The sequence below is a fragment of the Lepidochelys kempii genome, chromosome 12 (assembly GCF_965140265.1).
Source record: "Lepidochelys kempii isolate rLepKem1 chromosome 12, rLepKem1.hap2, whole genome shotgun sequence".
Lineage (NCBI taxonomy): Eukaryota > Metazoa > Chordata > Testudines > Cheloniidae > Lepidochelys > Lepidochelys kempii.
Window position 1 is genome coordinate 11,350,949 of NC_133267.1, and position 275,015 is coordinate 11,625,963.

General features: G+C 41.0%; 3 protein-coding genes across 3 annotated transcripts; all 3 read right to left on the reverse strand.

Annotated features, from left to right (window-relative positions):
* Nucleotides 1-48,867: 48,867 nt before the first annotated feature.
* On the reverse strand, nt 48,868-156,869 carry SLC6A2 (solute carrier family 6 member 2). Its single transcript, XM_073307584.1, has 14 exons — nt 156,175-156,869; nt 129,222-129,353; nt 124,062-124,299; nt 108,739-108,877; nt 107,222-107,356; nt 102,800-102,903; nt 96,913-97,037; nt 94,695-94,807; nt 89,721-89,849; nt 80,093-80,192; nt 67,565-67,665; nt 58,282-58,449; nt 51,931-52,002; nt 48,868-50,322 (listed from the first exon to the last, which is right to left on the reverse strand). Exons 1-14 carry the CDS (start codon nt 156,479-156,481, stop codon nt 50,299-50,301), a joined length of 1,887 nt encoding a protein of 628 aa, XP_073163685.1. The 5' UTR covers nt 156,482-156,869; the 3' UTR covers nt 48,868-50,298.
* A 27,872-nt stretch (nt 156,870-184,741) lies between these two features.
* LPCAT2 (lysophosphatidylcholine acyltransferase 2) lies at nt 184,742-233,945 on the reverse strand. The gene is made up of 14 exons (XM_073307585.1): nt 233,776-233,945; nt 227,607-227,746; nt 226,290-226,507; nt 224,143-224,255; nt 220,791-220,851; nt 219,267-219,325; nt 210,956-210,990; nt 205,001-205,055; nt 200,843-200,925; nt 200,117-200,269; nt 198,211-198,364; nt 189,794-189,892; nt 187,663-187,804; nt 184,742-186,475 (listed from the first exon to the last, which is right to left on the reverse strand). The coding sequence occupies exons 1-14, from the start codon at nt 233,881-233,883 to the stop codon at nt 186,234-186,236; spliced, it is 1,662 nt and encodes a 553-aa protein (XP_073163686.1). The 5' UTR covers nt 233,884-233,945; the 3' UTR covers nt 184,742-186,233.
* Nucleotides 194,623-196,850, reverse strand: CAPNS2 (calpain small subunit 2). Its single transcript, XM_073308460.1, has one exon. The coding sequence runs from the start codon at nt 195,966-195,968 to the stop codon at nt 195,225-195,227; it is 744 nt and encodes a 247-aa protein (XP_073164561.1). The 5' UTR covers nt 195,969-196,850; the 3' UTR covers nt 194,623-195,224.
* Nucleotides 233,946-275,015: the final 41,070 nt, after the last annotated feature.

Genomic DNA, 275,015 nt, shown 5'->3' on the forward strand with positions numbered 1-275,015 from the left:
AGGTATCAGTTTTGACTTGATGTTCATCAGGAAAGGCGTCTTAGCTCGGGAGGGAGAGAGAGAACAAGAGACCCCCCCCACCCCTCTCAGCAGAGCCAATAGCCTAGTGGTTAGGGCACTCACTTGGTATGTGGGAGACTCGGGTTCCAGTCCAGGCTTTGAATCTGGGTGTCCCACACCCCAGAGGAGTGTGCCTTTACCACCTGGTTGTTGCGGTAGGGTCTTTCTCTCTTTTTTTGCAGAATGCTTTAACAAGTCTCAGTTTTGTCCCAGTGTGGAATGGGAAAAATTCTGAAATCCTGAACACTTTTCTGGGATGGGAAAACAGTTTCCTACCCAGCTCTACTCATGGATTGCACCCTTTCAAGGGACAAATGCTGTGCTTCCACTCCTCTTAGGGTAGAATCCCACAATTCTCCCACTCCCAGACCAGATTCCTGGGCGATAGCACTCCTTGTTACCAACTGTGATTCCTCAGCAAGAGACTTTCTTTTGGAAGCTATGATCAACAGGGTAAATATAGTGACTCAGAACAGTTTTAGAATAAAGTGTTATTTATTCAGCCATAGGAACATCACATTCAGAAAGAAAAAGGTTAAGGTAACAAAGAGTCTGCCTGCATATTGTGGTACCTAAAGCTTAATATTCTCTCAAAACTTAGGCAGGCCCACCTTACCTCAGGTACCTTCCCTTCTGGGAATTGCATTTCAGTCTGCTTCCCTGTAGGCACTGCCTCTGTGTCTCCTGTCTTCCCTGAGCTTCTGGGAGTGTGTCTTTTTAAAACCAGACAGGTGCCTTTGTTCTGTGTCAACAAGTTGGGGCCTCCCACCCCTTACCAAACTCATCTGGTGAACACACCAGGAGGTAGAGGTAGACCATCAAAGAGAACAGTACAGTCATTGTCTTGTAAGTGTTGGTAGATGGTTGGCTATTGTACTCATTTCCTGGGAACATGATCTGTTTGACTTCTGCAGGAATTAATCTCTGTGTCACCATATGGCAAGACTATACCATAATCAAACAAACAGAGGTACACATAATAGTCATAAAGTTTCATGCAAAGTTATATGGATTAGGTGTCTGCACAGCTTTGGGGTTCTGAATTGTATGAAACTTTTCTCTATCCTTATCCTCTTTTACAAATAAATAATATCAGCTATTGATGACTTATACTCAACCTACTCATCAGCCAGCCTGTTGCAGGGTTTCTTATGCATCACAAGAGAGGGCAGTCTTAAGGAGGACTTCGAAGCATACAGATTGGCAGCTTGAGCACTCATGTTGGCAGTAAAATGGATGATATTTTCCACTATTCAATCAGCTTTATATTTTGTGCATGTAGATATTTCAAAGCAGATTATCAATATAGTGATTGACCAAGCTGAGAATTTCCTGAAGATCTTCTGGACAGCTTCCACTAGGCAGATTTGGGTATGCTCACACAGCTGTGTTTGAGTACACTTCTGAGTTGAAAAACTGATTTTTTTGTTTTCACCACAAAAAAAGCTATGTGAGTCTTACAGCTGTGGAAGTTTTAGAAAATAATGAAACCCATCCATAGGGATTGCACTAAATATGTTCTCTGGTTTTGAATTTACAGTCTACCAGCCATGCCTAACATAAGCAATTTCTCTTGCAATGAACATATTTCACCCTGGTTGAAATCATCCAAACCACAACAAATAATAGAAAATCATGCACTCAACATATTCAACTCATAACAACTAAAAAGATGGAATATGCTATTCTCTGTGGGTTTTGGAGAAAGCCAGTGGAAAACTTTCACTGCAAGTTCCCCTTGCTTTGTGCAGATTTTCTGGCAAGAAGCGGAGTATAGTACTCTTCTAGAATGTAACTTATTGTAATGTTCTACATCAAAGCCTTCTGTTGTATTTCATATTTATAATGTACTTTAAAAAACCTAGTTTGAGTAAATATTCTATTCGTGAGATTCCTCTTAAGATTTTGTATTGTACCCTGAAGCTTCTAATAATTATAAATCAGAAACAGAATGTACTATGGAAACTCTGCAAGATAGGAACTTTTAGTATGTATGAGTATATTTGCACATGCCCACTGTGGATAACTGTAGTTATTCTCAGCAGAAGTTGTGTTTTGGGATTGTTGTTATACAGTCTGAAAATATTCAAATTAGATTAGATGCAAGTTTTTGAGAATGGTAGTTTTTAGATCACGAATCAGACAGATTAATGTTTTCCCAATTAGATTAGAGTTGAAATGGTCTGAATAAGTTTTTGCTACCAGACGGCAAACCAAAAAATCCTTTCTTCTCCTGAATTGGATTAAAACTGTTATAGTCATAGCAATTATGCTGGGGTTTGTAACCAGTTTGCTGCTTTTATGATTTAAACAAATTTTAAGGAATTTTGTGAGTTTGACCTTTTGTATCATTATATAGCAACAGGTTGGAAGAAAACCAGCAAGATAAGGAAATATTGAAATGTCAGACTCTCCCATGCATATTATCATAGACTATAAACACAGATTATATTCAAACTGCAGAAGATTTTTAAAATATTTGATGCATTTGCCATTATTGTATCGCTATTTCCCTATTTTTCTAATAAGTATTTACTTAAAATCAGTTTTGTTCACTGGGATTATTGGTATTTATTGGTCTACATGTTTTACTCCACCAGACTCTTTTCTAACAAGGTAACATCTGGTTTTGTACAAACAGAGTTAATTCCTAAACAGAGTACTCCAAAAATAGCCTCATAGAAGGAATATACAAATGGTTTCTGGAAAATAAACGTATGACTGCATTTGGCACTATTACAGATATTAGCCATACCATGACTTACAATGGAAACTCATCAATTACATCAGATACAGAGAGATTTAAATTATTATCATGGACACCTAACTATTGAGAATGGGTCTAGACCTGGTCCCAAATGAGTCAAAGACAAAACCCTAATTGACTTCAGTAGTAGCAAGGTCCCTAAGGCCCCATGCCTATTCTCATTGGCTTCAGTGGTAGACATTCATAGCTATATGACCCTATGTCCATATATGCACCAGCATAATATGCGCATCCAGTGCAATAGAAATCCATTTTATGTCAGAATTTCATTTAGGCCCAGAAGGATCCTGTAGGGGGACTGTTTCTGTGGTTTTTCTTAGGACCTTCTTGCTCACTGTTATTGTTTTCATACTATGCATGTGTGGAATGCCTGGACATGCTGCTATTAATGTCCATGCTCCTTTCCAATTATCTTGAATCACTTTTGATGTTGCTCCAGATATCTGTATAACAATCTCTTTTGTTCTGGTAGAATCCCCTCTTTCCCTCATCACTGTGTACGGTACTACTTGTGTATTTCCATGGAGTGATACTTTTCCCTCTTGTTACATGCATTAGGCCAGGTTAGTTACAAAGATTGTAAGAGCTATGCAGCTCATTGCAACTCTTCTATTACACTATGGATTTGATGTTTGCCCCCCAAATTCTTCATTCTATTAAAGCTTTCTATAGATATTTTTGGATCATTGAATAGATTACAAAATAAAGGAGCTCCCAGAATGAGTCAAATGTGCAGAATCAGATTTGCGGACAGAGCACATCAAACATTACTTCATTTGCGCAGGGTGGGAATGGAATCTCTGGGGACAGAGAATGTGTTGGAGAATGGGGAATCTTCAAAACGTTTTGTGGTTAGGTTTATTCTGGAGAAACACCTCCAAGTTCGGATGCTCATCTCACTGCTCTCCAGACCTCTTGGGTTTGCAAAATTGGGCTGGAAATTTTGCAAAGCCTGGGCTTTCTTTGGACAGTTCTTCTACTTGATATTTCAGGTTAAGGTAGAAATGGGAGGAAGAGTGACCCTGTTCTAGATAGTAGGTAGATACTTTATGTATCCTGAGTGCTACAGGGACTAGAAGCAACTGGAAGCTGAGGAAAAGTTAAAAGACTGTATATGAATATGTGAGTGTGAAGGGAGGGAGGGAGGGAGTTGCCCAGGTGGTTTTCAGACTACCTGAAAGAATCAGTTTGGGATCAGTTTGGGTTTCAGGTAAAAAACTGAGACAATTTTTGTTTTATTTATACGATCCCTTGACAGCTGTCAAAAACATGTCCCTGGAACTCCATTGATATAAACACCCCATGAAGGGAATGAAGCAATGCAGAACTTATATCAGAGGACCAGCACCCTAGGTACCATAGAACAACAGGCTAGATTCTGTGGGTGCTATTCATGCCGCAAGATTTGCAGTCTTGTGGCCCTGAAGGATTGAGCTGCAGTACACCATCTCTCAGTTTCTGTCTGTGTATAGTGAAATAACTGTTACTGTACCTCTCAATAGAAATGTGTGAAAAAACTTCTTGAGGCTGTAAAAACTGTTAAAAAACATGTTTCATTACAAATGGTTAGTATTTGTCTCAAAGATCTTTGTTTTTTGCAGATAAAAGATAAAAACTGCCCTTTAGTACAACTATTAACCTGTTTTCCTTTTGTCTACTGTAAAAAGCTATTTTTGTTGTTGAAAATGGTTTAGAGAAACATGTATTAATAAAAAGTAATTTAAATAATTTACAAAAACAAGTGAAGTAAAAACCTTCTCTCCCAATCGTGCAAAAATCATGAAATAACACCATGTGATTGCAGTGACAACTACGAGCCACAACAAAATTACATTTTTCATCTCTCAAACTAACAAGATAAGCTCTTTTTAATATACCTTCGCTCCACTTCAAGGGATTTTTTCTTCTCTCAAGAATGTTGAGAAATTGAACTTGGACCTGTTCAGGAAACTTACTTTATTCTCCCAGCAAAAAAGTTTTGATGACAATGAAAATCCTTCATTGTTATAAAAAATGTTTATTGAAAAGCCCGAGGCCAAACTCCCTTCATTGTCCGGCAAACAAAAAGTGAAATATTTGGCTAGCTTTGTCTTTTTAAAGAAAAATCTGAACTTTTTTATTGAAAATGGATTTTTAAAAATAAAAATGGATTTTTTTTTAGAAAAAGCCATTTTTTGACAAAAAAGAAATTATGATGAAAATTTTTTGACCAGCTCTATAATTGACACCAATAAAAACAAAAGTTAATTTTCAAATAAGAAAATAACGTATGGCCTTATTGTTGGTGTAGCTATAGAATCTGCCTGTGGGTCTGCAATATTCCTGGAAATTACACTGATTTTAATGATAGACGAGAGGAAGAGGAATAAAGCACTAGGTATCTTTCGGTCACTGTTAGAAATCATCTAGATTTGACCAGTTGTGGGATCTGCCTCAGAAACAAACAAATGAAATAAGTATCTGATCCAAAGACCATTGAAGTAAATGGATAAACTGAAGTACCTGGCTTGGGTCCTAGATGAATTGCTAAAAAGAAGTTTTAAACCCTACTTCTTACAAGTAACACAGCTGCAAGAGGTGTTTTTGTTTTGTCTTGCTTTTTTGTGTGTAAGTGTTACCAAGGGACTTTTTCAAATGTCTTTGGAAGAGAACAGAATACAGGGTGAACTGAACTCTTTTTGACCTGACTTGTCCTGCTACCCTATTCTTATTCTTATGAATGTCAGACCATATGTTTCTCCAATATGTCTCAATAAACAGAGAGAATGGGAGCAGAATTTGTTGATCACAGTTACAATTAGGTAACTAATAAATAGCTTAGTTTAGTGTACGGTGACTTTTCTGTGCTACCTCTTTCTTAATGACAGTAGACTCATGTACTTAAAAGATAATGTCATTCTGGGCTTCAGGAAGCATTGAAGAGCCAGTGGAATATGTGAACTACTGAACTGACATATTGTGAGGACAAAAGCCATCACATCAGTGAATAGAAAACAGCTTATTCTGTTCCTAGATAACAAAGAATACTGCACTATACATGCCTGGCAGGAACATTCATATTTCAGATTTGATTTTTAAATAAATAGGTTAAAAAGCAAAGAACAAAACAGTTCAAGGAATTCAGGGTCAATTCAGTAGGACATTTAATTATTTGTTCCATAACATCTTTAACAAGGAAAAAAGAACAAAATTGCCTGAGAGGATGGCTTTGTTGTTTAAGCATAAATTCCTCGACTTCCTTTAAACTTAATTCCAAACTTTAGCGAGGTTGATTGAGCTTTCGACCTTCTGAAGTAGATGCATTGACTTCTAATTGGTTTATTGTCCCTTGTAGGTCTTTTGGATGAGACATTAGAAACCCAAATCCAGGCTGCTCTTTTTACGTATTGAGGAGCCAGTGTGTTATAATGTCTATGGCTACCCATTTTTCTCCCCACACTGGGGAGAAGGGAGGTAGCCAGTACATTAGTTTCTTTGCCATATGATTCCTGCACCTGTATAGTTCTTTTCCCCCCTCATAGCTTTTGGATATTTTGCATGCCCGTCGCTTTAATTGGAGAAACTATCAACCCATGCAAGAAAATCCAGAAGGTAGGGAATGATTTTATATCCTTAACTTTACCACATGGAACGCTCTATCAGGCATGGGCATGAGGCTAAACCCTAGATCTGAAGTCAAAGTTCCCAAACATAGGGATTTGTAGTGCAGATCCATATCTGAGCTTTACTAGATTTTGGAGTATTTTAAGATTTAGCCTGTTACAGTGAGAGATGTTGACCTTAACACTGCATTCATGCCATCTTTTTTGCTTTTTGGTTTGTAAAGGAGCACTCATTTCTAGAACCCTCTGGGTGGTAGGGTGCAGTATTTCAGTTTTTTTCTTGACCCTGGTGTCCCTTGCAGGCTGCTGGCTGATCATGGGGAGAGGTCTTCAGTGGCTTGGTCCTCCAGCCAAATCACAATGTCCTAATGAACCCCTTCCAGGGTATTTAAGAGTCCAACAAATAAACAGTCTGTCTGCCCTCTCTAGGGTCTTCACTCTGGCTCTAGGCCCTTTAAATTCAGCCCTTAATTCGGGCTCCCAAATAAGAACTGTCCTCCTCTTGGGGTTAATGCCACTTTACCTGGGGAACCTGGGTCTGCCCACTACCCCGGGTTCCAGCCTATGGACCCGCTATACAGGAGCTACACACTGTTCACTTCAATCCTTTGCTGCCTTTCCCTGGGCCTCATCCTGCTGGACCCTTTTATCTCCAGCCCTATCTCATGTTCTTCTCTCTCCACAATCCCAGCTATGTAAGTTCAGGTAGCCATAAGCTCTTTCTGACCGTTAGGCTCCTTCAGCCATAGAGGAGCGCCTTTCTTCACTTCTTTGGTCCCAGCCAGGAACTCACCAAATAGGGCCCTGCAGCTCCTTTTAGCTGGCCCAAAAGGACCCCGATTGTCTGTTGCTAGCCCCCCCCAGCCCTGGGAGGACCAGGTTTCTGTAGTTTCTAAAATGGCTTCTCCAAGGTGGCTTCTCTAGCCAGGTCTGGAGGACCCACCTTAACTGCCCTGTTCCTCCCATATCACTGCTTCCTGGGGCAGGGTGTAGCAGGACCGCAGGGCCTTCTGTGGGGATCAGCAAAGGGCAGGTACATCCCGTCAAATAGTTCCTTGGCTATTATATGGGAGGGGGAAAAAAAAGGTGCAAAGAGAAACCCAGAAATAATTGGTTTGGGGAGCTTACAGTCTTTGCCAGTGTTACAATGGGTTTGGCGAGTATAAGTACATGTGATAAACTGCATAAAGAGTGTGAGCAGATGCCTGCACCTGCCAGCTGTGAGACCATGTATTTTTATGCATGCCCATGAAGAAAGAGATCTGAAAATTTACTTATCACCACTTGAGAGTTAGATCAATAGTTTTAAAAGAATACTAATAATGAAAAGTCACTAGTATTTTTTACAACTAGCAGTGATGAACTTTATTCACACTGCTACGTTACTCATGAATTGTTGCATATTTGAACAATTGCAACCCCTTGGGAAAATATTAACAATTTCTGAAAACTTCATGAATTTGATCACGAATGCATGTTCATACTAATATTCACATCACAAGTGAATTATTTTTATTTGTTTTTTATTCACCAGTGAAACTGCCCTCAGAATCTCCAGTGAAGTCTCATGATTTCTGCTCCAACTCCTTGTCCTTTCTGCTGCCTTTGATGCTGGTGATCCCTCCCACTTCCTTAATAGTCTTTTCCCAACACTGTCCACACCTAGTTCCCCTTTCTCCTCCCTGACCGCTCCTTTGACATTTCCTTCTTTGTGGCAGTCCCTCAGGGCTCTGTTCTTGGTCTTCTTTTTTCCATCGGTATTTTCTCGCTGAATGACATTCCCCATTTTCTTGGGTTAACCTATCATCTCTATGCTGATGACTCTCAGGTCTACCTGCCTGTGTGTGTGTTAATCTCTCATCTCTCACTGTCTGTCTGACCTTTTGTATTGGATAATCTCACTGCATCTGAAATCTCAGCATGGCTAAAACTAAACTCCTCAACTCCTCTCTACTATTCTCTTCTCATTTGCTGTGAGCAACATCACCCTGTCACCCAAACACACACCATTCGGGTTGTCTCTGACTCCGCCTTCTCCTTTCTATTCTGCATCCAGGCTGTGACCGAATTCTGTCACTTTTTACTTTGCAAGATCTCCAAAATCCAGTCAGTCCTCCTTCTCCATCCTGGTGGCTAAGTCACTGGTTCACATTCTCATGGTTACAGACTAGCTATACTTCTTGACCCTTTCTCTTTTCTTTTTGAGTGCACCCACTCAGATGTTAGAGTTCTTGACCTTATCTTTTCAGGAATGTAACCCCATGATTCCTCCACTCTTAGACTGGGCTACAGCCCCCTCTGTACCAGTAGTGATTACTCAGCAGGCCTGACAGGGTTTGACACTTGCAAAGTCTTCCCTTTCGAACCCTGTGACCTGTGGTTAATATAGTGACTAGACAACTTTCCTAAAGAAAAGTATTGTTTAATCTTAACAGTAGGAATACAGCACAGCAAAGGGAAATAGGATTTTAAAATAGTAAAATAATCTATATGTATATCCATCTTCCCTATGTTTTACCATTAGAGCTGGTCAGAAATGTTTTTAATGAAAAATGCCATTTTTGTTGAAATCAATGTTTCAAAAAATGTTGATTCTCATAAAATTTCATTTTAAACAGTGAAACAGAGTGTTTTGGTAATGTCAAAAGTCATGTTTTGACATTTTTGGAATAGAAAGTTCATTTTTCACTTCAAGATGACTTTCAGAATAAAATTAATTGCATATGAAGAGCTATCTTTACAAGTTTTAGCTGTTCATAATCAGAACAAAAGTTTTTGATTTCATTGAAACAAAATTTTTCTAGGTTTCAGAGTAACAGCCGTGTTAGTCTGTATTCGCAAAAAGAAAAGGAGTACTTGTGGCACCTTAAAGACTAACCAATTTATTTGAGCATAAGCTTTCGTGAGCTACAGCTCACTTCATCGGATGCATACTGTGGAAACTGTATGAAGTGAGCTGTAGCTCCCGAAAGCTTATGCTCAAATAAATTGGTTAGTCTCTAAGGTGCCACAAGTACTCCTTTTCTTTTTGAAAATTTTTCTATTGACTCAAAATGAATTTTGTTTCACAGGACATTTTGAAAGTTTTTTTGTTTTTGTTTAGCCCGGCTATTAAACTAAGCAAATATATGCACACAGTAAACATTCCAGTAACCCATTATAGCCATTCAATAACTATCCTAATAACCCAGGTAATTTATATCATTCATAATGTTTTATAAACCAACCTCACACATCCTTCACACATAGCCTGGTCGTCTTCCTTTGATTGTCTTTTAGGTATTTTTGATACCAATCTTACCCGTGCTCCAGTTTATCCAAAATGCTGTTTCTAAAATCATCTTGGTTTTTTTTTGCTTTTTACTTTGACCATGTTGCATCATATGCACCTCAAATCGTTTCATTGGCTTTCATTTGCAGAGTGTTTCAAGTTCATACTTCTTGTCCTTGCTTTCATACTTTCTTGTCCTTTGCTCAGAACATGCACCCCCTGTCTGTATGTCTGACTTGGTCTCCTTTAGAAGTTCTCCAAAGATTGGAAGCCTGGCTGCAGCAGAATTAAAATTCACCATTAAAATTAGATCAATTAGATCACTATAAGGTTTAGTTAATCTCAAAGTTTGAAAACAGAAGTCTTAAAGGGTTGTCAGTGCCTCATTAGCAGAACACAAAAGCCATTAGTGTTCTCAAACTCTCATGACAAAATTTGTAATTAGGATACAGTAAAGCTCAAAAATCAATCAGGAACTAAAAATGTGACATGATCCTTTTCCTTTCTCACCACAGGCTCAACATTCTAACCTTGTGATTCTCATGGTATGTGTTCAGGAAATAGTTTAAATGGGTATACGTTTAGTTTGCAGTGGTTTTAGCAGGTCGCCCCACCTGCTTTGGGCTATGATTCAAGATGGTATTTCTATTCAGGACAGCATGCATATGCTTAACTTTCATTAATGTCAAGGGATTTATGCAAGTGCTTAGATACTTTCCTGAATTAGCTTTAGCTAATTAGCTACTCAACAGGTTCTCTATTTTATCCTCATAAAATACTTGGAGGAAATAGATAAATCTTTATAATTAAGCCAGATGCACTTAAAATACCCAGTTCAGTGAAGTACTCATGGAACTTCATGAAAATACCCAACTGATTAACTGACTCTTCTTGGTATATGAAATGCTGCACAGATTGAGTGTTTTATTGTGTGTGTTGGGGGTGGAGGGAAGGATAGGATGGGATGGAGGAATCATCTAATTCCTAGAACTGTCCTAAATATTCTCTCTTCTGCATTCACCATCTATGAAAATTTTGGGGGAGCTGGGAGATCTGTGACTAGCAGCCTATGTCCTCATGGCTGGTAGAGACAGAAGTGGGAAGTGGGGTTTGGTCCTTTAAAGAGTGGATTCTCAGAGCCCTCCTGCAAGAGTAGGCCAGATTCTCCTAAACTTGTGGTTGCTGGATGCCAGTCCATAGACAGTTAAACCAATTAACATCCAGCTTCAAATCTTCTCTTTATGGGTAAGTTGACTGAGAAGGTTTGAGGGACCAGCTTTGTTGGCATAAGCATCTGATTTCCTTGACTCTTGTCAGCCTGAGTTTGAGGCAAGGTGTCATACAGATCTCTAATAGTTAAGTTTCCTTAACCAACAGCTGACTTCTGAGAATATTTAATGGCCATTACGATGCCTTTTGATCTATTGGCAATCATGTTTGGAATTTTTTTTAACCTGTAAGTGTACAGAACAAAGAAGGGTATGTATTTCAGCTATATTTTATTGTTAGGATCTTCATCTTTCATCCCATTGTCTTAGAATGCCTTCTGCAAGAGGTATCTTTCATTGTCCTCCAAATAAAAAAACCCACCACTTGGAAAGGGGTGACGCACCTAGACTAGGAAACAGAGAATAAGTACAGTGGTTACACTTAAAAAGTCATATTATTGTAGCCTTCAGACACTTCCCATCAGAATCAAGGCCTTATCATGCTTGATGCTGTACATAGAGTGGAAGACAATCCTTTGCAATCTATTTAGCAGGCAGGATGTTGATAACTAGATAATGATACCATGGTATCAATAAGTTTAAGAAATGTTGTGAAAATGGAGGAACTCTTTTCTATTCATCTAAGGTAAAAGAAGTAGGTGTTTAAGGAGACCACTATAGGAAACTGCAACTGCCACTGGGAAAAGAAACCTACTTGGCAATAAAATAAAATGCTGTGGGCACTGAGATCAATCTCTGCAAATTAGAAGCTTCAGTCGCTCAAGCAGAGAGGTTTCATAAGCAGATAAACAGTGAGTAATGGGTAATTTATCTTATGAGGATGGTCAGCAGTACACAGAGAATTTTGCCTGTGGTGCTAAGCTGCTGCAGGCCTATGTAAAGGTAATGCCAACATGTGTTTCGTTTTGCCTTTTTTATTACTAAAACTTCCCTGACATTCACCTTCTTTGAAGGCAAAGAAGCTGCATAATAAAATCAACATTTACATTGCACCCATGATGCATGGTTAGGGGGGAAACGGTGGCTGCTAGTTGGAATAGCTAAGAGAAATAGCTGACTTTTCAGAAACAAGTGTTAGCGTCTAGTACAATAATGCTATTATGTATTATTTTATAACGCTAGTGGGCTGAATATCTTTAATAATTACAATAACAACTACCACTGGAAAGCAGAAGGGTGTACATATTGCTTTAATCTCTCTGGACTAGTGCCTAATGTGCGTTTGCATCACTTTTCACATTAGTATATCCTCAGCACTGAGCCTAAGAGTAGTATTTATAGTAAATATGCAGATGAAATATTTATCCATGATAAATAGTATTATGAGTCTTTTTATATTGCAAAATAAGCTTCCTTTTGCAGTAGCAACATGTTAAATTCACTCGTTATTAAGCATCTAGCACACTTTTGTCAGTATGAAAAGTTGTGGCTTGGTAGAATGAGATTCCATTCTCAGTACTAGTATAAATGACTGTGGAATTATAGCTATATTGGTATGTTTAGAATACCATTAAATAGGATCCTAATGGATGTTCTGCCTAGAGGTAAAAGTTGGGCTGAAGGGGTAGTAGCACATTTGAAAGTGATCTTTCATGAGGCTCCTGTCTGACAACTTTAATCTGACCAGTGTCAGTAGTAGGCATGTGGGATAGAAGAGATTTAAGGGGTGTGTGTGCAAAGCTGTATGTGTGAGTAGAAAACCTGAGAAGATCAGGGCAGATCCAGCACCATGAATTTTGTCCCATATAGTTAGGCCCCCTCAAGATAAATGGAACGTTCTTCTCAACCTGAATAAACGCTGAACAAGAAGCTAATGGTGTCTGTACAAAAGGGATTCAGACTGAACAGCACTCCTTAGGGAGGGGAACCCTGTCGTGGAAGAGCACAAGAACCAATCACTCCCCTTAGCTATTGTTAGAAGGCAGAAGGAGAGTTAGTTGCAACTTTTCCAACACACAATTAAAGCACCATTTAATTTGAGTTACAGTATAAATTTCTGTGTGTGGACAGGAGTTGAGTTAGGAGTTCACACTCAAGTTATAATGTGCATTAACTGTGCGATGAAGAGACACCCTAAATCAGCTGTGCAAAATTCTTGTGCCATTGAGTTAAGTGAATGTGAAATTTTGATGGTACTAGACAAAGACATCAAGGGATAGGACTGATGAAGAGAGAGACACTTTTGTGGCCCTTCTAGCCACTTTTAACCCAATTTCTGGGGTGAAAGCTACACTGGAAGCTAGTCAATACTTCAAATTTAGGGTCATTTATTTTTTAAAAGAAAGGGAGCTGAAGATGTCTGGTGGACCAGAAACTGAGACTGAAAGGGCAACTGGGCTTTTCAGAGGGAAGTGGTCTAAAGAGTCCAGGAAAACCTGCAAAAAATAGAGAGAGATTTAGAAAAAAATGAACAATCAATTTATTCTGAATAGCAGGCTGAAGATATTTATAACCTGCTTCCTAATATTTTCTCTTACTATTTTACTAAGACAGGGGAAGGAGGTATTGTGTAACTCCCCCCCCCATTAAAAAAATAGAATAAAATGTAAACTTAAACCATTGTCTGATAGCAATGAGCCCCAACAGCCTGTGCACTAGTAGGCTACAGGCACATGTTTCAGATGGTCAAAGGCACTATGTATCTTGACGCAAGCATCCATAACCCCCACACCCCCCCATAGCTTATTGTTTATTTTTACTAGGTTAGCACATATACATTCTTTGCTAATTAAAGCAAATCTTCAGTCTGGGGTGGGGTGTTTGGGGAACAAATCTCTGTTGCCCCATCCCAACAACCTTTAGTATGTAATGTTTGGGGAAGTGAGATATAAGTGACCACCAGACAATGTCATCTATGCTATTATTGATTTATTTGATTTATAATAGTGTCCATGATGTGCTTTCTGGACAATCCTTGCTCTGAAGAGCTCACACACTATGGGTGGAGAAACAAATAGACACAGGTTATGGGAAAGAGAATAACAGCAATCAATTTACATACAAGTCAGCTCAGTTCACTGTAAGCAGTATGGCAGACGTGGATCTTTGAGGAGGGACTTAAATGTCATCTGGGTCAGGTCTATGTGGATGAACTCAGGGAGACATTACACACTGATTTTATTATCTTGGTCCCCTTAATTCCTGCAATCCCCTTAATTAAATTATGATTGCCAGTTAGCCCAGTGCTAAAGAAAACATAAAGAGGGAGAAGGGGATATCCTGGTTCATTGGTTCCGTTTCAGGTTGAAGTTTGAGCATTTCTGGTCCTTCACTCCTGTGGATGCTATAGGGTTAGAATACAGTTTCATCCTGTTTTGTAGACATGTTTGTCCATTCAAACTGAAAAGGATCCATAGGATGTTTGCTGAGAATCCAGGCTCCTTCAGGGGTCGAACAAAAATATTTATAAAATTGTCTTTTCATTTGGAAAATAATTTATAATCGAATTTGGAATTTTTCTAATGCACGTGCTGCAGCACAGCTTTAAAAAGAATTTGTTGCAGCCACAAGTGCATGGTGCATGGTTTCCAGCAACGGTGATCTCAAAATTGGTTAATAGACTGCTAGTGAATAGGTCGATGAAAAGCCATTTATTCGTGGGATCTATAACATGAGCAATTATGAACAGCCAACAAACATGGTCAGAGCAGAGATTTTTTAGCAGCAGCAGCAACAGTGTATTCACTCTCTAAAATGAGTACTTAGGTGTAACATGCTTTTTGTAGTAAAAGTATGATTTGTTATGTTCAATGCAGGGTCATGCTTACCCATACACAAAGCACGCAGCTGTGTAGGGCACCTCTTAACCTTCTATTCATTAATCTAAATAGAGATTGAGCTTCTTCAGTCTATCACTGCAAGGCAGGTTTTCTAATCGTTTAATCATTCTCATGGCTCTTCTCTGAACCCACTCCAATTTATCAACATGGAACACTTGAACATTTTAATTGAACACTTTTCTGCATTGCTGGAAATCCAAACTCACTAGCACTGCATTAGAACACGAGGAACAAAAAATGAACCATAAAAACAGACAATGAAACTGATGGGTCTAGTTTTACATTCCAAGCTGAATGAACGACAAAAAGTACAGCTGAGCAAACACTGCAAAAAACTGTTCATGAATATTCACTTGAACCCAAATGTCAGATTCACTTGGCTGTATTTCCAAGCTTTCATGTTCACATTTGTTAATATTATAGCAAACACAGTCACCAGCAGAAATATCTGCAGAACCACTGAGTTTTAAGTGAATATTTGAGGAATGTGAATGCTCACATTTTGAGATTAAAATTCATATTGTAAACTTGATTCTGAGAGTTGCTCTCATGCACTCAACAGAAGCAAAGAAAATTAACCAAGAATTTCAAGTATTGACTTGCCAGCGGTGTGTGAACAATTTGTGAACAGGAATGAAAAGAACAGAAATTAATTGAATAAAATATTGACAAAATAATGACTTTGTCCAGCTCTAGGGAAAGAAATGACAAAAATGATTAAAAGAAACGTGGATTATAAAAATTTACTTCAGTTTTAATATGTTAATAACATTAAAAGTTTTTTAAATGTTTTTGTTTAGATACTGTACCTTTTAAATTGGGTTTCTTGTCCTTTCTCCATGGCTCAGTCAGTAATGTGAAGTCAAATACTGGCACCCACTGAAAATGTACACAACATCAAATATCTTGTTTAGAACTGATTTTTTTCCATTCAGTTAAGAAACTAAGTATTTATTTAAATAAAAATCAATTCTCAAGATATATATGTGGCCTGAAGCAACAATGGATTTTATAACTCTTTCTAAGCCAAGACATTAAACAGATATATGAATTTATAGATGACTAAACTACCCGTCTTCCAGTAACTCATAAGGCAAAATTCTCAGAGGCAGCTGCAAATTCTCTTTCCTTTCAGGATTTGGTGGTCCTTTATGCTAACCTACTGTATTCCTGAGCAATGCAAATCATTTTATCATATATTGTGCGCATTCATTCAAAAAGCAAAGAGTCAGTTTTTCTCTCTAATCTGTTTTACCCTTATGTAAAATATCAATGCACACCTATGACAGCTTCTAGCATTAAAAATGATATATGCAGTAATTAATCTGAATTTGATTTTTAATATCAAAATGATCGACAGGGATTAGCTTGTCTTTGACCTTAAATAGTTTTTTGACTTTAATTGTCATTTACCGTCGTCTTAAACGAATGGAAATATAAAGCTGAGACGGCATTTGTATGGGTAGAAATATGCTTTCCTTGAAATCAGTCCTGGGTAGAGATGGACATGGGGAGCAAAAGATTCATCACTAGCCTCTATATTTCAGGTATGTGTGTTTTTGACTGAGTCTATTGTTCGCAGTCTCATGCTGCGTGTCTTCCACCCTCTCCAGTCAGATATACTTCTCATGGAGATTGTGTGGGCTGGTGGCATAGGTTTAACAGAGGATGTGAGGACATTGTTGGAGCACTAGTTCTTCAGACGGAGACACTTGAGTGAAATTGGAGTAAGTCATAATTAAAAATATGGTTGGGTTGGTTTTGGTGGTCTCATCCAGTTCCAGATCATGCATAAGATAAAGTTGTCACCCAGCTTGGTACAATGCAGAGTGATTAATGGAAGTAAGATTAGGAGGAGCCCAGCCCTGGAATGGCAAGGGTAGTGTTGGTTGTCAGGGCTAAAGTTCTTTCATGAGCTTAATTTCTGGAGCCAATAATATTGTAATCTTGTTTTCATGTTCATCTAATTGACTCTCACATTTTTAAAGTCAAATAAGTCATCAGGTTTAAAATGCCTAGTGATAGGAAGACTTGGCAAAATATGATGCCGGTATGGTAGTCAGAGAGGAGATAGATAGGCAGCTGCTTGTCTACTAATGTCTGTCTTCTATGAAAGATTGACTAGCCCATGAGTAGGCCCACATGATGTCTTCCAAACAGATGGGCATAAGTATAAACACCCTAGAAGATACAGAGCATAGGCATAAAAAGTTGACAGCCTTTAATACAATTAGTTCTAAACATTTTGGATAGATATCTGAAGCTTTAGAAGTTTCTCCTCTTGTTAAAAAAACCTCTGACTGCACCCACACCGTCTCCTCCCCATCACTGTCCCGCCCCATGAGCTGCTGAAAGACTGTGTGTTGTAGTTTTTCATGTTTGTCTCTGGTGCATGGCAATTGTGTGTTCAAATGAAAAAACTGCACCGACTGTATCTTCTCGGGTGTTTATACTTACGCCCATCTGTTTGGAAGACATCAAGTGGGCCTACTCATGGGATAGTCAATCTTTCATAGAAGCTAGACATTAGCAGACAAGCAGCTGTCTATCTCTTCCATACAGTGCATTTTTTGTGTGATTACTTGATCAGTCTGCTTAGCCATTTCCCCCATTATAAGGTTCTCTAGTGGACCGATCTCTGATTTTTGATGGGTAAATACTGTCACAAAAATTTCCAACATAAGGTATAATATTAAAACAAATTTGCTTTGACTTGATTGAGGCCCCTTTTGTGCTTGCTTTCTATTCATGTCCTGGGGAATGATTGTAATGGCAGGATAGTTTTCAGGAGCTGCAACTCTAAAGTGAATGGTGGAGAACATTCACAGAAAGCAAATTTTGAATTCATCACTATCTCCCATTGAACGCTCTGGCTCATCTAATCAGAGAACAGAACTATACCATATGACTTTTGTGTCCAATCAAAACAGCTGCAAATTTTAAATATTGAATTGTCTCCATAAACTGCAGAAATTATTTAGTGAAATAGCTTAAAATAAATTTGGGAAAATCACAATCTACACTTATTGGACGTATTCACATTGGAAAACCAGGTGCTACTTTGCTATGAGTTTTTTAAGATATCTTAGCTCTGTCTGTTGTTACTTAACAGATACACTTTAATACAGTTCAGTCTTTTATGCAGTCATGCAACAGGAACATGTGTATGTTGTGATAAGAAGCACGTCTAAGATGTACTAAATTATAGTGTCCAATACTATATCATTACCTGCTGTGATAATAAACTCTCCAGTTTGAAAACTTACAGTAGATCAGCTCTTATCAGTGCTATATCATAGTTAGATTTAGACATCAACATGTTGTTAAATACTCCTCTCAAGAGGACACCAGTGTTTATGTGAAATTCTCTTTTCTTAATTATTACTTCTATAGGAAATAACTGAACATAAAAATCTGTAAAACACACCCTGAGATCTTTGAAGAACATTCTAGTTGACTTCTCAACAGCATATTTTCTCTATTGTGTACCCTTAGTTCTTTACTACTAGTCCACCTCTGCATGAAAATAAGATCTTTCCTCCCTGGAGTTCATCTACTTTTCTTGGTTCTCTCTTACTATAAGTCATTATTTCTGTGTATGACACAAATATCTCCATGACAACTTCAGGTGAAGGACCTCAGAGGAATTGTTAGTGGGTTGCAAATTTTCTGTTGCTGTGCTTTGCCTACTCTTGCCACTATGGCTTTATTGTCAATTGCAGTAGCAAGAAAAATAGATGAATAAAGAGGTGATTAAAGGTAAGAGCCTTGGGATTTTGGATGCTGCAAGTTGGAGGGGCTGCAGTACAGCTGTGAGTCAGTCAGCAGGTGCTGTGGCAAATACCTGATTGATTCTGGTGTAAAAGTTCCTCAGTCATCTCACATCATGTGACTATGTGACATCAGGGTAGGGTGGGCAGGCAGTGAGTGGCAATAAATGACTCATTCATCCAGCATACGCTACTAGAAGGATTTTTTGGTGTATGTTTGGGGGTAGGGACAGCAAAGGTGTGGTGTGTCCAGGCATAATAGAGAGCACAAACCTGTACTCCTTATTCTTATGGGTAATATTTATTCATGCAAGAAGTCCCATTGACTTCAATTGACTCCTTCTGTGAGTAGGTGCTGAAGATCAAGCCCATTGTCTTTATCCACCCCTGCATGGGAAGGGGAGAAAACAATATTTAAGATTGGTTCTAAGTCTAGTTAATCTCATCACAATGTGAAATGGGCTCAGGATAAAGGAAAACTTTACCCTGGGATGGATCAAGTAAACAGTCCAAGCTCACAGCACTCTGATGGGAACACAGTTATGCTTACACAGCATGACAAACAAATTCAGTGCCTCATGGATTTGCTCTTCTAAAATAAGTTAAAAGCAGCCCAATGATGAATGTGTGAATGTGTCATTCTGCAATGCTTCTATAGTGTGGCCACAGGATGCCATGATGAGGTTGCTGTTTCATGCAAATTCCGCTTCTCCACTGTTTTAGCTTGTCAGGTCAGAGTTTGACTACCGTCATGGATCTGTCAGTGAAAAGAGCTGTAAATGATGGGTCCTTAAAAGGAGGAGCTGACCTGAAACCTCTTTCTTTGGAAATCATAAATTCACAGCATGAAAGTGGGAAATTTCCCTTTCTGGTCTTCAGGGCCCAGATAATAAAAAGCCAGAGCATCAAGCAGTTCTGTACTCTGATTGACCTCAACCTTGTCATGGTGGAGAGGCTTGCATGGGCTAAAGACCCTCAGAGCTACATCATCTGGAGCTTTTATGCTCCTGGTAGGGTCCCCCTTGGTAAGCCGGCCTAAGGTGAGGCTCCTGACTAGCCGTGGTCCAAACTTCACAAGACCCCAGTGGTGGAGCAGGCTCATATAGAGGACCTTCCTAATACACTGTGGCTGTAAAGGCGGGTGAGGACTGCAGCAGTAGGGAGGTCCCTGGTTGTCTTGGATCTTCTTGCAACTGGGTCAGAGTTTTCCTCCTGTGAAGTCTCGTGTGGTCACTGCCTGTGCACCAGAATGTCCAGACCCTTATGGACTCTCAGCACGGTGAATGCCCAGAAAGGAGAACTGCCAAAATTACCAGAGAACTGGCAAGACTCAACATTGACATTGCAGCTCTTAGTGAGACCCGCTGGGTCGGTGAGGGCCAATTAAAAGAGAATGGAGGTGCCTACACCTTCTTTTGGAAAGGAAAGCCACTGAAGAGAGACGCAGTCACGGAATTGGCTTTGCCATCAAAAATAAGATTGCCAGTCAGCTTTTGGAGCTTCCCAAGGGGATCAACGAGCATCTCATGACTCTTTGGCTCAAGCTCCGCAACAACCAATATGCCATGGTCATCAGCGCATAGAGCCCAACGCTCGATGATGAGGAAGACAATAAGGAGCAGTTTTATGGAACTCTCAGTGCAGTCCTCACAGCCACACCTAAGGCAGAGAAACTCATTCTCCTGGGAGATTTCAGTGCCAGAGTCGGACGGGACTCTCAACTCTGGAGAGGCACAATTGGCAAAAAAGGGGTGGGAAATGTAAACCCAATGGTATTCTCCTCCTCAGAAAATGTGTGGAGCATGACCTGCTCATCACAAATACCATCTTTAGGCTGAGTAACAAATTTAAGATCACCTGGAAACATCCTCTGTCCAAACACTGGCACCTCCTTGACTATGTTATAGTCAGAGCCCAAGATTACTCCAATGTCCATATAACTCGAGCCATGAGAGGTACAGATGAATGTTGGACAGACCACTGATTAGTAGGATCAATCCTGTACCTGAAGCTTGCTCCACCACACCACAAACACCCAAAGACTAACCAAAAGGGGTACAATGTCAAAGCAGTTCAAGACCAAGGCAGTGTGAGATGTTCCAGCAACACCTGTCTGAGAAACTCTCTAACTTGCCTGATAACATCATTGACATTCAAGAGCACTGGGATCAACTTAAAAATACCATTCACAGTGCATGTGCTGAAACGCTAGGATATTCCACTCATTGACACCATTTGATTTGATTTGATGAAAATAATGAGGAAAATCCTAGCATTAATTCAACAGAAAAGAACTGCATTCTGCAACTGGCAAAATGATTCCTCTAATCAACAAAAACATGAGGTCTGTCACCTGCTCAAAGGTGAAGTCCAAAGGAGGCTACATGACATCAAAAATAAGTGGTGGTAAGAGAAGGCCTCTGAGATCCAGGGTTTCATAGACCAGGATGACATGAGAAGCTTCTTTCAAGAAACAAAAGCTATATATGGGCCAAGCTCCAAAGGCCCAGCCCCCTTATATTCTCAGGATGGCTCCACCATTCTTAAGGACAATGCGGCCATTAAACAATGCAGGAAGGAGCTCTTTGAGAGCATACTAAACCGCGAATCCATGGTCTCTGAAGACACCATAGAGTCTATTCCACAATGCTCAGCAACTGAACACCTTGCTGATCCCCCATCTTCTGAGGAAGTCTGGCATGCCATCACCCAGACAAAAAATCACAAGGCACCAGGCCCAGATGGCATCCCAGCTGAGGTTTCTAAAGTTGGTGGAACAATGCTCCAGCACAAACTTTGCCAACTTCTCGACAAAATCTGGACCTGCAAAGAAATTTCACCTAACTTTAAGAACACCAACATTGTTACAATATTCAAGAAATGGGATGAATGTTTGTGCGGGAACTACAGAGGTATTGCCCTCCTCTCCATTGCAGGGAAGATCTTGCCCAGATCCTACTAAACCACCTTCTCCCCCTTGCCGAGGAACTCCTCCCTGAATCACAGTTTGGCTTCGGGCCATCCTGAGGCACAACTGACACGATCTTTGTGGCAGGAGAAGTGCAGAGAGCAACACCAGGAACTGTTCATGGCATTCATCAATCTAATCAAGGTCTTTGACTCTGTCAATCTTGATGTCCCATGGAAGGTGCTGTGTAGGTGTGGCTGTCCACAGAAATTCATTTCCATCATCAGACTACTCCATGATGGGATGACTACCACCATTCTGTTTAACAGCTCAGAGACCGAATCATTCGCACCAGTGTCAACAGGGCTGTCTCATTGCTCCAACACTCTTCTCCACTTACCTTGCCGTGATCCTGATTCTCATCCACGACTGCCTTCCTGATGGAATCGGGATTGAGTATCATATGGATGGTCAACTCCTCAATCTCCAATGTCTCCAAACAAAATCTAAGATGATAAGAACTGGCACCACTGGCCTTCAGTATGCAGATGACTGCGTCATTCTCGCACACACAGAGGCCGACCTTTTTGCAGATACCATTCTGGGTATCTCTCTCAACATCAGAAAAAACAATGTACTCTACCAGCCCTCACCTGTCCAAATTACTCTTTGTACTCCACAAATCACCATCAGAGAAGAACCCGTGGAGAACCCCTGGAGAAAGTGGACCATTTTCCATACCTTGGCAGCTACCGCTCCCAAACAGCCAGCACTGATACAGAAATTGAATTCAGGATCCACAGTGCAAGCACATCCTTTTGAAGACTACTCAAATGAGTCTTCAGTGATAGGGACCTACAAACAGGTACCAAGATCTTGCTTTACAAGACTATGGGTGTGAGACCTGGGTAACCTACAGACGACATCTCAAGTGGCTGGAGTGGTTCCAGCAACGCTGTCTCAGGAAGATTCTCAGGATCAGCTGGGAAGACCAACACACTAACATCAGCATTCTCTCTGCAGCCAACATCAGCAGTATGGCAGTGCAGGTCATAAAATACCAACTCCACTGGGCTGGCCACTGTGTACGTATGCCTGACACTTGTCCTCCAAAACAAGTACTCTTCTCTCTGTTAAGGCAAGGAAGAAGGGCTCGCAGAGGGCAGTGGAAGCGCTTCAAAGACATACTGAAAGTACAGCTTAAAAAGGGAGGCATCAATCCAACAAACTGGGAGGACTCGGTGCGGGACAGAACACAGTGGTGCCACACCATACACCAAGCCACAGCTCACTTTGAGGAGAACAGATGTGCTCATGAGACAGAGAAGCGACAAAGGAGGAAAGAAAGGGCACAACACTCCAGCCAACAACTATGTCTCCTCCAAGATTACACCTGCCACTTCTGTGGGAAAATTAGCAGGGCACGAATTGGGCTCCTCAGCCGCTTAAAAATCTACCAATGAATCCCTTGGCAGACATCATCCTCGCATCGAGGGATAGCAGAAGAAGACTCAAATCAATGGAAGCTGTGTTTGTGTATCTGTGAAGATTATCTGACCCAGAGCCATAATGAATGGAACCCTGGCTCTGCCCACCCCTGCAAGGTGCACTTCAAGTACAGCCGCTAAACTTTCGAAACCTATGGTTTTCTCTTCTTCACCAATTCTACAAATTAGTGATTTATTTTGAGGAGAGGGGAAATTTGTAGTGTCATTAAGTCCCTCTCCTACCCTGTGTGAGAATTTTCCCTATGGCAGGTTCAGTGTATTGTCCAGGTTAGTTTTAAATGTCCTAAGTGGAATTTGGATCTATTTGTCCATAGTTCCATCCAAGTCTATGTGATAATCATAATACTTACCTTTTCTTATAGCACTTTTTACGCCTAGATTTCAAAATGCTTTACAAAGAAGGTCAGTATTGCTATCCCTGCTTTTGTAATTGTATTTAAACACAAATCAATCAAGTGTGTCTGGAAAGATTTGTTGTATGTGGCTTATTTCTCCTGCTTCTGTTCTGTTTTGTTTCTTTTATCCTCTTTTCTTTCAATATTTTGCTGGGGATAGAAATTAGATGATGCGACTGTCGTTCTTAGGTTGACTCATATTTCCGTATTTGAAAACTACTCTTATTTTTTCAGTTAGTCTCCTCCTTTCTCTGGCTTCCAAATAATTGTCAGTATCTGTGATAGTGTGTGGCTTGTCTTTCCCACTGCCTCGACATCCAAATTCTCTCTCTCTCTCACCAGACTTTAGAGTTCAACAGAAAATTTACGCTCCTGGATCTGACTACTTAATATGGGGATTATCGTCCAGTTCTTGTACAGGAATCCTCCAATCCCCTGAGCTTGTATCGCAGACTTCTTCGCATCCTGTCAGTCAGTTCCTGATTTATTAAGCCTTCCCCTCTAGCTTCTGCATGCAGAGGTTTTCTGGAAGTGCCTGTTTCCCCATCAGCACAGGAAGAACTGCTGGTCCATTTCCAGATGATGGTTACAAGAGAAGCTTCTAGCTTCCTTTGTTACTGGGAACTGAGTGCGGCTTGTCTGCCAGCAGGCTGCACTCTCTGTTTCCCAAGTCCCATGATTTGGGGAAAAAGTTGGCACTGATCAGAGGTAGGTCTTGAGACCCATAAAATCACAAACTCACTGTGTAACAGTATTATTCCCATAGTGCTTTAGCGTGTGTATAATCTCAATTGATTGATTTAGCGCTGGTTGGAAAATGGTAAATATCTTTTGCAAAAAAATTACTTTTCTCGATTTTATTTACAATTTTTAAAAAATGTGATTTTTTTGATGAAATAAAGAGAAAAAACAAAACACTTTTCAGGTTTTGAACCAAAAATATAAATGTTTTGGATTTTGGTGGTTCCGCTTTTGGTATTTTTTATTCTCCCTTACTTTACTTCTTTTGCCCTTCGTTTGTATTTCTTTTTCTATTTTTTTTAAATTAAAAGGGGGGAGGACAAAAAAAGAAATATTTTTGATTTTTATTAATTGAGAAATAGGAAAACTTTTAAAAAAACTGAGAGAATTTTGATTTTTGTAACTGTCCATTCTTCAATTTAAAAAAAAAGTTTCAAATGAAAAATTTCCGCCAGCTCTGAACTGATTTGCATATATTCAAGTTTTCCAAATATTTCTTCATCTCTTCTGAGAAATATAGATATTTTTAAGGTCAGGCTTGACAAAGCCCTGGCTAGGATGATTTAGTTGGGGTTGGTCCTGCTTTGAGCAGGGGGTTGGACTGAATGACCTCCTGAGGTCCCTTCCAACCCTGATATTCTATGATAGGTGGTGTGAAATGTAGTCATTTTGTTTTTTAATGAGAGAAATTTTGAAGTCATCAGTGTGTACATTAGTCTCTAAGGATGGAACATGTCTTATTTTTAGGCTAAGTTTTATTAAATATTATATGCTTCAAGTCTTTAGACAGATTGCCTGGCAATGTATGAATATTACCAATTCAGGTATATTTATTGTTAGAAGAAAAGCATGTAAAACTTCTAGTGTTTAAGCGAGAAGGAAATGAAATGTGCTAAGAAAAAGAAGAGTTAGATTATACTCACCAAGGGAAAACAATCACATTCTTTGTGCGTCTGAAAATAAATATATATTTAATGTAATACTTTTTATTTAGGTGTAGCATCAGCCACGTACATTTCTGCTACATCTCATCACATTCTGTTTGTACATCTGCCCACAGCTGGTGTCTTCCAACTTTAGTTAAAAGCAGATGAGCAGATTCATCCCAAATTCATCACTAGTGTTTTGGTGGTGGTATATATCAACTTTATGCAGCTCCAGAATGTGTCAATTTGTTCTGAATCTGCAAATGGAAGATATGATGATTGTCCCCTTTAGCCATTCTTTTTCATGCATATTTATTCTATGATATTGTTCCTGTTGTGGGACCCAAGTTTAATCCAGATTTTGAGTGCTGTCTGAGATTGCTGCTTTAGTATAATGCTCTTTTTTTTTTTTGTGAGACTGAAAGGTCAGTTCCCTGCCTTGTGTCACTGTAACCTTGCCACGATCCTTGAACATACTGTCCATCAGGATTCTAATGCACAATGTAATCTGATGTATTCCAGAGATGCCTACAGCCAGAAGGACGATGCACATATCAGCTTTAACTGAAAGTGAGTTTGTAATGTTCAGATACGGTGTTCCATTAGCTTTTCAAGTAGTATAAGAACAAAATAAATGGACACTTTCTGCTGTTGCCAAACCAAAGAATTAATGTCATCGCAATTTGAGAGCACAAAGATGAGTTTTTGGAAAAACATGTAAGCAATACGGTTATTGTATCTGAGATAAGCTAGGAAATTGGCAAGCAGGTTCAGAAAAAAAATGAGGCAAACACATCCCCAAATCTTTGTCCATTTACAGACCCAAATTCAACCGAATCTGTTGTTTTAAGGTTCCAAAATGTTACGGTAAGGATGGTGGGTATGCAGGTGTATGTGGAAGTTCCATTCCGTTTTGCACATCTTTTCATTTGCCACTAGGATCATAACAGAACGTGTCAGTGCCCATTGAGTGTATGTTACAGATCCCCCTCCTGCAGGGTCAGCATCTACATTAGCCATCAACATTAACATTTCTTGAATGTGGTTTTTGTAGGGGTAATGGCTTACTGCATGTTCATCTTCTCCATAGCATTGTGTTTAATTTCTATAATCCATCTGTACATCTCTTTTTATTGGTATCAGGATTAGGATAAGTACACAAGTGTTTGCATGACATTCAGCCCAGTAAAAATAGATTCAATAAAAGCTGTGTCTAGCTATAGTTATGGAATACTTGTTTTCCTGTGGAGAGATGTGCTTGGCTGAGTGCTCTTTGCTAGCTGTCATTTATAGAAAGAGGAAGACTATTACTACATCTCCCCAAAGAAAGGTGGCAGCTTCACTAAAAGATTCTTAACAACCCTCCTTCTGTGATGGAATATGGTACAAATTAATTCCACACAGTCATGGCAGACACCTTGCCGCATTGGGTTCTACATTGAGGCCTGCTGCCTCTATCAAACAGTGACTGCAATAATGCATTGATCAGCTGCTGGTGTGTCTGGTTGTTCTTGGTGTTCCATTTGTAATAATGGCAGAAATTCACTGAATTCTTAAACTCCTTAACTAACGTGACAGTTGTAAATTATATCCTGCTCAGAGGAGGCTACTTTAAATGCATACTCCTGTCAGGAGGACTCGGAGCCTGAGCTAAACCCCACTGAAGTTAACAGAATCTTTCCATTGGCTTTAATGGGCTTTGAATCAGGCCCTTAGACAGACTTGTGCCTTTCTAATTCTTACAATGCTTCTAGCTTTTGCATTCCCATCTGATATGTAGATTTTTATCAATAATATCTTCATTCATCACCTTGGATTCCTTTCCATTATTTGTGGCCTGTTACTAGTTTTTGTTGTTGTTGTTGTGCATCTTATTAACAACAGGAGATAAACTGCTCTGTGTCTCCTTTTACCTTGTGGGATGATGAGCAGTTACTTATTGCCTAGTAATTGACGTCAGGGTGGAGGCTTGCTTATACTATCTCAGCACTTCTGGTTCTAGTGCATAGAAAAGTGCAGGAAAATGAAAAATAAAAAAATGAAATACAAAAGTTGCCAATCTCTATCAAATGGAAGAAGAAAATGCAGAAAAGAAAGGAATTTTCACTTGTTTTGTCAAGAGCTGAATATAAGTTGATAGCAGAGTGCAAAGTCCCGTAAAGGAAGAGTTGTGACTGTCTGGCCAGTATTCTCTTGGTCCTTATTATATGGTGTGGTGTGGTGGCTCAGTTATTAGGATCCTACTCTGGGACTTTGAAGACATGGATCCATTCTTTGCTCCATCGTTGGGCAAGTCACTCAGTCTCTCTGTGCCTCATCGGTAAAATTAAGATAATACCACTAATATAGATGAGAGAAAGGTTTATCTCCCACAAATATGCATATGCACACACACACACGAGTGTGCACACAAACATTTTCTATCTACCCGCACAGGCCAGTCTAGGTTCCCACTAGATGAAAGCAGCAAGTAGTCTACACCACCAGACAGTTGGTAAAAAAATTAAAAGAATAAACTAAACTGCTGCGTAGTGCACCCCAGCCCTTAGACAACAGTGCTTCCGTATGATCAGAAGTAATGTTTATGGTAGCCAACAAGCATGCTGTGAGAGCTGGGATGGGTAATTTCTCTGCACGAAGGGCTTCCCAGAGCAATTTGGGGGCCTTTAAAAACAACAACAACAACAACAAAACCACCCCCAAAATAACTCCATCTGGCTGCGGAGATGAAATATACAAAGATATAACATGGAAGGAGATTTCCAAACTTTTATACCACATGCTAAATATATCATTGTAGTATGAGTAAAGCTGTATGTTTGTCACAGCCCTGATTTCATCAACCAAGTCATAGCATAGGTTCATTTGGCACAAAAAATGTTTGCCTTTTCTCACCTTGAGCTGTCCTCCACCTAGTGAGATTTGTCCATGATTGCCTACACATTTTGCTTTGTTTTTGGTGGTGTGCTATGTTCACCTGCTTATAAACTGTTGAGGACTGCAGTTTAAAGCATTTCCATCACATAGAAGAAGCGTAATAAATATTGAAGTATTATTTGGCATGACTTTTCCTTTTTTATTTTTTAAACTAAAATTGCAATTTGCATTTTCCGCCATCATTAATTATTTAATACAACCAACATTAATTATTATTTTAAAATATATTTGCTTCCTGCTACACCACTAGGACATTTCTCAATATGATTAAAAACATGTATTTGTTGAGTATGTATGTAATAGTACTGCCTGGGCGTCATAATAAAAAGTGAGGGCCCCGTTTTGCAAGGTGTTACAGACATGTAACAAAAAATACAGCCCCTGCCCTGTAGACCTCACATTTTAGGACCCCATTCCTGTAAATTCTTTGGCTTTGATAGAGCTACTAATGAACATAAAATTGAGCATGTGCATAAGTGTTTGCAGGAGTGGGGTTTAGTTGTTCAACCAGATGCAATGGGTGGACAAAATGGATGAAGGGGTGAACCCGGGTTGGGAAGCTGAGGTAACAATAAAAGAAACGGCTTTTCAGAAGAAAAGCCCCAGCTTGCCACCAGGCTACCCGGTTCTAAATAATAGCGGTTAATAGGTGTGGTTATAGGGGTACATTTCATGGAGGATTTAAAGACAAGACGTAGTTGTTACAAATATTGATAGGGACTATAGACAGAGATTTTGAAATTGGTCATGTTTCTAAGGAAAAATGAGTGTTGAAGAGCTAAAGCTTTTTGGCATAATATTGGTTGTTTAACCCAGATATTTGTTTATTATTATTGACTGGAGATGGCAATATAATTGTAAACATAGGATTAACAGGTCATTGTATGTTTAATATTAAAAATCTGTATTTTTGGAGGTCTTCACTGTTACAACATCTTCAATAATGTGGCCCAAACTAAATCCAAGGGATCTGCTAGCTGCAAGAACTCCCTATAGATCGTTCAGTTTCAAGAATAGCGGCAGTCCTATAGCAGGAACTATTATCTGCTCTGCGTGTAGCTTAAAGATATATATATAGGCAAGAACTTTGCTAATTCACAGGACTGGCTGGGAAACTCGTTGTGAATGGCTGAATTTTCTGAACTAGCAAGTAAATGAATGACTATAAACCTAATAATAATACCGAGCTCTTATATACAATTAATTTATCACAAATTGCACTTTGTTCATTTATTTTGCCAGTCATAATTTGAATTATTGATACTATATAATACAGTACGTTAATACATATTTTGTATATTTTATATAAAAATAGAATCTAAGTAATATATGTTTTAATCTAAAAAACAACAATGAGGAGTCCTTGTGGCACCTTAGAGACTAACAAATTTATTTGGGCATAAGCTTTCATGGGCTAAAACTCACTTCATCAGATGCATGGAGTGAAAAATACAATAGGCAGTATATATATTACAGCACCTGAAAAGATGGGAGTTGCCTTACCGAGGGGGTGGGGGGAAGGGTGGTCAGTGCTAACGAGGCCAATTCAATCAAAGTGGAAGTGGCCTATTCTCAAGAGTTGGCAAGAAGGGGTGAATATCAACAGAGGGAAAATTACTTTTTGTAGGGCTAACAAGGCCAATTCAATCAGGGTGGATGTCGCCCATTCCCAACAGTTGACAAGAAGGTGTGAGTGTCAACAGAGGGAAAATTACTTTTTGTAGTGACTGAGCCACTCCCAGTCTTTATTCAAGCCTAATTTGATGGTGTCCAGTTTGCAAATTAATTCCAGTTCTGCAGTTTCTCACTGAAGTCTGTTTTTGAAGTTTTTTTGTGTGGAAGAATGGCCACTTTTAAGGCTGTTATTGAGAGTCCAGGGAGATTGAAGTGCTCTCCTACTGGTTTTTGAATGTTACAATTCTTGGTGTCTGATTTGTGTCCATTTATTCTTTTGTGTAGAGATGGTCCAGTTTGGCCAATGTACATGGCAGAGGGGCATTGCTGGCACATGATGGCATATATCACATTGGTGATTGAGCCCCTGATGGTGTGGCTGATGTGGTTAGGTCCTATGATGGTGTTCCTTGAATAGATATACAGACAGAGTTGGCAATGGGGTTTGTGGCAGGGATTGGTATAAATCTAAGTAATTATACGTATAGCATCTGCTATTAATTATTTGCTGAGAGGTCAGGAAAGGCTGCTAATTTTCTATACAGATTATAACCTCTATAATTCAACAAAGTGAGGATTAGCAAATGATAGATTTTCTGAAAAGATAGCACCAGAACAATACCTCTGATGTCAGTGGCAAAAATTTGGGTGACAGTTATTTTTCACATGGATGGAAAGGTCTCAGACTTTTATCTTTTCAATGCAGGTTTCAGCCAGTTGTAGAAACGTTTTTGTATCTTCCGTGCAAGGGAAGAATAGTATGTTAGGGCTTTTTAAATACTATGTTAATATTATCAAGCTGATTGCAGTGTTGCCAACTCTTGAGATTTTGTTACAGATGTAGTAATATTTGGCATTTTTCTTAAACCCCAGTCAAATGATTACCTGAGCGTCTCTGCCATCTTTATTAAATGAAAGTTTCTAGCCTTCTTGGTTATGGAGAAAAAATTGAAAACATGAACCTGAAAGGCTCAGACAGCAGAAGGCAAATAAAAAAAACCCCAAACTTAAAATCATTAATCTGGAACAGCTTGATTTTACATGATTCTGGTTGTGGATGTTGATCTATTGTTTATCTATTTCATTCTAATGTGCTTGTTACAAAACTGTACTGAGGATCACAATCCAAACTGTATAAACCATCCATTGCTGTCAAAGGTAGAAAGAGAATGGCACTGGCAAAAAATCAGGTATCCATCAGGATTTGTTTATAGTAGAAACTGAGGATTGCATAAATAAGAGTTGTAACTCGATCACTAAATCCAATTACATGCAGCTTTCCACCATTCTTGTTGGCTGTAAACTTTATACAAACTGAGAATAGGCTGTGGACTTTCATGATAAGTAACAAGTTCACATACTTGTATGTGAGATTATGTGAAAATCAGGGAGGCAGAGTGTGACAATTATGGCCGAATGGCATTGGGCCTTGAATAATAAAAGGAGATGATACAGGAGATGACCCTCAAATCATATACTATCCTACTATACCACTTGATCTCAGCATATATCCACAGCACACAGTGAGAATGCTGAGAGAGACTGCTGTAGAAGTTTGTGTTATATAAGGTTAAGGAGTTCTTGCATCCAAATCTTTCTTGTTTGTTTACAAGTGTGAGAGTTTTTCTTAGTGCAATACAGCTACTAGAAACAAATTGCCTGGTCACGCTTTTCTATTGCCCCAAGGGAATGACACTGAAATCACCTTTAAAATCTCCTTTACTGTTTCTATGTGCCTGTATGCTCTCTAATTCACTTTAATGTAGACCAACATTCTCCAGATTTTAGCTCTCGGCAGGACAGATAACCTGTTCTGTTTCTATTACCACAGTGTACCAAGAAGCTTAATTTTGTGAAAACTATAGAAAAAGACCATTTTCAGGGTACATTTTGTACCTATTGTGCCTTTTAATGCAATTAACACCATATATTGTTACCACTATTGAGTCCTCAACTTGGAAAGGACACGCCATTTTAATTTAATTAATTAATTTTAGATTTAGCTTCTCTAACAGAAGAGGCCCAACATAATTGGCCAAAAGCTGAGAAGAAATCATTACTTCTATTACACTTTTAGGAGGACGCACAAACTAGACTTTCTCCAGTCAAAGACCTCTACGGGACCACTTTAGTAGTAGTAGTTGTTAATAATGCTGATTTTAGAGGCTTGAAAACAATTTACAGAAGTTTGATGCAAAAATTAACATGGCAAACAGACAACATTTAAGACAATAATGAGAAGTGTGGCCTGAAAACAGATCGACAAAGTGAAATAAGGAATGTCAGTAACTGATACCTGCAACTCTGCTACCTGTCTAGCTGAAAAAACACTGAAGAAAGGCGTATTTTTCTTGTCTAGGCAGAGCAGTACTTGATGCCACTGTATTTGATTTAAAGGGTATAATCTCTATGGCTCTGAGCATTTTAATCAAATTCAAAAGAGGGAAAGCAACTTCTCGGAAAGGGGTCAGCTTTTGAATTGCCAGATTTAACACACCGCAGAGGACAAAATATTCTTCCCTTCTTCTTGTAAGCATAAATTCTGGGCTCACTTACATTGCTGCCACCTCACTGATGGGGAGAAGCTCAGCGGGCGGATTGATAGCAGAATTTGGACCTGTAAACTAAAACAACCCTATCATCAAACAGTTTAGACCAGTTATGCTTCTAGAAGTAGACAGACATTCAGGAAAGGGTAAAAATAAGATTATTTTTTGGTCTTTGTTTTGTTGCTGAACAAGTCAACTCCCTAGTGATGGTTCCCTTCCTTAAAACATCTGGAATGTTTCTACTGCGGAAAGAAACAAAATGATCAGTTGTAAAGGCATCCAACACTTGACATGCTCTCTTTGCTAGTGGTTAAGATAATTCCCTCATCTGCAGACTGAAAAAGATGATTCACTTTTTCACTTGATCTCAGCAATGCAAACTAACTGCACCGGGTATAGCAGAGGGTTCATTCCCCCTGCAGACTCTGTACTGCTTCAGCATGTAGTGGAAACAAAAGAGGAGGGGTTGAAGGTTTGGGAGTAGGGTGAGGTTTGGGAAATGAAGCTCCAATTCAGCAAAGCACTTACGCATGTGATTAAGTTCCTAGGGATTTAAACAAATGCTTATTTTAAAGCTAAGCTAGTACTTAAGTGCTCTGTTGAAGCAGGGCCTGGATCAGCAAAGTATGTAATGTAATGGGTAATCATTCCATTTAGTGAGGAATACAAATTAATGGAATGTGATTTGCCTGTGTTTATATTAACTTATGTAAAACAAACTCAGTTCATTATTTTTAACTTTTCCTTTAACACCTTCATTCATCATCCAAGTTTACACAAGATCGTAGACAGCGTATAGAATAACTTACTCCAGTGTTCAGAGTATATACCCAGCAGCTTATGTTCTCTATAATTATTGCCACATTATTTCTCACCTTCTTGACAGGGCACGTTAAACATCTCAAAAACCCAGTGCATTCTCTCATCACTGGCAGTTTACATTGTGGGCTGTGATCCTCATCTTGCAGAATAAACGCACACAGCCAGGAGAGTCAGATAGCTATTACTACCCCACGTCAGTGCATTGATTGTCAAGGTCAATGTATGTTTTACAGGAGAAATGCCAACAATGAATATAGCACAATTTTGACTGAGTTGTATTGTTATTCCCTAATCTTGGGAAAATGCAATTTCTCTCCTACCCACTGCCCTCATCATGGTTAATTTCCATTTGACTCCAAAAGCTTGCCTTTTCCGAGGCCTCATTATCAGTTTTGAACATGGGTGATGTTGAGTTATGAAGAATTTCATAACACAGCGGTCCGCTGACAACACAGTGAGCGAACGCAGGATGGGCTGATACACTGCTGAGAGTTTTAATTCACAAAACAAGCTTATGTTAAAATAAGCCTCTAGCTTACAGGATTTGTGGTGATTCATTTATGATAACAAAAATACATTTTATTTGAAAAAAAAGTGCTGTTAAAATATAGGACTCAACCCTTTAAAGTTTCTGGCTTGCTGTACTTTTTCAGTCATACAGTACTGGAGACCAAATAAGTTTTTATTGAGGATATTTTAGCCTTCTAATTGTTTGTGCATCACGCTCTATTTTGGCCTTCAAACATCCCTACATTGCAGATGTGTACTGTTATGTGTAACTTTTCTAACACTTTAGTACACTGTGACATCTCAAATATCTAAAGCAACATTATAGTACATCCAGAGTGAATAACTTGCTAAAATCAGTTAAAAGACCTCCCCCAAAATCTACATTTCTGCATAAAAATGCTTTCAAAACTAAGATTTTACAAACTGACCCTAGATATTGTATTTACTTTATTATTTGAGATTTTGGTCTTATACAAACTCCCCACAAAACCACATCCATCCAGAGCTCTAGACATCCTTCCCTTTCACATCTGCTTATAAAAACAAGAACATAAGAGATGCAATGTTAAAAATAGTCCAAACCCACTGCACTTCTTTTTGCACTTCATTTGATCACCATTTATGTGATAAATTCTGTTTCTTGACCACCTCTCCTAAATACACATAGATTTTGAAAACAAAATGAATATTCAGCCCACTTGAAGATCCAGCCTTCAACCAACATTTCATGAATTGGGCTGGACAGGACTGGACTATCTGTTGGTGATTTAGATTGTAACTTTCTCGGAGAAGGAACTGCTTTGTACAGCACCAAGCACAATACATTCATTCTCAATCAATAGGCATCTGGAAGGGGGCAACTTTTTGACCCAGTACACCAAGAAGTGGTTAAACTAACTTCACCTTTGCAAAATCCTTAAGGAATGTGGTATCTTTGCTGCTTTTCCCTAATGATTTCACCCAACCTTGAACTTTTGTAGTAGCAATGTATGCTGTGTCTATCTAGCTGTAGTATCAGGGGGTAGCTGTGTTAGTCTGTATCCACAAAAACAACAAGAAGTCCAGTGGCACCTTAAAGACTAACAGATTTATTTGAGCATAAGCTTTCGTGGGTAAAAACCTCATTTCTCCATGTATCTGAAGAAGTGAGGTTTTTACCCACAAAAGCTTATGCTCAAATAAATCTGTTAGTCTTTAAGGTGTCATCAGACTCCTTGTTGTTTTTATCTAGCTCTATTTATTTGTTACTCTATTCCTGAGCATTCACCATAACAACATGAAAGGTGTAAGTGACAGCAGACTGAGAGTGTTGTGTAATGTGTCACATGCTAAATATATATACACACCACTGCACTCTCCTGAAGTCTATTTGTGTACAGCAGTACACTTTAATTGAGTGTAATATGTTGTTGCAAGGGTTGGAGATGTGAGAACCCATAATACAGAGCTCTAATTCTAATGTCTTCTCTGCATGGACCATTACTTCCTCCAGTCAAAATGGCCTCTCCTTTGTATCGGGATGGAACAATGAACATTAAGAGCTGTGGGAGTCTGATGACGCTTTTGCAAATCACTTGGCAGTTCAACATGGATATTTCACTAAACATCTCATAACTTCTGGACTGAGCCCTTTGACTATACTTACTGATTCAACAGAATCCACAGCATGCTGCTGCAAATATTTATCATGTACACTAATCCACACAGCCAGTTATAGTAGCCAAAGCCATGGATAGAAACAAAGGGGAGAAAATTGGAAAAACTGTAGTGTCAAAGTTAAAGCAATACAAGGATTAACAGGGTTTTCTCTTCTGAAAAATATAATTAACATTTTTTCTGTACAATATGATTACTCCCTGTTTGTATCCTTTCTTGAGCACTAATATTGGAATCCTGTATACTTCTAATTAATTATATCTTATTAAAATACACGAGGTCTCAGTTTAAGCTTCTTGCTTTACATGCCTCAGAGCAAATCTGTGAATGGAGCGATAGAATTGTTAGCTACTCCAGATAGCTAAGTGCTGGTGTCCTGTCCCACTGCACCTGAGGTAGCTCAGAGAGGCAACCTGCCCCTCAGCAGGCTGGTCCTTTAGATTCCTGGATGAGTAGGGGGAGCCATTTATGGGGTGCAATTTGTTCTTCCTGGGCAAGACCAGACTGCAGACTTATGTCTCCACTTCCTGTCTGACCTCGTGGGGGTTCCATATGAAGCTGGTTGGAACATTTTCAACTAAATTAAATTTCATTTAAATATGCTCTTTTGCCAAGACATACATGTTTTGATTAAGTTTTCACTGGAAAAGTGCTTTGTGGTCCAGGGTGCTCTCGTCACTTCTGACCAAAGAGAGAGAGAGAGAGCAAGAAAAAAACCTCTCCCATGTGCTAATAGCCTAGAGGTCAGGTGATTGGCCTGATTCAGAGTGATCTGGGATGAAAAACTGCCCCTCTTAAGGTAGAGCAGCACCTTGAACCTTGTTCTCCTCAACTGACACCCTGGCCCCACAAACTACCAGGTTTTGATTTGAAAATAGACATTACGACGCAATTTCATTCTTTTTGTGAAAATGTTCAAAAGGTTTTGTTTTCATTCCAATGCAGAACACAACACTCAAAAATTGCCACAAAACTGAATTGTCTTCCTTCAGCCTGCTTTACTTCTACACACTCTGGGGGTGTAAACATGAAGTCAGTGCCTTCCTCAATTCACGGGGTCTTCAGTTCTGTGTGGCCTTTACAGAGGCTAGGAGGGAAAGCTCCTTGTACCTTCCTTCCCATGGCACACCACAATCCGTAGTTATGGCATTCTCGATGGGCATTATGTATTTGAAGATATACCGGGGCCTGATCCCGAAGACTGTATTTTTGTGTGTCTAACCCCCATTTAGCTTCATGGGACAGTAATTACATAGCATGCAGCTCAGGATGGTATGGAAATGTTTAATTGCAAACTAAGGTCTCTGCTTTGGCTTTGAGAATAAGGTCCATGCTGCGGGGGAGGCAAATACGTGCAGATGCAACATCATTCTGCCTCCAGAAAACAAGGCAGCTAGAATGTTCCGGGGGGCTTGAGGGCCTGGGGGGAGCATGTTTAAAAGCAGCAACAATACTTATCTCTTTTAAGTGTAGCTTGTGCCTCCGACAACCAACCCCCAGCTGCCATGGAGTGAGCAGTGGCCAGGCCCCATTTTCAGTGTGAAGTGGCCCTGACTTCCCTTGGGCTATTTATCTCTGTTTCCAACCTGAGGCAGGAGTCGCATGAGCATTATATTCTTGATGAACACATCTGATAGTTTGATTTAAGAGAAGAACAGTTTTTATGGACAATATTTATATTGTAGAAATAATTCTACCCCATCATTTTAAACTTTCTGGGTAGGTAGATATTTTGTATCCCCCCTATTGAGACATTACGCTGCTGATAGGCTTGTTTGCCTTTTTGATCTAAGTTGCACTTGAGAGGGGATGTCCTCTGCTATGTTCCTTCAATAGCACAGTTGGTCAAAAAGAGTTGTGAAACATTTCAGAGCATTCAAACTGGACCTATTGTGAGTAGGTTTTAAATTATTTTATAAATTAAAAAATAAACTTTTCAATGATACATTTGATGGTTTCAGCTGTAGGCAAAATAATCAAATTATCCCCTTTTTTTAAACTAAGTGACAGCAATTAAGGCGAAAAGCAAAAGTAACTAAGCTTTTCTTCCTGGGTAATCCATAGATTAAGGTTGTGTTTTTGTTTTAATTGTGACTATAGTTAAGGCATATTTTATAAGCAGAATATAAATGACAGCAAGTAGTTTAAAAGGTTAACCACGTGTACTTTGGGAAATTGCAGTTCTTGTGTCTTGCATTTTGAGAGATTTTTAAATTGATTTTTACTTAATGTGTATTTAGTATGACAGTTTACAGAATTACTTGGATTACACTCACTCTAAGAATTAAACAACCACTTTACTCTTGCTAATCCATTTGATTAGCTGAACAGTAAAGGAATGTGGGATATAACTGAGCAAAGATAAGAATTGTTTGCAATTTCTACCTTTCGCCTGCTATTTTTAACTGGCTACCAGCCTGGAGGATCAGCCGGAGACAATGTTTGATAATAGTGGCTAGTTTGCATATTTTTAGTGTTTCCGTACCCCACTCACATCAAGGCATAGTTTCCACCTGTGTGGAGATCATTTCAGGATTATCCATTCTGAACAATTTGGACATCTTAACTCCGTTCACACTGCATGCAATATTACCATGACTAAATTGTTGATACAGAAGATACTCTTTATTGTTTATTGTCTGTTTTTGTATGTGCATATTTGTCAGATGTTTATTCATTTAAATAATACTTTGTACACAATATTGAAATAATCTATTACATTTATGGTGCACATCTTAAAACAGTTCTTATTTACATTGATCACAGAAGGACAGAAGAATGAGGACAAATACTTTACATTCACCAACTTTATCAACATTTTTAACATAGTTAACCAGCGCACCTATCACACGTACATCCATATTTATAAGAAATGTAGTTGTTTCTGGTTACACACGTATGTAGCTATGTCCTTGTTTTTTTGAAAAATGAAATTGAAATGTTATTTCTTTCCAGACATCGAAAGGTGTTAATGTATGATTTACAGAAATGAAATGGTTGGAAAAGGTATCTGCAGATCGTACAAACTCATGGAAGTAGATGTGAAAGTTTAGTGGCATTATTCAAACATTTGAGGCCGCTGGGATACTTTGGAGAAGGTTCAATTACTGGTAAATTGTCAACTCCTATGACATCTTTTTTGGCAATTAAATAGTATTTCTTGATTTGAATATGGATCTATATTAGACACTAGTTTATTTTATTTAAAGTACAGTTCTCCGTAACAAAACAAAATTACAGGCAAAAATATGCTCTCACTGGTTCTTCAGAATATAGACTACAAATGCATGACTTCCTTTTATGAAATTAAGGCAGTTTTGGAGAATATTGTTCTACAGTGCACGTTAGCTGTAGCAAACGATGCTTTATTCTCCTTTATCACATTTACATTTATAATTAAAAGGCCAACATACTGTAGAACTAGACTGGCTGATTACATAGACCAGGGGTGGCCAGCCTGAACCGGGGAAGGAGCCAGAATTTACCAATGTACATTGCCAAAGAGCCACAGTAATACGTCAGCAGCCCCCCATCAGCTTCTCCCCCACTGGCAGCCCTGCCGATCAGCGCCTCCCCCTCCCTCCTCACACCTCCCGATCAGTTGTTTCGTGGTGTGCAGGAGGCTCTGGGGGGAAGGGGGTGGAGCGAGGGCACTGTCAGCTCAGGAGAGGGGGGTGGGAAGGGGTGGAGTGGGGGCAGGGCCTGCGGCAGAGCCAGGGATTGAGCAGTGAGCACCCCCCCCCCCCCCCCCCGGCACATTGGAAAGTTGGCGTCTGTAGCTCCAGCCCCGGAGTCGGTGCCTATACAAGGAGCCGCATGTTAACTTCTGAAGAGCCGCATCTGGCTCCGGAGCCACAGGTTGGCCACCCCTGACATAGACTTATAATGGAGAAACAGGTCCTACATGAAAACACAAAAGCTCAATTTCTCGCCTTACAATACACATTTACATTTTGTTAAAAATTAAAAAAAACAGGTAAAAATATTAAAATATTCATATACAGAGGTACCCTTATTTTAGATAAATTCTAATCACTGCTATAAAAAGGCATTACAAATTAAGTAAAACATTTGTGTAAACCAAGTACATGCTCACTATAAAGCTTTCATTTGTAAGGCAAACCTTGATAAGTTACTTTTAAAATGCAGTATTTGGAAAAACTCCCCTTAGTAAATAATATTTCCCCTAAGTGCACAAATGTTAAGCTCTCACAAATAGGCTCATAGAGAGGGTGCAACATAATAAATGATAAATGGAGGTCATCTGCAAATTTAACACTGTCTTGGCAGTGATCAAGAAACAACATGACACATTTAAACAGAGACAACTTAATGCTTAGTGATTTTCTGAGTTCACTGCATTTTTGCATGTTACCCTGTTAAAGAAATCTAGCAATCAAAGAACCATTTAAAGTTGCAGTAAAAGAGGAAAAGTAAGCACCTTTTTACAAAAGAAAACAAATATACAAGTGGCACAGTCTTGCAATCAGTACTTAAGCAAGAGGTCAGCTGATCTCAATGTCAAAGCTGATGCTAATAGAAATTTTACCTATGTGAAGACTGTAGGGTAGGACTGAAAGACTTTAAAAATGTTTCACATAGGGGCCGATCCAAAATCTACTGAAGTACACAGGAATGCCTCCAATGAATTCATTGGGCTTTGAATCAGTCCTATTAAAATTACCTAGATCAGACACAGCATTTTTCTTCAGTAGATCTCAAAGCACTTTACAAAGGAGGTCAGTATAATTGAAAACATTCATTGTTTTACACTACATTTGGTCATTTAGTTCTCCTGAATTTCTCTGTCTGCTTCTCCCCTCTACATCAATTTCTTCAAATAATGATTGCTATGTGACTAAATAAGTTTGCTTTTGGTACTGGGGGTGGGGGAGTGGGGAACAAACAAACAAAAAAAATCCCCCTATTTTAAGTTGTCACTTAACTAAAACACATGGAAAATTCTTATGCAGGCTGACATTTTATTTACCTGTAGCTTAGTTCTCTCCAGTAGCCCAAATGATAAATGTCTGATGGACATAGTTAAAGAATTCCAATGGAGAGCATCCAGAGGTGGTCTTCTGATTCTGATAGCATGCCCACATCCTCAGGGGATGAACAATGCAACTATGCAGAGTATCATCGAACCGAGGACATGGCCCTATGTTTACATGAACTTGCCACTCTTAGAAGTTTCAGTGTGCTTTGGTGAATAATTTGAAAATGACCTGAGTGCATAAAACCTACAGCTTCGGTCCCTAATGATCATACTCCACATGTTTGTACTGAAGATGCCTTTTCCTGCAGAAACTCCTAGGCATCAAAAGATGTACTCTGGGCTGTATAGTTATCCACCTTTGAAATGTTTTCTGGAGTGAATGAAATCTGGGGCAGAGGCTTAAAGATAAGCAGAGGGCATTCACATTTTTGGTCCTGCAAAAGGAACCACATCATCTTGACATGTACATGATCTGCAACAAGCAGTAAGTAGCATGCACGAGAGTGTAGCATGCAAGAACTGGTTCATTTCAGATCATGGTAACATAAGAAGTTACTAAAAAACTGCTACAGATTCTCTGTGTTGCTGCTTATCAACACAGTTAGTTACTGCTACTCCACCTCTTGTTGGTGTCACTATGTGATACTGTGTGATGAGGGGACTAAAGGGCACATTCTAGTCCATCAGATGCTAAGATGAGAAAAATCCATGTCAATATCCAAAAGTTGGATTCCTGGTGTAGAAGAGAGGTCCCATCTTAGTGGCACTGAAAAACACCAGAGTGGACAGGATACTTGCAGATACAAGTATCCTGTTAGCTTCTTTGTCTCACCCAAAATTCGACTGATGTCTCCAATACTGCTGCCAAATGGCACTGCCCAGTTTTAAAGTAGAGCTACACCACTTCTTTCATATAGTTCAGACAAACTTTTCACATCAGCAGAATTGATAAAGTGCCCTCTCTTTGCTAGTGTGACACAGAATGTCTCTCTTCTGGAATATTTTGTCAGAAAATAGATATTAGAATATTCCTCCTCACCAGTGATGTCCTTGGAAGTGAAAATGAATAATTTCTTTCAATTCTTATTCAATTTTTTCCCTTGTATTTGCCATAGTAATTTTTTTCTGTTCAAGAAAATGAGTTTTGCTAGAAAATACTGACACTGAAATTATAGATAATATTCTTATGTCTAATACATTGAAAAGTTGCTCAGTAATAATCTACCTTTATTAATGTTGACATCCACAAGTTTCCTGAATCACATCAACTTGGTTTTAGTGCCAACGTAAAAAGCAAGTTGACAGCTTCTGTTCACAAAAGTTTGGAGGTTTAGATGAAGGAAGTGCCTGTTCTTGCTTCTCCTTTTATCCGGATATTTTACCTTTTTCCCCGTTCACTTTCAGATCAATATACTGAACCAATTGTGATACAAAGATCAAAAGTCCTAGGTGGTCTACCCCAGTCGTGTGACCTTCTTGCATTGTGAGTGGGAGAACCAGGTTCAGAAACATTTTTTGTCTAAATAATAATAATTTAAAAAAAACAGCTATACATGGGGTTAGGTCCCTCTCAGAATAGGCCTTTCAGGGCACTGCAGAAACATGCTAATTGCATTTTTCATCAAAGCTAAAGAACATGTGCACACATGGTTGGTCTTATTGACTAACATTATCCCTACCGCAGCAAAACCTTGCCTCCCAAGAATATTGGTTAGGAAAAAACAAACCAGAACAACAACTCATTGTAGTGCAGTGCAAAGCGCTGGGTTCCAACACCTAGATTGGAATTAAAAAATGTGACTGCAAAAATATATCGAGGACTCAATTCTATAACACAGAAATCCCCGCCCCCTCACATGGACTTTTTTAGATTCCTTCCAGGTAGAAGCTTTTCATTAGAATATGCTCATTTGCCAAACGAAGAGGAATAAAGTGTGGGGGGGGGAAGGGTCAAAGGACTAACTGAGGCTATGTCTACACTATCACGGTAAGTCGATCTACGCTACGCAACTCCAGCTACATACCTTAGGTTGAGTTACCACTGGGTCTACACCACGGGGGGTCACCGGGAGAAAATCTCCCTTCGATTTACCTTATCGGGGGTAGAGTACACGGGTCAACTGGAGAACGATCTGCAGTTGATTTGGCAGGTCTTTATTAGACCTGCTAAATCGACCACTGGTGGATCGATCTCAGAGCGTCGATCTCCACTGTAGTGTAGACCTGCTTTGAGTTTAACTCTAGGGGTTTTTTTATTTGCCATAAATTAAATGCCAGAGAACCAGATTCTGCAACCACTTTGCACTGCTCTGCTGTTATAATCTGGTGCAGCCAATGCTTGGATACTCATCAATGCTTTGAGCAGGGGGTTGGACTAGATGACCTCCTGAGGTCTCTTCCAACCCTAATCTAGGATTCTATGATCTCAGTCTAAGGGTGATCCTTTGACACAGAGCTCAGGAAAGTACGAGCTTTTATACCATTCCTAGGCACCCTTTTTATTGCCAGTGTGGCAGAGAAAAGAGGGCAATGGCCTGGATGCCCAAGCACTGCACTGATCCTCTGCTTCAGATTCAGCTCCTTGGGGCTGTTAGCCACTGTTATTTAGAACAGCCCTTGTGCTGTTGATGAAGCCCTTAATGCAGAGGGGCGAGCCCTGCAGAGGCAGCTCCAGGAGATGTAGGTCATTTTTACCCCCCGTCTTCTGAACAGTGTGTGTTCAAACAGCAATAACTTCATTCTACAGTCCCCAGTAGCTTGACTTCTAACTGAATAGCTGTCATAGGTTATAGTATGAGTAATGCTAATCAATACAGCGTGCAAAGACTTTTTCCTTTGGATGAAAATCTTCAAGGATTTTTATTATAAAATCTGCCTCTTCCTGTGTTGTGGCCAAGAGTCTAAAACAAAATCAATGATTTTGGGGGCCCAGTTTGAGACACTTTATCAGGTCCTAACTTAATTTTAAAATGTCTCAACCCAAATGAGACGGCAAAAAATCACTAGTCATGTCAGAAATTCTTGGTCTATGTTTCTGAGTTGATTCACTAAATCTATTCCCTGTGTTTAAGGAAATGTTTGATAAGACTTCAAGATATACAATAAGCCAACATTCAAAACACCCAGCAAAAACAAATGTAGTTTTTGTGCCTGTCTTAAATGCATTCCATCTGAACCCAAATTAATGTTAAATGAACAACTTTTTTGGATTATGAAAACTGTTTGAAAAATGGAATTTTTTTCTACGTGCCATTTTTCTTATTAGGTTGTGGAAAAAATAAACTAAACTCACCTCTAAACAATAATGTAAGAAGGGAAATGTATATACTAGATGTTTGAATGTGGCTGTTTTATTGATGTTTCATCTTACTGCGGAAAAAGGTCAACAACAGGAAGCTTCCTCTGGGAAAATTACATACAACATGCATCACACGGGCAATTGCCGCACACGTACAATAAACGGCCAAGTGTTTCTCCCCCTTTACTTTATATTTATCCTAGATTTCCTGCATAATTGCTCACTATGGTAAAATACCTTTCAAGTGTTGCCAATGTGTATGCCCCAGGACATGACAGAAGGCAAGCTAGAGCGCTGCAGTGGTTCAAACAGAGGCCAAGCATTAAATCACACTGGTACTTTTTGGATTACTGACTTTAACGGCTCACTATATTTCCATTAGAAATCTAGGTTTCAACCATGGAGTGGTGGAAAACTGCAGATATTTGGAAACCTCACAGCACTACTGCTGAGCTACAGTAAAAGAACATGAAGGAAAAGCAAGTTCTCTTCTTACCTGCTAGTTGGTTTTCTGTAGCTTGGTGAGACAGTGTGGATCATGGCTAGGTCGTAAATTTCAGTTAGAGCTGGGCAAATAATGAATTTTTTTGGTTGCTGGCAATTCCAAAAAATTGGAAAAAAAGAGTTTAGAGTCAAATGAAATGTTTAATTTCAACAAAGAGAAATGTTTCCTATTGATTTTGATCATTTTCAACCATTTTTTATTGTTTTTAAATAAAATTAAAAAATTTTGAAATGAAATGTAGTTTGGAACCAAAAAATTGAAATATTTTGTATCAAACAAGTCAGACTGAATTTCAGAATATTTCAGGGAAACAGTGATGAATTTGAAAAATGTTTGGGGGTTCATCAAATTTCTGACTTTCTCAGAAAAAAAGTTTTGTATGAAAAATGTTGCCCAGCTCTAATTTTAGTGACAGTCAGGCTGGGAAGGACTACCTAGGCGCAGGAGACATGACACTGAGCCCCTTTCCTTGCTGGCCCCGAAACAAGACTTCCTGAAACAAGCCATAGAGCACACAAAAAAATAGGTGTGATTTTAACTTGGATTAGCTAACACATGTTAGGTAACTTGCGTTAAAATAGCAACAAAGACACAGCAAATTGGCTTGTAACTCATTTTAGCCGCTTGAGTTAAAGATGATATGGGAGGATGGGGTTGAAAAGTTGAGCTGCAGTACCTTCGCTGCTATTTTAACCTTTGTTAGCTGATGCAGTTAAGCTAACCTGACTTAAGAACTCACCTTTTTTGCAGAGTAGACATACAGTGACTTCCAAAGCTGTCAAATAAACCTGCTTAGCCCTACACTATGCTCCCTACAATAGTCACTTCACCCTGTCCCTCAGACCAAGGTGAGTGTCCGCACTGGCTCACCAATCTACAGAACTAGCAAGCACATCACAAGCACGTTTTTAGGGAGAGAGAACGCTGTGTCTGGGAGTGCAAACGAGCAGGGCCTTGTCCAACACTTTCCTCTATCAGAAAATGGGTTACCAGGCCATCTCTTACTCTATTAGGGACTTTGTGTGTGTGTTGGGGGGGTATCTTCAGAGTTTGGGATCTGTGGGGGAAGATATGGGGGGGTCGGGGGGCTTCTAAAGAAAGTGAAGTGACAGAGATTTGAGCTTGGAGCCATATGCCTCTTCTGAGGGAGTCTGTTTCTAGGAGGTAGGAGGGGGAGGAATTTTTATTCTTCTGCAGGGGTTGCAAAGAGGTCCCTGGAATTACTGAGCTGTGACAAGGGATAGCGTAAGAGGGGCGTTCGCTTTGCTAATCCTGAGATTTATGAGACTCTGCCTCTCCCTAAGTAAACATGTAGTGGAGTTGGATGGACTCTTTCTCTCCAGTGTCTCCTTACCAGAAATGGGTCTTAGGGACCACTCTAAGGCATGGGGAGGGTCTGCTCTCTCAAGCAGGCATCTGTGTGTGGGGACGGAAATAGTGAGTTACTGCTTGGCTGGAGGTGTCAGACACACAGGTTCTGCTATGATGGGAGCCATTTAGCTGAGCCATCTCACAGAGGTTGTGAGCCTGCTTTGCCTGAGCAATCTTTCATAAAGGCTGTGGTTGAAGCCTAAAGAAGCTGACTCTGTGTGAGGCATTTGCTACTTTCCCCAGTGAGACACAGGAACACACTGAGGAGATGGTACCTGAAAGGAGCAGGATATGGCACCAAATCTCTCTAATTCCTGACTGATGCTGCTTTGATGGACATATTGTCCATATTGCCTTACAAAGTACAGAGTGAGTCTTTAGCACATTGTTCACACAATCAGGCATGGCTTCCTTGAAAGTATTTTAATTACTCAGCAGGCCCTGAGGTCGCATCTAATAGCAACATACTTTTCTGTCATCCAGGGGATGTGATAAAGTGACTCATCTTGCGCCCTCATTTAATGGAGAATCAGGGACAACATTTTACATCTCTGGGGCAGAGGAAATGCCTCGTAATAATTGTGAGAGACTTCTTCTGGCTGACACTCTGAAATAAGGACCAATCATGCAAGCTTTACTATCCTGAGTTGTCCCATTAACAACAGAATTCCTCTGTCTCTCAGCTCCACCTATTATTCCTTGTCTTATACTTAGGCCTGGTCAATACTAAAAAGTTAGGTCAACCCAGTTATGTCACTCGGAGGTGTGAAAAATCCACCCCCCCCGTGCAACACAGTTAAACTGACCCAACCCCCGGTGTAGACAGTGCTAGGACCTAGCGACTGCCTCCAGGAGGTAGAGTACCTATGCCGAGGGGAGAACCCTCATGTCAGCATAGGGAATGTCTACACTGATGCAGTTGTGCCACGGTAACATTTCAAGTGTAGACGAGCCCATAGATTGTAAGCTCTTTGGACAGGGACCATTTTCTTGTTCTGTGTTTGTACAGTGCCGAGCAGTGCTACCTCAATACAAATCAATAATAATGTAACGAGTAATCACCCTAGCCTTGGGCATAGCCACCAGTGGAAACTACTCACAGTAGTAAGAACCCCGTGAGTATTTGCAGGATCAGGCCCCTTACATGCTGGTTGGAGGAAGCGCCAACGTCCCTTAGGGCTAGTCTACACTGGCAGCATTTTCACGTGGCTTGTGTAGTCACAGCAGAGCGCTGAGAGTGAGCTCTCCCAGCGCCCTAAAAAAACCACCCAGCGCTGGGGAACTGTTTACGCTGGCACTTTACAGCGCTGAAACTCACTGCGCTCAGGGGGGTGTTTTTTCACACACCCCGAGCGAGGGAAGGAGGAGGATCCTGGGAACTACAGGCCAGTCAGCCTCACCTCAGTCCCCGGAAAAATCATGGAGCAGGTCCTCAAAGAATCAATCCTGAAGCACTTACATGAGAGGAAAGTGATCAGGAACAGTCAGCATGGATTCACCAAGGGAAGGTCATGCCTGACTAATCTAATCGCCTTCTATGATGAGATTACTGGTTCTGTGGATGAAGGGAAAGCAGTGGATGTATTGTTTCTTGACTTTAGCAAAGCTTTTGACACGATCTCCCACAGTATTCTTGTCAGCAAGTTAAAGAAGTATGGGCTGGATGAATGCACTATAAGGTGGGTAGAAAGTTGGCTAGATTGTCAGGCTCAACGGGGTAGTGATCAATGGCTCCATGTCTAGTTGGCAGCCGGTGTCAAGTGGAGTGCCCCAGGGGTCGGTCCTGGGGCCGGTTTTGTTCAATATCTTCATAAATGATCTGGAGGATGGTGTGGATTGCACTCTCAGCAAATTTGCGGATGATACTAAACTGGGAGGAATGGTTGATACGCTGGAGGGCAGGGATAGGATACAGAGGGACTAGACAAATTGGAGGATTGGGCCAAAAGAAATGTGATGAGGTTCAATAAGGATAAGTGCAGGGTCCTGCACTTAGGACGGAAGAACCCAATGCACAGCTACAGACTAGGGACCCAAAGGCTAGGCAGCAGTTCTGCGGAAAAGGACCTAGGGGTGACAGTGGACGAGAAGCTGGATATGAGTCAGCAGTGTGCCCTTGTTGCCAAGAAGGCCAATGGCATTTTGGGATGTATAAGTAGGGGCATAGTGAGCAGATCGAGGGACGTGATCGTTCCCCTCTATTCGACATTGGTGAGGCCTCATCTGGAGTACTGTGTCCAGTTTTGGGCCCCACACTACAAGAAGGATGTGGATAAATTGGAGAGAGTCCAGCGAAGGGCAACAAAAATGATTAGGGGTCTGGAACACATGACTTATGAGGAGAGGCTGAGGGAACTGGGATTGTTTAGTCTGCAGAAGAGAAGAATGAGAGGGGATTTGATAGCTGCTTTCAACTACCTGAGAGGTGGTTCCAAAGAGGATGGTTCTAGACTATTCTCAGTGGTAGAAGAGGACAGGACAAGGAGTAATGGTCTCAAGTTGCAGTGGGGGAGGTTTAGGTTGGATATTAGGAAAAACTTCTTCACTAGGAGGGTGGTGAAACACTGAAATGCATTACCTAGGGAGGTGGTAGAATCTCCTTCCTTAGAAGTTTTTAAGGTCAGGCTTGACAAAGCCCTGGCTGGGATGATTTAATTGGGGATTGGTCCTGCTTTGAGCAGGGGGTTGGACTAGATGACCTCCTGAGGTCCCTTCCAACCCTGATATTCTATGATTCTATGATTCTAAGTTGCAGCGCTGTAAATTGCCAGTGCAGACAAGCCCTTAGATAGAAGAAGGGAAACCACACAGGCTTCAGAATGGCATGCTGGTGTGAGAGCATTCTATCTGCAGCCATTTCACTGTACATTGACAGATTTTCACAAATAAACTTTGCTGTAGGTTGTTAGCCTGCATGTTTACTATTTATGGGCAGATCTAAAGGAATATGACGTGATGACACATGATGACTGGCACATTTAGCAGTCCCCTAGTATTTCTCAATTTGATAGCCATAACCGTTCTGAGAAGCTTTTGGGTGACCTCAGAACAGTGATTGTGCAAGCTATACCATTCTCAAAATAAGATTTATATCTACAAAATAAGGACCCCAGCATAATTTTAAGCAGCAACGTTGATTAGAGTGACTATATAATGACCATTTAAAAAAGAATCCTAAACTTATTTTCCTCTTTATAGAAGATGTTGTTTGGACTCTTAGGTAATTACAGTACTTTAATTTTAACATTTTAAACTCCTTGATTTTTGTAAATAAATTACAATAGCTGTCCTACCAGGTTACTGTCCATTAGCCTGGGTAAAAAGCTGACAATGCCCTTTGGGATTAAAACACTGTGTTTTGAAGAAGAAAAAAAGAAGACAATGACAATATTCTGTCACTTAGACACTGAAAATAGAAGAGAAGCTATTTTTAAGAACTGTTAAATATTTCTGGCTTTTCAATCACGCCTTGGGCATAAAGGATAAAGTAAAAAAGAGAAGTAGATATATTTCAATTCTATTAGAAACATTGGGGGTTGGAAGGAAGTCAATGGTTGTTAAATGGAAAAGGACAAAATCAATAGGGAAAACTTTTATTTTCAGACTTCAGATGGTGGTATAAAAAATTAAGAATTAAAAAAAATATAAATAACCATTAAAATAGGAAACACTACATATATTTAAAAAATCATTAAGAAACTGAATTGAACATATAAAGGCAAAGAAATTCAGCATTAAGGCTCTAACTCCAGACTAGATTCAACTGAGAACCTGCTGTCTCTAAAATTTAGAATAGTTCTTGTAGTAAGTAATTCACAGTTACTGCAACCTAGTGATCACTGGGAAGATATGACTTTAAAACAGTGACCATACAGAACAGCACCCAATCACACTAAGATTGCTCTGTATTTTCTAGCTGGCATAAAGCTGCTTGAAATACACAAGGGAGGGAGTAGGCCTAGATAATTGAATTATGCCTAGAAGACCCCTCCATCCAAGATGTTGTACACAACTCTTAAAACGCTCCGGCAGTTGAACCTAGAGGACATTTATAATAATAGTGCACTTGCACAAAGCCAACATTTGATATTTTGGTGCCACTGGATAGAGTGGCTTATTCTAAAAATCATTGTCTCTGTTCCTATATATTTATATATACTGTACATTCTTTGTCACACAATATAACAGAATGTAGAAGGAAAATCTGACTACTTGTAAATATTTTTGGTGCTTAACTCAACATCTGTAGAATATGGATCATGTGATAGATAAAGCCATTTTAATAGCTGACAAAAAGGAATATGTTTGCATTGTTAAGTACAGCGTATTGTTAAACTACTTTCTGTACTCAATAGCCACAACAATAGGAATTTAATTCCATCCCTGTTACTTTTCGGTGTGTATAGTTCAACTGCACAGAAATGGCACAGACATATACAGCAAAGACAACCTTCTTCACCAAGAGAAGAGACTAATAACAAACCACTGAAAGTGAAGCACTGAGTCTTCACTTCAGAAGGATGCAAAATTATATCCCAAAGGATAGTATTGAAAGAAAGCAAATGACATGAATGTGCACTTAAAGTCACTCTTGTCTCATAATTGAGATGCATCCATCTCTGTGTATATAGTTGGTCTCTAAACAATGAGGTGGCAGAAATTTTTAAAGGAATTACGTTTTTTATTTATTTCTCCAAGACAAGAGTTTCTTTAATTAATGCTGATTTTCTGCTCCCTCCTCCACTTCTATCTCTATCAAAGCTCACAAATTTGGTCACTTATGGATTTTATGGCACTGAAAGATATAAGGAAATGGAAAACCAGTCTGTAAGTTCATTTGAAACCAAGTAATAGAAAGGAGGCATTGAAAACAGAGAGCAGAAGCTGTCTTCCCTCAAAAGATCAGTAGATGAGCTCTGAGCCAGCCTGGTCCAAGCATAATCAAGAGAGCTTTGAACTTGACTTTTCGTTTATTCCCAGTTTAGTTTAATGTATTGGCTTTTTCCTCAACCTGTCAGTTGTCATATTGATAGCCAGTGTTGAAGCTGAAAGGAAACAGAAGCCATTATTTATTTGATAATATATTATTGATTTAAATTATAGTGATGAGAGTAAGTATGAAATAAGGGAGATGACAAATCTTGAATTACAGAAAAGCAGGAAAAATTTACTACCAGTATTATTTTCAAAAGGAATCCCAGTTTCTATTAACAACCAGTTTATCTGATACAGCGATCATTTAATAATCTGACCGTTTTAAAATGCACAACAATTGGACATTAGGGAAACCTAACTAAGATACTAGTTGCATCATAAGATAGGCACACTGCTTAATGTTTTGTTAAGATGCTTAAATGAGATTAACGTCCAAAAATCATGATGGTTTTCTGCTACTGATGCTGGCTATTTGGAAACAGTAACTGAAGTCAATACACAGGCTTCAGTGATTGACACAGCATCCAAGAACTCCATTGGCAGAGCCTCGCTCCTGCTTTTTTCAAATTATGCCTTTCTACTTTTTGTATATTTTCCCAACCTCCATAATTTAAATCCAAAACTGCTGAAAAGAGGTGTTCTACCATTATGTATTTGGGTTCACGTGTTCAGAGTGGTGCAGAAATGTGTGCGTATAACCCATGTCTGCATGTTCATGTGCAGTAATTACAGCGAAAAGATGGAAACACACATTTGAAAACTTGAGCCATAATCACTTACATCTGAGGCATTAAAATAGAGGGGAAGCTATCTATACTATATCCCTCTAAAATATATAGAAAGAATTCTCCTTCATATATAGCGAGGGTTTTGCCTATTCAATTTCTTGCTTTTGTTTCCAACTAAATACAAAGAGCCAAATTTTCACATTATTTTTCATGACCAACGTCTGAATCAGCAATGCAAGTTTTGAGCTATTGTGCATAATTCTGAGTTACTTTTAACCATGAAGGCAAAAAATGATACAGTATGAATGTTGATAGTGCAGAATGGGCTATTTGTATCCTTTCTCACTTGTAGGAAAGCATTTTTCAACAGTCTCATTTTATTTGCTAAGTCGAAGGCATATTTGACATGGTTGCTTGAAGACCATCCATGCAAAACAAGGAACATGTTCAACCTGTAAGCATATGGGGGAAACCTATTACATCTCAGTATCGGGTCATCTCAGCATGACCATTTTGTAAATGTGTTCTTGTCACAGGATATTTGCTTGTCTCTTTGTCATGACTGGTGGCACATATTTGGAGTTAGAGGTAGAAACCATCAATCCAGATCCCTATGAAATAACTTCTGTGAGGGAAGAAGCATCTCATAATGCTTTATTTTTTTAAAAACTGCACGATAGTCTGGGATCAATCCTTGCCAAGATGTCCTTTGATGAGATCTCACCATGATCACATATGAACAAAAATGCTTGGAACTAGATCTGCTGTGGGATAACCTCATGGACTCTGTAGGGTCATATTGTTAAAATGGTAAAAGATAGGTACCAAAAGTCCTACAAGGCCAATGCCCATGGCATTTTCCCACCCATAAAGCAACATACTGGCAAAAAAGCAGAAAGGAAATAAACCCACTTTCATTTGCCAATCAAGCTTGCTAAGGGTGCAAAGGATAAGGGAGCGGGCAGGGAGGTAGGGAAAAGGAATACACACCTTAAACTGCCTCACGTTCCCTTGTGCCACAAGATGGTGTTCGTTCTCAGGTGTGATGCAGTAAGCTAGTCTCTAAACAAGAGTGGAGGCACACAGGAAAGAAAGATAGCCATGTTAGATCTGCAGATAGGGGATGCTACCCCTGGGTTTACAGGGAAATAGTGTGAGTTTTATACAAATCAGTGACTTAATTTTTCATATCATTGAGCCCAGAGAGGACCTAATCATTGAGAGACCAATGTGTATTATAATTTATAAGCTTCTTGATGGTAGTCCTAATCCTACAGCAACAGCAGAATGTTTATGCTAAATTTTAGCTGGTCCCTGCCAGCATGGGAAAAGGGTCCCAGGAGCTACTCGGCATCACAGCCCTTGAACTCCCTGAATGCAAGGATTGCTGGAGGCTAGTAACAATGCAAACAGGTGAAGAAAGGTGCATGGAAGGGTACCCCTCCATATTATCCACAAAGCCTAGGTTGTAGTGTCATTTGGGAGCATACACAAACGTTGCTCTGGTATGCACTTCTATGGGCATTGTGCATGTCTCCAGGAGCATGCACTATTGTAGGTTCCCTCTATTGCAGCCCTTTTAGTTTTGGGTATTGCTAAGGTTCAAGCTTTGTGAGCAAACCTGAGCTTGCCCTATAGTTTTGTGTCATCAGATTGTGCAAGCACGTGAAACTCAGTGGGTTAGAGTGAGGTTTTGTGTGTCGCTTGAAAGGGATTTGCAAACCCAAGAGAACTGAACAAAATAAAGGGTTTGCACAAACCCCAGTGAAATGAAAGCCAAAGGTTTTGCAGAACACTTATTGCACAGGGCTGGATTGTAACCCTACAAACCAACAGGAGTAAAAGGCAGTGCAGGAATCAGATTGTAACTCAGAGGGCCTCAGTCAGGTTCCTGGCTCCTTGTTTGCAGTGGTTCTGCTAATTAACCTGGTGTGTTGGGGGGTGGAGTCAAATCTTCATCTGCTCCCTGCCCACTCTCATCCATCTGAGCAGGAGAAGGAATAGCCGACCAGCAGTGGTTGCTGTCTTCTCCATGCTTGTACTGTAGGTAGCCTGCACAGTGGTATAAGAAGGATCCTACTCCTTCTTACTCCCCCATGCATGCAAGAAGGCTCACAGTTGAGCCCAGGACATTGTATCTCTTACCTTTCTCTTGTCCTAACATATAGGAGACTATTTGAATTTGAAGCTCAGAAATAAAAGATTGAACTATATAATAATATGCCTGGCTACCTGACAACTCTATTTGTACAACAATTTAAAAGAGAATTAAATTCTACCTGAACTAAAGGGCCAGATCCAAAACCTTTTGAAGTCAATTGTCACCTTTCCATTGGCATCAGCAGACTTTGCATCAGACCCACAGTGCATTTTCTGCACTTGTTCCACACACAGATCTTCTGCTGAGGTCAATAGAACATCTGCGTGCAAAACACATGAAAAATATGAAGTGTTCAGGTCATGTGCTGGGGAGAAAAAAGGAAAAACTGTTGCAGTCGTTGGCTATCATCAATTGTTTCTAAGAAACCATAAAATGCTTCTTCATGGCAGTCTGAATTTTGACAAACCAAGAGGCATCTTTTCAGATTATGGACAGATACTATGATTGGAATCCAACTGTTTGCAATAAACCAGATGGTATTCAAACTGTGCTTGCCTGAGTTTTAAAATACTGGACTATAAGGAAGATAAAACAATCGACATTACATTTCAATGTCTTCGGAGTACGTTTGGTATTTTTAAAGGGCTGAAAACAGATCTAAAGGTGGCTTCACTTTCTAAGCCCTATTTGTGGATTCCTTTGGAGCATGGATAAGAATTTCCAGTGACAGTGATGAGAAAATTAATATGATCAGTGAATATTAAACTTGTGTCATTTTGAAATGGTAATTTGAGGCAAGTACAGAGCAGTGAAATTGTAACGAAAAATAATTAGATGTATTTTTTTCACCATAGAAACCAGGTTCCTCTTAAGCAGAACAATAACACATTAGATTAACATTACACACAATAACAGTATGTTAAAAGAACATTTTTAAGGTAGCATAGTCAAGCACTCAGAAGTTAGGAAATTAGGTCAGAATTAGGGTTACCTATGGAACTTTTCTTCAGCCCCTTTCTGTGTATGCATTTGATAGTCTTTCCTTACATGACCACATACTAGTTTTGCCACAGGATGCCTGCCTCAGTCAGTGTACAGGACGGATGATGCTCAATTCATGAGCAGCTATTCAATATCCTGTTTTCTCCTCATTATTCAGTGTGTTGCCTCATGCCTTATTTACTGCATGCTAGTCAAACCCTGCTCTGAAGATAGAACTATTAATTTCCATGTGGGCTTTTCTGTGGTGCTCATCATTACCATATTGGAGCGGAAGACAAACTTTAATTTATTTTTCAGCATCTCTGTTAAATGAGGAGGTGTTAGCCTCATTTGACAGATGGGGAACTGAGGCACAGAGTTAAAAGTATCCACTAATATTGAGTGCCCAGTTTGAGGTGCCTGGGATCGAATTTTTCAGAGCACTTAGCATTGTGTAGCACTTTGCGGTATATCTTCAAAGCAGTGCTCCCCTTGGCTTCAGTTGCTTCTCTGAGTGCTCAACACTTCTGCATATCAGACCCCAGGCACCAGGAAAATAAGGAACACGCAATTAGTGACCTCCTGGAACAGTTTGTTTTAAGTGACTGAGCCAGCATGACACAGGAACTTAGTGGCAGAGGCAGGGGTAGAATCCAATTCCCCAGGACAACATTCAACTGCCTTAACCACGAGACCTTCTTTTCTCTTCTTGCAGTCCCCTGCCTCATTTTACTACTAGGGCTAAATGGGAAAGTGGAATTCCACTTCATAAAAACTTTCAAGAGTTCAATATTTGTTTTTATTCTACATCCAAATAACACAGGGAACTTTCACAAAAATGTGTGTGTGTGTTTGTGTGTGTGTGAGAAAGAGCGAGAGAGGGAAAGATCCTCCCCACCCCAGAATAGCCAAGATTTTAGCTATTAGCTATAGGATTTAGTTAATCTAATGTGTTATTGTTCTGCTTAAGAGGAATACTTACTAGGATACTCACCTGTGATGTGGAAGACCGAGGTCAAGTCCCTACTCCAAATCAGGCAGACCAACAACATGCATGTCCCACATCCCAGCTTTCATCAAAAAATTCCCATTCAGCACTGTCCCCTACACACCTTTCAACTTCTGTAACAAATGTAACAAGGGCCCTACAGATATCCTCTCCAGAACAGGTCCATCCTGGGAAGTTAATGAGGCAGGGGTCACGTGGAAAAAATATGTGATCATGTGATTTAAGACTGTAATGCATGTGCAAAAGAGGACAGGGCCGGATTAATGCAGTGGCTATAGGAGCTGCAGCCCAGGGCCTCGGGCTAAGGATGTGGCCCACTGCTTCTTTTCATCCAGCCCATGGCAAATCTCTGTACTGTGGGCTGGACACAGGTCCTCGAGCCGCCTGCAACCCCTAGGCAAAGGGCATTCAGTGAATCTCTGCATGCTGCCCCCCTCCCCAGTGCCAGTTCCACAGCTCCAATTGGCCGGGTACTGCAGCCAATGGGAGCTGCGAGGGTGGTGCCTGTGGGCAGGGGCAGAGTGCCCTGTGCAGAGCAGCCTGGCCCCTCTGCGTAGGGGCTGGATATGTTGGCCACCTAGCGGGGCAGAGCAGAGTAGCACCAGGGCCGGCAGGGATCCTGCCTTAGCCCTGTTGCGCTGCCAACCAGGAGCTGCCCGAGGTAAGCACCTCCCAGCTGGAGCCTGCAACCCACACCCCCTCCTGCACCCCAATCCTCTGCCCCCGCCCTGAGCCCACTCCAAACCCACAGGGGCCCCACAAAATCTAATAGCCCCGGGCCCACAGGAGAGTTAATCCAGCCCTGAAAGAGGGCCAAATTAGGATTTCAAAGGCAATCTTAATTCTGGCATTTCTAACTTCTGAATGCTTGACTTTGCAACTCTGATATTCTTTTAATGTAGTTTGCCTGTAATTTCCTATAACATATAAAATGATATAGGTCCTAAAAATACCTATAAAACAAAAACCAACATCCATCATATGATCTGATATATTTACACCTACAAGGTACATCAACAGGGTTGGAACATTTAGACCCAACACACAGACCTCTGCTACTTGAACTAATGGAGTAACTGATAGCAGTAGTAGCTTGTCATCCTCTTTGTTGAACAACACTGGAGGGGGATGAGACAATTTGCCAGTGGGTTTCGCAGACATTTACTGACAGCAAAGGAATGGTGAGACATGGGAATCTTGGGTTCCGTTCAAGGCTGCAGAGGGGAGTTTGTCTAGTGGGCACAGCCTCTTCTGCGCATTTCCCCCAAAGCTTGAATTCCTTTTGTCCCATCCCCTCCAACCTGTCCCTGTCTCCTCATCTCATTGCCCAGCAAATCCTAGTCTCACCCCTCTGGACTCCCCATACCAATCCCCTTGCCCAGCAATTCCCAGTGCTACCCCAAACACACACTTGCCAACATTAGACAATGGCTCCTTGGTCTAGGGTATGATTCTTGCTTTGGGTGTGAAAGGGCCCGGGGTTCAAATCCCGGACAAACCCGCTGCAAAGGGGGGCGTGAGCCTTTCTATTGGGGGAGGTTTTAGGTCGGATATTAGGAAAAACTTTTTCACTAGGAGGGTGGTGAAGCACTGGAATGGGTTACCTAGGTAGGTGGTGGAATCTCCTTCCTGAGAGGTTTTTAAGGTCAGGCTTGACAGAGCCCTCGCTGGGATGATTTAGTTGGGGATTGGTTCTGCTTTGAGCAGGGGGTTGGACTAGATGACCTCCTGAGGTCCCTTCCAATTCTGATAGTCTATGATTCTATGTTTCCAATCCCCATATAATCTATTCCAATCTGCCTCCCAGGCTCCTCATCCAATCTCAGTGTCCCCCAGCCCCCACTCATTGTCCACTCTTTACCCACCTACTGGCTCTGGTATCTCCCCATTTCCCTCCCTAGCCACTCCCAATCTCCATCCCAACCTAACTCCCATTCCCAGTTTCCCTTCTCTACTCCCCCCCCTCAATCTTGCACTACCCTCTTGTCCTTTTCCCAATCTACTCCCCTTTCCTCTTTCACAGGTCTTACTCTCGCCCCTCTGCATTCAAATCAGGCAGCTGCCTGGGCCCAGCATGGGGAAGTCATTGAGAGTCCAGGAGAGACGGTCTCCCTGCTTTCAGTTCAGGTGCCTGGCGGAGCCTGCAGGAGCCCAGAGCTGCAATTGCAGGGAACAATATGCTCAATCCCAGGTTGGAGCATCCCAATGTGGACTGAATCTTTGGGGAATCTAGCTGCAAAAATCTAACAACTTGTCTACTTGAAAGTTAATTTGGATAAAGATATTAAAGCTTAATTGCTATTCCTGAATAGCTGCCCCTCAATAACTCTGTGTAGACAAGCCTTCAGAAGTCTTTACTAAGCACATGTGAACGACAATTTTTCAAAGCTTATCACTTGCCCACATTTCAGCTGATTTTCATAGGGATAGCCAAAGGCACATTCCTGACACAAAGTCTACCCCCTACCAAATTCCAAGTCCCTGCTCTAAAGCATGGGGGCTCTCGGGCGATTCAAATTTCCCCCAGAATTTTTTAATAAGAACGTATTTTTCACAACTTCATTTTTGGTAATGACTCCTCTATTTTGGCTGACATTTTCCAAGATTATTCAGCCTGAGGTAGGCACCCAGCATGAAAACATTATAAGCAACTGAAAACAGGGTCTATTAATGGGAAGTGTCAAGCAACCTTCAAACCAGATGATGTCACCAGCTCCATCTATAATTACCCACCCTCCAACTTTTTTGTAATATCAACTATATCAACAATAAACATTTGGAACCATATTTTCAGATGAAAGGCCTAATCTCTTTTAATCACCTCATGAAGTGCCCAGATTTTCAGAGATGCACAGCACTCCTGTTGTGAATCATGGGCCAAATTGATGGCTAGGGAAAGCAACTGGAATGGGTCCACTCTTTATTCTGGATGCTGTATTTGAAGGCATCCATTTATATATGTTGCTACAGTTGAGAAAAATCTATTAATTCAACTTCAAAATGTGCATAAATCAAAAAAATATGCTTTTATGAACTATAATGGGGCATTCTGGCAGACTAATTTCTGTCTAGAAACTGGAATAGGGTGTATTAAATCCAGCTTGTAATTCCAACCAGTTAGAAAGCTGGATCTGAAAGGTCACATAACGAGGAATGTGTCTAGGGAGCTAGAGAAGCAAACTGTTAGCTCAAATCCAGTACATTCATTTCATCATAACATTTCATGACATTTTATTAGCACTCCACTTACTTCTTTAAAGGTCCCACGCACGTTCAGAAATTTATAGATAATGTAGGCAGGCACAAGGATCATTGAAGACAATGCTATTCCCCAGCCAATGCGATTTGCCCAGAAAGGGAAGGTATAGTCATCATAGGTCAGAGGTTTGAAGTTTATAATACTGACTATCACCACAAACTAAGGAAGGAAAAATAGAAAGCACCACAATTTTAGTCCTTTGGAAAAACTCCAAGTGGAAAACAAGCCTCATCTGTTAGATCAGGCAGGATGCCCAGTGCAAAGGGGATACTTAGACCCGTGCAATAGGCCCTACCTTCAGCCTATTTACAATGTGTCCCTTTTAGATGACAGTGTGGAACCTTTTAGGGCACTCACGAATGATATTAATGGTCAGAAAAATCCCAAAATTCCAGCCAGGCTATTTGTATCTGCCCTGTGTACTAGTGAATATCACCGGCAGATGACACACTGCTGTGGAAGGGGTATTTCGTCCCCTACTTCTGAAGCAGATGGGGAATCTGACTTGTTATTCTGTAGTTTACACTAGAGTTAGAGATGGGGAAGTTCTCAAGGCTGAAGTCCTGGGTCCAGGACAGGACTACAGGCCGAGATTTTAAAAGGGTCCCTGAGGACTCCTCAAGATCCCTCTTTGTCCTTTTCCCCAGGGTACTAGTAATGCTTCATAAGGATGGAACTGTCCCAATATACCTTTCTCTGCTAGACTGAAGAGCCTGTTATTAAATATTTGTTCCCCTCATAGATACTTACAGACTGTAGTCAAGTCACCCCTTAAGCTTCTCTTTGTTAAGATAAATAGATTAAGCTCTTTTAGTCTATCAGTATAAGGCAAGTTTCCTCATCATTCCTGTGGCTCTTCTCCGAACCCTCTCTAATTTATCAACATCTTTCTTAAAATTGTGGGCATCAGAACTGGGCATGCTATTCCAACAGTAGTTGCACCACTGTCAAATATAGAGGTAAATAACCTTTCTGCTCCTACTTGAGATTCCTCTGTTTGTTCATCCAAGGATTGCATTAGCTCTTTTGGCCACAGTGTCGCATTGGGAGCTCTCGTACACCATGAGCCACAAATCTTTTTCGGATAGAATCCTCTATGCTATAAGTATGACCTACATTCTTTATTTCTAGATGTATACCTTTACTCATATTGAAATGCATATTGTTTGTTTTCAAGCAGTTTACCAAGTAATCCAGATCCCTCTGACTCAGTGACCTGTCCTCTTCATTATTTACCACTTCCCCCATTTTTTGTGTCATCTGCAAACTTTATCTGTGATTATTTTATGTTTTCTGACCGGACATTGAGAAAAATGTTAAACAACGCTGGGCCAAGAGCTAATCCCTGTGGGAACCCACTGGAAACACAACCACTCAGTAGTTCCCCATTTACAATTACATTGTGAGACCTATCAGTTAGCCAGTTTTTAATCCATCTACTGTGTGCCATGTTCAGTTCATATCATTAGAAAGGTTTCTCAAGTGTGTGTGTGTCCACCTGTCCCCAGAATAGCCATTAGCCCAGTGGTTACAGCATGGATGTGGGAACCCAGATTCAAGTCTCTGCTCCAAACCAGGCAGAGCAGGAATTTGAGCCTCTCACATCACGTGTGTGAGTGCTCTCACCACCAGGCCATTTGGTATTATTGACTAGACTCAGATTGGACTCTGTGTGTGTTGGTTTTATTTTGTGACAAAAATGGAAAGGTTTCTAGTTTCATCCTGATGCGGATATGGAGTGGGACAGTTTTTGAAAATATTTGTGGGTCAGGAAAACCATTGCTTGCATGCTCAAGGAAAAAAGCCTTGGTGGGTAAAAAAGCTCTTCTGACTAAAGATTTTTGGGACAGCTTAGCCAGATGTCCCACTCTCTCAATGTACAGCAGCACTTTCTATCCCACTTAAACAAATAAGATGCTTGAGGGTATTTTTTTTTTGTAGGTGCTGCTCTATGTTGAACATGAGCTACTGAAAACTGGAAAACTCAGCCACTCTTATGCCCATCAAAATGTATCTTCCTTGGATTGTGTGTCCTATTGAAAGAAGTTAGATTTGTAGTACAATGCAGGCTAGAAACATTTTGAATCACTTATTGATTCAGTATAATATGTTTAAGTTTTGTTAGAGATATTGTAGTACAATACTAATAGAATCAGTCACCAGAAATATCTTTAAATGTTGTATTTGTCAGAAGATAGATTGGATGACTATCAGTATGTGTATATCATCTCAATGTGCAAAGTACATTGGTAATTTCTTTTTGTCCCCTGGGCTATTCCACCTTGGGCCGTGCAACCACTTCCGATTAAAATGTCCAGAGACTGGGGGTTTCTCTACACGTGAAGGGCTACAGAAGCACTTCAGTGTAGACACTACCTATGCTAACGGGAGGGGTTCTCCCATCACCATAGGAAATCCAACTCCCCAAGAGTTGGTAGCTAGGTCAACAGAAGAATTCTTCCGTCACCTTAATGCTGTCTACACGGGGACTTAGGTCGGTTTAACTATGCCATCCAGGGGTGTGGATTTTTCACACTCCTACACAACGTAGTTAAGCCAAAGTAATTTTCTAGTGTAGACCAGGTCTCGAAAGTCAAAGGCTACTGAGATAGCTTTTTCAAATCAGCAAGAATGCCAGCAATGCTATCTACTCACAAATGTTGGTTCATCTCGTGATTTTTTTTTTTTTTGGCTGGCATTCAATAGCTGTGAGAAATGTGGGCATAATGCTTCAACAAGACACTTCCTAATGCGAAGATAGATATGTGGATATCTAAAACTCCTAAGATAAATGTTTGATATAGTATTCTATGGAAATACCCGTTTATATTTAGGAACATAGGAATTGCTATACTAAATTAGAAGAGGGAGCTTTCTAATCCATTATCCTGGACAGTGGTCAGTACCAGATGCTTTTGAGGAAAGTGAATAACCTCTACACTAGGCAATTATGGGATAACCTTCCCCCAGGTAAAATTTTCTCTTAAAAACCATTTGTTAGAGGCCGGTTTATGTTGTGAAGCATGCAGGTTTAATCCCTTCCAAAATTATTTTCAAATTAAACATGTAACTATTATAACTCATTATTTTTGGTATCCTTTTTTGACCAATTGTTTTTTGAATCCTGCAAAGTTCTTAGCCTTGTTGATCTCATGTGGCAATGAGTTCCACAGGGTAAGTTGTGTTAAAAACTATCAGCTTTGTATTTGTCATCTTATTCTTTCATTATAAGGCTAACAGAAGTCCTTGATCAACCTTCTCTGTGCCATTCATTATACTGTATAATTTATGCCTCCTCTTATTAATATCCTGTAAATTAAACAATCCCACTCTTTTCTCATTGTCTCTGAGCCCCCTCTAATTCTGCTACATCTTTTCAATTCAGATTTTCCCTCTGGTTTAAAACAAAACAAAAAAAAAAAAAAAGAAAGAAAGAAAAAAGCATTTCCATTGCTTTATTTTCAGAATTTATAATGGATACAAAATATAGATTTAAAAATTGTATGGACTATGTTTTTCCCCTAATAAATCATGTTTACAGTGTCCATATAACCTTTTAAGACACCTGAAAAAAACCAGACTATTAGAATCAAGCTACTCAATGTTCTCTAAAATGGTGTACTCTCCCCACAGGTATTAGAAAGTATCTATCTATAGTAGTTACACTCAGTCAATGATTGACAATATTGGACCTTAATTCTGGAAGTCTTCTAGGACTGTATGCATGGCTAGAGGATGCAGCATCCACTGATCCAGAAAGGTGCCTATTTTCATTTTTACAGTAGATATTAAAGCATATACTTCAGAGAGATTAGCAATTCTTTTTTAATTCGCTTTCCAATTATCTCCTGCCTCCACTGAAGTGGGTAGTTATCTAACCCTGACCATGCAGTTCATCACCAAGTAATTGAGAGAACAATTGGTAACATATTTATATCAGAATGAGCTTATTTGGAAAGACAGTGTCCATTATGATGCAGCCCACATCCTACACACAGACATCTGTGAGCAATTGTGTGATTGAAAATAGAGCCAAGGTTATATCCCAAATACCCAAATTGACATGAAGCCTGGTAGCCAGGAAAACACCATAAGAACATCTTTCATTTACTTCCCTAGAGCTAGGTTCATGCTGTAAAATTGAATCCAGAACTTGGCTTTCCGTTCTCAAAAGTTGGGTTGGAGGGAGTGTGGTACACAAGAAAGCTAGATCCAGCATTTTCATTCAAACTATTGTAGATTGGGATCTGAATCCAAACATTTGTGTGGATTTGGTTGCAGGATCTATCCCTGAGGGTCACAACTGATACTAAGTTTATATTTATAACTAGCATTTAGAGGGCTGCTAAAGGGTTTATTAAATGGTTAATCAATCATTAGAATTTAACAGGTCAACAGGTTGTTTATATAATAATGATTTATAACCATCTCTATATACCTTCTACTGATGTGGTTATAATTATCTTCAACATACAGTCTTCATGTCTGTAACATATTTATAACATCTTTTGATAATTTATTAACCTTCTATAGAACACCTACAAATGGAACATTAATATAAAGTACGACTGACTGACTTCAGTGTATGCTTCATTGGCTCATTACTGATTGGATGCTACCAGATGCTAGGTATGCTATTAAAATGTTTTCCTTTTTAAAAATGTATCTGTGTATCCCATCATAAATATGTCTTGATAAGAATGTCTTGTGTCATTAACAGTTTGATAGCTAATTTTGATCTTTGAGACAATATCGGATCCAGATTTGATGTAGCTATATGGCAGATCACTACTGCTTTAAATTTGAAATTGAAGGCATAAACTTTAATGCAACGGAAAATATCCTAGGTCACAGTGATGTCAAAATCTCCATATATTCACCATGACCTTTTGATCTACAAATAAACTGGAGTGAATGTATAAATACCCAATATAAAACTGCAGTCTTTAGTTTCGACTCTAACCTTTACATAAAACTACCAAATGCTACCTTCACATTTCAGGGAGAAAAAATCCTCAAATGTAATGAAACATCTGTTTATTTTCCTTAATACACGTCAGAAGGCTTACAAGCTATATTTAATGTGTCTCTTTCCTCTCTATGTCACACAGCTAACCATTTGGAGTAATTGCACCCTCCATATTCTAGTACATTAGTCCACATTTGTGATCTTCATACCCTCCAAATAAAAAATACACTAATAACTGAATTATGTTCTATAGTACATATATAACAAATAGTTGTAAAAATTTTATATGTAGTCACAGTCTTGTGCATATTGTTGTGATTTTACTATTCAAAAACAAAGCACATACATAAATGGTAACGCCTCAAGAAGTTATGTGCTTAGTTGACACACATTTGTTTAATGATGGCTGAGTGAAATTTAGAACTGAATAACCCCTTCCTTCCCCCAAATATTTTGATTTGCCTAAAACATTAGGTATAAACATCACCACTCCATATTGAGTTATTTATTTTACATTTTGGGGCTGGCCCTGAATTGGCAGCATGTTATTTGTGTTGAGATTAAGTCGATTGGAAGACAGCATTTGTACATTTTGCTCTGAATGTTACAAACATGATAGTTTCAGTGGTATAATCATTAAATAGTTTCCCTTTGCACTGTGTGTATTATACTTTTGAACTTCATCAATGAAGTATCAATAGGAAACATATTGGATACTGCTTTTACCAGTTATGTTTCACATTTTGCACCAAGCATTTGCCTATCAAAAGCTAAACTCAGTTATAGTCAGGGGTGTTACTCATCAAAAGATAAACACCGAAGCCCCAATAGCTATGAGAAAAACATTTCTCCCCTTGGACAAGTTATTGCAAAATTGTATTTCAGGGATTTTACATCTTCCATTGAAGCATCTGATATTGACTGTGGTTAGAAAGAGAATATTGGACTAGATGCTAGATGGACCCTGGTTTGATCCGGTATGGCAATTCCTATGTTTGGTTCCTTATGGAGGGCAATCTGCAATTCTGTATAACTGGCAACATCTGGAATCATGTACCTGATTACCCTATAGATTTCTTTGTGGGGAGGAAAAAGTTGTTCTTTTGGTTATTTTTTAAACCAATATGTTTGACATCTGCTGGGCATCAGTGAAGTCATAATGAGACATATTTATCCTTGAAGTGGAAGCACAGAACCACAGCCAGTGATGGGCAGAGGATCCAGAATACACAAAGTAGATTGGATTCAGTTTCCATCTATAATCATATAATTCCTTCCAGACAGTACATGCAGGATTTTCTTTAATATCCAGTAACTGAGTATAGTTAGCGTTAGCTTTTTTTTGTTTTGTTTTGGTAACATCTCTGACCTCTTTGGTAACATTAGTTTCAATCAGACTGATTAAGAGTAGCAATTTCACCTTTAAATGAAAGATATTGTGGTTAAAAAACAGGGAATGGGAGTCAGGAGATTTTGGTTCTCTTTCCGGTTTTATCACAGACATTCTCTGAGATCCAGGGGATGTGATATAAACACTCTCTGCCTCCTTGTCTCTATCCGGATAACAAAGATAATATGTACTTGTGTCAAGGGTATTGTGGGAGCCTTATATAGTTATGTGTAAAGAACATTGAGATCTTTGAATGGAAAGTGATGCATAATATGTACAAAGTATTATCTCAGCTAATGGTTTTATCAAAATTGGACAAAACTGGTGACATTTCTTCTATGAAGTTTCTCTCTCTGGTTTTCACTAGTCATTTTGTGTAGTTTTTAGGTCCTCAGAATTGAACTTCCCTGAAACTGCAAATGCCCAAAACATAATACAGATCGGTTTGCATTTAACACTTACAAATTTGAAGCTGTCATTTTACATATTCAAAATTTTGTACAAAAGTACTAGGACAACTACCATCTTGGGCTTACAGAGAGGAGACAGGAAGGGGAAAAAGCCCCCATGGATACTCTTACCCTCATATCAAACATGCTTCCAGAGGCACAACTGGTCAAAAGGAGGAGGAAATGTACCATGGTGTGATGAAAGCAGACCAAGTGCAACACATGCCAAGGCCCCAGACCTTACTGAACACTAACAAATGCATAGTTGGAAACCAGCCTTGCTTACCTGTGTGTTAGCATCATCAGAATAGATATTAGATGTTAAGTTGATAAGAATGTGTTTAGTGTTTAGACTTTATATAATGCTTGTAGGACGCTGCATTACTGATCTCACTTATAACCTCTATAGCCCGTGGTATAAAGTTATATTGAGTGTTTGCATTGTAAACCTCTGTAATTGTGTAACTCACCGAACAGGAAAAGAAGCTTTAATTAAGGGAAAGTGCTCATCCTGAATACAATCAGATGGCCCACTGAAGGCAAATGAGGCATTGTGTAGCATCAAAGGACAGAGGCTGTGTTGACTGCATTCCTAACTCCCTCCAGGAAGGAGAGACCTACGCATGAACTCAACCCACCAGTTTTGGACTCTGGAGTAGAGGGGATAAAAACCCCCTGACAAGGGGAAACTGAGGCTATGTCTACACCACATCATTGGCAGCAGCACAGCTGCATCAATGCAGCTGCGCAGGTCTAGCACTTCCGGTGAAGACGCTCTAGGCCGATCGGTGAAGAGCTTTCCCACGGCTTAGTAACTCCTGCCTCCATGAGAGGTGGTAGCTCTCCTGCTGACATAGTGCTGTCTATGCCGGCGCTTAGGTTGGTATAACTTATGTCGCTCAGGGGTGTGGATTATTCACACCCCTGAGTGACAAAGTATACCACAGTAATTTGTAGTTTACACACAGCCTGAATCTCTTTTATGCTGTCTGGATTCTGAGGGACAAGGATTCTTAAATATAAGTATTGAGATCCCCATGCTTGGTGTGGGGTAGCCTTGAAAGACACTGGTCAAAAGTGATTTGGCAGGTTACTACAGCTTGGTCACTTTTTGAATCACAAACTGAAACTCATTTATGTATACATGCTTGCTTGCATTAACCTGTAAATAAGTGGGAACAGGTAGGAGCCCATATCCTGTTGCAGTAGAATTTCTGACTCTAGAGGACCAAGGAGTTGAGGACTTGAACAACCAGGAACTTTAGTTGTACTGTACAAGAGGATGATCTGCCTGCAATACAGCCATGGGCTGATATTCTGTGTCAGATAATGCAGGTAGCTGGGTAGTCTATGCCTTTACTTCATCTCCAGTGGAGTTCTCTTCAGAAGGACAGGTCCTGACACTTTAGATTTCTCTTCCTTCCCTCCCCCTTCCATTCATGTTCCCAAGAAGGAAGTCAGTCCAAAAGGGGTGTGCTTTTAAAATGGAATTCATGGCAACTGAAATGAGGGAAGTGAATTTGAAGCTGGGGGCATAATGACTGTTTTTGGTAAGACAGAACATAAACTTGACCTATAACCCAACAAGACACCAAGGATTCATCAGCCTTATAGTCTGTACAGTGATCAGAGGAGAATAAAATGAGAAATATGTAAACCTCAGCATTAATATAAACACTTACCACCACACACACACACACAGTTCTCCAAGCCAACTTCAATAGAGCCAATAGATCTACACACAGATCTGATGATGGAGATACCTCAAAAGATTAAAATGTTTAGTTGAACCTCTTGAGGACCCTTCCAGGCCAAATGGCCTTTAAATCCCATACAGTTAACCTCTACCTCCTACCTGGTGTTCACTTTCTGCAAAAAAGAATTTGAGGACTGTACTGCTCCTTCCTTCAACACACACACACACACGCACACTGTCTTCGGATAGGGAGAGCATTCCCACCATCAGAGGGTTTGGTGGGTTACCAAGCAGAGCCACTATCTCCAGTTTGGGGAACTGCATTAGGTGGTCTTGACCACTACCCATTGTTTTCCCTGTCTGACAAATTTCACCCAAAATGTAGCCTCTCCAAATGTGAAAACGAGTCAAAATGGCTTCTGCTATCCTGGCTGACAACATTGGGGATAACAGCGAGTAACAGAGCCAGCCTTAGGGTCCAGTAATCAGGGCAGTTGCTCTGGACACCTGGTTCTGAGGGTGCCAAATTAACATCCAGGATGTGTGTCTGCATCCAAATTGGGTGGGCAGAGTATTTGTTTTGTTCTCCTCAGCTGTTTGGAGAGCACTGGAAATCAAAACTGCCCTGGGCAACAAAACATGTAGCATAGGCCCTGATGAGTAATGTTATGAATTTGCTTAATATCTTGCTTTTAGTATGAATAAGCTGGTAGGAAGCATCCTCATAGTGTTCTTTCCAGGACAAAATAAATAAATAAATCACCCCTTACCAATAAAAAAGCAGGGCTAACAAATTTCCAACACAGTCGCCAGTAGAGGCCCGGTTTGAAGCCCATCATTTGTTGGATGTCTTCACTGAATCTGTCCACACCTGCAAGTTAAGCACAAACAGAAGATACACAGACTTCAAGTTGGCAAAAATGATTAGACGGTGGCAAAAAACCAAACAAATTTGTTATTTGTAGTCTCAGAAAAATATACATGAGTTACTTCCAAACCAGAAATTGCGTAAGGATGAAGGACCCCATTTTAGCTAACAGGAATTTTGCAATGGAGTTCAAAGGGACCAGGGTTTCTCCCTAATTGCCCATTCACATGATATTCTAACTGTAAATCACATGACTGCTGAGAAAGACATGTTGAGCTTCATTTTCAGTTAAGCCACAATGCATTTCAAACATTAAAGTGGCAAAATGAATACAGATGCTTTTTTATTATGCCTATAGGCTATTGTACTTGTAGTCAAATTACACAACTCACTCATAGTCATGTAAAAAAACCCACAAAGAAGGCACTGATTGTAAAGTAAATCCACATATTTGTAAGTCTTCAGAGGAGCTACCAGTTTTTCAGCGCAGTGTGAAGAAATACACATTCCCTTTGTAATGCATGCCATTTCATCTTTCGGTAACCTTCTCTAGAATCTGCCTAGTTGCTTATCTTTCAGTTTAGAATAAGAATATGAGCCACCATACTGGGTCACACCGTGGTCCATCTTGCCCAATATCCTGTCTCCATGCTAGAGCTTCAGGGGGATTGTACAGACCATGGCAATTATGGAGTGATCCACTCCTGTCTTCCACTTCCAGCTTCTGATAGAGGTTTAGGGTAGAGACCTACACGGGACAAGTGTAGAGACCTGCAGTTCCACAGGACCCACTGCCATAATAGCAAGTGTGAGTGGGAGCAGGATTAAGGAATAGCCCCATGCAGGGCTCTAGTTTAGGGTTTCCCCAAGCCTGGTGGTGGTTCCTTCATAACTCGGCTAATAGCCATTGCTGGACCTATCACCTATGAATTTATCCAGTTCTTTTTTTAAACCAGTTATACTTTTGGCCATCACAACATTCCATGGCAATGAGTTCCACAGCTTAGTTGTGCATTATATGAAAAAATACTTCCTCTTGTTTGTATGAAACCTGCTGCCTATTAATTTTATCAGGTGACCCCTGGTTGTTGTAGTGTGAGAAAGGGTAAATAACACTTCTCTGTTCACACCATTCATGATTTTAGACCTCTATCATATCCCTCCTTGGTCATCTCTTTTCTAAGCTACCCAGCCCTAAACTCATAGATAGACTCATAGATACTAAGGTCAGAAGGGACCATTATGATCATCTAGTCTGACCTCCTGCACAACTCAGGCCACAGAATCTCACCCACCCACTCCTGCAATAAACCTTTCACCTATGCCTGAGCTATTGAAGTCCTCAAATCATGGTTTAAAGACTTCAAGGTGCAGAGAATCCTCCAGCAAGTGACCCGTGTCCCATGCTACAGAGGAAGGTGAAAAACCGAAGCCTTTCCATACCCTTGATAATCTTTGTTGCCCTTCTCTGAACCTTCTCCAGTTCCACTGTACATTTTTTGAGATGGGGCAACCAGAACTGTCCATAATATTCAAAGTGGGGACATATCATAGAGTTATATAGTGGCATTATGATATTTTCTGACTTATTTTCTATCTATTTCCTACTAGCCCTAATATGCCGTTAGCCTTTTTGACTGCTGCTGCGCATTAAGCTGACATTTTCCTATAATTATCCACGGTGATCCCAAGATCTCTTTCCTGGGTGATAACAGCTAATTTAGAGCCCATCCTTGCATATGTATAGTTGGGATTATTTTCTCCACTGTGCATTATTTTGCACATATCAATGTTGAATTTCATCTTCCCTTTTGTTGCCCAGTCACCCAGTTTTGTGAGATCCTTGTGTAACGCTTCGCTGTCTGCTTTGAACTTAAATAGCTTGAATAATTTTGTAGCATCTGCAAACTTCACTGTTCACCCCCTTTTCCAGGTTATTAATGAGTATAATGACATAACAAGAAGGCTACAATGCCCTGGTTTAGATTTCCCAAAGCATTGCAGGAAACTACTCAATAATACCAAAACTATTATCTCGGTACACGTTGTCAATATCTCCTAATTTAACACTGCTGACAGAGAAGATACCTTAGAAAATAAATGACATGTTCACATGTGTAAAAAAGTAAAAAGCAGCAATTATAGGAAAAGTTTGGGAGTTTTGATTGTTGAAATCATTGGGCAGCCAGGGACAGAGGGTTTGCTTGATGAGACTGCAACATCAGACTCTAAATAATTGTAATCAAACTTGCTGTGTTAAATGAATGACATAGAACATGTGTTTATAAACACGGCAGACTCACCTGGATCACTTGATCAGCATTTATAAATTCGTATTAGCAGTTGCAAATACATGAGCCTATTACTTTCGTCATGAGCCAAACCTTATATAACCAAACACTACTTAAAAACTGTAGCTGAAAGTTAGCTACATCCAATGGTTGTTACTGTGCTCTGTGGAAAGAGGCATCCATGAAAATGAGAAGCAGAACAGACTTCTATGCAATTGACATTGGCTAGAGAAGAGTAGCAGACAGTCTCTCTCAAATTAACCAAACTATCATTTAAGCACTTAGGTGTTCCTCTAAACCATCTAGATAGCTAAGGTTCTCAATACCTTATTTGTTTCTTCTTCTTCTTTGTGTGTGTGTGTGGTACGTGTGAGAGGTGTCATGTATACAGCACTAAAAGCTAGAACCCTCTGGGTGACCAGACACAGTATACACAGTGGCAGTACAAGTTTCTTCCTACTGTCCTATCAGTGAACTGGAGGAAGCTCCTGGGCCTGTCCACTTAAGGTCTTTCTAAGGCACCCATCAAAAAGTGTTATTTGGGCTAGGACTTCAAGATCAGAATATAGTTCAGCTTCCATTGTGACTCAGTCTTTGGAATCTCTGTTGAAATAGCATCATGGTTGCCAATTAGTGCCAGCATGAAACTGGTGTGAGAGGAGAATCAGGCCCTTAAAGGAGAATCAGGCCCATATCTCATCAGGAACATAAAGCCAAGGATGAAATATGATTATTTTCATGTATTTCCTTTTAGATGATACACCTAAATTCTCATGTATATATATTTAATATATAGACATAAGCAGCAGTGGAAGACATAAAAATAAAAACTTCTGGAGCCACCCAACCTACCTGGGCAAGCACCCATCCTTTACCTCACTGACACCATCCTCTACTTGTCCCTTTCTCAGAAGCCTGAGAAAATAAACATTTTTGTAGCATTTTCTTTAAATTCAGGGTGTCAGGCTCCATGGGACCAAAGATGGACATTTGTTCCAGAGATGAGAACCTCTCGTAGGAAACATCCTATCTCCAGCCACAGCTCATTTAACTCAAGGTCTGTTAGCGTGAGTACCTCCGCACATATCATATTCTGTGGCAATGCATGAGGAAAAGGATATGGTTTTTTTCAGATAGGCAGGCCTTAAACCCTATAGAGCTCCATAGGGCTTCTAAACCATATTTCACCCCTGAACAAGTTGGGAGCCAATGGGTAGGCATGAGGTCCTTCCTGTGAAAGTCTCCAGTAGGCTACCGTAGTCTGCAGTAGCTGAAGGTTCTGAGAGTCTACAGGGGTAGTCCCATGTAAAATGTATTGCAACTAGTCTCAAACTGATAAAGACATGTCTAATTGTAGAAAGCTCAGTATACGGAAGAAAAAATTATAAAAATCATGCTAACTCATATTCATTGGATCTTTCTTGAACTTCATTCCTGACTGAAAATACTTACATTCCACCCATAGTATTTTATTAGAACAGAAATTTATGTATTAACTGGCAGTTTTAATTTGTGATGCAAAATAATTGTAAAATGTCCACCTTCCATAAGGTTAGAATGCAAATTTCTCCCCCCGCCCCCCCAACCTCCAGCTTTGTATCTGTTGCTGAAATCCTTGAATTGAATTTCTCCTGGTAGCCTTTCCCAATAGGACATATCACTTTGCAAAAGTTTAATCTGTGCCAAGACTATTTTCCCACATCAGTTTATAATTACATGACCACTACTGCTGTGATAGCTTGGAAAAAATTTCCTGGTCAGAACCACCATAAAATAAACACATAAATAAAAAAAGATTCCTTGCTTGTAAGCCTAGAGACAACACAAATAAAGTAATTAGAGAAATCTTCAAGAGAAAAAATGGCTCTTGGCTTCAGTGCTCAATACTTCTCTTTGACCGGTGTCACACGCTCATGTAGATGTACTGAACTTCCAAGTATTAATACACTGGAGAAGGATGTTGCAGCTTGCAGGTTTGTTTTTCATCCCAAAACTAATGGGCAAAGAGCCACAAGTTTGAAGGCTTTTTCTCATAGGAACTTGTTTACGAGAGTTGAAAGGTGTCACCACAGTACTAATGCCTATTCTTAGGGAACAATTCAAATGGAACCAGTTGACTTGCATAACTTCGCTTCAGTAACCACATTTAACTAATTCTTTCCCCCCAGCATAGCATTTTGTAACTAAAGTCTTTTCGATCATGGGATATATGACTTGCAACTCTGCAAATAAAGGCACTTTGTTCCCACATCCCCCTCTTTGCAGTTTCAATATAGCAGTACAGCTCTGCTCCATCACTGTCAATATGAAGAACATACCAAATCCTTGATATTCTTAACCTACAATTCTTCACCTATAGAAGGATTTTTTTCCTATGATCTGTTTCTGTGTAGCTACAGGATTCAGCCCACCTGCTTGCACTGTTTCTCATATTTTATTAAACTTGTTTAACTCTGATATGCTGGCTTTAAAATTTTGTAGGAGCTGATTCTCATTTACATCAGTGTCTCTTTACATGGTCAGAACAGCAACTGAGAATCAGGCTTATAGTCCATCAGACAATACTGCTGTTTAGTGCTTTAGAAATGTGCAATTTAAAGGCCTCAATTCAGCAACATACTTGAGCATCTGCTTAACTTTAAGCTCAGGAGTAATCCATTCCTTTTCAGCAAAACACTCTAGCCACTTTACTGTAGTTACAATGCATACTTCTTTATTCTTTTATTTCTATTCACACTCTGACAATCTCAAACTAACTCTGCAAACCTGTGCTGACTATCATCTCTGTAAAGTTTACTTTTATTTTTAACATTTTAAATGGTTATATATAAAATCTTCTCCCCCATTTTAATCATGTGACTTTAACATTTGACTTTCCTAATTCTGCCCAGTTCAGTTAGATAAAGTATTCTTCCCAACTTCCTATCCTAAATTCTTTGAATCTTGATTTGTACGGTTGATCAGTGGCTGCATGCCACCAAAGCAGCTGTCTGTTACTATGGGTGATTTATACACGCTCAACAACCTTTTGCAACCCTAAAAACAGAGCATGTAGGTTCTATAAATATAAATTAGTAACCTTTATTAAGTGCTTCTGAAATCTTTTAAAGTAAAAAGAGTCATATACTTTAAATGTAAGAGGTGATGATACATGCTTCAGTTAGTTGCCTTGTCCTTTAAGATCAAACCCTGCTCTCTCATCATTTGAGTCCTCTAAAAGTAGCTTTCAAATGACATGCTTCATTTTTGTTTTCAAATAATAGCTCTGAAAAGGGGCCTCCATAGCAGACGTGTATATATATCTATATATATTGCTCACTTTCTTCACATTTCTTGAAAGCCACTTTCCCAGTTTCATTTGTGCTTCTATAACGTGGCACATGGGGGAAAAAAAACCCCTACATATTGGTGGCTCTTGCAATCATGAGAAGGATTTGATATCATAAACCCAACATTTGATTGAATCACCAGTTGAGAGAATCTATATCACTTTTAATACATGACTGCCAGGGTGATCTCTGTTTCTCATTGGGAAAGTAGTTATGATGCGCTTAAGTTTTATGACCAAATACCCTAAATAAATACATTTGTGCTAAAGAGAATTTCACTGCAATCTCTGAAATACATAAACAGCAAAGCTGTTTTATCAATGTGTCCACACTAATGTTTTGTTTCAGAGTAGCAGCTGTGTTAGTCTGTATGCGCAAAAAGAAAAGGAGGACTTGTGGCACCTTAGAGACTAACAAATTTATTTGAGCATAAGCTTTCGTGAGCTACAGCTCACTTCAAATAAATTTGTTCATCTCTAAGGTGCCACAAGTCCTCCTTTTCTTTTTACTAATGTTTTGTTACTTCACTTATGACAGTTGGCATGGTTCTTGCATAAATAATTGTTCTGGACATAGCCATCAAATTTATAGGTGTAAAAGAACAGCTTAATAAAAATATGGCAAATAGATCCCAGTTGTAACTGAAAATTATCCTTTAACACAGCAATATTCTTTCATCTCAACTGCATAAAGACTACTGTATTTAGTCAGGGTGAAATTTCATACACTGCAGATGCCCCTGCACAATTGTCTGCTGTGTGATTTGCTTATGGCGTCATTATGGATTTAAGGAGTAAATCATCCCTGTGCTGAGGGCTAGCATGAGGCCCAGAGACCACTCAAATCCTACATAAACCACAGTGGAGCCCACTGGCCCTGGAGAGAAACTGTTTTCTCTTATCTGAAAGAAGTAGGTGTCCAAAAAGTAACATGATGATCAGTTCTCAGTATCTGGAATCCTAAAGTTTTATATATATATAAAGAAGTAACATCTCCCCAATGTATTCATGAATTCCAAATTTCTGTTCATTCCAACCACATTTGCACCATTTGTGTTTGCTTTTTCATGACTATTTCTGTGACTGTTTTTGTTCGCATGAATGTTTGTAGAGGTATTACATTCATGCTTGTACTGGTATCTATGCATGGGTGCCAGAGATGGGGAAGGAGAGTCACTGTCCCCCACCACTTTTTAAACAAGGGGGGCATGCCCTCCCCCCCACTTTTGAGAATCTGAACTCAGCAGGGGCCCAGCTGAGGTTCCCACCCTCCTAGTCTCTGACTGGAGCTGGGTGGTGTAATGGCAGATTCCATTCACTGCTGGCATGATGGAGGGGTGGCTGGGCCAAATTTGAGTGAGTGATAGTGTGACCTGGCACACAGAATTACAACGCCACTCAAGTTTGGCCCGTTTTGATTGCTTCTCCTCCCTCTTTTGCAATCTGTTCAGCGGCACTCCTGTATCGACGTGTGAATGGATGTGTGCATGAACAAAAGCATAATGTCGAAAGTCAGTTCCTGGCTAATATTTGTCTCCCCATCATCCAAATGGATCCACCCATTTAACTCAAACATTCCGAACAAACCCACCCATGGGTTGAGCCCAAGTATGGAAAGTTTCAGTCCAAATGGATTTTTTTTTTTAAGAAGATTCTGAGCAACTGAAAATGCGAGGCAGGAATGGAAATAGGAATTCATTTTTCACAAATGTTAAGCTTATTCCTTCATAGAAACATGCCATGACAGGGATTGTGACTTGTAAAGCCTATGTGGAACTTTTCCTGGCAGTGGTGCTAATTAACAGATTTTAATTTGGGGTGGGAGGGGTTTTTCTGAGAATGTGTATCAAGCAAAGCATACCTTATGTAAACACAAGGAAAACTGAATGCCAACTAAAGTATTGTTACTTGCTTAAACAAACCAATTCCCACTCCCCCGTAAAAAAATCTTTGGAACAAAAGCTTCACAGTTAATGGACATAAGTATTACGTGAACTAAATATTTCCACATTTTTGGTCTGTGCCAAAATGTCAAGTTTGCCTTCGGGCTAAGCTAATGTTCCTGCTGGGTCGCTAAGGGAACTGGGGTCTATCAGAAAACAAAAGGTGGTCAAGACCATGCCAGATTAAATCAGTCAACGATTTAAATAGCACCTGGGGCTGCAATAAATTGTTCTTTATAGAGCAGCAGCTTTTATTGTGTCAGTAAAAACATTTATCAGCTGCTTGAGACAAACTAATAGCTATTTTCCCAATTATAGGGGGGGGGGGGGGCAGGGAAAGAGATGATGAGCAAAGAGAGAAGTTCTACCAAGTAAGTGAATTCTGACTGAGCTCAGATCATAGAATCATAGAGTATCCGGGTTGGAAGGGACCTCAGGAGATGATTTACTTTGTGGACTTCATCCAAGCCTAGCTATTGTGAAGCACAATAAATCCCATTTTAATAATGGAAGATAACTCTTCATCACTAAAGAAACAATGCTATTTTTATGCCTCAGCTGCCAAACTAGAGTAGGAGCATCCCTCTCTTTGACACATTTACCTCTCTTAAAAAGCAGTTTCCTCTAAAATCTAGTGCCTTTAATTGTTTTATAAGAAAGCAGCATTAAAACCTGTGAGATTTACACTACCTCTGATGGACAGAATTACCATTGCAAAGATTGTGTGTTTGACGTTCTTTGCTTTCCTTAGATGCAGCAATTGTGGACGTCACCCCTTCAGATCACTTGCTTGCCAAAAATTTCCATTTGGGAGTTTAACTAGAAAAATAAAGTGATGTGTGCAGGTGGGATGAGATGACGGCCGAGGGAGGCAAATGGGAGTAGAGCAAGGGTACCTGAGAACTTTATAAAGCACACAATGACAGTTATAAAGCACTATCTCTAAAAAGAAAATAAGATGACTGTCAGGAAAAGAAGAATAATTTCACCAGTAATCAGGACAGCTAGCTCAGTATATACTTGGATGAGTCACAAAGTCTCTAGGGGAAAATATATGCTTGAATGCTGGCCGGCTATGTCCTTGAACTCTGATTATGGTGAGGAGAGAAGAGGTGGCTGGATAGAAAAGAAAGAGTGAGAGGTTGATTAATGTTTTTGACTTTTTAATGGCAACTATCTTAAGGTACGATAGATGAATTGATGCTGTCAAAACAGGACTATTTGCCATGAGTAAGAACTATTTACCCAAGTACAACTTTATATTACGGGACCCTTAGGACATTCAATATATTCCTAAAGTGTGTGGTGGAGCAAAGAGATAGGCTTACTATTAATATTGCATTGCTCAGATGATTATCGTTTGAGTGGTCTACTGAATTGCCAAAATATTTAGAATGCCTTTGACAGAACTGGGGGGGGGAAGTCTTCCTGGATGGTGTCCTCAATAACTGGGACACAACTGGCTTGAAAGCAGAACAGAAATTAAAAATAAGCAAAGTAACCCCAAAGTCACCAAAGGAGGAGCCTGGATGGTGCATTGTATTTTGAAAGAGGAAAAGTGGAATTGTTGCATGTACCTTGTATCTGAACTCAATACAGAGCTGCTTTTGCTTACAGAATAGTAATTTGGAAGCATGTTTTCAACATTTATGCTGTCTGAAAAGTCAGCCAGAAACATGACAGATGGGGTTACAAAAAACATGGCAAATTTAGTTGTATTCAGAGTTGGGGCATTAGTTATTTGCAGGAGAATTTTGAAAAACCCACACCACCACCACCACACCAGGTGATTTGGGAATAGGTGATTGGGAATAAAAATAGGCCATTACACTGTATTATGATTTACACTGCCTGATGTATATTTGTGAAAATGTACATTAGCAGATCATTTAAGGAAAAAAATATGCCAGAGGTTTATAATATAATATAGTTTCCCACACTCATTTCAAGTTACATTATGGAATCCCCAGGGAGAATCCAGAATTTCTTTGAACATTTGGCTATTCAGAGAAGGAGGTTATTATAATTTCATCAGCTTTGACAGGGACAAGTTCAAGAAATGCTATAGTCCCTCCCAAGAGAAGTAGAGTATCATTTCCATTACATATGTAGAGTACAATATGGCTAATACAGACCAAATTCTGCCCAAAGTGTTCAGCATGATTCAGTGACCAATGGAGCTTTAAAGTGCCCTCCATTTCTCAGCTGGTGTTCTTCCTTGCATTGGACAAACATTGAGTTTCAGTTTTGTTTTTTTTTAAAAAAGAAACAAATATCTGGAGCCTTAAAATTCCACCTGTTCTGTAAGAAGTTAACAGCCCCCAACATTTAGTCCTTTGGGTTGAAAGGACATGAGAAGCTTCAGGGACAATGGCTAGTGAGAGTTAAAAAACCCATTGAGCATCACATGCTGAACAGAAGAAATATAGGCCTGATTCTTCCAGCTTCACTCACATTTATTATCTTACTATCCCATTGCTATCCAATAATTGGCAGAACTGAGCCCTGGGTACATAGTATCCTATTAATCCAAGTAACAAACAGTTTCACTTCCATTCTTCAGGAATAAAAAAAGTCTCCTCTGTCATTGCTGAATTGTACAGGATCATTATGTTGCATATATAAACACAATCATGTTAATATACAGTAATAAGTGCCATTTATTGTTGATACACAGTGGAGCTATCTAGCTGCCTCACAAACAAGAGGCAATCAAAACTCTTAATTTTAGCAATAGAAAAGCCTGCCAACAATATAAAAAGGAGTTCAGACCCTTTTTAAGACAGATAATTCCTTGTGTCTTCTCAAATCAGAACGAAACACAGTCTAAAGGTCTAAGGCAAAAATACTGACACTCTGCACCTGAAACCAAAAGGTGGCAAGCACCACCTGAGGAGTTTAAGCTGGAAGAAGCTTTTATCCATCTGAAACCCAGTCCGCTATAGGCAGGAATACATTTTCCAAAGCAAAATATATAAGAAAAAAAAATCAGTTTACGTAATGTAAATTCTCTACATAAGCATGATTTGATACAACTGATCACAGGTATACAGCAAAGCAGTGAACGAGGTGGAAGGGTTGTACATTTAGAAATAGTAGATGCTACAATTCAATTAGCAGTCAGGGTTATCTTAGATTTCAAGTGGCTTTCCAACAGTTTCATCGCTAACACTCCTGTTTCTTGGCAGACATACACGACACAGGACATTTTCTACAAGATTACACCAGTTTTAAAATTCCTGTCATTTAAGTACTGAGTCTATCCCGATTTAGTGTCCCATTATATTAATAAACTAAATACACTTGCTGTTCCTCTCGCTAAGGTCACCTAAATGCATTTATATTGGTTTGGAGGAAAATGAGCAGTGGCTGGCTGCCAACGTTGGGTTATTTTTGCACTGGGAAAGCAAAAATAAATTTCACTGTTTCTTCTTCCTTATGTAACTGTCCTGTATTTTTAATGCTCCATTCTGTGTTTATAGTACTTGAGGGAACAGAAAATACAAATGTCCAAATTCTGCTTTTCAGATATTGTTTGTGCAACTGCCAAGGAGATAAATGGAAGCCATGTGCATGCATTTGAGAGCAGAATTGGACCCATACTTTGTGTAAGCATTATTCTCCTTTAGGGTTCACTGGCATACCATTGCATTGGGGTTGGTGCAAAGCCACTCCGGCATGAAGGGAGTTCCAGTGGCCGTCAGAATATCTCCTGAAGCCTGGCCTGCAAGGGAGTTTGCTGTGCACCCCCGGGATAATAGGAACAGAGTTGTCCCTAAACTCTCACTGTGCCTTGCCCTTATGGAAGTCTCCTTATACCCCTCCAAACCCCCCAGTATGCATCCCTTTTGGGGGACATGCAATCAGGTGTTAGGTGCCCCGTTATCATTGACTTTTAATAGGAGTTGGGCACCTAACTTCCTTTTGCACCTTTGAAAAATCTCCTCAGAATTACCAAAGTGTGTCAATTGGGAAAGATTGCTGTTTGGATTTATGGAACGGTCTCACACAGACCTTAGTGTCTATGGAGAGCTCCCAAGCCTGGCTCATCATATCCTTGTTAATATACATAATTATGGTGACACCATCCTTTGGGCTGATGCATACAGAGGGAGATTTTTAAAGGCGCAAAGGACAGTTAGGTGCCTAACTGCCATTAGAAACTAAACTGCTACACAATACCTCATGTTAATATATATGTCCTATTTCTAGTGTTCACCAGTTCATTGATGGATATGCTCATACACTAGGCATCATACGTTGACAGATATAACAAAACAAAATTCAGTGCTACAGGAGTATTTCATCATCCACTATATTACTAAAGCAGACAAGAACTGCGCAGTAAGAAATGAATACAAGCCTATAGGGTCAAGCCACCATGTGTCCATTGTGTAGGTCATGGAGAGACCACAAAGATTCCACGGTCCCTGTGGGTAGCAGACAGGTTCTGTGGGAGGTAGGGACAGTGTCCATGGCTCCGCAACTAAGTTAATCCACTAGCCTGAAATTTTGCATGGTTTAGAGGCATGATTGCAATCCAAAGGGTGTATTAACAGCTGTAACACCTTGGGAAGAGTGGGAGGATTCTCCCTCTCCAGTGATCCTCTGCCCAAGACAGTTTATTTTGGCTTTGTGCAAGGCTCCAAAATTTGGCCCATAGAACATATATATTCGTGTCACTATTTGTAAATCAGATGAAGATCACTGCATTGAAACTACTGCTCTTCTGATTTCTCCTATACAATATACTTCCATTATTACTTACAGCTGTGGGCCACTGTATCATGGGGACAGCAAACATTTTACAAGACTTTTTGTCATCACAAAAAAAAGAAAAGAAAAGAAAAGAAAAGAAAAGCACTTACCATAAAACCAGGAAACTCCAATTGCCTCCATTAAAACAGCAAACAGGATTGAAGTTCCAGCTGCAAATGTATCCAGTAGTGTGAGGATGTAAATTCCTCCCTGTGGCATAAAAAAATCCAACAAGTATCATAGATTCATAGATTCCAAGGCCAGAAGGGACCACTGTGCTCATGTAGTCTGAGTTCCTACATAACATGGGCCAGAGAATGTCCCCAAAATTATTCCTGGAGCAGATCTTTTACAAAAACATCCAATCCTGATTTAAAAATGGTCAGTGAGGGAGAATGCACCATGAGCCTTGGTAAACTGTTCCAATGGTTAATTATTCTCAACATTAAAAACATATGCCTTATTTCCGGTCTGAATTTGTTTATCTTGAATTTCCAGCCATTGGATTATGGTATACCTTTCTCTGCTAGATTGAAGAACCCATTATTAAATATTTGTTCCCCATGTAGAGATGTATAGACTAATCAAGTCAGCCCTTAAGCTTCTCTTTGTTAAACTGAATAGATTAAGGTCATTGAGTCTATCACTAGAAGGCAGGTTTTCTAATCCTTTAATCATTCTTGTGGCTCTTCTCTGAACCCTCCCAATTTATCAACATCCTTCATGAATTCCCCTGTTGATGCATTGTAGGGCTCCATTAGCCCTTTTGGCCACAGCATCACACTGGCAGTTCATGTTCCCCCAAATATCCACCACGACCCTCAATTCTTTTTCAGAGTCACTGCTTCCGAAGATGGAGTTTCTCCATCCTGTAAGTATGGCCTACATTCTTTGTTTCTAGCTGTACACATTTAGATGTAGCTGTATTAAAACTGTATAAGTGACCTGCCCTTTTCATTATTCACCACGCCCCCAATTTTTATGTCATCTGCAAACTTTATCAAGGATGATTTTGTATTTTCTTCCAGGTAATTGAAAAAATGTTAACTAGTGTAGGGCCAAGAACACATCCCTGTGGGACCCCCATTTGAAACACACTCGACGATGAGTCCTCATTTATAAGGCCTATTATTATCTGGGACATCCCTATTAGCCTTTTAAATATTGGCACATTTTCTTTCTTCCAGTCTTCTGGAACTTTCCCCGTGATCCAAGACATTGAAAATCAACATTAACTGTCTAGTGAGTTCCTCAGCCAGCTCTTTTAAAACTCTTGGATGAATGTCATCTGGACTTGCTGATTTAAAAATGTTTAACTGTAATAGTTGCTGTTTAACATCCTCCTGAGATACTACTGGAATGGAAAGAGTGTTATCATCATCCGCTTCCCCCCCCAAAATACAGAATAGATATAGATATTGAACACTTCTGCCTTTCTGCATTATTACTGATAATTCTACCATTTCCATATAGTAATGGGCCAATACAATTGTCAGGATTGTTCTTCCTAGTATCCTTGTCGTTAACTCTGATGGTCATATATTTCTCTTTGTGTTCCTTTTCTTCCTTTATCAGTTTCTATAGTTCCTAGCTTCTGATTTATATTCATAATTATCAGCTTCCCCTTTCTTCCATTATTATATATTTTTATTTTTTATATTTACCATCACTTCCCCTCTAAACCATGTCAATTTTTTAAAGCAATACAGCCTTCCTTGATTATGAGATTGTGACTTTTTGGGCATCTAGTTAAGTGTTCTTAAACAATCCCCAATTATGATTCAGATTTTTCTGATTAAATTCTTCCTCCCAGTTGATCTGGCTCATAATTGTTTTCCGCTTTGTGAAACTGGCCCTCTTAAAGCACCAAATATATATATTACTGGTCTGCTTCATATTGTAAATATGATCAAGTCATGATCACTTGTTCCTAAGCTACAATTAAGTTTTAATTCTTTGATCAGTTCCTCTTTATCTGTCAAGATTCGATCTAATATAGAATTCCGCCATGTTGGATGCAACAGCTTTTCATTTAGCAAATGGTCGTCTATAATATTTAGAAATTCCAAGGATATTTTAATACTGGCAGCATGAGACCTCGAGAATGTGTCACTCAAATTGAAATACCCCACGGTCACGCAGTTTTTCCCCCCTACACATTATGGTTAGAGCGTAAGGAGCTGGTCATCCCGTTCCCTAGTGTGATTTGCTGGTGTGTAGCAAATGCCAACTAATACTCCATCTTGTGCTTTATACATTAGGACACTGATTCATAAGCATTCAAGATCATTTTCCTTGGAGTTATGAGTGACTCAGAAACTGATAATGCCATTTTTGACGTAGAGCGCCACTTCCCTTTTGCCCACTCAATCCTTCCTAAATAGGTTATAACCACTGCTTTTAATATTCCAGTCTTACACATCATCCCACCAGGTTTCAGTTATACCAACTAGATTGCTTATTTATGAGCATAAATTCAATTTAAATTCAATCTTGTTTGTTATCCTGGTTCTGAGCACTGGTGTATAGGCAATTAAAGAATTTTTTCTCTTCATATCCTCTGCTTCCTTCATTAACTTTGTTTTCAACATCTTGATTCTGTGCTAAATGAGCGCTCATATTTTCCCTGTTTTTACTCTCCCCTTTCGTTATTAGTTTAATGACCTCCTGTCTACTCTAGCCAGACTACCCCTGAGGAGATTGGACAGCCTCCACCAGTAGAAGGGGAACGAAACTATACTGCCCCCTCTCCCTGTAGAAGGTCAACCAATGTACCACAAAACCAAAATCTCCCACCCTCCACCACTTAGCTCACTAGTGGTTCACTTCCAGAATCTTCTGCCTTCTGTCTTCCTTGTTTGTGGGACAGGAAGGATCTCAGAGAAGATTGTTTCGAGTTTATTCTTCTTCAGGACACTTGCGAGTTCCCTGAAGTCATCTATTATCTGGGAGATGTCCAATGATGCCATGTCATTAGTGCCGAAGTGAATCGTCATGAATGGATCCTTGCCCATTGACTTCAGAAGCCTATCCAATCTTGAGTGAGGTCTTCTGTCTTGGCTCCAGGAAGACAGCACACTGTCCTGTTATCCATCTGTCCCTTGCAGAATGATCTTTTGGTTCTTTTGAGTACAAAATGTCCAACAAGGATCATCAGTCTTTCTTGGACAGTTGGAGAACTCTTTGTGGATATGCTTGATTTTCATACTGGTTGTCCTGTACATCTTTCCATTCCCTAGGACCAGCTGGATCTTGAGAGGAATCTTCTATAGTTTCCATACTGGAGGACCTGGTATTGATTGGAAACTTCTAACTGTGTGGAATTCCTCCTGGTCGTCATCTCTCTGGTGGCCTCAGCCTATTCATCCTCATCTGTCTCCAGCTGTGAGAATGCTGATATGATCTCTTGCCTCTGGTGGTTATGAACTGCCAGGCCTCCTCTCTGATTTCCTGTTTCCCTGACTTTTTGGTGGTCAGCTCCTTTCCTCCTTGAACCTGGGGGTACGGATGCTTCCCAGACCTGTCTAGGAACTCCTCTGCTTCTCAGTAGCATCTCTATTTACCCTTCCAGTTCAAGAATGTTTTCCTCCAGCACAGCCACCAACTTGCACTTCATGCACAGGGAATGCGCTTCTTGTTTCGGCAGGAAAGAAAACATGGCAAATCTGCTGTGGGTCACCACCACTGTTCCATCACTGGTCATCTTAAAATCAGACGTAGAGCTGAACCTGGAAGGAAAGCCTCTCACATGCCCTCTCTCAACTCTGTCCAAAACGCTCCTGTTAGCTGCCTCTGTTCGTGGCCTTTGAATTTGCCAAGCAAGTGATTTTTTATACCAGATCTCCCTGTTTAGCTCAGTTCAGCTTCGCCCCCACCACCAGGGCGTGATTAACTCCTCAGGTTTCAGAGTAACAGCCGTGTTAGTCTGTATTTGCAAAAAGAAAAGGAGTACTTGTGGCACCTTATGCATCTGATGAAGTGAGCTGTAGCTCACGAAAGCTTATGCTCAAATAAATTGGTTAGTCGCTAAGGTGCCACAAGTACTCCTTTTCTATTAACTCCTCAGAGACTTCAAATAGCAGGGCTCATCAGAGCTCTTAAAGAAACAGTTACAATTCTTTTACTTTCAAAGTTTATCCTCCAGGTACCAGAGGTCTGATACGTAGAAATATAATAGTCTCAGTATGTTTAACCAAGGAGTGGAAAGCTTGGGCATCCCTTGGTCTGCATGGGAAATGGTGGGTTTGAATGAACAACCCTTGTAAATGGGCTTAGCCTTCACCCACAAAATGGGACCTAAAAATGGATGGAATTCTTAGCTCCTCTGGAGTGGGAGTTGAGGTCTCTCAGTGCATTGCAGAACTTCTCAGCAACCTGCAGGATTGAGCCTAAACTACAGCTAGCATAGAGTTACTTCTCAAAGGCATTGGTGTGTTACAGTCATGGCTGCTACCACTCCACTTCTTCCCATAGCCAGGTTTGAGGTCCAGTGGATCTGCAGTCTTGGATCCAATGTTCTATTCCTGTGCTCCTGTAGAGTGGCCCACTGCATACAAATGGCTGTGAAGTCTCCATTGCCTGCTCCCCTGTACAGTAGGAGAGCCCTGGCTATGCTGTGGTTTGAGTCTTTTTCTGTGGCTGAAGTGTGGTGACAGGATTTCACCCTACATAAATATCCCCTCTCCTCTGAAATATACATCCCCTAAAATGCATTGATTTGGAACTGTAAGTTGCATTTACGAGATTCTTGCAAAATTGTTTTTCAGACACTCTGAGCTGGATTTGACTTTGTTTTATTTGATTGGTGTTTGAGTAAACTATTAAATGTCTAATTTTATTAAATGTCTAATTTTATTTAGTGTAGAGTGAAGAGAATGGGGGGGGGTTGTTGGCAGATGGAGCTCCCTATCATTTTGAAATGAAGCAAAGCAGAATATTTTAAGACATTGTTACCATTTCATCCTAGCAAACAGCGGAGAGAACTTCCAGCCATGGTAGATTCTAACAATCTTATTTATAAACAAACCCACTATGAATATGCCTGCTTCTTGTGTAGATTTTGTTTTATAGTATCTTTAACAATTTTAAAAAGGGGATAAATACCATTCGTTTTGTAGATTTGATGATGATTTTACTCTGTTTAATCAACAAAGACATAGTTTAGCTTTTCTCTTGTTATAGCATACAGAGACTTTCTACCAGAGGTGTCACTATTTACAGTAACCAATGGAGACAGCTGTCGAGGCTTTTCTGAGTTATAAACTCTGGAGATCTGGCCAAAGTTTGGATTAACATGGGGCACCTAACAAACTGAATGGCAAATATTTTAGCAAGAAGCAAAAGACTGTTTATTGAATGGTGTTTTAGGTGAGAAAATCTGCTCCACACCTGTTCATTATTTGAATGCCTTTATTTTAGAAATCCAGCAAGGTGGCTGATGAAAGGTGTGTGTATGAAAAACAGACTGCTTCAAAAATAGATCCCAAAGATTTTCAAGGGGAAATTCAACTGATTATTTTATCTCTATGGTTCATAGATTCATAGATTCATAGATATTTAGGCCAGAAGGGACCATTATGATCATCTAGTCTGACCTCCTGCACAATGCAGGCCACAGAATTTCACCCACCACTCCTAAAAAAGACCTCACACCTATATCTGTGCTATTGAAGTCCTCAAATTGTAGTTTGAAGACCTCAAGGAGCAGAGAATCCTCCAGCAAGTGACCCGTGCCCCATGCTACAGAGGAAGGCGAAAAACCTCCAGGGCCTTCCAATCTGCCCTGGAGGAAAATTCCTTCCCGACCCCAAATATGGCGATCAGCTAAACCCTGAGCATATGGGCAAGATTCATCAGCCAGATACTACAGAAAATTCTTTCCCGGGTAACTTGGATCTTACCCCATCTAAAAACCCATCACAGGCCATTGGGCCTATTTACCATGAATATTTAATTACCAAAACCATGTTATCCCATCATACCATCTCCTCCATAAACTTATCGAGTTTAATCTTAAAGCAAGATAGATCTTTTGCCCCCACTACTTCCCTCGGAAGGCTATTCCAAAACTTCACTCCTCTGATGGTTAGAAACCTTCGTCTAATTTCTAATCTAAATTTCCTAGTGGCCAGTTTATATCCATTTGTTCTTGTGTCCACATTGGTACTGAGTTTAAATAATTCCTCTCCCTCTCTGGTATTTATCCCTCTGATATATTTATAGAGAGCAATCATATCTCCCCTCAACCTTCTTTTAGTTAGGCTAAACAAGCCAAGCTCCCTGAGTCTCCTTTCATAAGACAAGTTTTCCATTCCTCGGATCATCCTAGTAGCCCTTCTCTGTACCTGTTCCAGTTTGAATTCATCCTTCTTAAACATGGGAGACCAGAACTGCACACAGTATTCCAGGTGAGGTCTCACCAGTGCCTTATATAACGGTACTAAAACCTCCTTATCCCTACTGGAAATACCTCTCCTGATGCATCCCAAGACAACATTAGCTTTTTTCACAGCCATATCACATTGGCAGCTCATAGTCATCCTATGATCAACCAATACTCCAAGGTCCTTTTCCTCCTCCGTTACTTCTAGTTGATGCGTCCCTATCTTATAACTAAAATTCTTGTTATTAATCCCTAAATGCATGACCTTACACTTCTCACTATTAAATTTCATCCTATTCCTATTACTCCAGTTTACAAGGTCATCCAGATCCTCCTGTAGGGTATCCCTGTCCTTCTCTAAATTAGCAATACCTCCCAGCTTTGTATCATCTGCAAACTTTATTAGCACACTCCCACTTTTTGTGCCCAGGTCAGTAATAAAAAGATTAAATAAGATTGGTCCCAAAACTGATCCTTGAGGAACTCCACTGGTAACCTCCCTCCAACTTGACAGTTCACCTTTCAGTAGGACCCGTTGTAGTCTCCCCTTTAACCAATTCCCTATCCACCTTTCAATTTTCCTATTGATGCCCATCTTATCCAATTTAACTAATAATTCCCCATGTGGCACAGTATCAAACGCCTTACTAAAATCTAAGTAAATTAGATCCACTGCGTTTCCTTTATCTAAAAAATCTGTTACTCTCTCAAAGAAGGAGATCAGGTTGGTTTGGCACGATCTACCTTTTGTAAAACCATGTTGTATTTTGTCCCATTTACCATTGACTTCAATGTCCTTAACTACCTTCTCCTTCAAAATTTTTTCCAAGACCTTGCATACTACAGATGTCAAACTAACAGGCCTATAATTACTTGGATCACTTTTTTTCCCTTTCTTAAAAATAGGAACTATGTTAGCAATTCTCCAATCATACGGTACAACCCCTGAGTTTACAGATTCATTAAAAATTCTTGCTAATGGGCTTGCAATTTCTTGTGCCAATTCTTTTAATATTCTTGGATGAAGATTATCTGGGCCCCCCGATTTAGTCCCATTAAGCTAAATTGGTCTCACAGGGGTTTTAATTTCTACTTTGTACACATGTGACATCAACTTTTTCTGTTACATGAACTTATGTCTTGGTACCTGTCAAGGCAATTCAGTGCAGTCTAGTTTGTTTGAGAATTTAATCCCACAGAGGTGCCATAATTTGAAAGACACTGAACTAGATTCTCATGTGGTCTGAACTGACATCGTGCTGTTGAAGTAAATGGAGTTACACCAATTTAGACCAGCTAAAGATCTGACCCATTGTGTTTCTTCAAACCCATTGTCCAAGCCTATTGTTAACCCAGATGAAACCTTGAACAAGGAAGTAGTATGTCCAGCTGCATTAGATGACAGAGAAAGCTGAAAAATGTAAAAAGAGTCAATATGTATTATTAGTATAAATTATCTGTATTATTAATGTAAGACTTACTTTTAGTCTTTGAAAACCCTTTCTAGTTAATGAAACACTGTAATGAAAAAACTACCAGGAAAATGCATTGTGTTAAACTTTAAAACTTCTGTATTATTCACTAATTGGTACCATTTTAATAACTTTCTGCTAACTTGTTGATCTGTGAGTCAGTGGAATGCTGATAGACAGGGATGTGGTCATAGTATCCCAGCACTGGTGCGTTCATTATGGCTACCTCAGGTATAATGCATATGGTAGCATTATGGGGTGCATGATCAGCAGTGGCCCTCACCTTCCTGGTACTAGTTGGCATACAGAGAAGAGCAAGGCCAGCCCAGAACAGACATATCCTCTCTGGTGTATTGTGCTGCCAGGACTTGCAGTGCCTCGCTCCTTTGCCTGTAGACAGCAAAAACAGCCACGGTATGACTGCCACCTGTGCAGAGGGTTCCCTGCACCCTTTCCCCACCTCCAGCGCGTCTATGCAGCCATTATTTTTCTGCTTTCTATTTGTAATGTAGGGAGCAGGTTGCATTATACCCCCGATATTCAAAAATAGGAAGGTTCCTTCACTGAAATGCATCCAACCCAAATGTATCCAACCCAACTATGATCTGCTACGCTGCCAAGCTATTATCGTGTTCTGGGAAGGGTGATAGGATTATTGTACTGAAGTGTAGTTTTACAAGAAGTAAATGCTTCTTATTGATTAATTATCTTGTTCTGTTGTGAAGAGAGAGTTTTCAGATGCTTACGGGTGTGATCCCCAAAACGCTTTCCCCTACACACAAGAGTAAGCAGTGACCATAATCCCATTTCAGATGATCAAGCTGGGGTAGAAGTAAGCATGATGCATGAGAATAAAGGTTTGTGAGATCAATTGATAGATAATAGCCTTGTAAAAAACAGGAGGGGAAAGGCATTGTTTATAGAAGAATTAATATAATATTCAGACAATAATGTTGGTTTCAGAGTAACAGCCGTGTTAGTCTGTATTCGCAAAAAGAAAAGGAGTACTTGTGGCACCTTAGAGACTAACCAATTTATTTGAGCATGAGCTTTCGTGAGCTACAGCTCACTTCATCAGATGCATGCCGTGGAAACTGCAGCAGACTTTATATATACACAGAGAATATGAAAAAATACCTCCTCCCACCCCACTGTCCAGCTGGTAATAGCTTATCTAAAGTGATCATCAGGTGGGCCATTTCCAGCACAAATCCAGGTTTTCTCACCCTCCACCCCCCCACACAAATTCACTCTCCTGCTGGTGATAGCCCATCCAAAGTGACAACTCTTTACACAATGTGCATGATAATAAAGTTGGGCCATTTCCTGCACAAATCCAGGTTCTCTCACCCCCTCACCCCCCTCCCAAAAACCACACACACAAACTCACTATCCTGCTGGTAATAGCTCATCCAAAGTGACCATTCTCCCTACAATGTGCATAATTAAGTTGTCACTTTGGATGGGCTATCACCAGCAGGAGAGTGAATTTGTGGGGGGAGGGGGGGTGGAGGGTGAGAAAACCTGGATTTGTGCTGGAAATGGCCCACCTGATGATCACTTTAGATAAGCTATTACCAGCTGGACAATGGGGTGGGAGGAGGTATTTTTTCATATTCTCTGTGTATATATAAAGTCTGCTGCAGTTTCCACGGCATGCATCTGATGAAGTGAGCTGTAGCTCACGAAAGCTCATGCTCAAATAAATTGGTTAGTCTCTAAGGTGCCACAAGTACTCCTTTTCTTTTTACAATAATGTTGGTTATAATTAAACTTCCCAGGTACACAAAGAGATAAATCCCAGCCTACAGTAATTCTGTCTCTTTTATAGGAATAGTTGCATTGTTAAGTTAACTTGCTAATGGAAACCCTTGCAGTACTTACATTGGTGATACAAAAAAGAGCCACCAGGAAAGTGCCAAAGGAGACGCCAAATGTGAAAAGCTTTCTGTGCCGCTTCAGTATTTGGAAATCATCTGCTAACCCAGTGATGACGGCTTCCATTCCACCCATCTAAGGAAAAGGATTACAGCAATCTAAGTTAGGCAATAATGACAGAGACATTTTACCCACAAACAAACAGAAGGGTATAAATAAGTTTGAGATTCATCTCTATTTCCTTTTGTGATTTCTAGCATTGATTGAGTTTCTTCTCTTTAGTTAAAAGGTGTTATGCCTTCTGTAAAATGTGCATATGATTTCACTCTGGACTATTCTTCCTTGTTCTTGTTCATACTTGCATATAGTTGAAGTGTTAGAAATCAGAATAAATAGGTCTCAATTTCCCTCACCTGGTGGCTGCTATTTTTATTGATAAGGAACAGTAAAATGGAGATTGGAGCTAAACAATGTGGCAAATCAAACAACATTGTTACCTCTGTATATTGGGGATAGAGAGACAACCCTTAATGCTGAGAATTTTATAGTAACAAAAATTCTTGATGATACCATAGAAGAATATTAGTTTGCCCTCTGGACATAACCACTATATGCTAGCCATTTTTTGCTGTTGGGAGAAATTGACTATGGTAGCTGAAATGTTTTCCAAGCTTTCATTGATCCTCCTGTAGAATACAGGTTCCTGATCATGAGCTTTATGTCCTGTGCTGTAATGCAAGCATTTTGGGTTTTTTTTTTGTAGGGTTAGATCAGAATGACTCCAAGTCTCCTCCTCAGAGCCAGCCGTCAGTGTTTTGCTGCCCAGGTCAGAAAGGATTTTTGGCACTCCACACAGCTGAGCAATAAATAAATAAATAAATAAATAACCAAGCAGTGGTTTCCCCCTCCCTCCCATGCCTGTCCTGCTGTTGCTTTGGTGATCCTGGAAGCTCGTGCCCAGGGCAACCACCTGATTGCCAACTCCCTAAGGCCAACCCTGCTCCTGCTAGGGATGAACAAGCCATCTTAATTTGTTTAAGAATCAGTTAAGTAGTTGGGAAGACTCAATATAGGATATTTCCTGCAAATGGAAGAAACATGTGGCAAATACTTGGGGATTGGGGGAGAGGGGGCAGCAGATTGGAGACAACAACATCTCTGTTTCAAATCAATTGCTGAGAATAATCTCTGTAGTATCTGAATGATTCACTTCTGAAACCAGAGGACTGCAGAGGGAAGGGCAAACATTCTTTTAGCAAATCTGATACTCGAGTAAAATGTCAAAGCAGAGTGTGGGGTTTTATCCATGTGACTTCTGTAAGCATCAACATGAATCATACAGTTAAATCTCAGTGCACTGCTTAAATATGGGTTCATATTTTTTGTGGTCACAAAGATTTACTACACTGCTACTTTGAGAGACTCAGAGAAGTTAGAAGTGGAAAAGTAGCCTTCAGATTCTCTACTCCATTTTATCAGTTCAGGACTGCTTCCTAATCTAGTGCTTTGTTCATCCCCATTGTTAATATCCTATGTAGAGATGGTTGCATGCTGAAAAAAACATTACAGACATTCACTCTAATTCCTAATCCCATTAGTTTGCTGTCCACTAACACATTCATAAGGAAGTTTCTCTTTCCATAAACATTTGGGGGCGTTCCAGAAAACTGTCTCCATATGTCAATAAGGGGTTTTGTGCACGAACAAGGGTGTTGATGCATTATTCCTCTATTTTTTTTCTAGTTTGTTTTCTAATCAGGGATAAGCAACAGTATCACGTGTCCTAGGTGACCGAGCTCACAGCACGTAGAGTGGGTAATCAAGGGAAACAGTCTGCAAACAACCCCACAGTTGCTTGCATAAAACCAGTAAATAATTATGAGCAGCAGCTGCTTGATATGGCATTGATGTAGCTGTGGTGGTGCACAGAATGGAATTCATCTTGAACGGTCCCCTGGAAGACTTCTCTTTCAGCAAGAGTCAGTATGGGCATGGGGGTGGGGTGCCTATCCCACACAAGGCCTGACTAGAGAGAAAGGGACAATTAGCCCTGTGACAGGCTGCGCCTGGAGGAGAGTCAGGGCTGATAAGCTTTTAACTGATGATGAAGCCCAGCTGAGCAAGGAGAAGGCTAAGCTGCTATAAAACCAGGAAGTAGAGAGCAAGATGGAGGCTGCAATACAGAAGGCCTGCAGTCACTTTTTGGGCTTACAGAGGGAAAGGAGCAAACCAGGGGGAGAATAGAAGCCCTGAGACCCTGGCCCTGAAGGAAGGGCGTGCACAGAGAAGGGTGGAGAAGGAGCCTGATAGAGGCGAAGCAGGAAGCAGCCCAGGGAAACAGCAGCAAGGTTTAGGATATTGAAGACCTTAGCTTGGGAAGTGGCACAGGCTGGACAACGGAGCAGAAGACTGCCTGGGAAAGTCATCCAATGGGACTTGGATACCCTGGAAGGACAAAATGATAGTGACCTGGCTGGAGGGCTCAGCCATGAAGGGGGAGCACCCTGAGTGATGAAGAGGAAGTGACTCCAGAAAAAGAGTGTGAGATCATGGGGCAAGAAACTGAAGGAGGGGGCATCAGAATGGGTGTGAGCTCATCCCCAGATGGGCCACAAGGACACTACACAGCAGTGAGCAGAGCACCTCATGACAGGGAGGATTTAGGATTCTTAAATCCCTCAAAATTGCATCTTCCAACCTCCTTCATTCACAGTTGGCCTTGTGTTCTGCTTCCTTCAGCCTCAACTCTACAAAACTTCTGTAAAACCATACCTTCTTCTGTACATGACCCCACAATTGCAGTGTCATCTTGTTCTCAACTTGTGCGAGACTGCAACTGGCCAGGATCATCTAAGTATCTCCTTGTCTGTGACAAAAATCAAACCAATGGATGTTAAGAATCCACTGTAACTTCTGACTCTGAAAACTGTTTAGATTCCTCTCCTCAGCTGTTTTTAATGGCCATGTTTTGTGCTCCATAAAGCAGGGTAATGAAAGCAAAGCTCTGCATGTCTCTATAAAATGAATTACTTGCGGATGGTGCACGTAGATGGCAATGACATTGAATGGGGGTAAATACTTTTCTATGTCTGGCTAGTTGATTGATTGACACAGGCGGTTCTATAACCGGAGGAGTCACGCTGGATTGGTCTTCCCCCCGTGGCATGTCAGTGTCTTCAAAGGCCTTTGACTGGGTGATGGGATGTCACTAAGATAGAAGTGTTCAATGTAGTCGTGTTGACAACTCCCCCTCTCTTCCCCTGCGAGAAAATAATTCTGAACAGCAAATAAATAGGCAAACATCAAAGCCTGACCAAGAACAGAAAATGCTAGACTTTCCACAGTTTATCCACTTTGAGTAATTTGATCCCCTTCCACTGAAAAATTATTATTCTACAATTTAAGGTGCTGACCCTTCAAACATTTACACATGTGCTTTACCATGGTAGAGTTAAACAAATCCCTAAATGTTTGCATGATTGGGCCTAGTAGCGCTCAACCTATAATATACAACCTAGATTTTACTTTTCTTAATTTTGACTCATAACTACTGGTTATTCTTGCCACCCTAATCTACTCTTCTCCTTCCTTCATGTTTGTTTATGGTACAAATAGGTCCAGACTGGAACCCCAGATCTGACTTTGCTTCAAGTTTTTAGAATAAGGTTCCAGAGTCTCAATTTTACAACTTGATCTAATCACTAGCAAGCCTGAAGTGAAATCCAGAATTCAAAGAGCTGGGAAGAGTTCACAGCTGGAGCTGAACTTCACAGCTCTGACCCCTTCTAGAATATGTCCTTCAAATACTTGCAGATGACTATCAAAGCTCCTTTGTGTGATCTCTTCTCCCCCCCCGACCCTGCACCCCCAGCTTTGTTCCCTCTCTTGTCTCTGTTTTTCCTTCCCTTTCTATTTCTGAAAATGAGTGAACTTTCTTCTTGGCAATTCTTATTTTGGAATAGTAAAAATTTCCTCATGAACATGACTAGACTGTTCACAGTTCTGTTCTTCAAAGATGCTATTTACTTTTCCCAGAAGAAAATTAACTTTTATGTTAAGTAGAAAAGGAAGTCTTGATTCCTCTTTGGCAAGAATACGGTGGTAGAAGTGCTGTTAGGGTACTTAGAATATTTCATCTTGGGTTGAAGTTTCTCTTATCTTTTTTTATCCCAGGACAATATACTTTCACTTTGTAGAAAGCACAAATACTCCCCCTTCATGTTGAATGAAGTTCAGTCCTAAATCTAAAACTGAATTTAACTGTAAAATGAGGCAGCCCATCTTAGTGCTCATTTTTTACCATTCCTAAATATCTATTATCTGTCAACATACAGATGACATTGTTGCCTTTTGCCAAGACACCTAACAAACACAAAATAATAGTGTAAATGAAATTGATTTTTAAAAAATGATCACAATGAGACTATTGTTATAAGGAAACTATCTTACATACAGTTCCATATTATAGGAAATCAAAGATATAATTAGATTCTATCCTCAGCCTTTGTGTCATGAGTATCACTTAGGATGTCGTGGGAAATAACAAATACAAATCTCTAATACAAAATAGTACAGAACCATAGACAGGCAATTTAGCATCTTGTTCCCGTGCTTTTTCCAAGTTCATTTTTAGGCTCTGAGTATGCTGCTGTAGAAATGAATGGTAAAATTCTCATTCGAGTCAGTGATGCAGTGTGCTTAAAGTGTAATAACTTTGAGCCCAACCCAGAATCATGGAAACACAGTTTGCTGGTTCATAAATTAGATGGCCCTTCACAAGCCTTTTGCACACTGTGAATCTATGATTAAATAAACTGCTGAGTGCAATGCTACTTGGTGTATTGGCCTTACCTATGAAAACAGATACATTGAGAGCAGAGCATGTGGCTTCTGAAACCTAGTGGAATCAGACTGGTGCCTCCGTACTTATTACCAGAGAATGTTATTAAAAGAAAAATGATAGGCATGGAAGATACGCACAGAACTGTCAATGCCCAGTGTGAGAAGCATTATGAAGAACACCACTGCCCAAAATGTTGATCCTGAAAGGGTTGAAATGGCTTCTGGATAAAGGATGAAAACTAATCCAGCTCCTGAAAAGCAAGAGGAAAGAAAAACTCATTTCTGCATGGAGGCTTTTGTTAAATTTTTAAAGCTATAAAAAGGTTCATGAAAATAAGATTTGACCTACCTAGATTCTTATATTGGTGTCCCTCACCATAGTATCTGAACAACTCAGACTCTGGCTGAGTCAATGAAGTCCTCACATCATGGTTTAAAGATTTAAAGTTACAGAGAATCCAAAATTTATACTAGTTTAAACCTGCAAGTGACCCATATCCCATCCTGCAGAGGAAGGTGAAAACCCCCCAGAGTCTCTGCCAATCTGTTCCAGGGGAAAATTTCTTCTCGATTTCAAATATGGTGATCAGTTAGATCTTGAGCATGTGTCCAGGACCTACCAGCCAGACACCTGGGAAAGAATTCTCTAATAACTCAGAGCCCTCTCCATCTATTGTCCTATCACTAGCTGTTGGAGATTTTTGCTGCTAGCAGTCGCAGATAGACTACATGCCATTGTAGGCAGGCTCATCATACCATCTCCTCCATAAATTTATCAAGCTCAGTCTTGAAGCCAGTTAGATTTTTGAAGCCATTCTCAGGCCCAGATGCACAAAGGTACTTAGGTGTTGCAACTACAGAGTCAGTCTCACAATCTATCTGGCCCAATTAATTTTTTTAATGCAAAGTGGAATTTTTTCAACAAGAGAGACTGAGAGACACATCGGAATATCCCAGAGTGCAGTGACTACAGCACTCACCTGAGAGGTCAAGAACCTCTCAAACGCCTTCAAATCCCTTGCCCTGATGAAGAATAGGGAGGAATTGAATCAGGGTCTCCCATATCCCAGGTGAATACCTTAACCCTTGGCTAAATGTTATAAGGAAGGCCACCACTTCCCACTCACTCCACAACATTTTATGTGGAGTTGGGGGTCCCTAGCCTCTGTTTGCTAGAAGCTGGGAATGAGTGACAGGGGGATGGATCACTGGATGATTACCTGCTCTGTTCATTCCCTCTGAGGCACCTGGCACTGGCCACTGTCAGAAGACAGGATACAGGGCTAGATGGACCCTTCGTCTGACCCAGTAGGGCCGTTCTTATGTTCTAGATCGGGCCCTGCAGGTGAGCTGGCAGGGAAATGCCTATCTGTATCTGGTTTGAGGGTTGCACTGAGGCTTAGGTATCAGGCAGGTACCTGGACACCTGACTGGGTCAGCAGTGCTAATACCCAGAGGCAGAAACTTAGGCACCAAGGGAACTTTTACAGTCAAAGTTCAGGCATGGAGCGAATTTAGGGGTTGGTTATACGGATCACAGGAGTGTCTACACCTGGAATTTAGAAGCCTTAGTCTCTTTGTGGATCTAGGCCTCAAATCGTAACCATGAACCTGATATTCTTACCTATTTATTTCCATTCCTTGGCTCTGTGTAGGAGAGGGCCATATTTGAACGTTGTTGAGGCAGGAACCTTTGGAACTAGCCAGTAGTCTCAGTAGATTATGTATGTGTTCAGTACAGACCTGCCCCTTTAACGTGTTGCGTGCTTCCAGCCAGGGGCCAAGCACCCTCAACTCCCTGGAGCTTGGACCACTCAACGCCTTGCAGCGACTACAATTCAACAACATGCTTACACCTGTGCCTGCCTTGGAGCGCTTGAGTGGCCCCATTCAGGTCACAGCTCACGTACCCAGAGTTGGCATGTGCCATGGCATGAGCAGGCAGACACATGAGAGCTCTGTCCCAGCTACTGCATCAAAACCAGTGGTGTAGCCGGGGATAGCACAGGCAGGAGCTCAGGCTACCGGCCTGAGTACAAACCCGCCCAGTCCCCAGAGTACGTTCTTGGGCAGCTAGCCCAAACCACCACCTGTGCTCGATCCAGCTACATGGCTATTTTGGGAGTGTTAGCTCAAGCAAAGCTAGGGTGTCTGCCAATTCACAGTGGGAAGCATGCTCCCAATTGCAGTGTAGACGTACCCTAAGTGGCTTGCTGAATCAGGGCCACAGCTGAGTCCCTTGTAGGTGGGCTTCTTTGTCTTGTTTAATTTGAAATGAACATAAACAAATTTGCAGGGCAGCACTGGAGCAGGTGGTTAATTTTTCAGTAAATCTGGAGTAAAATGAACTTCCTACCTTCAGTGGCTACATCTTCAATTTTTACTTTGTGCTCATGAGCCATGTAGCCCAGTATGGAGAAAATGGCAAATCCTGAGATGAAGCTTGTGACACAGTTGATTGTGCTAGTCAGCAAAGCATCCCTAATATGAGAGAGAGAGAGAGAGAAGAACGATCTAGTGAAAAGCACTTTAGGAAGTAGGTAGGAATTGTGTTATTATGGCAATAAAATTCTGGTGGAAAAGAGAAACATGCCAATTAAGTAATCATCCTGATGATCAAAGGCTCATACGAGCACATTGTGCTGCGAAAGACTCACTGTTATTTCCTAAATTGTTTTGAAATTAATCTGTGTTCAAAAATGTAAAAAAACTATAATAAATTGTAAGATGGTCTTAGCTGGCAACAATAATGGAACAGGGAAGTAACCAGAAGTGAACAAAAGGCTACACGGGGAAATGAATACTAGCAAATACCAATCGATACCTATAAACAATTGTGAATGTTTTCAGACAACATCAGGTATGCATTTTAGTGAACTTTGATGCCATTTTCAAGGTATTGCATAGAATCTGTTCATCAATCCTTCCGGTTAAGCAGGCATTTCAGATAAGGTGCATGGAAAGACCTCATCCGGCTCCCATTGAAATCAATAGCAAAACTCCCATGAACATCAATGAGATTGGAATCTGACCCAACCATCATCATTGTATAATATAAAGAGGTAACCATCAGTTTAGTCATGAATCTGACAAAAATGCTGATAACTTTATTATTAATCTGCTATTGTTTTAGATCAATGACAGGACCCACAAAGGAAAATCCAGATTCAGCCCTGGGAGTTACCACAGAATCATAGAATATCAGGGTTGGAAGAGATCCCAGGAGGTCATCTAGTCCAACCCCCTGCTCAAAGCAGAACGAACACCAACTAAATCATCCCAGCCAGGGCTTTGTCAAGCCCAACCTTAAAAACTTCTAAGGAAGGAGATTTCACCACCTCCCTAGGTAACGCATTCCAGTGTTATGTACATTTATGTCAAAATTAAATCTGGCCACAGTTGTCAACATTAATTTGGAATGTCAGCCCCATCCTAATACACGTATTACAACTGGTCACCTGGTTCTGAACTTCAACTTTTAATTGAACATTTTTTGTTGAAATTCCAAATGTTTACAAAAAGAGGACATTGCTCCTCCCCACCCTCCATTTTGCACTAGCTCTAGCATTTATTTGTGGTGCGTACATTAATGCAAAGAAAGTGATCATAATTTGTTAGGTATTTAATGAGTCAGAGGCTGAGAATGTTTCCCCCTTTCCTCCCCATTGTTAAAGATCAGTAACAGCAAGATTTTATAAACCTCATTGTCTTTTGCAAGGCTGTCATCTTCATAATGACACCTGCAAATATACCTCACGGGCTGTTCGCTGTAAACTGCTCTGTTCAAATTTTCTCTAGCAAATCTGTCCTTCATACATTTTTTTTTAAAGTTTAGCCAGCTCTTCCATGTAAACTTATGGTAATACATTCCCCCAGAGCACAGGAGAAAGTTCCACCTCAGCATGATAATTCCCCAGAACTATGAATGTTTGATGTTTAGTGGCATCGGGGAGCCAGCTGCAGCAGGATCAGTCTCCTAGCAACACACTGGGCATAGCTGACCCTAGCAGGAGCTGCTTTGCCTCATTGACTGTACTTCCTGACAGGTGGGGATGGCGGAGCTAAGCTACACCTTGACCCAGTAGTGGCCAGAGCTTGCCGGCTGCTCACCGCATTGCACACTGCAGCTGTGCTGAACCCTGCTTCCTGTGCCTTTTCTTTCTCCCATCCAGCCTATGCCTGCCCATGTCCAGCCTCCTCTTGTGCCCACTTCAGTTCCTAGCCTTCCCCATCCTTGACGCCTTTGGCTCTGACCCCCAGCTCAGCTCCCCGACCGTGTCTCCAGCTAGCCCATTGGCTCTGGCATCCGTCTTCTGATCCCTGTGTCTGACCCTCAGCTTTGCTCCCATCTACACCCATGGTTGTCCTTTGGCATTGATCCTTGACTCTGTGCTAAGCCCCAGACCAGGCAACCCCTATGACTCCGACTGTTAGGCCCAACCACCCACATCCTGTTCATGATCCTGACAAGTGGCATAAAGACAAGCCTTATGCAAAATGTAAGTAATATGATTAATTGGCTTTAGTCATGTCATGAACTCCATTCCACAGAGGATTGTTCAATACTTTCAGCCTTAAGTATGCAATACCCAGGCTTCACAGGCCCCTAGTTAAAATCAAATGAACCACAACAGGATTGTCAAAATAGATCTGTTTTACAAGTAGATATAATGAGTTCCATACAGTCTGCTGTTGGAGAAGACCTTTAAAATTGAGGTCCTGTCTCCAGTGTGTGGACACCAGTCATACACCATAGTGCTTTTGTTAATGATAGAGTTTGCCTTAGCCAGAGTTTCCACATCTGTCACATTTAATTACCTCACTGCACCCAGATTTGACTGTATTTCTGTAGAGCAGTGTGTACATAAGAGGAAGGACTAACTCAGGCCTATATACTTGTAAAATTTTCTTTGGACTCCTTCAGGAGAAAATTTGCCAAGTATCTGCAGGGGTGAAAGTAACTTAAGAGACTTACCGGTACACAGGGCCGGGATCTTGAGCAAGGTGTGTGTATGTGTGCAGGGGGTTGGGGGTCACTCGGGCGGAAGGGGCAGGGCCTTGGGTGGAAGGGGTGGGGCCTTTAAATCCCCGGGCCCTTTAAATCACCGCCGGAGCCTGAGGGCTCCTGGCCACTACCACTATCCCGGGGCTCTGGTGGTGATTTAAAGGGCCCGGGACTCTGGCTGTGGTAGTGGCAGCCGGAAGCCCCGGGCCCTTTTAATTTTTCGGCCTGGGGAACCTGCCCCCTGCCAGTATGGTTGGCTGTGTATCGGCTCTTACCAATATGCCGGACCGGACCGGCTTACCTTCACCTCTGAATATCTGTGAAATATTATGGCCAAGGTCATCATTACCATTTCCCTCAATTCCAGAACATTCACATGTAAGTAGCTTTTTCCATTTGCATCATCAACCACATACTTTACCCCATTTTTAAGCTGACAGATTTACGTGCAAAATATAGAAGTTGACAAAATGTTGTGTTGCAATGCTTCAGCACTTCAGACTCTCTGGCTCTGATTTGCCACTGTGTTGCCCCAGTTTTACACCTGCGTAACTATTGATTTCAGTGGAGTTCCACTGGCGTAAAACAACTGGAGTAATATAGTGGTGAATCATGCCCTTTATTTGGAAATACAATGCTAATTTAAATGTGTTTTGTTCCACTTCAGTAAAGCGTTGCCAATATAATAAAGATGTCACTGACATACTCCACAGTATTTTACCAAAGAATGGATTCATTTAAGTGTCAATTGTCTTTGAATGGAAGCTGGTTTATAGGATTAAAGATAAAACATAATATTTTAGAAACACTGCAGATCGCTCTACAATACAGCCAGAGTGATTCTGGTAAACTACATAAGACAAGTGTAATAAGCTCAGCACAGTTTAATGTAATTTGAGGTATTGCCTCAAGGCATTTATTTTAAGTTCCAGAGTGTATTTCATGGCAAATTTACTCAGGGTACAGAATAAAACAATTATGTAGGAAACATCTTAAAGCCAGGCTTCCTAGAAATCTGTAAGATTAATGTTAACCTAATTGTAGAATGCAATGATTGCCACTTTGGAGAATAGCTATTATTAGAGGTGTCATTTTTACTACAGCATTACCCACATTAATGTCACCTAACATGAAAACCCACTTGTGAATCTAAAGTTACAGTGGGCTTGGTCCAAAGCTCACTGAAATCAATTGGAATCTCTCCGTGGACTTCAAAGGACTTTGGATCAAGCCCTGTGTTCAGAGAATTGAACAAATTTAACAGACCGTTCCAGCAAACTAAAATCTCTATAGTCTTTTGTGCTTTTTATGGACTGCTATAGGCGTGTTTGTTAAAGGCATGGTAGGTGCCCATTTTCCTCTTTATGGTAATATATCCAGTACTACTATATTCCAGCAAATTTTAGGAAAACGATATATTGCTAAACTAGGCTTACCATTCAAGTGTCACAGTGTGTCTGTGCAAGTCCTTTTGGTGAGACCCGTGACTAGGCTACTGGCCCAGGCAGGGAATAAGGGCGCCCTTATACCCCTTCATGGGCTTCATGCTACTACACGCCTAGAGCAGGGAGGAGTGGCGTGGCACTGTGATTGAGAGGTCTGTCTCAAACTCCTGCAACTACTTCTGGGATGGTGCAGCTTATGCACCACTCAGGGCTGTTTCTACAGTCACCACCAAGCCCTTTGCTTCCTAGCTTTTACTCACAGATGTTTTCAAAAGGAGCTACTGTAGGTAACTGTTAGCACCCAGCCCAGGACTATCTAACATGCAGCGATGTTCTCTGATGCTTTCTATTATGGGTATGTTCAGGCACTCCAGTTTATTCCTCTGGTGAGGCTATCTTACAGGAACTCCATTTTTGTTGTCTTTTTGCATTACAAATATTCTGGATTAAAATCCATATTTTTGAATAAAATCCTAAACTGGATTTACAAGCAATGCATTATTAAACCCGAAAGACATTTTGTGGTTTACTTGTCATTCTTTGTGCTTTTTGCACTTCTCTTAGGTTGGGCATTTCAAAGAGACTAGTCAGTCTGGCCCACAAATGCTGACCCACACACACAAACACTAGGCAAATGAAATGCCCCAGAATGTGAGTCCTTTAAAGCCAAACTAGCCACAATAATGGAGACCTTGGGGAAACACTTTAATTAAAATTTGTACAAAAAAAGTATCCCTTTGATCGGTAAAAAAACCCTTCAAAATTCAAAGTTTTTCAGCTAGTTCCATTCTTTAGGTCTTTTTGATAAAGCAGCATAGTAGACACACACAGAACAATTAAAACACACATTCAAATGATTGACATTAAAATGTAAAGTAACAGTGTCTGTCTCTTACTATTTCTCTGTACAGTGCCTCCCACAATGGGACCTCCAGCCCTGGTTGGGACCCCTATGCACAATGGCCCTGATTCAGCAAAGCACGTATGTACATGTTGAACTTGAACTATGTGTTTTGCTGAATCAAGGCCTACTGAAAAAAAAATCACAAATAGGTAATCTGGAAACATAAAATCCCTTTAGGATTTGACTCTAAACTCCTCGTTTCTGTTAAACTTGAACAAACGAGGAAACATCCTCCTGCTTCTCTGGGGTTGTGGACCAATCAGATTTCAATGAATATTCTCTCTTGTCTCTAGTGCTACTTGTGAAAGACAAATATAATTGCAGTTTACACAGCTTTCTAAAATTAATCCTATACTGTTGGACAGGAGAGCCAATAACTTTGCAGGTTCTTATTGCTGAACTTTCAGCAAAGAAGTACTTTGGGTGTGTTTGGGTCACGTTTTGGGTTGGTTCTTATGTCCAAATCAGAATGCCAGTCAATAATAAAATCACAATTAAATGAATGAAGTACACTAGTGCATATTAGGTTGTAATTATCAGTTCCACTGGCTAAGTAAATAACAATACATAATAGAACATACCTGTTACCTGTATAACGTACTATTATATAAAACAGATATATTTTATTATATTATAGGTATATTATATAGGATACCATTATATATATAATCAGAAGTAAAAAAACTCCAAAGCTAACATGAAAATAGAGTTCTTGAATTGTGAAATACGTATCAAGAAATAAATACATAAAAAATTAGATTACATTCCAAATTTCTCAGATATTTTATTGGAACCTTGGTATCAGAGTGCAAGTAAAGTGAGTCTGAAATCAGAGCTTTTTAAAGTCAATTGTCATTATCAGGTAGTAATGAGAAATAGACTCTCTTACCTATAACAGTTGTTGTCAAACTTATTATAACTAGCAAATGCAATTAAAACTCCAAACCCAGCTCCTAAAGAGTAAAATATCTGAGTGGCTGCGTCAATCCATACCTGCATAAAGAGATGAAAATTATTAGATGTGTTAGCTTAGTTTAAAAGAGAAAAGTTGAGTGACATGACAGAACTGTATGGTTAGAACTAGCTTTGGATATCTATTGAAATAATATCTCATCATACTCCATGACTACAGAACCATAAATATTTCCCAGCCCGTCAAGAACCAAGGCATGGGACTGGACTATTGGGACTGGACTGGACTAAGTCAAGGACTGGACTATTTCAACAAAGAGGCAAACTCTAAAGCAATAGCAAAACCTAAGTGTGTGCAGAGTGGTATTATAGGAGTGCTGGTAGCTTATTGAACTTCCACAGGGTACAGAAATGATTAATTGATTTTTTTGCTGCGTTGTGGCAATACACTTCCCACTAGCGCTGGGTTAATTTGGATTGCACAGTCAGAAATAAAAATAGTCAACAGGTTAGGAGTTATGGAATGTTTTCCTTTCCCACAGGAGAGTTTATTGCATGGGACCATTATTACAGTTTATATGATGCTTTCTTCCATCAGAGGTCGAAGTCTGATTGACATGCTTTGAATAGGACGTCTAAGAGATATTCCTTCTCAAGTCTCACTCATTTAAAGGGCCAAGAACTATTGCTATGATAGTCATTAAGTTCCACCACTTCATCTGCTCAGACTGTATAGAGCCCATTCCAGAGCCAATGCCTGGATTTTAAACTAGGATCCTGAAAATACAGGCAGAGGAGGTCAGATGAACTGTTTTATGAAGGTTTTCAAATGTCTCTTCCCTCAAGTATCACATTGAGAAGTCAAAAGCTCACGGCTTGATCCCAAGAGGTTCTGAAGCTAAGAGGAGCTGAGAGTCCTCAGCACCTCACAGACTCAGAATGTTTGGATTTAGCCGAATCTGCCAAATATAGCCCGAGGCTAAAACACCTGTGGGTGTGTGTTGAGCAAAAGAACTCTAGGATGTATTGCTATCAGCTGCTGGTGCTGCTAACACTCCACATCCCACTTGTTGGAAAAGTTGCGCAAAGTCTCAACACAAGGAATTTTTTAAAATAAACTATACTTGGGAATGCCATACTGACACCACAAGGTACTTGTATTGCTTTTTGATAGGTCACTGGCTCTTTGCCACTTTGTGTCCTGCCACTGGATTTGTAGCTGCTTATGCTAGTTCTGTATTTTTGGCCCAATTCAAAAGCACTTAAGTCTCACTGGCTTTAAGATGACTTTAGCACATGCTGTATAGGGATGGATTTAAGCATGGGCTTAGAGTTAAGCACGTGCTTCTGTGCCTTGCTAAATCTGAACCTTGGATTGAAATAATCCTCTGTGTTAACCCAATTAGCTGCTGTGCAGATCGAGATAAGGAGTAAGCAGCAGAAGACAGAAGTCATTAAAAAGTCAAGGTTCCATGCAAAATATTCCTTGTAATAACAAACAGGATGCAACACAGAGACAATGGGGCTGGGCTCTTCTACAATTTACGCTGATGTTATTCTACTAATTTCAATAGAGTTACTTCTGACTCACACCGTGATCCAGTTTAACTGTATCCTATAGTATTTGAATTTGTATGTACCATTACAAAAAATTCTGGGAGGTTGTAGTCAGTCTTTCACTCCAAGCTTCCTTCCTGTTTATATTACTATAACTTTTGTTCCTACACTACTTCTTCCATGTATGGACTTGCAATATTACTGCACAATACAGAGAGGAAGGGGAAATACTAAGTGAATCCCCAGACATGATGTAATTTTCAGGAAACTTCTTATGATGTCCAAAGGAGCAAATACCTCCTTCCTGGCCTAGAATTCCTGATGACTCTGGTTTTATTAATCACTCACTGCTGTTCCTTTTGTGGAACAGAAGTACTGCTGCCATTTACAAAGATTTTTAAATTAATCACTTGATTTTTGTGCCGTGGAGCCAACAGTATCAAGCTTTGTGCTGCTGGACTTGTCAGCAAGGAATGTATGTAGGCCCTGTTCCCTTCAGATCTCTTCAAAACAACATTTCTATCTGTATTCTTAATGGGTCTGATCTGGCACAGTGCTTGTTTTACTGGCAATGGAAGCCTCTCATGAGTTGCTGAACACCTTGCAGCAGTGAGCCCTATAAACTCTTGGCATGAGGGGACCTTATGCCTTTTACATTAGGACTTTTGATCCTAGAGCAGAGCAGATTGTAGAACAATGCAATTTATCTGTGACTTTTATTTGCTGCTGTTCTTCACTGGGGAAAAAATATTCATAAATCAAAGGCTCTTGCCGAAACACACTGAACTGGTACTCAGGCAGCTGTCAAATCTCCCAAAGGCCCAATAACAAGGATTAAGCACACAAACACGTCAATAGAGCCAGCAGGGGCCCCAGCTTCCTCGACAGGGGGTTGCAGAAAGAATAACTCAACAGGCAACTTGGCTTTCCTCTTTCTTGTAAGTGGTCTTCCATCTTTCATCATCCTGTAGGCATTCTCTGTCGGTCTCTCTCTCTCTCTCTCTCTCTCTTATATAAGTAATCTGGAAAACTTGGTGTCAAACAAATATCTTTGTGGCTAGCCAGGTAGCAGCTGTGTAAACTTAAAGCCCAAAAGAGCAATACACAAATATATTCTACAAATGCAGAACACAATTTGAGGACCAGATCCTGAGCTGGTGTGAAGTCAGCATAGCCCCATTTACTTCCAGCTGAGGATCTGGCTCTGAATATTTATTGTTTTCCAAACATCACTTAAAATACTAAGGAAAATGAAATAACTCATGTCCCTTCCCCTGTATTGAGCTACACAGACACACCCCCATTACTGCATATTACACATTTCTGGTATGATGGGAGTGACATTGCTTTGGTGACAGACATGACTCAAGCTGTAATATTTGATCTGGATTTGAAGCACCCCAAAGTGAGTGGGTTCAGATTTGAAGATGTGCTGTGCTATACTGCAACCTACTGTCAATGAAGAGACCTGAACATTGGCTGTTGCATACAGCGGATAAAATTAACATTACCAAAAAAAAAATAAATAAAAAGGGAGGGAAGGGACTGTTTTGATTACAACACATGAAGTAGTCCTGGATTTTGGTACTCAAGCTTCGTATTAACTTTGTCTAGTTTTTCTAACTCTGATGGGCCTCTCTTTAGGTGTTTTCATGCCAGTTTGTTTCTTCTTGCGTTTTTCCAGTTTTCTATTTTGTATCTATTTGAAAAGCACTTAACATTTTCAAGCTGGTCTGTACCAAGGGGATGCCATTGCTTAAGGACTCGTTCTTTTTTCTCCCTAAGTAAAAACAAACAAATAAAAAAAACCCAGCCCTGGGATAAAATCTGTTTGTGATCACTAAATTACTTCCCTCTGGGGCTTTGGAAAGGCTGGTAATTTCATAACGAATTTGAGTGAGTTGACTTGCAGATCTTTTTAATACAATAGGCTGAGGGCAGAAGTTATTCTAATATACAGTAGGTTGAATGTTCTCAGGGCGCTAAGGCCTATAGGGCTATATTGGCTACAAACTGAAAGTATGTGGCCACATTTGCTTTGGCTGACTTACAATGTCAGGCAAAGCTATCGACATATGTACTTTAAGTTTCTAATTCCTTACTACTGAAAGTCTCAGTCATTATAAAGTACAATAAAATGGCTTGCACTGGAATGGCCCTGACAAGTCAGGTATTCATTACCAAACCTCAAATCAGATACTCAACCAAAATTTCAAGTGCCTATTCAAACTGGGAAACATAATCCAAAATGATTTTTTCTCCAAGAAAATCTTCATTTTCAATTAAAAGCTATTTTCTGTAGTCATTAGTTTTCAATGGAAAAATGTCAATCCGCTCTGCTCATTATTCTCTACTAGCAACTGCTGAACATAAAGGGCCAGAAAATAACCAGATCTTACCAACTATTTCCCCAGCATGCAGGAGCTCTCCGCTGGCACAGAGCTGATGCAGCCTGCCTTTGCAGTACCCCGTGGCCACACAGGAAGCGCGTCATCATAGGTAAGGTTTGTGGTCAAAACATGTACAGTTTCTTAGGGACAGGAAGGAGGAATAAGATGAAGCAGCCCCTAGGCTATTCTACTAGTACCAGTGCCCAGAATTGTGCAGATTCATCCTGATACGGCTCCCTGATGCTTTCCTCACTATCAGAGAGTCAGAAACTCTGCACAGTACAGAAACTAGAGGAACGTTCATGTGCCAACAAACATAAATACATCATTTGAGAAACTAACACTAACAATTTAATAACAGCTTCCATTTCTATTAACTCGGACAATAGATAGGAGGGTCTGCAAGGGCTATTATTTCATTATAGGAAGCGAAGATGGAAGAGAGAACTTACCGTAGCTTCTTTTAACCTTCTGAAATCTATGTGAAGGTAAGCATTTATTCCATTGTATGCACCAGGCAATGTGATTCCATGGATTAACAATACAAATAATACAACGTAAGGCAAAGTGGCTGTTATCCACACAACCTGCAGGGGACAAACAGACACCAAATGTTAAATAACCTACTGTTACACAAACTGGAAGTTTTATAAACATGTTGGAGAATCCAGTTGTCCCTTTGTTGCATCTGTTCTCTGGAGGATGTCTTGATTGTTTATCATAAGGGGCACTGTCCTAGCAAAAAAGAACTGTTAGTTACCAGTCATACAGACTAGGAAAATTGCCACAAGTAAAGATAGGTAGTATGTTAAAGTATGAGATGGGTTTGGCAAGTGAGATTATATGTCAGCAGTGCAATGACTATATTATTAATGGTTGTATTAAACTTCTGAGCAAGTTCAGTATGAATTATTTCCAGAAGCATAAGTAGACATGAGCAGATATTTGCTGTAAAAACCATAGAAATATACAAAGCAACTCAGACAGCAAGAATTCTCAGATGTCTTCCACGGCTAGGACTTCTGATTGAGATTGATTCATTCACCATACATTGCCAAGAAATGTTCCATTTTTTCTAATCAACTAAGTAAAATATCAACATGAAAATGAGGAAATGCTGACATTTACGGAAAATATATGGCATAAATGGAGGGTTATAATTGAACTGTTTGTACAATTATACTGTTGTAATTGAAAAGCCAAATAAAGAAAGGCTGTGCATTGAAAGACTAACGAAAGGCTGGGCATTCGACCACATGATTGAAATTAAACCACGGTATGTGAACATTAACTGATTAAAACTGTTGAGGTGGTAGCTAATTTATCAAAATCAAAAATATTCTGAGGTTTGGAAGCTAAAAACTCCTTTTCAGCAAGTTAATAAAGTTGCATCAAGGTCTAATGTCTTAATTCTAAAATATCCAAATGATGTGTCAGTAAATATCCAGGTGGTTTTACTTCAGCTCTTGAGGTACTTCAAAGAATAGTTGCCGAAACCTTTGGAAGTGATAAAGTGTTTAAGTTAGAACGCATGTTTATTTAATAAAAGCAAGGGCCCTTAAACAATACAATGAAAGCTTTAAGCAAGTTTTGCAGAGAACAAGAGACAATCTTTAACCTTTATCCAACTCCAACAGAAGTCAAAGGGAAGACTCACCCATTGACTTTAATGGGCTTTATATCAAGCCTCTAATACTGAACTTAAAGTTAAAAAGCTAACAGAATTTTGCAATGCTGGACACCACTGGAGCAAAGATGATGTAATTGTTGACTCAGATAAAACAGGAGCTGTATCTGAAATGTCCACTCCACTTTGTAGAACAGATAGACAAAGATCTAAAGCTTTGGTCCTAGTGACACTCTTGGGTACAATGATTTACAGGCCCTATTCCCCTTCCCCCCCCCCCAAAGTCACTTTCTAAAAAGGACAAACAACAATATTGAGATACAAGAGCAATATTAGCTCTACCTTTCCTGAAGTCTTCACTCCTTTCCACAGACTAAAGAAAAGAATTATTACTACCACCAAGAGGCATAGAGAGAGCTGCCATCGGGGCGAGCCAAGGTCATGGATTCCACTGCTTTCATGCAGATGCAGTACACCTCGTCTAGACATAAGAGGGGAAGAGAGACAAAAACAAAACAAAAAAACCATCAGGTCACTTCTCATCCTGTGGGCTGCAAGTAGACATGAAAGCTTAATGACAATATATCAGTGGCTTCTCTGCTTAGATTCATAGATACTAAGGTCAGAAGGGACCATTATGATCATCTAGTCTGACCTCCTGCACAACGCAGGCCACAGAATCTCACCCACCCACTCCTGCGATAAACCTCTCACCTATGTCTGAGCTATCGAAGTCCTCAAATCGTGGTTTACAGACTTCAAGGTGCAGAGAATCCTCCAGCAAGTGACCCATGCCCCATGCTACAGAGGAAGGCGAAAATCCACCAGGGCCGCTTCCAATGTGCCCTGGAGGAAAATTCCTTCACGACCCCAAATATGGCGGTCAGCTAAACCCTGAGCATATGGGCATATGCTTGATATAGTTTTTAATAGAGCTGGTCAACATTTTGCATATTTCAATGGACAAAAAAGTTAATATTTTTTCTATTTTGATTAAACCACAGAAAATAAAATGAATGTGTGGACACCCCCTTATTCTCCAGCAGTACAGCTGTTTGAAATATTTCAGATTTTGAAAATGATGAAAAAATATCAATTTTCATATGTATGTGTATATGGTATATGCACCAATACTCTTCCCTCATTTTTGACCAGTTCTAGATTTTACTTAGGCCAATGTCAACTAGAAATCTGGGTCACCACAGCATCAGGAAATGGGAGGTTAAATAATATAACTGTTTTGCTTTGCTAGCTCATCACATCTAATAAAGATGAGTTGCCATAATCTTTTGGCTGGATCTTCAATTTCTGTCTTAATTGGATGAAAAATGCGTTTAAAAATATCATGCCACAGTAAGTAGCTGCTCTGTTTTTATTACATCGTAGGGCCAATAACAGGTAAGGAATGAAAGTACATGGATCAGTGTGTATGTGATGCCCATTGAAGAGTCTTCTCTTTTTTAGAAATTAAAAGGTGAGCTTTAGTTTATATTTTAAGAACAATGAGTGCTAAGACCTGCAGAAACATTAACAAAAATATACAGATAGACTCCTTATGATGCTTAACAAAAAAAAATTCTTCAACCAAATTTATGGACATAAATAGGTTGGGCTTCTTTAGAATAAACCCACAAAGTCTCATTTAAACCTTTTCTCAAAATGTGAATGGAACCCACCTCAAATCTTAATATTCAGAAAAGTTAAACCTGATTCTGCATGCCTTGTTGAACTCACTGAACATTCATTTCCCCCAAATATTCTTTTGAATTTTTAAATGAGTATGCTTCAGTGGTGATCGTTTTCCATGAAAGATCTCACAAATGATCTCACTGTTAGAAACATTTGCCAAAAGATCAATTTCAAATGTGGGTTTGTAAGTAGTTGCACTGGAAGCTTGATTCCAAGAGATCTGTTCCTTTCATCTGGAAAAAGAATCATAACATGGGGGAAGTTTTTGTTTGTTTGTTTCTTAAACCTCAGCAATTTAATGCTAAGGCAGCTGGGGACCAGCTGGACTGAGGGAGTCCCCCTAACCATTATCCCTGTACCAGCTGCAGGGATGAGGACGGTGGCTTCACAACAGCTTTGAGGATTCCCTAACACATGAGATTCTCCAGGGTCGAAGCATCTGGGTGGAGGGCCACTTGGCATTGGCAGAGTAATGCAAAATGACCAGAGTCCATTCCTAGACTGGGACCACCTTCTCCACCAACTGAAGAACAATTCCATATCTCCTCCAACATTGTGAAGAAGTGCTTTTAAGCCTGTCATTTAATGTGTTCTGAGGTAACATAAGCCCTACAGACCTATTTAAAATATCATCAGCTTGAGTGGACATAAACTGGAATATTTATTTTCAAGTCAGACCTGTCGTCACCTGTCTCTCTTCTCAAATCCTTAGTTGATTCACAACTAGTCCAGAAACCTGTCAAAACACAGTATTAATGGAATCAACCTATTTATTTGTTTTTGCTTTTTTGCCACCAACCTCTTTAAGCAGATCTAAATCTAAAAGTACCCAATGGAGGATGGAGAGTGAAACTTGCTGACAGAGGTACTACTTCCGTTTTATAATAAAGTTCTCTAACTCCATTAACAAAACAAGGAAATTGTCAGGTTAGTGACAGCCACAGAGAAAGACAGCAAAGGAAGGCGAAAGTCAGAAGATGTAGTAAAATAATCAGTGATCGTAAGGAAAATCAGTAAACAAAATATTAAGAAAAAGTGATGAAAGATGAAAAACGGAAGTGCGGAAAAACATTACCATATTATTTTTACCTGTGGGGTGGGGTTGGGGGGAGAGAAGAACAATTAGAAAGTAGATAAGGGACTCATTACATTAGGCTGAGCAAGACACAAGAAGTGTTGATAAATCGTTTAGTACGACTTTTAGGCTTTGTAATATTGCAGCCTGACCCCAGAACACAGGGCCGGTGGCATTCAGCTGGAACAGCATTGAAACAATGCTGAGGAACCTCCAGAGAGATAGGAAAACAAGAATTGCTGTAGTGGTGCATCTCGTCCAGTTTCTTGTCAAGGGTGGGTGTAAATGCAAAAGGCCTAATTCTTGTAATTTACATGAAGGCTACTTTACATGACTCTGGCAATGTAAAGGGGACTTAAAGTGGCCATGAATTACAACTGCACCACCTTTGAGGCCCTTTGCATTGTCAGGGCTGTAAACTACCATATAACCAGGCCCGAAGAGTCTTCCTGCCTATCTGTGGAGGTGGGAGAGGCAGGGCTGTGTGGGGTTTCAGACTAGAGGATATTACTGTCAGGGACTTTGCTGTCTCTCTCAGGGAGATTTTATGTTTGCCCTTTTATTGTTATTTTGGAAGCAGTACGTGTTTGGCTCTTTGTGTCTGGAAAGCAGTTCTCCCCACGGGCAGACTCCTCCTACCTGCCCTGCTCCCTTCAGCCTGCTCTTCCTGGACAGATTTCACTCCCCTATTTCCTCCTGGATGGACTACTGTTTCCCCTTCCTCACCTGTATCCTTGAATTTCCACCCATGTGAGGCAGTTCATCTCAACTGAAACCAGAAGACAACTGGCCATCAGTAGTGAGCTATTTATTACACCCTTGCCTTCTGTTCTGCCTCCATAATACATCAAAGTCCTCTCTGATTGATTCTGGATACCAAGGAGCCAAGATAAGGTCCTGCATTTACAATCAGAGCTTTCATTAAACTGAAGAGGCAGGGTAGCCTTAGAGATAGAACACTGGACTGGGACTCAAGAGATGTGTATTCTATTCCTAGCTCTGCTATGGGGTAACCCTGAACAAGTTGCTGCTCCCTGTGTGTCATTTTCCCCATCTGTAAAGGGATAGTGATATTATCGCTGTTGTGAAGTGCTTTGAGATCAATGGATGAAAAGTGCAATATAATAGTTAGGTATTTTTATTAGGTCATCTCTGACCTGAGCCCATCATATCCCCTTTGTGAGCTATTTTGAAAAGTGTTCTTTTAGAACCATTGAAGTATTAAAGCATAACAAGGAAACCTAACTCAATAGAAAGAACACTATATTGTCCATTTAAATATTTTTAAGCCATAGCCTGGGAAAAAAACAAAAACAATAGCTTTCAGAATGGTATTGCCCTTTGTACAACCAAATCCTATGGAGAAACTCCTCAGTAGCTTATTTGTGTGACTAATTCTTACTGAGAGATTCACAGCACTGTACATTGCAAGTATCAGAGATTATTGCACAAGCAGGTGGACTTGAGTATATTAAAATAGAGGCTGTGGTTCCAGTCCATGTCCAATGATAATTCCAAGTTCAATTAAAAGGCTTGTTTTGCCATTGTGATGCAGTTTACAGACCCCACACAGAGACTAAGGGAGTGAAGGAGCTGTACTGGGCCAAAAGGGCCCCACCCTTCAACAGCTGTGGAACATGTTCCAAATAGATGAGCTGGTCAGAAGGGGCCTCTGAAGCAGGGGGAGAGAATGGCTGAAGGGAGGAAGCCAGTTTACAGCCCTGGGAACAGAACAATCTACAGGAGAAGGGTCTGGACTGTGGGTAAGATCTCAATTGGGAGGGTAAAGGCCTGAGCCTTTTCCCTCCCCCACTCCCTGCTGAGAGAGACTAAATGAACATGGGGAAGAGATCTGGGGAATGCTTATTTGGCCAGCTGAGCTGCTGACACTGATTGGGAACTCCCTGCTGGAGCAGGAGAGGGCAGCAGCCACACACCAAACTGCAGATAGAGAGGGGGAAGTAGGGAACAGCCCAGGGGATGCTGATAAGGTGCACCAGGAAGAGGTGACTGAGACATTCCACACCTCTCCCCTTTGGGCCCTGGTCTGTAACAGGAGGGAGAGGTAGGGCCCAGGTCCCCCTAACTTCACACCCCCCTCTTCCATCCGACCAGGAGAACCCTGGAGCACTGGGCAATGAAGATCACACACAGCTTGACCACTAGACCCGCTGACCACCAGGCAAATTAATCTAAGGACTTTGGGGGTGGAAGGACTGTTGAGCCATGGCCTGCCAGTCTCTGAGCAAAACCAGCTACAGCCATCCTCAATTTTTTAGTTGAAAGAGGTATTGGTTTACATTCGTGTTGGACCAATAGAAGGAATTTCACATACACAATATACAGAAAGGCAGGTTTCAATGGCAAAGTATATCTGCCCTCAGAGGGATTTGTTGATGAATTGATATTTTGGCAAATACATCATACAATCTGACAGTCATTCATTTTGACACGCTTGTATTAAAAACAGAAGTATGTTTCTTGTCCTTATGTTAGAACATATAAACTTCTGGATATTAACTGATGTAGTGATGTTTTTGACAAATGCATTTGTTGTCAAAAGCCTCAATGTTGGTTTTTTTGTTTTTTTTTTTATCTTAAATCTTACAGGAGAAAACTTTTGACATCTAAATCTTCTGAGGACAAGTAATTTTAGGGTATGTGGGTTATGGTATAGGCACCTATAGAGATGTCTATTGGAGTTGCAAGTGCCCAGTTCCTCCAAAATTCAGACATTAAAGATTTATCAAGTTAGCCTCCCAAAATTTGTGGCACTTAAAATTAGAGGCCGCTTTTGAAAATTTGGGCTTAATTTACTTTCCCAGGATCACAGAGCAATAGAAACGCCTATAGAGAGACAGAACCTAAACCAAGAGTTCTGAGATCTAGTCCCTACTCTGATCTAGACTAATTATCACTTTAATTTTTAAGTTTAGACAGCCATCCTGGTCAGAAGATGCTAGAGGGACTTACACTATATACTGTATGTCAGTGGTTCTCAACCTATTTACCATTGTGGGCCACATATGAAGCTCTGTGTGTGTTATGTGGGCCACATCCACGCAATAGATGTACTACTTGTAGGGCCCTCAGGATGTCACATGGGCTGCACATGTGTGCTGATTGAGCTGAGGTGGCCCAAGGCTGCAGGATGAGAGTGACTGCTGTGTGTAAACTACAGAAACTAAAATTACTGCTCTCTGCTAATTACATTTATAATGCAATTTGAAATGTGTTCATTGTGCTCATTCCTGCAATTGGAAGAATCACATACGTGTATCCATCAAGTTGTGGTCATAATTTTAAATAATTATTGGTGCTGGTTTCCTTAAATGTGTAATGTACAGTGTATACTACAAAGTACGTACAAAGAGACAGGCAATTTATCAGTGGCTCTGGCTGGTATATTATGAACTGCTGGTTGATCTAAAAGAAATGGTATTAGATTTTGATGAATGTTAATCCTGAGCTGATAAATGGCCGCTTTGGGATTTAACTCTTCACAGAGAGAGAATATTAATCCCAACCCACTGAAGTCTTTGCTCTACTTAATGTTGCCATTTAATTATTAATACTGGCCTCCCTTGTTATGTGTACAAGGCTTAGGCACATTAAAGTTTACACTGCACTTTGAAGCAGCTGCTTGTTAAAGCTGATTTTTGCACCAACTCTCTTGAGGTTTGCAAATAAAAATAGAACACTTTGGTTTAACCCCTTGGATGCTCTAATGAATAGCAGAAACACAAAGTGAGACATATTAGCCTAAGTAAGAAGCAAAGCAACAAGGGCATTTCAAGAAAATTCATGTCCTCTGAAGTATGTATCATTTGTGGTTGCCAATGGAGTATTCCTTGACTAACAGTTTTGTAAACTCTTACCATGCAGGTCTGTTAACCAAAGTCCCAATTCTGCAATGAGCTCACTAAATACTTGCACCTATGCTTGCATGGAGACACTCTGATTTCAATGGGGCAGCATGCAAGTACAAGGGTTTGGCAGTATGGAGCTCATTGCAGGAGCAGGGTCCAAGTGCCCTTGACTGCTGCATGATAAGGACATGAACACACAAATCCTCCTTTCATGGCTAAAGTTTACTATAATACTAAGCTGTGGAAAGTCCACATAGAGAGGCTCTGCCTCAGGTTGTCAAGATTTCAAATCTAGGGAAACTCAACAGGAGCTGACTTCAGCTCTTGTAATCCTTTATAGGGCAAGAGGCAGTTGCTCAGATAGCTGGATACTCTCACCAAACCACACGGCTTTATTCATGAAAAGTAACACTTTGAATTGCTCCTAGAAGTTAATGGAAAATGAGTGTATTGCATGCAGGACAGGTGTAATCTATTGATGTTGACTCTGCAATATACCATTGCTTGGAGCCCCTCTGGAAACTTAAACTAGCATAGATGTTACTAAGTCCCCTAGTTTCAGGTTTTGCTATAAAATCTAAATTCAGATCAGGTTTGCTAAGGTTTATGAACCCCTCAAATAGGGCTGGTCAAGTATGACAATTTCCTAAGAATATGCAAGCACATTTAAATGATCTCGTTTGCTTTGTACTCACATTTCATTTGTGTTCCCCTTTCTATGAGTAGGCCTCAAACAAATTTTACTGATGTGAATTCTTGTGGGAAACAAATATCCCAGCTGTACATGAGAGTATTTGTGGGAACGTGATTTTAAATTTGCACACAAGTATTTGTACCAGAAAGGCTTTCACACTCATCCAATCAGAGAAAAGAATCAATAGCATGGGACTTTGACTTATTTGACTGTCTCAAAATGTCTAACATGTTAAAATAGAAAATATACAATATTCTCAGAGAACTGTTAACCATCAGTTCATGGGGTTATAAACAATTTGCTAAAATATTTCTTGAATGCTTCTGAATAGCTAATAAACCTGAGGTAATTTGCTTATGGCTCTTCCAGTGGCAGAAGACAGCAAGATTCACTGGATAAATTATTCAATATGGGGCCTGATCCAAAACCCACTGAAGTCAATGGGAGTCTTTTCATTGCCTTCAGTGGATTTGGAACAGGTCTATGGGACAGACACACAAAGCTAGAACCAAGCTCAGTATTTGCATGAGTCCTTCTGAAGAGAAACTCCCCAGTTTTACCCAGCCCTAACCTTTGTCAGAAACATCTGGAAATCCCTCCTTTTCAATGACCATTCCAAAGAGGTGATTAAGTTAGGGATCCAGAAAAATTATTATGGACGTCTTGCTTTCCTAATCAAACCTTCAGATTTGTATTTTGGATCTGGCTGCAGCGTGAGCTCAGGAGAAAACTCTGAGAGGCTCAAAGCTGAACAATGCTGTACACACTTATGAACTAGATCTTGTTGCCTGCTAAACTCGAATATAATTGAAAGTTGCTGACAACTCCTGACCCTTTTCAGCCTAGCATGAGCTAGGATTTTTCTTCTTATGGAACATAACCAACAGAATATCAGACTGTCCCTTTCCATTCATTTTTGGCAATGCTTAAAGAGGTGCTAGGACTCAAGCCATTTTTTAATTTCATAATTGATGCGGCAAGCCCAGAGGCACCGGGGCTCTGACCTGCCTGGCCCAGAGGCGCCGGGCATCAGCTATGGCACAAATTAAGCCCTGGATTTTGGCCTCTGATGTCATGTTATTTGTGACCAGAATTGCTGACACTTGCTCCTGAAACAATTTTAAACAGATACTTAAGTCTGTTCTGTTATACTGAATGGAAGGCTATTAACAGGATTGTGTTAGTCAGCATTCAACAAAGTAAGCCAACACACTTTAAAACAGTGTATGCTCAAGAAGGGGAACTCACTGGCAAGAAATTGAGGGCAAGAATTCAGCAGGATTAAAAAAAGGGTTAGACATTATAAAAGTAAGTGTGTGTGTGTGTGTATACACACACACACAATCCCTGCAGGTACTTAAGAGGATACAAAAATTAAGGGATAAACCCTCATACTTAAGGGGATTACCTAAATTACTGATTTATGGTGGGTAGGAAAAAATTCTCTCCTATAGAGAGTTTATTCCATAACTGTCTACACTGGGGTTTGCTACAGCTTTCTCTGAAGCACCTTCCTCTGGCCTCTGGCAAGAGACAGGATACTGGACTATGTGGCCCACTGGTCTGATCTCTTATGGTATTTCCTATTAGGAACTACTGTCCAAACCAGTAACCGCGCAGTTGGCCAAATAAAGTTAAGTCACTTCAATTTTGATTTTGTGATTACATTCTCACATGCAGAGTTAATGTGCTGCAGAAAACTGTTACTTCACGCATCATAAATTTACGTTCGTAAGTATAATAAATGTGGACTCCGTTGATTCAAGCTTGTTTGAACTTCCATGTGGTTGCTTGCATAGCCTTTTTACAATTCATTACTCATATCTGGCCAGCCTTGCATACATTTAGTAGCAAAACTTCTGTGAATTTCTTCCACTGAATAGGGCATGAAAATTTGCTTGTAAAACATGTGTTATTATTACACAAGAGAAAAGGATTACAGTCCTGAGAAAATAGCTGTAACTCATTGCATTGCTGACAGTTTGGTAACAAAACCTTCCAAGGAGCAAGAAGGGAGAGAACAAAGATACAGTATGTCTATATTCAGATAAAATGTTTGAATAAGTAAGATAGGTTTGGGAACAATTTTTTTTTCAAGTGAGGCATTTTCTTAAAGTTGCTACTTATGACTTATTTTAACAAAGTTAAAGCAGATGGAAGGCAGTTTGCATTCTCCAGGGTGAATTCTAAACCAGAGGAAAAGGAAATAATTAAAGTAATACATGTCTCCAAAGTAATGTGGAGCTGATGTTTTATTTCTAGCTGGATTTTTCTTGACTTATTATTCCCAGCAAAAGAGCATAAGCTGTGAGCCCTACCACTCCACTATTGGCATGTCATAGGAAGAATAAAAGAAGCAGATTACATAACATTTATCTTGCCTGATTTTAAATGTATAAATAAATTTATGATTTATTTCGACCATCTCTAATGAGGTACTACAGAAGACCCATTCCCATGGTCCGTGTTCAGGCAAAGTTCCCATTGACGTCAATGGGAATTTTGCCCGTTTGGAGGCTGGAGGATTGGAACTAGAATTTATCTAATGAAACATGGTATTAAGCAGACATAAATGGAGAGTTCAACCAAAATTATCTACTAACTTGTATTGCTGGGAAATGACAGCTTATGTTTCTGTGCAAACCAATTAACTGTGTGAGCTTCCCCCCACTAAACTAGATTCTCAGGAGATGCAGATCAGCTCCAGTTAAGTCAATGGTGCCTCACGGCTCTGAAACTTGCCCCAGTTAAAATAGGACCGCCCCTCTTCCTCTTGAGCCATTCTACAATCTCAGGGGTGCTGGAGTACAGCTCTCTGACCTCAGCTCCTGGAACGCCCCTATGCTGGGAGGAGCCAAGAGCAGAAGAGCTCTGCCAGTCGTATGACTGCAGGGATTCCCCTACTCCAGATCTCCAGCTAGTTGTTTAAGCCAGTTTTGTTGCTAAGCATACATGCAACACAAGCATGTAGGGGCAAAATTAGAAAGGCCAAGGAAAGATTAAACTAACTAGAGGCAGAAAAGGTAACAAGAAAACATTTTACAAATACATTAGAAGCAAGAGGAAGACCAAGCCCAGGGTCAGCCCATTACTCAATGAAGGGGGAAAGACAATAACAGAAAATGTTGAAATGGTGGAACTGCTAAATGCATTTTTTTGTTATACCAAAAAATTTAGTAGCAATCCGTGTCCGACACAGTGAAAATGAGGTAGGATCTGAGGCTAAAATAGGGAAAGAACAAATTAAAGATTTGACAAGTTAGATATCTTTGTCACCAGGGCCTGATAAAATGCATCCTAGAATACTCAACAAGCTGACTGGGGAGATATTTGAGCCATTAGTCATTATCTTAAAACACTCCTGGAAGACAGGAGAGATTCCAGAGGACAGGAAGAAGGCAAATATAGTGCCAATCTATAAAAAGGGGGATAAGGACAACCTGGGGAATTACATACTACTCAGTTTAACTTTGTTACCCACAAAGATAATGGAGCTAATAATCAAGCAATCAATTTGCAAACACCTAGAAAATGATAAGTAGTGGTCAACATGGATTTGTCAAGAACAAATCATGTTAAACCAACCTAATAGCTTTCTTTGTCAAGGTAACAAGCCTTGTGGATGGGGGAAAAGGGTAGATGTGGTATATCTTGACTTTAATAAGGCTTTTGATACTGTCTTGCATGACCTCCTCATCAACAAACTAGGGAAATGTAACCTAGATGGAGCTACCATAAGATGAATGCATATCTGCTTGGAAAACCGTTCCCAGAGAGTAGTTATCAATGGTTCAGGGTCAAGCTGGAAAGGCATATCTAGTGGGGTCCTGCAGAGATCAGTCCTGGGTCTGGTTCTGTTCAATATCATCATCAATCATTTAGATAATGGCATAGAGAGTATACTTATAAAGCTGAGAAGGGTTGCAAGTGCTTTGGAGGGTAGGATTAAAATTCAAAATGATCTGGAGAAATGGCCTGAAGTAAATAGAATGAAATTCAGTAAGGACAAATGTGAAGCATTCTACTTAGGAAGAAACAATCTACTGCACACATACAAAATGGGAAATGACTACCTAGGAAGACATACTGCGGAAAGGGATTTGGGGTCATAGTGGATCACAAGCTAAATATGAGTCAACAGTGTAACACTGCTGAAAAAAAAAAAGCGAACATCATTCTGGGATGTATTAGCAGGAGTGTTGTAAGCACCACATAAGAAGTAATTCTTCCACTCTACTCTGCGCTGATAAGGCCTCAACTGAAATATTGTGTCCACTTCTGGGTGCCACTTTTCAGGAAAGATGTGGAAAAATTGCAGAAAGTCCAGAGAAGAACAACAAACTTTATTAAATGTCTGGAAAATAGGACCTATGAGGAAAGATTGAAAGAATTGAGTTTGTTTAGTCTGGAGAGGAGAAGACTGAGGGGGGCAAATGATAGTTTTCAAGTACATAAAAGGTTTTTACAAGGAGGAGGGTGAAAAATTGTTGCTCTTAACCTCCGAGGATAGGACTAGAAGCAATGGGCTTAAATTGCAGCAAGGGAGGTTTAGGTTGGACATTAGGAAAAAATTCCTAACTGTCAGGATAGATAAGCACTGGAACAAATTGCTTAGGGAGTTTGTGGAATCTCCATCACTGGAGGTTTTCAAGAGCAGATTAGCCAAACACCTGTCAGGCATGGTTTAGTTACTATGTAGCCCTGCCATGAGTGTAGGGGACTGGACTGGATGACCTACTGAGGTCCCTTCCAGTCCTACACTTCTATGATTCTAAGGAGCAGTGGCACAAAGGAGGGTAGAGCTCACATCCAGATTTGTCCCTATGTATGTGCCACCACAGCAGCCTCATTAGAGCCCACTTCAAAAATATGGAGGCTGGATAGGAGCTGTAGCTTTGTTCGCTTATGCTCTGATCACAGAGTGGATTTTTTCCTTCTTTTCTATTTTCCCCAGTGAGAGCTCAATGTTTCTCCAGATGACAAGCCAAAACACAAAAGAGAAGTTGAAACCTCCCACAGCAAAACTATTGCCCTAAATAACTGTTCTTACCATTATGCATATCATACAGTGGCCAACACAACAAACCTTAAACCAATAAAAGTGGTTAGAAACCTTTGCAATTCCACAGATTAAACAGACATGCTCTACCCTGACTCCACCCATCAGAAACCAGTTAGCCAACCCAAGAAAATAATATTTCTAACGCAAAGCAATAGAGTAACTGTGTGAAAAGAGCTATGCATTGCAACAATCTATCTCATTAGGAAGTGCAGTTGTCCTGCAGCAAAGATTTGTTTAGGAAAGAGTAATGAAGACAATCCTCCAGGAATAAGTGGGTGAAATTCCTGTACAAATCTCAAATTCAGTAGTGATTCAAGCAGTGGGGCAAGATGGTTAAAAAATTAATATAAATTCACTAATCAGCCATGCAATACATGTGCAAGATTAGTGTAAGTGACATACTAAGGGGCAGAAGAGGTTTATGTCAGGAAAAGAAAACAGGTCTTATTTTAACCAGAACCTCCTTCTTAATGTGATTTCCTGCTACACTCTTACTTTCAGGTCCCTCAGTGTCAGTTACACACATTTTTTGGAAACCCACCAAAAGCCATAGCAGTGTCAATTAACATTACTTTATCACTTACACCCATTTGCTGACCATGTCACATGTAACATGGAACTGACACACTATGGATTTGGTTCTCCATTCTGTAAACACTTCATGGGTGTGAGTTAGAACCACTGAAAGAGACACCTTTATTAAAAGGTTGAATCCAATTCTGGAGCTTGGATCTGAACACCTCTAAACTTTGAGTAACCTCAGATCCCAAACTGAGCTTTATAAGCTAACCAAAACCCTGGATCTGAGCACATCATACACTTTGTGATTCTTCTCCCACATTTTACAGATGGGCAATCAGAGGTCATAGACAGGTTAAGTTATTAGCCTTGTTACTCTTCCCATTTTTGCCATATAATCTATTTCTTAGTAAATACAGGTGTTGGGATTTCAAAAATGCCCAAGTTTTAGGACTATGAATCCCAGGGCAAGCCAAATGCCATTTATGTTCCTAATTCACTTAGGCTTTTTTAAAATCCCACCAGAGATGTATGTTACTTGGCAGAGCTGAGAATACAGATCTCTTGACTTTTAGTCTTGTGTTTTAGCAGAGTCACAAGTTGAGTTGTGTTTCACAGAGCAGTAAAAGTTTACTCAGGCTTAAAGGTGTCAGATATCACACCACCTAGAAGAATGGTGAGTGTCTTATTCAGAGAGAACCACAACAATTCCTAACTCTAAGTAAGATGTGATGGCAAAATGGATATAACCCAAAGGTTACTAGACAATTGGTGAGCAATATAGAAATAGACAGAACAAGTAAGATGACATGGGAGCTGGGATTGTTTAGCCTGCAGAAGAGAAGAATGAGGGGGGATTTGATAGCTGCTTTCAACTACCTGAAAGGGGGTTCCAAAGAGGATGGCTCTAGACTGTTCTCAATGGTAGCAGATGACAGAACGAGGAGTAATGGTCTCAAGTTGCAGTGGGGGAGGTTTAGATTGGATATTAGGAAAAACTTTTTCACTAAGAGGGTGGTGAAACACTGGAATGCGTTACCTAGGGAGGTGGTAGAATCTCCTTCCTTAGAGGTTTTTAAGGTCAGGCTTGACAAAGCCCTGGCTGGGATGATTTAACTGGGAATTGGTCCTGCTTTGAGCAGGGGGTTGGACTAGATGACCTTCTGGGGTCCCTTCCAACCCTGATATTCTATGAATCTATGACTATGATGATTGTTGTAACAAATCTGAGGGCCAGATTTTTAAAGCTAATTAAATGCCCAGCTCCCATGGAAATCAGTTAGGCACCTAAATACCTTTTAAAAATCTGACTCCAAGAATACACACAAGTTTTAAGAGAAAACTTTTCTAAAATGACATTAACATTAAAATTTGAAGTTGTGTAATTACCACTTGGAAGTGTTCCCAGATTGTTCAGATCTCTTCTTCTTTCACCCCAATAGCATAGTCTCCAGTGTAGAATTTACTGCATCTTTTTGCTGTAATTAACCCCGATACTAAGAGAAGTGGTTTTTTTCTGTCGGGAAGAGGCCAATTTCCTGGCTGACATTACTCAGCATTGTATCAAGTTCCTATACCATCACAGCCACTCAGTAGACCCTTGCAAAGCACAGAGTTTAGCAAACCTGTATCTTCTCCCAATGGTTGTACTGTATGCCACGCCCAACTTTTCAAATTTACAAACATTAAAGAGGAAAAACGAGTCATTAATGTGTCAGTGCAGTAACCATGGACCCACAAGATCCCAACTGTAGCCCAGCCATGTATGCCACGCTGAACAGGTTAGGCTGCTTGTGGGGGGAATGATGACTGTTCCCAGTGTTGAGAACATGGTCAGTGCTCACTAGATAAATATACATTGCCAGGGTTACAATTACAAAACAGAAATACTAATTAATAATCTGAATCAATTTAGTAGTGGATGAGATTAGTCTGGTGTCCAGCCAGTGCTCCCCTTTCACTAACCCAATCACATCTTTCCCTGGAAGAGGAGAAGGGTCCAGAACCCAATAAGTCATAGTAAGACTTACAAAACAAGAATGTCTGAGACAATAGAGTGTATCTTCATCATTCAATTGTATTCCCAATTGCAATGGGTCCTGTTACCACTACGCACCCGAAGAGGACTTTTAGTTTGAAGTGTCTCAAAGCCTATGTGACTGATTCTGCCCCTGTTACCATCAACAGCAGAACTCAGTCTCACTTAAATGGGAATAGGATCAAGCCTTGTGTTTTGCAACTGCTACCCTCTCCTCCCTGCACTGTGCTTCATCCCATTTCACCGAGCTGGTGAAGCAGAAAAGGAAAAGGAGATCTCCTCAGAGATATCTGGCAAGCAGAGAAGCTAAATTTGTTGGGTAAATGATTAGTTTCAAACTATTCAGACAGCTTTATTCTGTATGTATTATTCCTTTGCCTAACACAAGTGTCATCTTGGTGTAGAATGAAAAAAAGCTGCATGTGGGTGGGGGGGCAGGGCAGAGATTTTGTGCTTTGTCTCTGACTCCACAGCACTTAGTGGCATCACTTAGCTGAACTGGGGAAACTGAGGCACAGAAGGAATGTGTGACTTGCTTAAAGTCACACAGCAGGTCAGTGGTACTACCAGGTGTATAACTCAGGTCTCCTGACTCCTAGTCTAAGGACCTGTCCCCTAGGCCATGCTCCTCACCGGAGAGAAGCTTTTAGAGACATGTGAACAAACACCTCAACTAAACTGGAAATTTGAAGCAACAGCAAAGGCGACTCGACACTTACTCATAAAATTCAGCAGCAGGAGTGAGTTTGTACTTGGAGTACTTGGTGCCATTGCCAAGCACCGAGGCGTTGAAGAGTTTGGGATCTGTACAGTTTAGGCTATTCCAGCTGTTGCCGCAGTTTGTCCAGGGAAGCTCAAATGTGAATGATGAAAACAGATAATACAGAGACCAAGCTATGATAACGTTGTAGTAGAAACCCACGTAAAGAGCTATGAGTATCACGGCATAGCCTACACCTAAAGACAAAGGAAAACTAGATTATACATTGCATTTCACATACAACAATATACTCCAACCGTATTGTCTGAAAGCAGAACCATGCTTTTTTTTTTTTTTTTAAATTAGATAAGGGCAGCTCCTAAACACAAGCTTGTTTTTGCCTAGTATTTTGTAAGAACTTAGCAAAGGGTTATAAATATAGTGGCTGGTCACAAAAACTGACCATTTAAAATAATAATTCCATGAAACGGACCTGGTGTTTAATAAAGCTTGTTGTGTTTGCTGGAAACTGGAAATTTTGCTATTAAAGGACACGACTCTGCTCTGATCCAGCGCTGCTAGAGTCCGTGTTCTGTATTCATAGGGGAAAACTCACCCAGTGCAGAGGGCCATAAGCCCTGTGTTAATAGGGCCATTCGCTTCACCTGAGTAAAGTTCAGGTTCAGGGTAATCCACCTCCCTCCCCGTAAAGTTAAGGCCAGAGCATGGGGCTGCAGTGAAGTACCCCTACAGCTGCTGTTCCCATCTGTGGGCTTCAATAGTGGCTGCTGCCCATCCCAACCTGCAAACAGCCTTGTGACTACAGACTGATTTCCTCTCCTGGCGTATTCCCATTGCCATTCTCTGCGCTGGTTTACATGAATCTAACATGAAAACTCATTCCGGATTATGCAAGGTGTGTGGAGACTGTGGAACCCCCAATGAGGGATTTAAGTGGGTCCCGGGCATTTGGCTGACCCTTCAAACCACGGTGAATTTCAACCTTTGGGCCAAATTTTACCCTGACTTTCAACCCCATACTGTATTACCTCAATGGATCTGCAGAGTGTAACTAAGGGCAGAACTTAACCCTAAATCCTTAAATAGTATGCAGGGCCTTGTACGGACCCTCCAGCCTGGGGTGAACTCAACCCTGCACATTCCCTATTGGCCCTTCTAGATCTGAGTTTCTTTGGAATATCGTGAGGTGTGTCTGGAGTTTCAGTGTAGGCTTTCTTCAGTGAGCATTTGTTCTCACCATGAAAACAGACCCTTGTAAGCAATTAGTCACTGTCACATATTCTGAGGGGGTACTCTGGTACTAACAACAGGTCAGAGTGGAGGTTCGTTCTCAGAATTGTGACAAGAAGCTTGCTATGCTTCAGCCAGTGCCATCAGTTTCTTTCTTATATGGGCAGCAGTGTTTGCCGAATGCTACATTTAAGCCATTTGGATTATCTCTAAAGAGACAAAGACTATCCAGTCTTCTACAGGCAGCATCACTGTGGTCTCTCAATACCTAAGTGTAAGCCTTCATTTATAGTTTTAATCAGTCCAGAAACAGGATACTAATAATGGCATGAGAGTCTTGCTGATAATCACATGCCACCAGGTTTTTATGCACCTTGACAAATCAAGGAAGACACAGATTGCTGTAGATAGAGTACCAGAGACTTGGGGAAATGGTCTGTGAAACTGCTACAATAATATTGTTCCATTACGTAATCGAAAGAGGTTTTCAGTTCATGTAAGGAGTAGCTGCCAAATCCCTAGGAGCCAACAGTCTAAAGAGTAAATTGTGTCAAGCATGGTCTGTGTTTGTCAGGAGAAAGTTAACTAATGTTTTACATAGGAATCATGTTTACATAGGAGTTTGTTTATCTCTGACTTCTAGCAAAAGGTGGTAAAAACAAACTTGAAACTGTCTTAAAAATCATGGGGTTTGGATGGCTTCTGCATGTTGGCAGTGAAACTGTATTGAAAAATGATAGTAAAGAAAGCAGTGGAAACCACCCTAGATGATGTATGTTAGAATGTACATACCCACCTCAAAGACTGTATACTGCATAGAAATGGGGGGGGATTTTGTTTTTAAAACCACCTCACACATATATGCTGTTTCCTCAATTCTAGAGAGAAAATGGTTGCAATTTAATGTGAAAATTCAAAGGAACTAGACCAAACCTATCCCCGGGGTCACTCCACTGACAACAATAGGATAACTCCAGGTATGAATTTGCTCCATTGTTTCTGGATCTAGCCTTTTATTTATTTAACTTTGTCCCACCCAGACTGCTCATATAAACCCTATAAAGTCTTGTGATGCAAATGGGCTGTGCTGTAAAGGTTACAAGATACATTTTTGATCCCTTGCCTTATGGGAGTGCTTCATTAAGATTAGAGTCTTAGGTTTCATAGCTAAAATTAGCACTATAGTGCTTTTTCATTTAGATAAACTATTATAAATTTGAGGGTAGACCATGCACATTTCATTTCAGTAACAGATTTGAGTTAACCCAGAGATATATCCAAAGAACTGGTGTATTTAACAAAGTACTGAAATATATTTATGCATCTTATTAGAAGCTGTGATTGAAACTTTACTAACAGTATCCCTTTGCTGGGATTTAAAATATAACCATATTTCTTATTCTTTTAGAATCCAATATTCTATGTGCCTTGTATTATACTATTCAGAAATACAAACATTTAGCAATGGACTCTAATGCACACTTAGGCAGATTTGACAGTCTCAGCTTAAAAAACAGCTGGATTGTTAACAAGCCTCTACATGAAATCCTAAACATGAAATAAACCTTGAGTTTCCTTTCTCATCTTCTTGTCATGCCTGAAGTCAATGGAAAGACTCTCATTGACTTGAATGGTTTATGGATCAGACTTTGTGAGATCCTCCAAGCCAAATGTTACAGTCCTGACAAGTAAAATTCCCATTGCCATTAAAAAAAATTAGCTAACATCAGTCAGAATAAAAGAACAGGAGTACTTGTAGCACCTTAGAGACTAACAAATTTATTAGAGCATAAGCTTTCGTGGGCTACCAGCCCACTTCATCAGATGCACAGAACGGAACATATAGTAAGAAGAAATATATATACATACAAACTGGGAGAGGCTAATTAGTTAAGATGAGCTATTATCGCAGGAGAAAAAAAACTTTTGTAGTGATAATCAAGTTGGCCCATTTAGATAGTTGACAAGAAGGTGTGAGGATACTTAACTTAAGGAAATAGATTCAATATGTGTAATGACCCAGCCACTCCCAATCTCTATTCAAACCCAAGTTAATGGTATCTAGTTTGCATATTAATTCAAGCTCAGCAATTTCTCGTTGGAGTCTGTTTTTGAAGCTTTTCTGTTGCAAAATTGCCACCCTTAAATCTGTTACTGAGTGGCCAGAGAGGTTGAAGTGTTCTCCTACCGGTTTTTGAATGTTATGATTCCCGATGTTAGATTTGTGTCCATTTATTCTTTTGCGTAGAGACTGTTCAGTTTGGCCAATGTACATGATAACAGCTCATCTTAACTAATTAGCTTCTCACAGTTTGTATGGTAACTTCCAACTTATCTGTGTGTGTGTGTATATATATATATATATCTATCTATCTTACTATATGTTCCATTCTATGCATCCAATGAAGTGGGCTGTAGCCCATGAAAGTTTATGCTCAAATAAATTTGTTAGTCTCTAAGGTGCCACAAGTCCTCCTGTTCTTTCTGCAGATACAGACTAACACGGCAGCTACTCTGAAACCTATTAGTGAGAATATTTTTTGACTAGGGATGTCATGATTCTGGGGGTGGGAGGAATATCGCTCATGGGTTTAGTAACAGGATAACAACAGAAATGGGCAAAACTAAGCAGTTATATTTTGAAAGGTTTCATGCCTACTTTTAATTAGGTGTCCATCTATGCTTGTCTATTCATCTCGAACTTCACTATGAGTTTTGGGTGCGATTGAGAGCATGATCTCAAAGCAGAATGCAGTAAAACTGCACTTTTCTCTTGGTTTTGAGTTCTAACCCCCACAAAAAGGAAAACGCTACAAGAGTTCAACACAACAATAAAAGCCTAAAATTATCTGAAGATAGCCCATGGTCAAGCTCCAGTTCAGCCAAGAGGAGATTGCCACTGTGAAGCTCATTACCGTTCACCGATAGTTTTACATTGTCTGGACTTCATGCTCCTAAGAAAACCAAGAAGCCTGGTGAGCACACATGTTGTGGGTTTGGGTTAGTTTTCAGTCATTTCACACAATTCTGAATTGCAGAATCTTTCACCTAGAAGGCTACATGGACCCAATCGGGTACAGGATGGTAGCAATCCAAAATCATTGCTAGTTGGCACTTTCTTGATGGGGCCTCATAAAGTATTAATATTTTACACAAAGCATATCATATCTTACATCCTGAAGGATATCACAAGCACTGAGCTCTATATCTCAATACCCACACAAATATCTACACACCCACACAAGATACCACTGGGAACGCAACCACCTGTTCGATGGAGAAAATGTAAGCACCTAGTACTCAGCGTGCAATGCAACAGTAGGGGGATTAGAGACCTTTAGGCCCAGACCCTCAAAGCTATTTAGGCACCTAACACCAATGGGAGTTAGGGACCTAGATACCTTTGAGGATCTGGGCCATAGTCAGTGCCCTTGGAGTTTTAATCCCCCAGCAAAACAAGTAACATTTTGGCTTTCAATGCCTCAAAAAGAAAACCCTAGAGAATAAACTGAATGGAAAACCTAATTTATCTATGTAAGAATTGTGACAGGCTCACTGGACCCTTCTGGGATTTGAATCTGTGATTCCAAAGAGTTTAACATGTGAGGTTTACATCACAAGAAACAACAACCACAACAAATGGCTTTAATTGGCACCCTTGATGGAGTTTTGACAAAGAGACCAAAAACTGCAATGAACAAGGAGTCTGAACTAGACTCTCCTCCCCCGCCCCTTAAAAGATTCCCCTGCTTTTTCCCGTGTTGGGCTTGTTCTGTGATCACAAGAGGACCTTAGATTACAGGCTTATCAAATAGGCCATCAACTTTCTTGCTATCTAAGAAAGAAAGTAGACCCTTTCTATTTTTGTTATCAGACTTGTTTAAAACCCTCACATTCTCCTCAAACCAAGTGGAGAACTGGCACATACCTTTGAAAACTGGACAGATTTTCCACACCGTAGCAGCCCCTTCCCGGTTGTACTGTCCCAGTGCTAACTCCATGTAGAACAAGGGCATTCCAGCAATGATTAGGAAGAGGATGTAGGGGATAAGAAAGGCACCTGGAAAAACAGAATTACAAGCAGCCATTGAAATCTAGGCTTTTGTGATGATGTATTATTACTATATTACTTTTATTCTGGGTATTTCCATAGAGCCTAGGAGCCCTAGTCATGGCCCAGGACCCCTTGTGCTAGGGGCTGTACAAACACAGAACAGAAAGACAATCCCTGCCCCAAAGAGTTTATAATCTAAATATAAAAGCGTCTATATCAGCAAAACAAACACAGGGTGGGAGAAGGGGTAGGCCACACAAGCAGAGTGAAAAATGTGATAGCAGCAAGTGTCATGTTCAGGAATGTCTGTACAGCGCAAAAAAAAAACAAAAAACAAGCCACCCAACTGCATCTTTCAGAGCCCAGGTCAACTGACTTGGGCTTGTGAGGTTCATGCTGCAGAGCTGAAAATAGCAGTATAGCCATTCAGGCTCAGACGGGAGCTTGGACTCAGAGACTCGGCAAGGGGGAAAAAGACACAGAGCCTGGGCTCCAGCCTGAGTGGGAATGTCTACGCTGCTCTGTAATTTTAGCTCTGTAGCATGAGCCCAAGTCAGCAGAGTCTCAGACTCGCTGCTGTAGGTATTTTTGCCGTGTAGCTAATTGTGGAACTAAGGGTATAGTTTGTCTGTCTGTCTTTGGGGTAGATTTAGTTAGGAGGGGGTCCGCTAAATGGAATGAAAAGGGAAGTGAAAGGAATGGGTGGAGGGGGAGGAGAAGATGATCAGGTGAAGAGTGAAGTTGAACTGAAGTGATTTATTATGAGGAGGGAGGGTTGGCATAAACAGCCCGTCAGCACAGACCATTCGACAGTTTTGATTGAATGTCCTTTGGTCCCTGCATTTTGCTTTCCTCTCTACCATTAAAGTGTTTCTAGTTCTTTTACCTTTGCAGTGACAGAGCAAACTGTCTCTGGGAATCAGGAAGGACAAGATCATGCTTTCTAACAAGTTTGCTTGCTCACTTCATTTGTTTGTTTGGGTCCCAAAGACCAGACCCCTGAGAAAAGCATTTAGCATGGAATATATATTCCTCTAGTATTACAAAACTCCAGTAGTCTGGTTTCAGAGGTTAAAAAGCCAGTGAGCAGGCCCTGCGAAATTTATCCTTAATGGGATAACAAACTCAGGCATGGTGCAAAGCCAACTTTCACCAATAAAAGAAAAGGGAAGCCTTTCTGTCAGGCTCTCTTTACCTGAGCATGCTGGCAAAGGGCAGAATTTGGTTCCCTTTATAATGTAGGTTTTTGCACCTCTTGGTAGGTGTGTTATAGGTCAGCAATAGGTTACTAGGTGCTATATAAAGGATCCTATAAGAATATCCTTGGGAGGTCATACAGGTAGGGGACTAGAGAAGCTGTCTTGCTTGAAAAAAGTAACAGTATAAGGAGTGTGTGAATTATTGTGGCTGCTGGCATAATAAACATCCTCCTTTTAAGAAATGGCTCCTCTGCGGTGGTGGTCAGAGTCTCCTAACTGCTTGTTGATGCTTTGTCACTATGCACGATGTCTGTAGGCCATAATTGTCTCGCTTTAATTTGTAAGCAGACTATCACTCCATTACATTGTAACATGACAAACCGTAGGGCACGCCCCATGTTGCATCTTCATGGGGTGCCTAACCGGACTTGATTTCATGGGGTGCCTAACCGGACTTGATTTTGGACAGTGGTCCACAACTTTTCAGCACACACAGATCCTTAAGAAATGGCAAATCCTGCTGCGTCAGCGCTCTCTCATAAAAATGGTCTTAAGCCACTTGAATGTTAAAAGATGGGGGGTTTTTGCCAAGAAAAACGTAAATAATTTAATATAGAATTGATCTGAACATTTCTTAGCTAGATCACACCATGATATCTAAACCACAGAAGCTAAAAAGACTCCCAGAGGAATGGACATCCTCACGTGACGCCATAAAGCACTTATAGCATGTGTCATGTTTAATAATGCATTCCGTCCTGGTGTTCCGCAGACCATGGACTTGCCAGGTTATCAAAATGTGGTTTTCATTTTTATTGCATAACTAGGTCCAGAAAACTTTAATTCTTTTATAATTTGTGAAAATAAAATATAGCAGGATTGTTGTACTAACTAGGTTGCAGACAGAGTAAATACATATCCAGAATGACTTCTCTCCCTAAGAAAACAAATGTTCTCCAATCAGTATGAGGCTAATTTATACACCTAAGTTTAATTAGGGTTACAATTGTAATTAGGGAGATACCTGTTTAAATGACCCATATAATCAAAGAATAAATAAACTGTCCAAATTACATTTGTGGCGGTTTAGGCAATACAGGGGGGAAAAAAATTTGGGAATAAAAGGAAGGTGTAAACCTGGTTCTGTGCATCATGCTCTGCTGTACTGGTTTGTGCATTTGAAAACTCTGTTCCCTTGAAGGCAAAATGTTAAATCTCCACTTTGTTTCTAAAAATAAAAACCTAGACTCAGATTTGTTTAATCTATCCCTATAATGTAGCTTAAAGTGTTGGAGCAACTGTCCAAAACATGAAAATAAGTAGAACTGATTGAATACTTAAAAAAAACAAAAACGAAACAAAAAAACCCTGCAAATACTCCATCATAGAGAAAAAGCCTGCACGGCTGTGTTCTAACCCTACCTTTGGTGTTTGTTTTCCACAAATATTTTAACAAAATAACTAGCAGGAGTGTTCAGAAAATGAATTTCAAGTGAATACTGAAGAACATGAATGGAAAAGCAAACAAATTGTTTAGTCACAGCAGACATCAAATTCAAAGGATTATGCAGCTCATCCAATCAAGGAAAGGAAATCTGCTATGCAATCAAGAGGACAGTGTTTGAAAACTGAAATCTTGCAATGAAACACCTAGAGACCAAGAAATATTCACAGAATAAATAAATTTAAACATACTTTGCAGACAAATCATGAATAGGGAAGAGCAGATATACATTACATCTCTCATCATGTTTTTGTTCTGTGTTTGTACAGTGCCTAGCACAATGGGGTCCTGTTCAATGACTGAGGTCCTACATGTCACCGTAAGAAAGATAATATAATAATTCAGTACTGATCATATGTACTTTTTTAGTAGTGATGCTATTGTGAGCTGTTACATTTTAATAAGAATTTGGGGAGGCATTCTTAAATATATTTAAGCGCCCAACTCCCACTGATTTCTAATAACTCGAACTGCAATAGGTGTTGAAACACAGTCAAGTATAGGATACATTGTTCTCATGATGGCCAATATCTAACTAATTACATTAGGTGTTATACTTTCAGAGATCTTGTCTGTCTTGGGCAGTATTACAATGAGTAAAACTGACTCACAAACCTAGCATGTTGCAGAGAGGCACTTCTTGTAGGAGTTTGCACAAAGAGCTACTTGATTAACTTTAATGTCAAGAGACAGTAGAAAACACAACACTACATATTGAGCAGGGATGTTTTTGTTTGAAGCAATTAATAAAAAGGCTGTGTAATGCACATAAATATTAAATCATAGTTAAAAATATGTGTTTTCCAAGTGTGACTAATATGTTGATTGAACTCTGAAGTGTTTCGTACTTAAATGATACTTAAACAAACAAGCACATTAGGCTGCAAGTGAACCCAGGTTTAATGAGGTTCTTCTGGAAAGATTCACTATTTGTTATGTTTCAGAGTAGCAGCCGTGTTAGTCTGTATTCGCAAAAAGAAAAGGAGTACTTGTGGCACCTTAGAGACTAACCAATTTATTTGAGCATGAGCTTTCGTGAGCTACAGCTCAGTTCGTCGGATGCATACTGCGGAAAATACAGAAGATGTTTGTTTTTATACACACAAATCATGAAAAAATGGGTGTTTATCACTACAAAAGGTTCTCTCTCCCCCCACCCCACTCGCCTGCTGGTAATAGCTTATGTAAAGTGATCACTCTCCTTACAACGTGTTTGATAATCAAGGTGGGCCATTTGTGTCATTTTCAACAAGAGGCTGTTACGTGATATAGAAGTATCTCACACCAGAGAGTTCCCTTTCATGTAAATATATTTATAATGGTGGTAGGTGAAATTTTCAAAGTCTGGATCAACAACCAAATGCTGATCCTTATTTGAAAGGTATCTGTCTCCAAAAATGATCTGGAAATCTCAGGAGACTTCTGGTGCAGCCAGCTTCAGAAAACAGCAAAAGTTTGACCTTTCTGGCATTGTTCTGACATTTCTTCTTCCACTCCTAGCCAAAGCCCAGAAGCACGCAGGTGCACAAATAATGAAAAATAACAGGGGAAAAAGAACAGGAGTACTTGTGGCACCTTAGAGACTAACCAATTTATTTGAGCATAAGCTTTCGTGAGCTACAGCTCACTTCATCGGATGCATTCAGAGCTGTAGCTCACGAAGCTTATGCTCAAATAAATTTGGTTAGTCTTTAAGGTGCCACAAGTCCTCCATTTCTTTCTGCGGATACAGACTAACACGGCTGCTACTTTGAAACCTGTCATTATGCAAGGGGAAAAGAAATTAACCAAGCTCTGTTTGATCTCCAAAAAGCTTGCTTCAGGTATGGTTTGAGTTTATGGAGAAGGTTTTGTATGTCGTCCCTAATATATTCAACAGGACTGCTTCCTAGTTTTAAACTGGACCCTATATTCATTTCATGGACTCTTCAAAAGAGAATATGATTGTATCCATGCTGCGTCAGCCTGACTGTGGCAAAAGCCAGTCTCACTGAGCATAAATTTTATTGCCCTTGCCCTCTACCCCCTTGACTAGGAGCTACTGATGGGAGAAGGCAGTGGACAAAATTGCTTGTGAAAGGTGTGTATGTTGTGGCTCCGTGACACAGGCCAGGAAAAGCTCCACCACAGAGCAGTGTAACATGGGTAGGAGCTGTGGTTGGGAAGGGAGAGTAGAGCTGAGATTCCACCTCTTCAGATTTTATCACCATATTGGAAGGGAGTTGGGTGGCTAACTGCAAAAACCTTATGAGTGCATGGTTCCTGGGGACACAGAGACTAGTGCAGAAGACCTGGACCACTGCATAAATGCCTCATCTCATCTCCATATGACATTTCCCTTTAGATCTCAGAGTATCTGAGGATGAAAGAAAACCATGCTGCCACAACTCGCTCTACATGAGATCAAACCTTGCACCTCTTTCCACCCACACCAGAACTATCTGAAGGAACCTACAAGCTGAAACCTCACATAAATGGTTTCCTAACCAGTCGTAGGTTTCCTGTAGGCTGGTCAGAATATGGCCCAGAGTTTACAATCACAGTTAGAATCCCTGAGCCCAGTGACAAAAACATCTTGTTACAACAACGTTTATAGTAGTGAAATCTACCAAAAGAGTTTTCAACAATATCCATTTTGCTTCAATATTCAAAATATTTTTGAAATGGCCTTTTTTGGAGCGTAGAGAAGAGAATTGCAACAAATATCTTTCAATCAGGCCTAAAAGAAAGATTTATCTCCATTTTAGAGATCAGAGAAGGAAAATTCTAAGTTGATGAGGATCAAAACAAGGTGCCACCTATTTTGAATGAATGTATTAATAGATATAACAGACAGGCTGGGCAAACTTACCTAAAACAATTTGCCTTGGTGCATTCGTGACTCTTTTGAATTTGCTTTCCATGAATAGTCCAGTGAACAAGTTTACGGGCAGCAAACTGTGAACAATCATTGTCGGGCATTTGCAGTGAAGAGTGTTTCAAGTATTCAGCTAGAAACTTGATTCTAAAAATGATGGTGTTTCAGGCAGGAAACTGAAAAACAAACTCATCTCTGTGCCCAATCAAAATTGCTTGGTTTTTTTCAAACTGTTAAAGAATACGGAAAGTAGTATCAATAGGTCATAAGCAATAAGAGAATGAAATATATATGCTTGGACAATTAAGAAAATGTGTGGCCATGTAATCTGTTCAGACAGTTGTGAATTGAAGAGGGTCAGATGCAATTAGCAAATAGCTTTTTATTGTGTTATCTTTCTTAAGCTGTTCTCCAAGAGCCTGACTTAGCTCCTGGGGCCCTGTTGTACCAGGCACCGTACAAACACAATTTTCAAAGGCAATCCTAAGGAGCTTGATATCTAGGTTAGAAAAAGACAACCACAGACAGAGAAAACAGGGTCAACAGTAATACAAGAATGTCCTAGCACAGCAAACAAGTTCTGGCTCACCACCTGACTAACTACGATCAGCTGGTGTGCATAGCCCTAGAGAGAGAATCTGAAAGTGGATAAGCTTGTGCCTAGCTGGATTTTGTCAGAGTTTTCGTGACCATGGGACATTATGGGAGACAGCATAAAGGTGTTGGAAGGAGTAGCTGACTCGTAGGTGGGGAAGATTGGGAATATTGATAGAGCAAAGGCAGCATTTGATGTGTGGAGCAAGTGGAGCTATATCGTGAAGGTGCTTGTGCCTGGAAAAGGGAGTGCTCCAATCTGGCTAGTCCTTGAGAGGGAGGTGGGTCTCAGCCCCACCTGTAACAGTCAGCTCTCCAGGTGCAGAAAATGAAGAGTCATGTGACCTCAGCAGGTGTCTGGAATAGATAAGGGAGAGGCCTGGATAGATAGTGTGGGGAAATTTCTGTAAAGAGTTAGAAAGGGCCCTACAGGAGCTTATGAGATACTAGGGAAGAAAGAGGTACAAGGATTTATTGGCCTTTCTAGGAGCCTGTGAGATAATTGGGGAGAGAAAACTGTAGTAAGTTAGTAGGCCCTGGGGGCAGATCCTGAGGCACCAGGGGAAGTAAATATTGTACCTACATAGGCTTGGGAGTGACCTGCTAAGCCAAAGAAGGCTCCAGTCAGGAAGGCCTGGGAGTGTCTTAAGGAAGAGTGGGGAAGGATGATATGTAAGCCTTAAAGAACATGAACTTCTGATTTCTACCCTCAGGACCTGATTTTGGAACTGTTTGATAGTAAGCCAGAGCAAGTAAGGGTGTTATTGGCTATGAGAAAGCCTTTGTGATGTCAGTGAGGAGCCCTGTAGAGAGGAAGACTGAGGCAGGGGTGTTGCAAGGACACCCCATGCCCTGAAGGGGTGTTCTGGAGGTAGTGACCCTATTACAGGGAGACAAATATAAAGAGGAGGAGGCTTGATCTAAGTCACAAGCCAAGAAGATGCTTTAACAGCTTTTTGAATGGTGGTGATGATGTGAAGCACAGATAAAGTAGGTTACAGTACTGAAGACTAACACTGTATTGTAAATAGTTTGTCCACATCTAACAAAAAATCAGTGTTATACCTTGCAAATTTCAGCAACTCCTTTGTAATATTTCATACCATAACACCTTCCAAGAATGCTAGTAGGTTTTTCTCAGAAGCTTATTCTTTTACTCTACGAAGAATGAAATTATATGGTAATGAGTAATGTATAGCATCTCTTACGAAGCCCTCTTACTACAACCCCCTCTAATCCTGCTTGATTTTATCAGTGAGTCAATTTATGCCCTCATTTTCAGTTTTGGGTCAACACTTCTGATATCGTTGGGCTCCTTTCACCCAAATGAAAGGGGGGGGAATAAACAGGCTGAAGTGTTTTAGTGCAATTCACTGGCTGACCTCCTTCAAAGTCTAAATACACTGTTGCTAATCTTCCACTGCCATGTTACTTATGGCTGTGTATTTTTAAACACTGATCACTGCGTAGTAACAGAAAGGGTTACCACATCTCCGCCAGACAAACTCAGTTATCTCCTCTGCTTTCTGTTGTAAGTGTAATGAGCTAAAGAGACCCATTAGAAGCTATTTTGAACATATTAAAGAGAGTTAAATATATCCAGCCACTCAGAGCAGCATGATTCATTCATAAGTAATAGCTAAGTCATTGAGTAAGGTCCTATTTACATAAATTAATGAAAAGATCACCTTTTACAATGGTGTATAATTTAAAGATAATCACAGGAACAGCCAAAAGGGCAGCAAAGGCCCATTTGGTTCAGCAAGAATTTTAAAGAGCAATCAAAGCAGAAAGCATGAGTTTGAGAAAACATAGGCATTCCAGGAAGAGGATCAAGAGCCAGTGGAGATGACAGTGTGGTAATGGGAGCAGTGCTGGTAGCTGAAGCTTCAGAGGGATCTTCAAGTATAACTGCATGTATGTTATACACCAGTGATCTCAGTTGGGGAGGGAGGGGTGTCATAAAAGCACAAATAACATCAGTGTCAGAAGACAGGCAGCAATATCTTGGTTACCTCCTCTGTCTTTCCATTGGAGGAAAATGGAGAGCTGTCCAGAAATGGGAAATTCTCTCAGGTAGAGGAGGGCTCAATGTAGTAATTAGATCACCATGGAGATGGTTTGTGGAAAGATGGAAGAGCCTTAAAATGAGGAACTAGCTCCAGATAAAATATATAGATGAGTCTAGGAGGGAAAGAGGGGAGAGGCTTCACTGGTATCTAACTTATATTTATGGAAGATCTTGGAGGACAGCTTAGACTTCATAATGCTAGGAAGTGAAAGTAACTCATAAAACTATTCTCTTTAAATGACTGAGCATAGTTGTTGACTAACAGCATTGTACAAATTCTGTTTTCCATAGCATGCCAACATGAAAAATAGTGCCTGGTACAGCCACCTTCCTCACAACATACAGCAATTCCCATACTTGAACAGACCAATTGTCTAGCTTGTCTGGTATTCTATTCTGTGCAGATTCTTATACTATACTCATTACCATATAGTATATTAGCACCTTCCAGTAGTGCATTGTGTCATACGATGACACATCTGTCACATCCTGCTAGTGCCCTACCCACCTTCCTCTTGAACATCAGGTGTAGGCCACTACCAGCTCCATGGCACTTGCCCCAATGGAGCATTGCTCTGTTTCAGTATGGTGATTTCTCTAATTTGTAAGGCACACACTAGAAGAAAACCTCAGTTGTAGCACTTCTGTATAGAAAGAGTCCTGTTCGACTCTCTGCCCCTGCTACTTGTTTAGGGGCATGGCCAGGTGTTTAAGGCCTTTCCCCTCCTCAGATCTATACTTGATTGTACAAGGCCAAAATATTGTTTGTCAGGGCTGCAGAGATCATATTATACCAGCTCATAGCTGCATCACTGTCACAATAACATAACCCCCTTAGTTATAGTCACCTAGATTGTGGGTTGATGTCAATTCTAACAATTACATTCAAGAATGAAATTAGCCCATAGTCTTTATTGACTTGAAAGTCGAGCTGCCACCATTTGTGCCCACATTTTTCCATTGGCACTGTGACTCTTTGCAAGTGACCTGGCCAGTTTAGCCAGGTCACAAATACCAAAAAGGTCAAGTGTAGCAAAGGCTGCCTGCGGAACATTTAGCTCTATCCCTTAGGGAAATCTCTCTTCCATCACTCATGTTCAATTAGCACTCGAGGTGGGGAGGCTGAAGGAAGTTCACAGCACTAAAAACTCAGCTCAGAGTGTGACTGCTAGGCTTCTGAAAACATCTAGTTACCAATGAACATGCTTAAGAGAGTTATTAGTACAGTTTTCCCCATTCTATCACCTTACTGCATTAGCATAGGTGCCCCTATAAAGGGAACATGATGCGTATCCTTGCAATCACCTGAGGTACAGCAAAGTATCTAAGAGAGAAGTTCATCTGTAAATGAATGAAGCCAATGAAGCCCCAGACACAAGCTGCAGGATCATCTTGGAAAGTCAGCAGGCAAACACTTGTCAACCTGTACATTAGGAAATCTGCGTCAAGGACAACAAATTCAAGGCTTCCCCCCGCCCTGAGTGGATAAGAAACATTTGTGGGTGATTAGAACAGAAAAGAGCTGTTTTTTCAGTCCATGGACCCATGTAACTGGGTGTAAAAAATTAGAAATCAAAATCTTATATATTAGTATACTAGGTTTCCATTGAAAGATGATGGACTGAGCAGTCATTTTCTGTGGTGTTCCTTAGGAAGCTATGTACATGACAGGAGATGCAGAGGAGTCCCTGCTTGCTGCAAGGGGGAGCTAAGGAAACGGCCATTTTGTTTCCATTCATATGCAGAATATTAGTCACAGTTCTCTCATTTGCTCTCAGAGGGACTGTATTTGTTCGTCTCAATCCAGAGTAATCAAGACAATGTTTTCACCATTCAGATTCATAGGCTCGAAGGGACCATTAGATCATGTAGTATATATATTCCTATATATCATAGACCATAGAATTTCACCCAGTTACACATGTACTGAGGCCAATAACTTGTGTTTGGCTAAAGAATATCTTACAGAAAGGCATCTAGAAGACATCAAGCAATGGCAAATCCACAAAGTCCCTTGATAGTTTGTTCCAATGGTTACTCACCCTCACTGTCAGAAGTGTGTGCCTTATTTCTATTTTGAATTTGTCTGGCTATAACTTCCAGCATTTGGTTCTTGTTTTTCTGCCTTTTTCTGCTAAATGTAAGAGCCTTTTAGTACCTGCTATTCTCTCCTTATGAATGTACTTTTACACTAATCTAGTCACCTCTCAATATTCTTTTTCATAAGCTATAGAAGATTGAGCAAACTAAGCTACTGTACTGTAGACTGTCAGCTTTCCTCTTCTCTACTGAAATGCTCTATTTACTCAGTGGGCTTTGTGTACTAATTTCAGAGGGCATAATGAGGAAGGATGTGGCTGTGACTCGTGGGCCATTTTAGGAGCTGCACAGTTGCCATGGGGAAGACTCTGCAAGCATCTGAAAATTTGGTAGGAGGTGCCCGAAGTGCAGTAGTCAATGCTGCTTGACTGCCCTAAGTAGTGTTTTAGCTTTTTAAGAAGTGTGACTTTTGGTCAGAATATTACACAAATATTTCCGGAAAACCAAAGCATCATGCTATACACACACCAGAGAGAGCACGATGGTTTTAGTGTTTAGAACAATGTTGTACAGAGAATACATTTGCCATTAGGTCAAGGATGAGCGTTTTTGAAAAAACTATCTGCTCTTGTTGAGGTAGCTAGGAGGTTAACCCTTGACGTCAATGGGAGTCAAGTTAGACCAGCATTGGATACTTTTGAAAATCTTTTGGTTCCCTATGAAAAATCAACGTGACAGGTAAATTACAAGTAGTACAAATGGAATGAGCTTCTGCCCTCTATTGCCTCTCTCTTGTGGGGAAAGATTAAACTGATGCTTCAAATGTCATTTGTTTGGCCAGAATGGAGTGTCAACGTTGCATTTCTGGGATGGCTTCTGCTGGAACATGCAAACTTAAACATGGTTCCTGGATGCATAGGGCAAGATACTGCAAACCCGAGGGTGCTGTGAGAGTGGGGAAGAGCCACAATGCAGCTGGATGCCTGCGGGGTGAATTCTGCCAGAGTTAGTGAGAGCTGGTGTTGAGGGGGCTCCTGTGTAGTTCAGCTTGCATCTAGCCAGCTCTGGGAGCTGCTTTGGGGGTTTCCACCCCTGCTCAGCCCTTTAGAACACGGTTAGCATCCATGAGGGCACTAGGATGGAGCAGGGATTGACAGCCTATGTACCACAGACCATTAAATTTCAGTTACCTCTGTATTGAGCCCCCTTAACTTGTGTTTGGCTAAAGCTTCCCATTCAGTAAGGCATTCAGTAAGGCATCTTGATTTGAAGACATCAAGAGATGGAGAATCTGCTTCTTCCCTTGATAGTTTATTCCATGGTTAATCACCCTTGCTGTTAAAAACGTGTCTTATTTCTAATTTGAATTTGTCTGGCTTCAGCTTCCAGCCACTGGTTCTTATGCCTTTCTCTGCAAGATCAAGAGCCCTTCAGTACCTGGTATTTTCTCCCCATGATACACTGTAATCAAGTCACCTCTGCCTCCTTTTGATAAGCTAAACAAATTGAGCTATTTAAGTCTGTCACTATAAGACTTTTCCCTTTTTTTTTTAAGCCCATAAATCATTTTTCTGGTTATTTTGCTGCACACTCTTCAGTTTTAAAACATCCTTTAAAAAATGTGATCAGAACTGAACACAAAACTGTACACAGAGGAAAAATCACCTCCCTGCTTCTTCTCACTACTCCTCTGTTTATACAACAAAGGATATTAGCCCTTTTTGCCACAGCATCACACTGGGAGCGCATGTTGTTGCTTGTCACTACAATCCCTAAATCTTTTTCAGAGTCACTGTGTTCCAAATGGTCTGCATTCCTTGTTCCTAGGTGTGAAACTCTGGATTTCAAAAGGCATTTTGTTGGAATGGGCCTAGCTTCCCAAGTGATCCAGATTGCTCTGTACTCCTGCTCTCTCTGAATCATTATTTACTTCTCCGCCAATCGGTGTGTCAGCCGCAAAATATATCAGCAGTGAGTTTTGATATATTTCCACATGATTGATAAAAATCTTGGGCCCTGTTTGCACATGAGCTTGATGCTCCTGTGCCAGGCACTCAGATTCTGTCTGTATTCTGAGAGACTGTATTTTTAATACTGTGCCATTCTGCAAGCTTAAAGGAGTAATGTAGTTTCTTTTTCTCAGGGCAACTTCACATGGAGGCAGCCACATTTAAAGACTACTTCTCCCCCCCGCCAGGTTTTCTTTAGTTATTTGACAAAACAAAAAACTACCCCAAATGCAAGCACTCTCTGGGGAGCATGCAGTACCCATTTTTAGGCAGCATGAGATTCATAACTGTACCAAAGTGAAGCAAAGTGCTCAACACATCTTAAATCAGCTCTAGACAAGTGTCAGGCAGCTTTCAAGATGATTAATGTACAAACCAATGGGAGGTAAATGATTCTTCTCTAGCAGAGTTTTAGAGCAAGTATAAACATCATGAGGTACACTTAAAACTTGTCCTACTGTTCAGTGATTAATCCTATCTTAAGTTCAATTTTTGGACTGAATGACCAAACCAAAACACCCCCTGTCCTTCCAGGTTTTACTCGAGGTCTATTTGTAATATCTTAGTACAGAAAATATTATCTTGCACTCCTTGCACTGCAGAATCCTGCAAATTTCTGCTATCAGCCAATATATAACAGAATATATTCTGTCTCAGTAGTGAATGATAGTTATAATTTCCTACCTGTAAGAATCCCAGTAAATCAAAGTGCTGTTTTGCTCTGTCATTTTAAGTAGAGTCTTCAGTACCAATGGTTTTGCGGATGCCAGTATGGGCAACTGATGAAACACACTCTTGAACAAATATTGTGCATATTTTTTTGCCATTAAAAACATCTGCCGTTTAATTATAATTTTTTGTTATAGAGCTAAGAACCCATAAAAGGTACAGTTATGTACCTCGTACAACTGGATTTAAGTAAAAAGTATGCTCGCTAACTGTAATCAATACCTTACTAAAGTGAGGCTAACTAGGACAGGGTACAATATTTTAATTAATTTGTTTGTAAACTCTCTCTGGCTGCAGTGATTTACATAAGGGATTATTCTGGCACCCAATTTACCACTGCAGTAACAGCTGCTGTTGCCCAAACTGCCTTGGAAAATACAAAAACGTTCTCTCATTTATTTTAAAAGATTTCAGGCACTATCAGCTCAGATCACTATATATGATTTTAAAATTACTGAATCAGAGTAGCTTCCAGCTGTGGATTCTTTATCCGACTACCCTTCAAGTAGAGCTGTTTGGGAAACTAGAAAATTCCACAAGAATATGGCTAATTTTTATTGAAAGCACTCACAATTGGAAAGCTTCAAGGAGCCCCATTTATTATGTATGATAGGGTAGCACTGGCAACATGCTAGATGCAAAGCATGTATAAAATGATGCCCCTGCCTTGAAGAGCTATCCCAAAGATTCTTAAATTACACCTTATGGCAAGGTTCTCAGCAAAAAGTCTTGTGTAAATCGTACCACCCCAATAGTTGCCACAGGAAGACTAGATCACTGAAACCCTATTGCCCAGTTCTCTTGCCACTGTCCCATCCCCACATCCAAAGGGATTAATGGTAGTAATTTGGTTCTGGCCTAAACCACAGCAAGCTACAATAATCCCTGCATTGGCTGAACCATTCTGGCTGTTGCAATAGAATAGCTAGGTACTAAACTTCATCTTTTCTCTGCCCACTTGTTTTCTGAGGGGAGAAAGCAGGCACACCGGCTTTTATCTAGGCTCGAAGCAAAGGTGTTTTTTTTTCCAGTTTTATTTAATAGATTTTCTTTTTAGTCCATGAGCAACAAACAAAGAAGCCTAGTTCCCCCTCCGTCCAAATTTGCCAGTACTCACTCTGTCATTGCCACTGTGTCCACGGCCTCTTAGCTAGAAATTCCATCTAAGAATGTGAAAATGACCTCAGGGTCCATAATAACTCACTGCTAAGATGAAATGAAGATCCAATAACATTTGAAAGCAAGGTATTTCCAAACTAAGGTTTTACATAGAAAACAGAAGGCAAGTTTTATGCTATGACTGCACAGTACTCTACAGTAAATCCATGTTGCCTGGGTAGTTTTTGGACTGTGTTGTGCAGCAGAAAAAGGAAACCTCTCATTGATCGTTATTACTGCTAGTCTCTTTATACCTCATTATTGTAGGGCAAAAAACACACACACACACACACAAAAAACCCAACACATTTAAGTGAACTCTAAGATGTCCAGATCTGTTAATTTAGGGTTAGAGATTCTTTGTCACCAGCCCTTTTGTAAGGGGCAATGCATAATTGTGACTCCACGACTAAATCAGGAGGGACCAAATTGCAAATCAGAGTCTGATCCCGGACTTCCCCTACTTGCTTCAGGGGAGAAGTAATCTGCACCAGCCACATACCCAGTGTTACCAACATTCAAAAAGGTATGAATCGGGTCCTGGAAAAATCAAGAGTTTTGCTTAACACCGCAAGATTTTTTTAAAAAAAAATTGGGTTATTTTTATTTGACTTCTGAGCCTTTCGGGTGCACTTGGTTCACATTTTCAGACTTTCCTCTACAATCACGAGTTTGTAGTTTGGAATGAAAGCTGAGAGTCTCCCCCAGTCACTTGTCTCGGTGAGCTGGGACTCTAGGTAAAAACCCTAATGCAACATAATTCTCATGATAAAATGGTGGTCATTTAAAGCCCTGAATACTTTGCACAAGTTACTTCACCCTGCACTGGCTCCGCTGTGCTGGCTGGCATGTGGAGACCAGGGGGAGAGTCAAAACTCCATCCACTCCCCACCCATCTGCCTGGGTCGGTGAATAGTAGCCCCATGGAGGCTGCTCTCCCTGGGGTGCTGTGATCTGCGATAAGGAAGCCCTGTGCAGTGCAGGAAAGGAGTGCCTTATGCTCCTGCAGGGGTGCATAGACCATAATGTGACCTTTATGGAGTCCGTTTAAATCTAGTTCCTTTAACGAGAACCACAATTTATACAAATCTAACATTATTTACAGGGCGTAGTATTGAGTGAAGACTTGCTCTTACAAAGTGAAAATCTTCTACATCAGCTTAGTACTGAGACTTTTTTCTATTGTCTTCCTCAGTTTCTCCTCTGGAAGTCTGCCTACTCAAAAGTCCTTCAGATATCCAAGTCAGCTACCTGGGGTGAAATCCTGGCCCCGATGAAAAGCTTGCAGTGAATTCCTTGGGGATAAGGTTTCTCCTTTGTGTTTTACAAATAAGAACAAGAACATGGATCTATGGATTTTAAACTAATAATATGAAGCTATGTATGTACAAGTAACAAATTACAGAGAAGCTACAAACTATCAAATTATTCCCAAAAATAAAATCCTGAAGGGCCGCGTTCTCCTCAGCAACCTCCCCAGTGATCTCATGTACTGGACCCTTTCACTTCTCTTTAGATAAGAGACAAATGCATCCCTTAGCACATGAAATTCCTTGATTTTGTCATTAATCTTAAAATAAAATATGCCTATGAAGCAATTTCATCCATGGTATCATTACTAATCTCTTAACAGCAAGGCACAAAAGCTTTTCAGCCTCCTAAGGGATCAATCTCTTTGAACATCCATGGAGAGTTGCAGTCCCGTGTTCTGATGAAAGTCAGGTAACAAATGTAGTTCTGATTCAGCTAGTGACTCATGATCCTTGTGTTTCTATAACACTTGTGTGAAAATTTCTAATATTGTAATTACTCCAACTTATTTAACGGTTCTCTCTCATCAAAGCAAACATTTAACTTGTATCCCCAGCTGTTTGAAAGATTGTCATGCACAAGTAGGATCAGACTTTGAGACCTGGTGAGAGGGGGATGCAAGTTTTAATGTTGTAAAAAATACAGGCTATGGTTCTGTGTTCTAGGATTGCAGTAGTGAATGTAATATGGAAATGTGGATTATTCACTGTCCATATTTAAAACAGTTCTGTAAGTTTGCACAGGTAGGCCCTCGAAGATTTAAACCCTTCTGAGAAATAATCCCTGCCCTTTTCCTTCCTTCCAATAAAGGGACATGCCTCCACTTTTATGTTAGCCTTGTTTCAAATGGACCAATGGCAGGTTAATTTGAGCGACACACTGTTCATTTTTGCAAAGTGTTCCCATCACCATTACTGCAAAAGCCAGCTCATTGGTGCAATTAGGCAGCATTGAAAGGTGCCATTCCTAGAATATCCTAATATATTAAGTGAGTCAGAAGATCCAAGAAAAAGAGCCAGTTGTGAAAGACCATTTTCATTATTATACAGTTGTCTGAGCTCCTAATCATCTGGCTATTTAAATACAGTACATTGACTTTACATTAATTATCCGTTTGTAAGGTTTTATTGCTCCACCTTGTGGTCTGAAAAAAGTTTTGGTCTGTTACATTGCTCTATAGAATACGATACTATCAGAGAAAAATGCCAGTCCTTCCTTTTCCTCTGCATTTAAAATGACATTTTCCCCTTCAGTAGTACCACACTGGACCCATTCTAAAAAATGTCCTAAGCAAACCTCTGATTATTGTTTTCTTTAGGTTTGATCAACTCAGGATAAAAGCTTATTTCATTGGTTCATTGACAACTTAAATAACATACATTTTTCCATGCCCTTGATGGGCCAGAAGGCCAGCTGTTGGGTTCAAACAATTCTGCAGGCTCACATGAAGAAGAATCCTATGCAGTTTTCTACCAGCTGTACTCCCAGCACATCAATGACACACAAAACTGTTAGTCAACCTAAGGATGCTGTCGTAAGATGTGGTTCTTTAATCACTCTGCTCCTAATTTCAATGTGTGGAAATCCAGGGCTATTCCTGCCACCTCCCCCCACCAACCCAAAAGTGCTGATAAAAAAAATTATAAGGGAGTGAGACCTCGATCCTTCTAGCACTGAAATCTATATTCCCATTGACTTCAGTGGGGCAGAATCAAACTGATAGGCAGCTCTTGTGCTCCAAGGTTTCTTTGTTATGCTGATGTGACAAGCTTGTTCTAAGGAAAGACTTTATAACAGAGTGGGCTGCAAGTCTTATATACATATATAATTCTAATAATAGTCTGATAGTGATGGATTCCTATTTTACACATGCTTAAAGGGTAGAATATGAACTCAAACAGTAGTAATAACTAAACAATAACAAACCAGTTAATACATGTCAAGAGAACAGCATCAGCAATTGTCCACATTTTTGCAAGCAAATGATTGTGTTCATGACTATTTAGACAAAGATTGGGAGCACTGGAAATTAGCATCCTCTTGCGAAAGGCATGTCGACAATGGAGGCAGCTTTCCTCACCGCTTCCCCAACTATCGGAGAGCTTTGATCATAAAGAACTGCTTAAGGAGTGGCAAAAGATAATTAACTGTCCATTTCTACCTGACTTCTGAATTTTATGTCACTTTGTTTCATGGAATTTCATCCACTTGAAACTTTGAAATGTCTTTTTGGATGAAAATAAGTAAGACAGAAGTATTTAATCAGTCCTCTGGCAGACAGGTTCAGCCTTAGAACTGTAGTCCCTAAATCTCAGAGTAATGTGCTGTCCCCTCTGTCATACTTCAGGAGAGACACTGCAAGGCATATTTAATTACAAAATAGGGGGGGAAAGATAAGTACAAAATCAAATAGTGAATAGTGCTGATAAGGTACATTAGTTGAGAAGTTCTCATCTATGACCTTCCCAACGTAAGATATAAATAAATAACAAAAGAACAACATATCCAAATGCAGGCAATGCTCCCTTCTGTGGTTCTGGTCCTAGTGCTTAAGGAATAAGGCTAAAGCTAGGCAGACAGATCCTATATCCAGGCACATAAGTGGCCTGAAGGTGCTGAGCAATTGAAGCTCAGTCATCATAGTCTGTCCAATGATTTAAGTGGGAGCAGTGAATGTTCAACACCTCTACTAGGGTGACTAGACAGCAAGTGTGAAACATTGAGACCGGTGGGTGGGTGGGGGGGCTGATAGGAGTCTATATAAGAAAAAGGCCCCAAAATCGGGACTGTCCCTATAAAATTGGGACATCTGGTCACCCTAACCTCTACAAATAAGATTTTGTGCCTAAAATAAGGATTCAGGTGCCTGATTTTTTTAAGCAGCCAAGATTGGGAAATGTTGGCCTGATGCCTTTAATATGGAACATCTATTCTAACTTAGGGAACAGTGCAGAAGCACTAGGCAGTGGAAGGATGAAGACATGCTTCTTAAAACTATTTGCGATGCTCTGAAACATTTGCCTGCATTAAAATTTGCAGCAAGTGGACCAGTGTATGACAGACTGATTCTAATCATAGTTTCTATCAGGGTTTATCTAAACACAAGTTAAAATAGTACAACCCTCTCAAGCCTCACTCCCCCACCCCTTTGTGTGTAAACAATTTATTAGAGCCCTGCAGATCCAGATATTCACTTTATATACGCAGATATCCGCATCCGTGGACCATTTTTTGCAGATCGTAGATGGATGCGGATCCAAATTTTATACCTAAAACCCTGCAAATCTGTGGATATCCATGGATCATTTTTGCAGATCAGATGAGGACACACATTTTGTATTCGTGCAGAGTTCCAACAATTATATAAGTACAATGGTGCTTTATATGGATATACTGTATGGAGAGCAGAATAGTCTATAATGCTATAACCATCTTTATATGGATATAGTTTCATCCACACTACACATTATATTGATATAACTATTTCTCTTAGGGGTGTGACTTATTTTTTACTGAAATAATTAAACTGGTCAAAAACTGTGTGTAGACCAGCATGAATTCCCTCCCTCAGCTGTCTCTTACAAATGTTTCAGCAGGTGCAGTGAAAAGGGTTTGTTGATTATTCTCTTTAAGGGTCTTTTCTGCTTTCCATTGCCTCTATAGTTCCCACTGAATTCAATAAGAGTTTAAACAGAGATCAGTGAGAGAATGGGTCTGGCATTTCAGCTTGGATAAGTATCCAAAAATTAGGATTCTTAACCAAACTACACTGAACTCCTGGGTCTGCTTCATTAGGCTGCTATACTTACAAGAGAAGGCTTTCTAATGTCACTTTTAGAACTTCCCTCTTCAGATAAACTAGAAATATGGTGAGAACAGGCTTTCTGGTGATACTTCAGCACTTCCGTTTCAGCAGAAGCACAAGAGGATGAAAATAAAAACATGAATCAAACCTTTCAAAAGGACACCCACCTTTAATTGTGATGTGGTACTGTTTTGCCCATCTTTGCCGTAGATGCTACTGAAATTGTATCAATGGATTTCTAATCCTTAATTGTGCACTATCTGTTCCTTCAGTCCCATTCAGCACTGTTAAAAAGGGACATCTGCATTCTGTCAGCACAACTGATTAATCTGCCAACAGTAACACTAACCTTGTTTATTATATGGCAAGCACTGCATTAAGGAAGGGTGTTAAGCACCTTCTGTAGTTCCTAGAAAACCATTTTCTTTTTCTGTGGGAGTGTGGATTGGGGCTTCTATCCAAACAGATCACAAAAAAGGATTTATTAGTGGCAAATCTGGTCTGCCTTACTCACTCTCACTGACCTCAGGATAATCCTGAATAGGATATATATAGCCCTAAGACATTTCACTACCATTAACCTGCTGTTGAACATCAAACTGCAGCCTGCTGGAAGCTGTTCAGAAAGATGCACATTTTCAATTCAGAGGTGATTTAGCTGGAAGTTTGTATTACCAGTGTTGCTAACTCTCATGAATTTGTCATGAGTCTCATGATTGTTTTTCCTTAAGGCCCCAGCTCCTGGAGTCAAGTGGATATGTGATAATTTCATTCTTAAAGGAAAAGTAAACTTCTAGCCTTCGTGACTGTGGAGAGAGCTTCAAAATGTGACACCCCATCCCCCCGTGCACCCTAAAGACTCAAAAAAGCAGAAGGCAAATCTATTACTTTTACATAATCTCATGATTTTAAAGCCAATCTCATGATTTTTTTGGGAGCCTGACTCAAGATTTTTGAACATTTGGGGTCAGTAAGACTGTATTACTAGTATCTTGTCATTTATGAGATTTCATAGTACCCTGAACTCAAAAGTCAGAAACTCAATTTAGAATAGGTAGGGATTTGATCTCTTGAGACAGGAAGAATTAGTTATTCCTTCTCATATATTGGTAACATTTATTAAGTATCTGATGTAAATCAAGTAAGCAGGGCCACACGGACCTGTAACCCCACGAGACCTGGGCCTGGGACACAGCAATTCTGGGGCACCATTCTGGTGAGGTAGCAATACTGATGGTCAAGTGGAGGAGAAGCAGCAGGGAGTTTGTGAGAAGCATGTGACCAGTATTCTATTAGGTGCACAGCTGGTTAGCTCGGCGGCTGAGGAATGAAGAAGTGGCCCTGAAAAGAAGGGGATGTTGTCATGTGGTGGGGACACTGCAATCCCTTAATCTGATCTTTTTCCAATCTGCCATTTCCACGATACATTGGGACCAAAGGCTTTTGCTTATGAACACATTGCAGAGAGGGCCAGGCATAACGTTTTGAATGATCCATGGGAGTTCACTGGCTTGACACAGCTTTGCTAATAAAACTTGGATACTCTGTATTAGGAAACCAAACTTAACCACTACATTTGAATCCAAACTTTTTATTGCTCAATGAGGCCCACTCCAGGGTAGAGCTTTCAGTGAAATTGACTGAAATTACTTGAGATGTTGATTATATAATTTCAAGGGAACACAAAAAGACAATACTCCATAGGTTACTGTCATGTGACACAGAAAGTAGGATAATCAGGTTTTTTATGGTATGCTGCATTTCTCTGCTAAAATGTATTGATTGTTGGTGAATTGTGCTTTGAACCAAACATAGACAGGTACAGTCCTGGAAATCTGTTAGTCTAAAACACTGAGGAGGAAAAGTGTCTCTGAGGAGATTAAAATATATCTATTATGATACCCAAGGAACTGTTAAAATATGTTCCTGTGGCTTTTTTGTGAATGTATAAAAAGCTTAATTTGAGTCTTATGGTATAATAAGGATCTGGTGACTAATCTGACAATTACATGCTTCCTAATAAAAAGTTTGAACATGGTCAGTCTTACCAAGTAGTTCGGATCACAAAGAAAAGTGCAGGATAGTGTAACAAGTCTTTTCTTTTATAAATCTGAATTCAAAATATTCTAGATGGTGGGTCACATTTCATTTTGTTTACAAACCGCAAGAAAACTTTAAAAATGAATGAATATTAAAATAATATGTTATTGCTCCGTTAATTTAATGCAAAGTATCACCTTACACCCACAAGGAGTACACCAATTAATCATACCAGGCATTACTCAGCATGTAGTTGCTCAACTTCATTTGGCATCAGTGTGGGATATTAGATACATTCTAAACTACCAATATAAATCCTATTCCAAGTTTCTGAGAATCTAATTCTAAAGCTACTAGCTGTGCTGGAAAACTCTTCAGGGCTCTATTTGGCAATCCTCACTCAGGGAAAACCGCTCATTGAATGCAAGCTCACGAGAAATGTAGAAGAAGAGGTCAGGCATCAGACTTGATGTAAGTACGGTGATATTGCCTGATCAAGGAAGGGGTGATCAGACCCATAGATACACAAATAAAGCCAGGAACTGCTTTAAAAAAACCTCTTGCCAGAGGTTTATATGAGAAGTTAGTTCTAATAAGGCTTAAGAATTTATGAGAGTATGAAAATCAGTGAAAACTGGCATACTTGATAGCAAGGCATTTCACAATTTACCTACTGGAAGCTGTAGTTTTCTTTTGTGTTGTGAAGACTACTGAAGTACAAATAATTCACAATAACAGCTGATAGCCCAAACTATTGTGGAAACATTCAAGGACCTCCCAGCTCTAGAGTATCATTTTGTCTGTCTGCCAGAAGCTGCAGTATCTGTATGTAGTTTTTGCTGTCACAGAGTAAATTAGTTTAGAAGATACAGTGGCCTTATTGATTTCACTGAGTGCAGGACTGAGAACTGGATCAGGACCAGTGTATTTGAACTAAAAGTTTCCTCTTAAATAAATCTTTGACCTGTTTCAAACTGAAACTCTGGCAGACATTGAATGCTGACTTTACCTGCAAGATAAGCAAAATAAAAATGAACACTCAAACTTTTTAAATCTCGCTAAAGTTTTTTTTGTTGTTGTTTTGCTTTGCTTTTTAATGAGTTGTTGAAGGATATTTTTGAGAGCTACAGTTGCTCAGGCAGGGTTACATTCTATCCTCTATGTGCAGAAATCCCATTGGAGTAATTCCACAAGATATGCCAAAAACAGATATTTCTAGCTGTTTGTTTAACAGTCTAATGCTACTGGGTCCTTCTTACTCTTTGTTGTTATTTTATTGGGAGCTGGTAAAAACAGAAAGATTTTTTAATTTATTTTTAACAGCGGTGATGCAGTTTATGAACTTGCACATTGTGACAAACTAGTAACCAATGGTACGACCCCGCACTCCTTGCATGTGTGCTACTCCCATTCAAGCGAATGGAAATTGCCTTTGTGTGGAACTTTAGGTTCCATCCCCAAAGGGCCATATCTCCAGTTCTTACACAGGAAAGCCCCTGAAGTTTGCCTGACAAAGGAACTCAAGGATTTGACTAATAAGAGCTGGGTATGTATATACGTACACATCCTTGTTAACGTTCAGCTTTGAATGAGGTGAGTCCAGTGTGTATTCCGACTTCCCTCCTGTAAAAAGTAAGTTGCTTCCTACAAGTGCTCTCACTTTGACATCATGAACAACTTAATCTTTACAAGCCTGGAAAGACTCTAGTGCGCTGTGTTTTCATTGACAATGTCTAACCTATTCAGAGTAGCACAGGAACCCAGACAGCACTCACACAGCATCCCCCCTTCCTATTGTAATAGGGGGATTTTCTTCCACATAACGCTTTCAGGAAGGATCTTTCGTGTGCTTGGATGTTCCTGTTTGCAGTGAGCCCCTAATATTGCCTTATGGATTATAGATTTTGGAATGGGAATATAATTCTGTTCACCAATCTATCACATGGTACTCTGAATTCAAAAATCACAGATAGCCGTAAGAAGGAAAACAGAGCGGTTAGTTCGGTCTTAGCATTTGAGAGAACTTGTTGCAGGCCACTCCCTCGCAGCAATCGACTATAGGAACATCAGCCTTAGTCACATTTGTCTACAAGCGCTAGAATGTCCTCTAACTCTTCGTTTGTTTACTTCATAAATCTCAGCACGCTGTAGTTTGAAAGTTTCCCTCTTTCTCTTGTGCAGTCAGATCCTTTAAGAAGACCCTTATAAACACCAAAAGGAGAACAGAAACCATTAATGGGGTTTTTTTAAATTCCTTTTTTAAGTTTCTGGACATTTATTCAATGGGTGTGTTCGCCAACACCAGGAATCCAAGTGGATACTGCACCTCTGGCTAACTGAGCAGCCAAACCAAAAGCTACTTTGATCGCTGTATCACTTCCTATTTTTGTTGCTTTTCAAATCACATTTTTTGTGTCTCTGCCTGTGACATCTCCTGAATGGATGTGTACGCCAGCAGTTATATGCTCCTTGCTCAAACTCTTCACTAAATTTGAGTCAGCAAAACTCACTAAATGCTGGTGGCATTCTCCTCCGCAGCAGTGAGAGAAAAGCAGTGTTGCCATCGTTTTGCTCCTACAATAGCAACTTTCACAGGCGCTGCTGTATTTGCAAATCGAGCCTTTGAGAACACCTGTGGTTCTCTGGGATGGCGAGAAGGGAGTGAAACCCAGAAGGCATTCCTCTTCTCTGCATTGAGTTGCACCTCTGCTACTGCAGGGAAAACACCTGTAGAACAAGAACCCTTCTATGTCCAAATGTGTAGCCAAACTTCACCCCGGCGAAGTATTGAGCTGGCTTGAAACTACCTAAAGCAGGTTCACCCACCCTTAGTCTCCTCTGCCCAGCTCACTGAGGCAGAGACTTCTACTTCCTAACCAAGCAAGCCCAATGCCTATATCAAACATGGTGGTGGTGGATGGAAAAGCATTCAGATACCAGAAAGATAACTGTGGTCGAGTGAGACTTGATAGAAGGTAGTAGCCAAGACCACTCTGTTGTTCTGTTTCCCACTCCTCAGGCCTGAGCTATACTAGGAAAAGGTGCCATGTCTGAACACAATTAGCTGACACACTGCTGACCCTGGGCTAAGATCCGGACAAGCCACGTTCAATATCTAGTTGTGATTATGCCCTGCAGTTTAACCAAGGCTCTGAGGCAGCCCTTCCCTGGTTATCTTCCATGCTGAGAACAGCTCTTAAAGAAAAGCCCTGGCTAAGTGACTGCCATCCTCTCAGAAGCTGACACTCCTGAGCATTAATGACAACCCATCCTTTTCTCCTCAACAAAAACAAACCTGCTCCAGGGCCAGAAGGAGCTGTCCTGCTTAGAATGTGTTAAGGGGAAAGGGAAGGCTGACTGTGAGGGAGGAAGGTAGAGGAGCAGAGACAGCAAAATAGTATTTACAGTCTCCAGACCAATGAGCAGCGCTGCTCTGAGTTTCTGAAGAATCTGTTAGCACTGGGGGACCTCTCAGCAATAACCCTAATTTCACTTTCCTGCTGGTGGGAAGAGTGAAAGCTTCCGAGTGGCTGATTGCAGGGTGCTCTTACGTTAGCTCTATCTGTCATCCATGCATATTTCCAGAGAGTTCAACAGTGAGGTTGACTTCTTAACATTATATAACCCAAAGACTAAATCAGAGGGTCATGTGAGAGTTTTTGGTCCAAGAGACAGAATCCACTAAAAAGCTAGGCACATACCAGCTGCCATCTCCCACTTTTTTCCAGAAAATCGTGCTAGCGGTGTCTAAATTGCCCTGGCTGAAGTTAGAATGAACACACAGGAAGATGCAGAATCCTGCCCCCCCCAACCCCACCCCGCCAAATGCCTGAACTAGTAGCAGGCTACTCAGGGAACGGGGAAGAATCTGAGTGGAAGTGACTCAGAATCATGGGGTAAATGCAGTGAGTTTGACCATTGTAGAATTTACTTCTTTCTGTTACTCTACAGCAAAATAGAGGGACTATGCCTCTCTCTCCCTGAAAATAAACTACAATCTGTTCACTGAATGTCAAGTAAACAAAAGCTCTCCGAATGGTGCATACAGGTAGAATGGCATGGATAGTGATAGTTGATACACCTGCAATAGACCTCAAGGGTCACCTGCCTGTTTCCTTACAAAGGGGCAGTGCCTGGCACAACAGTATCGTGGAGTGTCTGAGCTATCTTGGATTGAATCAAAGTATATTTGGGGGCAATTTTTTTCAGTTCCTGTACAGCTGGCACACATCTGTATGGGTAGCAGGAGTATGGTTTACCTGATCCCCCTCCAAATATTGGGTAGTATTAAAGCAGGCTAAGTTTTTAAGTACCAGCCTTTACTGGTATCAGCTTAAGTTTTAAGGAAGAGACAGTGAAGGTGCAATAACCCACCGTACAACTCAGTTTCAGCTATCTACACTGAGTGGGATTTTCCCGCACCATGTATTTTCTCATAGGAAAGAAAGACTTTTTATGCTACGAATGTGAAACCGTTAGTCTTTATCACCAAGCAACCACATCACCAAGACATAAATAGCTGTGTGTCACAGTACATGCTTTCCATCCAGCCATCCTTCTACCCAGAGCATTGAACGCTCAGGCAAACAGTCTTCCATCTGGTAGATGGGGTCTGTTCTAGGTGTGATTTGTAGGCACCCACAGATAGTGTTACTCCATTGCATAGTGTGTGTGGGGAGGGGAAGCGGGGGGGCATCACCACTAGCAGCACCTTAAATTTCACAGGGATGAAAGAGGCCTCATTGTGTTTAAGGTCTTGCTATAGATGTGCTAGACTGTTTGAATTGAATATAATTAAGGTGGGGTTTTTTGGTTTGTTTTTGCCAGTGATGTCAAAAAATAGAAAACCCCTTCTGCACAAGTCTTCTGCCCGCTGGAGACAAAACAAAAACAAAACAAAAACCGGCTCCAACTGCATACTGGATCGTGGAAATCAAATCCAAAACAAAAGCGGTGTCTCCCTCAGAAACTTTCTCACTGGCCAAGCTACCACTTTTCCAGATGCTCTTTTACTGTTCGTAGGTATCCCCCCCCCTCCCTTACACTCCACTCACATCTTTTGCAAAAACAAGCAGCCTGACGTAAAACCAGCTCTAAAGGACTAAAGTGGCAGCCGAAAGTCGTAGCATCAGTTCAAAACTTTTACTCTGAGGGAGGTGGGGGCTGTAATTCCGAACTGATCGATTTCAGCGGAATACACTGCAAGGGAGCGCTGAACCTTGTGGGCTGATGCTCTGCAGGCTACGAGGAAGGGAACAGACTTTCTAGGGGGATGAGGGTGTGCTCCCTGCCCTCGTGCCCTGTCGCTATTAACCAGTGACAGTGACTGCGGATCATTAAGGAGAGGCTAGAGAACCACAGCGCAGCTATGATTTCAGTCAGTCTGCAGTACAAAAGAAAAAGAAAAAAAAAGCAAAGCTTTGGAAACTCTGGGAAGTGAATACAGCACTGCGGTCTGCAAAAGCTCTAGCCCTGGGGATGGGAAAGACCCAGTAAAATTGTGCTCTTACCCCCTCCATTTTTGTAGCAGAGGTAGGGAAATCTCCAGACATTGGCCAGGTCCACAGCGAATCCAATGACCGAGAGAAGGAAATCGATCTTCTTGCCCCAGGTCTCCCGCTCCGGCTGCCCCTCGGCGCTGTACTGAAGGCTGGAGGCGGCCGGCAGGAGGCTGCTGCTGGTGTATTGCACCCCGTTCTGCTCCTTCACCAGCAGCAGCTCCACGTCCTTCTTGGGCGGCGGCGGCGGCTGGCCGGAGCCGTCCTGCACGGGGGCCACCGCCGACACTCTGCGCTCGGGCTGGATCGGTTTGTTCATCCTCGCCTTGAGCACCCCGAAGGAGAGCTGGGCGGGGGGGAGAAGGGGAGAACGGAAGTGCCCTTTCCACGGGAGGCGACTCTGGGCGCACCCGCCCGGCGGTGCTGGGGGAGCCGTAATAAGGCAGGCACATGGGCCGGGAGAGGGGGGGATCCCGAGCGGCTGCACGGGACGGAGCCTCGGCTCCGGGGTGCTGGGGGGAGCCCAAGTCACAAACTCGGGGCCCAGGAGCGGCACCTGCGGCCAGGCTGGCGGCGAGCCCCTGGGTGAGGCGCGGGACCAGCGCCCAGGCCACCCACCTCCGCCGAGGGGTCCCTGGCGTGGGGCGCTGCCGGCTCCTTGCCCCGCTCCCCACGTCCCGCTGGCTAAATAGGGAACAGCCCCAGCCACTCCCCTTGCACCTGAAAATGTCAAACCTCCCTACGCCCGCGCCGCCCCGCGCCCGGTCCTACCGCCCGGGCAGAGCCCGGCCCCGCACCAGGGGCAGGCAGGCAGCGCTGCGTCTCCGCCTCCGCCGGCGCAGCCCCGGCCGCCCCCCACCGCCGCCTCGGGCCGCTGCCCGGCTGGAGCCCGCCAACTTTCGGCTGCCGGAGCCCGCCGCAGAGGCAGGTTCCGCTGCTCTGGCGGCGCGGGGTTGAGCAGGGCAATTGGGGGCCGCGGGGGGAGCCGGCGCTGGAGGGGGGCGGTAGCGCCAGGGTGCCTGGGCGGCCGGGTCCCCCGCCCCGGAGCAGGGGTCGGCAGACTTGGTCCCCGTTTCGCCAGCAGAATGTGCGGGCCCGGCACTGGCTGGCTGGGGTCGGGGCACAGGTGCTGGGGCCAGGGATGCTGGCTTCAAGCGGTTCCCAGGGTACACCAGGGTTGCAGTTTGGTTCAGTGGCTCGCAGCACCCCCGGATCAGGGTATTTCCAGCCCTGCTGCTTTGGTGTAAGAAGAGTAGAATTAGGGGACAGAACTAGGGGCCTAGAATTGTCTGAATCCAGGGGGTAGGGGGGTCTCCAGAGCTGATCTGTTGTCATCAGGATCTGGGGGTGTGTATGATTCCTTCCCCCCAGAGCAGTGGCTAGACTTGGTCTCCCTTTAGGCAGTGGAATTTGGGGGTAGCGGCCAAACACTGGTAGGGTCCAACTTTTTTGCCTTTTCCCCAGTGATCCTACTAAGCAGCCACCGCCCCAGCCTAACTTCAGGTCAGGTCGCAGGCCCACTTGCTTTCATGCATGCTGCCCCCAGTACTATTCTAGCCTTTGTGAGGGGGGGGGCTGCGCCTGCATTTGGAATTGATTTATAATCCACCAGTGCCATCCGCCAGCATGACCTGACAAGGCATTTCAGGTGCCTCCTTGAGCTCAGAAGGTGAGAAAGGAACACAGTTAGGAGAGGGGTAATGTTCGGGAATGGAAATCCCTCATCCCAGGTCACACAACTGGCAGCCTTCCTGAGCCTTAGCTGTGCCTTGGCTCCGACCCCCGATCTAGGTAAAACAACTCTATGCTTGTGGAAACTCTCTAGAGTTAGAGCACACTGTGGACACATGGCACCCAGATATTCATATTTCCTGCCTTCAGCATGGCTGAATAAATCACACACACACAACTCCTTCCCCCCTCCTGACACAACCCCCCAGACATATGCTCATGCTTCCGATCTGCACGCTGCCCCATGTCGTACTTTACTGCACAGGCTTCCTCTGTAAAGACTCCATCATATGCGCTCGCTCGCGCACACACACAACTAGCCTTTATAGAGCCTACATATGCTAACACTGCCCTCTACGCACACACACTAGCTATACAGATAGGGCACACTGACTCCATGCCAGTACAGCCTAGCCCCACGCACCTCCCCATAGCCCGCACCCCGTGAACGCTCCATCCCGTGTGCACACACCAGACACAAATTCCTGGGAACCACCACCCTGCCCTTCATACACACACTTCACACCACAGCTAGAACCTATCAACACCTGCTGCCTTAGAAACAATCACCTCCTCTAGACACACACACATTCTCCAAAAACCGTCAGCACGTGCACAGCCCCCTCCCACTCAATTAGGAGCATCTGCACCTTGGGACAAACACAAATCCTGCACCTTGGGATAAACACAAATCTAGACATAAAGAAACTGCACTCCCAACCCCACCTTGCAGTGCCCTGAAGCAAACATGCGGGCAAACTCACCAGATGGCCCTGAGAAGGTCTCTGTCCTATGTCCTGGCAGTCAGGGGGCTGGGGGAAGTAATGAAGGAGGGATCGCTCTCCCTGAGGTCTACCACACTAGTCCTTCTTTTCTTTGGGACTGGAAATGTCTTCTGGAGCAGAAGCTGCAGGTGATCCACCAAGGAGCTTTTAAACCCCGGCTCCCCTCTCTCCACGTGATTGAATTACTGTCCCTCTGGCTAGTCCCTTCCGGACAAACAAGATAAAATCTTGCTAGGAGCAGATGGGAACACCTTTTTTCCCACAAAGGGGAATTGGAAGGGTGGGGGGTGATCTTGGTTCTAATGAGATTGTGGGGGGTGGGAGGGGAATCCAGGAAGCCCCCACTTATTTTCAATATATGTGATAATTGCTCTTACATGGAAAGTGTGGGCAATCTGGCTAATGTAATATCTGCTGCACCCTCAAGGTAAGAAAGTCTCAATTGGATTTTTAAAAACTTGCTTAATCTTGAATCTGTCTGGATCCTGTTATGCCTAATGGGGCCTGACAGCTGTTTGAGTTACAGGCAGGAAAAGGGAATACTAAGTGTGGTAAGAAACCTCAGTGGGGCAGAGCAAGATGGCAGGCAGTTAGTTGCATGTTACTCTGAGCTAGGGCATATCTTGGGATGGGTTTTGTTTGCATCAGATGGTTGAATGCCATTGGTTGCTTTCAAGTTGGCCTTAATTGTTCAAAGTTAGAGATGCCCTGAGATCTCTAATGTTTGGAGAAAACCCTCTTGTGTTGGCATAAGAGTAGTCTAGATTTAGCATTATGCTTCCAAATTTCCACTGAGGCAGCTGGGCTATCTGCTTGTGTGAAGCCCCACAATGTGGGTTGTCAGCAGGGTCTGAATCCATGGCCTATCAACATAGCACAGACATCTCCCACTGGAGTTAAAGAACTAACTACATTAGCTAGAGGCAGTACTAGGCTGTTATCCCTCATGTGGCCCAGCTGCTCAAAAAGAACATGACAAACACTGTGTAAATGCAACATACTTGCCACCTAACATTTTAGGTAACTAAACCTGATACCTCCCAAATGATCATGACTTTGCAAGTAGTCAACGGGTAATATCACAAGGCTAACTGCAACTAAAATTGTAATGGAGATGAAGCTTGTCTCCTGCACTCTAGAACCAAAACTTTTATAGATAAAAAGCAGTTAATGTGAAGGAACAAGAGAAATAAGAATACCTTATGTATACATTGCCGTTCATCCCCAAAGATATTAAATTCCTTTACAAGTTTGATCTTATACAGACGATAAATGGAGACACCTCTGGGATGGAAGGCGGCAGCTGTTTAAGTTGCACATAGCAACCCTAGCCACCAAATTTAGGACAGGAAGGAAGAAGAATATTGCAAAAGTTGAAACTTAATTACTAATACAGAATAGTGTTTAGTGTTCCAGAACAGAACGAATGGCTGAGGAAAGATCAGTACAGATAGCAAGCTGGGATGAGATTGAACAGGGGTGGGTGTGAGGAGGTTGAAGTCTTGAAGGGCAAAACCAGTGTTTTCCTTGAGGGTTCTGCTCAGGGAAGACAGTTTTAACTTAGGACCTAATGGAGGGTCCCCAAGAGATGCTGCATCAGTAGATGACCTGACCACTCTAAGCCCTTCCTAGCTAGCACTAATTGCCTGTGGGAGCTGTAGTTCAGCCCTTCCTCACCTCAAAAATGAAGCAGGGGCTTTGGGATGTTTTGCGTCATTCAATTCCCTGACCAAAGAGACATTTAGGTGCTGGGGTCCAATGTATTCCAGCGCTGAATCATTCATTGTCTGGCCATGCTGCAAGAAAGTCAGGGGCAATAGCTGTAGTTTCATTAGGCCAACTTTATGCACTTAAAATATCTGGTAATACTTGGCAATAAATTGTACCATGCAGGCCACCATTTTCCTAATCCTTTCCACAGAATCTCCAAACTGGTGCCAGTCATCCTGCTGGTGAGACCCCATCGCCCTCCCCTTTTAAGAGGTTTAAGGAGTTAAAAAAGCAGGCAGAGGATTGGCTCCCTGCTGCATGAGACATAGGAATTTTAGTCCCTTTCTTACTCAGATCCCTTATGGGATGCTTTCTTTTTACTTCCATTTCCAATCCATTTTATTCGATAACCATATCCCTTCCATACCAAGTTCCTGCACTGGACATCCACCACAATTTTTGCATCTTGTCTTGTGACATTATAATCTAAGCCATCTACTCCATCCTACCAGGTCCTGGAACTGCTGTGGGAAAGGCAAAAAAACAACAACCACCCCACCTCTGCCAGTGTGGTGGGGAGGGAACAATTCCTTCCTGCCCCCTCCCCCCAAGGAAGAAGGCAACTAGCATAATGCTCATAGTGGGTCAAGGCAGTCCAGCCCTTTTACCCAGTTCATGGGTGGCTGCTGTCTGGTCCCAATGAAAGGGGGCCTCTCCAGGGCTGCATGAGTTATAAATACCGCCCATTCTCTTCTGGTCACCAAGAAGGGCAGTGCAGTGATCTCCTGACTGGGCCCCAACTGCTCCCTCCTTCCCATCTGTTGTAGGGGACCCCATTATAGGAGCAAAATCCCTCTCTTTCTCACTAGCCAGACAAAAATCCATTGCTTGGGAGGTTGAGCACAATCTCAATGGTTTTCTGCTGTGGAGAGCTCATGCAACTGGGAAATAAGGGAGACGAGTAATACAGACTAAGATGAAGCCTTGTCTTCTGCTAGATCTAGGCCTCATTGTATGGGTTGACCATCAGTCTGTCTTGGAGGGCTGTTGTAGTATTTCTCAGTAAGGAGATGATGAGCAAGAATAATTGTTTTATAGAACTGTGACGGTGGGGACTAGGGTTGGCCCTACATACATTGAATCACTAGCCAAAAAAAGACATCTTGCACTGACTCTCTAAAGAAAGGATACTATGACAACAGTTTAGAAACCATACAACACTACAAACCTTGAAGAGATTACTTTTACCTATGGTTTTGTAAATGAGCTACTAAGCAAACCCACTCCTGAACTGGCCAAGACACTGGGATTAACATTACTTGTAGCAAATACCACCTTTTAATGAACAGCAGGAATCAAGTTGTCCATTACATGCTTCACTAGAAAGCTGATGTCCCTAGTATTACAGTGTCCCTGTCACTGGGTTGCAGTGTCACTTCGGATTCAGTATGAAGACTAATGCCTACGTTATCATCAATTCCTACAGGAATTGAGTGTTCTCTGATTTTTCTCTTCTCGAAGGATAACTAAGCCTACCCTCATTTTGGTCTATTGAAATCTGGTTGAAAATATTTAGTCTTAGTTCTCATTTCGGGATGTCTACACAGCAATTAGACACCCAGGGCTGGCCCATGCCAGGTGACTTGGGCTCACGGGGTTCAGGCTGCGGGGCTGTTTCTTTGCTGTGTAGACTTCTGGGCTCGGGTTTGGGCTGGAGCGCAGGCTTTAGGACCCTGCGAGACAGGAGGTTCCCAAAGGTCAAGTTCCTGTACGAGCCCAAATGTCTACACAGCAATGGAACAACCCCACAGCCTGAGCCCCCAGAGCCTGAGTCAGCTGGCCACAGGTTTTTCTTTGTTGTGTAAACATACCCTTCATTGCATTGAGGTAGTTGGTAAGGCCAAGGGACAGAAGGTGCTCAGAATTGCTGTGGACATACCTAAGCCAGGAGTTATAGAGTAGCTGTATGCCCCTTCTTTTTCGTCCCTCTCCCCTTTTCTTATAGTGGCACTGCTCTCTTGTGATGTGCCTGTTGGAGGAATTCTCAAAGAGCGTTTTAACTTATTTCATGTAAGAATTGTGGGGAAACATTGGTCTCATGGAATTATGTGCGTCTCCAAATCAAGGTAGTCACAAGATACTTCATTAGTAGTAGTAGTTTACAGTAGTGTCTATAGGCCCCAACCAAGATTGTACGGTGTCAAGCAAAATGGGACCCTAAACACACAGAGAGCGCCCCACAGATCTTACAGTCTAATAAATATGAAGACACTTTGAAATTTGGATGAGCTTGAGGTTTAGAGGAAGCTTTTCATCATTAGACTGCCTTTAGAGGGCATTGGCTGGTAAATGTGACTCTAAAATATTAGGAATTTAGTGGCTGTTCCAACTCCAGTTGAAGAGACTTTAAGCAACAACATAAAGCAAGTCTCTCTTTGATACTTATGATAAGATGGCAGGTGGAGGAAGTGTAAAATGTGGTTCCTTTGATTTTTTGTGTAAAGAGTGAGAAAATAATGAGACCCTAAGTGTATTGTGTACAACACTGAATATTAAACATACTCGAGGTCAGCTTTACCCGTAGAGACACAACTCCCATTGACTTTAACGAGACTCATGCTTAACATCCAAAGGCACAAATGGACCACAAACGTACTCTCTTCTCAACTGGAAAACAGCAACTGACTCATTAATTTCACTAAATCCAAAGCAAACAATGAAAACATCTGAATTATTCACAGGGGGAGATTGCTATTTGTACTACTATTAATCTTTGGGGTCAAATTATGTCCTCTGATTCAAATACAAAGCTCCCTTTATGGCCAGTGGGAATTACATGCCCATATTTGAAGAGAGGGAATGAACAGAAACTCCACTTGTCTAAATCCTACTTGTCATCTTTGGCTTTGCAAAGGAAACCCAGGAATAAGTAATTTGTATTAAATAAACAAGCTACCTCCCCAGTGAAGAATGCACAAAATCTATGGTTCATGCTATTACCTAATATTTCTATTGTGGTAGCACTTAACAGCTATCCAGGTCAGGGACTTAAGTGTTAGGTGCTGTACATACACAGGCACCATACAAACAGTTGTAAAAATTAGGTTCATTTTGGACATCTACAGATGATGATCTTTCAGTTTCTGTATGGCACATTCAGATCCATTCAGTAGTGGGGAAAAAGGTGTCTTCAGTGGATATATATATATATATTTTTTTTAAATCTGTAGGCCAATATATGCTACAAGGGCCTGATTGACCTCATTGACCTTTGAATTAAGCTTTGTTTCCTAAAGAGGAAAGAGGAAGAAAAGCCACTTAATATTTGAAGATTTTCCCAAGATGTTAACCCACTGAGTAAGACGCCTTTTTAAACTAAGGTGAAAATGCAGGTAATCTTTGTATTTATTTTAACGGACATTAATATTTATAATTTGCAGTATTAGCAGAGAGCTGGGGTAAAGCATCCTACCAGAAAATATTTCACTTCTCAGCATATGAAGGTTGCTTTGCTTTTTTTTTTTTTTAATATACATGTTTACTTCATGTGTGTATTGACTCAGTTCCTTGGGCCCAAATTCTCTCTGATCCTACAGCAATTGGTTTATAAAGGTACTTAGATTTATAAAATTACTTGGTACTAGGAAATCTCCAGTTGCTCTGAGTGCAGCATTTACCCAACCACAGCACCAAGTAGCGAATTAGTGAATTAGCTTCCGAGCTAACATTGAGTAGTTTGGACAGTTGTAAGTAAATTGTTTTTGTTGAGCTGATTGTTTTAAAATTAAGCCTGCAAGCACTGGAAGCATCAGCAGCACCCAAGGAGACTCAGAGCCTATCTTCAAAGTTATGACAAGTCAGCCACTTGGCAGCTCTCGCAGTGACCTATATTTTAATGTGGGCTATTGGATTATTTCTAAAGAGGCTTCTTAGGCATAAAAGAATTATGCTCATTGGCTGGTCTGTGGCAAAAATACAATTGAATTAAGGGTTGAAATAATTTAGGATCCAGCTGGACAAGTTGTCCCTGCGGCTGAGCAGTAACAGATATATTAAGCTTTGGAAATTACACAGGAAAAGGTATAATTGATCCAAGGTAAACTCACTACTTTATATTAAATAAAGTAATGCTGATAAGCTGAAAGGTTGGAAACAAGGAGCTGAATTGAAAAAAGAAAATGGAAAGTCTGGGTAAAATGAGTTTACTTTTAGATCCTAAATGCATTGGGTGCTGTACACTTTCACATCCAAAAAGCAACAAGAGGTGCTGGGTGCCTTATTTTTTGGGTGCCCAACTTGATACCCCTCCAGAGGGGCCAGATTTTCAGAGAGTAGGTGGCTCTGCACTTTGTGAAAGTCAGTCCCCCTGAAGGTGTGTCAAGTTGGGCAGTTAGAATCATTAGTCACACTGGAACATCTTGTCCACTCTGACAGTCCATTTCCTATATACTCCTTTGTTAATTATTGTTGTTATTATTCAAGGCAAGTGAACCCAAAATATTAATGTCTAAAACAATTGCTGGCAAATAGTACTAGAATATATTAAACTCCATCCTTCAGACACACACAAATAGAATAGATAATGAATACTGACATATAGAACAGCGTCAGAGTGGGAACCTAAAGAACTGGGTCAAGGCAAGAAATATTTTTTTAATGATTTCTGTTCATTTAAAAATAAACAGGACCAAAACTTTACTCAGAAATACCAACTTCAGATAATGCATGCAGACATATTTGACCCCCCTAGAATTAAACAGGTGTAGATGAGGGTGGTGTCTGACCATTAGTTCTCACTTTAAACAGTAATTCTAGATTCACTTTTCCAAAGGTGGCACAAATATTTTTGTGGGCTGTTTCCTTATTTCACTAGGAACCAAAAATGCATCAAGCCCATGTTGGTGGTGGTGTTATAGAGACAGTGATGGGTGTAGATCTATCAAGTTGAGGGTTATATGTGCTTAACTTCAGACTGTATCAAAGTCTGGGGGGGCGTGGGAGAAGAAGGGGAACAACACAACAAATCCCTAGAGGCACAGTGTCCCTTTGTTCAGAATTCTCCTGACAAACATAGTCCTCTAGCTATGTATCTAATGGGGAAGATGAAATGGGCTGCCAGAAAGTGTGGCATTTATCTAGATCGTGTGTATCAATTAAGTGTCTGGAGATGTAATAATTGCAGTTCTTCAGCTGCAGTGTTCTGAATTGGCCTGCTTTTTCTGGCAGAAGCATTGTCTTGAATGCCTGGAAGCGGATACACAGTAAATGTAACTTTCAGGTTGATGCTGTGCAAGGATTTGCAAAACTCTTTTTGGGTTGCCCTAAAGCTCCCCCTGCTGGTTACAGTTCAGTTCAGTTTGAGGGATGAAGAGGGAAGGTTGTAGTGTGAAGATAACAATATGAAGAAGAACTGACCAAGGGCCCTGCTTGATGGTCCCGAAGGGGAACCTGCTACCTGTGTGTCTGTTCCTGTGTCCTGCTCTCTTATAAAATTTTCTGGTCTGCAGTCATCCAAGAGGCTTGGTGATTTTCTATAGAACTTGAAACCACCTGCTTGGAGGCCCTGTAGGCACAATCAGCCATAACAATACTAAAAAAGTTAATTATTTAAACCATAGAGTTAAATAATTTAGAAATTGTTTTAAAAGAATATTAAGGTTGAAAAGTCAAGCATTCAAACGTTAGAAAATACCATATTTAAGGCTGCCCATGCACCCTTCGTTCTGCCCCATTGGGCGTTCTAATCGTCTTGCCCAGCATCATGTCGGAACTCTGTGTCAGAGCCTGGAAATAGAATCTGACTCTCCTAGATCCCTGCCTTAAATATAAGAGAATGTCCTTTTTTCTTGTTGGAACCCTCTGCCTCATTCACAGTCTGACCCATCCACTGAATGCGGCAGTGGCCCTGTGAAACAAATAGAATGTGATCATGGAATTAAAGGCATCAAAATGCACCAGGGGTGTGGCTAAAGATAGGGCTATGAGGGCTTGTCCAATTGAAAAGCACGCACCGACTGATTGACACACATCAGTATAAGAGCTGAGGCTAGAACTCCTCTCATTCAGAGCTCTAGTTCTGTGCACGCTCAGTACTGCCGGCCATCTCCCATGATGTGATCATTCAGAATGAGTCACCTTCAGGAGGTTTTCTGATCCCTTTATGCCATTGATAGAGCATGCCCGATACCCCCGACACATGGGCATTCCTTGCCTGGCTCATGGCAATGATTCTACACCACTTCTCCTTTATCTCCTACCATAGGGGCATCTCAAAGTCAGAGGGAGGGAGTGTGGACTGAGTGCACTGTTCTCTAGCTGTTCTCTGATGCCAATGGCCCATGCAGAACCCAACCTGCATTGCTGTTCTCCAGCTCACAGGACTTCTTCGGAGACTTGTATGACCTAGTAGTATGAGAGAGGAACCCAATCCCTCACCCATTTGACCTCCCTTTCCATTGTGGTGACACTACTAAAATGGAACCCAACCCAAATCACTTCTAGTTTCATTTAAAAAAAAATGGAAAATGACAAGGTTGACTTTGCAAATTCAGAACCAAAAACTGGCCTCCTTGGTCCAACCCTAATTGGTGACATCTTTTAGGGCCATTCCTAATGTGAAGTAGATCCAAACTGCGGATCTATAAGGCTTCATAGCCTGGAAATGCTTGTACTTTAAGTTCACCTGTTCAGTGCCTATTTCCTAGAAGTACGCTTAAGGAACCCATTTTGAGACAGAACTGACCTCTCAGCCTTCAAATGGAATAATTGGTTTATTGACTGCTGGGGAAAATAAAACACACGATTTTCTAAAACTAGCACCAAACTCTGTCTGACCCCGCTCTGCCATGAGCAAACAAACAGCATGTGATATCAAGGAAATGGGAGTGAAAAAAACCCCAGTAGGTTTTAAACACAATTTGGATTTTAAAAAAATTGACTATGCCTTTGTTCATTTCAAATGAATCAGTTAAGACTCAGTCAGTAGAGAAATATTGCCCCCACTCCCTTCCTGCTCTGACTGTTAACTTTTCATAGATAATTCTATTCAGGGTGTAGTGATTGCATCCCAGTAAAATATAAACATGTAAACACTGCCGGTAAGCCATGAAAAATCACCCTCTTGTTGCTTAACTAGGGGAGAGATTTTTTGATTGCTGCATCATTTAGAACGTAGTAACTGTAGTAGCCTATAGGTTTTAAATACCAAATTACTTAATAGAACAGGGAGACTGATGACACTGTATCATCAAAACATAAACTGATTCTGTTTTATTTATTTATGGGATAATGATAATGGCAGAGGGTTAGTCGAGGCAACAAATTCCTTTTGAAGGATTAAACTCTGAAGTGAAGCCAGGGCATTTAATAACAGAAACCATACATAATTTGGATACTCTATGAATGTATATGACAAAGCAAGGCAGAATCAAGCATCCCCAACATTAAACATAATTTTTTCTAGCTCCATGAAGGTTTGCAAGTTGCGCAATGGGCCCCTCGGATTATCCATTGATCTCACTCGTTTGGTGATCCTTAGGTGTATTGTTCTTCAAGGCAGGGGTCAAAAATGAACTGCTGTTGAGAGTGTTCCATGAGGAAATAGACTGTAGTGACGACATGTACCATCGCTAAGGATTTCAGTATCTTTTGGGAGGGGATATCATTGTTTGGATTACAGGAGCTCCTACTATGAGCAGGGTTCCACTGGGCTAGGCACCGTACACACATGGAGGGCCAGCCTGGAAGACTTGACAATGTAAGCAGATAGGTCAGACAAAAGTAGGAGGGGAAACAAAGGTTCAGTGACTTGCTTAAACTCACGCAGCAGCTCAGTGGCAGCGCCGGCACTAGGACCCCGGTCCTCTGAGTCCCAGGCCAGCACCCTATCCACCAGACTACGCTGTCTCTCCAGCGTACCAGTCTGTCTTTTTTTCCTGAGCTGTCATTAGCTAAACTCCTTGCCTTAGAATTGCTTAGAACTGATGGGATTGTTTTTGAATATTTTTGAGGATGAGCAAACCCTCACCAACCACAAAATGTTCAGAAAGAAATGCCATAAGGGGGCCCTTTTAGAGACACTTTTCTTCCTGTCGGTTTCACCGTTGTGAGGGGGGTGGAAATGGAGTAAGGGGTGTGATCAAGCACTTGTTACAGAAGCTAAAAAGCCCTCCTTGGTCATGCAGCCAAACAAACTTACAACAAAAAATGGTCTCACACAGGATTGTATGGATGCCCCCTACCAAAAAAGCAGAATGGGGGGAGAAAAACAGGTGGGGGGTGTCAGGCCAAGGCAAAGCACTATGTGCCACATGCTATCATGGAAGATTACAGTGTGTTAGTGCAGGAAACGTAAGCGAATGCTGCTCTGAGTGACTTCTCTATTGGCAAGAACCTGCACCTCAGTTAGACATACTGTAAGTGTTTATATGGATAGCTAAGCCTTAAGTAGACATCTGCAAATAGGGAAGGTAGGTGGGTTTCGTCTCCAACTGCAAGAAGCTGGGAATAATTGGCTGTACGTTTTCATATGGGCCTTCCTACAGAACCTGCCAGCGCACAGCAGTCTCTCCCAGCCGTAATTCAGATTCCGAGCTCTTCAACAATGACCACACCTACTGCAGTTCCTGGGAGCAAGTTTCTCTCCTAGTGAGGTGCCAGGGTGTGGTGAGTTAGGCTCCACCCCTTAAGAGGGGCTGGACTGCCCTTTCATGAGAGGGTGAGGGAGAGAGGGATTTTCTGATAGGTTGCCAGCACTCCTAGTCCTGGCTTCCAAAGAACTGGCATGTTTTTTCTGTTTGGGGCTGATGCTATTTGTTTGGAGTTTACACTGGTAAGTTGCTTGAGCCAATGTGGGTAGAGACTTTGCTGGTTTCTGTCCTTTTGCTTTAACAAGAGCCCTATAATTAAACTTGAAATTATAGTGAAGCTTTTTTGTAGAGGAAGCAGATATGTTTGCTTAACCTGGACCTCCTGCGAGCCGACTTTCTGCAGCTCCTCGTTCCCTGGCTCTGACACATTCATGCCAAAACTATTTCTGAATGGCAAATCACCCAAAAGGAATGTTGCATCCTGACCCACATCAACATACGTGATCTTCATTCAACAAGTCTAGAAGAGTAAAATATGAGGAGAACCAGATCAGTGCCGTTTACAACTTATAATGGAGAGGGAGCTATTACATGAAAACTCTCTACATTTTGCTGTGAAAATCTCAAGTCTAGGCAAAATTAATGCTTGACCTGTAACTTCCAGCTGTAAAATTGCTGTATTCTCATTCAGCCTCTGAACATGTAGATAGCAGGCCTTGCAGCATCCACTGCTGCTAGTCAATGCCTTCATAGGCACTGATAAAAATGATATAAGAATTTGATTTTTATTTTTTGTAATATCAGCTGATGATATCAGTGTGTGTTTGTTAAGCATTTGTATCTATTTACATTTTCACCGGTGCAAAATTATGAGTTTTAGGCTTTTTTCCCCAATTTTTGTCAACTTAAAATTTCACAATTGTGAGAAATTATACAGGAGGGGTCTAACAATTATTTAATGACCATTGACACTGAGATTCAAAAAGTTAGAGTTTTATAACCATAAAACACTAATTGTCAACATCACATTAAAGTATACAAAGTAATAAGCCTTAAATCAAACTCTAATAAGTTCTCACGAAGCATTCTTCTTTCTTTCTGTCTGTAAATTTTGATGATCATCGATGGAAATATTTTTTCATTGATCGGTGTGTGTACGGTGAAATCGATGTTTACTGACATTTACAATAAAAATATCATGCTTCCAAACTTACATAAAAGGCACTTCATAATGTAACAGCAAAGCACTATTCCTCTATCTTGTGAATTGTTTATACATATTACATACACACAAATACTGATTAATACATACATACAAATATCACCTCCTTCCCCCTTTTTTGCTTCTTTCCCTCTTCTTTTCCTTTCCTTCCAAATCTTTTACTTTTTCAATGTGTCTCAGTCAACGTCTAGTTGCTCCAGCTCCTTCTAATAAGTGCTGCAGACACACACACAAAGAAGTTTGGGGCAAGTGCCTAGGGTACCTAGGGTCAGTATTCACAGTGAAAGAATTTATTGTAATGCATATGAAGACAGCAGTAGAGTTGTGGTTGGTATGGAAACCCAATTCTGTGTTCCTCTGGTGTTATAAAAGCTCAACCTTAACATCACAGGAATGCAGATTTCTAACCATTAGGCACCATTCTCCCTCATGTTAAAGCTTCCTCAGTTGATTTCCATACAATGTAATTATCATCTGTTTCCAACCAGAGCACATTCTCTCTTATTTCTCAGCAAATATACTTGATAACTTAATTTCAAGAGGCTGGGAATTAAAGGGTCAAATTTCTATCCATGGTAGATTATTTATTTATTTGTATTGCAGTGGAGACTAGAGGTCCAAATCAGGGATTGAGGTCCTATTGTGATAGGCATGTAAGAGGAAAAGAGGCTATGCCCCAAAGAGGTTACAATCTAAGTAACCAGAGATAACAAGTGATGGGGATTGAACCAAAATCCAAATCTTTAGAGGACTTTGGATCCAGATCTGAACTTGGCAGCTCTGGACTGTTTTAAAAATGCCAAATAAAGGCCTAGAAGGAGAGGCTTATAATGTCAGTGCTGATATTAACTTTAAGATACCTTGCTGCAACTGATGGAGGATTTCTTCTCTCTTGTTTAATCCTAGAGCTCCTGTTGGAGAAAAACTATCAGGGAGTAAAACTCAATGTGATTCAAACAAATCAACTTCCTTCTTAAAACATTGTTGCACTGAATACATTCAAAGTTCCTCTGGAACTGGTTACTTAATCAATTTAGTTTGCAGTCCCAGGAAGATATTCTCTCCTGGCTTCCAGTGGAGAGCTGAGCTCACCCCCATGTTTGTTATATTGTTAAATTTGGGGCCCTATCTTTTCAAATATTGGTTATTTGTTTTCAGAGCAAGGACCATATTTGCCCAGAATGCTCAGAAAACTGCCATTAACCCCGTACTAGTGATTCATCACTTCGTTAATCGAAGTATTGATGTTTGGGATATTTGGCATTTACATCCAACAATTCCCAAGTGTCATGCAATCAGAAGTCACTTTTGCTTAAATCTATATAGGTCTTCTGGAGACTATGTGTGGTGATACTAGGCAACACAGGCGGTGTTTAGTATGTTTGGGAACTGGAGGTCAAAAAAAAGAACTATAGATTGTTTGTGTCAGTCTCAGTAAAGAATGTATTCATTGCAATTGAGTCTGTTCTATTCTATATAGTTTCTTATCCTACCCCATTATGGAAGAAAACGAACTCCACTCTCAGGTTGGAAGCAACAAAATCAGAGACAGCTTTATTTGAGCAATTGCAAGGGAAGAATACAGCTGACAGAGAGCATCTCTGCCTCAGTTTCTCCAAAGTACAAGCAAAATCACCCAAGCATTTATACCTCTTTGTGATGTGCATTAATTAAAAACATCTGTATTTTATTTAGGCTATTTACTATCCATTCCAGTATTTTCTCAATTTCTCTTCCCGTTATCTTAAGGCTAGGTCACACTGACTATTCTGCTGTTTCCCACTCACTTCTGACGTGAGCCCTGCTTCTACAGGTCTCGCGATATTAGGCTAAGACTTAGCTCAACGGTTGGTCTGTCTCTGACACTTAAATGGCTGCACTTAAACCCTCTCTTTCTTTCCCTGCTTCCACACCATCTCTGTAATATCTGAGTGCCTTCCACTAGTGCATTAAGTGACATGACTACCATCTATGTCTTTCATATTCTACCCAAGGGGAGAATTGTGTGTGCAATGTAGTGTTTTTGTTTTGGTAAGACTTTTTTTTTTTTTTTTAATGTGCATCCTACTATGTATGTGTTAGAGGAGGCAGGTCAAAGAACTATGCCTTGCAGTTGGGTGGTACTACACCCAGCATGTGCCATGCTAATGTCCGTCACTTAAAGCCTTTCCAGACATTGAAACCAACAAAAATGCTTCACGTCTGAAACATTAGCATAGGCACCTGTTCCGTATTACATAACTGGAAGAAAAGTTAATGTTTTCTTTCTCCAACAAAGACTGGACCGAGTCGAGTGCCAAGTGTTTATTTGAGTTTTAATAATTGATCATTAAGGAAAAGCTGAGCAAAACAAACGGAGGCACTGAGCAGATATCTTCAGACTTGGAAATGGCCTGAGGCCCAGAAACGGGATCTCCAAAGCTGCGGCGAGTTCATCTTCAGCATTTTGGGTCAGACACATCTTCAGTTCATATATATTGCGAGTTAATGTAATAATTCTACAACTCCATTCCAAAAGTAAACACAAAATGAAATGGCACCAAGCAACCAACATAGAAATCCTTAAAATAACATATGGGTAGGATGAGACACGGCAGAATGAACCAACTGTCTTCAGGTGGACACACACCACCGAATCTTGTACTGAACTCCACACACCTGCTCCTAATTCACTCACCAGTGTACATAACAGATTACTATTGCTGAGTCAGAGCTGAGTCATAGAATATCAGGGCTGGAAGGGACCTCAGGAGGTCATCTAGTCTAACCCCCTGCTCAAAGCAGAACCAATCCCCAATTTTTGCCCCAGATCCCTAAATGGCCCCCTCAAGGATTGAACTCACAACCCAGGCCAATGCTCAAACCACTGAGCTATCCCTCCCCCCCTTGGGGACCTGATCCTGCATGCTTCCAGATTGACTTTAATGAGAATTTTGTGTATGCTAGCAATGAAAGCGCATGCTCTTAAAATAAGACTAAGCAATTATAAACAGTATGTGTAACATTGGAGGTAATAAGGCTGCACTGAGTCTTTTATGTTTTATTTTGGCAAGGTTTAGCTTATGACCACATTTCTTTTTCAAGCCCTAGTCTCCATCTCAGTTTGTCACTGGGACCAGCTGTCTCCTGCAGTGCAAGACAGATATGCAGGAGAAAAACAGAGATTAGAATTGAAGGATGCAACTTATCCTTTACCGTTAGGGGGGGCAATAAAAGCAGCAGCTGAATTGTTCCCTGCCAACCAGCCGCAGGTGGGTTCCTCTGAAATGTATCTGTTCCACTACTTGTAATTTATAACAATTAACATGTCAATACTGCCGCAAACCAAATCTGTGTGTTCCCCTTCACACTCTACTCTGTGACAGGGCTAGCTATGATTGGGTTCCAGGCAGAGCTCTCATAGAGTCCTTGTAAACAAGCATGCCTTGTTTTCCTGGAATGTGTTTCATTAGGGCCTGGGATTAGAGCTCTCGGAGAGGGGTACGATCCCCTTTTTCCTACTGTAAGGAGGATGAATGGTTCCCACATCTAAAGGCAATAGAGTAGGGCAGGTTCCAATATAGGTGTGCTCTCTTATGAAGAAAAATAAATGGGGAGAGGGGAGTGTCTGGCTCATGGAGCTAGTAAACTAGCTATTCAGAAGAGTGTTTGGAGGGGTAAGCCATTTAGCTACTCTGATATCAGAGTGGGGGCAGGGAAAGGCCTGCAAGAGGGTCTTAACCTGCATCAAACTACTGAATGTGCTGGGGATGTCTGTGGTATGCGGCTGATGTGTGGGCTCAGCTGCATGGTTATTGGGACATCGGCTTTGTTCCTCCACCAATGGTGTGAACACCACTTGACTGGCCTTCCTGCTCTGTTGGCTTGGCAAGTCTTGAGAGCAACTTGAAAGGAACTGTGGATTTCTTGAAAGGAATTGTGAATACTTGGATTTCTAATGAGCAACACATAATAAAGTAATTGTAGCGTCCTTCAATAATTGGGGCTGTTTTCCCCTCCTGCATAGCAAAATTAAACATTTCCAGGAAAAAGGCATATAACTAGTAAGTGGCAGGCCATGGGCCAGGTGATTCTCAGACCTGCAATATATGATCACATCCAAAATCTCCTCCTTTGTGAAAGGGTGGTCAAGCTTTGCAGATTATTCCCTGGTCAAGTTATATAAAGGCCATTGGCTGCAAAAAGATTTTTTCCTTGAATTATTTATAGTTCTTGACCTATATGAGGAAGTACAGAATTTTTCAAAGGTGCGGCTAATGATTTAAGACTCAAGAGTAACTACTCCCTATTCTGTTTCTGTATTCTGGATACCTACTAGGTCCTAGTCTTGTCTGATGATTCAGACACTCTTTGTACAGCCTCAAGTATTACATTATGTATGTATTTCTAAGGTGTTCATCGTTGTAACATGGTATTTGGGCACCAAAAATACCTGCTGCTCAGTACTACAAGGAGCTGAGCCTTCTGGGGGCAATTCAGGAAAGCACTTAAGCATGTGCTTATCTTTGAGCACATGACTCAATTTAAGTCAATGGGCCTAGTCCTATGCTTACAATTAAACACATGCTTAACCACAATTAAACACACGCTTAAGTGTTTTATTTGATCTATGCCATAGTGTTCAGCACCTTGGAGGATCGAACTGTTACCATCTGTTAAACTGGATTTGCTGTTATGATCTTATGTTTGTAGGCAGTTTCTGTTTCATATATGGCCTGGAACATGCTATGCTTCTTTTCTAAATTGATAATGTCATTCACTAGGTTTTAAATTTTCTAACCAATATCTTTATCTGTAGTTAGTTCCACAGCAAATAACATGTTTCTTCATGGTAAAGTTAAATGCTTCCCCTTTGATGTTGTGTGAAGTCTCCTCTTAGGTATCACATAACAATAATTGATTCTGGAGGATAAAAGAGTTCGCAGTTTCTCTGACACAGGATGGGGAGGGAGTGAGTACATCTTGATCATCCCATGGTCAGAAGTGCATTGGCAGGAAAATGCCTCAGCTAGTGAGGAGCAGTTCAAGGAAATAGTTTCAGAGACATGGAGGAGAACACTGCCTGGAACGGAACCAGAACTGGTTCTGGAATGGGAGGTGTATCTCAGACCTTTATGGAATGGAGAAGGGGCATGTGGGCAGTGATTTTTGAGGTTGGTAGGGTATTTGTTGCTTTTTAAAATATCCCAGTTTGTTAAATTTAATTTGGGCCAGGCAGTGAGGAAAGGCTCGTGTTAGATATGGATAAGATTTTTGTGATTTTTAAAGTCATGTTAAAGGTGTGTCTAGAATTTGGGATGGGCGCCTTTACACATAGGTATAAAATAAGATTAAAGCTGCTATCCAACCTCTGCCTAGACAAGCAGATCTGAGGCCTCCTCTGGGGCTTACATGAAATGTCAACTTATAGGGCCCTTCAGAGAATGGATGGCTTTATTTTTTCTCCCCTAGGTTGCCACTTTCTGTACCAGCTGCAGTTTCCAGGTAGATTTAAGTTGTAGGCCCATGTAGAGTACATTGTACAGTCTAGTTTGAGGAGACAAAGACATAGATTATAGTAGCAAAGTCTGCTTCTGAAAGAAATGTCCACACTCCCCTGGAGAGATGGAGCTGTGCGGGGGGAAGCGTTCCTAGAAACTGCTGCCATATAATCAATCAACAGCAGCTGGGAATCCCATACCATCCCCAGATAGTGAACTCTAGCAACAAATGGCAGGAGCAGATGTCCTCCTCAGTGTGTCTTCCATTTACAACTGCCAGCCAACCAGCATCACCTCAGACTCATCTGCATGGAGCTTCGGCCAGCTAACTCTAGCCTCTATTCTTGTCCATGTCTTGGTCTCACCTGTACTTTGGGTATGACATTCAACAATCTGTATCCAATGAGGTACGTGTCAGTAGCATAGTAAAAGCATCTCACCCATTGCTTCCTTATCTCACGCATTGTTTCCTTGTGCTCCCTGTCCATCTGTCTGAAGCCACCATCTACCTGTTGTCTTATACTTGGATTGTAAGCTGTGTGGGGCAGGGGCTATCTGCCTGTTATGTGTTTGGTCACTGTCTTGCACAATGGGGTCCTGGCATATGACTGGGGCTCTGAGGTGCTACTGCAATACAACTAATAAAGATAATAAATAATGATCCCAATGGCCTGATACAGTGGTTCTCAACTAGGGGTACATTTACCCCTAGGGGTACATCAATTCATCTAGATATTTGCCTAGTCATACAACAGGCTACATAAAAAGCACTAGCAAAGTAAGTACAAATTAAAATTTCATACAGACTGTGACTTTATACTATATACTGAAATGTAAGTATAATATTGATATTCCAATTGATGTATTTTATACATCAATATATACATATATAATACATATATATACAATATATACATATATAATTATATGGTAAAAATGAGAGATTAAGCAATTTTCCAGTAATAGGGTGCTGTGACACTTTTTGTAAGCAAGTAGTTTTTAAGTGAAGTGAAACTTGGGAGTATGCAAGACAAAATAGACTCCTGCAAGGGGTACAGTAGTCGGGAAAGGTTTGAGAGCCACTGGCCTGATACATGCAAGAGAGGAGCAAAGATGGAGACTAGTAGGACTCCGTCTGTGTGCTGACCTTTTGCTGGCCGGTTTTGGAGATAGGATGCAAGAATAGATGGCCCACTTATCTCATATGATACAGTCATGTTTGTGCACACACTGTGTTAGGGTGCATTTTGGCTGGCTTAATTTCTTAAATATATTTTAACAATACTGTACAAACCAGTAGCTTTTCCCAAGAAGCTGACACGCTTTGTAAGGAGAGAATGTGTTGTCCAGTTTACAGCAACAGCCCTTTCCCAGGTACCGTGGCATACACTTCCACAAGACGTGCTTGTCACCATGCTGTGGGAGAGATGTGTGCGTAAGAAATGAACCCACTAGGAATAAACACAGTTTTCCCCCCTCATCAATATTTGATCTGCTGTTTGTTTATCCACCCAAACTGGGACTAATGCATGCCAAGTTCTGCCTGTTGTTTGTTTTCCGGTTGATATGTTTCTCTTGGCAGGCTCTTCTGTGATATGGGCAGGACACTATTAACAAACTTAGAAAACAATGACTTAGAGGCTGAGTCTTTGATGAAAGGTTGATGGATTCTGTATGGGAAAATAGTGAGGAGACCTGGGGAGGAAAGTCAGAAGGGTTTGACTGACATGAAATTATCTGAGTTCTCAAACCCCACCCCAGGTTGAGAAATGAACTAACATAAGACTGATTTCATTCTGACTCCCCATTAGAAAGTCCACCACTGACTTCAATGAAAATCAGATTGGACTCTATGTGCATGCGATACATTCCTTAGACACTTGCCTGCCAGAGTACAGAGCCTACATGAACTGTGCAGAGACTCTAAGATCCGTTGCTTTTGGGGTGCAATATCTCACAGTGGACAGGATCAGTCTCTGATGAACTGTAAATGCCTACCAGTGGCAAGCAAAGCCGAGACAGTTGCAGGTGGGAAGGGCAGGCATTTAAAAAGAGAAACATCGATACTCAAAGTAGTGTATAAGGCAAAACCATGCACCCTCTTGGGCTAAACAATCTAATCTATATGATCTGCTCTCTCCTTGCACATTGTGGTTTTGATCTCATGCCAAACTTACCCACGTTTAGAGGGATCAAAGTTTGATTATTTCATCGAGTTTCAGAGAGACAGTGTGGTCTAGCGGGTAGGACACTGAACCAGGAGTTAGGAGACCTGGATTTTAATTCCAGCTCTTCCAATAACCTGGAGTGTGACCTCAGGCAAATACTTTGCCTCTCTGTGCCTCTGTTTCACTTCTCTCCCTTTGCCTTCTTTGTAAACTCTTCAGGACAGGGAGAGTTTCTCACTGTGTGTTTGTACAATGCCAGTCCAATGGCTTTTCAGTCTCAGGTGGGGTTTCTAGGTCCTGCTGTAATACAATTAACAGCATTAATTAAAACTGTATCATGTTAATAGTTTGATTTCACTTCAGCTCCATGCCCTGATCATTCCCTTCACAGGTTCATGACTGGAAGGTCCTTTTAGGGTCAAAAGTTAATCTTTCCATTTAGAAATGGTCCACATCGTGGGAAAGTTTAAGGATCCCTTTCCTACTTTCAAAGTGGAAAAGGCACAGATGGAAAAAAACTAAGCCTGACACTTACTTCAAAGGGGATTCTAGGATTGGGTTGGGTTTGAGTTAGAACTAGTCCAAACCTATGTTCAGGTTGTATGGATGTAAGTCCTAAGCATCGCTCTACCCATTGCTATTTATATGTATTAAACATATTCATTTTCCTTTCTCATATATTTTCTGTTACAAAGGATTTAGTGACCAGGTTGTCAAAGAAATTTAATTCAAGAAACTCTTTCAAGACTGCTATGCTTTCGTTCAAAGAGAAATGTGCATATCCTCACCACTTAGGCTATTTCTCCTTTGAATAGCTGCTCTATTTCATGGCTAGTTATCTCCAGTTTCAAAAAGGCTTCCTGCATTGAAGAAAACAGCTGCCCTAAAAGCTGTCAGCAGTGCTGAGTGATTCCTTTTAGTCTCCTACACTTTTTCCTGTTCACTTTCTTTTTTACACTTTAAGCAAACATTCTGAATGTTCCTAAAAATCTTTGATATCGGGAAGTATGAGCAGAAACGCAGTCTTACGCCACTTGGCCTTATCTTTGTCTGCAAGGCTGTTTACCTTTGGAAAGGAAATTGTTCTTCTTGAACAATTATAGTCTCAAAGCCCTTGCTGTAATCAGGTCTTTCTAATTTATATCACTTTGCTTGTAGCATATTGTCCAATGCTTAGGAAACATTCGGAGCAGTAATGTCCAGACACAACAGGGAAAGTTGTGGGGATTTTGTTTTTTAAAGAAAGCACATTTAAAAACAAAACAAAACTGAACTGATCTAGTATTAAATATTTGGGGCTCTTTTGTGCCACTAGAACAGAGCTAACAGTAGTAATCTCCATGGCTTAAACCAATATCTAATTAAGGGTATGTCTACATTGCACAGTTACCCTGGGCTTTTACCCGAGTTTTAGGCTTAACCTCGCTCCAGTGCACTCACAAAAACCTCTGACCCAAGGTTTGGAGATGCTTTAAGCCTAGGATAGCTGATCCAAGTGCTGTAGGTTAAATCAGAGCTTGAGTTTTGGCTGAAACCTGGTGACTTTGCAGTGAGGATATAGGCCAAATTACCTGAATGCTGATAGTCCCCCAATGCCTTCCCACAGTTCCCTGCAAAGGACAGACACAATTGATACAATTGACTGGGAAGGAATGCTAGGGTTCAGCACAAAGAACCCTGGGATATGCCTCCAAACTCACGCCGGTGAGTCTAGAAACAGTGAGGACACACTAATGGGGGTATGGCTTTGTTTACACCCTGGCTAGGCTAGATACCCAGACAGGAGTGCGAATAACGTGGATTAACTGTGCAATGCAGACACAGCCTTAGGGTATGTCTCCACTGCACCAGGGAGGTGTGATTCCCAGCGCAGACAGACTCGTGTTAGCTCAGCCTGAGTTCCCATGCTAAAAATAGCAGCTGAGGAGCCCCCCTTGAGTCAAGCTCACCCAGCCCCCTGTGTTTGAGCTCAGGTAGCTGGCCCAAGCTGCTGCCCATGTTGCAATCTCTACATTGCTGTGTTTAGCGCAGTAGCTTGAGTGGACCTAGTGTGAGCCTGTCTACCCACGTGGGGAATCACACCTCCCAGCTGCAGTGGAGACATGCTCTGAGACCAAGCTGAGACCGAAGCGAAGGGCAGATTATTTCACATTCGTCTGCTGACAGGTTCTGACTCCTTCCTCTGAAGCATCTGGTATTAGCCACTGTCCAAGACAGGACATTAGACTAGATGGACCTTGGATCTGATCCAGTCTGGCAATTCCTAACAGTAAGACATTGTTGTGTCATACCAGGAACAGACACACAAATCCTTCCCTACTCCCCCTTCATCACCTACCCCCCACCCTAGAGCAGGTCGTAACAGGCTGCTGGCCTATACGAGGATTACCAACTGCTTTAATGCAAGTCTTCTGGACATCTACTGTGTGTTTCTTGAAGCTCCAGGTCCTGTGTCCATGTGATTGTGAAAATCCCAGATCTCTTTAAAAATAATTAAGTTTCTAACCTCTTGATTGCAAAGAATCTAGAAACTGTGGGCACTAAAGGCATCAAGACAAAGACCCCAAACTAATGTCATGAGATGGGCTTAAAAATGAAAAGACGTTGAGTGGCGTGATACATGCTGTTTGAATCCTTGGGCTTTGAAATACTCCTCTCCCAGCAACATTCCCACACCAGCTCAGACTCTTCCCATTCTCCACCATTCCTCTCTTCCCTCCCCGCCAAAGTGCCCTGGGACGGGGAGTTGTACACCTACAAGCCAGTTTACTTTTGCGCATAGCGCACCGGCTGAGCAACCCTCAGTAAGTTGCTTGTCTGGATGACCAGTTAGTGCATGGGAAGCTGGGATGATCAAAACCCAGTGAGACAAACCTATTGACCCCACTTTATGTAAGCATCCTTATTCAGGAAGGCTGCTTAAGTATGTGTTTAAGAGCTTTCCTGAATCAGGGCCGTTAAGTGAACAGTTAACAGAAGATTTGGGATTTAAATAATTTCATTTTCATTTTAGTTCTGTAATTTTTGCATCCTTAAAGGACAAATATCACCTGCCTAGCAATGGATAATAACTGTTATGGATAAAAATGGTAATTACAGGGATTTGTTATATGAACATTAGCCTTCATGACGCCTCTGAAATAATAATAAAATCGTCACATAGTCTTTTCTTCTGAAGCTGAGAAATAGCCTTCCTTGTACTGTAAGGGTTGCAGGATTGGGTCTGATGATGATCAGGGCTAACGATGGCTCAAAACTTGTGTAAATACTAAAATGCCCAGTCCTTGTACATAAAATTCCAGGACTGGAATGAATAGAGCTGCCTTAACAGGATAACATACTCAAGCTCTGGTTACACAGTAGAGTGACATGATGATCTACATATGTTTGTTCAGATTAGAACAAAATAAAAAAAAAAAACAACCCTAAAACCTTTAAAAGATAAACCCCTCATTTTAACCTGATTTTACATTTCAAATAGGGGGCAGAGAGAACCATTATACAGATACTCTAATATTCATTTGATTATTTGGCTATCTGAACATTTCAGCCTTAATGGAACAATGAGTTGAGATTTTCAAGTTATTTGAATATAGACTTAATGAACTGAAAGTAACAGTCTGAAAAATTAAGATAATAGGTATTTGGGGGTTTATCTACCTTGAACCTTTGTTAAAAAACCCTAATGCCCACATGAAGTAGTTTTTTAAGCATAAAAATCCCGTGTATCACCTAAATCTTATCAATCATGTTGCAGTGATTATGAAAGATTTAAAGCTAAATGGATGACATTATAAATCAAAATATCCGTGCTATTCACTCATTGTATTGATTCTCTGTTTTGTGATACTTTATGATTAGTCCTATCAATAATCATTTGCCAGTGCAATTTTTTCATGCTCTGCATTATCATCAGACTAAGGCCCCAAATCAACAAAACACATGGTTGATGGCAATGGGATTAAATACATGCTTAAGCACTTTGCTGAATTGGGGCCCTAAATGAGCCTTCAATGCTTTCTCCATTGTGACGCTGAATGTACCATGTCTTGAACTTTATCTGCATACTGTATTTGTATCAGATTAATTTTTTTGTTAGCATTTTGGCTTTATGAAATGTCAGAATCTGTCTTGAACTAATGAAATGGCCAAATTTCAACCAAGCTAAGAACATAGCTACTAAGCCTATGTTTACCTTCCACCTCTCTATGTATAGTAACTGTGTCTCTGCTCTCTTAAGAGCTACTGACAAACTTCACCTCATTGTTAATCAATCTAATAAATGTTATTTCATTGGAAAGGGTACTCTTAACTCCTGGGATTTAAAATTAATTAATTGTCATTAAAACCTGATACATCCTCTGATTACATGTGACTTCATCTTGTATGCTTGCCTGCACAGTTATGAATGCCAATTCCCACCAAGCCCTAGGATTTTAATTTTGAATCTGTTACGAATTTTCATTTTTACAGTCAAAGGCTGAACTAGTGGGTTTGGGGTTTTTGGAGGGGAGGGGAGAGGTATGTGTGGATTGAATGTGTGTTGGGGAAAAAGGGTTAGTTCCTATAAGGGCAAAAACTCCACAGTGAAAACAAAACAAAGCACAACCTTGGAAATAGCTCAAGGCAGAAGGCAATAGTGAATCAGGACCTGGTTTCACATCTGTGATGGATGCTAGGCAGCTGGCTATAGAGAAACTATTAGATCTAACAGTTGCTTTTCTGCTAGTCATCAATGTATTACTGACCTCACTGATCCTGTCCAGTTCTTTCTGGTAGGGTTCTATCAGAGGTGTTGGGGAATTTCTCATCAGTTAGAAGCCCTCTTGTATGGACTCCTATGCAGGTCAGTTTAATCACCATTGTTGTTAACTATCTCTGTGAAGAAGCCTGGTTAAGGCATGCTGGCATTCTTTCATCTCTGTTTCCATCTAAGCTGGCTTGACATCATCATGTTGCTTAGCTGACAAGAGCACAGTGGACGCCTGACAACTGGATGAATCACTCCCCATAAGAAGGTATTACTGGTAGAGCAGAGTAAACTGGATGACCTGGCCTGCCTTGTGATGGCCCTGGCTATTGAGTCACTTCACCCCCAAAAAAGTGAATCAGGTTCAAAATAATGTACCTTTTACCACAAGATGAGTGTCTTATGTACCAGGGGTCCACTGCTGTTGAATTCTTACACTTACCCTACGGTAAAATATAAAATGTACCATCCTTCAATGCTAAATTGAGAACCGTTTCCTTTATTTTAGCATGGCCTTTTAAAACTTTGCTTTCAGAGTCAGTTCCCCTCTGCCACTTAGATAGACATAGTGCCTGGTTTCTTCAAACTGCTTTTAGTTGGTCTTTTAAAAGCACCCAGAAGCCCTGAGGATGCCTAGAAATTAATTTATTCTCTTCTTGCACACCAACCAGATGTGCATCTATTGAGTTAGTGTCTCTCGTGCTCAGTTGATTCTCTCCAGTGGATGGTGGAACCATTGCTACATTCTGCAACCATTTGTGGCATTTTCCATTTCATGTATTGGGCTATATACCTTTTGAGCTGTGGTAGCCTCCCATTGTGTAACCCAATTGTTTCTATGCACTACAGTGTGGTGTTTCACTTATTGCATCCTACCCCCCTAAATACAAGGTGTGTGTATAAGCAACTCTTGCCATATAAAGGTCTGGAGAAAAAACTGTTTTGTCTATCCATTAACACTCCCTCTCTTACTTTAGTTACCTGGAACAAAAGTATCCTCCTTCTGTCCTGACACAAACCACGAACAACACTTCCAGTCTCCTCTGATGTGTGTGTAAGGCAAAATGCTCTTTGCTAAGAAATTCATATCCATTTTGCCTCTAAGGGCTTGTTTAAATGAACACTGACTGCATTTGCAAGCTAAGGGATGAATCTACCCTGCACTAACCTCCTGAGCAGCAAGTGCCCCTGTGGATGCATGTTAAAATCTCCCTAGAGCACACTGGTTTAAAACAGCAATACTTCAAAGTGCACTAGGGAACTTTTAGAGTACACCAGCAGGGTCCACACAGACACCCAGAGTGCAGCATGCTAGTACAAGGTAGGTTCACACCCAGTAAGCGTCTGTTTATACCAGCCCTCAGCGAATGGGGTACTGTATAGCCATGGCAAAGAGTGGTAGAGAGGTGGCCCCAGCCAATAACAAAGTTTAAGCTGGATCACACACACATCGATAACAAATTTTTGAATACTGGTAGTTCCTAACTTTGTGGGCATATCTGTTTGCTTAGCAGGAGGCGGCAACAAAAATATCCCGTCAGTTGGCTGAACAGGCAAGCCAAAAATCTGTCACAGGCTGGGATCTGTAAGTACACTTTCAAACACAGCTTCTGAAAGTGAGGGATCAACTGACTACATGTAGGAAGGTGTCTCAGAAATCATGATGGTTAGATCCTTCCACTGGTATATGCTATTGTGGGGTCAGAGCGCACATTCCTAGAGTTCAACTTACACTCAGACATAATTTCTATTTATGAATTATGGTTTGAATCACCGATTCCTTTTACTTGCCTATGATGTGTCCTCATTTACAGTCTGTGGACAGACAAGCATCTCAGAGTCTCCACAAAAGGGATGACTGCAAAATTCTTTTTCCTTTGTGTCCGGTTCCTTTGTGCCAATGTTCCCTTTTACTAGGCGAGTCAGCAGGGAGAATTCTCTGCCATTGTCTCTCCAAGAAAGTGGCAACCATATGGTACTTCTCTAGCCTTGCAGTAAATGACAGCACCATTGTTCTCATGGCTAAGAATGTAACTTCAACTTACCTTGTACCTTACACCATACGAAGACATTGCCAGGGACGACTTGCTGGAAAACCCAGCAGCCCATGTAGCCAGTGTGTCTTTCCTCCAATACTCTCACACATTCTTTAAAAATAGGTATTTATTTAAAGCATCCGGAACATGAGAACGCCACAATATGACAGAAGAGCACACATGAAAGCTAAAACATGTAAATATACCTGGATACAGTGAAATCATTGATTGATCAAAGGTCAGAAGCCACTATTGCACCTGGACCTTAAATAGCAGAACTAGGTCTCTTGCTGATGCTATACAATACATTCCAGGCTTTTGAGGTAATGTTCCTGAGCCTCTTGGCCATCTTTCAGCAGGTATTCTCTAATTGAAACTAACCTGCCACTTCTCCCTTTGATGAATAGGGTATTTTATGCAAGTAACTCCTAGGACTGTTGAAAGCTAAGAATATAAATCCCTTACAGGTTAATGGGAGGAAAAGATGATGGAGCAACATTTCAAAGCTCTGGTCCTAAATTGCACGGTAGGGGACTGAGGCACAGAATACTGTCATCAACAGGAATCTTTCCACTGACACCAAGTGGCCTTTGGAGCACGCTCTCAGGGTGTGATAGGTGCAGATATGGTTTCTGAAAGCGGATTTTACAGTAGATTTTAACTATTAGATCTATAGCTTGACAATTACCTTGTAATTGTCCAGAACAAGGTCATGATCACTTGATGACTGTTAGATCGAAATTTTCCTCTAGTTTTCATTTGGCATTAAATTAGTAAAAACTGTGTTTGTTTATATGCAGCCCCCTCCCCCCCCACAATTAGTGTTCTAACCATTGAGGCCCTGTTTTCTGTGTTTTCCTATTCAAATAATGATCTGCTATCTTTGAACTCCAATTCATTTTTACTGTTACAAATACAACCCATTCCATCTTCAGTAGGCCTTTGTCCAAAGATGTTGCTATTAACATCAGTGAATCAACATGGCTTTACTGAGAAATTTTGACTGTGGCTGACAACAGATTAAGGAAAGCCTCAAGACAGCCACACACTCACTAAAATACCAACTTCCTAACATTTGTTCTCCTATGAATTCTAAATTTTCTATACTTTTGAAATTTCAGAAATGAAGAAGGGTGCCCGTAGACTAAAGAAAACAAAGTCTGACATTTAAATGTCCTATAGCGAGAAAGAGCAGCAAATCTTCTCCTCAGCCCCTATCGGGAGATTACTTTTCCTCAGTGGCTACCCTAACAATGTCTGCTACCTTGTAAACACCTTGCTTGGAAGAGAGTAATCAATATTCACAGTCCTGTGAGACCAACACCAAGAGAGGCTATGGTATTCATTTAACTTAGATTCAGAATGTATTGTGCAATCTACCTGAGAGGGGGCATTTTTACTTTCAACACCGAATGGAATACATTAATAGAACACAATAAATTATTTATCTCCCCCTCCCCCCATTTTGAGACACAGAGAAATACGAAAAAAGTAAAAAAAAAATTCTTAATCTTAACTTTTATCAATATTCAACAAGCACATTTGATATAAAACAGTGAAATCTGCACAGTGTAAATGCAAAATCATCAGGCTGTTTATACTTAGTCATCCTTTTTGTCTGAAGTACTTGAGAGGTCTTCTTCATTGCCGTCAGGACAAACTTTATTTCTTGCGATTGGGGTCTTTTCTGAGACTGATGTCTTACTCTGTGAGAATGTGTCTCCTGGTGTCTGATAATCATCTTCTTCGTCTGATGTCTGTAGCTGGCACCTCTGTAGATCCAGGTATGTGGTAAATAACTTGGCATATTCTGGATGCTTGAATGCAAAGTCCTTAAACTCATCTGAAATTAAAGACAGGTGTTTTTTTACCGTGTTGAGCAGCAACGATGCAAAATATTCTACCGCACAGTAACAGCATGACAGCAAAGAAAATTATAGTGACTGCCACACAGACCAGTATCCCTTCACTGACAGCGACCAGGACAAGATGCTTCAGAGGAAGGGGCAACAGATTCCAGGGTGGGAAGTTTTGGAATTACTATTTATATTGTAGCGGTTTTATAGTTAGTCTTATTAAAACTTCCAGAAACTGAAATGCCAACTGAATGGTGACCTGAAAAAAGTTAATTTTACACCTGTCAAAACTCTTGTAACAAGTGAGGATATTGTGGACTATTTCATTATAAATAATGGTTCATAGCGGCTATGAAGCATAAGAGGTAACTATCGGTCTCAATGGTGGAATTCACTAGTGTGGGAGACAGATTTCACAGCATAAATCCCAGACTTTGGAATTGTCTAATACAGGGGCTTAGAACGACCACAAGTCTCATTGCCTTAAAAGGGATGTGCAAAGCTCACGGCTTCAGCATAGCTTTCTGTCAGCCATAATAAAACCCGCAATGAAGGAAGAAGAGAGAGGGGGGGCAGATGGGTAGGCAGAAAATCTAACCAATTGTTGTGATTGTGTCAGCAGAAGTATGGAAGAAGTTAATCCATTGGCTGCTTGTGGGAATCTCTTGTAAGGCACTCATGGTGATGGAGGTGGCATATAAAAACCAGAAGAAATGATGTTGTAAGATCTCTTACGTTACATGTACACTGAGAGCTGGGGGAGTGATTCCCAGCGTGAGGAGAAATACTTGCACTTGTTCCCACTGAGCTCATGCGCTAAAAATAGAATGTAGCCATGGCAGCGAGAGTGGCGGCACTGGCTAGCAGCCTTGATTATGTGCCTAGGGTCTCTGGCACGGTAGTGGCAAGTATGTCTCCTCGAATGGGAATGACATCCCCAGCTCCAAGAGTAGACATAATTAAGGAGAAATGAATACATTGTCTTTGTTCATGTTCTCCGACCACACATTTTGTCTCAACAGTAGCAATATATGAGCGGTCTAGGCACCTGTTAGACTTCTTTTGTGGGGAAAAGGAGTTCTGAATCTGTAATAATCGGAGACTGAGATCTTAGAGTAGTAATATCAAAGCTCTTTCTTAGTATAAGCATATTAGTTCTATGGAATATACTTACTATAGGTGACCATCCCAGAATTATTTGCGTCTATTTCCTTAAAAAGTTGAGAAATATCAAGGTCAGGCACTCCAAGAGATGACCGGAGAATACAAGCAAACTCTTCTTCTGTTATGCTGCCATCATCATCAATGTCAAAGAGCTGAAGTAGAAAGATTACAAAACTGTAATGCGAACACCCATAGTATGAGTCTGCCTATGTGGTAGACCAGCAATTTCAATACAAATTAACCTTTGAAAGCACCCAGTAATGGTCTCTGCCATTCAAGATGTCTCAGCAGTTGTCACTGTGATTTGAAGACTCGAGTCCCAACAGCTAATTTGTATTTAATTTAAAAAAAAAAAATTTTTTCCCCAGAGAATGAGATGGGACATTTTTCAAGGAACTTTTCAAAAGAAAGACAACATTGAGATCAAAGGCTCCATGATATGCTGTAAATAAGCTGTACTGGAGAATATGCTCAGAAACTAGTCATGAAAAATACCACTAAATTAGCTTTTTCAAAAAACACGGCCCATAGTTTGTTATAAACTGTTTTTTTTAAAAGGGATGTGATAACTTACAAAAAGTGTCCCACGTATAAGTACTAAAAATAATACCATCAGGCTTTTGTCTTCTTTTTCTGCAAATTAAACTTTTATGACACTGACTGAACTTGCTACTATTTCGGCTAGGATGAAAATCCATATTGCAATAACATGCATGATTTGTCGCCCACTACGTATTTCATCCCATCCTTTCTAGAATGGCAGTGGCAGTGAGCAGCTGCACTAACCGCTCACTAATGTCAGAAATAAGGGGAACAATGGCCATAGGTGCCGACTTCTGCTCCCGCCAGTGGGTGCTCGATCCCCTGTTGCCCCTGGGCCCACCCCCACCCCTTCCCCCAAAGTCCCTGCCCCAACTCCACCCCCTCCCTGCCCCTATTCCGACTCCTTCCCCAAATCCCCGCCCCGGCCCCGACTCTTCCCCGCCTCCTCCCCTGAGTGCACCACATTCCTGCTCCTCCCCCTCCTTCCCGGAGCGGCCAAACAGCTGTTTGGTGGCAGCCAAGCGGGAAGCGCTGGGAGGTAGGTGGAGGAGCGGGAATGTGGCGTGCTCAGGGGAGTCGTTGGAGGAGGTGAGCGTGGCTGCCGGTAGGTGCAGAGCACCCACTGATTTTTCCCCAGGGTGCTCCAGCAGCGGGAGCACCCACAGAGTTGGCGCCTATGATGATGGCTCCAGTTCTGCAAAGAGCTCCCCGGGGGTGAACCCCTGCAACCAAGCAGAACCCATTGCAAATGCAACCTTGTTTGATAGCAGATAATGGAAGAGAAGTCATAGCTCCATTTCAGAGTAGAACGCTTCCCACTGAGGAGAGTAATGATGTCTAAATTATCTGCTTCAAAGCAAATGCAACAGTTAATATACCATTGATGGTTGCTATGGTTTGGAGGCCAGTCTTTCTGAGGATCTTCAGACACAAAACATCTCTGAGAAAGCACAACTTTTGGAGCAGTGGTTGAACAGGCTGGATTGCCGGAACACTTAGCTATATACAGCAGCAATAGGACACAATAATTTCACATAAAAATATAGGCAACTTCTTGAGTAAGCACTGCTCTCTCTTATGAGAGTCGTATTCAGAGTAACTGTCCCTCATATCTCAAGACACTGCACGAGGAATACACAAAAGCAGAGCAGTGGAGAGAATGGAGGGATCTCAAAGTCTAAGTGTCCATGATCCAAAACAAGCTGGTAACTTATTTTTGATTTTATGAGCCTTGACCATGTCCATTGATGATTTTTTTTTTTAAAGAATAACTGAACACTTGAGCCCCACCAAACTATTCTGATCTACATATCACTCACAAAACGCCCTCACAGAAGTGTGTAACTGCTGCTGAATCATTTTTGGACTTATCTTGCCAAGTTACATATTCCTTAGTACCTTCACATGGCTTTTGAAGAACTTATCTATGAAGCTGACATCTGCATTTTCTTCACTACAAATGTCAATTGGTTTAAGAGCATTACTTACATTCACATGACAGATTGAATCTATACATTTATATTATGAGTTGAAAGAGAACAGAATTACAGTCAGCCCAGGTTTGTCAGGTTTACAGAGCTGTGCTAAACTGAACTTACCTTAAATGCCATCTGAATAGTCTCTTCTGTGTTGGCAGGGTTACAAAGAACAGACAAACCAATCACGTATTCTCGGAAGTCTATGGTACCATCTCCATTCTGTAACCACAAAGACAGATGGCAAAAGTTGAGTTAATAGCTTGGATCACTTAAAAGGTTCATCATATGAGAAATAGAATCAAGCTATGCAATCTGTACTAATGCTTAATTTACTATTTTAAAAAAAAATCTGGAAAAAAAAATCAGTACATTTATACCATTTAAAAGTGACCGGAGAAACCATTTCTATAGATGAACAATTGACTTCTGGTTGCTGTTTTGTAAGCACCAGTTCACAAAAGGATTAAAATCTTTACCTGCGTAAGAAGAGAGTTTTAGTTATTAGCGTTTGCTCACCTCAAAAAGTACTTTCGGCTATAAGAAACAGAACACCAAGATAGGATATAGCACGCGCATTGTCAAGAAGTTACCAGGCGCCTTCTGGGTACGTTCAGAAGGCTGTAAAAATACCTGAGACACTTCATGAGTCGAACAACAAGATATTGCGCTTTAATCCTAATGGCCTGTATTGGAAGTAGGAAAACCAGATGTTTTTCAGTAGGAAGATACTACAATAAATTCATTCAGACCTAAACTGCAGTTCCTTTGATGGGACAGACTATCAGTTCCAGGTGAGGTGAAATTATTGGCGAGTCTATTTGCAGTGAGGGGAAGTGGCAAATACCTGCTGAAAAACACGTGCGTATTTGAGTTGATTGTATTTATGTGACCATCTTAAAAGTTCTTTGTGGACTTGGGAGACATTCTGTCATGGGTAAGAAACAGCAACATTTGAAAGTTAAGTGACCATACACAGAGCAACTACCTTGAGGTTAAGGTGACAGGCGATCCCTGGGCTGAAATATTCCCATGAGACAGTCATGAAAATTTTTTAAACAGCGAACAAATTTGTAAAAACTGAATGTTGGTGGTGCAGAATTCATGGGGGGTGGGAGGTACATTTCTGAATTAAAATATTCTTCCAGGAGGCAAAATAGTAGTGTCAAGATCCTCCGAAGTTGATCAATATGGAACGTTTTACAGACAAATGAAGGAACAATGGTCTTGTACGTAAACACACAGAGCAGAAGGGAGATCTGCATAACTTCCTGGCTCTGCTACCAATAGGACAGCACAAGCTCAACACAACACACTTAGCGTCTCTGTTCCTCAGATCCCCCATTTGTATAATGGGCTAATAAGCTACCAAATGGAACAGTGCCAAGACTAAATTGTAGAGGGCCTTGGGATCTGCATACTGTGGATTTCCTTTATTGAATGAATACTTCTGTACTTTGGATGGTCCTGGATTCAGATAGGTTGGTGAGAAAGTATTTTTACTCTCAAACAATTAAAAATAACCAATACACTTTGCAAGGTTTAAAACAATTGCTACCTAGATCCAAGTTTACTCAGTCTCTAAAGCCAATACACTTCCAGTTTACAGACACCCATGTTTTGTTTTCTATTGATAGGGTAAAGAATCTTTGTGGAAGCATTTAGAATGTTGAATATCACCGACTGTTTAGAGACTTGCGGGTTTGCTAACAAGTTTCCTTACACAATTCTTCACTGCTAATAAAATTACCAGCCTGCTGTTAGACAGGTACCATGGTATATTCGATGTTTGTTGGCAATTTTCTACTCAATCTCTGCACTTTAACCTCTGCAATTAATAGTCAGCTGGTACCCCAGTACAATTCTTTTTTTTTCATCCAGTGGTTTCTGACGCCAGACATTTTAACACTGTGGACATCCAAAATGCTAGATATACAATGTATCGTTGCTTTTTATTGTGTAGTTTTACCATCTGAATGCCTGGATTGTTAATTTCTCATCAAAGGTCCAGGAAATGCTTGTATTATATGAAGGTTTTTTGCTGATTTCACTAGAACTGTTTTCAGGAATTTACAATTCCCTCATACATGTGGCGTGGCATAAAGTACAGGTTTTAGCTTGGGTAGGACTTAATATGTTTTTTGTTTTTTTTTAAAAATGGTTTAAGATTGTCCCAGTGGTGCATAAAAATATGAATGCAAGAGTGAGAGGTTGGGGGAGGTAGCTACGTTAAGTGAATATGGCCTTGGTTTAAAACAAAAACACACAGAATTTGGAAATCCAGTTGGTTCATAATGGGGTCTAATGCTTTCGTTATTAATAAATGGAGCATGACAAAGTTAGTATGGTCAAATTATTTCCATCTAGGTATCAAAACCAAGAATTAAACACAGTGCAATTAGAAGTACTTCATTCCAGCATTTTGGATATCTGGGTGTGAAAACTGCACTTCAAGGTCATATTGTGACTTAATCATACAAACTCCTAGGATGCTGGCTACTTGCCAAATGGTTTGACACTCGATGAAAGGAGAGGTGAGAGGGGCAGAAGCAGAAACGGAGATGTTTACGTGGCTCCTGGCATGAGAAAGGATAGGAGGGAAAAGGATGGGCACTGAATTAAAAATGCATCTAGAGAAACACTAAACAGTAACAAGCAATGTCACTGCAGATAAGTTTGGCCTAGCAGCTTTTCTGCTTTCACAGGAGATTGTGCTTTGCAGCACGATATGCGAAATTTAAACTCTGCAGCCAAAGCTATTCTGAGAGGTGACTTGTGAACCAAAACGTCAATTCCCCAAATAGCAAAGGTAAGGGGTGGAGCATTCCATGCACAGCTGCCTTTTCAATTTAAATTTTGGTTTTCATTTCAGGTCTGTCTGTCACATTAACTCATTGCAACGGTACGGTGAAATGTCCCCCCGCAATTCTCTCACCACCTGCATATACCATGTGGTGATGCAGAAGTCGCTGCCTCTGGTTATTATATAGCCCAAGTCATACACTAGGATAATAGCGGCATTTAACAGGCTTCCATGGGCTAGCTACCTGCGATATACCCAGCAGAGTTCAGGGTGGCTATGACAGAGCATGGGGTGTACGGGTCTGGAAAGCATGAATGAAGCAGCAGCTGGCTAGTGTGACTATGGGGATCCTGCAGTGTGCTGAATGCCGCTCTCCAGCTATAATTATTATTATTAATTGGGTATTTGGCATAGCAAATACATGTAGATCATTTAAATATCTGTATGTTGCTAAAAAAAGTAAGAGTTAAATATAACTTAATTTTACTATGTGTTCTGAGTTTAAAACAGACTTCAGCATTGCATTGCCATTTACACTATGGGGTACTATATATTTAAGAAGTATTTTCCGTTTTTGAGTCAGAGACGTGCTCAGTTAAGTACATTTATGGTGGTCTCAGGAGCAGTAAAGCTTGCATATTGCAGAAGAAAAAAACCTCCTCCCTGCCCCATAACAAACGGTCTCTTTAGAGCCCCATAGGGAGAAAGATAGGGCACAGACCCTGAATTACCCTTTTTTCCAACTAGCAAAACCCCTTCCAAGGCCAGGTGGATGCAAAAGTGATGTGGAAAAAGCCTGAGGTGCCACTGCCCAAGGGGCCCAACTTTCACTGTGCCTATAAAAGGCGTCATAACAGGGATAGTTTTCATGTTGACTTTTACCATCGTTTCTAGTTCGATTCAGAAACCATATTTCCTAGGAGAACTGTTGATGCATGTCAGAGAAAATCATCACAATCGTTTATAGGTCTGCAACAGAGAGAGAGGAATTTCTACTGGACACAGCAGTAGGGACATGCTTTTACAGGTCTCATTTTCATAATAGGGAACATCTTGCAGGAGGTTGTTATTTTAATCCTTCCCTGCCCAACAATTACCTGTACCCACAGGTGAGATCTCACTAGCCTGAAAGACAGAGATTCTAGAGCAAACATTAATATAGCAACATTCACAAAAGGTGTCATTCTCTCTCTTTCACTGGGATTATTACCCACCTAGTCTTAATGCTTATGTAGATAAAAGTATGCTTCTTTGATTGATTAATTTGTGAATGAGTGGTGGTTGTGGTTCAGGAGTTAGCCTATTTTGTCACAATTTGACTATTTTATTTTTACTAAGTTCCTGTCATTCAGTCTGGTATCGTGCACCGTAAGCGATTTAAACGATGGTTCGTACATTGCGAACAGGTGATCAGATTTCAATGACAATTTGTACACAGACTCAGTGAACAGTATTTTCCAGAAACGTAGAAATGGAAGCTGTAATGATTTCAAAATACATCAACCTGTTAATAATCAAATGCAACCCCTCTGTTGTTTAGTTAGCTGCTGATGACACTTTCTTACAAAGGTAGTGTAGGAGGGGCATAGGCCTCTGGATATTTGTAACTAGAGATGGCTGCTTGACTCAGCTCTCTCTCTCTCACACGTTAATATCAACTAGGCCCATGTAAATTAAATTTTGCTTTAAAGCAGCCAAGGACACTCTGAACCACAGGCACACACACCTACAGTTCCTGCTGCTTCTTGCCTTTTAACGCCACTGCAAGCATCTCTGCCCTGACATGAATGGAATTACTGTAGTTGGAAATTGTGGGTCAAATTCATTCCTGAGGAAACTCCACTTCAATGGAGATAAGCCAAGGCTGAATTTGTCCATCTGTCTGTCTAACAGGTGACCGCAACAGTTCAACAGCCCTCTCAACAGGCAATTCTGTATTTTAACACTACTCAGATTATTGCACTTTACAATACAAATATTTATTAGAAGGCTGCAGGAATAAAAAGAGTATATGCCAAGCACCAGGTCTCCAGGAAACATTTCAGCCGAAAACAACGAGACAGCAAAAGTAGGAAAGAGGAGAGATTTTAATTTGTCTCTCAAAATCCATTGATTATTATAATAATTACAACTCCAATTTATTTTCCCCATTACAAATAATTCCTTACAAATCAGAAATCAGTACACCTCTATTTACTAGCAATTTCCCAGCAGGCAAGCACCGCTTCTGTCTCCAGCAAAATAAGCTCTGATGGATAATACATAAAAATCAAAATAGTTATCAAGAACAACCCTAATCTTAATAGAGAATACATTTCTGATTTTTTTTTCTTATGTGTATACGTCCACCAGTCACCAACAAGCTACATGAGAAGAAAGCCTTAGCAACAACTACTCTGACCCATCAACATTCTCTCCTTTTTGAACCCAAATCTAGTTTTCTATTATAGGTACCCATGTGCACACACGCACACACATACACAGAATCTTGCACAGCTCAAGAAATGCTCCATTTTCGAGCCCCTCAGCAATCCAAACAACTGTAAAACGTACACAGTAGAAAAAACAAACATTTCACAATAAACTAAGGGGTTTTTAAGCATTAAAGTATTGCGTGCTCTTTCATAGCAACACAACTTGTAATGACTTTACAAACAGTGGCTCTTGAGCAACAAGGAGAAAGGCTCCCATTAGTAACACAGGCATTAACAAGAGCACGCAGTTGGAGTGTATTCATTCCAATGTGCTCTCTTAGGAGTACATGGTTAGCTGCAGCCATTCTTCAATGTTCATGTTCACCAGGCCGTCTCCATCTTGGTCCAGGGATTTGAAGGCACGGAACATGCCATCCAGTCGCACCAAGCAGCTGATGAAGTTATTGAAATCCATGCTCCCATTTTCATCAGAGTATCTGCGAATGATCATCTGGTAGAGCTGGTCATTCAGCTGGAACCCTGCAGCCTTGAAGGCACCTGGCAGCTGAGCACTCCCAAGAGTTCCCGACTGGTCAGAGTAGTATTCTTTGTACACGCACTGCCACTTCTTGATGTTGTTCCACAGGTACTTAAACTCCTCAAAGCCCAGCTTACCGGTTGTGTCACTGTCCATGACTGACACCATGCTCCGGCACGTGTCCAGGCTGAAGCCCTCTGTCTTCAGGTTTTTATGTCTGGCCACCACCTTGTTCAGAATGTCCATCAACTCGGAGGCGCACACTTCCATGTCATCTCCAGCCAGCTGGACAAAGAGTCGGCGGAACTGACGCATCTCCTCGCTCTCGCCGGCTTCCACATTCATGAAGTGACTGCGAGGAGGTGGGGGTGGCTCTGGGGTGTACTGAGCTGCTACCTCACTGATAATGTTGACGAGTCCTCCAACGAGTCCTCCAAGATTTCCTCCTCCTTGTCCACCTCCTGCTAAAAGACCCCCAAGGCCTCTCGCAAGGCCCCCTCCACCACTGCTCCCTCCACCAAGCAAGGCTTGAGCGAGGAACATGGTGAATGTGTTGCAGAGAATTAACCAGATGAGAGCTGAAAATCCTGCAGCCTCAGAGCTTTGATGGAGTCTGAGCTGGGTGTGAGCAAAATACAGATTATCTGTCTGAAGTATTAGTATTCACCATGCCCAGGCATGTCTGATGCAGCCTTTGGTTGCCTGAACTCCCTGCAGCCACCCTCTGCTTTTGACAAGTATTTCTCTCTCCGAACACTTGTTTTTTATTTTACAGATCAGATTCGTTTTATCTGATGTGAAACCATTTTAGGGTAAAACTGAGGCGTTGAAAACCATACAGCAAAATTTTCAAAATGTCCTTGGTGGTACTTTGAGCAATGCAACATTAGAAAGGACCACAGCCAAGGTTAGACAACTAACTTAACTTCCCAAGGAGATCCGCTCAGTTTACCACGGTTGTATCCATCCCTGCATTCTCCTCTCCAATGTCTTGACTTTTGTTGGAGTTCAGTGCTGCACTGACAATCCTAGAAATTAAAGTAACTTGTTTGTCCAAATAGGTGCAGCATGGCTAGAAGCAATACAAGATTGCCCAACCAGCCATGCCAATGGGCCTCAACCTCTCACTTACTGTGATGGCCACAAGCTAACGGTCAGGATAGTTTAGTCTCACTTTTTGTCTTTAGCCTCTCTGCTTAGACTGAACAAGAGTCAGGTTTGATGGGGGTTTCTGTATCACAGGCCCCTGTCTACTCATTTTACTATCTGAGATTTTGATGGCCTTTTGGTGGCTACAAATTTGGGTGAGGCTCAAGTCAGTGACCTGGAGCTGAGAGTTCTCAAAACCCATTTCCCTTCTTTCCCCAGACAGCTGTGTTCTTGCATGCAAGTTGAATATTTTGAAATAAAAAAAAAAAAAAAAGGTAGGCAGGAAGAACAGGGTGTTGATGAGATGCTTGAGCCAGACTTACATGAGCCTCAGCATTAAGCTTGCTATCCTAAGTCAAAGAGCTGGGATTTTAAGCATAGCCGATTTCATTTGGGGCAAGTGGATAGAGTTTTCAGTAAGAATAAAAAAACCCAACTATTCTACTGCTCTAGGACCCTGCTTCATGAAGCCGTACATTAATCTGGTAATCAGCACCACACTGTAAGCATGGAGAGTGATCCTCAAATGACTACAGCTGACTCAGCATACGGGAAAGTCCCAGCTTGGGGAAAAGAAGGGCCTTAGCCAATAGTTTCCTAGAGAGAGAGAGAGAGACACCCTATGGTCATTACTGAACAGCTGGGATTAAATAGGGTCTATGGCGATGAAATATTCACATACGCCTGTAGGTCAGGCACTTTCAGTACAGTCAGCGTTTTAAAAAGAAGAAGAAATTGGACCCTTCACTTTCTGCTGATGAATTCATTCAGACCTGGAGAATCTCACAACAAGTCTTGTCAGTGCTATATGGCACAATTCCTTGATAGGGAAGTTTACTAAAAGCAGGACCAGGAAAAACATGCAGAGTTTGCGAAACTCCCAAAATAAAATGTGAACAACAGATCCTGGAGTTCTTGCAGCATACCATGCTGACTACATAGCACACAGTGCATAATGGCAACCTTTCAAATTACAGCATGTTTTCACGAGCACGGACGTGCACTTCTATTACACGTACTGGGCTCACCCAGTTACCTGCAGCCTTACAATCCTGTCAATTTATAATGGCATTGCCTGGCTGTAATGGAGCACAGAATTTGACCCACTGAGGTAGGCAAAGTGAATCAATTAATCAATGTCTGACAAACTCCAAGTTGTTGCCATCTGATGGATGCTCAGTGGCCTATGTGAAAAGACGGAATCCAGTTGATAGGTTCACAGATACATTCAAATACTCATCACATCTAGCACCTTTGCTGAACAGGAAGGTCAGGTGTAGAATGAGCATGAGAACTGGGACAGTCCTTTATCCACAGATGTTGTCTTATCCCCTCCAGGCCAGGTTTTGGGCCCTATGGCACAATTTGCATGTTGTGCTGTACCTGTTCTAGGGACTAACCAGAGGACTTCATGTTGCAGGGATGGCATCTGACAAGCAACAGATTAACCTAAAAACTTTTATTGCTAAAAAAAATGTAGAAAGGCAGCCACTGGTTTCTCTAGTCTATAGGATTTTGGTTGGCAATTTACTCCTTTAGTGAGCTGGACTTACGCTTGCAAATATCTTTAGGGAAAATGATTCTTAAGAGAATGTTACTAAGACACCTTATTTCAGTCAGTGCCATAAATCCTTACCCTATCGAAGAGTAGGAACAGCTCTTTGAGAGCATCTGAGACAGGCAGCTTCAAATGCTCGGCAAACTCCTCCATTCCAATTCTTCCCCCTTTGGAGGCATTTGCAATAGCAGCAAATGTATTCAGTTGATCTCGGATAGGATCCCATTTTAGACTATAAGAATCAGAAGGAGACATAATTAACTTCTGTACAGCAGGGCTCAAGAGAGACGGAGTTTTAGTAGCAAGAGAGTGACTGCAGTTTCCACAGCAGAAAACTGGATAGCATGGAGTATGTCGTGCACTGAAAAGGTTGTGCTTTCAATGTGCAATACTGCATACTGAATCAGCGTTTAACAAAACCCCTGAAAAGTACTGTTTTTTATTAAAGCTAATTCTGTGCTTAGGTATCTCAGCACTCACTGCACAGAAGATGAGAGTTTTCAGAAGCATAGGCAACATCCAGCAACAGAACTAAAGACAACGTTTCATGGCCTTAAATTTGAATCCACCCAGCCCTCAATGTTTCATGTCACAGCATTAGCTCCCAAATAGGAGAGGGCACCTTTTAGCTGCAACTAACCTGCTAGCTGAGTAATGATGTAACATCTAGTGCACCCCAGAACACATCTCATTCAGTCAGGAGAAGGGACAGCACCCTATCCCCAACACAAGAAGTGTGGTCCCATGATTTGGGTGGTAGGCAGCACTTGGGAGATGCAGGTTCAATTTCCTTCTCTGGTACAAATTTCCTATGTGACTCTGGGGCAGTCACTTGGGCTCTCTGTGCCTCAGCATCCCACCTGTGAAATGGGGATAATAGTACTTCCCTACCTCACAGGTACATTAAAGATTGTGAGGTGCTTAGATACTACTGTAGCAGGGGGCTATTTAACTAAAGTAGGCAGATTCTTACTTCCTCACACAGGCACATAGTCCAAGGCATAATTTAGCCCCAGAGGGCCCTTTCCTTCTCTAATTTCTATAGAGATTATATTACTTTTCAAATCCTAAAATACATTACGTAAGATCAAATAATCAACCAGGCAATTTGTCCTCTGTTCATAGAATCATAGAACTGGAAGGGACCTCGAAGGTTCTCTGCACTCATGGCAGGACTAAATATTATTTAGACCATTCCTGACAGGTGTTTGTCTAACCTGCTCTTAAAAATCTCCAGTGATGGAGATTCCACAACCTCCCTAGACAATTTATTCCAGTGCTTAACCAGTCTGACAGTTAGGAAGTTTTTCCTAATGTCCAACCTAAACTGCCCTTGCTGCAATTTAAGCCCATTGCTTCTTGTCCTATCCTCAGAGGTTAAAGAAGAACAATTCTTCTCCCTCCTCCTTGTAACAGCCTTTTATATACTTGAAAACATATGTCCCCTTTCAGTCTTCTCTTTTCCAGACTAAACTAACCCAATTTTTTCAATCTTCCCTCATAGGTCATGTTTTCTAGACCTTTAATCATTTTTGTTGCTCTTCCCTGAACTTTCTCCAATTTGTCCACATCTTTCCTGAAATGTGGCACCCAGAACTGGACACAATACTCCAGTTGAGGCCTAATCAGCATGGAGTAGAGAGGAAGAATTACTTCTTGTGTCTTGCTTACAACACTCCTGCTAATACATCCCAGAATGATGTTTTCTTTTTTGGCAACAGTGTTACACTGTTGACTCATACTTACCTTGTGGTCCACTATAACCACCAGATCCCTTTCTGCAGTACTCCTTCCTAGGCAGTCATTTCCCATTTTGTATGTGTGCAACTGATTGTTCCTTCCCAAGTGGAGTACTTTGCATTTGTCCTTATTGAATTTCACCCTATTTACTTCAGACCAAATATTACTGTTTCTGGAGAACACGACAATGTCTTGTGCAGCTCTGAAGTCATTAAAGAACTCTGAATAGCAAAACCACTCTTACTTCAGTTTCTTGCTGATTTTGGTAAACTCCACCAGGCCTGCTTCCATGGGCAAGGTCAGCTGTCCTGCTGAAATCATAAGTCTGCAGTCTTCAAAAGTATGGTCTGTAACTGGCAAATTCAAAGCCCTGAAATGCAGTAGAAAAGACAAACATCTGAAAGAGATTTTTGAATCTTACTTTTCCCCCCCGCAAAACCTTCCTCGGTGCTGGTCTCAAAAGGTGATACATAGACAAGATGAGAATTTATCCTTTTACCACTTAAGCGGGTCAAATTCTGTTCATAGTTACGCCAGTGCAAATCCACAATCATTACACTGGAGTCAAGACAATTGTTTGAATTTACACTGTTGGAACAGAGCAGAATTAGGCCCATTAATCACAGTACAGAAAACTGAATCCTGTGCCCTTATGTCTTGTCATGCAAATGATTACCCCAGCTTTACACCAATTAAATGCATTATAGTGGAGCACAGAACAATTAAACTTATTACTAGTCAGTAATAATTAGCCAATTTGGCACTGTCTAGTTACAGAGGCTTTTACACCTTATACAATTAATTTAGAGATTCAAATACAAAACCTAGGACTCAGGTGAATCACTGTCAACCACTCCCTGAAATATTTCAGAACTCTAAAACAGTTCAAAATATAGTTGAACCATGGCCAGGCTATATAAGAACAATTCTTGGTAAGCACGTGAGAATTTTTTTTTATATGGATACATACGTTGCCATGATATTACGGACTCTGTTGGCAAAAAGAGAAGGATCCTTTTTCTCTTCCTCAGTAGGAACATGAACAGGTAGAAACTGAAAAATATAATTTATTCAGTAAATCTGCACAGCCACTGATTTATTACTGATAGCGTTTTGCATCATAAAGGAGAAAAAAATATCAGTTAAGCAATTAAGTAATCAGCCACTAGAGGTCTCCATAGCCTTAGAAACAGCTCAGGTTTTTTTACTTACCCAAACAAAACACTACACAGCAGATTATTTGTAGATTTGTGGCTGCTACATGTTGGTTTAGTGAGATCTGTTGTAGCTGCTTTAATATGAAATCCAAAACCAAAGGGGTGAATAGCCTAAAAACACAGTTCTTCATAAAATTAGGAGTTGAGCTCCAGTATTTGGGCCTCAGGGACTGTACGCACACTTTCAAAACTGTGTGCTAAATACCTAGGTACCTAGTTCTATATTACAACTCAAATTCAGTCTATACTAATGCTAATCTTTTGAACGCATATTGATGCTGCAGCTAAATTGTAGAACTTTGAGGACTGGTATTCTATATTTTGTTTTTGGAAAAGGGCAGATGCCCCAACAATAGTGACATGGAGAAATAAATGACTGGAAATCTTTCCAATGAAAATAAAATGATAAATGGTCTTATTTCAGGATAAAGTCAATTTTATAATATATGCTTGCTATTTTTGGAATATGAACAAAATTAATACACAGATAAGATAAGAGGCTGAGCAAACACAAATGAATCTTACAAAGATCTTTTTTAAAATATTTGTCAATAATGATAAAATAAAAAGTTAAATTTGTCAAAACGTCATTATATGACTATCCATTCTTCTGCTCTTTTTCTGTAACAACTGGCGATCAACCTAGAGTTAGATAAAAATTGTGTTCTTTCTTAGGTTTTTTTGTCTTCTGATCCACAGCACTCAGAAATAGGTAGTAAATAGACTGAGAATTAAGTTAGACATATTTGGTTGAGAGAATATGTCCAGAAGATGGGTTCTGGACCCCAGAATGGGCATTACTAGCAAAAAACGTGAAGTGAGTTGTATGCTACTATTTGAAACAGTTGAGTCGTTATCCACTTTGGGGGCATACATATTCATAAATTTAATGGATTTATTTAACTAATTTGAAGCTGAGTGTTTAAAGACTTACAACTAATTCAAAGTTCCAAATGGAAAATCTGGGTCCTAGGGAAAACAGGTGGTGTGCAGATATCCCTGAAATAGCTTGTGTCCCCGAAATATTGAGTAGATTTATTATGAAATTATAAGAAGGGTTATTGTATTGGAGTAAAAAGAAAAGGAGTACTTGTGGTAATTTATTAGAAAAGTAAGAAGCATTATCAATTATATTCAACTTTCTCAATCACTAGGGCATCTCCAAAAGGTCAGGACTTGGTAACTTAGTTTACAAGTCCATTTTGAACTATTCGCACATCGTCATAAATGTGCATAATTCTACTACCACAATAAAAGTCAGTCTTTATTCTGAGACATCAAATAAAGAAAAAAAATGAGTGAATTTGCATCAGAGTGAACATAATGTCTTTCTTGTTATTAAAAGAGACATCAATGTTTGCCGTTAAGGGTTTCAATAAATGCACTATTAGCATCTGTGATTCTTTATAACAAATCAACAAAGGAGCACAAGGAAAATGGGCTTGGCTTGCATAAATATAGTTGGCTTCCGTATAACGCAAACAGGCAAAAGTTCATTTTCAAAGCAATGTGATGGGAAAGGGATGCATAACTGCTGTTTAATTCAGTGTGATGTTTGCACATAGTCCTGTATATTAATTGAGTAATTTGCCATATAACGGTTTCTGTTACTCATTTGTCATATATTGTTTGTGCTCTCTGTATAAACACAGCGCTAACAGTCAGAGTTTTCTTTTGCAGTTTGGTGAGCCGTCTCCTTCCTGATGCCTGTGTGCAGTAATGCACTGGCTTACTGCCTGCGAGCACGTCTTTTCAAGTGGCTGTAACAACCAACCACTGACTCCCCGCTAAAGGAGTGCTCTCAAATGGCAGGTGTTCAAGAGGCAGAGGTCTACGCTTCTGGCATTGAAGGTCCTAGAGCTGATCCTTGAGGACAACCATACACTTTGTTCTCAGTCCGATACCCCCCCTGCCCATTATTAAGTTAACTCCTCCTCCCCAACGTGTCCTGAGTGAAACAGTGGGTAACTCTCTTGGGCTAACAAAGCAAAGCACTGACATCCTCTGCTGTCACAGTTATTCACACTATGCAGGCACTCAAGTAGGATGAAGTCAGAACACATTCGAACAATCCAAAAATGTGAACCAAAGACATGATTAATCTACATAAGCCTGCTCGTTTGGGTCTCAGGTCCTTGTATGAAGGAGCAAGCTTACTCTTCACCAGCTGCGACTACACCTCTACCTCCTCCAAAGGCAATGGTGATGTTTGAGGCTCACTGCATGTGACTTGCCCATAACCACACACACTCAGGAGAAGGACTTGATTTAATTTCTCCCATCTGTGACTGGGGCTAGCACAACTACTTTCCAGGTGATGATGAATAAATACTCTCTTCTAGTCAGAAATTCCTGAGCACTGCAGAGGGAAATTCCAGCCCTGCAAGATAAAATCCTTTTAAACTCACTCAAGTAATGAAAATACCTCCCTGACCTATTTTTGGCCTTCTCCCTCCCTCCTATGCTATTTACCATGTATATCTTTTGCAATAAGTCTGCCTATCAGATTCTAAGCTTAACTGTTTCACGTTCAAAATATACAATTCAGTGGAATATGTTCATGATATGTTCTTAAAATACAACTGGTACATTGCTGTGCATCTCTGCACAGAAATATATGGAAGCTCATGGTGATGTCTAATTTATTTTAATTCATTTATTAATTCAATTTCTTTCTCTCCTGAGGGGAGATGCAGACAGTAAAATGCTTCATGTCTAATTTTTATAACTTTAAAATTTGAGGGCAGATTTGTTTTATTACAGGTGCACTAGCATTAAATTCTGAGACAGCAAGAGTCCTTTTTAAAAAAATACACAGAACATTAACTATTTTCTTTCTTTACATGTCTAATAAAGACATTTATTCAAATGAGTTATTCTTGTGTAAAACCACAGTAATTGAAAGGAGAATCAGGCCCACAGTATTTGCATACAAATATAAAATAGGTATGCTGTATTTTCTTTTGCATTACACAGCAATTCATGCATATTAATACCAACAAGGGAACTTGCTAAGTCACATCAACTCCTGGGAGACCCATGGCTAAGTCTTAAATTTTGAAAATAAACAGACAGAGACTGTATTCCACCCAAATCAACTTTGTTCTTCTATTTAACAAGTATAATTCAGCTTACAATATTTGTTAGTACTTCCTGGTATATTATTAAGTGTTGTGTAGAATCCTTTGCCAAAGTAATTTAGCTGTAATGAGATAGCCCCTCACTATTACACTTGGTTAGTAAGTCTCTGCTCGGAAGTGAGTGATCCATTTTTGTGTTCATCAAGATCTGAGACATGCATATATTTTTCTCTCTCTTATCAGATACAACTGTTTGTACCATACACGTTAATAAAGTTAAGAGTAAGCAATAAGACAACAGGTTCATTAGACAAGGTACGCTCTTTTTTGAGAATGAAAACACTCAGTTTAGTCACTGAATTCTTTAAAAGTATTTAGCACTGAGCTATAGGGAAGTATTAGCGTAAACACGTTACACAGATCACATGACAACTGCCGCGTGACGAAGTTGGTATAGATAGCATTCTACTGCCACTCCAGGGTGGCAGTGAGGGAGAACAAGTTATTTTGTAATTCAACCTGTTCAGTCTTTACAAGAACAGTGAGTCCAAATGTTTGTGAACAATGGTATTTAATTGTGATTTTATAACAAATACCCTTTCGACCCTTCCACATATGGGCTCTTGTCAAATTAAAAGACTTGTCAGCACGGGCAGCAGATTCAGAGCTGTACCTACCATGTTTCCCTGTCAGGTGAGCTAATCTATTAAGACAAGAACTGCACTTTTTTCCAAAAGACATTTGTTTACTGGTAGATATTGATAAAAAAAATACAGGAACAATAGGTTTATCAAAAAAATCCAAACTTAATAACGTTTCTCCAATTCTTACCTCAATTTCTATCCTGGTGAACAGCTGGCAAAAAGTCATCACACAAAGTTGTTTGCTGGGGAGGGGGGAAAAAGATTTATTTTTTTTTAAAAAGTAATCTACTTTCAGCTGACTTGCAAATACCTTTTGTTAACATTTTTCAGTGTCTATTTTTGGCAATAATCTCTATATGCCCTGAGCTGAGCTTTCTTGAGATGCTGCCTTAGGTTTTCTTCCTCGTAGCGCTGGTTCCTGCTCCTATTAAAGTTAGTATTTATGCTGCAAGTTCTTTGGAGCAGAGAACATGTTACACTTTCTAGTGCCATATGCATTTACAGCACTATATATGTAGTTATCACACACATTCACCGTGCTTTATATAAAGTTGAGAGTTCACATCTTGCTAGCAATTATTTTGTTTTTTTGTAAAAACGTGGCTGAAGATGCATTAGGGGACACAGCGAATCATGACTTGATGACTTTCTGGAAGATGATATTCAAACCCAACCTGTTTGGCTCATTACAGAAGTAACTGGTCTGTGTCATGCAGGAAGGCAGATTAGATGATCTAACAGTTCCTTCTGCACTTAATCTATGAATTTGTAAGCGGTGAAGTTTAGTGGCTTGACAAACAGGAAATCCTGAGTTTTAGCCTTGGCTCTGGCTCTTACACCCTGTATGAGCTTCATCTCTGTGTGTTTGTTCTCCCATATGAAAAATGAGGCTACTACCTATTGACTTCCCTCCCAGGAGCAGAGGGAGGACTGGTTAAGATTTTACAGGTATGTGGATTTTTCACATTTCCAGTACCATCTAAATGCTAACCATTATTATAACAAGAAACCACCAGTGCACTTTGGGTCTTGAATGCTTTAAAAGGCAGTATGAAGTTTTAACACGGGGGAAGTTGGGAAATGAGGTACAGTTAACCACTTCCACATTTGACTGCAAAAATGTTCATTCTGTTAGCACTTTCAAGCTGAAAGAGAGAAGCATTTACTTGTAACCTTAAATAAAGGCAAATTCTACAGACAACTTTATTCTGTTTGGGAAGAGTTTTCTGAGAAGGACGGGGAGAGAGAAGAGGTGGTGGAGTGGGAGGGCCAGCTGGACCTTTCTTATGAATTTTAAACAGCTGACTTGAATTTATAAAACAATTTTAGGCTCCTATCCCACAAGTTAAAAGAGTGACACAAAAGGTCACTCCCTGGTCACTCAATAACAGACCTAACAGTGGCAATTCTTCAACAACAAAAACTTCAAAAACAGACTCCAACGTGAAACTGCAGAACTGGAATTAATTTGAAACCTGGACACCATCAGATTAGGTCTGAATAAAGACTGGGAGTGGCTGGGTCATTACAAAACCTAAACCTAATTTCCCCAATACTAATTTCCCCCTACTGTTAGTCACACCTTCTTGTCAACGGTCTGAAATGGGCCACTCTCATTACCACTTCAAAAGTTATTCTTCCTCCCTTGGTATCCTGCTGTCAATTGAATTGTCTCGTTAGACTGACCTCACACTTGATAAGGCAACTCACATCTTTTCATGTATTTATACCTGCTCCTGTATTTTCCACTCCATGCATCTGATGAAGTGGGTTCTAGCCCACGAAAGCTTATGCCCTAATAAATGTGTTAGTCTCTAAGGTGCCACAAGGACTCCTTGTTGTTTTGCTGATACAGACTAACATGGCTACCCCTCTGAAAGAAAAGGAGTGAGTGAAAGCAGAATGTGGGTGGACAGGTTTCAGGAGGGGCCAAGAAGTGCTCTACCAAATGCATGCCAGCGCTGTAAGATGCAATCGATTAGCTCTTTTATTAGACCTTCCTCCACTATTTCCAGATTGAGTAACAAGGGAGACATTATTCAGGATATAATGAAATTTCATTCAAGGGCCTACAGAGTCTAAATCACCCCTTCGCCTCTGCTCTCATTTCCCGCTATTCTTCCCCATTCACCCCCACCCCTGCTTTTCCCCAATCGTCTTCCCTTCATCCTCTCCTCTCAAAGTCTGCTTCAGTCCTTCAGTCATGTTTCCACCAGTGCTCATATCTACTCTGGCAAATCTTAAGTTCTTTGGTCACATCCTAATGTTTGTGCCATCATAAGGGTTTGTGCCAGCAAGAGAAGTGAGAGCAACTAACAGAGGAACACAGTATGGGAAGCAGAAGAAAGAGTCTTGCTACATAGAGCTAGTCATTCTCCCATACTCTCTGGTTTACTAATTGGCCCCCATGGAGGGAGGTTTTTTTTAATGCTATTATCAGTCTAAAGAGGTTTCCTTTCTAGTTTAAAAAAATGTCATATTTGAGTAAGGAGTGCAGCTTTAAAAGGTTTGATTACATTTTCAGTTATTCAAGTATTAAATCTAGGTTTTCAGTTTTACCTCTGTGTTTACACCCACCTATGCCATTTCACGTTGTCCTTTTAAAAAAGAAAGTAATATTCTATTAAAACAAGAAGGAGTCCGGTGACACCTTAAAGAATAACAGATTTGTTTGGGCATAAGCTTTCATGGGTTAAAAAAACCCACTACTTCAGATGCATAGAGTGAAAATTACAGATGCAGGCATAAATATACTGACACATGTAAGAGAACTCCCTTCTCTTCAAGTGGAGAACCAGTGTTAACAAGGCCAATTCAGTCAGGGTGGATGTTGTCCACTCCCAATAATTGATGAGGAGGTGTCAATACCAAGAGAGGGAAAATTGCTTTTGTAGTGAGCCAGCCACTCCCAGTCCCTGTTCAAGCCCAAATTAATGGTGTTAAATTTGCAAATGAACTGCAGCTCTGCAGTTTCTCTTTGAACTCACCTCGTCATCAATTATTGGGAGTGGAGCATATCCACCAACTGAATTGGCCTTGTTAACACTGGTTCTCCATTTGTGAGGTAACTCCCTTCTCTTCATGTGTCAGTATATTTATGCCTGCATCTGTAATTTTCACTCCCTGCATCTGAAGAAGTGCGTTTTTTTAACCCACGAAAGCTTATGCCCAAATAAATCTGTTAGTCTTTAAGGTGCCACCAGATTCCTCGTTGTTTTTGTGGACGCATGCTAACACGGCTACCCCTCTGATACTTAATATCCTATTAGTTTATCCTCATGTTCCTTTTAAAACTCCATTCAGTTCATTTACTTATGCTTTTGTTAAATAAGTTCTGGGCTTTTCCATGTGTATTGTGCAATTGTGTGCCCAGATATACAATTCTGGCAGATCCCATTAGCACCCATTTGTTTCCAGCATTTTCTTTTAAATGTATTTGGAAAATTCTTTTTTAGCATCATCCCTTCCTAGGACACGTGAAATAATTGGCTTAAGAAATGACTTGATGGATATGGTCTAATTACAAGGATCTAGAATAATTTTGTATAGAAGAGATGCTCTGGAACAAAGGGAAAGCACACTGTTGATGTTGACATTAGTCAAACTGAATGGGAAGTAAGATTTTGAGGATTCAGTTCTTGAAGTCCCTTTGCAGACTGCCTGTTTACAATATCCCAATCTTTTCACCTATTTCTCTGATAAATCTGACCCATACTTTTCATTAATCTTAATATTCTGGTGTGCCCACGACTGTGACATCCAAGGTGTCACTCTTCAAATGCAACTTGTTTCTTAAGGCAAGAAAAATAATGCTTAGCCCTAAATCCAGGGCCAGGAAGAGGAAAAGATGATCGATGTAACTGCGGTAACACTCCTTTCATTCAAAGTGGTTCAGAAATTGAGTCTCAAGTAATCTGCATGAAAGTGAAGACTGTTCTTCTTGTAAAGTGTCTGTTTTATTGTTCTTGAATACAGTTCTTAAGTTTATGGGGAAGAAAGGGCAGTTTCTTGAGTGACTCAAGCCACTTGAGGTAATACAAACCCATCCACTGTATTTATTATTTTTATTACCTTAGCATCTAAGTAATAAACTAAGATAAAAAAAATACCTGTATGCAATAAGGCTCATGTAAAAATCACACACATTCAAAGCCTATAAAAAAAATCTACATTCCATCCTTCCAACAGCAAATCCAGTATGCGATTATATGAACAAAACCAAGGATTTTCACAGGACCAACTCACACCGAAGACAGTGGTTGCCTGGGACTATTAAAATTTAAAAAAAAATCAGGACACTTGCTTAGGAGTGTTTATAGGAACCTGTTTTTGAAAATCTTGGCCTTAAATCTTAGCTGCTATTAAGAAAATTCTACTTTCTCTACTCGACTTTCAAAAAAGAAAATCTTTATCATGTACAAGTTGTGTGAATGGAATTTTCTGGAACCAGTGTCCAGGCTGGACAAAACATTAGAGGAAATTCCTTCATTAGCTATGAGAAGAACTAGATCTTCAACTGGTAAGACTGCATCAAATATGTAAATACTAGAATCAGCCAATGACAGAGGGCACCATGACTAAAATGTTCCTAAAATATACTTAAGTATAGTTCTCCTTGGTTATTTCATGTAAATGTGGAAAGAAATTCTATACTACATTGGAATTTTAATGCATTTTCATTTCAGTACTACTATATAATTATAAGAATTTTACAAAACTATACACAATGTTTCTACTGAGGTTTTATAAATAAAATATATGACATCAAATATTTAAGCTTTAATATGCTCAATTGCATGAGCTCAATTTAGAATCATTCTTATTAGAAAGCCACCTTCGTTAAGCTATTGACCTTTGTTGGCCTCTGAGGGTGTCCCTTGAAGAGTTTTCACTTTTAGTATCTGAAATCAAAGAGATCTCTCTTCACTGGAATCTCCTAAAGCTAAAGGCACTCTTGTTTAATTGTGCAAGATGAAAAGTACTGTAAGGGTCTGAATATAGAAAGAACGTCTCTCTGTATCTGATGGAGGAGAGGAAGAGATGTTTGCTATGTCCTGGCCTCTTTATCTACTGTATGTTGGGGTGAAACTTCAAGTCAGACAGAGAAATGAGTATGCTGGAGGTTAAAATGGCACCAAAGAAGATAAAAATAAAGTAAGTTGCTGATGCCTGTGATTTTTCAGTAGTGACAGTCCAAAAGAAAAAGGAAACATAAACTTTAAGAATTTCACTTCCATGTCTGCTTCATTGTAACACGTGAAAAAAACAAAAGCAAGGAGAAGACTAACCAAATCAACTTTTGACAATATGCAGTTATTTAACTGCAACATTTTTCTCTTCTATAACAGTTATTATTCTAGTGTTACAAGCAACCAGAAAATCCAGAATTGAACATTTTTTTTACTATCTGTGGGAACCATTCGGATCTAACTACATTGCAAAAGTCTGTAAGCAGTCAAGCCTTAGACTATTCACTGGACACTCTACTGCAGGGGCAGAACCTTTGCATTTATAAAATTTAATGCTAGAATAACTGGAAAGAATTATTCGAGAAATGTTACGAATGCAATGCACCTGCAGCTACACATACAATAGGGCTCGGTTTTCCTCCACTTTCACTCTTTGCACACCAGCTTAAAACTCCTGACTTCACTGGAGTGACTCCAGATTGAGACCAGTATAAGCAAGAGGATCCTCAGGGTCATATAACTGGAAAATGACAGATCCTTATAGGACAGAAAAATAAAACAAGTACAAAATTTGCTGCCATAATAATACCTAGCTCTTTTTATCAGTAGATCTCAAAGCTCTTTACAAAGAAAATTATCCCCTTTTTAATAGATGGGGAGACTGAGGCACAGAGAGAGTAAGTTATTTGCCCAAAGTCATCCAGCAAACCAGTGGCAGGGTCAGGAACAGACCCAGGTGTCTTGAACACCAGTTTAGTGCTCTATCTACTAAAAGATTAAACATTGGAGCCTCTCACATAATGTCAGTGTGACCCCCCAAATACATGCCATTAGAAGAAGAAACCAAGAAATGTGTTCCTGTGGACTTAACAGGGCTGGTTTGCTCATTGCCAGTGTATTTATTAATAGGAGAAGTTCCTGTATATGGTTTTTAATACAGTTAGGAAACTTACAATGAATAGCCTTGCCATGTCCAGGTCACAGTATCCTAACAAAAAACAAAAAAACAGAAATGTATGACAAGTCAAGCCAGAGGGGAGAACAGACATGATACAACAGAAAATTATAAGCATACAATTGTGAAGCAGAGGATGTTTTACTGTCTTATTAAAAAAGAAAAGAACGTTAATGTGACCAGAATCCTTAGCCTTATAAATATCTTCACCAGCTGCATTTTTGTCATATGAAAAAGGAAACAAGTGTGCCAAGAGAAAAGATTGAACCCATGCATTAGTTTGCCCACGCAATTTTGTACTGACTGATGTTTTACATCACCTAGATTCTTACTGAGCTCCCATTAAAAGACTTCACTGGGAGTTGACATGAGCTCTATAAAAGGCCCTAATTATAATCTACTCCTTGTCTTCCAGGAACAGCAGCTTTACAGCGTGGTTTGGTAGTTCTGCTTGAGATCACAGCACTAGCTGTGCCAGAACATCGTTCTAGGGTATACATGGTCTTGCCTAATTCCTGCTTTAGAAAGGAATGCCTTCCATTTATGCAAAACCAATCCTTTATTACTGCTTCACTCCAGTGTTTTAAAGTTGACCTACAAAGGATACCAAAAGGGGAGGGGCGGGGGGAGTTGAGGGGCTTGTGCTACTTTAGGGCCTGAAAGGCTGGGTCAGTTTGTTTGGTTTAATTAAGAACAAATTCTGCTTGTTTTTTCATCATAGAAATGTTAGGAATGTGAAGCCTTGATCTTCTGTGGTTTTGCTGGAGGACCAGTGAGAGGCACTAAGCTCTTATCTCCCTAAAGCAGGGGACACAAATGTGGAATCTTCAACAAATGTTTCATTTATTCTGAAATATTAATCCCTGAGGTCAAACAGATGTTATTTTAAACAGTCTGACGAAGATTATCTTCTCTCACTTAACAGTAGTATTTTTTATAGGATATTTTTTATACTATTTTTACTCCTTTAGCACGCGTGATCTCATCATTTACACAAGGCTCTCCAGTCATCAAAGGGTCTTCCAGCCTAGACCGGAAGTTGAAGCCAGACAAATTCAGACTGGACATAAGGCGTAAATTTTTGATTGGGCGGGTAATTAACCATCAGAACAATTTACCAAGGGTTGTGGTGGACTTTCCATCACTGACATTTTTGAAATCAAGATTGGATGTTTTTCTAAAAGATCTCCTGTAGGAATTATTTTGGGGAAATTCTATGGCCTGTGTTATACAGATCACACTAGATATTCAGTATGGTCCCTTCTGGCCTTAGAATCTATTAAGGGTTCTATTATTAGAATCTAGACAGCATCGGAATTTCTAGTGTAGAAACATACAGAAATTTTAAAAACAAAAACCACCAACAGTGTATTTCAGGCCTTCTTTATACAGCACAAAGAAGCTAAAGAAAGGCACAAGCCCATATTTTTTTCTTTTCCCAATCATCTTGTATAGAATCAGACCAGGGATAATCACAGCTTAGTTGAAATGATTTTTTTAAATTGTTGTTGCAGGCTGTTCTTATCTTCCCACCATCACATCCGTACTGAGCATGGTTAGAAAGAAAAGGAGCCCTAAACAGAAACAAAATGTGGTGCACATTTACCCTAGTTCTCATAAATAGAGGATGACTATACTGTAGATTAAAATTTACCAAAACCATGCTCTAAAGTGTCCCTAGCCTCTGTTTGCCAGAAGCTGGGAATGGGTGACAGGGGATGGATCACTTGATGATTACCTGTTCTGTTCATTCCCTCTGGGGCACCTGCCATTGGCCACTGTTGGAAGACAGGATACTGGGCGAGATGGACATTGGTCTGACCTAGTATGACCATTCTTATGTACTTTGTAAATCCAAGAAAGGCTAATTTACCTATAGTATTTCACTTTTTAACTCTGTAAAGCTGCTTAATACATTTTCAAACTTCTCATTTATAAGGACACAGATTTACCCTATTAATATTTTATGGACAAGATTGCCAATTTATACCTTATTCTCAACACCCTGAATTTACTGACTGCCTCATTAAACTGCTTTTTATACTTTTAGCTTCCTCCTCCAACTTCCGTACAATGACTGTTGTCTTTAAGGTCATTTCCTCTTTATAAATGATCTGGTGTTTTTTTTAAGTTTTAAAACTCTGTACTAATCTACTTCCATCCATAGATGTCAAAGTGCTTTACAAAACATCACTATCCCCATGTGACAGGTGGGCAGGCTAAGGCAAGGCAAGATGTAGATACATTCAGCATACCAGTGGCAAAGGCAGGAATGGAACTCAGATCTCTGACTTGCTGGCCATTCCCCAAACACAACTAGCCCATGCTTCCCCTCCCTTTATTGCCTGTCCCCTCCTGCCCATTGCCCTTAGAATGATCAAACTCAGCCTGGGATGTGAAAAGTAACTTCCTCTTTTTGCCTCTTCCACATCATCAATTAATAAAAATTCTACAACAGGAATGCAGCTGAATTCCACTGGTGCTGCATGAGGAAGACTAGAACCCTGCTCAATCACTTACAGCTGTATTGGCTCTGCAGGGCTAGCAGGAACAGAAAGGTGTTTGTCGTCAAAGTTCATTGTATCTATACTGTTCCATTATTAAGCAAGGGACTGACAAAACTGTCACACAAGTAAACAGACAAAGGGAGCATTTATATTATAGATGGAGGCAACATTTTTACATCGCTTGATCAAAGCCACTTATGTATTAAAAGCACTCTCCATTAAGATAGCTGCAGTGATCACCTCATGGTATCAATTTCATGCATTTGAAAAAAGACTTTGTCTACCTCTGTATGCCAGAGAAGTTACTATAGAAAATACGCTTGTAAGAAGGTACAAACTGATTCAAAATAACAAGGTCTGACCATATGTTCAATTGGGTTATGGCCTTCTTGCCTGTTTTTTCCCTTTTGACCTCGTTTGCCGAACCTTGCTGTGATAAAATACTGGAATCTTAACAGAAGAGAACACCAGCAGAATTTTTGATGTACTTTGGGGAAATCTGAGATTCAAGAGGCGGACACTGTGGCTTGGCAGAAAACTTCCAACTTCCGCTATAATCAAACTACTTTTGCTTACTGTTTTACTTAAGCTGCATCTAAAACCAAAGAGACCAGCTACCAGGGATTTCACAGCCCGAGTAGCAACAGCCCAGGTTTGATGCTAAAAAGACCCTGGCTTCTTACATTAGCTCTCAAATGCTACACAAGTGATTCCCATTCCTGGGTCTCTGAAGGAGGATTCTGCTTTGAAACACTGTGGGAATGAGAAGTACTTGTGGCACCTTAGAGTAACAAATTTGTTAGTCTCTAAAGTGCCACAAGTACTCCTCATTCTTTTTGCTGCTACAGACTAACACAGCTGCCACTCTGAAAACTGTGGGAATGAACTGGGTACCTGATCAATTGTGTATGGAACAACACGACTGGAGGAATTAAGGAACACAAACATATTTGGACAGCCTTGTGAACAAATATGGCAATTTCCTGCAATACCCTGGAGAAACATTATAGGATGAAGTTAAACCTTACTGAATCAAGTTTAAGAATAAGAGTAGTTCATTGCATTAAAAATGCAAACACTGATGTACTATTGTGGGATTGTATCTAATGTCTCTGGGGGAAGACAGGATTAATGCAAAGCATGGGAAATGTTAGGGGCTTCAAAGGACTATTTGAAACTATTTGAACTTTTAAAGTTAAGTGAGTTTCCAGGAAATCTCTAGGGGGACGTATACAGGCAAATGTGCCCCCTTCAGTTATGCAAGAACTCAGCCTTTTGAAGCTTCGCCCTGAGGAGGACACCCATGGTCTACAAATTGCCTATTCCCAGATCAAAGACCCAAACTGCACACAGCAATGACTTACAGATTCATGGGGTGCTTGTTTTGAGCTAACAGCAGCTATGAACTTATGACCACAGCAAACCCTTTGGTGGGGTCTGAAAGACTGTTTTACCTGCCAGAGCCCTTGCTGGAGCTGAGGTGATCTCTGGTAAGCGTATTAGCATGTGTGTAGATTCTTTTATTGTTTTTAATGTACTTTCTCTGTAATACTTTCACCTTAAAGGTGCTTGCTCAAGAAGAGCTGGGTGGTAACTTAACTGTGGGCAATTATGCTGCTTATAGCCCCCGAGGAAGGAAGGCAGAGCAGGCCTGCTGAGGCACTCTGCCTTGCTGGGGAATTCACAGTGTAGGAAGGGATCTGTGCAGCCTGGAAATACCCAGGACAGGAAGGAGAGAGATGCATGTCTCTGCCCAAGAGATGATGGTTGTGGAGCTGGAACCCTGCGAATGGGTGCTCTTGCTGGACTATGAAGGGGGAATACAGATGCAGGTGCCTGCCCTGGACTGTGACAAGCCTCACTAAATAGGTAAAGAAAATACAGCTTCATATGGCCCAGCTATCAACCCACTCAGTGTTGGTCCAACACACTGAGCTGTATTTATAGACGGTTTACACAAAAGCTACTGCAAAGGAAGTTTGGATACTTTGCATGTTACCACAACTGATCAAGATTCTGATGCCTATTGCAAACTACACATCCTTAAATTCAGGACTAAAACCATGCATAGCGTATGCTGCATGAACACATAATGCTGCATTATCAAAACTATTAAAAGGATAAGCACATTTTTAAGATTACTTCTGCTTATCATGAAAAATGATAAAAATGCCTTTTAAATGTGTGACAAGACAAAAAAATTCATATGAATAATCAACCATAGTTTTTCTTCATTACTATATCTTGCAACACCTATTTTATCAACCTATTTTCCAGAGACAGATTCTCAACAAACAAACAAAAAGATGTACTCTACAGATTTTAAACTGTTTAATTATTATTGTGGTTTGTACTGTGGAGCCCTAATCGAAGCCCAGGAGCAAGCTGTGCAAGGCGTTGTACAAACACAAGAGGAAAAAACACCCTACCCCAAGCAGCTTAGAAGCTAAGTAATAACGTATTGCTAACTTGTGAAAGCAAAAACTTGCCAGTTACTTTATACTGTGTAATTTCACTCCCTAAATTCATCTAAGTATCCCCTCTATTAAGTGCAGGAACTTATGGAAGACACGGCTAATAATGAATTGACATTCTCCAAGAAAAAGTTAGCAAGTTTTTAAGAGACTTTTATGCGAGGTCTTACAAGCATTCAATCGACTTCTTTTACTGTCAAACGCCACAACAGAAATGGTGGCATGCTACTTGTCTGGTACCTTCAAGTGGGGAAAACAATTTCTGTAATCTTCCGTGTGTACAGTAACTTCTGTCTCCCACCTGGAATTTCTGCCCCTTCCTGCTGTAACATTTACTTGTGCACCCTTCATTTCCTCCAAACAAAACTACCAAAAAACTGATTTTCCAATCCTCTTATTCTTAATAAAAAACCTATTGTGAACTGCACTGGGCCTTTGCCCCCTAACTTAATTTGAACCTACACACTATGTTGCAATGGGCATGTAATGAAATGTTGGCAACTTCCCTGCGGAAGTCAGCTGAAGGACATCGTTCTACACCCTGTTGCAGTAGTAAAATTACACTCATGTCTAGCATCGTAATCATACGCTTCGCGAGTTAACCGCATGGGAAGAAGGCTTAGAAAAAAAAGGTGGGGGGCGAAAGTTCACCAACACAGGTGTGGGTCCCACTGTGGTAACTGGGGGGAAACACCATCAGAGGAGAGTACTGGCATCTAAGGGCAAGTCTAAGCCACAGTGCTACACTGGCACAGCTGCACCGCTGTAGCGTGCCTGGTGGAGATGTGCTACGCCAACAGGTGAGTGCTCTCCCATCGGCATAATTACTCCACCTCGGTGGGAAGCGGAAGCTGTGTCGGCAGGAGAACGTATATAGGGCAAAACTTGCATCGCTCGGGGTGGGGGGTGCTTTTTCACGCCCCTGAGCAACGTAAGTTAGGTCGACTTAAGCAGTAGCATAGACCTGCCCTAAAAGACACAGGACACAAGTGATCCCACTCCCCGGCCCCCACCTCAAAAATGTTTGATCCTTCTGGTGGTGGTGGGGAGAGAAAGAGGGGTGGCACACAGGCAGCAGAAAAACAGGAGTGTACTAGCCTACACCACTGTAAGTTAGGTGTATTACAGCAGTCATAAATTAAGCCTCAGGGAAGAAGAGCACATCACCCGGACCACAAATACAAGCACATCTATTTCAGCTTAATTAATTACAATGAAGAGCATTAAATGTCTGCCTTGGGGGTTTTTTGAGCTTACTCAGGGAGAAGAATTGCTCTAACAGCTACAAAAACTTGGAAAGATAGGGTGGTGGAGAGTGGAAGTAAAACTGAATCAGAAGTCCCCAAATTCCCATATGCTAAATGCTTGTAGCTGCCTGCTCGTAAGGAATGAAAGTTACCTTAATTAGCTGTGACAGGTAATGAGAAAAATGTATTTAATTATATGTTTATTTAAGACCAGGGTGATCTCCTGGCCCCACTAAAGTCCATGGCAAAACTTCCATTGATTTTAATAGGGCCAGGATCTTAGCCAAGTCCAGTATAGGCCCACTGAAGTCAAAGGGAACCTTTCCAGCGATTTCAGTAAGCTTTGGATCAGGATCTAATTATATTCAGGAGGCCATGGCTTTAGTCAGCTTACTTCCAATCTGATGTAAAACATTTAGCTGTGTAAATATTAAAGGACTTTGTTCTTCCTTCAGTATTCACTCCTGTTGACTTTTGCCACCTTGTCATTGGGGTCTGATGCAGCCACTGCACTGGTGGCATTCTTTGATATGGGACAATTCAGAGGAGGGAGAAAAAATGAAAGAGTGTTTTGGTTTTTTTTATTAAAACATAGAAGTAAGAGCGAAGAGACCAGAATTCTATTCCCAGCTCTGCTACTCACCCCCTATGGGACCTCGGACAAATTGTCTCAGTTTCTTCATCTGTAAACTAGGGGTAACATTTACCCTACCTTCCTCACTCGTGTTGTGAAGGGAAGTTCATTTTTATATATGTACGTTTCTTGAGTTTCTTGGATGCAATGCAAACTATTATTCTTATGTACATGTGAGAAGAGTGGCAGTGATTTTTGCCCCACATATCAGACAGAGGAAGTAGTAGTATGGGAATTACATACGTGAATCGAGGATTAAAAGTATCCTCAAGTTTATCAGCCACATAAGTATTTCAGCAGGCTGGAACCAGATGTGCAATCGAGGACAATTCTTAAAATTCCATGCACGCCTAATAAAAAGGGTTAGTGAGAGGCAGTGCACTCTCTTTATTTGCGGCCTTCTAGTAATTATCTTATGAAACTATTTCAAAGGTTGTTTCTCTTAATGGGTCACAATTGGTCTCCCCCCCACATTACTGTGAAAGATACATAACCAGAAGTTGGCATGCAGCTTTACAGAACACAGATAAAACACGGTTTCTGTCGCAAAGCTAATCAAGTTATGACATATTACAATTAATTTAACGAGTGTGAAACGACAAAAAGGAAAGCAGAGTTTATTATTCTAAATAATTTAATTGGGCCGGCGGCATAACATAACTGCACTGGAGGAGGACATAAGCGTTTCTTATGGTAAATTTATTTGTATCTGCTAGAATATGGAAAAAGTGTATTAAAAACAATTGGGTTGTTGTTTTCAATTTTTTACAAGACATTGCAAAACCAAATACTAATACTGAAGCGCTAAACGGGACATTTCCAAAGCACATGCTACACTGGTTGCTTCAATATTAGGAAGAATGCAGTAAGCTCATTTGTATTTGGAAAACGTATGTAGAAGTATGAAAAGCAAAGACTAAGCACTCCCCAAACAATAAGACGTAGTTTGAGGGAATTGCTTCCATGTTGCTTGCAGTCAATCAAAGGGAACATGTTGTACATTACTGTTACAAATTTGCTTTTCACCCCTAGTAAACAAAATATAGCAAGAGTGCTCTTAAAGTAGTATTTAATTTCTTAAGCACTTTCTACTGTATTACACTGGTAGGCCCTCAATCTTCAGATGTGCCAAGTGCAATCTTGGTGCAGCCATGAGTAGAAGACTAAGCAACCTTTCTGCCCCCACAGTCCTAGGATAGCCCCTCAGTCTTGCCACACCAAGAAGGAAGAAGAACGATGCAGTAGAGCGAGCTACGCTAGTTTTGCATCACTGGAGGATTCCCCTGTCTCAGGGGAATTCTCAGCCAACCCTTTAAGGCAAAGCAGCTGGGGCCTCTAGGAATGCCTTTAAACTTGATGACAATGGACTGCCTAGAACCTGTGTGTCTTTTAAGAATGTTTTGATTTCTAGCTTTGTAAGTTGCAAAAAGGAGAATGTTCTACTCACCAGTTTGTTTGGATATCGGAGCAGCACCGGTTGCACGGGAACTCCTGGAATAAAGGCTCCTGTAACCACAAATCACTTTTTAATATACAAACATAATCACTTAAAATTCTTAGTGATTAAGACAAGGGAGGACTGGAGGACAAATAAAACGTAATGGGGAAACAAAAAAAAGAAAAGAAAAATTATCCCCTCACAGTTATTTTTTAAAAGCATGACTAGTCAGATTCCAGATAAAGGAGATCCTCTCTTCTACCAGAACAGAGTTTTAGGTCAGAGAGAAGTGATTCCCTCAGATTTGTGGATTATTTTGAACTAATTTTCTCCCACCTGAATGAACGTCAGTTCCCAAGGGACATAGTCCGTGTTGTTGCAGCCATGTTGGTCCCAGGACATTAGAGAGACAAGGTGAGTGAGGTAGTAAAAGATATTACCCATCTTGTCTCTCCAGTCACCAAGGGAATAATATTGGCTACATGTTCACATGACCATTGGGGAGAATGACAGTCAAGATGGTCACATAATGCTTATGGTCCTTATTTAGTCACATAGGTGCCTATACTAGCATTGTGTGACTTTGGAATAAGGAGCTGTTTTTTCAACAACATAACGTGGGAAACCAGCATAGCTTTGGTAAGCAAGCAGCAGCAAAGACCACTTTCTACTAGACAGTGCCATTATAGAATATCTATTCTGTGCAGCCAATAATCTGTTCTGCTAATCCTGCTAAATATGAACCAGAGTAGATTTCATAAATCAGCTGCATGACAAAGATTTTTTTTATTTTTTTCATTACTACCTGAACAAATATACACTGAAGCACTGAGATTACTTCAGTTAGTTGCTCAGCTCTAAATTTCAAAAAATTACAAGACTACTATTATGAAACTAAACCAAAATAAATGCAATTATTAATTATCCTGTAGGAACCAGTAAAATTCCGAGTAGTTTATGCATTTGAAGCATTACTAAGTATATTAAATGTTAGGGGTTAACTAAATAAAAAACAAATGCACCTCAAATTACAGGAACATTGTCAGGTCAAATCTCCCAGAAGTAGGTTTTGTGAAAATGGGTTTCCACTGTTTATTTTTAATTTTAATGAAGATGCTTTACATAAAACTAAATAGACATTCCTGTAAACTACACAACTATTGAATCATTGCTCTAAAGCATGAAAAAGACACAGTTAAATTGTCTAGAAGCTGCCCAGAAACAAAGTGTAACTAACTAGTCTATTATCATTCTACAAGCTGCTGGAAATTGAAAAAATAAATTCACAGCAAATGGTATAAAGTAGTAGAGGTTTTAAAAACAGTTTTAATAATCTAAGGTGTTACTAGCAGCACAGGTGAAGAAAAGTGGCTTTTTAAACATCCTTGACTTGACAGTACCCTTGCAGACTGTAAATAAACAAAAGAAACCCACTGGTCCAAATTAATATATTTACAAACTGATGAAGTGACTTTGTAAATCATGCCTGTCCATGATTTTCTAACAAAATACATGCAACACAATGTCTCTCACCTTGTTTAAAGGTGATCAGGCAAGAACGATTTGTACAGGTGCCTTCTGGGAAAATCAGTACCTTGGATGGAAAAAAGTGTATATATATTTACATACATATACTTTATACTTCTGCCTTAACAACTTATACATGCCTGAAGGTGTGACTTCTTATTCAAGCTCTCTGAGCTGCCGATGAGCCCTGATACTGCACCACAACTTTATCACTTTGTCAGCAAGGAAATGAAAGAACTAGTGAAGGATGCCAGTGACTGACAGCAATTTTATTCGTCTGGATTTGGAAACAAATGCTTTGTAAGAGAGGGAACTTCTGGGAAGGTCTTTGTCAAGTCTGAAGCAGAGCACAAAAGGCCTCCAATGTTTCCCTTGCAGTATCTAGTGTTGGAAAGAATGAGCGATTGTTTCTTTCTCTTCCAGACGCTCCTTACAGATCTGTAAGCTGAATGAACGTTGAGTCTGGGTTGACATCAAGTGCACAGGAGGCACTCAAGCACTCACCGACGCAGATGCTATCAACACGAGCTCAGATGCCAACTGTGAGGGTATGATCACGGATCAAGGGGCAACAGCAAAACACAGACTTAGGGTGGGGGCATTTGTGATGTGAGGACTTCTGAAAGCATTACATGCTACTGAATGGCTTTGGAGCCTGGAAGGATCAGATACACTGGATACCCAGGAGGTCTTAGAATCATCTTCGGAAGCAATGGGACTAGAAGGAGATACAGTATGACACAGCACAGCCAACCCTTCAAGGAACATAGAGCACACCAGCAGCTTCGTCTTTTCAGGGCACTCTAGCAACACCTATTGGAACTCTGAACTCTCTGGGCAAGAACATGCAACTCCTAAATAGTGTCATTGTAGCAAAAATTACAAAGAGATGCTCCTACTTCACTCCCTCCTAGTGCACAGGGCATGGCTGGGGGAAAAGAAGGCATGCCCAAGGCATCCCTGTGCTCCAGTGATACTCTGCTTGGGGCCATAGGTAGGTAGATGTAAGTTAGAGCAACCCCAAGGATGCTCTAATGTATGACAGAGGGGCAGCTCCAAGGATAGAGGAAGCACAAAGGTGGTACACACATGACCATTCCTGTACCAACCATAGTACAACCAGAACAAAAATTGTTGCCTAGGTACCTGGGCATGAAAACTGATACATAAAGGACATGAGGCTGGTGCCCAGAGAGAAATTTTCATATTCCTACCTCCAGAATCAAGTAGACAAATGCAACCAAGAGAACCACCCTTTGAGAACCTAAAAGAAACTGGGAGCAGCCACATGTGCTCCTGGCTAGCACATGCCACTTACCTCAGCACACATGCTGAGAACAGACAAAGCACTCTAACCAGGTCATGCCTAATTTGCGCTAAGGAGTACAGGGGAAACAACAGCTGGGCCCCTTTGTTGCTAACAGGGGTGTTCTTCTGTTGATGCGTACTGTTCTAAGGGAAGGGGCCCCTGCTTTCTCCTCCACTGCACCCACGTAACAGTGGCAGCATTTGGCCCTAGATATTTTAGACTATGTGGTGAAAACATGTTTACAGTCAGATTCCTCCAAAAAAGAGAAGGATAACACACAGGACTGGGAGTCAGTAAGCACGGACTACATTCCCAGCTTGGCCGCTGACTCACTCCACAACCTCGGGTTGGTCACATAGCTATGCCTCAGCTTCCTTGTTGGTAAACTGGGAATCCACGAGTCTACTCTAATTTATGCCACAAGCCGAAACAGAACCCAATACCTCTGGGGATTGGGATAGTGCAAAACGGTCTTAAAGCCACCACTGTGTCTGCCCCCTGTCTTCAGCAGAGCTCTGGTGCACCTGGTCTATATTCCATCCAACCACGCATTTCCTCCAGGAAAATGAACTGCACTGGCTCAATCACATCTCCATTTCTAAGCACAGCATTACTCAAAAGCTTTCCTAGACATGACCAGAGTGTTTGATTAAAATGCCTGCGTAGCAGAGTTCCATACCTGTGACAAATAGAAAAACAACCAAGACGGCTGTAAGAATGCGTAATGAAAATTTGAACATGCACCTGTGAGTCAAATTAAAGAAGCTTAAATCCTAACTAAAGAACCTGGAGCAAGCTGCTTGTGAAATGAAAATGATGCATGGTACATTTAAGTAATCTCATCCCAGGGAGAAAATGACATGTGTTTTGGTTTTCTGTTTCCTGGAAATGGGGATCTATGGCTGCTGGCTGTCCCGACTGCCCCTTTATCATTAGGGCTGTGCATTCCGGTTCAACAAAAACACAAATATCTTGCTATTGGCATCTCTGACTTTTCACAAGCTTTTTATTTTTGCTTCAGGAAGCCAGTTATGGAACAAAAAATAAACTGATAGCTAGTTTCCTCATGATGTTTCAATCATCCAGGAAGTGACCTGCTCTGAGAAAAATAGATCTCATGATATTTCAGCCACTGAATTTGTTCTCTCAGTCACTGAAAACAAAAACAAACACAGGCACACGCACGAGATCAGGGCAGATTTCTACCTTGGATGCTCCTCTGCCTTTAAGATCTCCACACACAATAGAAGAGGTGCCATTCCAATGCGTGGGATAGGACAGGCTCAGGATTTGGTCAAATTGTCCTCGGGAGTTCAGTTGTGTGAGGCTCCCTGTGCATTGTCAGTCAGGGGGTTTTATGACAGGGCAGCAGTGGGCAGAGGTCAGAACTAGAGAATCAGCTTCGTCAGGGATCCTTTAGGCTTTGCTCTTCCAAGAAGAATGGGGTGTGCGAAGGCTCCAGGGCCCATCCCAGCCCTTGGCCTGGCACAGTATCTGTGGAGCTGCTCCTCCAAACACTACTCTCTCCATGGAGGTCCCCAGCATCCAGCTACTCAGGCTGGGAAGATAATGTAGTCCTAGAAGCAGAGAAACAGCGTGGTGCTGAAAAGTTACCATAAGCGAGTAGGTGTGCAGTGCTGATATCCATTATTCTCATGCTGAGCTCGAACACAGATGGTAAAGTGGCTTCCAAAATACAGGTGAAGCTAAATGCCTACTAAGTTTCAAGCAACCTGGTCAACAGGCTCAAGGCCCCAAACTTCGGGGCAGGGAGAGGGGGGAAAAAAGCATCCCTGTGAGTGTTCTTGACATATATTTTTTACAAGTTGTTAGTACGTTTGGGTTCTGAATTGATTCCTCAGTCACTCAAGAGTAATTACGCCGGAACCCCCTTTCTTATTTAAAAGCCTTTTATAAACCCAGAAGGGTTGATGATGTCTCTTTTGGTTTGAAAGTTACAGCTACAGGCAAGTGTCCAACTGAATGGGACTTTTAAGCCTTAAGCTTCACAATTTAAAAGGAAAACTGACACTTTACAGCCTATTTTACCTGTGGCCACTGGCCTCCTGATGTTGCTCGTTTAGTTATCTCATTGATTGTATTCCTTCGAGAATCTGGGTCTAGACGTGATACCAATATAGGCTGGAAGGATCTGATAATTGCTGTGAAAGAGAGATTCAAGTTATCATTATTATTCATAGCACACTAGTACCTAGAAGATCCAACTGAAATCAAGTGCCACTGTCCTAGGCATTGAATAAGCGCATAGAAAGAAACAGACCCTGCCTTGATCAGCTTCCAGTCTAAATAGAAAAGACAGGCTAAGAATGGGAAAAAACAAGATATTACCGTCCCTAATACAGAGAATTTTTGTGATTTTTCACCCACGTTCATATAATCTGTGGCAGAGTCAGGAACTGAATGCAGATCTCCTAAGTCCCAGTCCTGCCTTGACCACGAGACCATCTTCCCTGCTGCTGTGCTCCCAACGCTAGATAGCAAATATCAGCAAAAAGAAAAGGAGGATTTGTGGCACCTTAGAGACTAACAAATTTATTTGAGCATAAGCTTCCGTGAGCTACAGCTCACTTCATTGGATGCATGTAGTGGAAAAGACAGTGGGGAGATTTTATATACACAGAGAACATGAAGCAATGGGTGTTACCATAATGGATTTTTTACTGTCAGTCCTTTTGGTATGATGTCCATCTGTTTGCATTTTAAAAAATCCATTATGGTAACACCCATTGTTTCATGTTCTCTGTGTATATAAAATCTCCCCACTGTATTTTCCACTACATGCATCCGATGAAGTGAGCTGTAGCTCACGGAAGCTTATGCTCAAATAAATTTGTTAGTCTCTAAGGTGCCACAAGTACTCCTGTTCTTTTTGCGGATACAGACTAACACGGCTGCTACTTTGAAACATAGCAAATATCAGTAAGTCTTTCATGCTAGTCTAGTGTTCTTAGGTTACTTTTCCTAGTTGCTGACTGGGAGTTTGGCTTTGCGTTATATTGCTTATGAAGAATGCTGTAAACTTCAGGCTGGCCACCATAAAAAATAAAGGACGTGAGATTAGTAAAAGTGCTACAGCATGTATATGGCCCCATTAATAAGTAGTGTGGGTCTTCTTTTTTCTTGGGTCAATGGGAGGAGACGGAAGGCTCAGACAATAGGAAAAATCAAGCATATATTCTATTCTAATCTACGGAATGGTTTCCTTTTTGGTTTACTTCTTCACAGCTCAGTGACAGACACACACACACAGAGGAGAAATGCTCAGAGAGTTCAGATGTAGAAAGCAGTGGTAAGAATATGCCATTTTCTGAATTTCCTTGGTCTGGGTCTGTTCTGCATTTTCTTTACATAACTCCCCACCCCCAAGACCTCAAGTAATTTGTATGTTCATCTGCAAATTCAGCACTTTGAGGGCTTGATAAGTCCATTCCATCCACCCATGTCAAGTAAAGAAGCCTTTGCACAACTTGCCCATTCTTGGAAACGTCCGGCAGATCTGCACTGGGATTGTCAATTCCACAGCTTCCTTCAAGCCTCCTCTGAGCTACTCATTGTCACAGGCCAGGGGCATATCTAAGCCTTAAGCGTGGGCTCACTACATCCAGTTCTATGGCAAGAAGGTCTCCCTGTGGCACAAGTCCCCCCAAAGTCACGTGAACCGTGTTCCTTTGGTTTCTTTGTGTTACTCCTGAAGCCCCTTGGTCTTCCTGCTTCCTTCCCCTCAAGAGTCTGAAATTTCTGGAAAGCTCCCATCCAAGTTGCCCAAAGGCAAACACTATCAACAGGAGAATCTTCTGGCTAATGACTTACAGTATGATTGTCAAGGGTCACTTGAGTCATGTACACAAAGGAAGACAATAGAGCTAGAAATTATGGCAGGACAGTGTTAGGGAGGGAAACACAGTGGAAATATAGGTCAGGATTTCAAAGACATTTAGGCACCTAAAGATGCAGACAGGTGCATGGTGCGATTTTCAGAAATACATAAGCAAGTTAGGAGCCTATCTTCCATTGAGATCTGAAAATCCCACTAGGCGCCTAGCTGCATTTTTAAGTGCCTAAATATCTTTGAAAATCTGGCCCTCAGTCACTTTTTAACATAGGACTTTGGCTCCTAAGTCACTATGGCACTTAGGAAAATTTTATCCCTTATCTGTAACTTTATCAATACTTACTGCCAAATACTGGGGTCGACAGGTTCTCTACCCTGGATACGCTCGATGGAAATCCAGCTACGACACCAATAATTCCATCAAAGAAGCTTGAGTGAGGAGCTGCCACAAAGATTGGGGCTTCCAAGGGACCTGCTACTTTCCCCTTCACTTTAATTTGGAAGCCCATCAAGAAGAACAAAGCACGACCTAAGCACTGGAAGGCACATTGGATCACTTTCCTTTAAAAAGAAAATAAAACGAATAGCGTGCATAAGTGAATAAACTCCATTATGTGCTCCGGCCACCATTTCTTTCCCACTTTAGAATAAAGAGCATGCAAGTAAGGTTTCCATATCATGCATTATAACTACTGGACTCATGCACCAGCTATGTGGGAAGTCAGACACTACTGCCTCCTTTTTACGTTAAAAACTACAGGGATTCCACTTTGAATCAAAATTAGCCAGTCAAATAACATCATTCCTGTTTTTTTTAAATGATCCGTTTTAATAAAGAAACCCTGATTAAGATGGAAAATGATCATGTTCCTTTAAAGAGGAACTTTAACTCTCAGCTACTCCCCGGTTTTGCTGTAACCCACTTCCTGTTATTATTCGCGCCTGGCATCATATGGCTGCAGAGAGGGAAGAATCTGGAATGCACCCAAGATATTGAAAGGCCCAAAGCGGAGCGATCAAAACCCAGAATCCCTGCTTATAACAGATATAGCTGTGAAACAGCCCTTTAATGACATCACACCTAACAGAAAAGACTTGTGAGCGGCCACAAGTGTTTTTGTTGTCATGCATAATATTATTGAGCAATCTGGGCACAAATGTGGCCAAATACAAACTTTGCCTATTATGTAACATCAGCAATATATGGGGATGTATTTTCTTGTTCCCATCATCCTTGGGCAGAATTCCAAAGGTGTTTTACTTCCTTTGTTAAGGAGTACCCCACTCCGTGGCCCAAATATTCCTTTCCAGCACCACCTCTAAGGAAAGGCCTGGCTTGCAAAGTGTCTATCTTTAACATCTAAACTAGCTCCCAAGGTCTCTGCTGCAATGAGCTGAGCAAACTACATAGCCCACCACACAGAAGAAGATTTTCTGATATTTGCATGAGGTTGCAGAAACTTTATTTCTGTTTTACAATCACTCAGAGAAAATGCACTAAAATGCTGTTGAATTGAAACATATGAAGCAGACACATTCTCCACAGCATGTATTTGCAATATTTCTTTGATCATGTTAATAATAAGGAAAAAAAATTAAAGTTTGAAGCTTTTAAAATACATTGCTAAAAGTTACCTAAAGTTTGACAATTGCTTTTTACCTCTTCCATCCCATGAGCGGCACAGACCCTCTCTCAGGGTGGCAGAAAGTCACAATTGCTGCAATTGGCCATGTTAGCAGCAAAATTAATGCAATGCATATGGCACGAAATGGAAGCAGGATAATCCCCAACAGGACAGTCTAGGAGGGGAAAAAAAGGAAGAAAATGCACCAACAGAAATCACTGACCACTGATTTGCTCTGGTTACATAATGTGGACTTTAAAGTACTTATGTCACTGCTACATGATTAAACACGAAAAGTATTATGTGATTCTAACACAACTACAGATGTTTACGTAAAAGGAGGGGGAAGTTATTTTCTTTTACAAACGGTGCTTGGGAAAATTCTATAGTTGGAATTGGAATTTCTGAATCTTTAAGTCAAGGATCTTACAAGAATGACTGGCATAGGGGATTGGAAAATTTATTTATTTAGTGTGTGCATAGTCATCTAGCCAAGCGATGGCATCTTCAGTGGTATGATCCAGTTCTTCTAGGCCATCGCTGAACCTAGTCAGCAGGCATTCCTCGACAACGTCCGTCATTGTCTGTGTCATGCCGCAGCTGCACAAAGGCCTGTCACAAAGGCCACAGCGATACTGGTTGGCTACACAGAGACCTTGCCCAGTCTGGAAACTGTTCAACAGGGACCACTGGCAATGGGACAGGTCAAAACCAGGCAGGCAAATTGTGGGGTTGGCGACAAGGGACTGGTTGGGGATTATAACAGATAATCATTCCTCTCGCCAGAGTGTTTCCGCCCTAACATCCTGGCGTGGCGGACTGGAAATGGTAATGGTCGCCTCCAGGTGATCAATTCACATCCAGTCCAGATAGCTAGTAACCAAACATCATTACCAACTGACATCTGCTTGATGTGTCTCAGTCCTGGTCCTAGGGAACACATCCACAACAAGCCAACTGTAACATGCACTAATGTTGGTATAGCCTCAGCAGAAACACCAAGATGGAAACAGGCTAAGTTTCCCCTGCATAAGTAGCTTGAGCTTTAGTGGCACTCAAGCATCCACACATGCGCACACACCCTGATGAGCTAGCTATGTCGAGCATGAAGCCCCAGTTACCTGCAGCTAGACATTTATGGGCGTGGTTGGGAACTGAATTAGGGGGAACACTAAGGTTGTACCCTGAGCTATAAATGTAGTGAAGCCATACCTAAATTGCCTGTTCACCCCAAAGACAATCTCTACTATTTAAGTTCTAGCATAGTACGAGTATCCCATGTCATTACGGCTGCCCAGGAGATATCAGTTCTATGGACAATAAAGTCTTCAGTCCACAGTCACTCTGGGAATTTTTCACAAACACTGAAGTCACTTAAAAGTATTAAAAACATACAGGCTTGATGAAGACAACACGATCTATTTTACTTGATAACTTCTGACTGCTTTGAAATGTGCCTCTTTGAATCCTCAAAACACACTGAGATAGAGCCTCAACTTTATTTTTCATAAATTTAGAAAAAACTTTGTTTAGACAGGCTAAAACTGAAATGCACTCTGAGGAGCTGTTGAAGGGAAAAAGACACAGCTTCCCTGTTCCTTGGTCAATGACAAGAACAGACTCAATATTTACACAAAGTATAATACACACAAAGCAGTCTTGCCACAATCAAACTGTTCCTCTTCGACTCAGTTTGTAAAGCTCTCTCAAACATGCTAGGTAGGTACATCATAGACACATGTACCCAGGAAAATGCAGACTGGCTAATCCAGCTATTCAGTAAGGGTTATAAAACTACAAACCATGCTAATATGAATGCAAATATTTGACATGGTATTAAATTTTATCATGATGTAACCATATCCTGCTTTATTCTACAATACTGCTGCTGTATTTAACTGAATAAATGCACAAATCATATTAATCCAAAGGTATACTGGATGTCATGAAGCCTCTCAACATAACTAATTACAATGAAAGAGCTTAATGTGTTGTATTTAAGTTGAATCTTGAAATAATTTTGCAATGTTTTTCAATCAGGTCACAAACAACAGAAAGTAGAAACAGAAGAATTAGTTTTGGGAAACCCCCATTTGGAAAGTTATATCTGAAGGATCATTACATCCACAGCCATTTAACAATGAATTTCCAAAACCGGACAGGTACATTGCAGCAAGAAGTGTATCGTACCAAAAACAAGCAAGTTGTGTTAAGTATTTTAGTGCCATATCAGGTGATTGGCTCTTATTAGCAATCATGCAAGCTTTACCTTTTTTTTTAAAACCTGCAACTAAATAGTAGCATTCCTCCCTCAAAGACAGTACTTCTAATCTGATCTTTACAAATGACTACTTCCTGTTCAAAAAGAAAAGGAGTACTTGTGGCACCTTAGAGACTAACGAATTTATTTAAAAGCAAGGCCAAACAGCTGCCCCAATCAGGAAATAACTTCCGGAAAGCAATTTCTGATTCATACAGCTGAATGATCATTACCAAACTATATCACTGTCTTGATTCTTACCTCTCCCCTTTAAATTAACTAATGTTTGTAATTCATGTTGGAGATTAAAAACATTTCTAAGTACTATTCATTCTATTCTTCAATATACTCCATTGGCTACAATGTTCCTTTTGTCTGTCTCTGTCTCTCTCTCTCTCTCATCTCTTTCAGCGTTCCTTCAATCTTGTCGTGACATCCTACTATTCCAAAAATAATTGGACTATCTCCAATCAAAAGTAAATTTGTCCTTATTTATCTTCTAAATCCATCAGCTATCGCATCCAGGAAAATCTGAGCCCTATTATTATTACTAGCATTTGTCCTATATCTGGGAAGTTAAAGTCTCCCATAATCACACAATTTCCATTATTATTTACTTCATTAAAAACATTAAAGAGGTCTCTATCCATATCCAAATCAGATCTCGGTGGTCTATAGCACACCCCAAGCACCATCCCAGTGGAGGCTCTGGTAGCTTTCTTCCCCAATGTAATTTTTGCCCAGACAGACTCTGTCTTATCTATTCCATCACTTCTTATTTCTTTACAGTCGACCTCATCATTGATATACAATGCTACTCCACCACCTTTGCCTTTATTTCTGTCTTTCCTAAATAGCACATACCCTTCAATACCTGTACTCCAGTCATGACTCCTATTCCACTATGTTTCTGTTATCCTTATATCAGCTGCTTTCACTTCCTGCACCAGTTGCTCTAGTTCCTCCATTTTGTTACCTAGGCTCCCTCGCATTGGTGTATCTTAATTTTTGCTATTTGGCTTTGCTCATGTTCTTTACCTGATTAGGCACAGACATTCTACGGCCAGTATCACCTATCAGACTGATATCTAAACCACCCTTCCTCCTTATGTCCATTCTTCTACCCACGGCTGTATCCTTTCTTACTTCGTTTTCTTCCCTCTCAATGCTAAACTAGAGAAGAGCATTTGTTTGTTTGCAGAAGTTTGAACATGAACATTCTATGCTGTCCAATGTCCACAAGAAAGATTCAGTGAGTAAAATGTGAGTGAAAATCAGGATCTTTAGTTCCCATTGGCCCCTTGTCTCTCTGTCAGGCCTTGACCTGCAAGGGGCACCTCACGGGCAGAACCCAGAGCTCATGGAAAACCCCAATGGCCTCGAGGGGGCTGTGAATGGGTGCCAAGCTCACCACACACTGCACCTTGCAGCACTGGGACCTGACACTGTAGCATTGTGTAGTCTCCCCCCACTCTCCCTGTAGCTTTACAGGAACATACTTTGAGTGCTGAACAAAGTGGAAATTATTGTAGAAAGCTGGAGTAATGGACCATGGTTTCAAATTGCAGGCTTCTGAAAACAAGTTTCTGTATTCTATAACCGGGTTTACTAGTATGGAAACCTACATCTTTGGGGAAATCGCACTGAAGTCAATGGCACAATTGAGAGGCGTGGGGTCCATGATTGCAGATCCTGGTGTGTTTGTATTTAAGAAGCATTTCAGCCCACCATTAAAGCAGGTCAAATTTGGCTCAAAGTTTAGATTTTAATACTATAGGATTTTAATGTTTTAAAATAATTGTTTCCACATATTTTAATTCTAAAGGGTGAAAGGAAAAAAAGTCTGTCATCCAATCCCCTGCAGCATCTGCATCCACTACCCCGTAGAATCTAGTTCAATTGAGCCTTTCAATGCAGCAAAATCTGTTAACGATAATGTGAAACTGCCTACCCTCTTTGCATTGTCCAAGCTAACCGATAAATAAGAGACAGTCAACATGTAAAAAAAAAATAAAAATTATGTTTTCAATTATTTAATTTTAATTTGAAAAGAACAGGAAAGAATTTTTAAAGTGCTTAACATGAGTCCTTTTAAGATCAATATTATAATAATTCAGCTTTTTATACTACCATCTCAAAGCGAGGCAGGTATTATTCACATTGTATAGATTAATAAACCAAGGAACAGTGTTTAAAAGTTCACAGTTATAACAAAAATAATGTTTTAAGCTATGTTCTTTCCTACTTTATAAATAACAACCGTAGCCCTCAGGCTGCAAATACTTATGCAAGGGTGTAACTTTATTCACATGAGTTACAATTTTGATGTCAATGGGACTACTCATTTACATAATTATTTCACCTGCTTGTTTCCAGGATTGGGTCATTAGATTATTAAAGTAAGATCATTTTAAACAGTGACTTACTCTTTATGCTGATTTCTTTTACATTTCCCCTAAGCTTTGATAACATAAACAGCCTAGTCATTGTCACTTATTGCTATTCAATTTCACTTTCAAGGTGACATGAACCAGAAAAATGAGGAAATGATTGGGAAGGAAATGTTTCCACTGGCTTTGTTTTCCCTGAAAAAAATTTCTACTGCTGTTGAGCATTTTATAAAATGCTCCCCCACCCCACCAGAATCTAAAATCCCAGTGCTCCAATTGGATCTAATTGTCTATTAGAGCCAACTCATGGGCCTATTTTGATCTTATGGTACCAGAGTGCTAACATCAAAAGTAACTGCACCTCAGAAGTTCTATTCCTTGAATTCAGTGGCTCTCAAACTTTTGTACTGGTGACCCTTTTCACATAGCAAGCCTCTGAGTGCGACCTCATAAATTAAAACCACTTTTTAAAATATATTTTACACCATTATAAATGCTGGAGGCAAAGTGGGGTTTGGGGTGGAGGCTGATGGCTCACGACCCCCCCATGTAATCACCTCACGACCCTCTGAGGGTTCCCGACCCCCAGTTTGAGAACCCCTGCTTTAATTGGACCCAACAGCCACTGTAAACTGAGAAAAGAAAAGGAGTACTTGTAGCACCTTAGAGACTAACCAATTTATTTGAGTATGAGCTTTCGTGAGCTACAGCTCGCTTCATCGGATGCATACTGTGGAAACTGCAGCAGACTTTATATATATACAGAGAATATGAAACCATACCTCCTCCCACCCATATTCTCTGTATATATATAAAGTCTGCTGCAGTTTCCACGGTATGCATCGGATGAAGTGAGCTGTAGCTCACCAAAGCTCATGCTCAAATAAATTGGTTAGTCTCTAAGGTGCCACAAGTCCTCCTTTTCTTTTTGCAAATACAGACTAACACGGCTGTTACTCTGAAACCTGTAAACTGAGAGATTAACTCTTCAAAAATAATAACAACAACATCTCAGTGCAATGGGAGCTACTTTTTAAAGGGGGGGGGGGGGAGAGATCAACGTTTACCGAGACACAGTATTTGGAAACTAGCGCTGTGAGTTTCGACGAGCTGCGGGAGGGCGATGGGGTTGGTTTGTTGGTATAAGCGGCTCCTCCCGTCAGCCCACCGTCGAAGCGCTCGGCGCTGCACGGTGTCCGTGCAAGCGCCTTGCAACGACCCCGGGGACACGCGGGGGGAAGACAACCACCGTGCCCAGCTAGTGCACACCCACGCCGGGGGGCAGACGGGCCGCTCCCCTGAAGAGCCCCCCCTGGGGGGGGGGGCGGCTGGAGGGAGGCGCTTTGCCCCTGGCACGCCGGGGGCCGGCTACTCGCCGCCCGGGCTCGACTCCAGCCTGGGCGGAAGGACTGCACGGGAATAAACCGCCTCATGCCCTTGGCTGGGGGAGCCGGAGCCTTCCCGGGCGCCTGTTTATTCCCCGTTGCACGTGCCCCGTTCGCAGCGGCGGGGCTGCCCCGTTCCCCCCGCCCCGCGCCGCGCCGCCGGCCTTACCCGCGCTTTGTCCCGGGCGCTCAGGCGCCCCTCGTGCACGAAGGGGTTGCGGACGCTGGGCGGGTAGAGCGACTGCTGCCTGGGCAGGGGGAAGAGCCGCGGCGCCATGGCCCCGCCGCGCCGGCCGCCGGGCTCCGAGTCCCCGCCGCAGGGCTGCTCCGCCTCCCGCCGCTACCTGCGCATGAGCCGCCCGGGGGGGGGCCGCCCCGAGGGATTCCCGGCCTCCCTCCTGGCGTGGCCGCCGCAGGCGGGGGGGGCTCGGCTCCCGGCCTTTCACGTGTCCCTGGGGGGGTCCTGCTGGGCAGCCCCTGCCCCGGCTGCAGCCAGAGCCCCCAGGAAGGCTAGGAACGGGAGGGGGGATTTAATGGCAGCTCGCCCCCAGTGTAAACAGGTCTCTGAGGGAACTGTCCCCAGAGCACAGCCAACCCCAGGGCCCTTGTGGCTCCCAGCTTTGGGGGCTGGGAAGGGAACCCCCCCCCCGTTCCTCCTGCAGGAGCTGTGACCAAAGCAGGAGGCTGGACCCCCACACTTCCCACCTCCTTGGACTTGGGCTAGTGGGGGGTGGACCCTTGTCAGCACCCCAAACCTTGAACAGCAGGCCCCCTTCTCAGAGGCAGCACACACAAAGCCTCACATCTCTCTATTTGTGGTACCTATCTGGCCTCCATCACTGTAGTATCTACATGCCTCACAATCTTTACAATATCTAGGGTGACCAGATATCCCGATTTTATAGGGACAGCCCCGGTTTTGGGGTCTTTTTCTTATATAGAACAGGAGGACTTGTGGCACCTTAGAGACTAACAAATTTATCAGAGCATAAGCTTTCGTGGGCTACAGCCCACTTCATCGGATTCATAGAATGGAATGAGCCATCTTGATTATCACTACAAAAGTTTTTTTCTCCTCCTGGTAATAGCTCATCTTTATTAATTAGCCTCTTACAGTTTGTATGGCAACTTCCACCTTCTCTATGTGTATATATATCTTCTTACTATATGTTCCATTCTATGCATCTGATGAAGTGGGCTTTAGCCCACGAAAGCTTATGATGCTTGAATAGATTTGTTAGTCTCTAAGGTGCCACAAGTATTCCTGTTCTTTTTGCGGATACAAACTAACATGGCTGTTACTCTGAAACCTTTCTTATAGAGCCTTCTATTACCCCCCCCCGTCCCGATTTTTCACATTTGCTGTCTGTTCACCCTAGCTGTATCTCTCCTCACAACATCCCTGCGAGGCAGGGAACTACTATTGCCCCCATTTCACAATTGGGTAACTGAGGCATAGAAAAATTAAATGACTTGACCAAGGCCTCTGCTTGGAGGTTGCATCCCTTGTTAGTGCCTGCTGGGAGCCCCAGTCGTGGCCCAGGATTCCATTGTGCTGGGCGCTCTACAAACACAGACCAAAAGACAGTCCATGCTCCAAGGAGCTTTTCTTTCCCCCTTTCCTTTGGTACAAAACCAAAAATCTCTCAAAATGCACAGCCCATTACCTTTATTTTGTAATGATCTACCACTAGGCGGAGATAGGACAATTAATTGCCAGAAAGATAAAGTTAAGTGGTCAGGTGGCATAATTAGTGAAGAGGAGTTAATTTTAGGTAGCGAGCCTTATAAAGCTATTCATTCTCCATCTCCATGTCAGAGTTGAGGGTTGCTGGAATTGCCTCTGTCTTCAAACCTGAATGAAGCTTGGTCACTTTTTGAAACTAAGCGAAGTTTCAGCCTAACTTTATTTGGGGTACGTTTAGTTCCTCAGACTACACTCATAACAGAGTTGATATAAATTTATTAACCAGATTATGATGTAAGAACATAACTTTTTCATTGCCCCATCGAAGGCAGAGGGTCTAGTGGAGTGGGCACTGGGCTGGGACTTGGCTTCTAGTCTTGGCTCTCAAATGACTGACCTGTTGCGTTACCTTAGGTGGGTCCCTGTGACACTGTCTCCTATCTCACCTATTGTCTGTCTTGTGTCTAAGCATTCATGTAGTGGCTCTGTTGGGGTCTGTAAGTGCTACCATCAAACAACTAAATAATAACAATAAACAAGTCTCAACCTTTCTAATCGAGTTCCTCTGATTGGGGAGAACAGTACTTACCTACTTCACAGTGATGTCATGAGGATTAATACATTAACAGCAGTCAAATAATTTTAAATAGTATTTGTGCTTTGAAAGTGCAAAACACAGTGTAATGGCTAATTAATAATACAAAGATTCTGCCAAATTCTGACTTCAGGTAGGCAGGCACCGCACTATCTGTCTGCAATGGAACGCTGGCCAGGCTGTTTTCCTCACTGTCCTTATTGCCATCCCATCCCCACAAATGCTGGGGTTTCTCACTGTCACCTGTCACACACCCTGTCTGGAAACAGCTACAGGACAATCAAAGAAGTTGCTAACATGGAATGTTGGAGAACCTTTTGACTGCCACGCTTGAACTATCTAGAGAGACCTTGGTACAGGTGGAGAGAGAGAGAATCTGAAGGCTGAGAGGGAGGAGAGGAGAGTCCACCCTGAAAGGACTGACTGAAAATCCAAAGGGTTCTCTTAGTGGTGAGGGTATTGGAGGGAGGTGCTGGCTTTGTTTTTGCACTGTTCTGTAACTTGCTGTAGTTTCTCTATGAATAACAGTTTGTTCAAAAATCTGACTGCTTGGCTAGGTGAGCAGCAACCAATTCCTCTTTCATCGGCAGCCAGTCTTCCATAGAGAATGCAAACACCCCAACTGGGCTTAAATGAGCTTTGTGCAGAGATTAACGCTCTGCCTAATTCTCCCTCTGTGACCCCCACCCCCACTTATAATGAAGAACCCTCAGGTACTAAATCTCTCACTTATGTTCCTCCCATTTGGGATGATGCCAAGATTCAAGCATGTAGGCCTAGAGCCACGGTGCCATAAATTCAAAAGTGACCTTCTCTGCCAATCCTTGATCTCCTTTTAAAGCCGAGTGCTTTTTTATTATATATCACCAAAATCCACAGATAAACACACAGCATTATATATATGTACAATTTAACGGTAGTTTATTCTTATTACTATAAAATACTGATCTAGCTTATAAGAGTATTCTAAGTACTTTGCAGGGATGTAGGAAGATAGATTCTTGCCTAGAAGAGCTTACAATCTAAGATCCTGATCCTGCAGTTAAATCTGCTGATGTTAAACCAGGGGTGAAAGTAAGTCGAGTGACTTACCGGTACGCTGGGCCCAGCTCTGGCCCCTGGGAGGGGCGGGGCCTAGGGCGGAAGGGGCAGGGCTGAGGGGGTCAGAGCCAGCCCCAGCCCACTCTGTAAGGTAAGTGCCCCCCACTTCTCCTCCTCCTCCTCCTCCCTCCTACCCCACCGGGGTAGCAGCAACAGCCCAGGGCTCCAGGGGCTATTTAAAGGGCCCAGGGCTCCCCTGCTTCTACTGCCCCGGTCCTTTAATTAGCCGCCGGAGCCCTGGGGAAGCGGCGGGGCTCCAGCGGCTATTTAAAGGGCCCGCGGCTCCCCTGCTTCTACCACCCCGGTCCTTTAAATAGCTGCTGAAGCCCCGCAGCCACTACCCCAGGGCTCCAGCAGCGGGGCTCTGGAGGCAATTTAAAGGGCCTGGGGCTCCAGCCACTGCTGGGAGCCCCAGGCCCTTTAAATTGTCCCCTGGGGAAGCCAGGCTGCCCCAGTACAGTGCACTGGCTCTTGCCGGTACACCATACCGGGGAGTACCAGCTTACTTTCACCTCTGTGTTAAACCCCTGCGTCCAGTACAGCTGCAGTCTGTACATACAACCCATGTGAAACATGCCGGCAGATTGTGCCATGTTTTGCAGAATATATCCTGTAGGGGGTAGATTTTCCTTTGGTGTAGATTGTCATAACTTCATTGACGTCAGTGGCACTATGACAAGTTCTACCACACTAGCATCTTCCCCTTAGTACTCGTTTCAGGAAGAAATAACTCTCCTTTCTTTGCGTTAGCGAGAATTTGTTCCTAGAGATCTTCATACCATAAGGATGGGAAATGAAACATCAGAAACTCATTTTAGTGTTTATTTCCAGTACGTATGGAATGGAAGAAAATACATATTCTAAAGTGTGAGACTAAATACATGCACTCACACATTTTTGAAATCTGCTGTCTGTCATTTCTCCCCTGTACCACAAGCTAACAGATGTTGCTCCTTATAGCCATTCACTGATTAATTATCCTGATTAGCCCCAGTGTCTTATCTTTATAGAACACACTCACAAAGGCATTTCTGACATATAAATTGAAAACCCACTTTGTTTAAGGCAGATTCCCACTTGCTTTTGAAAAATGAGCCCCATCTGGTGGTCACACTGCTCTACCACAACAAAACTCAGCACTTTGTTCAGTAACTGATCCCCACAGCCCTTTCTCAAGGTGGGCTACAATAACCCTGCACAAATAATGCCATAAGAGATTACTAAATTCGATGGGCCTGACTCTCTTCTTGCTTGCACTGGTGTAAATTAGAAGGAGTTCAGTTGAACCCAATTCAGTTATACGTGGTGTAAAACTGGTGTGAGAAAAGAATCACACTCTATGTGTAGAAATTACCAGTTGTTAGGTAGCCAAAATGCAGACTGAGAAAAGAAAACCAGTAGTACAAGCTATGGTCCATAATAATAAGGATCATTATAAATGGCAGATCTAGAAACAGAAAGGGGTCACATTCTAAAAGGATATAAGACATACTAGAAGTGATCAGTTTCTAGAGGTAATATCTATTTAATTATGAAACAAACATAAAACAAATTTTATATGTATTGCTCAAAGGGCCAGATACTCTGGTGTTACATAGCTCCAGTGACTGACTTTAATAGAATGAGGATCTGGTACAAAGTATGTATGTGTGTTTGCAGTATGTATGTATGTATATATATAAAATAAAGTACAACATAAGAGCGGCAGTCCTGGGTCAGACCAAAGGTCCATCTAGCCCAGTATCCTCTCTTCCGACAGTGGCCAATGCCAGGTGCTCCAGACAGATTGAACAAAACAGGTAATCATCAAGTGATCCATTCCCTGTCACCCATTCCCAGCTTCTGGCAAACAGAGGCTTGAGACACCATCCCTGCCCATCCTGGCTAATAGCCATTGATAGAGCTATCCTCCATGAACTTATTTAGTTCTTTTTTGAATTCTGTTATAGTCTTGGCCTTCACAAAATCCTCTGTCAAGCAGTTCCACGGGTTGACTGTGCATTGTGTGAAAAAATACTTACTTTTGTTTGTTTTAAACATGCTGCCTATTCATTTCATTTGGTAACCCCTAGTTCTTGTGTTATGAGAATAGGTAAGTAACACTTCCTTATTTACGTTCTCCACACCAGTCATGAGTTTATAGACCTCTATCATATCACCCCTTAGTTGCCTCTTTTGCAAGCTGAAAAGTCCCAGACTTAATAATCTCTCCTCATTTGGCAGCCGTTTCATACCCCTAATAATTTTTGTTGACCTTTTCTGAACCTTTTCCAGTTCCAATGTATCTTTTTTGAGATGGGGCGACCACATCTGCACGCAGTATTCAGGATGTGGACGTACCATGGATTTATATAGAGGCAATATGATATTTTCTGTCTTCTTCTCTATCCCTTTCTTAATGATTCCCAACATTCTGTTTGCTTTTTTGACTGCCGCTGTACATTGAGTGGATGTTTTCAGAGAACTATCCACAATGACTCCAAGATCTCTTTCTTGAATGATAACAGCTAATGTAGACCCCATCATTTTATATGTATAGTTGGGATTATGGTTTCCAATGTGTATTACTTTGCATTTATTAATATTGAATTTCATCTGCCATTTTTTTGCTCCGTCACCCACTTTTGAGAGATCCTTTTGTAGCTCTTCGCAGTCTGCGTAGGACTCAACTACCTTGAGTAGTTTAGTATCATCTGCAAATTTTGCCACCTCACTGTTTACCCCTTTTTCCAGATCATTTATGAATATGTTGAATAGGACTGGTCCCAGTACAGACCCCTGGGGGACACCACTATTTACCTCTCTCCATTCTGAAAACTGACTATTTTTTCCTACCCTTTGTTTCCTATGTTTTAACCAGTTACCAACCAATGAGAGCACCTTCCCTCTTATCCCATGACTGCTTACTTGGCTGAAGAGCCTTTGGTGAGGGACCTTGTCAAAGGCTTTCTGAAAATCTAAATACACTATATCCATTGAAGCCCGCTTGTCCACATACTTGTTGACTCCCCTCAAAGAATTCTAGTAGATTAGTGAGGCATGATTTTCCTTTACATAAACTATGTTGAGTCTTCCCCAACAAATTATGTTCATCTATGTGTCTGACAATTTTGTTCTTTACTATAGTTTCAACGAGTTTGTCTGGTACTGAAGTCAGAGTAGAATTTTTTTTTTCAACTTTTAAACAAAATCCCCCCTCAGTAAGAAATCAAGTCCGCAAAATCTTAGCCCCAAAACTGAAAGTTTCAGAAAGTTATGTAACTTAGAACATGGATGCACGCAACTTGTAGTCCTGTCATTGCTCTTGAAAAACAAACACACACACACACACACACTTTGGCTCTGGTCCAAACTGATCTAATGCCTGGAGATTTCCTTTCTTGTTAAACAACAACAAAACTAAGCTAAACCTAAGTTTTCTCCATAGCTTGGCTATTCCTACAGTATTTTCAGACAAATTCCCATTCCTGTCTCCATCCCTTGTTCCTTCTGCCTTATTGAGACTTTCAAAGCTCTCATATCCTGGGTGGAAGCAAATAGGCATCACATTCACTGGCTGCCAGGATGAGTTAGCAACATAACTTGAAATCTGTGAACAAAGCTCTAGCAATTGACAAGAGGGGTGTAAGTAACTATACACAGCCTCCTGGATTCTGGGGCCACCAGGATCCAGTCCAGTCCATAGCGTAAGCTAGAGCAGCCTGACAGTTGGACTGTCCATTGCTTTAATGGGTCATTCAGGCATCCAAGAATAGCTGGCATATAATGGCAGTGAAGTGATGCCCTGTTCCTATGGCCATGCAACCTACAACAGGGAAGAGACTCCCCCTATGCTGAGAGAATTCCCACATAGCCATTTAATCTGACTTTCCTTGCTCTTTGCACCACTTGAGTGGAGTAAAGCAGGAAAAAGCAAGCACCCAGAATCAGGTCCTTTAGGTTTGGCAGTCGTGTATCAGAAGTGCAGCACAGGGTCTCCACAAAACACTTAAACATGTGCTTAGCTTGCATGTGATTAGTCCCATGCAAGTCCATGGGATTTAAAGAGAAGCATTTGCTTAAATCCTTCACTGGATATGGGTCTATATGGTTACCTAGATACACTGAATAGTTAGCTAAATTATGTTCGATTAGATGTGGCTTGCTGATTCTAAATGAAGGTAAAGTTAGTATTGACTTATGGCCTGTTTCACACACACTCTCATTTACATCAAGGAGTGCCCTGCCAGAGGCAGCTGCAGAACTGGATACTTTGATGGGAATTTCTTATATGTGTAAAAAGAAAAGGAGTACTTGTGGCACCTTAGAGACTAACCAATTTATTTGAGCATGAGCTTTCGTGAGCTACAGATCACTTCATCGGTTGCATCCGATGAAGTGAGCTGTAGCTCACGAAAGCTCATGCTCAAATAAATTGGTTAGTCTCTAAGGTGCCACAAGTACTCCTTTTCTTTTTGCGAATACAGACTAACACGGCTGTTACTCTGAAACCTGTCTTATATGTGTATGTTTCCTTGGTCAGAGGGAGTCCAAACTGGTGATGGAGGATTACATATCCAACTCCCAGGGCTCTTGTAGTGTCATCTTCCACGATCACTGAGTTCACTTTAAAACAAAAGAAAAAAAGTAGATTTACAAGAAAAAGAGAGAATCAGTGAATTGGATGTGTATGAAATATAAAATCTTGCTGTTTTTTTCCCTTTGAACTAAACCCAGGAGGAACAGTAAAGTTTACCCTATTTAAAACATTAATTAGGGAGCTGACAGTACATAGAGATAAAAAAGAAGTCTTAGAGAAGTCTCCAGGGACTCAAAAAACCCAGTTTTGTCTACATGAGGCAAAATAATTTTAATTAGAAAAAACTGAATTGAAGTGAACTGATACGAGCAACAAAAAGAGAATTTATCCCACAATGTATTCATGGAGCATAATTGAATGTTCATTAGCTAAGAGTTATTTGCTGACTGTTAATGAGCAGAAATGAATATGTATTATTTCTTATTAAGCTGGAAACGTATGGAACTAATTGTATTTAAATATAGTAGCTATAAAACTGTGTTTATTAAATCTCACAACTAAGAACAGTAAAGGCACGGAGGTGAATTTGTATTCTTTACTGTAATATAATTTTAAATATTTACTAAGCTCAGTGGTAATAATACACTGCTTGAGATAATGAGTGGGTATTACATTATGCTAGCAGGACTTAGCAAATCTTGCATTTGGATAGGATTTATGCTTTGTGTATTCTGAATCAGGGGAGGCAACATAACCCAATGCAGCACAGTAGAAGCGACAGGATTACTGTAGAAGGCTGTTATATTTTTTGTTCCTCACAATATAAGTCCTCTGTTATTTATGGTCAAGTAATATTTAGGGGTGTATTGCTACCACAACTTGGTGGAAATGTCACAAAGTAGTGTTTAGGTGAGATTTAATTGTTGAGCTATAGAAGCATTATGGCAGACAGGATTATTATTAATTATTAATTATTATTAATAGTAGAAATAGTAGTACTGATTTGTATTGACATAGGACCGGATCTTCCAAGGTATCTAGATATTGTTCTGCTCAGAACTGCAAGACCTAAATCTCATTTTCAAAAGTGGGCACTTAGGAGCATAAGTCTTATTGAATGTCAATGGAATTTATGCTCCTAAGTGCATAAGACTCTAGACTCCTAAGTCACTTAGGCCTTGCAGTGCTGAGCAGAGCAATGCCTAAATACTTTTCACAGTCCAGACTATTGTGCCTAGAAGCCCCAACTGCCATTGGCACTTTATGATAGGCGATCCCCATACATAGTTAAGAGACTGTTCCTACCCTGAAGAGCTTACAGTTAACACAGAGAAGACAGCAGAGAGTGAGAGAAGGTTGGTAAGTGACGGTAGTCATTTGATTTTAGGAGGGTGCACGGTGAGGTGGGTAGAAGCTCAGGGAAAACAAGCGGGGGAAAAAAGGGGGAAGTGTGGTGGGAAAGTAGAGGGAAGGAGCAATGGAGAAGGAAGATGAGGTGGGGAGTAGTATGGGGCCAGGGAAAAAGATGGTGGAGAAGGACCCAGTAGCTAAGTAAGAAGGGGGTGAGAGAATGGAAAACAAGGGAGATGAAAAGGAAGAGGTGAATGGTGAGTGAGTTTGAGTCAGACAGGTCAGTAGAGGGGTGGGGAATGCAGCCAGGGGAAGGCAGGAGGTAGAACATGTAATAAGTCACTGTGCCTAGCTCAATAAAGTCTCATGATGGCATCACAGTCTGTACAGAGGGTAGAATACTCAGGGCTATCTGTCTTCTGCTAAAGCTGCTAAGGAATGATAGGCACCAGAGAGACCTGGGGCTGCCCATGGAGGAAACCTGGGCACAGGGGTGGGGCAAAATGGGAGGATGATTGCGTAGTGGAGGGCTGGCACACAACGGGGCCAGTGAACATGATGTACCAGGGCCCCAAATTTCTCCAGATGGGCCTGCTTAGGGCCAGCTAGTGCCATTATAGGTCTATGTTGTAGGCAGTACTGAGCCACACAACTTTGGGACTGGAGCACTGGGAAATTGCTTTTTTTAAAAAAACTCCCAATTGGCTCAGTTCCTCATGTTTGTAGTTTCCTCTTTTACGCTTCACATTTATCTCTTTCACATAAAATTGTTACAGTCTGTTAATAAGAACAGTGCCTCAGGCTCCCTTAATTTTGCGTTTAGTGAAATTACTATATGGACACCGTATCATCACATTTTCAGTATTCTCTATAAGCGACACTCGCTCGTGTTCCTTTTCCTAGACCATTGCAATTTTTTTCCCTTTTCACAAGGGGGCGATAAACCTCTTCTCATTATTAAGGCACAGGACTACTCCATCCCACTACTAGTGCAGGAGTGTTACATTTACTGGTGCTGTGTCCAGGCTAGTTTTAAATGTCTCTGACGACATGACTCCCTTTGGGAGGCTATTCCACAGCCTAACAGTGTTTTATTTATTTGAAGTAGCACCCATTAAGTGCGTACCTTACAGTTGGGACATTTCCCTGGTTGTCTGAATTTTCCGTTTCTTAATTTCAGCCCTTTGCTTCAAGTTACTACGGCTCCTTCTGTCGACCCTCTCCTTTAATAGCAATGATATCACATCTACAGACCAGGGCCATATTCTCCGGCTGCCTTATCTTGATCTACATAATAATGATGGAAAGCAGAAGCTGCTGCTATTTGGAAGATTTAGCATCTCTGGTTTCTCTTCCAATGTAGGTTTCAGCGTAGCAATATAATCCAATATAATCAGTTTTTGCCTTGCATTAAGAAGCTTATGATTCTTTTATTTTCTTTTATTTTAATGATTGTTGTGATTGCCTTTTTCTTTGCTGTCCATTCTATCTTTGTGAGGTCTGATTTGCTTTCTGCTATATTAAGAACAGTGAATTATTTGCTGAGAAGTATTTCGCCAGCTCTAGCCGGAGCATCCTAAAGGAAAAGAGGAAAAGAAGAAGAACCCCTGATTTAGAAAATTAAATACTTCTGTGTCTCTGTTGATGCTACATGAGCTCATTTCCAGGTGCTGGATCTGAAGAACCTGGGCCTATTTCAGTTTGACACCTTGCTGAAAGACATGGCAATGGTAAAAGTAATGAATAAAAGACATGTCAATGGCAATCACCGTTAAAGTAAATGCTTAATAAAATTTATAGCATGATATGGCCCCTGAAGAATGGTTTTACTGGGTCTCCTAAATGAAAATATTATTATTAGATATAATATACTTCTGTATACTTTTTTCTAATGCATAGAAAATCTGCATGCAGAACCATGGACCCCGTTCAGCTAAGCACAAGGCATGTGCTTAGGTTTAATGCAGAGGGCTGGGTCAAGAGGTGCCTCAAACCACCTTTGCATCTTCTCTTTCAAGAACTTGCAGCTTTCTGCTTCCAGGGCTCTTCTGGCCCCAACCATAAGCTAGGGCAGACTTCACTGCCAAAGCTTCCTGGTGCCTGCAGCAACAGAAACTTGCTAGGCTGCAGGATTACCCTGGCCACATCTCCTGCAGCCAATAATCCACCCACTCCCTGCTCTCCTCCAGTCCCAACAAACAATTCCCTCTATACTAAGGGCTTCTGCAGGGGCAACACAGAGCTGACAGGGCTGTCCCCACTCTTAGCATATAGATGGCCCTGCACTGGCACTATTCATTGAGGGAGCAGTAAAGCCACCCTTTGACCCTTTGCTGAGTGGCGTTTGTGAGGAACACAGGATTGAACCTCCTGGTCCAACCCTGATCTTAGTTGCACAGGTGTAACTGAGATAGATCAGAATCTGCCCCATCCTTTCCATAACCGCTGGACGGAAGGTACGTCTATTTAGCTTTGCTGTGTCTTACAGGCTCAAATGCCAAGAGAAGTTTTAATGTCTGTATCTTTAAGTAAAATCTTCAGAGCCTCTTTCCTGCCATCGCCAATGGTTTCTGAGACAAGAATTCAGGTCTTAACACCAGACACTCCCTAGTTATTTCTCCCAGGAGATTCAGGCATTGTGACTGGTTTTGTTAAGTTCAAAACCGTATCACAAAAATGTGTGGCATCACTTATGTGGGTTTAACATCAGCTTCACTCCAGAAAACCTCAGAGTTTTCTGTGTTCCATTAACTTCTTATACCCTCCTTGGCACAAGCAGCCACTGTTCTGCTATGCACCCAAGAGCAACACTAAATAGGGTAAATTCAACTGTAAATGGGACGTACCTCACTTTAATCCATAACTCATGCGTATTCAGTTAAGGAAAACAAACCCTTCTTACCACAACTATGTGCCCTCCAAAACTCCATCCATATGTAAAACGATCCTCAAAAGTCACATTTTGTCTTATTACTTAAAATTGCAAGCACACTGTAGTATCAGCAGAGCTTCTATGTAGAAGATGATCCAGGGTTGTTGTTGTTTTTTTTTTACAATGGATCAGGCCATCCATTAAAAGCCAAGAAAAAAATAATAATCCTACATTCCCTGTACCCCCAGAACTCCCAGATAAGGCGGTCTGAAAATTTTCATTCAAAACTGTTTTTGGGCAGTTGAAAATTTGAAAATTGGGCTTTTGACAAAACAACTTTTTTCCTGAAGTGTTTGATTTCCTGAAAATTTTTAACTTTTAGTTGCTGAAAAAACCAAACACCTGAGAACAAAAATATTTCAATTTGGATATGTTGCCATTATGTCTCGTGGGAGTTGTAGTTCACCTGCCTCACATCCCCATTCTCCTCTGTGTGCTATGCTTCCTGGCCGGACTACGTTCCCAAGATGCACCAGGACCAGGAACTCCCATCATGCTCTGCCTCTGCTCTCTAAGAGAGGATAGTGCAGTGGATCATAGAAGATATAGTCCAGCCATAGAACCCAGCCATTAGAGCAGAATGGGAGCATAAGACACCCAAACGTCAATTCACATGAGACACCACAGCAGCATTTCTGAATTGAAATATTTCTGGTTTTGGTCAAAATCTTTTGGTGTTTGAATTTTCTGTGGAAAATGTAAATGAAAATGGATTTTCTGCCCGTTTTTGTTTAACTTTTCCACATGGAAAATAAAAACAAAATCTTTTTCAGACCAGCTCTTCCTTGAGTTTGAGTTGACTTAGTTTGGGAAGTATAAAGAAAGCAGGATTAGGGTCCTCAAATGTCATATCTTTAAGTAAAAAAAAAGGAAGGAGGAAGTACAATAAAACACTTAAATTCAAAGGCCCCCAATCCTGTAGCTGTGTGAAGGACTTCTCCATCCACATGGACTTCAGTGGGGCTCTGCACAATTTATAAGATGTGAAAATAGCAAAGGAGAGTCTTCAGGACAAAGAGCCAGTGAACTCTCATGGATCAGAAAATGGGGCAGGCCTATGACAGTGTGGTTTCTGTATCAAATTTTAATTCCAGTTTGTAGTGTATTGAACACAAGCCTGGACATGGCCAAAGATAACCTATTGTACTACATTATAGATAGTTTCCCTCCCCAGGAAAAATGGTTTGACACCTTGCTGAAAGACTAATACTATGTCCTCAAGACCTAGATCTGAAGCTATTGACTTTGAATGACTCTCAACTAATGGCCTGCCCATAGTTTTTCCACATGGGGACAGGTAGGTGGGGACAGCATGACTGGGAAAGGGGGTTGGGGCTTCCCAGCGGAGCACATGGCAAAGAGAGATGGAGACCTACTTAAAAACAGGGTGCTGCTCTGTGCAGAGCGACTAACCCTCACCATACCTAAGAAGGGCTTGCAGAAGAAAGAGAACAAAAGAGACTCAACCCAGCCTGAAACATTGTCAAACCTGAGACTCACAAGGAGGATTGCGCTCAGAGTCAGGGAGGATGTGTCTCGGGACTTTATTTTCAAAGTCATGTACTGCTCAATTGCTTTTAGAGTAAAGTGTCTATGGTTAAGAAATTCTTTTGCTAAGCCCATGTTCCTCACTGTCCTGAAACATTGTCCCTGAAGGGGTTACACTAGTGAGGAGCTGGGTCAGTCTGTAATAAGACCCTATAAAACATGATAAATGATTTTGTCAAATCACAGATCACAAATGTTATGATAAATAAGTAAATGTGTTGCATCTCTGTTGCTAAAAAGAAAGCACTACATCAGTGAAATGATTAGTTAAGAAAGACATTTGAGTCCACAGCAGCAGTGGGAGTGTGGACTAGTATTAGGAACAGTGAATGAAGTCCGAAGTTCCACCAGTGATTCACTATACAACCTGGAGCAACTCACTTCCCTGCTTGTTTCACAACACATGTAATATGTGGTGGTTATTTTACTGGGGTTTGGAAAAGGATTAATATGTTGTTTGTAAAGTGGATTGAAAAAGAAGGTGCAAAGTGCAAATATCTTTTATCAATCACTGCAGGCCCAGAAGTTAATTTGGAGACCAATTCCTTAACTCCAGCTGTTTGTTGGGAAATTATCAGAAATATCAAAGATCTATATTATTGAGGTGGGAATCCTGCTCCTATTGAGGTCAGTAGCAAATCTTTCATTGGTTTCAATGGGGACAGGCCCAGGCCCTTAATCTGTCAAAAAGTTGTGACTTTTATCCACAGGGAAGCATTAGACAAAGGCATGAGCTTCAGAAACCAGATTACTTATGCTGATGGGCCTAATTATTCTCAGTCTCTGCTCCTTACTGGGACAGGGCAAAGACAAAAGAGTAGATGCAGTATTGCTCAGTAAATTCAATTAATTAGCAATTTATTAATTTGTGATTTTATGGAAACTGCTAATTTCAGTATTTCTGATATATAAAGAGGTAAGGATGAAAAGCACTTGAAAAGCCTGAGGATTTTGGCAGAAAAGGGACAGAAGCTAAAGTATGTTAATTGACTACATGAGTGTAATTAGAAAGGGTGTGTTCCATTAAAAGCCAGGCATCATGTGATTCCTGACACAGGTTATAAATAACTAGTTCCCTCAGTACTTTTTCTACTGGAGCTAACATAAGAGAGGGGAGGTTTGGGAGAAGCCTAATACAGTATTTACTCCTAGCCTTGTAGTCTATGATCTTTAGTAAATGTCTGACTGAACTGAGTCATTTGAGAAGCATAACTGCTATTAAGAGTTTCTGCCTATATAGATGTGCAAGCAATTTGTATATAAGAGCAAGCAGCCCAGCAAGAGAGCAACAAAACACTTTTGCAATCACCCACTATTCATCTCGAATCTACTTAAGAGTAACTACCAATAGGGCTGAATCTCAGTGGATTACTATAAGGGAGAATATGGATCTAGCTTAAAATTCTGATTTTTATTTGTATCTTTTGGCTGCTTCTGTGGCTTTTAAAGGGAATTGAAGTAGGATTAGGCTTTCAGACTCCCTGGAATTGTGCTTGGAGAGACGGGCTTTCCAGTCTTTTGGCTGAAGTCAGTAGAACTCTAGGTATATACCATATAAACAGAAATCTGGAAAGTTGTTTCCTACCTATACATGGTCCTACATGGCTTTTATCTCAAGTCTTGGTGAAGCATTACATCAGAACCACAGAAGAGCTGCATAATGGAAAATGCTAACACACACCATCCTGCTCAGAGGATTTTCTTCATATTAGAAATTAGACCACATCTCTCTTTGAGGCTTTGTGCTTCCATTTTGCAAGTGCACACAAGGCACTTTGCCCTTCATCTATTATTTGGGAAAGGAGCGTCTTTTAATAATGCTTAGCATGAGAGAAAACCCAGCAATTTGTGCTTCTTTGGAAAAAGCATTCCTCTGAGAAAACTCATAACATGCTGTATGAAATGTCAAGAACAATAAGGCAAAACAAAGAACCTCTCAAAGAAAAAAAATGCTATGATAAATATTGGAAACCTACTGAACCCCCATCTTATACTTAAATTTCAGTAAACATTTTCCTCTGGAGCATGTATTTCGCCTGGGTGGGAATGTGTTTCCTTTGTAAATCACAGCGTTTGTTTTTTCTAAAAAGAATTGTTGCGTTTGTTTTTTGTCTAAAAAGAATTGTGAATCCTGCAAACAGACCAAAATCCAGTTGAGGCCGTATGAAATTCAATAAAACCTACCAAATCTCTCTAAGCACCATATATTCCTATGCTGTTGGATTGTGGTTCTTGACAGTGGAGCTAAAATGGATGAGAGAGTTGATCTCCAGGACGCTCTAAAATACCTTCAAGTTTTAAAAGCAAGATAGGTGGGAGAAAGGCAGAGCCTTTGAAAGAGGCCTAATAGGCTGGGTTTTCTTTTTATTTGTTTTATATCTCTGTCCAGATTTTACAGCTTCGCTCTTAGCAGATAGGGAACTGCACAAGATTTATTTCTGAGTGCTTATCACGCCTCAGAATAAAGTGTTCAGGTTTTTCCGTAAGAATGCTCTCTGCTCATCTTTTCTTGATGGCATTTTTATCCACTCACTTTACCCTGGAATATCACTCAAGACACTTTTCAGAGGTTGGCAAGGGATAGCCTAACCATTAATACATGGAAGTTGAACACTGGAGATGTTAATGCTTTGACGCCAGTTGCATTTCACTACTGGCTATCTTCAATATCAAAGGACTTCCTGCCATAAACCCAAGGCCAACACTGTCCTTCTCTAAAATATCCCTGAGTGACTGTACTCAAATCTTCTAAATTCCTGCATTCAGTTTCTTGGGAAGGCAGATTTGTAACGTTGATGGTTTTCACAGTTTTGAAAGGCTAGTTGCAATTATGTTAAAGGGCGGAAAGAAAAGCAAGAAAAGCAAATATATACATTCTTTAAAACATTTTCATTACCTTTATTTAAACCAGCTGACTAATTTGAGGATCAAAATAATGGAATTTTGTTAGTGAGGAGAGTGAGAGGGTGAATAGAAGAGGGAATGGCATGTGCCACTAGAGCTCTACCTCATTAATGGTAGCTGCAGAATGGCTAGCCATGTTTCTTCTGTTCTTTTGCATTCTGTTCAGGTTCTTGTACCACCCTCATCACCATGGTATCTGATGGCCTTCCAGTAGCGTTGTGAGTGATGTGACTGACAGCTGTTATGTGTAGTGCTCTCTTTCTCCCTTTTTCTCTCCAAAGGGGAAAAGTATGTGAGATTTTTCAATTCAGTATAATTGTTTATTATTATATGTTTGATATCTGTTGTGTGTTTATTACTGAACTGTGCCTTACACTTGGAATAGAAAGCAGAGAGGTTTGTGGTGGTTCTTAGATCCTGGAGAAGTTGGTTCCAGAGCCTTGGACCTGCCCCGGAGAAAGGTCCGTCTCCAGCACAGACAAGCTATACCCTTGTGATAAACATCACCATTGTGCCTGAGAAGGAAAATTGTCAACCACAGTCCTATCCTGGAGCCTGAAAAATAACCACTTTTAGGAATCCAGGGCCCAGCCCTGTTGAGCTGGAGACCAACAAGCAAGAACAGCCCCACTTAAGAAAGTAGTTTAATGCTGGTGTGGTGGTGAATTTGGTGAGCTCTCTGAATTTTGGAGAAAGATTGACCAAGTACATGCTACCTAGGCACCACAACGACCAGTGAATTACAGATGCATATATAGAGAACAGAACAGGATGTACATTGCTTTAAACACCTGAGAGTGTAGAATTTGGGCTATTCTGGAAGTTCTGAAATAAAGAAACTCAGGCTCCACTGTGGAAATTTTTGGGTGCAAACACCCTTCAGGTGAAGGACATCTTACAGGATAACCCCATCTAAGGAGTTTTGGGACAAGAGGACCATTAATCTTAACTTGCACGTATATATTTGTAGTAACTTTAAATTGATATTCTCTGGGATAGTCTTATGAGCTACATACATCAATGTGGTAATATTCTTGCATGGGGGTAGCAGTCATGGAATCATACTCCAGATGCTGTGCTCCAGTGGAGTAAAAACATCATCATGCAGGACACTCAGTATAATGTAGGAGAAACCAGTGTAGGGAATCCAAGTGGAGTCAGATACATGGCTAATTAGAATGTGATATTTCAGACTATATTGTCTGTTGGAGTTGCTCTCTTTGCGCTAGTGGGAATAAGTTGTATTTTATAATATCTCAAAACATGTTGCCAGGGATTGATTGGTGTGACACTTCATCTGAGGACAGAAAGAAGTCCACTAAAGATTCACACAGGTAATATAACGGAATTGTGTGTGCTTATTGTGATAACTATGAGTGCTGGGATCACTAACCACCATATCTTTATTAGCAGAAGACCGTGTTCTGTTCTTCTTGGACAGATGCTGTGAGGAGGGGATGCAAAGGTAGCTGGATTCCTGGGTGCTGCTGGGACAGAAATATCCCTAGGCTCTGAGGCAGGTCTAATTTATGGCAGTGTTTCCCATTGCTGCTTAAAGCTGTGCCACAGACAAGAATCCCTATAATTTTGAGCACTACGGGTACACCTCCTCCTGCCCCTAGTCCCACTTCCTACACAAACTTCTGCAATGGGGAGAGTAGCATAGGACTATTGTTTCTCCTTTTTAGCCCCTATATACTCTTCAGAGAACTTGAGATCTAATCCATGAACTTCTTCTATGTCCTCAACAAATCACTTAACTCTCTGCCTCAGCTTCCTCACCTCTGTATTATGGATAATAAACCCCACAGCTTACAAAGGGGCTATGAGGATTAATTAATGTATATTTATAAAGTGCTTTCAAGCTGAATGTATGGTTATTATTACTTAAAGTTCTTCTTGCTATAGAGATGCAGGACTAATAAGTTTTAATTGCAAAAATTGTGCATGGTGAGAAACTGAATCCCACTGTCAGAATTCCATATGCAGAAAGTTTTCCCTGGTGTTTTCTGATGGTAATGCAATTGTCTCTTGAGAGCGTGTGATTTACTGGATAGTTACCTTCTGATGTTAAAATATTTAGATTTATTTTTTTAATTTCAAGCAGAGCTGCTTTGATTGGAAATACTTAGGCTGCCAAACACATCGCTGTAGACTTTATTTGTGCTCAGCATTTCAGGAAATTAGTTGTCTGTCTCTGTTGCTTAGCTGTAGTGTGGTTAATGAAAACAACTTTCTCTTTGGAGAAAATCCAAATCTCTTTGGTAAGAAAACGCTACTGAATTCCAAAAAAGCTGTGTAAATCAATTTGCGTGTAAGCTACATTGTTTTGTAGACTCAACATAGCCTGACATAGTTCACTGAAGTTCATTGGATCGCTCTTCATCACAAAGTGAGAGTAAGTTGGAAGTAGCTTCTAATGCTTCCAACATACTGTAGCTGATTATTAATATGTGCTTTGGGATTTAGTGGGAAACTCTTCCTTGCATCTCCCCCTTTGAAGTTGCTCAGCCCACTGCCAATCCATCACATACAGCTATTGCAATATGATGAAAGTGAAAGTCTCTTCTTAGTTCTCCCTTTAATGAGATTCTCCTACCTCATTTCTTCTAGTTCAGGCTCTTAAATCATTAGAAGCCCAAATCTCAAGTAAATTTGGCACAAAAAGGTGGGATGGTGAATATTTTGCATGCACAATATTTTCAAAAACAATGGTAATATTTTTAATTTATTCTAACTTAATGTGAGTAATAGTGAATATAACTTCAACTATTACACTATATCCATGTGGTATACTATATGAGTGAGTGTGTGTGTGTGTGTATACACACGTGTATATAGCACCTTATATCTCTAAGGATCCCAAAGTGCTTTACAGACTCTGAGTAGGCAGCATCACTGAAAACCACAGCCACCTCCAGTGTTGAAGGGCATTAATTAACTGGTGTACAGCAGAATGATAGTGGGGAGGAGAGGACATTTTGACTTTAGACACTAGATAAGCTTCTGTTCTTATGAAGAATGGGCTCTTTGATGTGGACACAGAACTGGCAGGATCTCAGTTTATAAAGTCTCACCTGAAGTCCACCACCCACTAATCTGTCTGGAGCTTGGTTTATTTTTCTTGCAAAGATGAGGGGCTAATCCTACCCTGCTGAGTTCAATGGTTCCAGGAAGGCTAAGTTAGTCTTAACTTATGCTGAGATCACAATGTAAATACAAGTTAATGAATATTACATCACAAGGCGATTCTGAACCATCTATAGTGGTGCTGAATTTGGAAAACCACAGAATCAATAATCCTGAATGGGGAATGGGCGGTATGGACAAAGCCATTGAAAGCAAATTCTATATCGATCTGAAATTCTTATACTCAATTATGAAGAACATAATTGCTCTCACGTTCTTACTCTCTTGGGGTCTGATCCAAAGCTCAATGTGAGCCTTTCTATTGACTTCAGTGGGCTTTGGCTCAGAATTTTGAAGTATATATTTTTGGACTATGTCCTGTATGCGTTTTCCTTTTGTGCTCTGAGGAAGGGGAAATCCTGTTTTCTCGGGGTGGGAGGGGAGTCTGTGTCCGAATTTTTGTGAGAGAAATTGAAGTGCCTAAATTGCAGTTATTTCTAAAAGGTTGATCTCGATCGATTGAACTGAGTTAGTGAAAAGATTTTAAATGCAAGTGTGTAATTAATTGGGGAACTTATCTGAATTCTATTCCCTCCCATGTCATGGGATGGTCATGAGAAAATCCAAGCTCAACAGGGAGCAAGGAAAATATGTAGTTACATGATAAGTATAGACTGCTTCTGTAGTGTGTAGGTATTGGGTAGTATCCCTTAAAATAGTTTGTGCATCCTCTCATGGGCCTCCTTGTCTTCTTTTGCACAAGCCACCAGAATCTATCAGAGGAGCCACATATATGTACTAGGCCTTGTTTGTACGTAAGTAGTAAACATGGTACTTGGAACCCAACTATGTCCATGTGGTTTCACCAGGTCCTTAAAGTCGGATAAAGGGTGAAGACACTACAGTTCTGAAACAATCATTTATAACAGTGAAGATAAGCAACCACTGGAACACATTATTATGGATGTGATAAATTCTCTATCACTTGGAATTGCCATGAGTTGACCTACTAGACAGTATGGAAGAAAGAAAGGAAGAAAGTAAGGACCGCCCTTCTTTCTCCATAATGCAAGGCTGCTGTATTTAATTCTAGGCCAGTGTTTTTTCCATAATAAACAAGAGGATCTTTCACTTCAGTAAGTTGAAAGTATGCTGGGGAATAGCCACCAGGACTGCAATACAGACAGAGCCTGCTAATGTTCATATTAATAGAATTTACCCTTCCCATTGGGGAAATGGAGAGGTCTTGCCAATAAAGATTAGATCTTGTTGTATATTAGACGGTAATGGAGAATAGATTAATCTGTATAAATTTGAAATATTTAGAGGGTGTTTTTCAGCCTTGGATAATGAAACATCAGAGAGACCCAGTTAAATTTCTGTTTATTGACAAACATCTGCTGCTATAAAGAAACTGCTAGTAATATGGCTTCTGTTTTGAACTGATTTTATATCCTGATCACTCTCCACAGTCATGGGAAACATTCCCCCCCCCCCCCCCCCCCGCTGGAATGGAATTCAACAGAACTGTATAGAATAATCAATTATTTATTGCATTACCTATGACAATTCCTCTTATTACTTAACCATGCCTGATTCTTATGACAAAGGGCTCTTGTTAGGGCACACAGCAGCAGAGACAAAACCCTTGCTTTGTTCTTCTTTTCAGTGGCAAAAAAAACAAAACAAAAAAACTGAATTCAAACCATTCAGCTCATGTCGTAGATTTGGGTTTGTCAGAAGTTTGTTTGATCTAGTCAATGACTGGTTGATTTTGGAATTTCCATTATGCTTGGGAGATATTACCACCTGAGAGGTTTCAGAATAGTAGCCATGTTAGTCTGTATCCGCAAAAAGAAAAGGAGTACTTGTGGCAGCTTAGAGACTAACAAATGTATCTGAGCATAAGCTTTCGTGAGCTACAGCTCACTTCATCGAATGCATCCGACGAAGTGAGCTGTAGTTCACGAAAGCTTATGCTCAAATAAATTTGTTAGTCTCTAAGGTGCCACAAGTACTCCTTTTCTTATTACGACCTGAGTGAACCAAAAACATCAGGCATCAAATGCCATTTGTTGAGGAGAAGGAACCATGGTTAATGTCCATGTTATCTCCCCTTCAGCAAACCAGGGCACCATGAATTTCCTGGAAGCTAGTTAAATATATTAGAAGTCAGGCTGCATTGATGACTGGGAGACATTTTAAAAATTGAGGGACAGAAAATAACAGTGACAGTTTCATGAGAGACAAACTGACCCAGAGTATATAGATACTATGGAGGTGCACATGTGGTTGCTTATCTTGAATGTCCATATTTCTGGGCCTGCTTCTTCATTTGCCTTCTTCTCCCCTTCCATTCTCTTCTCTTTTAGTTCCTCTAACTTGGTCACAATTTTTAGGTATTCCTGATGAGGTACATGGGCTGCAAGCCCATGTTTCCATTATTAAGCCACTATAAAGACCAATTGCAAGTGTTCTAAAGTTGGATTTGCTCTTCTTATTTCATTTTATAGGCTAGTAAGAGGACTCTTGTTCATTCGTCAAAGATGCATGTGGCAATGAGCGCGTACAACGACCCTTGCTCTTAATTATTATGATTTCTCACTGTCTCTGCTAAGTAGCAAATTTTTGCAAGAAACTGCGGAGTAACTTTTCATTCGTGGTACACAGTAATTAGTTGCGCAACACCCTTTATTATTAGTGGCATTGCTTGCCTAATTCCCCATGCTCTGTGCTGAAAGGTTGCCATGCTAATAAGTGGTTGTGGAAATAAAAGTGTACAATAAAATCCATGGTTGGGCATGTTGCGGTAGAAAATTGAAGCAAAGCGGCTGATGAAACCTGTGCTTGGGATTTAATATATTTATGTACTTCTCTTAAAATTACATAAAGATGTGGACAGATACGACTTACCCGCACCGGCGTAATGGGTTGAAGGCCTGGTCCAAAGCCATTTGAAGTCAGTTGGACCTCTTTATGTGGACTACAGTGGGCTTTGGACGAGGTTCTTAATGAGCTGGTTGGGTAAGTAGAACGGAAAATAACACACGGTCTCCTAAAAATACTTTGGATGACGCCGACCTTGTGTTCTTCAAGAATGCAAAAGCAAAGGGTTAGACTGGCTTGGTTTTGAAAGTGCCTCCTTCACATGCTGTTTTTATTGCATGACCTTTCGGGGCATGGAGAGCTGTGTAAATTCTTGCTGGTTTCACCCAGTGGACTGATACAATGTACGATGAGGTTTCCTGTCAAGAATTCGTCGCAGCCAGTCAGGTCAAAAGTCCACTTTTTGGCTAAACAGTCTTTAGTAAAGATTTCTTGGACAGGCTGTGATGACCCTTCCGGAAATTTAAAAACCTGTGTTCAGTACTGTGCATTTCCAAAATAAATGCAGCGAGCAGCTGTGATGCATAGCTGAACCACGGCTGAAATGCGGGCTGGGCCAGCGGCTTAGCCCTGGTCGACGCTACGAGTTTTGATCGAATTTAGGGGCGTTAGGTCAATATAACCCTGCACCCGTGCACACAACAAAGCCATTTAGGTTGATTTACAGGGCTCTTAAAATCAGTTTTGGTACTCCTCCCCAACGAGGGGATTAGTGCTAAAATTAACATCGCTGGGTTGAATTTGGGGTAGTGTGGACACAATTCGACGGTATTTGCCTCCGAGAGCTATCCCAGAGTGCTCCATTGTGACCGCTCTGGACAGCACTTTCAACTCAGATGCTCTAGTCAGGTACACAGGAAAAGCCCCAGGAGCTTTTGAATTTCATTTCCTGTTTGGCCAGCATGGTGAGCTCATCAGCGCAGGTGACCATGCAGTCCCAGAATTGCAAAAGAGCTCCAGCATGGACTGAATGGGAGGAACTGGATCTGATCGTTGTATGGGGAGACGAATCTGTGCTATCAGAACTCCGTTCCAAAAGACGTAATGCCAATATATATGCCAAAATCTCCAAGGGCAAATACTAGGTGTTTACAATGCTCACAACTGCAGCGGTGATCTGAGTGGGCTCCCACTTGCAGTGCTATGGCGTATGTGTGGGCAATCCAGGAAAAAGGGCTAGGAATGATTGTCTACTGTTGCTTTTATGGAGGGAGGGGTCACTGACGACATGTACCCAAAACCACCAGTGGCTACCTTGTCCATTATCTCAATTTTTTTTAATTAATAAAGAAAGAATGCATGGTTTCAAAACAATAGTTATTTTATTTCGAAGGAGGGAGGGTGGTTGGCTTACAGGGAACTAAAAACAACAAAGGGGGCGGGTTTGCATTAAGGAGAAACACACACAACTGTCACTCCGTAGCCTTGCCAGTCATGAAACTGGTTTTCAAAGTCTCTGTGATGTGCAGCGCACCTTGCTGTGCTCTTCTAATCGCCCTGGTGTCTGGCTGCTCAAAATCGGATGCCAGGCGATTTGCCTCAACCTCCCACTCCTCCATAAATGTCTCCCCCTTACTCTCACAGATATTACGGAGCATACAGCAAGCAGCAATAACAGTGGGAATGTTGGTTGCGCTGAGGTCTGACCAACCGCACCAGTGAGCTTTTAAATGTCCAAAGGCACATTCTACCACCATTCTGCACTTGCTCAGTTTATAGTTGAACTGCTCCTTACTACTGTCCAGGCTTCATGAGCCATGGGAGCAAGGGGTAGGCTAGGGTAGGTGTGGCCGTGCAGTGCTGCCGGCTGGGAGACCAGCCTGAAGCAGAAGCCTCCAGCTCATAGGAGAGCAGAGTTGCAGTGGAAGTGGTGGAGCGAGCAAAACACCATTGATGAGGATGGCTAGCAATGCTATGGCGTCTGCGTGGTTAAGCCAGAAAAAAAGCCGCAAAATGATTGTCTGCCATTGCTTTCACAGAGGGAGGGAGGGGCGACTGACGACATGTACCCAAAACCACCCGTGGCAATGTTTTTGCCCCATCAGGCATTGGGAGTTCAACCCAGAGTTCCAATGGGCAGCGGAGACTGCGGGAAATGTGGGATAGCTACCCACAGTGCACCGCTCCGAAAGTCGACTCTAGCCACGGTACTGTGGATGCACTCCGCTGACTTAATGCACTTAGTGGGGACACACACAATTGACTGTATAAAATCACTTCTGAAAAATCGACTTCTATAAAATCAACCTAATTCCATAGTGTAGACATACCCTAAAATTAGTGGCAGCATGTTCTGTTCCTACAGAGAAGATCGTTGCTTTGCAGGCTGCCAGGAGTGACTGTGAGTCAAGACAGAAACCTCAAGATCTTAGAAGAAGGAAATGCGTTGAATTGGCCTCAAGCACCCCTTTCTGGCTGACATGCTCAGTGATTCTGGAGGGAGTTAGTTCCTTGGCTGAAGGAATGATCACTAAAATGCAGGGCCTGAGGAAAATGGGAAAGTGGGTATATATAAGTAGTCATGAGAGCTGATAAGGCAGTGTTCTTGCTGCTTAACTGTTTTTGCCTGGAATGTATTCTCACACATATGTTCAACAAATATATCTTCCTTTTATGTCAACTGCTGTTTTAATTAATGGCATCTGTTTGCATAGCATGATATTAGTCCCAAATAGTCAGCACAAAGGGAATGGGAAACACTTGCAAGTCTCCGGCTTGGCATTGCCCTGATGTTGGAGGAATACCCAAGGGTGTACTATGGCTCCTGTGCCCCTCTTCCTAAAGCCGTTAGTGCAGAAGGCCACGTGGGGGCAGGAAGTGGACAGAGCACCATCCCCCAGCCGCTCTAACCTCTGCCAGGCTGAAAATCAGAGCACTGTAACTAACTCAAAGACAGTGGAAGCTGAATGCAACTGAGAATCTGCCTCTGTATCTGATATGGAGGATTAGTAGTGGACATCTGACTAATATAGGCATGTGTGAGGACATTATATAATGTACTTTAGTGCCACACATTCATGCCAGGCCTTATCCATATTAATGCCCACACCTTCATTTTTGTACGATGTTCTAAGTTCTAAACACAAATTTCATATCTAATCCTCAAATGTATGTCTTGATGTAAGTATTAAATGGGGGGTTATATAGGCTTAATTCATGCCCCAAGCTGCTGTCATGAAAAGACAGTTTAACCTGGATATCGTTGAGCTCCGTCACTCTCAAATTGCAGGAATTATTGTTTGGTTAGTGTTAAGGTACTGAGCGGAGGAGGCATTAGGGGAAGCAGTGACTGAGGGGATACTGCACCCTTTAATCTTGCTTTCAGCAGAAGTCATTTGTGTGCCTGTACTTTGAAAAATCTGTCCAGGGTAAATATCTGTAATTGTCTCGTGGGAAAGTAGAGTGCATGTTTTTGGCAGTTTCCACATCCTGGATTGGACACGGTTAAGCATAATTCAGAGAGTATCTTAAGTGAAGCTTCTCTTATGCCATGATTGACAAGGCGAGCAGGGTGGTGTGGATTGGGACTTAATGAAGTCAACTAGGTTTTAACTTAGCATCAGTTTTAATTTAGCAGGTTTCAGAGTAACAGCCGTGTTAGTCTGTATTCGCAAAAAGAAAAGGAGTACTTGTGGCACCTTAGAGACTAACCAATTTATTTGAGCATGAGCTTTCATGAGCTACACTTCATCGATGAAGTGAGCTGTAGCTCACGAAAGCTCATGCTCAAATAAATTGGTTAGTCTCTAAGGTGCCACAAGTACTCCTTTTCTTTTTTTAATTTAGCACATTCCATGGCATTGAAACACAATGGTGCAGTGATTCAGTTTGGCCTGTGAGTGGCGCTGTTTGTCCAGTTACTGGACTATGTCACATAGTTTATCCCAAAACCATATGTAGGCTGGACTACTTCAGCATCTTTCATGCTTTCCAAATATCAGCCTGTTTGTTGACTCTGAAAATAAAAGCAAACTCGAAACAATGCGGTGGCAACTGCAGCAACTCTCACTTGCTGTTCTCTGAACATATCAATTATTGCAAAGCCAGTCCTACTGCTACAGTCTTCCTTGCCTTAGTCTTCATGAACTCCTTCATTTTAACTTTCTCATTTCATAGATGTTCTTCTTTCTCAGTTCTACTGAATAAGTTGAGTATGTTGGATAATACAGGGGTTTGCAGTGGGGATCCAACTTGTCTGCAAAGCTAGGAGAACGTGGGCCAGTTGAAATCACATTAATTAACCTGGTGCAGTTATTATTTCCATTGTAATTCCCACGCAAGTCACTATGTAATTTTCACAACATGGTCAGAAGTTATTTATGGAAGCTGTATTTATGGTATCATTGCACAATTCTTTAAGACATACTTCTTTATTATAACATCATCTTAAAAAACCCTTCAAAACCTAATAGAAAAGGCTCCTTTTTCGATAAAAAAAGCAGTTATTGATTTTCCTGTTCCAGCCAATTAATTTCCTTTTCACAAGATTATACAGGGAAATATGCAGAGAAGTCCAGAATAGTTTGCTAGTAATTTAAATATGTCATTCCAGAGATGGGTGGAAAATTTCATTAAAGTAACATTTTTCATAGGGCTACATCAACACTGCAAACATTTTTCACCACTTCATTTTGCATCCCTAAAATTTTGGGAGACCAAAAACGTGTTTCAGTGAAGAGTGAAAAAACTTAGAGGCCCCTTTTTCTAATAAAAACTTTTGGAGCAAAGAGGGGAGGTGACATTGCAGCCCTAGAGGTCACACAGTGCAGAGGAATAAGCATAGAGTTGGGAGCCGGGATTCTTTCATCACCTCTATTACAGACGTTACAAAAACCCCTTTGTAGTTAAATAGTGCTTGACAAACATCTAGTTAGACCTGACAACATGGCTATGAAGTAGGTTATGTATCATTATCCTCAATTTTAGGGATAAGGAAACTAAGCTCGATTCTGTACATGCCAAAAGGCTGAGGCTAATCTCCAAAATCAGGCACGTAATAATATGTTTGTAATTTATGCTGGTCTTAAGCAGTTCAAATTCCACAGTGCACAGCCTTTGCCAGCTGAGATAAAGATGCTAACGAGAAGGAATGCAATAGTCTGAAAAGAGGTGAATTCTTGCTATTTACATATAAGGTTCAAAATGGTCAGAAGGAATTTGTCCTCGTGTCTAACTTATGCTGACCCATTTCTTTATATGAACGTAGTATTTAGATGCCTGAATATGACAACCCTTGAATCTGAAGTCCTCTTTCTGAAGGGCTAGTACGAGGGCTTTGGCAGGCCCAGCTGCCATAGGGTGCCCTTCCAACACACTGCATTTTAGCAATATTTGTTATTATGATAGTCTTATTTTTCAGAGGCAAAGATCCAGTTTGGGGTGGTTAGTTTTTGTACAGCTAAGCTACTGAGGTATGCTTTCCATAGATCAGAATTGTTAAATAAGAAATACTTTCAACTTCCACACCACGCAAGCCCTACAGTGCTGCAAAATCCACAAAAGCCTCATTTTGGGGGAAGGGAACGACTTTGCTGATCTTGAAGACTTCCACAGACCAAAAGCTAAGTGATGCTTTTTTAAAAAAATAAAAATCGAATCCAGGTTTAAGGCTGCAGAATCATATGTCATGCCAATATATATTGCTGAAAATAGACAAGTACATAAAACCTTTTTGTGGGTGCAGATAACTTACTAAGGTAATCTGGGACCCTAGGCACACCATGACACAGGTCCCAGTATGATCCTGCCTCCACTTGGAGTGGTGAGGGCAGAGGGGCCCACTCCTTTGCCCTGGCAGAGAGTCAGGGGTAAAAGCATGAGTCCCCTTCTCTCCAGTTTAGGAATGACAAGGTTCGCTCCTCATGAGAGCAGCAGAGGTGGCGATCGATGTCCCCCACCCTCTTCAGAGAAGCAGGTGTAGCAGCTGGGCGAGCCCGTCTGTGCTTACCCCAGCTGCCAGGATGTATCCATCACAGTGGGAGGGCTGGGCCCTCTCTACTCATCTGTTCTTGCCCCACATTGAATCCTCTGTTGGGATGGCATTGGCAGGGCCCCAGAGCAGTAGGTCTTAGAGTTATCACTTCATTGAGATGCATACTGCAGTTTACACCTCTAAGAACTATTGTTTCGGGCTCTCTGCAGACTCAGATGCTGCACTGGTTATGCTTGGTCCACATTCTGAAGGTTTTCTTTGCAACCGTTGGGGCCAGAGACTGTAATTTTTCTAAAAATGAAAACAGCAATTATGGTGTAATCATCAAATTCCAGGATCTGGGGCCATCGGCCTATAGGACCCTAATCCTGTCTTGGAAGGAGCGCTAATGTAGATGAGGATGATTGAACCTTCATACTGTACACAGTTAACACGGCAGGATAGTAAAAATGCCCTGCCCTGCCTATACCAGCACTTCTGCCGTGATACCACCAATGGACCTGTACTGGCACTGAATCGGTGGTGGGAAAAGTCCTGCCGTAGACAGGCCCCCAGAGATGCGTTAAATTGGCCAGAAAAGACTGCAGTGATCTCTGAGCAAGAGTCTATCTGCACCGTCTTGGGCTACGTGGCTAGTCTGCTGCCTGCATCAACCTCTAGCAAAAGCTAGTGAAGTGCTTTGGTGAAGTTTGCTGTATTAACCTTGGCATGCTGTAAGGCTTCCCGTAGGTTAAAATTCACCACAATGCTTATTTTACATGAGAAAAAAGATCTCCTAGTATTAAAGCAATCCATATTTAATAGCTTTCTGGATGTGTTGGTGAGTGTGGGCTTCAATAATTTAACGTGAGGAATTGCTAACACAGTGGAAAAATCAATTGCATTTATTGTACTGAAGATAATCTGATAAGAATGTCTTAGGTGAGTTTCAGAGTAACAGCTGTGTTAGTCTGTATTCGCAAAAAGAAAAGGAGTACTTGTGGCACCTTAGAGACTAACCAATTTATTAGAGCATAAGCTTATGCTCTAATAAATTGGTTAGTCTCTAAGGTGCCACAAGTACTCCTTTTCTTAGGTGAGTGTCTTTCACATCGGCTTGGTCTATAGGGGCAGTGGTATGTGCCTTATGGGGAGTCACCAAATAAAAGGGTTATGATTAAATACTTGCACCGCTTTAATGTTGGAGCTGATTTACTGGTACAGACACTGGCAATGCTGCTAGAATCTGTGTGCCACAAAGGGTCAGAGCAGCTAACGCCCCCCTGGTGCCATCACCGTCCACTGACGAGCATGCACAACTCTTCAAATCCATAGTACAAGGGATGCAGAATCTGGCCCTTGAGTAGTATACACTTCGACAGGTAGACCCACAGAAGTCAGGGGGACTGCTGCTGTGAGCAATGGTTACAGAATCAGGCCCTAAATAGGGAATGTGCGGCTCTGAACCTACCACATCTTCAAAGACTTTCTAACTTCACTGGAAAGCTCTATAGATTTAGTATTTTTGTTTTAGCTTTACTGGGGCTTCTTAAACCCTTGGACATTTTTCTGAAATGTAGGTTTGCGACCAAATTCTCTGTAAAATGGCATGTGTTTGTTAATGTTACAGATTGCATAATGAGAGTCCATCCTCACTGTGATTTGCAGCACCATGCCCTACAGATCAAAAATATAAAAGAAAATGATGTAAAGTAGCCTTGCTTTTGAATTTCTAATGACATGTAACAGTGTAAATACTTAGGGGGCAAGTGCTGCTTTGCAAAGGTTTTTAGGCACCTATCTGCATCTTTAGGTGCCCAAATACCTTTGCAAATATTGCCTTGAATCCCGATGTCCTGCTCAAGTCCTGTCTCTTCCACAGACTTTCCATGTGACCTAAGACACATTTCTTAGCCTTTCCAGGCCTCAGTTCTCCTGTTTTAAAGTGTGGAATTTTAGTTCTCTCACCTTCTGTTTGTCTTGTCTTGTCTATTTAGATTGTAAACTATTCAGGGTAGGGACTGTCTTTCACTAGCTATATTGCCGGTACTGAGAGCAATAGGGTTCTGACCTTGGTTGGGAGCCCCTGGTTACTAATGTAATTCAAATGGTAAATAGTAATAATTACCTTAATAGTGCTTATTTGGCTTATCAAGCTGGTATAAAGGTTAGGCCAAGCCCTTTCCCAATCTAACCATTTACCTCATTAAAAGTAAAGAGTCTTCTGAAAAGAACAATATGTGCCTGTTTGGTACCATTAGCAGTCTCTGCTCATGGGAGACTGGGACTGGAACAGCAAGGGGCTTTCGGTCAGGAGAGAATGGCATGAGCAGAGCCATGTGGGGAAGCTTGCACAGCACTTGTCTGTATTAAAATTGGCTCTAGCCAATGTTAGTAGCCTTTTTCTTTCATAAGCACAAAATTCACCCACAAAATATTAAATCTACCCATACTTTAAAATAAATTGACTTTGGTGCTGACAAAGAGCTTTTGATTTTCTCGTGGGGATTTGAACAGATGATTTAGGGGTGAAAGGTTAAGTCCTCCCCTCACTACACTCTTCATGGAAATTTTTTACTCCCAGTGTCCAACTGTGAGTAGACAGGAAATAAATCTGGAGGTACAAGTATCTGAATAAACCTCAGTGGCTAAGTGCAGTGAAACCAAAATGATATCTGCAAATGCCAGGTATAACTTGATATATTATAAATTCATTCAAAGACATGTATGACACCAGTTAAGTAAAAACTAATACTTAAGACAGATTAGATATAGGTCCCCCTTGTGTGAATGGATTTCATTTAGCTTTAGGATTTCCTTACTTTCAAAGATACTGGACTAATGTTATAAAGATCTGTGATGGTTTTCAATAATTCAAATAAATTGAATAAATAAATTGAACCATCTGTGATGGTTTCAAAATAATTCAAATAAAAACCAGGCCAGAATTATGCTTAAATATAATTGATTATATGATAAATATAAAGATCAGAGGACTTGTTTCATTGGTACTGATCTTGCCTAGACACCAAATCATCCTCATATGAGTAAGATGTATAACACCTAAAAATTAAAGACAGATTTAAGGGCATTATTCATAGTGCAAAGAGTGGGAAAGGAAGGTACACAGCAAGAGTGAAATTTTTTTTTAAAGAGGACATAAATGATCTAGAACTTGGGTTACACTGCAAACAGGATAGTAGACAGATTTTCAAATGAGGTGAGTGCACAGCTGCACTTCCAAGATGCATACAGTTACCCTGGCTGTGCATGGCTATTTTGGAATTGCTCATGAAAATAGCTTAATCCAAAGCTTTCCATTAAATTCAGTGGAAATGCTTTCGCTCAGACCCACAGTTACCCACTTTGTGCTTACAACCATAGAAGCTGTGCATGCAAGTTAGGCATGTATATGTGTGGACAATTGCACATGCGTTTTGTGCATTTATTTGGAACCCAAGCTTTTGCTGGTAGGAAGCTTAGTTAGCACCAAAATCACAACCATTTTCCAAAAGCTTTCTCCTCATTTTTCATTTGTAATTTTCACACTAGTTCTAGTAATTACATATTACAGGTACTAACTGTAAATAACCAAGTCAGCACTCTTACAAACATTGCCTCCATTTTTCTTTGCATAAATTTGCTATTACAGTTATTCACAGAGGGATGGAATAAATTACTTCCAAAACTATGCTCAGAAAAGGTCCTCACCAATGCAAATGATATAAGGCATGAAATTTCAAATCATATAAAATATAACCTTAAATGAGTTTGATTCTTCCGAATTGCCTGAGTGAAAACATCTAGTAGAAAGACTTCAGATGTAAACTGAGGCTAATGCTTTCAAAAGAGCCTAAGGGAGTTAGGCACCTACCTCATTGAATATCAATGAAACGATGCACCAAACTTCTTTAGATGCCTTTGAAACTTTCAAGTATTGCATGTCCAGGAAGCATAGATTTGTTTTTCTTTTTGGTCACAACTCAAGTCAAAGTCAGCCAATAACAATGATTTCCAGGGTCCATATCCCCTTGCTTCTTGTCTAAACAGCATGGCCCATTACACTATACATCACACAGTCCTTCCATGTCATTTAGTCAGATAGTGACATTTGGGAAACATCCTGCTTAGCACAAACTCATATCCTAGCCTGAGTCCAGCAACGTATTCCCTTCCAATAATGCACAGATGTTAAAAATACAGCACTAGGACCGTGTGGAGTCTCTGCTATCTCTTCCTTTCATCCTAGTTGCAAACCACAGCTACAGATAGGGCATGGCAGAGACAGGAGAATGGCTGTCAGTCAGATTCTCTCTTCTACCTTTGCTATCAGAGGGTTAAAATAACTGAACAAGAGTCAAGGAGCCAAACTTACTGTGAGCATAAGCCAGAAAAAATCCATTCATTTGAAAGGAGTTGAACATATGCCAGGGTGAAATTAGACCAGTTTCACTCTCAAAATGGTATGCAATGAGGTGTACATTGTGGAAGCAGAGGCATCATTTGAGAGAAATTTGGGGTGGGAAAATTGTATCAGCATATAGAACTTTCTCTGTCCTGAACAGTATCATGGAGGAGATAAACTAGACAATGATTGCTTTCCTAATGACTGCGACCAACGTCTGGGTGGGGCAGAAAGTGGAAGACATAATGGAGCACATAGACCTATCAAAAGTTTATTTTGAGGGGGCAACTTCCCCCCCTTGTCCCATAGCAAATGATGCCACTGGCTGGAAGGTGTAGCAATGTTTAATATACAAACAGTTTTGTGAATAATTTTTTCCTCAGAGAACCAGGACAACGTCATTATTCAGCTTCTGTAGCCACACACCGTAATGTCCTGGTGATGGAAGCTTCCATCGGTAAGTAGACCTCAAATTACCTGGTGCCTAAACTGAACAAATCAACAGTATAAAACACAAGTTTACTGTAAGAGTCTGAGCACGTGCAACTTCTATTGACTTCAAAGAAACTTGTGGGTGATCAGTACCTCTCAGAATCAGATCCCTAAACAATTACGTAAGGTGGAGTTTGCAGTATAGGTTCCCATATGGCAGTGTATACTTCCCAACACTACAGAGCCACCGCATCATCGTCTTTCATCTGTACAAAACAGTATTGCAAGCCCTATTACTACATGCCTAAAAATCAGCTACTGTGCCGTCATGGAATTCACAGGCTAAGTGGAAACATGTGCTTTCTTATAGATTAATAGATTTTTAAGGCCAGAAGGAACCATTATGAACATCTCGTCTGACTTGCTGCGTAACAAACCACAGAATTTTACTCAAGATATGGAACTAAGTGACTTGTCCCAGGTCATGCAGAAAGTCTGGGGCTGAGCAGGGGCTTGACCCCAGAGCCCCTGAGTCTGGTCAGTGCTTTAGCCACCATTCTTCAGCTATTAGGGTAGGGTAGGATTGAGCCCCATATATGTCGACGTCAGACTTATGAATTCTGATTGATTTTTATGAACTCCATGTATAACTCTAATCCTTAGGGTGTATGGAATCAGCCATTTGCTGACAGGGAGCATGTGCCCTATCCAGTGGAGTGCTGTTCCACGACAGTTTTAGTAAGGTATGCAACAACTCACTTGGCCTAAAATGGCATCCTCCAGGCAGAGTGACGTTGCACATACCGTGAGTATGAGGTCATGCAATGCGGAGGACGCCACATTCTACAAAATGCTGTCCTCCATGAGGGAAAGATGGAATCATCCCACGGGCTGGATGTGGCCCGCAGGCTGCCAGTTAGACAATGCACAGCCAGTCGGTCATGCAATGCATGCCCTGCATACACAGACAGCATGCCACTTCACATTTACGCACACTGTCTAGAAGCAGCTTATAGGACAATCAAAGAAGTCATTAACATCTAATGTCTTTGCCCTGGTAAAAAAAAAAAGAATACGCTAAAGAGACTGGCCAAGCTGAAAGAAACTGGTTATCCCAAGCTGTCTGCTGATCATGGGGTTAGAGCAGTGGAAATTCCACAGTAGAAAAGGAGAACAAATAAGAGGTATTATAAGCTTAGAAGAAGTGGTGTTATAAGGGATCCCCTGTATACACTAGGGTTGCATTCTTGTAAAGGGCGATGGATACCGAAATGACGAATACTGGGAAATTTTTCCCCATAAGAAATAATGGAATAAGGGGGCGGATGTGTTCACATCTTCACGACACTCGCCTATGACAATGCTCTTTTTGCCTAAACAGTGTATCTTTTTACAATGACAGATTATACAGTACACATTGTACACATAAAAGATTGAATAAAATAATGTAGAACCCTCCTAACATCATTCAAACACATAGAACATTTTAATATAGTCAATACAGTACAGTAATACAGTAAAAAGCAGTGTCAATTACACTACACTTAGGTAGGGGTGGCAGCTGGGTTTTCTTGGGCTGGCTTTTCCGTGGCTGGCTTTTTGGTTGCAGAAGTCTTTAAAAAGGATTTTATTGATGTCTGCGCTCCTGCATGAATCTTTGAATAAGAGAGCTCCCTGTAACAAGCCACTGCATCATTGAGAGGGATAGCTCAGTGGTTTGAGCACTGGCCTGCTAAACGCAGGGTTGTGAGTTCAATCCTTGAGGGGGCCATTTAGGGATTTGGGGCAAAAATTGGGGATTGGTCCTGCTTTGAGCAGGGGGTTGGACTAGATGACCTCTTGAGGTCCCTTCCAATCCTGATATTCTATGAGAGGCCTGGAGACTTTGGCAGACCATTCACAAAAAGGATCACCACTCTGTATGATTTCCGTCATCTCATCCAGCGATCCAAAGAAATAGGAGAGATTCTTTGTTTTCAGACTCCTAGCTTCCTGCCCTATGTCATAATCATCATCGTCCTTGCTTTCTTCAGATATCCGTTGTTGGTCAAGCTCAATCAGTTCCATCATTTGTCAGTTGGTCAGGGTGAGACTCCAACAACTCCTGTACATCTCCTCCTCCACCTCCTCAAAGCTGACATCTTTCACCAACTTGACAATTTCTTGCTCGAGAACAGGAATGGCATCAAATCCCACGAAGCTGTGGACAGCATCCAGCCATGCACGGCACCAAACACCATTCATACATTGAGAAGTGACCTCTTCCCACGATGCATCATTGTTTTCCACGCCATTCAAAATGTTGCAGGATTTCCAAAAGTCCTTTGTACTGGACTTTCCTTCACCTGCCATCTCCTTAATCAGCATGGAGAACATCTTCCGTAGGTAATAAGCCTTGAACAGAGCTGGCAGATGCAAGTACAGGGGAACGTGTTCCAATACATGTCGGTCCCAATCCATGCAAACGACAGATATGCAGATCAGGACCAATATAAATCAAACACATTCCCCTATTGATGAGCAATGGATATCCTAAAAAACGAATAAGAGGGAGATGTATACCAGGGACCCCCCGTAGAAGCTTCCATTAAAAAGATATGTACTCTGAGCTACCAGACCTGAACTAGCTAGAGAAAGCATTTGTTACAGGGACAGAGAGCAAACCTGAAGGCCGAGCAAGAATGGATATTAGACAGGGTGTCTGCACCCTAGCTGTGAGCCTGAGAGGCCAGAACAAGTGCTTGGACACTGCTCGGATCCGGAGGGTAGAAGCATACAGGTTCCAGTGTTTGGATCTGAACCCATCAGCCTGGTGAGTGTCCAGCAGAGGGAGCTTGATCTGGTCGGTGATGGTTACCCATCTAGAAGTATGTAAGGAAGGGAAGATGACCTCTGGCTTCTCAATCAATCAAATGCTTCAGTGGGACAGAAGGGAGAGACAACATTTAAATGAGAACAGCTAAGGGAGGACAGAATAAGTACCGTACAAGTATGCTGAGGGTGAGGACTTGCAGCTTTTGCCTGCCCTATGGTGGGAGGCTGTTGAGGAAACAGAAGGCTGCCTCCTTCTAATGTTGTCACCTTGATGTGAGACAGGCACAGGTAACTTCATCATGTTGTCCGTTGGTTCTCTGGCTACCCCTTTTCTCAGCATATTGTTTAGGCTGTTGAATAGGAGTAACACAAACCCCTTGCATTTGGCACATGGACTTCCCAAGCTGCTGAAAGAAAGTCAGATGGCGGGTGTGTGTGTGTGTGAAACAAAGTACCAAGATGTCCTCCCATTTCATCTCTGGCACTGCCAAACAAGAGAGTTGGCAGAGGCCTCAGAAAAGGGTACATATATTAGTGGGGAAAGAATGGACCAAAATCCTAGGAGGGGAATATATAATGAACTTTCTCTCCAACTCTGTAGAGAAGATGGACTGAAGTGCAGCAGCTAGTGCACTGACTATTGAGAGAAAAATGGTCTGGCTTTTTCCTATCACATGCAAAACTTGCATTTAAATAAATGGCCTCAACTTGGTTTACTTACTACAACAGTCATTCGCCCTGCTTAGGCATTATACTCCAGTGCACCAAAGTTCAGCACAAATGGGAATAAAGGAGCTGAAAAGGTGGACAAAGAAGAGAAAGGCAGTAGTCAGCATGATCTTTCATGGGGCAACCACAGAGTATTTAATAATGTCTCCATGGCTTGATTGGCTGGCTGACGTCACACTGGGTGGGAGGCCTAAGCTTAGATTTAACCTTGAGTTTCTTAATTCTTAGGCTGGTGGAGATTTGAAGTCTTGTACGAGGGAGGGTGCAGGATTTTCATTTTTGTATAGCATCTTACTGCAAATAGTTCAACTGCGTTATAGATTCAGAAAATGCCAGCCCTCTTGGCATCAGGACTACAGCTGTGATGGCATATGGAAGGCAGGACATGGCTATGAAGCTCCACAGCAACCCAAGATCAAAGGAGTGGATGAAAACCTAAAGACAATCCCACTACCATAATATTCTGAATTCCTGTCACATAGAGAAGGAACCCACCTCTGGATAACCCCTGGGATCAGTTTGACAAACTTCAGGCTAATGCAAATTTAAACTATTATCCTTTTAATACTGAGTTTATTTTGGCAAGATTGACAAACTCTTCATCGGAAAGCGAGTTAGAGTCGCTTTGGAGTGGCTCTGTTCCTTTCCTTCGGAAGTGCCAAAGGGTAGCGCTGGGCAGTTACAGGCAGCTGAAGGTTCCAAAGGTTTCTGTTCTGCCACCCTCTGTTTCCATGGGATCTTTAGGAGCGACAGGAAAATGCAGGCTGTGGTGTCTTCAGTACTGCATGTGGAAGACACACAGCTTTATCTTCCAATCTTTGTTGACCTTGCAAGTGCAGGTGAGCAGCTTGTCCATCCTCTAATAGAGACTGAGTCTGGGTGTGGCCTACTTGAAGTGGGAGGTTAAGTTTAAAGAGTTGAGAAAGCAACCAGAAGAACTGGGCATAGATTAAATCAGCACCCTCAATAGATGGGGAATGCTCACCCTTTGGCAGGCAGCTAGCCAAGCAAGTTGCCAAGGTAGTGTCTATTGATGAGTGCTTTTCATCATCGCGGCACTGCAAGAATGTGGAGGCCTGTATTCGGGGTGTGGGCATCATGAGTGAGTCCCATAGGCTGCCTCTTCACTGAGGTTCTGAAATTCTCCCACCATGGCTCCGCTACTGCTAACAACTACTGGGGAAACGTGAGTGTAGGTTTTTGTCACTATGCTGTTTATCCTTGCTCAGAGCGTGGCCCATCTGTTTTTGAGGCAGCGGGTGTTGAGTGAGGTTTTGGAGCAGATGTCTTGAAGTTGATATTGAACTTTGTTAGTTAGCAATGAGCTATTTGTATGTATCGACATAATCACTGTTTTAAAATGTTGTACGTGTACTTAATAACACCTACGCTATTTTAAAAAAATTGTTTAATTTCTGAACAATTATATTTAGAATATATTGTTATGCAAAGCTGTCTTATACATTAAAATATAAAAGCATTTTCAGAATTTTTACACAAAAAAGCTTAGATTTGCATACACTCTGTGTGCAAAATTATGTGTAACCATCACAGATGCACATTTAACTGCACTGATTGTGTGTGTAAAAGGCCAAGTTACCTGGCTGGTTGTGCATGAAATCATAGTAATTGTGTGTACAACTGTAAATATCAAAGCTATCAGTTTAATCTAGGATGCCATTTTTGCTGTTCTTTTACTTTCCCTTCCTTTTTGGATTGCAATTTCAGAAGGTAGTAATGTTTCAAATAGCAGCATGCAGCTCTTTGACAGACTCTGGTATGCAGGAAACTAAGTGGACAGCTTTGGACTCACCTCCAGGTCTGTCTTTCTGACTGCATTATCCTTCTCTTGTGGGTTTCTGGGTCCCGCCCCTCTAGTTCTCAACAGATATCCCTACCTTTAAACTTAAAAGATTTTCATGGCTATATCTTATGAGCTTTCTGTGTAGCCAATAATGAACAGAATATTTCCCCTTTGTATATGTAGGCAGTTATATGTAAATGTATATATTTTGCCTCAGAGATCCCACAGAGCCCAGTGCATGGTCATTTGTTAGCGTGAATCTCTTCCTAAAACAGAGGAAAGCTTAGGCTCCTGTTTTGTTGTTGTTGTTTTTTGTACTGTTAAAAGCAAGCCCATGCGGAAAAGTCATTTGTCCAAAATGGGCCCAGAGGATGGATTTGCTACTGATGTAAAGAACATAGAATCATAGAATATCAGGGTTGGAAGGGACCTCAGGAGGTCATTTAGTCCAACCCGCTGCTCAAAAGCAGGACCAATCCCCAATTAAATCATCCCAGCCAGGGCTTTGTCAAGCCTAACCTTAAAAACTTCTAAGGAAGGAGATTCCACCACCTCCCTAGGCAAAGCATTCCAGTGTTTCACCACCCTCCTAGTGAAAAAGTTTTTCCTAATATCCAACCTAAACCTCCCCCACTGCAACTTAAGACCATTACTCCTTGTCCTGTCCTCTTCTACCATTGAAAATAGTCTAGAACCATCCTCTCTGGAACCACCTTTCAGGTAGTTGAAAGCAGCTACCTTGGTTGGGGCAGCAGGCCCTAATGGTCACAGTCCATGTGTCACGCCCCAAGTATCAGGGCAGGGTGGCCCAACGGCCAGAGTAGTAGGGGGACCTGGGCCCATCCTCTCCACCAGGTCCCGTCCCAGGGCTCACCTTGTGGCGGGGTTCCCCCTCGTGCTTAGCTCGGTGGGGCTCCGCCCGCAACATGCCGAGCATCAGTGCAGCTTTAACGCTGCTTGTCTCTAAAGTTCCCCTGGGTCACTTCCTACCCTCAACGTCATGTTCTCCACTCCAGAGGAGGCGGGGTCCTCCGGTCTGTCCCCTCTTGTTGAGACCTCTGTCTGGGATGCCGGGCGTATCCCGGCTTGGCTGGCCCCTGGATCCTGGAGCGTTGGCTGTCCCTCCTCAGGAGCTGGTGGTGTGCCACCTCCTCCTCCAATGGTCAGCCCAGACCAAGCAGCTTTGCAGGCTTTTATACCTAGTCTCCAGTTGGAGCATGCCCAGCAGGGCTTCCGGGGCGGGGCTTCGTCTGTCAAGAAGGAAGGGTTAACCCCTGCAGTACCAGTGCGGGGCCACTCTGCCCCATCACAGGCAGTAACCGTGGAAAAGGGGTAGTTCAGACTCAGCTTCTCAAGGTAGGAGTGCTTTTGAGTGACAGCCCAGTCCCACGCTCATAACAAAAGATTTAGGGCTTGTCTTTACTGTGGAGTTGACTCAGGTTGTAACTTGAGTGTTGCTCCTCACTTGAGTCCTGTCAACATACAGAAATTCTTAACTCAAGTGTGGTGATGCTTTTGACTTGAGTTGCCTGACCCAAGAGGGGGTACAGGCTAACGCTCGAGTGAGCACAACCCGCTGGCTGCTAATTCAACTATTCCGGACTGTGGACACAGGCAAGTTCCACTTGAATGCCATTGGTCCTCCACTGCCTTCCGTGAGCCCAGAAAAGGCAGACAAGTTTAGGTAGACAAGTTTTCCCACACTTCACTGGGAAAGAATTTATAGAGCAGCTCATCTTACTGCAGCACAAAGAACCATGGGATGTGCCCCCAACCCCAAGTCTCAGTGTCTCACACGAGTAAGTGCAGCACACCAGTGTGGACACAGGGGATCAAGTGTTATTTCATAGTAGGGCTGCGCTAACCTGAGCTATCATAATGTGAGAGAAATAACCTGGGTGAAGATGATGCACAGTTAGCATGTACTGAAGACATGCCCTTAATGTGCTTGTGGAGGGATTTAAACCCACAGGGCCTTATCTAGCTTTTACACTGGTGTAAATCAGGAGTAACTCCATTTAAGTCAATGGAGTTGTGAAGTGATTAGCAATGATGGTATTTAAGTGACCACAGTTGGACTTTATGGTTAATTGAGATATTCTATTTTAAAGAGGTTTATACCACGCTCATCACTGTGGTATCTGAGAGAAATAATTTCTTATACTACAATTGTTTTATTCTGTCTCATTAAGGAGACACAATTAGTCAACATTGTCTTTGAAATCAGAAAGTCTTTTTTAAAAAAAAATTATAATGAAAGCTTAGCTTTTGGAGAACCCACTGGAAGACCCAAATTCCTCCTCAGAATTCATAAGATTTTTCTGTATGTGGAGATTTCTCCTAGATACTCTGGTTAAGTAGGTGATAGGGATGAAAATAATAACAGTGCATCCTCAAGTTACAGCTTGTCACTGAAGTTGATATCCTGGAAAGTTACAATAAGAAAGAATCAATGGTGCATGGAACCTTTTACTTTATTTCATTTTTGACTGTAGACCCAGTATTGAAATGGGCACCTGTACATGCTGGTCAAATTCTGTAGCTGAGCATTTAAAATGGGCAGTCACACGACATGTGATTTGACTGGCCAAAGTCAGGGTGGTTAAGGCATCAATGTTTGAAAATCTAACTCCCTCATTTGCTCACTATTCAGCTTCCTGCCC

Coding starts and splice junctions, on each gene's coding strand:
- LPCAT2 (XM_073307585.1), bottom strand. CDS start 233,883: ATGGCGCCGCGGCTCTTCCCCCTGCCCAGGCAGCAGTCGCTCTACCCG. Junction 210,991..219,266: donor TCCGATATCCAAACAAACTG/GTGAGTAGAACA, acceptor GTTTTTTGTTAG/GATACTGTGACCTGGACATG. Junction 205,056..210,955: donor ACATGGCAAGGCTATTCATT/GTAAGTTTCCTA, acceptor CCCCCTCCCCAG/CAAACAACTTTGTGTGATGA.
- CAPNS2 (XM_073308460.1), bottom strand. CDS start 195,968: ATGTTCCTCGCTCAAGCCTTGCTTGGTGGAGGGAGCAGTGGTGGAGGG.
- SLC6A2 (XM_073307584.1), bottom strand. CDS start 156,481: ATGAACAAACCGATCCAGCCCGAGCGCAGAGTGTCGGCGGTGGCCCCC. Junction 129,354..156,174: donor CTGCTACAAAAATGGAGGGG/GTAAGAGCACAA, acceptor CTGTTTTTCCAG/GTGCCTTTCTTATCCCCTAC. Junction 97,038..102,799: donor TTTGACAACAACTGTTATAG/GTAAGAGAGTCT, acceptor CTCTCATATTAG/GGATGCTTTGCTGACTAGCA.